Raw genomic sequence first — 232,399 nt, forward strand, 5'->3', positions numbered from 1 at the left:
ACCCAAATGTTCTTTAAAAGCTCATAAAACACATTTGTTGTATCACCTTGACATTCTCTGAGAACGATACATGTGACTTTCCAGAAGTCCACAACAGGAAATTAGACAGTGGGTCAAATGTCATTACTTTAACTGAATTACTTTGTTGCCATCCTTTGAGCCACCATCTTCATCTCTGTGAATGTGAGGTGACTTCCTTGAAAACATCAGTGACATTCCTGTTTCCTGTTTTGACACATATCCCTAAATAAATCAACCCTTTTATTTGCCTAGCAGAGCTGCAGTGCTAGGGTCCCAAACTTGAACTGAGATTCTTGCACTGTGTACTGTGTTGAGTACAGGATGTCATTCAAAGTTGAAGTACAAGCTGAGGAACAAAGGTCACTCTCGGATCAGACTGCAGTTGAGGATCTCTTCACAAGTTCCATTTAATAGTAGGTCCGTTTAAAGCACGACTTCGTCACAACTGATCATCGCCAGCAGGTGAACCATTTAAATAGTTTGATGTCTTAATCTTCGCATACTCGGCAAGGGTCCCCTGGGACGCCGCACCTGGTTACTCTTTATGAAGCAAGAATACTTTTTTGTTAGAAAATCAATCAAACAGTCACGAAGAAGATGCGAAACGTCCACAAAAACAGACTAAAAGTCGAGTAACGAGTACATAGGGAATATTATTTCATGTTAGAATATTTAAAAGTTTTTTATTTGGCATTCACTGAATAAATAATGTAAGTTAAAGTAGGAAAGTTAACCCGTTAACTGGGTCAGTTCTGGCTGCCAGCATGTATGTTGGGTCTTTGCGGTGTGCCGCCTCGGCGCTGATTAGTCTTACAGTATAGCACATTCCGCAGGTACACTGGTGGCATTTTCACGCTCACTGAGGTACAGCATAGAGCCACAGAGTCTGCGATTGTATTCATTGTGTCCAAACTGTCCAAATATGTTTCTGCCCTGCATGTAGCACTTGCCAAGCTCTTCTGAGAAAAAGAACACACCCCTCTCTCTCGCTCTCATTGCCTCAGAGAGAGGACGAGAAGAATGAGCCCACAAGACCAAGAACACAATCCATCGGCCCCGTCCCGCGGCTGCTGCACAAAAGCCGAGTCTTGTTGCATAAGGAGACTGAAGGTGATAAAGACAGAGGGCATGCAGAGAAGGGCGCCATCCCCCTCATTTGTGCACTCGGAGCTTTTCAGGGAAAAGCCGTGGGCCCAGCGTGTTTTATTGCTAATGCCTCGGTGACTTCCAAGGGCACTTAAAGGACTTCAATCATTGGATTTGCACTGCACTTGCTCACTTCAGACCCAGAGGAGGCCTCAGAAAAGGGAGGGGAGAGGCCCCCGAGAGAATGCTGTTAGTGCCCTTCTTTGGGCTGATTTAGCTGTTTTCTTCTTCAGCCCCTATTGAGTGTTGAGCAACGGCTAAACCAGCGAGACAAATGTGTGTTTACGCTTTTAAAGACGAAAGTAGTAAAAGGGAGAGAGAGCAGAGAGGGGAAAGAGCAATGTTCTTTTTGTGTTCTTTGCAAATCCAGGACCTGGGTGGAAAAGCAGCCAAGAGGACATCAGATAAATCAGGTTACCAGTGGCAACAGCACTGGTGGGCCTCGACACCGGCCCCTGATCTTCTTCTAACTCATCCTCCTCTTCTACATCTCCCCCAGCGCTTTGTGCTACACCTTTCTGACCTTCGTGCGTTTTTTCCTCATCGCATTGCCTCCATCTTTCCCTTCTCACCTTGATCCTAACATCTCTTTCAAGCCTCAAACCGTCCCCTCCTCCTCCTCCTCCTCCTCCTCTTCTTCCTCGTCAACCTCTGTATCAAAGTGAAACAGATTCCTCGAGCTTTGGGGTCATTCCTCCCCAGCAACAATGGGGCATTTGTTGGCCTCCGCAGTTAAGACCCAATGCCTATTACCCTGGATACAGTATGGGTGGAAAAGAGTTATAGTGAGAGAAGAGGTGGGTGAAGGGGGGGATGTGAGAAAATTAAAGAAGAGTTCAAGGCAGAAGAGGAAGAAAGGAGGAGGAAGAGGCCTGTGAGACCAACCTAGCAAAGCCTCATTACATTTTGAAATTGGTAATCCGGCCAGTAGGTGAGCACATTCCCATTAACCTGGCAGTGGGGATAACTTCCTTTAGGCTTAAGGGTTATTACTTCCTCTCTCGCTGCTGTAGGACTATTGTTTAGCCCCAGTGTGAAGTCACGCACACTGCTGACCTCTGATTTGGACAATGCCTGCCTCTGTTTGTTGGTTTTTGTCCATTCGCTGCGGGAAGGGGCTACAACTGGCATATTTCTGTGTACAAAATAAACTGCGTAAGATACGTGAACAGAAAACAGTTTTGCCGTCAGTAGAAACACGACTGCAGCATGTCATCATTTTCCAGATGTGACCTCTTCTTCCTCTTCCTCTTTCACGCAGCAGTCCGAGCTCTGAACCAGGGCTTACTCCCAGAATACATCAGTCCTCTCCTGTGGCTCTTCCAGCTCATTGTATGAGGTCAGAACCACACCGGTGATGTGTCAAAACGAAGGATTTTATGACGTATGTAAGCATGTAAAACTGTATTCCCGGTATTTGTGTTGCTTTATAACAACCTCCATTTTGCCATGAAGTGAAAATAGCTACCGCAGTGGCCACCTTTCCATTCGGAGGGACTTGCGGTGATCCCTCTTCCTGCCTGGCCGGGTGGCACAGATGATGACGGTGACAAATCATGTCAGGTCACCTGCTGGCTGTCTGAATGCCACCAAACAGTTTTCGGCCAGAGGGTTGGCACAGCTTGCACGTCCTGCTCTGCTTCTGGTATTTTGTCTTGCAATACTTAATGCTTCAGTACACTGGACACAAACAAGCGTTACGTTCCTTTTCTACAGTGGACATCTTGTCCAAATGTTTGAGAGAGGTTGAGTCACAGTTGTGGTTCATTCTTCATCATCCTGAGCATATCTGAAACGGCAACCTTTCACTTGACTCGATGAGTTTCCAACATGTGATCTTTCCACTCTTGCCCGGCAGTTTGCCTCATTGCCACAACAACAGAGAGGTCGTGAATCTGCTCTGAGCCAGTGATTGGCGAGCTGTGGCGAAGGGACGGTTGGGCGTTTAGTCCACTTTGTGCAGAGACAGGGACCCGAGTTGCATTGCATTAATCCGGGTCAGTGGCGAGGGGGAAGTGGTTTAAAACGATGCTCAGATCAGAAGGATGTGCTCTTTGAGGGGACGCTGCAGCTCAGAGTGAAAGTTCTTTCCTGTGCACTCTCTCTCTCTCTCTGGTGTTTGTGTGAGACAACAAAGCTAAATGATCATATTTAGAACTGCATTTACAATGCTGCATTAACTGTGTATGGCCTTACCGTATGCACACACACACACACACACACACACACACACACACACACTTTCTAGACTAAAGCAGAAGGGAAAAAAAGAAAACTGAAGAATATTAGTCAAATTCATACACGATGATGGAGCAAAGTGCAAAGTAACAGTTTTATAACTTGATATAATCATATTAAAGTCTGTCTTTTATAATAACCCCCCCCCAGAAATGTAGCCTGACATGTTTACAGTAGGGGGTGTGCATTTGATGAAGCTGTGTTTACAAACTGACAGACACAAGCAGCTGAGTGGAGAGGCAACCTGTTGCTTTGCTGGAAGCAGCAGAGGGGGGACACATTTCCCAGCAGCTACTCCCCGCGACCACAGGGGAACCGCCACTCCGTGCATCAGCAGGCATGATAATTACACACCCACTTTCACACCATCACCCACATCATCGGATGCCCATCCCCGACTGAAGACCACCGGTGCACATCTCAGGAGCGACACGGACACTACCATCCGGCTCTTTTTTTGTTGTTGTTGTTGTTGTTGAATAGAAATATCTGGAGCTTTACTTTACAAACAAAACGATGGCCAACTCCGGTGTTCAGCTGTTGGGCTTTTTCCTGTCTCTGATCGGCATCGTCGGGCTGATCATCGGGACTATTCTGCCTCAGTGGAAGATGTCAGCCTACATCGGGGACAACATCATCACAGCGGTGGCCATGTACCAGGGGCTGTGGATGTCATGCGCCTTCCAAAGCACCGGGCAGCTCCAGTGTAAAATCTACGACTCCATTCTGCAGCTCGACAGTAAGTAGTCCGGTCTGCTGTGAAGGGGGTGGGGGGGGGGGGGGGGGGGGGGTCCTTACTAAAGTAATGAGAATGTCCAACCATCACTGCTGAGAGTGGTTTTTAATGCAGCAGGTTGATCTTCACACAGTCTCTCCACCTGGTCCATCAAAGCACCTCCTTCACCTGAGGGAGACCTTCAATGGACCACAGTGTTATCAGTGGTTAAGTTCCCCACCTCAGGGTGCTCATCACACCTTACTTACTAACCAGTGCTATCAGTCATCTATTCTATCTGTCAGTACGGTGGGACATCGTCTCCTTCCTTTTAAGACAAAGTTTGAAAGGAGCTGAAAAGGTGAATCTCTGTTGCTTAAAAGCATTCCTGGGAAACCTCAGTCGTCACATTCTGGGAAACGCTCCCACCCCACCTCCTAACATTTCCCAAGCACTCAATAACACACACACACACACACACACACACACACACTGTACATACAGTAGATGATGTCTTGTCCAAGTTTCACGAGCTAATTCCGGATGAGTGACATTCTTCAAGACAGACGAGTCATTTGCGTGAATGTGTTGTATGTTTTGTCACCATGGCCCAGCGTATCACCTGAGATCTGGGGTGACTGACAACCTCGTGGGCACAACGCTGTCTCTCTGCGTCTCCACCGTGAAATAAAAAACTGCATTGCAAACACCACAGCGGCTGTTGCTTATTGCTGTGGTTGCCAAAAGAAGCAGTCTTTTAAAGCCTCATAGGAAGGGTGACCATGGTAACTCCACTGCTGCAGCACAGGCATCTGAACCAGCTACTGTACGTCACACAGCAACGCATACAGGACTTCTCTTGAAATGCAGAAATGCACAGTGGTTCATAGCAGATTTGGGGAGCTGTTTGGGGGTCATTGTTAATAGCTGCAGTATCCTGCAGCGATACCTGCAAGAATCCTGCAGACTTTTGGCCTCGTTTGAGGACATATTAGAGGCGTCAGGCTACTTTTTGTTTGTTTGTTTGTTTGTTTAGAAATCCAATTTGCATACTTGCTACTGTATTGTGTCCGAGCTGGATTAGACCCTCAGTGACCCCAATCGGAGACTGATTTATATGCAAATTCTTTTTGGAAGGAGTTGGATTTACAATAATGTCACCAAAGTACAACATTAGTTGAAACGACAATGGCCTCAAGTGGGGGGTCTGTCTTGCATTAGTACCTGTCTTGTCTGTCTTGTAAAAGGCCCTATTTTAAAACAAAATGATTTATCGTGCAGATTCCTAAATCCATATGTGTTTTACCACAAACAGGAGGTTAATAGGGACCCACGGCCAATATTTACACTGAGTGAGGGTCTCCTATGTAACGGGTGTACTGCATGTACTGTGTCTGTGAAGCGACTGCAATCCGTAACAATAATGAGAACAGTGTGATCTAACTCCGAGCCAGGATATTGTGCATCCTGCTCTCATCCTGCATTTACTATATAATCCATCCTATTGTTTCCGATGTCACTATGTTTGAGAGTTAACTACTCCCTCTCCCTCTCCCTCTCCCTCCCTCTCTCTCTCCTCTGCATCCTCTTCTCCTCTGCCTCTCTCTACCCAGCCCTCCGTCCCTCCCACGCTGCTGGAGGGTTTTGTTTGTTTGGGCAGGGCAGGGATGGCCTAGACTGGCACAGACTGGTTCTAGGTGGACAAGTGGGAGGGGGGGGGGGGGGGGCTCACCCTGTGATAGGTTTATAGGGTGGGGGGGGGCACTGACAGATGAGGATCCTAACAGTAGCCTTTCATCAGGCCTCCACCTCTCGAACAGCGAGGGAGGGAGACAGTGAAAAAGAAAGAGTGTGAGATGTGTTTTTTTTTTCCCTTTTCTTTCTGCTTGTGTGTGTGCGGGTGTGTGTTCATGTGTATCCCATGGTTTCTCTTCCAGGAAAAGCTCACATTAAAATGTCCTAACAGGCTAATGTGAATGTAATTCACAACCTCTGGACACACACATAAAGCCCCTCTGATAGGTCGAGGCCTGTTTATTAGTCGCCCCTCATCATTTCCCAGTTTGTGCTTCCAGATTTGCACTTTGCATAACGGATTGATTACTCTTTGTGCTGTATTTTTTAACCTTTTTAGGTTACACTCCCACATTCCACAAAACGAAGGGCCATCTATTCACTGCCTCCCCTAACGGAGTCAACATACTTTTCCTGTACTCATACTTAATATTTTTTCCCCTCCTCCCCGTCTGCCGCAGGTTCGCTGCAGGCAACTCGTGCCTTGATGATAGTCGGCATCATTGTGTCCATCGCAGGTCTGGGTGTGGCCTGTATGGGAATGAAGTGCACCACCTGCGGAGGGAGTGAGAAGCTACGCAAGTCCCGCATCGCCATGACAGGAGGCATCATCCTGCTAGTGGGAGGTGAGGATGCAAATGCTCCTTTACACGTTTCGCAGAGTCACCTGGAGGGTGTAGTCTGGATGAAGCACTTGCTTATTCACACAATGGCCAACACGTGCTTGATGCTAACATGTATTCCCATGGCTGCATCATCACTTACATTTCGGATGCACGTGCATCCCTTTGTGGTTTTAATGGACCTAAAGTATAATTTATGATGCATAACAATTCACTTTAATAAGATAGAAACACAAAGACAGAAATGCAGGGCTTTCCAATGGCTTTCACAACATTCAAAATTTAGATAACACTGCAAGCCTTTAAACAAGACTAAGAGTATACACCCACGTTAGCAGCTCTGTGAGGCTGTAGTCAGGCAGATGTAAGCCTTTATTAATGTATTTATTAACAACTGTAACACCTCCTGTGGGCACCCATAAGCTGCTGTATAAACACATAACAACATTATACATTAATAAACACTAATATTGCATTATAATGTGTAAAAATGATTTATGAAATGTTTGTATACTGCTTATAAATTCTAAATTGGAGGACTTATAGAAAAGTGTTACCAGAAAAGTCACTCAAAACCACAAATGCACTAGAGAAGTTAGGGGGAGTATCCTCTGGGCACCCTGGATATCGGTACCAAACTTCATGGCAAACCACCGACTAACTGCTGTGATATTTCAGTCTTCCATTGAGAAAACTAAAACTGCAAAAACTTGACATATAATCAGCTGAAATGGTAACATGATACAAACTAAATGACTAAATGATTGTTAGGCTTCAACTTGTGCTGTGTGGAATAACATAATATCACAATGTGAGGGCCAGCTGATTCTTCGTAGCCACTGTATGGGACCTATGCTAATCTATATTATTGTCTGTGGGACCTATGATAATCAATACAACCCGGTTACATAATATTTCATCCAAAACCCGTCCAAACGTACCTCTTCCTCACATTTCTGCTTAGGTCTTATGCACATCATACGGTAGGTAGGAGGGGGTTTGATCCCGAGTCCAAAAAGCTTTCCTCCCACTCTTCTGTTCCAGCCCTCCAGAGGTCATTAGACTGAATGAGTCCAGTACTCCTGGCACTGATTCTAACATAAGAGGTCTAACTGGCTCTGAAGAGAACAGAAACACTAAAAGCTAATTGTGCTGGAGTCAATAGCTTGCCGCCTGGTGCCTATAAAGGGGATAAAAGCATGTCTCCTCTCTCAGGTTTTGATGATGTGCTGATGGGCCGATTGATCTTTGCTGTTGACTTTCTCTCCTGTCAGGGCTGTGTGCCATCGTAGCGTGCTCCTGGTTTGCTCATAATGTGATCCGGGCCTTCTATAATCCCTACACTCCAGTCAACACCAAGTGAGTAACCCAAAAACATATTGTGGTCGTGTATTGCCATTAAAGGAATAGTTTAACCTTTTGGGATTAGCTGCCTATTCTTTTTCTTGCCAAGAGTTAGATGAGAAGATCGACATCACTCTGCTGTTAAATATGATGCTACAGCCAGGAGACAATTATCTTAGCATAAAGGTGGGAAACAGGGGGAAAAACAACTAGCCTGGCCTGGTGCAAAAAAACCAAAAAACCAGCACATCTGAAAGCACACTAACTAAATATTGTGGTACTGATCTTCTCATCTAATTCTCGGCAAGAAAGTGAATGTGTGTATTCCCCAAAATGTAAACACAAGTATTATTTTACTATTCCTTTAAGTATTGATTTGAAGTACGGGTCAGTTTTGTACTAATTTATACTTTCAATCCGCTACATTTCAGAGGGAAATGTTGCACTTTTTCTTCCATTATATTTGTTGGACGGCTGTAGTTACTGTTACTTTGCATTGATTAATGCTTTACATTAAAAAGACATCATGCTCATCTTATATCTAATATCGTTTTATAGATTCAACTACCTGAAACTAGTTCAAACGAGCTCCACCTCAATGAGCGAATGCTGCTTACACATTAATCAATCTTTAATAAAAATCAAATCAACTTGTGCAGTAATAATATTATACAGTAATTCTGCACATTTGAGTACTTTTGATACTATAGTATATTTTGCTGATAATACTGCAAATGTGCTGAAGTGTCATTTTGAATGCGCAACTTTAAAAGGGACACAGTTGTAACTGATCAAAGAAATAACCAGTATGACCAGAAGCTTATGGAGGCTAATGTTAGCCAATGTTCAGATGCTGCTGCAATTCTCCGCACTAGATTTTGGCATTTACCATCATCCATTTGTTGCTGAAAAATCCCAAACTTCTCCTTTTGGAATTATTGGCAAACACCGTCTTGTCTGCAACAGGTTTGAGTTCGGCGCTGCCATCTTCATCGCCTGGGGCGGCTCCCTCCTGGACGTCCTGGGCGGAGCCATGTTGGCCGCTTCCTGTCCACGAAAGAAACAAGTGTCCAAGTACCCGTCCATGGCCAGTTCTCGCTCTGGTCCGCCGAGCAGCACTAAAGAATATGTCTGAGGGCGCCCCCCCTACGGCTCGGGGACTCCAACAGAAGCCGACGAAGAAGTCCCCCTCTTTGTTGCAGCATCAGCGAGGAGTAAAACTGGAGGTGTATGGGAAGTTGTGAATCATAGAGGCAAAGAATTACTGAAATGGGACTTTCTTTTCTTTTTGTTCAGGCAGGCCTTTGATGACCCCTTGATTATCATGCAGCACTCTCAATTGTTTCATGAATGATGTCTCTCACCCCGTCCACACATTCCACGATTGTTTACAACAGTGGTCTTCTCAAATACGTTATAATTGGATCCCCTGACTTAATAGACAAGCCCCCGGGGGTGTAACCTCTTGAATTGTAGCCTAAATGGTGGATCATAGCCAACACTTGCACCTCCACGTTAGAACCAGCGTCTATTAGCATTTGCCATGTAATTGAAAGTAATCAATTTCCAGTTTGGAGGCGAGGCTGCGATTCAGGGGCTCTGGACAACAGTGACACAGGGTGACAATGCAGCGTTTTATATGAACCGTTGGTGGTTCCAAAATAGACGTTACGATGAGCAGGGTGCGACTTCACACACAGGGCTCACTGTGTAGGGGGATCATATCACACCGGCCATTTACTACAACACTCACTACAGACCCTGCAGCCCTTCATACCAGTCTGTTACAAACCCTGCTCCGATATGAAATACTTTATTATGTAGTCACTGTGCCATTGTCGCTCTAATAGCTTCCATATCAGCCACTATGAGATTAAACTGCCTCTATTTATTTTTGTCAAACGTAGAATGAGGTGTAGATTCATATAATTGGTAGTTCACTGTGGCCCACCTCTAGAGTTTTAGAGATTGTAAAGTCATATTTTTATTAAGGTGTCTTGTGCTCTGAACAGTGTGGGCTGTTTTTAAATGTCATAGTTTTATACACTTGGCTCGTCTAGCAGATAATGGTGTAATGGAAAATGAACGAGGAAACGTTTTTAACATGTCCAATACTTAAATAATAAAGATATTGCATCATTGTTTATTGTGTAGCTGATTATACGGCCGTTTTTTTCTCCATTGTTAGAAACAAAGAGGCTAGTTATGAGAGTGGGTGACGCAAACACCGAAACCATATTTCCCTTTTGCAAAACAGCAAATGCTCCACGTGATTGTTCTCAAAATTCTTCACACAATCAACACAATCACATACTTTTGTATCTAAAAATATAAAACTGCAAAATCCTCCCTCAAGGCAGCAAAAACAAAAAACAGCCTTCTTTTTCATCAGAGCACAATATCATTTTCATGTTCATCTGGTGCAGGAGGAAAGTTGCTAGTATTAATAAACTATATTTATGCATAATATAAAGTATTATCAAATTACATAGAGTAGAAATGATTTTGAGAATTTCTAACAGAGCAGTTGAACCTTTTTGTGGAAAAGCCACATCAGACACAAATTATTATTCAGAGCAGAGTATGTTATATGTTATCTGTTTACTGTTCCATATCTTGCCTGCAGTTTGCATTCGGCCACATCACATGGTATTTGTGGATGAGCGTGGTTCCCCACCTAATATTTGCATTTCACCTACCTCTTAAATGCATTTCCTACTGTCTTTGCTTCTGTTTTTTTTAGGGGGAGAAGCAGTAGCTAACCAGTTTAATGGGTTCCCTTTACGTGTGACTGTATACTGCATATGACTGAGTCAACACACCAAACTTTTTATGATGTCAAATAATGTCATTGAAATCTCAGAACAACGGAGAAAAAGTTCAAATACACCCAGCCGGCATAAAATATGCAAAAGACTCCACAAAGATTCATCTTTTATTTCCCGAGATGCATCATGAAAAGTCGACCATTTCCATGCAAATGGTAGCCACAACCCAAACAACAATCTTTGAGTCAGAGAATGAGCCGTGAAATGCAGTGCCTCCATGACGCCAAAAAAAGTGAACTAGTAACAATTTCACAGCCGACTAAGTAACATGACATCAGCATGAGCCTTCACAGACAAGAACATGTCATTTCAAGGTCCACTGCAATCTTTAAAAAACCCAAATGACCCCCCCCCCCCCCCCCCAGAAAAATAAAAGAAAACAAAACATCAGTGTTAAGATTGTCTCAGCAGTGAGAGCTAATCACAGGCTGCTTGTTTTCATTACCTCATACTGCAATTGCAAAGGTTGACATTATTTTTAAAAATAGTTCACCTGAACCTGAAAGAAGTAGCTTAACCAGCAGATCACTGCTGTATAACTAAATGCTAATACAAAGTAAGTGTTGTTCGTTATGACATGTACGTGTGCCAATCCATCAAATATCATTTGGCAATTTATTCAAAACATTTAGAACTGTACATGTCTTTTTTTTTTTTATCACAGCTGTCTGGCCAACTGGAAAACCCCGCCTTTGAAAACAAACAAAAGGACACCTTCATAAATCTGTTGTTGTTTGCGATATTTTACTGCCGAGTCGGCAGCTGAAGCCAACAATGAGCTGAGGGAAAATGCTGACTCTGCATGATCGAAAGAGCATAATGGTGATGTGGTTTGAAATACTACTACATAGCCCTTAATAACAGGATCACCAGTTACGTGTTTTTGATGCTTCAACAGACTCCCATGCATAGAATTCTGCAACATGTCACTGCACATGAACAGGCATTCCCACAAAGTGCACCATTTGGAAACATAATAAAAGTCAATTTTTCCGTTCAGAAAAACAAGTAAAAAACAATTAGAAGCCATAACAACACAACAGTGTTTCTTCTCTTTTTTTTTTTTTAACAATAAATAATTAGCAGTAGGTTTTTTTTTTTGTTTTTTTTTAAATAGCGAGCTTTCATCCACTGAATATGAGCACACCACTTGCATCAGTGTGAGAGTAGAGAATGATAGTCATTGCACAACCAAAGCTTAACATTTCACCTGTGTGATCCACATGAACAAGCTCGTGTTCCCGTGCACAACCAACCCGCAGACAATGAGAAAACCCTCGCCGGAGAACAGGCCCGGCGAGGAGCTGCTTTCCATCTCAGTGCAACTTTAAAAATGTAGCCCTTGATAAGAAGCTTTTAAAAATATAGACACTTTCTCCTGATAGTCTACTGCCTACCGAGGTATAGAGCAGAGGGCGATGCAATACAATCCATTCACAGTCTGACCAAAGGTTAAGTTAAATAAACACTATGTACAATCAGTGCCTAGGCTTCAGCCGATGCTAAATGAGCCGTTGTTTTTGTGTGCCTCTGTTCAGCCATCAGAAGCTTCAGGACGACACTCAACACGCTCAAGGCCAAGATCACTGATGGGGAGTTTTGGCGTCCCGGGGTGGGGGATTTTCTTTTCTTTCTTTTTTTTTTGGCACTTCTTGGTGAAGTTTAGGAGATGGGCGACAGGGAGACAGGACACTGCCCATTGTTGTTCATGATGTCATCCAGGTCTTCATCTTCCAACTCCACTGAGGAGGAAAAGGTCAAAGGTCAGCAATGTGTGCCTCTAGGTGGAGAATGCATTGACACTAATAGCAGATACTGGAGTTAAAATAGGGCGGTTTGTATCTGTTTTGCCTGTTTAGAGAGATGAATTGGATCTGTTTTTTTAATGGAATAGTTCAACATTTTAGTAAAGTTGCTCACTCGCTTAGCCAGGCTAGCTGTTTCCCCTCGTTTCCAGTCTTTAGGCTAAGCTAAGCTAACCAGCCACTGGCCTAATATTAATATTAAAAGGTGACAGTGGTATTCATTTTACTGTCTAACTCTCGGCAAGAAAGCAAATGAGCAAATTTCCCAAAATGCCAAACTATTCCTTTAAGTATTTTACAATTTGCGATTTACCATCCCTGTTTCAGAGGCTGCAGAATTTACAGATTAAGTTTGCATACAAACTATATCGTATAAAATGTCTCCTTGCAGGACAGGGGTTCTCATTTTTGCACATCATAGACCCTCAACGCCATTATAAAAAAAATCTGCCTTTAGGACTATGACCATGGTTCATTTCCAAAAGAAAAAAAACCAAAGAACCCAACAAATTCCCCCTGCGGGTCCTCGGGCCCCAGTTTGGGAACCACTTGATGTTGAAAGCAAATCACTATATTCATGACTTGTTTTTTTATCAGAAATATCATAAGACGACAAAGGCGCCAAACACTTTGAACTCAACACAGAACTGTTTTACAAGACCAGTAGCTCGGGGGCAGTTTACTGAATATATCGAGAAGTGTAGGGATGGATTTCATTCCATTTGGAATATCACTGGAAAAAACATCTTCTGAAATGAGACTTCAAAATGAGTTTTTTTTTTCCTTCTAGTCTTTATGATAGTACTGATCTGTAGTTGTGTCTATACTTACTTTTTCACAGCCTGCCTGTGTCTGTTTTCTCAGGTCCAATGTGTGTTTTATTGGACTGTCATTGTAATAAGCTAAGGTGAAGTGCATGTGGGTGTAGGCTGCATGTTGGCACTGTCCTCATGTGAGCTGTTGACTTTAAATTGTCACTATTCACATTTTCATATGGACCCGTAGGGAGAGTAGTGACACAGCATCTTGTGCGGATCCTAAAAACTAAAGATACCAATCACTAACCTTTCTTGGACCGACCAATCTGGCCCAGTTTGGGCGCCCTCTGCCCGAGTCTCTGAGGGTTGCCCCCACCGCCATCGCCGTTGACCTGTGGGTGCCCCGGGTTGTACTGCCCCCCGGGTCCCGGCTGCCGGGGCGGCCCGCTGGGCGGGATGAGCTCCGGGATACCTGAGGCTCCGTACATCTCCAGCAGGCTGCCCTTCTCCCGTTCGGCCGCTAGATGTCCGCGCAGCACAAGCTCCGTGTCGTGTCGAAGTGCTTCTCACTTCCGCAATGGCATTCAACGACGAATGTATGAAAGCGCAGACGACAGAGCGCCGGGGCGAACACACACACACAGAAAGTCCTCGCCGCCCTGTGAAAGAAAGTAAACACGCCCGTCAAAAAATAGCTCTAGTGCGTCAGAGAGCGGCCAGCCTCTGGCAAGTGCGTGCGGACACTTCTCCGCTGTTTACACCCAAAATAAGCGCTGTGCTCTAACGTGTTTTCCCGCTCGGTCTCAACTAACAGGTGTACCAAACGCCTTCCTGGCACTTACAGCAGCCGAACAGCACAACGGCGTGTCTTCCGTTCGGTCCGCTCACCGTAACTCACTGCTTCTAGAACCCGCGCGAGCTGTTCGCGCTCCCTCTAATCCTTTCACAACACCGTTACACATCGTGAATATTAGCTCACCTCTTCTTCACCGAGGCCGCGGCAAAGAGTCGAATCCGGTAAAAGCGGCTTCTGAGAATAGTGTTGTTGTTTATCAGAGCTCTCTCTCTCTCTCTCTCTCTCTCTCTCTCTCCCTCTCTCCTGGCACAACAGCGAGGCAGCGTCGATTTAAAGGGCCCTCTCGCCGTTTCCTCGGCCTTGGGGATTTCCTCGTATTGTGTCTTGACTCACGGCGGCTTGCGGACGTCACCGTGCGGTCGACATGAGGGACAGTGCTGACACTTCGGATTATACAGTGGAGGTGTGCCAAAGTTTCGGGGGCGCAGTGCGTAATTACGCACCCTCGGTAATGAGAGAGTGACTCAGGCGCCAGCCAATGGCAGGCGCGGCTCAATAACCCCCCCCCCCCCCCCCCCCCTCCCATACATAACACATGTAATGCTTTATGTCAGAGGTCAGCTCACTTAACCTCGTCGTCTAAATAGAAGAATTACATTCGTCACATAGGAAAGTACATAATATAATAAAGAGAGATATGTTTTGCTGTGTATATTATACCACCAGACACGGCAAACACGTTTCAGTAGCTCAGTGCTCAGTGACTTACTGACAAGATTATTCGCGCAGTTAGTTCTTTGTCAACACCTGGACTGATCCTGAACCAGTGACAGTGTTGGGTCAAAGTCTGTTTCCTCATTGATTTGAGTTTCCCAGTACCTTAGTCTGAATCCAACCGTACCCTAATCCCAACCAGTTATTTACTGAGACATATTCCAATTCTTATTTTTATGCTTTCTGGCACGACTTTTGCCTGTAATTAGGGTGCAAAAGTCAAATCCATCAAAACATGTCAACTCAAAGGGATAGCCAATCCTACACCTTAACCCTAACCGTCACTACGAACTTATGCTGTGCGACCAAACATTGTTCAAACCCACATAACTGGAACTTAAAATAGTGAAATGTAGTAGAGATGCCAAAGCTTTCAAAGATACCAAAGATTTCAGGCTGAGTTTGGGGGAAAATGTCTGACTTTTAAAGCTACTTAAGGAGGAAGGGAATGATTGGTTTGGTTAAAAAAAAAGAAAAAGAAAAAGCATAGCCACAAATAAACTATAAAGAGCCAAATACTATAAGAAATTGGTGTGAGGCTGATTTTAGTATATTTATTGTCACACAAAGGAGTAACCTTCCACTTACAACAGACCAAAGTTTTCCAAAGACCTGCTAACAATCGGAATCTACCGGTTGTGACTTCAAAGTTCAACCCACTTTTTATGTTTTTCTTCATCTATATGCCTGTTTGTGTGTTGGGGAATGTGTTATCTTCATGTTCATCGCATTTTCGGGATGAATCCATGCACAGTTGAGATATTAACCCCCCCCCCCCCCCACACACACACACACAAAAAGAATAAATCCCCTGTTAGATGTGCCAAGATCCTCACTCTGCAGACCCAGGTGGATGTGGACTCCCAGGGTTTGGCATATAACTGTCTAGTTTCTCTTCTCCTGTCGAGTAAATTTGAAACGCTTTGTCGTGAACAGAGCAAATCCACTGCCATCATGTCCCGGATCATAGGCGTTACTCTCCTGCTCATCATTCTGGCTGACAACTTCTTTGACAGCACAGGTAAATACAAAGACAACTTGTATTTAAAATGTTTTCTGCATAGATGCAACTAATGATGTAAAATGTGCTCGCCAACATTAGACAAAACAGCTAGCTCGTCTCAAGTGAATTTGTAATGTTTTAAGCTGTTGATGGGTAATGTATTATTGCTCCACATGAATGATTTCTCTTTTTCCACTGTGTACAGCCTCGCATGCTCGATTTCCTGAGTTCAAAGTGCGCACCCACAAGTGCACATGCAGAGGTGAGTTTATTTCGTACATTTCGGTTAAAGATTTGCAGAAAAACAGCCTGATCATCAGGGCCGTTTTTGATACTGCATTGGGTTCTCCCATTGGAATGGTTGGGGACTCTTCTGCCATTGTACGCAATGTTAAAAAGACGAAAAGGCGTTAAAAGTGATCGTGATCAGAGTCTCCATGGTGTGAATTCCAATGACCACCTCTGTTCTCATTGCAGTTTTTCCCAATGGAAAAATAAAGTGTCATTTCCCACTGCGTCCCACAAAGCATGTGGAGAAGCAGGGTTTGCTGAAGTGCGTCTGCAGCAGAACAGGCCAACACAGTGAGTGAGCTGACTTTGTATGTGGGTGTCAGATTATCTCTCCTCTGTGTTAATATTCAGCGAGGATGTTTAATTTGTTGCCATTTCTTTTTGTTTTTTCTCCCAATTTGTTTCCAGAGTTTGAGGCAGCCTGCCCGACGTGGCGCACTGGTATTCCAATCTCCCTGGTATGAGTGAGTGGAATTATGCAGAGAGAGACCAGGAGTGAAGGACCTCATAATGCATCCTATCACATCACACACGATCTAATCACCACATCACTGCACGAACATGTGATGCTAACCATTACACGTCATTATGTAATTTCACACAAGAAGCGGCATATCAGTCGCAACATGCATCAAATCATCCTCGTAATGTACTATAGATGTCTGTGATCTTTCATACATTGTATATATAGACAGTTTTCTATTACAAAAACGTTCTGCTTCTCTGTTTGGTTACATTTGAGTATATAGTGGAGCTCAGCAATAGTTTGACATTTTGGGGAATATGCTTATTCCCTTTCTTGCTCGAGACTTAAATGAGAAGATTGATACCATTCTCCTGTCTGCACAATGAATATGAAGCTACAGCCAGCAGACTGGAAACAGACAGCTAGAGTGTCTCTTTCCAAATGTGTAAGAAGTGTAAAAACAACAAATAGCTGTTTTATTGGCAGACTACCTCTTAAGCAAACTGTCTTCCCGTCTTTATGCCTAGCTGAGCTAACCAACTGCTAGCTCCAGCAACATATTTGAATGTGAACGCGAATGTGAGAGCGGTATCAATCTGCTCATCTAACTCATTTAAACATTTCCCCTATAGTTGAACTATTGGCTTAAAGGTTTCTTTACTGAAATGATTGTGAAATAAATTACAACATTAGTGGACACGTCATCAGTTTCAGGCATATGTACAATATTACATAAAGCTCTGACACCTTTTTGCATTTGTTGTCATAAAGGAAAATAAAGACACTGTCAGTTCTTTTTAATATTTTTTTTAATTTTGTCTTTAATCAGGGCATAAACCAAATTAAATTGTCATTGTCAGTTTTTGGGTGGACGTGATACTTTCTCACCTACCACGAATGTCACCTTTGTTAACCCACTGTATGATCATCTGTGTCAGCTGTAGCCCTCATGGAAGAGGAGACAGGTTTTGCTGGATAGGGGTAGGATTCACACCACTGGGCCTTTCCTGTTTTGCTCACTTCTATCAATGAGAAATCAGGTATCACGATACAGGCATTTTTCATGTTGCGCTGCCTCAGTGAGAGTGATTTGGAAACCCTTACTTAAGGCACAATGTCACATGGTGAAATTCCATTGCTTGTGTGAATCTTCTCATTTGATTTGATGCATTTTCTTTCACTGAGCAGAAGAGAAATTTGAATGAACACCAGCGTAGCTCACCTTTTCAAAGAAAATCGATGTTCTTTGTAATTCATGTTATTAATCTCAGTGATATGACACGATAAGAGCGTTCTGTGATGACATTTTGTGATTTCTCGCGCCTCTTACTCAACTGTCACAGGTCTGGAGTCTCCAATGGTGTAATTCTCAAACCAAAATACTCTTCTTTTCCATGGTGCAATAACTGATGAAGTGGAATTGACCTTACCGCTGAAGGTTAATGCCACTGACTAGTGGACTAAAATTATTTTAGACATCATCTAATCTCTCACTGAGGTCTCTGAAATAACCGTCTAGAATACTGCAGGTCAGCAGAGTTAACTGTCATGGGAACATGGTGCCCTGTTTACCCTCCTTATCTGTTTCATGTTTACACCAAAACACTGCAGTCAAGCAAAGAGCACACACACACACACACAATGTGAAAGTCAAAGTGAGAAGACAGACAGAGAGAAAAAGTCACAGTAGATAACAAAACTGTGCCCAGCACTTGGTGTTCCTGGGAACCAAACTATCAGACAGGTAAGTCATCTATTCTTTATCAAAACAAGCCTGGTTACATATCTTCAGTTATACTTCACTCTACCTAGAAAGGTGATGTAAATCATTCTTCAGAGTGTGCAGCAGGCTGGCTCTGAGCCATGCATGTAGCAGAGAAAGGGAAAAGCTCTGGTGGAATCTTTCTCTCCTCTGAGTAAAGAATAACTCAGGTCAGGAGACAGCGGTGGTTAATCCTTAGTGAGTGAGGGGCGTGGACCTTTGGTCTTAGCGGGCGCCTCACTGGTTTGCTGAGCTTATCGTTTGACTGAGATAGTGGTTTCCTGTGGATGTTGGCAGAATTTTAGGTCACGGATGCAAAGTTTGTATGCTTTGTATCCTCTTTGTTCTAACTGGTGCTGCTGGGTAGAGCTGTTAGACTGGGTAGACTGCAGGGAGCAGTCTCCTTTAGATGCACATTCGTACATCATAGCAACTCAGTCTCCTACAAATCTACATATTAGTAGTGTTTACTACTAATTTGTTTTTGGAGGAAAATGCTCCTTACGCATTAATGCAACTAATAATAAACCAATATTATAACATATAATGACTTAACAGTTGACTTTTGATACTTCAAGTACATTTTACTGATAATACTTTTATCTAAGAAACATTTCGAATACAAGACTTTTACTTGTAATGGTGCATTTTTAAATTATGGTATTGCCTGAATACTTCTTCCATCACTGGACAATGGACATGAGACATATTTACTAATGTAAACTAGTTGTATAGGCAGGCTGGATGATAGAAAAGACACATAACAAGCCTCCATCACATTTTCTTAAATCGATTTCGGGTGAATTTCAGCCCTATACAATGCATGCTGGGAAATATTCGAAGAGGCAAACAACATTATGTCCAATGATTAATTGAACATTCAGTCAACTCATCGTTTTGAAGTTCTGCAATGGCTCTGAATGTGATAACTGGACAATTTAAAAAGATCTGACTTAGATGAATTGATTTAATGAACTTGATTAGACGATTCTACAGTGTATAACTCAGACTGGAATAAGCAATATTATATGTTGAAACTACAAAATTTGAGGGGAACTCATTTGCGATTGAGGCCCTGCTATTCACAAGTTAGAATGGGCAAAACAAAAGCTGTGTTCATTATTTGAACCCTATATTCTCATTATGACAGTTCATTTGGTATTTCAATTGTGTCCCCACCTCTCTTTTATGGACGTGGATGGCCAGCTCAGCTATGTCTCGACAGGTGGTCCAGGTCCAGCCGGAGAGCAGGGTTGAGGAGGCAGGTCAATGGAGTACGGGCCTGTGTGAGTGCTATAAAGACGTGGGAGACTGTAAGTGTCCAAACGTGGATCATGGAATATATATGATGCAGAGTGTGATGAAATTTACAGCATATCTGACCGTCTCTGCTGAGTGCAAAAAAAAACAATGCATTTCCGGAAATGTATTTACTGTTGTAAAAGATGGATCTTTACCATGCACTGTGAGTTGATCTACTGTGTGTGTGTGTGTGTGTGTGTGTGTGTGTGTGTGTGTGTGTGTGTGTGTGTGTGTGGGCAGGCTGCTTTGCCCTGTGCTGCCTCCCAGTGTTCACCTGTAAGGTGACCAATGCAGTGGGTGCATGTCCCTGCCTGCCTCTGCTGGACTGTATCGGCTGTGTACCACCGGCCTCACTCGCCATGAGGGCATCTGTCAGGGAAAGATACGGCATACAGGTAATACAGCACAGACTCCCCTTTTTCAAGAGAACAAAATAAAGAAATACATCATTATTTTCTTTATGTACTTCTCACCTGGATTGGTGGACTATCCATAGCAACTGGGGCATGGTTTCTGTAAAGACACACTTAAAATTCCATTAATTCCCATTGTTTCTGGGGTGGTGGCTGTCATAAAGAGTCTTTAAAAACCTCAACAAATATGCGTGGGTTGATACAACACTGGGCAGATGGGAAAATAGAAATGACAAATTAAAGGAAAAACCAACATAAGTGTCTTAGTAAGGTTATGATCCACCATGAGCCTCCAGAACAGTTTCAATAACTCTATTGGAGGGGTTAACATAATTCTTACAGAATTGTCACCTGTTGGTATGTTTTTTTGTAATTTAGGTGAACAACCCGTTAAATATAAAACTGCGAGGATCACAGCACATTGCCTAAATTGAGAGGACAGCACCTTTGGAACGATTACGCTTCCATTGACTTCCATTGTTTCATTACGATACATCAATTCCAATGGGAAACATCAGAGCGGCTTACACTAAGACTGCCACAGCGCTCAAACAGAGCTATTGATGTGGTATCATTTCAACAGGTAGTAAGTAGTACAGTAGCTATCTTGACAGCTTTTTTTATGGAGCTTAATCATTCTTTTTCGATCTTGTGGCAGAAGAAGTTAAGGGACTGTGAATAAACCAGTGTTTTCCGGACTTTTCCTAGTTGGGGCGGGAATGTGTTAGAGTCCAATTTGTCAATAAATTCTTTCAGTCAAGTGGAGTAGCCCCTGTAGTTGCGATGTCGTAATAAACTCTGGTCCGAACAATGCGGCTGATTGCTTTCCCTGGTACCACACTGTGTCCCCAGCTCAATTACACAGAGCTGCTGGAGCTTTGAATTATTATGATTACTGCTGAGGAGATGGAGACTTTCTGTGATGAAACACAATAACAGCACACAGGGGAAATAGCTGCAACATCAAGTATGTGTGCCAAATGACACTGGTTATTACTTTAGCAATGCAAACAATGTTTTGAGTCTATGTAGTGACATCAGATAAACCTTAGATATATGCTGAGGATGCAGTGAAATCAGGACACGTTTATTAAATTAATAAATCTGCACTAGAGCCATAAATAACTTAATGAATAAACAACAAACTGTTAGCGCCTTTAAGATACAGCAAGCTGCTCAGTCTGCCCACCCACTGCTTCGCACTAAACACTCATGCACCGGCCTGCGTGACCACAGATCTCGAAACATCAGGTCTCCGTCACTGATCAGCGCACGTAACCAATACAAAACAGATGTTTGACATGCAAATATCACATGCCAGGGCCAAGTTGTGAGTTTGATGCTGGATAAGCCGAGCCGGTGGTTTCTGGGACAGTGAAGAGAAGGAGAGATAAGGCAGGAGGTGGGAGTGGTTGGAGGCCAGGCAGGCAGAAGCTGGAGCACTGCCATCGGAGAGGAGGAGGTGGTTGGTAATGTTGGCTTCTCTGGAGGTGGAGTGGGCCGTGGATCGCTGTCAATACTGCCGAGCATGAGCTAGGAAGGTGCCAGAAGTTCTTATGAAAACAAGTCCCAGCATGTAGGCTGTTTTCAAAGCAAGGCAACAACTCTGTCATGGGTGGAAGGAGACAATGCCGTAACAGTGTGTATCATGAGAATAAAAGTGCAGATTCAGACCGATTACTTCGGCCATTTGAATATGCATTCAAAGTTCTGGATCATCGTTCTGTGCAAATTGTACGTTCTTTCTGTGTGTGCAATACTTCAACATCTTCAACTTGGAGTGAAAAGTCTCAACAGCTACTGGATGGATTATTGTGAGATTTGGTACAGTCATTCATGTCCCCCTCAGAATGATTCGTAATAACTTTGGTTATAACTTAACTTTTTGTCCAGCACCATCATCAGGTCAAAGTTTTAATTTGTCCAATTAATACTTTGGTTTATGACCAAATACCTGAAAAACATTCTGAGCTAGCTTAGCTAAAAGTAAATGAACTCCATAGTCAGTGACTACAAATCTTTGAACTGAACGGAATGATTTGAATCAGCAAAGTGGTTCATGACTTCCACCTCTACAATATGATAGCACTGGCATTATGAGTGTGTTAGCATGTTGACTTTAGCATTTAGCTCTAAGCACCACTGCGGCAATATCCTACAACCTCCCAGAGCTTAGCAGGGTTTTAGTCTTGTTTGGTCTCAAACTAAAAGTTGCTAACTTACTTCATACATTTTCCCCTTGTTATTTCTATTTTGTCTTTGTTGTATTTATGCTTTGATAACTTTTTTCTTCTTTACTTTAAGTTTTTACAATGCAAAAGAGTACTTTATTTCATTCTTTATTCATTTTTCATTTCATCTAAACTTTAAAACATGAAATAAACCAACAAATCACTCCAAACTTTTGGTTGGGATGATATATTTATGTTTATGTTTCTTATGGTTTGACTGTATTTGCATGTAAACTTTAAATCACAAAGTTGCATGCTGCATTCAGATTCTCAGACCTGTAATGATGTTTGGGGGCGGAGGGATAATTTTAGTTGTTAATGTCACCCTCCCACATTGAATTCACAGGGGAGGCAGTGCAGCAGAGAGAGCGTGTGGTACAGAGCTGATCCCAGGTCTGTTGCTCAAGTAAGACAAAGGGTGTACAGCTTCAGCTTCAGATGTTGAGGCTGCTAACCAGCACTTAAAACACAGCTGTGTCAGAATCCGAAAGGTGCATTCAGATCCTCAGACCTGTAAAGAAGCTTGTGGGTGCAGGGATTGTTTTGTTGGTTTTGTCACCTCCAACAGTAAATTCAAGCGAGGTTGCACGATTGTAATGCAACAGCTGATATCACTGAATGCATTTGTCATGTTTCGTGACTATCCTGTCGGTGAAGTTCACAAATGCAACATGCGAGCCAGCATTAAGGCTGATTTTCTAATGAGAATATGATATTATGAAAGAGCAATGTTTCGGCTGTCGGATTGGGACTCTTGAGTTACAGTGCTGACTCAGCATCATGAAGGAGGCTGCACATGGAACAACCAGGATCTGCCCTCTAACTGTGTTTCTCAGACTTTATTGATTTATCAAATCTCACCCACCAACATTTCCATCTTGACATTACTGACAAGCTCTTTATCCCGGCCGCTGTTACTAAGAGCAAGGACTTGGCTGCAAGAATCTCACAGGGGGAGGACGTTTGCTGAAACAGGAGAGCACGATTATTACTGTTACACTGACAAATACGCTGCTGATCTATTCACTTCAAGCAGCTGTATACTTCTGTACATTACTACATTTTTGCTTTTTCATTATCGGCGTATATTTTCCTAATTTGGACTTTTTAAATACATGTTTGTTTGTCTTACATTTAGCAAAAAGGAATGTGGTAAAACTATGAAACATTTTTAAATTTTACCGTATAACGTTTTACCATATTCCCACTAACTTCCAGTAGTACTGTTAATTGCAAAGGATGTGAGTACAACAGGCGAATGGAACACAGAACTGCTGCATTGTATATATCAGCAAACATGTCTTTTTTGCACCTAAATGCAAATGTTCACCTTTTGTTCGAGCCTCCCACCCGTGTTCAGGCCTCTCTCTCTCTCTCTCTGTGTCTTAACAGGGGAGTGTGTGGAGTGACTGCCTGTACGGATGCTGCTGCTATCCGCTATCTTGGCTCCAGATCTCCAGAGAGCTGAAGAGAAGAGCAGCATCCCACGCCTCCTCCTCCTCCTCAGCCAGATACACTGCTCTGGCCTCCCTGCAGGGGGCGCACTTGGTCTAGACACACGGAGCCCTCCTTTCTCCCGGCCTCTGCTACAGCCTGCCCTCCAGAGTACAGGAGTTGATTTAATCACACTTCCTCTGGTCTGCCGCCGCTCCCTGTTACCTCAGAGAATTCAGCAGGGACGCAGTGTGCCCCACAGGGAAATGTCGCATGTTATTTTGAATAATTCATTAGCATATTATACTTTACTCTTGCAGTAGTGGAAAGTAACCAACATAGGTACAATTTTCCAGTACTTTTACTTACAAATATTGTATATATAGTATTGTATGTTGTACTTCTTACTGCCCATTTATCTGTCTGCTTACTAGTTACTAGTTACTGCTCAGATTAAGATGTTTCAGATGTCTAGAAGTTGTTAGGAGTTCCACAAAGGATTTCCTTCCTCTAAGATGGATTTATTTAAATATAAAACTTTTTGTTTGAGGCCTAAAAAGGTTTAAAAAAAAAAAAAAATCACAAAATGTTTCAGAAAAACCAAAGATTAGAAAATGAATACAGATTTTTGTAGCAGAACTTAGTTTTCTCTTGTTTCCTCTCCCATTACTCATCCCATGGCCCTTCCGACTTATCTTGTAACCCCGTGGTGGGGGGCCAACCCCAGGTTCAGAGCCCCTGGATCCAATCTAAAAATGTCAAATATAACAATATCAGTCACAGGGGCCAATTTTCTGCAGAATGAGTACTTTTACTTTTGATACTCTATGTACGATTAGCTGATAATACTTGAATTTTACTTGTAATGGAGTATTTTTACATTGTTGTTTTGGTACTTTTACACAAGTAAAGTATCTGAATATTTCTTCCACCACCGTGTTCTTTATCAATATTAAGGCAAGGTACCACAGCACACTGATGATTATGATTTTTGTTTCAAGTAAGCTCTCCAACAGTGTACAAAGCCTCCATTTGAAAACGTAAGTTTGATCTTGACGTTTACAAAGACAAATTCTTGTATGCAATTTCCTAAATACGATTGTCACCTTTATTTTTAAATCTGGTGCTGCATTAATCAGAGGTCTTTCCTGGAATCTTCTACCACTTCAGGGAGGGACACACAGACAGGGAGGGAAAAACAAATCATTCAGGGGAATCAAGTAACTACGTAACTTGATTGCTGGCAGACACATTTAAATCTAACCAAATGGGAAACAAACACACTTTGAACAAACACAAAGCTTAGCCATTGATTTTACGATTTAACCTTTAAGATATTACAAGTGAAATGATACACTGCGCGTGCACAGCAATGTTTCTGTTCATTTCAGTGATAAAGTAATTGTCTTTACATTTTGTATTAAAATGAACCTCTAAGACATTTGCTAGAAAACAATGAAATGATCTGTTAACAATCATGATTACTCCAGTCAGAAATATTCCATTTTAATATAAGCTATTATTCCATTTCCTGCCCCAAATCTATTCAGCTGCTCTTGGATTCCGGACTGGCCTTGTGGTTCAGACACAAAATCCAAATATTTTGTGTTGAACTATTTGAATGAATTCTAATAAAACGCCAAATGTTGCAATGCTAATCTGAAAACAAGAAGGAGATGTGAATTCAAGGAAACGGCAGAATCAACAGCTTCTCAGCGAACGTGATGAAGACCTTTGTGACATTCAAACAAAAGGCAAAGAGCCACATGCCACTGCGGCACAGAGGGTAAGCATTCTGGAGGACATTCTGTTTGTCCTTATCACATACCTCTGTCTAAGAGCAGAGCTGTGCACTTTGAATATGAGGTAAATGTGCGTTTTGTGGCATGATGACGATTTCAAAAGGATGCGTGACGGCCAGATAGTCTGATGTCTGATTGCCAAAGGTGTCGACACAAGTCCGACTGGACAGACCAGTCGGTGACATGCATCCTCTGCTGTCCTGTCACGTTCGCTGCCCTGCAGCAAGTCTATAAGATGCCACACTGCCCTGCAAGTCCATTACTTGACTGAGCTCTGCCTCATAGGCCAGTAAGGTAAGACAATCTAACTATACTACTGATGATAATTTACGTATTGAACCTAATTTCTCATTGAACATGGTCCTTAAGAGATCTTCATGTTTTATCTTCAGGTTGCGTGATCCCGCAGCTTGCTCAGGAAATTCTGCAACCTGTGGATTTCTGAAACTTTAGACAGAAAACAGAAGTAGTCGAACTCTCACCTACAGACCTGTTCACCTCCTCTCAAGTCTGTTTCGCTTGCTTCCTGAAAAGTCCAACATGTGAGGTGTTTGCTTGATAACAGCTTGATGTGTGATGCTCGTGACCCAGAAGGACCTGAAAAACGTAGCACTGCATTGCACATAGCATGAAAATTAATCACAAACATACTTTCTAAAATAGGTGCAATTGCACTTTACTGACTCGTGTGGTAAATAGGTTCTCTAAATCTATTCATCTACTGAACAGTACATTACAATGCACTAGTCTCAACCAAACGTGACATCCGGGTGTCAGAATGTTGCCGAGACCTTCCATCGCATTGCAAAATGTAGAACGTTTTCATTTAGCCTGCAAATATACTTTTCATTTCCAATTCCTTATGACTTTAAAGTCATTAAGCATAAGTTATAATGCCAGCGGCTCTGTCACATTATACATACCATAACAAAATGGATAATATGGATTTTGATCAGTTTAAAATGAGTACCCGGTCTGCTTTTCAGGAACCAAGGACATATCCTTCTTTAATTCTCCAAACAGTGCAGGCTTTGGATAATCCACCGGGGTTTTAAAAGAATGCATTAGTCTGAGGGGTAGCCGTACAGAAGATGTACAATGTTCAATCTTTCAATTTATCCGAAGTCATCACAGTCAACATACTTAGAGCTAAATGGTTTTCACCAGCTTTATTATTCTTATAAAAAATGCATGATTGGGGAAGTATTTCGCGAATGTATTAGGTTTCATTGACCACAATACACTTGCATTACTGTTGTGGCAAGAAAAGCCTTTGCCAGGGTGTTGAACTCATCAAGTGCTTACGTGTAGCAAAGGTTTAGTCTCCAAAGTTACTGTAATCTGTGTTTTTTTGACAGAAGCTGAAGTCATGTCCGGAAAGATGGTCGTAACCCAACCCAGGCCCTTCATCAACACCGCTGTAGCCAACCAGTGGACCTCTGGCATCTGTGACTGCTTCCAAGACCTGCCCCAGTGTAAGCGCACTTCTTTGTTTTTAAGTAACTTGACCAGATATACAGTACATCTTTTACAGTGAGGGATAAGGAGGGACACTAGGTGTTTAGTACACATCTAAATCCCTTTCTCGTGCATGCAGTTGAAGGTATGCTGATCACTCAGACTGATCTGGGTTTAGGAATGCCTACAGACGGCAGACCTGAGATCAGTGGGGTGTGGTGAAGTATTTGGGCATTGCTGTGCATTACCACTCTTGACTTGTTTGCTATTTTTCTGAGTGCAACAATAATGCGTTTAAGGAAGGATGTTTGGACGTCAGTGACTGATGTTCTCCTGCTGTGAAACCTTTTGGATGAGCACACTCCTGCTGTTGAGCATAAACGTGACCTTTTTTTTCCAGGCTGCTTCGCCTTTTGGTGTCTTCCCTGCTTCACCTGTAAGACAGCGCACGAGGCCGGGGAGTGTCTGTGTTTACCTCTGCTGGACGCTTTTGGACTCATCCCTCCCATGACCACAGCCCTCAGGGTGTCAGTACGCCAACGATATGGCATTGAGGTACAGACACTGTGCTGTCCTGAGCCCCTATTCAAAAAAACAGCTACTGAGGCGTAAATAATGTGCACCTCAACTGCGTCAGTACTTACAAGCATCGTGTTTACCAGCATAAAAGTCCGTTTATCTGATCACTGATCAGTCTTAAACCTGTTTAGTCTTTCGTCACAGTGTGTATTTCGCGTTCTTAGACAACACCCAGCGATTCATGTAGCACGGTCATTAAAGAGGGTCACAGCACACTGTGTTCCTTTGTTCCAGCAGACTTGTTTAGGTAGACTCTGACAATGATTAATGCCTGTAGCCAAAAAGTCAGCTGTGTTGTAGAGCTGATAGCTGTAGGATTATGCAGATAAAGCTTTTTCAAAACATTATTTGTCACCATGAACCATGTTTTCCCCTTATCTGTTGCACGTTTGACCCCTCTTATCTCCTCGCCGGGCCGCCCCCTAACTGTGCCTCTGTCTTCGCAGGGTACAGTTTGCAGTGACTGTGTGTACGCCTGCTTCTGCGGGCCCTGCACCTGGTGTCAAATGGCAAGAGAAATCAAAACACGGATGAATCCCATTACCTTCGTCAGCACGGCGGCCTGATGAGAACAAAAAAAAAAAAAGGCTCAAATCACCACAGCATCCTCATCATTAAAACTAACGTCATCAGGGGTTTTCTCTTCATCCCCAGTGTCGTCATGCCATTTTGAATAAGAGAGGGCCACATCTGTTTCAGGCACGTCTGCCTCTGAGGAATGCCACTAGCGGCTGATTAAAGATCAGCACATGAGGGTCATAAATGTTATTCATTACTTAATGACAGAAACAAGAGACAAGCAGACACTTGGCCTCTGTGATATCCACTCCCAGGTATCAATGACTACGAGCAAATGACAATATTCTGTACTGATGATGATTCTGGTTGAACTGTTTTGTACACAGTTATTGACATTGCATCTTTACATTTTCAGTGGGGATGTCTTTCCACGTTTTTTTTCCTTGTTCCTTTGGATAATGTATTACTTATATAGTATATAATACAGTAGAAGTATATATGTTTGTATATGGGCTGATTTTCTCTTGTTGTATGAAGAAGGCCGCTGTGCTGAAAGGTAGCTGTTCATTCAACTTACCACAAGTGTTGCTAGCTGGCATGAGCTCATGGATATAAACAACTTTGTTCCTAACCGAGATATCTCAGCAACTATTGGATGGACATTTGGTACAGAGATTCATGATCCCCAGAGGATGAATCCTCCTGACTTTTATGAACCTCTGACTGTTGACTCTAGTGCCACCATGAGGTTGACATTTTTGTCTTTTATTGAAATGTCTCCACAACTACTGAAGGAATTGCCAGGAAATTTGGTACACACATTCACATCCTCCTCTGGATGAACTGTAATATCTGGTTGGTTTATGACCATATATAAATGCCTGCAAAACTAAGGACATTCCCATCAGCCTCAGTTGTAGTTTGTGTTTGTGCTAATCAGCAAATGTTAGCATGTTAACATGCTAAACTAAGATGGTGAACATGGGAAACATTACCTGCTTAACACACTTTGATTATAAAGGCGTGCAAATGACTGGTGACATTGTATTACAGTTAGAATATACTACAATTGTTAGTTGGAGGGAGTTGTACTGTGGATGTATTTGTGATAAAACATACATACTATTTTTTATTATACATTCTTCACATTTATGTTCCCGAATTCTTCAGTCCGTTGAAACTGCTGTTTTTGTATCATTCATATTCAACCATTTTGCATTCAAAACATGACTTTGAGAGTCCTCATTGATTGCAGAGAAACGAACTCGAAACTAACTTGATAGCACAATAAATTTCAGTGTGCTCTCTATCGTATGCAAACCACACATGCAAATCTGCCTAGGTTGAGGTGTTAAATGCACAGCTTTTGCTCAGTGTGATCAAACCAGTGTCCACGGAGAAGCAGCAACATCAGGTAGGTGTGTTTATCAAATTAACGTTTAAATTTAATGAAGTAAATGCTGTAGTCAAAACAACAGGCTTGTAGATGAGGAGGATGAAGGATTTTACAGTGTACGTGCAATAGTGCATAGTAAACAGCAGTCATTAAGTGATCGCACATGCTGGGCATGTGAGTAAATGGTGTGAACACTGTGATGGGGATTTAAATGAGCCATATCATGACACAGAACAATTGAAGGAAGGAAAGGTTCTGAAGCAGCGAGCGTCGCGGGGGCTTTGTTCAGATATTTGGGCTCGGGTTCAACTTTGAGAAGGTGCAATGAATGTAGAAAGACTCCCATGAGAAAAAACAGAAATAAATGTTTTCATTTTCAGGCCTTCCTTATTTGAGTGATCACCATGGCAACGAACGTGTTCGTCAACAGTCAGCCTCAGCCTCCAACTATGATCGCTGTCCAGTCGAACCAGTGGAGCACCAGCATCTGTGGCTGCTTCGATGATATACATGTCTGTAAGTCTCTTTCTCTGCAGCACGGCAGATGTTTTCATGACACCTCCCGTGTGCTTTCCTTCCACTGGCGTATGCAAATGTTGTCAGAGTGACATTTGAATCGGTCCATACTTTGACGAGGGCTGTCAAATACAGCTTTTGAAATTTCCACATTAAGCATTTCGCTGCGATTAAATATCCCAGTCACAGCGAAATTGTAATCTTTATGGCCTTGTTTCCATTCCATGAGAGGCTGCTCGCACACACATGACTGGAGATTAAATAGTTGAAAAAGGAGGCCGAGACCTGAGAAGTCTGAGATAATTAAAAAAACATCTCAAGACCAGACTGCAGCCCTACTTTAAACTTCTGATTCAATTTGAAGAAAACTGTGCACGACCAGATTCAAAGGTGATCAGTATTCACAGGAAATGAACAGCGACCTGCTTAAAAAATGCAAAGACAGGCAGGAGGCATCCTTCTGGTTGCCTTTTTCCTATGGAAAGAAGTCATGAGAAGCATTTTGCTTTATATATGTCGACCAAATTCTCAGTTTAGAATGTTCTAATCTGAAATCTATTTTGAACCTTCCCACAACAAAGGACCCGTTACTGCCTCTCGAGATAAGAGCTGCTATTACTGCTAAACCTTTGAACCTCGTTCCAAGTTGCTTTGCCTACTGGTGTTTCCCTTGCTTTGCCTGCACCACCGCCTCTGACTTTGGAGAGTGTTTCTGTCTCCCCCTGCTGGATTTGCTGTGGGGCACCCTTCAGATGATGTCTGTCCCACTATGTGTTCCACCTATGTCCATGTCCATGAGGGTTGCTGTGCGTCACCGCTATGGAATCCAGGTGAGTTTAGAAAAACCCAGAGATGCCTCACTTTTTGTCTTTTTCCCGGCTGCAGCTATATTTCTGTTTTGTGTGTCCTTGCTCAGGGAGATATGACAGCTGACTGTGTGCACGCCACCTTCCTCAACATCTGCTCCTGGTGCCAGATTGCCAGAGAGATCAAAAGACGCAGCCGGCCGCTCACTGTCATCTCCGCCCAGCCAGTGTCCATGGGTGCCCAGCAATACCTGATGACCACCCAGCCGACGGCCGTCACCTCTCAGCCGATTTTTACAGCTGCTCCTCAGGTTGTCCAGACCTTCTAGGGTCATGTGACTCCTGGTTCTTTCTTTCGGCCTGAGTTTTATTATCAGGCAATCTATGAAGTACAATACATCTTAGCCCAAGTATAACATATTGTCTGGAAAATCTGTCCTAACTAACCCTCTAGTAGCCCATCTTCTCATAGTGGTGCATGTGTGGGTCTACTTTTAGATTACATGTAAAATAATTTTATCAGCTATCCTAATCCAGGAATATCATCCTATCCCCTCCAGGATGTAGGACATCTGCAGAGCTGTCCTAAGCTGGCTAAGACAAACATGCACACACATTCCAGTGGGTGGATACATATAGGCTGATTGAAAGACACTGATTTTAAACGTCCAGGACAACATGGACAAAACGTAATTGGCAAGTGCAAAAATACAGCCTTTGGAATGTGTTGAATCTGCAGCGTAATGCCTGAAAAACGCCTTTATGTTCCTGTGATACCTTTCTTTCTCAAGTGAAACCTTCTACTGCTTGTTGAGTGAAAATGTCAACGCTGTTCCTGGCCATGATAAATATGGAACCCTGTTTGTTTTTTTTGTCAGCTGTTGAAATGGCTACTTATACTGTTTGGTCAGTTCTTAACACTACTGGGCTCCTGTTTGTCAAACTCACAGCAACCTTTTTAGGCTTGAGTGAAAATTAAATGTAAACAATCCTTCACTTAAACTCATACTTGCAAACTAAAAAATAAAATTTACCATATTTCTTTTGACTCAAAAACTTTTTTTTTTTTTGCATTCATCTGGGGTACAAACAACAAGAAATAAAGCTTGATTTTCTTTACAATCTCTTTTCTGGACATACAAATCTTCCCTTTCATTATATGTTATGTTATAATTTCCTATAATTCCCTTCGTATTGATATGGTTGCTAATACTTATGAATTGCATATTAAAGTTTTTTTTTTACAGAATGAACTGGGAGACATAGGCACTGGAGATAAAATCCTTCTCTCTGGTTGATCCCTTAAAAGCTGCTTTTAAAAGTTACTGCCACACTTCACTGTAAGTAGGAGTGACATGCGTGTTAATGTGTCTCATTCTTTACTTTTGGCAAAGACCTCCTGAGATTGCTCTTCTTGGGAGTAATTCTCATAACTTATGATACATACAAGCCCTGATCTGCACAGTTATAAACTCAAACTCTCTGCTCAGGCTAACTGTGTTGACTCTTGCTAAGCTGCGAAGCAAGGCAATGAGCAAAAGCAATGCACTTTTGCTTGTAGCTTAAAGGACTTTGGTAAACATGTATTAATATTACTTGGAAACTCTTAAGCCACGGGCTGCATACCTTCGTCTCTGTGGTCTGCTGTTACCTTGAGCTGTTGTTCCTTGGCTCAGGTTTATACAGCTCCACAGAGGCAGAGAGGAGGAGGGGAAGGCTGTGGTTCACTGATATGACTGTTGAACAGTGACTATTTTCCCTCCGCTGTGTGACCTTGCTGCTTCCTCCCTCCCTCATTCCCTGCCACTCCCGTCTCACACTCTCTGACCGTGTCCAAGTTTGCATTTTTCCCCTGAATTTTCCTAATCAGTCACATTATAAAGTCTGTGCACCAAACTCGCCCGTGAACGAGTGTATAAGAGATGAAATGAGCAGCAATAGGAGCTGAGCAGGAGATAAACTGATGAGTAGCTTTGCATTAAGACACTTTATAAAGCAAACAATATATTGACTGAGCAAAAAAACAGCCAATCAGAACTCAGTTATGTCCATCTGATAACTCTATTTTGCATTGATTCTCTTAAACGAGTGGACGTAAAGGGACAAAAACGATTGAAAGGGAGGAAGGAAGACAAATGCTAAATGCTGGTTAATTCAAATTACATATCCATATTTAATATGCACTCTACCACATTCACTTATACCATGCTTTTAACATTGAAGTTTGCCCTTAATAACAATGTGTAGACCTTTGTGAGTTACTGGACTTTGACCAGTTGGAATAGGGCCTGTGTGTGTAAAGATTAAGCTGTGTGGAAACACAGATAGTATCCTGGCTCACTCAGGAGCTCAAGCGAAAAACTTCTAGATTTTTATACAAGATCAAGGTGAGGCACTGGATATAACTGAATAATTTAACAAAAACAAAAAGAAAATTTAGACAGACGAGGCATGTGAGCTATACCTTAAAGTTTATTTCTATCTGTTGGTTCTCCCAGGAAATGTCCAGCATGATCCCTGTACTTCTGACAGGACTCTGCTTCCTGTTGCTCACGCCCAATTTTTGCAGTGGCAGCAGGATTCTGGTAGTGCCAGTCGATGGCAGCCACTGGATCAACATGGAGGTGATCCTCAGGGAGTTGCACTCCAGAGGCCACGTCATCACCGTGCTGCACTCCTCCAAGAGCTGGTACATCCCGAGAAACTCTTCGATTTATACTTCTATTACCCTGCGCACGCTGGAGGATGAGTCGGACAAGAGCTACTACAATAAATTGCTGCTGGATGGTATGGAATGCCGCAGGTGGCCGACTTTTATCCGCACCTTCTGCCATCAGCGCTTGATCACATCCATGTTGGCTAAGGGCCATGAGATCCTTGCTCGAGCAACTGCTACAGTTTTAGATGACCCCATTTTCATGAAGAAGCTGCAAGATGGCAAGTTTGACTTGATGTTAACCGACCCTGCGCTGACTACAGGGATTTTTCTGGGTAGGTACCTCAAGCTGCCGATGGTTTTCAATGTGCGCTGGATTAATAATGGGGAAGGCCATTTAACCATAGCTCCCTCTCCTGCCTCCTATATCCCCGTGTCAGGAAGTGAAATGCATGATCAGATGGATTTTCTGGAGAGGACCAGGAATCTGTTACATTATCTCTATAGTGTTGTTGAACAGCACTTCATCATTAACCCTGCCTACTCAGACGTGCTCCAGCGGCACTTCCCTCCAGGAACTGACTTGCTGTCTTTGGAGCATGCAGCCGATATCTGGCTGGTGAGGACGGATTTTGTCTTTGAGTTCCCTCGGCCCACCATGCCCAACGTGGTCTACATCGGGGGGTTCCAGTGCAAAAAGGCCCGTCCCCTCCCTGCAGAGCTGGAGGCCTTCATGCAGAGCTCCGGGGAGCATGGGGTGGTGGTCATGTCTCTGGGGACGCTGGTGTCGGCCCTGCCTCGTGAGGTCACAGAGGCCATCGCTGCTGCTTTTGCTCAGCTCCCTCAGAAGGTGGTATGGAGGTTTGAGGGTGAAAAGCCTGCGTCCCTGGGGAACAACACCCTGCTGCGAGGCTGGCTGCCTCAGAACGACCTCCTGGGACATCCCAAGACTCGTGCTTTTGTAGCCCATGGAGGCACAAATGGCCTGTATGAGGCCATTTACCATGGCGTTCCCGTTCTGGGCCTGCCCCTCCTCTTTGACCAGTTTGACAACCTACTCCGGCTGAAGGTGCGCGGGGCAGCTCGGGTGGTGGAGGCTAAGTCACTCACCAAAGAAGACTTTCTGGAGGCTCTAAAGGACATCCTTGAGACTCCCTCATACCGTAACAACATGCAGCGTCTCTCACAGCTACACCACGACAAGCCAGTGTCTCCTATGGACACCGCCATCTTTTGGATTGAGTACGTCATCAGGAACAAAGGTGCAGCCCATCTGCAGTCAGCAGGTTTTAGCCTGCCTTGGTACTCCTACTTCAGCCTGGATGTGGCTGTTTTATTCGCGGCCCTCACTGGAGCCTTTGTTTGGGTTTCAGCCTTAGTCTGTAGGTTTCTCTGCTGCTGAAGGTCCAGGAGAAAGATGAAAGCAGAGTAAGTGATTCAACACATAACTCACGCTTAGTGACTGATGTAAGAGAAACAGCTAAGAGAAGTGAAGGGTTGTCCCAGATTTGCCAGTTTTGGGGAATACACTTGTCATATTGTCCTACATGCTTTAAAAGACACAATCTGTTTTGATATCATGTTCGCAAACCTTAATCATATTCTGCTCTTTTCAAGCTTCCTAAGCTAGGAAAGATAACATTTTCTTTTCTAAGCTACTTTCCATAGTTGTAGTTGTCATAGGCAAAGACAAACACTGGAACACCATATTGTCTTTTTTAGCTAAATATAATTTAATATCTACTCTCTTCTGCAGAGCTCTCACTTAACAAATGCTAACAAATGTTATGCAATCATATTTGCTGAATAGTTGCACATTATTACAAACACTGCAATTACATTTTGTCTTACATACAGTATGTGCTAACATACCAAGACTACTATTATCAACGGGATATGTACATAATAATGATCTACAGTGCTTTTGTCATCATTCTATGCTGGGAAATAAATCTCAAACACTACATGAATGCAAACATATTTGGAGTCTTATCATGAGATCACTTCAGAGCTACAAACCAGAAACAAATGTGAGATAATGGTGTACACAGTGGCTTCCCAAATTCCCAAAAGCAGCAGCTAAATTTGGGAAAAGAACCTTAGACCAGGTCAAGCGGAGGGCTCAAGCACTGAGGAGAAAAATCACTTTGCTCAGAGTGGAATTACCCACTAGATTGTAGCAGAGCTGAAGATGTTTCACCATACAATGCTAAAAGGTTTTTATAAGCAGGTTTGGAATTTTATCTCACCTGCACAGATTTTGAGAAAAGAAATAAAAAGGAAAACTAACATTTTTGTTCAGTGACTGGGCAATGTATGGTGGTGATTCAGAGGAAAGATAAGAGCAAGCGCTGATGATGTGACACGGAGAATTGGTTGCATAACAACATATACGGTATGCCCAGAGCACGTACTGTAAGTCAGACCTTATTCCACAGAGCCACCCACAGAGGGCCCCAGATGTAGTGTTAAAGGGATGATGCTGCCTTGGTTGCGACAGTAGTGTGAGCTTCAGTATTTGCTTCACAACCTTAGCGGCTTCCTGTATAATTTTCATTTTGCAGAACTCCGTGGCGGCGCCCAGGCTTAAGCATTTAAGCTTTGACCTTGTTGACCCAGTGCTCCCTATTGGGGTTGTAATAGCCCAGTACCTCAGTGCTGGTGAAGCTTACATGGCAATGGCTTCTTCCCATCTTTTTATTTGCATATGGTATATACAACTCCCTATTCCAAGATGAAATGCAGAAAACACCCTGCGTTGTGCAGCCAGCCTTCTGCAGGAGCAACTTATCATGCTGCCTCTCAACTCCAGGGACACTTCCAACCGGGAGGCAATTTGCTGTCTACCTACAATCTTGGATTATTCAATAAATCAAAGATCTGTGACATTTTAAAGGAAACAAAGTGAGTTATTTGACCCTCCTCCCTTGAAACCATGCGGTAAAAATACTGCCTAACACCCATTGTCTCAACATACCCATTCTTCCCCAAAACAATTTCAATTGTGCAATGTGCTTTTTTTTTTTCTCCCAGTGGTGCCTGAGCAAAGTTCACCCTGGGTAAATTACACACATCCACTGTTGACAAGCTGTATCAATGAAATAAGTCATTTTCAGTTTAGGGATAATGTTGCCAGTAAAACTGCTTTTTATTTAAACTCTACATCTGGCATCTTTATTGCAATACATGTGCTTTGTTCTACAGGGCTGTTTGTCTGCTCTCTCTTTCTGTGGTTTTAATTTTTTCTGTCGATCAGCTCACTCTTGCAAAATCAGATACACACACACACACACACACACACTGTTTCTTGCTTTTGTCACTTCAGAGGACATTGCATTGACTTGCATTCATGCTGTCTGTAACCTTATCAATAACAATAATACTGCTAACCCCAACCCTTATCTTATCCTGAGTATATACCCTAACCCTAACACACAAATTCAAGCCCAACAGAATTTGATGGTTTACCTTGAGGAAACCTATTTTTTGAGTCTGCATACTTACATAGTAAAAACAAAATACTCAAATGTGTTGAAAAGCATGTTTAAAAACAGCACAGTGGGAGGGTTAATGTGTTCAATGGCACGTGGCCAGCAACCGACAATCTAAGGGGCATTAGTGGACCCCCTACATCAGTTACTCCCCTCGCGGCACCCTGTCCACCTTAATCATCCTGTCTACTACTAGAGTAAGAGAGACGGCGGCAGAGAGAAAGAGAGAGTGTATGTTTTTGTTCTGGGGCAGAAAGGCGTTCTCCTGCCTCAGGATGTTGCCTTTAAAGCTGAAGAAGTGGGTTTCCTGTGGAGGAAACGATCACAGAACAGACAAGGCTTGGTCGAGACACCGTGTTCCCAACATTTTTTGAGTACAGGTCACCCAGCTGCAGAGCGGGCAGCACGCTTTTGTGGAACAAAGTCGGCCTCGCCGCCACGGGAGGTGAGTGAAAAGTCTTGGTTTGAGTTATACGGTTCAGCTGCTCATGCAACTGCTGATACTAGTTCATCTGAGAAATGCTCTTGCTATCTGCTTTTGCAGGCGTTTGTTTCCCCCTGATGGATCCTGGATGCTTTGAAGTCTGGTTGAGTGACAGCACGAAGTCTGAGCCTGACTTTTCCACAGGAGAATGTATTTATGAATATTACACAATGGACAAATGACAAGTGGATGCATCAAACTGATAACAACTGAGACTTCTTGACTTTTCTTTTGCTTTGAGTGAATGAATGGGTGTTTCTACACCATCTCATCGTCCTGTAAGTATCAGTCCATGCCTGAGTGAGGTCACCCCCAGTTTCCCATGTCAGGAGCTTGACCAGCAGAGACATGTCCAATGACAGCTGCAACCTCCCCTTGGACACGGATATATTTGGCCTGACTTGTATCTATGGCCTGATCTTCTCTTTGGGTCTCCCCAGCAACCTGCTGTCTCTCTGGGGACTGTACCACCTGGGCCGATCAGGTGGGGGAGGCTGCCAGCTGGTCTACATCCTCAACCTCCTGCTGTCAGACCTCCTCCAGCTGCTCACCCTACCACTGTGGATCCTCTACCTCCAAGGTACACACCGCTGGCCCTATGGCCAGCTCACCTGTGAACTGGTGGGCTATGTGTTTTACGTAAACGTCTACGCCAGCGTCATGTTCCTGTGCCTGATAGCGCTGGACCGCTGCCTGGCCATCGTGTACCCACTGAGCAGCCGAAGAGTGAGGACTGTCAGGGTGGCAGCGGTGTCCGGTGTGGCAGTTTGGACCCTCACCTTCCTGTTCTGCCTGAGTGGGCTGCTGCCGTCAGTGTTTGACCCTGACCGACTGCTGTGTCTGGAGCAGTACCCCGTCAGCCCGGGATACGCCCACTTCAAGATCACCACTGTGGCTCTTGGCTTTCTGCTGCCATGTGCCATATTAGGGTGAGTTAACTCAAGGATATGAGGATATTGCTGCTGTATCTTACATGTACATGTATTGTGTCTCCAAAAACAGTTCATGTAAAGGTTCTGTGGTCAAAAAAGTCAACCTTTGCCAATGCACAAAAACTTATTTAAGTGCTCAAATTTGTGGGGCAGCAAAAAAGGAATCAGCTGTTTACTAACCTCAGGTTGAAATGATGCAATAAAACGTATGAAGCCAATTGCAACATGAACTAAAATGAGGGTTAAAACTGAAAACATGGAGTGAAATATACAAAACATCAGAGAAATCCTTGTGATACTGTACAGTTTAACAAAGGAAGTCTCCATTACACAGTTTTGTATATTCTGATGGCTGACAGGCTGAGTTCTCATCTGCAACTCTGCTTCCCCCCTTAGCTACACTTCAGCCCACATTGGGGTGACACTCCGACGATCTCCTTCCCTCTCTGACCACGAGCGGCACAAAATCGTGGGCATCCTAGTCGTGATCACTGTCAACTTCATCGTCGTGTTTGGACCCTATCACCTTGTGGGTGGATACAGATTTGTGTCCTTGCTGCTGACTGATGAGCCGTGTGGATTGGAGCGTTCCATTTTCCTCATCTATCGCCTGTGCTACGGCCTGACCAGCCTCAACACCCTGCTGGATCCCCTCTTCTACATCTTCCTGTGCCCCGACGCTCGGCTAGAGCTGCAAAGGTCCCTGCCCTGTTTGGGAAGGGGCCAAAACACCCGCAAAAAGATCACCCTCAGCACACGAGCTCACCCAGACAACCAGAGGGAGAGTGACACTGCACATAATAATCTCCTGGCAATATAACTAGAAATTGTGCCACCCAGTGGAAATGCACGTGTACTGTTTCTGTGCACTGTGAGGTTCAATTACTTTGCCTCAGAGTATTTCAACATCCTGAGCTAAAAGAATGGTGCAGTTTTTAGTTCCTCATGACGCTCCAAGTACCTAAGTACTGTTTGAGAAAATAGCATCATAAAAATAGAATCATTTGTGTGTAGCACATAGATCTTAAGGTGCAAAGACTTCAGCAGTTCCTTACATGAGCTCAACGCTATATCATTTAGCACAAAATACGGAAATCCACTGTTTCATGTTTGTCAAAAATCCACTCTTTTGTGATATTCATATCCATACCCATTGTAGCCTCAAACTGGACATACACAACCAAATGAAATGCAATTAATCTGATTCATCTATTTACCAGATTTGTTTGTTTTTGAAGAGTCTGACTAGTGTATGGAAACCAACCATTGTGGACACAATCAAACTATTATTATTTTTTTTTTTTTACTGTTATGTTTACAACGATTAAAGATTGATGTTTAATCGCTTGTTTGCTGTCAGTCATTAACGTTGGTGTGCATCGCTTCGTAAAACACAAGCATGACTGTGGTTGTGCAACTGCAGGGCAAGTGTCAAACTGCAACACCAGAGCGCATTCCTTTTTGTTTATTGATGTTTGGAAATGTCACAGTGGTAAAAAGTACAGACATTACATGGACAATGAAGCAGATATGCTTTACAACATGTAAGGCACCTTTTCTCTATTATAAGCTTAATGGGAGAATAGCGAGAGCATACTGTCTCTCCAAAAAAAAACCTACAGCTACTGATAACATCTTGTGACAGAGACCGCAACTATCTTCATAGTTTTTACAAAGCGATAAACTATAGAGAAGCAATATGTTGTATGAGTCATTCAACAAAATATACACATCAATCAAAGTCCAAGTAAAAATGAGAAAACCACACCGGATGCTGTATGTTTTTAGTTTGTTTTGTTCCAGCAGTTGTCACTAATCTGAAGTACAAGCACAGGACCAGTGTGAGCGTTCACCACACGCACTGTATAGCTGGGGGCGTGGCCGGCAGGGGGCGTGGCCAGTGCAAACAAATAAAGCCCTGTCGCTAGTAAAGACCAGATAGAAAATATTGAGGAGGGATGGAGAGACTTGTGCTCTAAAAGCTAACATGATACATTTAGCAAAATGTACATTTCCATGGCCCAATGGATTCTACTCTGCCGTTACCATCAATGAAATGTAATACTTCCTTCCAGCGTTTCATATTAAAAGCCTATCAGTGCCAGAAGGGATTATGCCAATTCAGCTTGTAAGAAAGATACCAGACCTGCGACCAGTGGGCCCTGCCTCCTTAATAGTTTACACCCCCTTTTTCCAGGGTTTCCTCATAATTCATTTACTTTTTAAGTCAAAAAAGTATCATTTACGTTTATTTACAGCACATTGGAATTGAAATCTGTCTTCAGCCATCAGTTTCAGAGCTGCTGAATGGGTTTTAAATTCAAACATCTGACTTCTTACCAAAAACATTGCAAGATACTAAAGTGTAGAAGCTGCAAAATTACAAATGACCTGTCTCCTATGTAGGCCTGTTTCAAATAAAGGCTGGTTCTCTGTGCAGATGAAGTCAAATAAAAGCCTGGCCACTATTAAAGAATTGACGGTACATTTTTGTTCAGTTCTGAGCAGCGTTGGCAGGATTTTCATCCTGCTCTTGCTCCTCTGCTTTCAGACACAAGGTTGGAATAGAATTCTTCTGCTTCAACACAAGCTCGGTGGTGCTGATAGAGCTGCGAGCGGTGCTGCGGCGTCGGGCCAGCTCTGCCAGATCCTCAGCCAGAACACTCTCCATCACCGCACCCAGAGAATGTCTTATCTTTTTGCGCAGGTCATGGCAGCTGAACACATACAGAATGGGGTTAAGGACACTGTTAAGGAAGCCGATGGTTGCTGCAATTGGGAGGGCCCTGCTTGCAAAACTCTTCGCAGCATGCTTACTGGGGGCCATCGCCTCTATAATGATGAATACGTGGTACGGAGCCCAGCAGAGTACAAAGCTCACCACCACGGCCACTACGAGCCGAACAAAGCGGAAAGAGCGTCGGCAGCCTCTGCGCGCCAAGCTGACATTCACGGCAGCATAGCTGAGGATGATGATTAGTAGAGGGATCAAGAAGGCTAGAAAGAGCTTCATGAAGGCCAAGACCATCTTGCGCTGATTTCCTAAAGATACCAGGTCAAAGGCTTCAGCAGGGGGGAATCGAGTATAATTGTAGTAACACAGGATCTTGCCGTTAGGTTGGCGAATGGTGTCACGGAATATGTAGAAGGGGATAGTGCAGACCACAGCCAAGGCCCAAATCAGCCCACATATTTTCCTCACTAGTCGGACGTTTCTGTAGTTCTGGGCCCAGACGGGCCTCAGCACCACCAGGCAGCGGTCCATAGAAATGGCCGCCAGCAGGAAGCCACTGACAAACATGTTGAGAAAGAAGATGGAGGAGTGGATGCGGCAAAAGGTTGTGCCCAACGTCCAGGTGTGGCCGCGGGCCATGTAGAGGGTGAAGAAGGGCAGGGAAGCGGTGGCCAGCAGGTCAGAGGCTGCGAGATTCAGGATCCAGATGCTGATTACAGAGCGGCGGACGTGGAAGCCCACTACTCCAAGGATGAGGAGGTTTTCTACGATGCCAATGGAAGAGACCAAGCCATGGAGGGAAATGGTAAAAACACTCAGAGAACTCATCTTGGCTGTTTGGTTTGATGGGCTACTGCTGATATCCACCATCTCGAGAGGGAAAACGTCTCGATGTCGTACTGAGCTGACGTCCTTTAACTTAGGCTTTCGCTGCACACCGCTGAGATCTACAACAGAGATTAGAACATGTATGTTCATGCATGTATGAACATGATTTTATCTGTTTTGAAAAGCAAGAGCATTTTAAAATTGAAAAAAAGTCAGGGCTTAGAGGTTATAATGGAAGTTTTAGCTATGTTTTCTCCTTCAATAACGGTATAGTTCACTGCAAAAACAGTTAAAGCTGTTCATGACATGACAAACATTTCTTCTAAAGATTTTAGGCTAGAATACATTTTTGCATGCTTCACAAACACCATTGCTTATATCTAAAACAGTTATAGACTGGGGCTGTTTAGGAAGTGGCAAAGTCTATTGACCGTCAATGTTTTCCACCATAGGTGCTGGATTTAATATTTCCAGGGGGATGCCTGAAACATAAACTTATGTATAAAGTCTACAAACTGCACCCACACTGTCAAATAACATTAGGTCAATCCGTTTATCACCCCCCCCCCCCCCCCCCCAACAAAACTATGATAGTTGTACAACACCAATAAAGTTACATACAAGCTTTTCACACTGCACTTAGCCCCAGAACAAGGGAGCTGTTAGCCCCAGGTTAAGAACACTTTTACACTAGTACAACCCCTGCACATTCCAAGTGAGCTAACCCTGACTTTAGCCTAGGGCTTGCTGGCCCAGCTCTGGAGCAGGATTAGCCCTGAGTCTGCAGGGTTATCAGTGTGAAGAATATGCAGTGTGACAAGCCTAATATAGGATTGGATACAGACTTCACAGTTAAAACTCACTGCTTAGACACCAGGTCTAATCCTCTATTCATCTTCATTGGAGTATGGACTGGTTGCTGGAGAGGTGCCAGTTCACATCCTTGGCACTGCCGAGGTGCCCTTGAGCAAGGCCTGAACCCCTAACTGCTTGAGGGATGCCATCACTTTACAACTTATTATTATGGCCCAATGTGAGTAACATTGTAAGAAAACGACTGAAAAGATTGAATTTCCCAAAAGGGATTAATAAAGTTGTTCTTCTTCTTGATTTTACCTCGTAACACTTGTGTATAATAACCGCAAATTCACCGACAAATAGCTATCCATCTTTGCAGATTTTGAGAAAAATTGTGTTTTATTGTAAAACTCCGATTGACTTGTTAAGTTTCAAAGCAGTTCTACTGCCACTGTGTTTCTTTGCAGTCTTATCTTTTACATTTCCCACATCCTCTCTGCAATGCTACAAATTATTTTCAAGGTCACTTGAATGCTTGTCGGACCCGATCATGTAACACAACATGTCATTGTATTGAAATATCTCTGCATGTTAATATGTTTCACACATAGTAATGAAGTAAATTTTTTTTTTTGAGGACACTCAGCATAACCATGTGTCTTTTCCTGTAAATGCTTGAACTGGAAATCACAGAGCTGTAACTATTAAATGCACTGAGGCAACGATTAGGATGGAAACCTGAGGACTTATGTGTCCCTCATGGAAACATGCAGAACTTCTCCTTGCAAAAAAAAAAAAAGATCACCTACCTGTTCCTCTGTTTCTGGCAGGTCTGATGAGGTCTCTGTCATGTTATGCTACCCTATCACACAATATGCAGCACTGGCACCATGGGCGTACAAGTACAGTAATAGGAAGTCACAAACCTCAAAAGGAACTTTGACTCTTGATGAAGTACAGCTCAGTTTTGAACCAACCTAATTTGACAAGGCCTCTTAGAGTCTTTGCTACTGCTCTACTGGTTTCTGAACTGTGAAGTGAGGAAATGAGAGTTGTAATTTGTAGAGCTTTACGTGCTATGCTTTGACTTGATCACGTTTTCTCAAGGCAAAAAACATATTTGCGAGTTACCATTTCATAATCATTCTGTTTCCAAGACTGTTGATTTTTTTCAGCAGCACAAAACGATCTAAAAAATCTTTACATTACAGCTTTTGTTCTTAAGTTGTTGCTTTTTGGCATCAGAAAGGTGCCCATTGACCTTTTACCAAACCCCAACTGAAATCCCTTCAATGACAGCAGTATGATAGGATCAAAGGATACCAATATGAACAGAACACACTGACCTGAATATGCTAAAATAACAGGAAAACAACAGACAATTGCAACTATACAGCATATATTGAAGATAAACAATGTAGTTGTTTCTATCAAGTTTAAGTCAACCTTGTGTGCTCTGCAGATATCAGTTCAACCCTTTTTATTACTCTCTTTATCTATAAAGAAATTCACATACTGAGGTATCAAAAGTGCTAGAAAATATTCTGTATCATAATAGATCACTCAAATATTCGATTTTGGAAATCACCGACCCAGTCTCTACTAGTCTCTACACCATTAAAATGATCTTTCTCCCACAAATATTATACTCCTACTTCAAACTACTAATACTACCTACTACTACTAATACTATCACAAAAGTCATACAATTAACATGTGTAAAAAAACAAGTCAGAAGGTGGTCTGACCTCGCTTTATTTCCTATTGTGTCATTGGGATGTCAACGTAAGAAGTGCTTAAGTTGTGTCTTTAAAAGTTCCTCATAACTCTCAACTAGGCAGGACTGGTGTCTGGTACTACTGTATATACCTCACTACTGGCATGAACTATAAAAAAAAAGTGTTAGCGTCAAGTGTTTGTGTGCGCGTGATGACTGCTCTGTGTTCTCTCCTGTACAAGAGATAATGATCTCAGACTTCCTGATTACAATAAAGCACAGCTTACTAACTATTGACAATAGTCTATTGATGTTAATGTTGCTATTACGAGAGTTTGTATTGATATGAAATATCTGCATTAGAGTGGAAGAGAAGGAAACTGAACTTTTTGAAATACCAATAACGAAGACCTCAGCAAAAGAGAAAGCAAGCAAAGCGGAAGTTACCAAACACACGCGCATGAGTGAGGCTGTCCCAAAGTGCAAAACACATGAAAACATACTCCAATCAGTGTTTTGCACAAATTGTACAAATGCTGAGAAATACGGGCCCATGTTTGTCTTTTTACCCTCTGTGAGCAAGTCCGAAGGTTTGGTTGTGTTGTGTTCCAGGTTTACAGTGACACCTGCTGGTCCTCTGGGGCGCTGAAAAACATAATATTCTCAAACCTCCTCTTTGCAAGGGAAGCTGTGTGCCTACGCCTTTTGTAATGACTCTCTCTTCTTCTAATCTACATAATACATAATCTGTATCATGTCACCACAACTTTTATCATATAGTATTTTTCAAAACTACATGACACAGAGTATTTTGGGTGTGTGTGTGTGTGTGTGTGTGTGTGTGTGTGTGTGTGTGTGTGCGAGAGAGAGAGAGAGAGAGAGAGAGAGAGAGAGAGAGAGAACAGGGTGCACTCTGTGTCTGTGCATGCTACTTACACCATCCCTCTGTTGTTTTTTGTAACATCGAAACTTGCAATTCTTTTTCTCACAGTTCAGTGAAAACATTTTGTCCTTCGGGAAAAAAGAGAGTAAAACAATATAATATATAATCACTGTTTAGCAAATGTGAAATTGCCCCCCATGCCAATTAGTGTAATGTTCGAATAAAGAATAAAGAGCAGTCATGTGAAGCATCATTTGCACGCAAGAAAAGGATGCAGGGTCAAGCAAGCCTGGCGTACTTTATATGTCCATAAAGCACATCTCAACCACAAAAAGTGTATCCAAACAGCCTAGAAAGATCTGGGGTTACCAAGGGTCAACAGTAAAATTATAATAGCTGCTGGAAAACCAAGCCAGAAATGTGTTGTTTGGACTGTAGGAAATGGTTCTACCTTAATGCAAAATCTGTATGAAGTGTATCTGTATCAAAGTGAGACAAATGATCAAATCAGAGCTTGTCACTTCCTTTTTGTGCAAGTGTTGACACCCACAAATCTGCAGCACCTGCATTATGTAGAGGCATTTTTCCGTTGAAGGTGCAGCTTTTGTCTTTGACCCCTTTACTGAAACCGCCATCACACTGGAAGAGACACCGGAGAGTGCAGGATGCTAAAGGTTTACGTGCTCTTGGTTCCTCTCTTCAGAGCCTGTAAGTCACTGCATACAATGTTTTTCGGGCTGAAAATGAATTATGGGTATTGTAAATCTTGCTGGGGCTGAGAGGAGATTTTTTGGAAACTTTTGAAATGTGTAAAGCGATATTTGCATTCAGTGGTCTTTCATTGCTCTCCATCTGTGTTCCAGATGGCGCTCTGCTCTACACTAACCCCGGGCACAACGTGACTCTACCATGTTTCTATGCCTCCAGTGCCAAACACCTGTGTTGGTACAAACAGGTTGCAGGGGAGCAACCTCAAATAATGTCCTCTTTCTACAAGCATCTGCCCAACTCCAACAGCTTCCACAACCAGTTCAAAGGCAACGCACGATTTTCAGTTCATACGGGAGAAGGGTTCTACCATCTGAACATTTCTAATGTCCAGGACTTGGATTCAGCCATGTACTACTGTGGACAAACCAAGATCACGGTCACTGAATTTGACAATGGAACATTTTTGTTTTTAAAAGGTATTTGGCCTTTTGTTTTTTGGACAGTTTCTTTTTGTTATTGCGACGGATTTTCCGTTTCGTGAGCCTTTCTAAAATGTCTGTTTTTCAGAGTCCAGTCGCAGGCCTTTCCTCCAGCAGCCGCTATCCGACTCTGTGAAGCCGGGAGCCTCTGTAACTCTGAACTGCTCACTGCACACTGGAACCAGCGACGGAGCACACAGTGTTTACTGGTTCAAAACACATTCAAGAGACTTGGGAATCATGTACATCCACACACACAGCAGCAGGGAGTGTGTGCAGAGTCTTGAGCCAGACTCTCCTGCACAGAGCTGTGTGTACAGTTTACCGAAGAGGAACGTGAGCCTGTCGGATGCTGGGACGTACTACTGTGCCGTGGCTTCGTGCGGAGAGGTGCTCTTTGGGAAAGGAACAAGATTGGACGTTGGAGGTGAGCAACATATATTCTAAAAAAAAGAAAAATCTAAATTGAAGCTTTTTTTGTGTGTTTAGTCTACATTGCTTTTCATGTTTTCACAGAGAAAAAGGACGACATTTTCCCTGTTCTGATGCCCGGCGTGGTTGCAGCTCTGCTTGCGTCTGTTATATTGAACGTCATCCTCATCAGTATCCTCTGCAAGATGGCCAGGAGAAAGCATCTTCATCCTGGAGGTACAATTAACTAATGTTTTACCAGAGAAGAAGTCTGTCTGTCTTGGAAGTACTTTCTCCTAAAGAAGTAGAATCTGGGGGGGGGGGTTTATAGATTTTTTTCATGAATACACTTTAATGACAATACAAGAAAATAAAATCGGATGCTTTATTATAGGGCTGCACCCACAGACGAGCATCCAAGAATACACCGCTGACAGTCAGGTAACTCTAAAAATCCTCCAAACATATTTTACTATTATTATTTTTTGTATATAGACACATCTGGCGATAATAATTTCGCTTTTTTATCTCCCACAGAATGAGGAACCCGATTCTTTGCCGTACGTAGCTCTGGACTTCAAAAAGAGGCAAAGCAGGAGACAGAGGAGCACAAAGGAGGAGACGATTTACTCTGGAGTCAGACTGACAGACCTGAAGTGACTTTTGCTGTTTAATCGAACCAAAGCCTCCACCTCCAACCACCGCTGCTCTCTTTCCTGTAATTCAAGTTGTTATTAATATATTATTAGAATAAGATCAACTTTTGTGCCTTTAACACCTTCGATAATCTTCAGTCCAGCACATGCTTAACTGCAAAGTGCATTCTTAGAATAAAAACAGCAAAAATAAAAATTCAAAAAAGTGGATTTAGTGAACAATATATATCATTTCTTTCTTTACATCTCAGTCAGCTTTATGATGACCTCCGGCCACCAATGTGGAGATACATATTCCTCAAAGGCGTAAACTTATTTTCATTACTAAAAAGCCCTCACGTGACCTGCATGAGTTTCCTGTAATTTTTCCTGTTTGGATCACACTGCACGCATGTATTAAAGACTGTAAACCAGTGGGGAAACCTTTATCTGCTACCATGACTTCAGGTGGTTGTACCCTCTTCTACATCTCACTCGAAGTCAGCGCACTCACGAGACACAGATCATTTAAAACTGAAACAGCAGAGGCAGAGATATCTCAACTTTTACTCCCTAGTGTGGGTTAAGCTCCAAAAGCACTGGATCCTACATGTCCCATGAGGCAACTCTGATGACATCATCAGGCTTTTTTATTTCTGATTTTTGGACAGCTCCGGCGTCACAGACGCTTACAGAACTGTCTTCACAGGCTGAGTGAAGTTCAGCTCTTGGTCAGTAGGGAGCAGCAGTCCACCTACAGTAGGTATCACACAAAGTGCTCCATCATGATGCTCTTCCTTTTTCTCTTTTTTAAAGCGATCAACGCGTTTAGCTTAACTGATCGCACAACAGTTACATCTTACTGTGATCACCACGCAGCCTAAGATCGGGCAGATAGGTTATTCAAAGTGAACACACCACAGAGACAGGCTAAGGAAGTGCGTCCGCGCATTTCAAAGACTCTTGTGAGGTGCGTCCTGTTTGCTCCACCCACAGAGTGATGAGTTGGTCGACTGACATAAAAATCTTGCCTCAATTTTATGGTTTTCAGCCGGTGAGTTTGGTCAAAATACACATTTGTTTTTCGAAATTATGGAATTTCAGCAGCCAAAGTTGCCTCAGTGAGAAGGTCAGCCTTTAATCATCTGAACCATGTGTCTGCAACACTTTCACCGTCACAAATGTTCTATCCTGTTTCCCATCCCCCCCTCAGAAAAAAAACAACAAAAACAAAACAAATTGAGGACTATGTAATAAAGTGTAAAGTGTTTCTCTGAAACACTCATAAAGACAGCGATGTGTCCTGCAGCCGACTGACTCAAAAGAAAAGAAAAAAAAAAAGAACGCCTCACTTCTGAGTTCCTGCTCGCTGGTCAAGCCCCCCCCCCCCTCGCTCTCCCCCGTAACAGGATGTCTATGTGGTTTTTTTGTGATGCTGTTTGTTTCTTCCAGTCACTTCACAATAACACCTCTGCTCTTTCACTTCTCATTCGCATGTGTATATCTTTACACTCATGTGTTCGTTACCTGGTTAGCAACCAATACACAAAGTCACACATTTGACTTCACATAAACAAAAAGGCATCCAGCCGGCTTGAAACTGTCACACCAGATATAGAAAAAGGGGGAGGAGGAGCATCATGACAGGGTTATTGGGGGCCAGGCCTTTCTCTTCTCTGTAATTTTTTTTTTTTATTCTGGCTAAAGGTTATCTTCATGCTCCTGTTTGTGATATATATATATATTTGGATAAATGTTAAGAGAAACACATTAAAGTAAATAGCTCAATGTCTCTGAGGCAACAGAAGCCACAAAAAGGAGTATATTTTCCCCTAACTGACCTGATTCACTACTCAATACCAAATGCAGAGTGGAAAAAGTCTAGCACTGCCACAAGATGCATCTGCTGCCCAATGTGGCGCACTGGTAGCCAGCTCACAGTCTTTCTGACCTATTTCCAACAGTTATGACAAACAAACTGACCACAGAAAACAAAGAACCTTGTGCAGAAAACAAATCTCCCCAGCAGTTGACGTCGTATCCACATTTGGATCCTCTCATCATACTCTTGCGTACGAAGAGAGGCATAGCGCGTAGTTCCAAGTGTGATGAAGCTGTAGGACTTCAAAAGGGAGAGGGTATCAACATTTGACAATTCAAGGTCACAGCAGCGAGATGACAGATATCGGTGGCAAGTGTGACGGTGTGGATAGACGTTTCCATATCTTACTGGATAAAAGATTCCACTTAAAATGACTTAAAAATGAATACAAATTGATATAGTGGCATGTGGTGCAGGAGTTTGAAACCATATGTGGTTTGATAAAGTTGGGAGTTGTAAATGTTCTAAATTGACCAATTAAAGCTCCTATGAACTGTCATTTCACAAAATCAGCTTTCGGTATTTGTCACTGTGTCCGTTAAGAAGGTAAAAAGAAAAGCTACTTTCATCAGTAACAGACATTGGGCTTACTTGCTTTCATAAAATGCATTATAAAATGTGGGCATTTTGGTTTGTTTTGAATGAAGAAAAGAACAGGTCGGGGGGTCAGCTGAATAATAATAATGGAGCACCTTCGATAGTAACTCAAACTTCATCAGCGGATGACCTGAGCAACAAGCGTCCCCCACCCACACGGTTTTTGGGAAGTTCAGCACAAAAACATGACAGTATTGAGCACGTGGCTCCAAATGACGTTGAAGACATAACCAATTTTGACAAGCGGCCACATGCTCGACTTGCCGAAACCACAGTAAACAATTCTTCTCAATAAAGCACTTCCACCTTGCTTGTACTCATAAACTCATGCGTTATCTTAGGAAAGCATTTTGACATACAGCACTGCTTCCCATTGTCTGACTCACATTATCTTAAAACAAGAACGGGAGGGTCTATCTTGGCTTGGACTCGTTTGAGACGCAGCGAAGCTTTGGGCGCCCCACATGGTCACTTTGCACGACTCTGGAAGCATGGGTACGAGTGAGAAGAGCATTGGTCAGTAATGCCTCGTCTCTACTGAGTCAACAACTGTAGAGCGTGTACCGCAGTTTTGCTAAAGCATGTACATGCAGACCACAAACATCAAAAGGGTTATTTGAGTCACACACACACACACATGCAAACACACAGTGGCCTGCTTCTGCTTGGTGAAGGTGTACTGTGCACGGGAGAGGCTGGGGGAATTATACAAAAATACTGAATTAGCTTCAACCGTGGGAGCAGATGCACCTGACAACAATCTGACCATTTTGTCACTCCAACACATATTATACACACATGAACAGTGAAAACCTTGAACCCCACGTGACATTCAAGCACCATGAGTCCGTTACGCGAAGCAAATCTTCAACCCTCCCTCGCCAGCTACTGTTTAAAGTCATATACTACAAACAATGTGTACTTTAAATGGCTTTCTTTGTCAAGGATTTCCTAGAAAGCAGAATTTGAATTGCATTACCATGGAAAAAGGATCTGACTGTGTGAAATAGATTCAAGCTGTACGTTCCATTCGGTGGATTATATTTCATGCCATTTTCTGAGAATTGCAGATAGATTTTTCTGTACTGACATGAAGTGAAACCAACAGCTGTCAGTCTAACATGGTAGGAGATGGTTACAGAAGGTTGCGTGTGATTTGAGCAGGCATGACAAAACATAGAAGAAGAAAAAAATCCCCCAGTGTCATTCATCACTTGTCTTTATCTCGTATTACAGTAGTAAAAAAGTTACAGAAGCAACGCTAGCTGTTCCAGTGCTAATATTAGCAAGCTTGGCTAACTAGCAGGCTAGCTTCCACTTTCCGAGTGCAATACTTTTAATGGCATGGCTGCTTCCAGATATTATAAGTTGTAAAGTAGGGTGACCATATTTTCAAGCCCCCAAACCGGGACCCTTAACTGTACCCATTCATGCACACGCGCATGCATGCGCTTATGCATGCACCGTAAGCGTTTTTCATCCGGATGTTTTCAGCGCAACAGCCTCGACAAAATTCAGACTTGTGGTGCATTGTTTATTGTTTTTGCATTGGGTTAGGTGATAACGAGTGGGACAGAACATGACAAACGTCAGTCTAAGCACTGAAAACAAGCATAATATTGTAATTATTATTTCAGTTGTGTTGAAAACCAGGACAATTTTTGTGTTTTACGGATATTTGGTCGGGACTCGGGACACGCAGCTTGAAACCGGGACAATCCCGGACGAACCCGGGGACAGACATGGGACAGAAAAGTGCTGGAAGAGCAGAAAGAGACATTTCGTGTCAACAGTCACGGGCTACAGTACATAGAGCCATGACATGCTCTGTTCATCAGCGCACCACGGTATTTGACATGGCGTCTCCTGCAAATGCCAACACTTTTAGTTTATGCTTCCTTCCACTAAAAATGAGGAGAACTCAAATTTCAGTTTAAGTTTAAGATGCTGTGGCTGAGGTATTTTTCCTCTGTGTATCCTCCCCATGTGCCCATATGTGGCAGAAGCTAATGGGGGGCATATTAACAAGGTGTGGTACATGTATATTTATACACGAGTGTACAACAAGTTGTGAACATTAACTTTAAAGTTCTTTGGTTGAATCACTTGACCTGATTTCTGTTTTCTCTCCCACACACTCCCTTTCAACCCACTTAACCATTTTAAACACACACATCCCTGAAAAGGCACTTTCTTACACAAGCAGTCCTGTAAATAATCTCAGAAGCACATCTAAATCTAACAAACAGAATGACAAACTTGTGTCGAGACTGAAGAATACAGCATGTTCTTTAAGGGCTGTTCTTTAAACACTGACATGCACCAACCTCTACACCTCCATTCAAAAATGGAGAGAATTTCCATCTCATACAAACCTGGTGTCACACATACTGTCCTCCAGTGTCACTGAAAGACTCAAAAAAGACTCAATCAGCCCCGTTTACGCCTCCAGTCACCTGATCAGGCTCATCTTTTGCAAAGGAACAAATCGCCTGGCTCTAAACCAAACCAGTCAGCTTAGCCAATCACAAACAGCCTTCGTCTCCTATAAGAGTTGGGTGTGTCCGTCAACACACAGGATACAGACTGCAGAGCGTCAGGGATGATGCCCCTATGCACTTTTCTTGTGCTTCTCAGTGAAATCTGTGAGTATTTTACACTCTTTTTCACTGCTTCTATGCGCAGGAATATATTTTGAATGAGAGGGATGATATTTTAAAAGTGTAAATGATGTAATTTTGCACATTTCTATGCAGGTCAGGCGCCAGCTGTCAACGAGACCTCAGGTATAATTCAGAACACTGGGGTCATAACAGCTACAGTTGGGGAGACTGTGACTTTGAAATGTTATTGTCAAAATGATGCTGTGACTTTCCTTTCTTGGTACCAGCAAAGCTTGGGAGGCAAACCTCTCGTCATATCAACTCGGATGAAGCACAACACAAAAGCTTCCATCTACCCCGCGTATAAAGAAAGGTTTCAAGTCTTAGCAGAAGGTGAGAAAGGCATCAACCATCTCATAATCAGAAACGTTAGCCTGTCGGAATCAGCAACATATTACTGTGGGGTTTTAGAATTCAACGCAATTGAATTTGGACATGGGGCTTTCCTTCACGTCAAATCATCACTGTCCAACACCCAAGCTGTTGTCCATCAACCGGCGTTGGAGCCACTTTGGCCGGGAGACTCTGTGAATTTGAGCTGCACAGCCTACACTGAACCATGTGCAGCGGAGCAGAGCTTCTACTGGTTCAGACATGGTGCGGCTCAGCCTGCAGTCATGTATCGCAGTGCAGGGCAGTGTAAAGACCTCTCCAGCCAAGGGTCTCACATGAAAAACTGCACTTTAAACCTCCCTATTAAGTCTGTGGGCTCCTCTGACACGGGGATGTACTACTGCGCTCTGGCTTCCTGTGGGGAGATTGTTTTTGGAAATGGAACGAGGGTGGAGATTGCAGGTAGGTGATAAAAGCTGATATTGCATATGATTGTTTTTTCCACCCTGGACGACATAAAAATTGCCATTAAATTGACTACATTTATTGTATATCCATAAATATAAACATATAAAAGGGATGTGGGATATGTTTTCTCTTGACTGGCATGTTAGGACATTCTACCAAAGTACCCCCTCTCCTGGTGTATTGCCTTTGCGTGGCATTGGCAGTTTCCATCATCATGCTCCTTGCCTTGGCTCTCATCATGCACAAGTTGAATCAAAAGTCCTGCTCTGTCTGCAACGGTAAGATTTTCACAATAAAGGTATTTACATTTCTTCTGTATCGACCTTGCTTGATCACCCATGTACTTTGATTTGCAGGGAATGTTTCTCACTTGACGACTTCTGCAGCTTCTGACGCCATGGTAGGTGAATTAACTGCACTGGTAGAGGGCACATATCATATCACCCATTAGCATTTTTTCTTCTAACACTCTATTTAATTCATTTGCCATTGCGATTTTGTCCTCACCAGGGCCAGGACGCAGACATTCTCCATTACGCTGCTCTGAGCCTGAACAGAGCCAGAGAACGACGTCACCAAGAGGACAACATGGAGAGTGATTGTGTATACGCTGGAGTAAAGAGTAGAAGAGAGTGAAGTCGGACTTTGCCTTTCCTGTCAGTCACAACACTTCCAACCACTAAATTTACCAGATGAAAAATATAGAATAAAATATATTTTTTGTACAATGTGTTTGCATTTTTATGTAAAATATGTTCTGCACCGGTCACATGGGTCTTCACCTCCGTACATACAGTTCACAATGGAGGCTCTTGAAAATCCCCCACGATCTATTAATATCTTGCCAGAAAACTAAGCACAGGTCGCACCTTTCAATCTATAGCCGGCTCTCACCGTTTACCTTTCACTCCTGTGGTGAAGGTGGTGTGACCCACAGAAGTTTCCATTGGTGGAAACATAAGTCCTAGCACAGCTTGAACACAGGAAGACCAACCTGTAGCCTTTGGGCCACAGCGCCTTTGCACCTCAGCGAACCTCACAGAGCTTTGTGATACAAGCATCACGTCTTTGAAGCAGAAAACACGCTGCGCACGCAAGAAAAACTAAAAGCAGGCAGTGTTTTGTCATTGAAACGAAGTGGGAATTAAGACAACGGACTTCAGGGTGAGGTGAAAAGATTTTTACATACCTGCAACTCCAACAGTCCAGATTTATTTCTTAGCTCGTGGGAAGGCTGAGTCTGAGTGAAGCTTTCAATTCAGTCAAATCAAAATGTTGTTTTAGTAGACTTTGTGAGAAAGAGGACAAAACAAGGTTCTTCCGGTTGATAAAGTGCACCAAGTACGGGACATACAAGTATGACAAAGGGATGGGCAAAATGGCTGCCAAATAATATCACAATATTTCAACATATTTTATGAAAGATGTGAAGATCAGCTTTAGGAACATTATTTGCAAAGGCCAATGAATGAAACGCATCATCAATGGCAAACCATGTAAAGAGGAATACCTGAGTAAGGCACTACATATCTTCTATGTAATTTCATTCATACGATTGCTAAGAAATGAACGAAAGAATATTATAAACATGCTACTATCAGGAGGTCAGAGGTCAGTGTTAAATTGCACGTGACCCTAAGATCAACCTTTCCATTTTTGTTAAAAATGTGGATTTTGTAAGGTCACAGATTCGAACTGGTGAATGGAAACCCTCTCTGATCAGTGTGTGTGTGTGTGTGTTGTCTTATATGTGTGTCCTCTAAGGTCAGTAAGAAGTTTAGACGTAAAAAACAGTGGTGGGAGCGAGGCCAAGATGAGGGGTGTCTGTGGTCTGAGTCTTGTCCCTTCTCTTCACAACACATTCCAGACACAGCCTGTTTTGTAGTGTTGTCTTAAAGACATTGAAACGTGTCACAGTCTTCTAATTGTGTGCATTTAACACTTCTCAAGGTTACTCGGCCCCTTTCATTCACACAGCAGATGATCCGGAATGTTTTCTCACGTTCCTTGCGGCTGATTCCACCGCATTAACGTACAAATATGTTATGTATGTACAAACTGAACTAGATATAACACATGGATTTTGTGGGTACATTTCCTAAGCAGGCCCTGATTACATGCCCTTTGGAAAACTTTCCAAATTCTGTTTTAATTTCCATGCAAATTCTGGGCACTGACCATGTGATCATTGAGAGTCATTTCTGATTGGCCAATCAAACACAGTCTTGCCTCTGAAAAGTAGAGAACGTGTAGAGATTCTCACCACAGCGATTTCGCCAAAATGACACCGACAATGTTCGCGTTGTATGTGACCTGTCTGCTCTTGGGGAGAATGGGTAAGTTTTATCTTTTGCGCATATGTGTTGTCTCTTTTTTTTACTTCAAAACAATGCTTCTGATATGCTCTGCAATACATTCTGTGTTCTACAATGTGCTCCCAGTCATGCATGTGTGAAGTTAATTGCGCATTTGCTTGGTCTCCATTTTCTCCTCAGCTGATGCGACTGCTCTTGAACTATCATCATCATCTTTGCGGTTCCTATCAGTAAGTGTTGGTGAAGACGTGACTTTGGAATGTTTCTATGAGGATAGTATTGCGGTGATGTTTTACTGGTATAAACAAACTCTGGCACAGAAACCACAGCTGTTGTCTCAATTCTATAAGCATGAAAAAAATGGCACTTTGAATGGAGAATTTAAGAAAGATCCACGCTTTCAACTGGAAACCGCGACTGGTAAAAATCACTTGAAGATCTCAAATGTGCAAATTTCAGACTCAGCTACTTACTACTGCATAAGTGACTATACATTCGAATTTGAGTTTGCTGAGGGCACTATTGTCAGTGTTAAGGGTTCAGGTTTGAACATCCAAGCTTTGGTCCATCAGTCAGCCTCTGAGACCATCCGGCCAGGAGGCTCCGTGACTCTGAACTGTACAGTACACACTGGGAGCTGTGATGGAGAACACAGCGTGTACTGGTTCAAAAGGTCTGGAGAATCTCATCCAGGACTCATTTACACCCATGGAGGCAGGAATGATCAGTGTGAGAGGGAACCCAACACACAAACACACACCTGTGTCTACAACTTGGCAATGAAGAGGCTGAATCTTTCTCATGCTGGGACCTACTACTGTGCTGTTGCCTCGTGTGGACACATACTGTTTGGAGACGGGGACAAGCTGGACGTTGAAGGTAAGCAACTTCCTTGCAAAGATTATCTAATTTGTTAAATAGCGATGGATACTTTCTGATCAAATTTGGTGAAAAACCGAAAGCTCTGTAATCCTCATGTTCATCTGCAGTTGAGGGGGACTCTCTTGTCTTGGTGTATTTCTTGAGTGGAGCTTTGACATTCACCACCATCCTGGTTGCTTTCCTGGCTCACAGAGCATATACAATGCACAAGACAAACAGCTGCCAATGCACAGGTAGGCTAAACTGCCATTCTTTACATTTGATAGCATGTGTTCAAATTACATGATGAGCAAAAGCGGTAAGGAACTGGATGAGCTGATATGATTCATTAAGACAAGAGCAACAAGAGTCTATATATGTGTTCCACCACCACTTAAAGACATCAAGTGAAATTGCTTTGTCCGCACAGGCTTTTTGCTTTGGTTAATTAATTCACTTTTTTTACATAGAGCTCAGAAATTAAAGCAGTATGTTCTATAAACTGTTGGAGTCCTCACGTTTGCACTGCTGCACGACTTGCTGGTGTGTTCCGGAGAGGTTTTAGTCTGGTCTTCATTGATTCATTTATGTTAACATGCTGGCTTGCCCTGCGGTCCCTTGTGTGTCACGTTTGAGAAGAAATCAGAAGAACTGTTTCCATACTTTCAGTCCAGACTATCCAACTAAGTCAAAAACAAATGGTCCTCTCACCACAAGCAGAGTGAATTTTGAAGAAATTTTGTTGTTGAAGCCTTTTGTTGTTGCTGTTGTTTTTTTCACAACCAGACTCTCAAGCGAGATCCTCAGCTGCCTCAGCTCCCAATGCAGAAGTGAGTATTCTCAAAGTGTTGCAGTGTAATGCAAGATGACGAGGATGAACACAAAAGAGCACAGAGCAACACCTGTACAATTTGCATATAATATATATTATAATGTATTGCAATAAGTACTACATACCCTTGTGAGGACTGACTGTAGATTGTGAATCAGTGGCCGATGGTCATCGTGTCAGACTGAAATTTGCCCCCGTTTCTGTTACTTTGACTACCGCTTGAAATACAACAAAAAAAACCTCAACAGGAGAGTTTGACATAGTCTTCACAAAAGACATGTAAATCTTAAGCTTCACAGACAAAGTGACTTTTGCAGGGCAATCAACACTTTTATATTTTATCCCCAGGCTCACCAAGATGCACACAACCTCCATTATGCTGCTTTAAAGAGGAGCAAGGCCAGCAGACCATCAAGACAGAGAGATGACACCTGGAGTGAATGTGTGTACTCCAGTGTAAAGCAGTAGACCTGACGTGTTTCATTTGTCTTATTAGAAGGTGACGGTTTTGTCAGATTTCACCTCCTTATACCGAATGTAAAGATTTACCCTCCAAAGCACCAATTAAACGCCTTCTTTCATGTGATCTAGGTGCCATATTTCCACTCTCACTAAACTCGCTGTCAACAACACAGCCAGCCAACGTGTGATTCATAAAATACACATGTTGCACGCGACCCGATAGCGAGCGCCCACCCTTCGTGTATTGATAATGCATGCCTGTTATTCTTCGCAGGTTGTTTACTGTAAATGTGCTTATCGTGCACCACAAACCTTGAGGTTTTAGCCTCTGTGTGGTCGGCAGTCAAAGGGTAGCTCTCGATACTCTTTGGCCATGTACTTTTCTAGGCCACTTGGCTCTCTTTGTCTTCGTGGTTTCGAACAGGAAGTCACTGCAGTGTTTTCATGCACAGCAGCCACACGGTGTACCTTTAATGCCCGGACTATTTTAAGAAGAGCAGAAGAAATTATTTTAGCAACCAAACTTATACGTTCATTTGCAAACATTTACAGAGTCTCTGTAACACATTTCCTTTTATGATCAATCCTTTAAACCCTGATTATTTCTAAAGAATAAGACTGAAGACATCACCTTGGGACATACTTTCAATGTTACATGCATAACCTGAGAGTAACCTAATGAGTTATTTTTAACACAAACCATTAACAGAACATTAACTAGCACAGGTAACAATGCCATCGCCCACATTGCGACAGAACGTCGTAGAGCTTGATTGCATGTATTGAATGAAAGAGGAGAAATCAGATGAGCGGACGTCTCTCAAGAGACCTGTTTGAGGTCTCTCAAGGTCAGGTCTCTTACTGTAATGCATTCAAGGCAGCACTGAACATGCGCTCATTGTTTCCAAATCAGGATATTTGGTTTGGTTTGGTTTTACTTCTCGTCAAACAGTCTTTTTCATTCAACATGGCAAAATGACACACAATGACACCTCTGAGGTTCGCCATGTATATGACTTATCGGTTCTGGGTAATGATAGGTACGTTTTCTGTTGTAATAACTTCTATAAAACTGCCCACTGTATTTTTTTCTGAAACAGGAGCATTGCTGTCTGATTTCACTTTAATATACTGAATATTAAGTCTTACCTTGCAACAAACTAATAAAACAAGTGCTTCTTGATACAGTATAACCTATGTTCTCACTATAACTGTAGTTTACAATGTTGCTAACACACAACCACACACAACTCCTCTCTGTGGTGCCTGTGGGCTCAGGTAGTTGAGAGAGAGCGTTCACGCTGGCAAATTAGCATCAAAACAAAAGCAGTGCCCACGCCGGAGGACCTGCAGGGAAACAGAAAAATCTGTTATGCTGCACGGCTGGAAGCAAGAAACAAGCCACTTTCATCACTGAGAGTGCGTACATAATCACGGAAACCAGCCCCACCCGTCTGTTTAACACCCCCTACTTACTGGGAGATGCTTTGTCATAGTTATGTCTCGTTTCCTGGTCGTAATTTAAACCACGACACTGGTACAGTGGGCACACTGGAAGATTAGTTGATGTCATGGGGAAGCACATTAGAAGAAGGAATTTGTGCATACACATGCTTGCTCCAAAAAAATTTTTTTTTTGGTCCAGGTGGGATTTCTCTCTGTCTTAATGTTTCCCTCTTCACCAAACAGAAAAAGGCTAGCATGCTCACATTTCAAGTATTTTTCACGTACTATACAATCTTTCATTCAAGAGGGACATTATCAGCAAGCCAAACACCGAGCATGATCGATGCGGATGTGACTCCTTCCGGGCAGAGCTGCATACTCGGAAACAGCAGGGCTTGTCTTCTCAGGTGGGTGGCAACAAGACCCGCCAACGCGTATGTTCTGAACACACATTTTCAACATGGCAGATAGTGAGTGTCCGCCTTAAGTTTACTGCTGAATGCCTTTTTGTTTCACGTTGTGCTGATTGTGCACCACAACCCCAGTGATGTCAGGATCTCTTTTTAGCCTCCAAAGATCGGCTCTCAATATACTTTGGTCATGTGCTCGTCAAGGACCCTCTGTTCTCTTTGTCTTATGGTTTCAAACAGGAAGTCTCTGCAGTGTTTTCATGCACTGCAGCCACACAGTACAACTCTAATGCCCAGACTGTTTTAGTAGATTATATCAATAAATCACTGTCAAAAAGCTAAAATAGCATTTAATGAAATGATAACTAGTAATCTACACATAGCAGCTGTGTAACATTAATGTGTATGCAATCAATCACTGCACTGTTTTTAATCTTCATCATGCATCATAGAATGCAGTTTAACTATGTTGCCAAAAACCCCTCGAGACCAACCTTGCTTAGGGAGCTGCACTTTGCCGTTGGCCTGAGCTTCTTTTCATGTCCTCCCACTGAAATCGTATTTCTGCCTGACACAAAGGCATTGCATTCACTGTCATATTAACCAAGCAGTGGCCACAGTATGTGTGCTTGTGAGAAGCAGCGGAAACTGTTCACATCCCCATGTAATGTCATGAGCAACACTGGCTACTTTCCACAACAACGAATAACCGCTGCAAAGAAAATACACATTTCAGCCACGCAAGGCTCTAGGGATGGCAGCGTCGGTTGGTTGGTCTTTCGATTATCTCAACAACTATTGGCACAGATTAAAATTACATTTTGTGCACACACTCATCATCCCAAGAGGATTAATCCTACTGACTCTGGTGATCCCCTGACTTTTCCTGTAGCGCCCCCATATCCTGTGAAATACCTCAACATCTACTGGACTGATTGGCACAAACTGACCCTACTGACTCTCCATCTAGCATTGATGGATGCATTGCGATCAAATTTGCTACACACATTCATCTTCCTGCGCCGCTGTGCCTAAGTATGGCCTAAACGAGCCACAAGCGTGGCTGTAGACTCTTTGGTGTATTGTAACGTTGAGTTACAACAACGCGCCACCCTCTTCTTCCTGTCAGCATTGATTCTTTCTTTCTTTGGATAAAGCTTCAAGTCCCCTGTGTTCCACACACAGGCAACAGCATCTCACACAAACTCACAGTCCACACAGCGGAGAATGATGGAGAAAAGTATGGACATTGTAGAGAATGTGAAACACCTCAACAAGCCCCAACTGATGAATGGGGTCATTGTAAGGTATGGCAAAAATATCAAATAAGGGGGAAGACATCACATGGTATTACAGATATTTAATCCTTACAAAGATCCAATAATACCCCCTAACCAGGAACATTTGTGCTGGCTCGATCTAGCACAACTTCAGCATTCATCTTTGTCACTCCTGTGGTGAGGGTGGTGTTAACTCGTGAAAGGTCGGTCCATCGGTGGAAACTTAGGTCGTAGCAGAGCTTGAACACAGGAAGACTGAGCTCTCGCGTGAAATATCTGATAACTTTGAAATGCAAACAACTGGCTTTGTTGAATAAAGTGTGAGAAACATTTCTCCTTGTGGAACAGGTGAGTAGTCGGGGGCTGGGGGCAAGACGCGGGCTGTATTTTACATTGAAGCAATACATTGACCAAAGATTTTACCCCACCCCTGGCCAAGTTGTTTCAGCTGCCACCACTAAAGTTTAAAGCTTACTAAGCCCTCATTAAGCATTTCATTTATATAATCAAAAGATCTCTGTGGTGGATGATAGAAATCACACCCGCACAATAAAATGAGGTGTTTGCACTTGTGTGGAGCTTAGCAGTGTTAAGATTTAGTAAACCAAATAACTTCATACAGTATCAAGTGTGATTCAGTGCCTCTTCAAATAGTTCAACTAAGTCTTTTAATTCGTTGAGGTTTCTACATTAATCTAAGAGGAAATGTCTGATATATCTTGTGTCTTTTGTCTTTGTATTCGCGCTTGGGTCTCAAAGCCCTCCCTAAATATCCGTTGGAACCTTGATGAGCTTTTTGTGCTTGCTAATGAAAGTGAATGATCTGTGGACAAGAGAACTCGAGTTGAGCATTACTAGACTCCACTTGTTCTTTTCACCAAGTTATGACAAGTAATATTCGAGTAATATTGTGGTTCTAGTACCTCTCTCCACGTGCCTTGACTGGTGAACCAAAATTGACAATGGGGGGGGGGGGGGGCACTGTTTCCACAATAGGATATTCAGTGTCACCTCTTGTTAGCCAATCAAACACAGTCCTCTCTCTGAGAGCAGAGTTCGTATGGAGGTTCTCTGCATTCATCAAGACATTTTGATCACGATGACATCTCTGAAGTTTGCTTTATATCTGACTTGTCTTTGCTTGTGGAGAATAGGTAAGTGGGGCCCTTCGGGGATGTATTTGTATCCTTAAAAACGTATATTCATTGTCGATATAATTTCTAATCATTATGAGGAACCTCTCACATTACATTAATTGTGCACTTTCTTTGTCTCTTTTCTATTCAGCTCTGACAGCTAATCTTAAATCTCCCTTGTCTGCGGGTCAAGAGAGTGGTTTTGTATCAGTTAATGTTGGCGAGAGCGTGACATTGCCATGTTTCTACGATAGTGACACGGTTGCTGCAATGTTTTACTGGTATAAGCAAACGCTGGGAGAGAAACCAAGGCTCATGTCTAGCTTCTTTAAGCATGAAAAAAATGGCACTTTTACTGATGAATTTGAGAACAATCCACGCTTCACACTGGAAACTAAAATTGGTAGAAATCACTTGACAATCTCGGATTCGCGCATTTCTGACTCAGCTACTTATTACTGTATAGTTTGCTATGCATACAAATTTGAGTTTGCTGAGGGCATTATTGTCAGTGTCAAGGGCTCCGGTTTGAACATCCAAGCTTTGGTCCATCAGTCAGCCTCTGAGACCATCCGGCCAGGAGGCTCCGTGACTCTGAACTGTACAGTGCACACTGGGAGCTGTGATGGAGAACACAGCGTGTACTGGTTCAAAAAGTCTGGAGAATCTCATCCAGGACTCATTTACACCCGTGGAGGAAGGAATGATCAGTGTGAGAGGGAACCCAACGCACAAACACACACCTGTGTCTACAACTTGGCAATGAAGAGGCTGAATGTTTCTCATGCTGGGACCTACTACTGTGCTGTTGCCTCGTGTGGACACATACTGTTTGGAGACGGGGCCAAGCTGGACGTTGAAGGTAAGTCATTTTTCTAGCAGAGAATTATGACTACTGCCATATCAAATTTTATATAAACACAGATACAACAGCTGAAGGTATAGCTCGAGGCCGATACTGATTTAACAATATATATATCGGATGATAGTATGTATGATACAAACTGAGACTAGCTCTACTGAAAGGTTTGCAATGTCTCCTGATGCCCGGCTATCTGCAGGTGAGGTGAACTCTCCCGACTCTCTTGTGTATTTCTTGAGTGGAGCTTTGGCATTCACCGCCATCCTGGTCGTTTTACTGGCTTTCTCACTGTGCATGATGAACAAGAGAAACAGCTGCCAACATACAGGTACACACTGGTACAGTTTTTTGTCTGACCGATCGTATTCACTGATGATGGATTTTGAATAAAGAGCTTTTCCTGTGTTTCACAACAGAGTCTCAAAGAGTTTCTGCTTCCACCACAACAAATGCCGAGGTGAATATTGTCTATTTAAAGATGACTGCTAAATGAACATTCTGACACATTTAACATCACAGCATGCATTTTTTTTTTGTTACCAGGGTTATCAAGATGCAGACAACCTCCATTATGCTGCTTTAAGGGATCACAGGGCCAACAGATCAAGAAAACAGATACACAGCTCCGAGAGTGAATGTGTGTACTCCAGTGTGAGGCAATAGAGCTGCACATGTTTCATTTGTACTTGTTTGTGTAAGATGTATTTTTAACATCTTGAGAAATGATTGAGTGAGTACATTGTCTTAAAATACAAACAGTTTTGCCAACATTATACATATACAGCTGTCTGGTGTGTGTGTGTGTGTGTGTTTTTTTATGTGCTGCAAAGGTGCCATATTTCCACGATCACTATACCTGTTGCATAAGTCTCTCAGTGCAGAAAACATGAGATGTGTAATTTTATTTCACCAAGTCCAACCTCAACCGCTGACAATGTGCGTGTGTGGCGTATTAAGCCTCACAGAAACCGGCAACATGTTATTCTCTTGATGTGAAGGTACCAGGAATAGAGCATCCAACTGGGAAATGCTGTATGCCTTAGCGATTTTTTTTTATAGCTTCCCTTTGTGGTGTACAGTCAAAGGATCTCTGTATGCTTTGCTAAGGGTCGGACATATGCATATTTCCGAACCTCTGCCCTCTTTGTTTCTGTGCCTGTGTGGTTTCATGCAGGATGTCTTCACACTGTAAATTTGCTTTCTACAAAAGCAACTATGTATTTGTCGTCCTTTAATTGTTTTAGTTGATCATTTTTCAATGAAACCAGGAAATTTAAAAGGCCAAATTCAATGATGCTGTACAACGTGGGAAGGACTCTAATGGAAATAAATCATTAACTATTTTGTGCTTCATAATCCATTGTTTTCAACCAAATGCAGTACTGTGAGTGTACATTTGGTGTATCTAACAATCTTAACCCAATCATGTTACTCTTTGACACTGAGGAAATGTGAGTGTGTGTGTGTGTGTGTGTGTGTGTGTGTGTGTGTGTGTGTGTGTGTGTGTGGTAATACGATGCTGTGAAGTCATTAAAGACATCACCATTTTTCTTTCCTCTACTCTCAAGCAACAACCCACGAAACCACCTTCAGATCAGATCACAATCAGCCAACCATCAGCATCTGGATTCAATCTCTGGAGGCAGTACCTCCAAGTTAGTTGTGTTTTGAACACACCTGGAAATGTTTGCAGGTGGGAAGCCAGTCGGGGGGGCCATGTCCTTGTAGGTGCACTAGTTTGTGTATCAGAGGAGGCACATGGCTGCCCTCATCAAGCCAACAGTGACAGGGACTACAGTGCACAGGGAAGCCTAAGGAGGACAAAGTCTCTTATAAAACAGCATGTTTAACTTAACTTTATCATTTTGGCTGCGGACACAGAAATGAAGCAGTCATTTCACTGAGACCTGTTGACTTTGCAGGCATTTTGCTGTGTACCTCTTTCATTGCAGCGGCCTTTGTGGTTTTTAGCAGGATGTACAGTAGAGGCGTTTGAACTGTTAGCGAGCCTTCAGACCGAAAACAGTGGGCTGCGCTTGTGGGGGTGTGTTGTTTCAGGTTCCAGTGAGACGATGAAACATGATCCAGGAAGTCCGGTTAATGCATTTAAAGGCTTATCAGACGCCAGAACAGGATTTTACAACTCTGGAAAGCTGCAACTATTTCATCTTTCATCACAACAGTCGCCAGGTAAACAGTAGAAAGTAATCTACCAGGAATGTGTGCTCGCGTGTATGTCATTGGCTGGCACAGCGCCTTGCCAGGTGACGTTGCATTGCAGGGGGTCAACCCCCAGGTCCAATGTACTGGCCTTATTCAAATGAGTGAGAGGGCTCAAGTCTGTCTGAACACAGCCTTACATAGATATCCGTAAGACCACTTAAACTTCAAAAAAAGTGTACGTATCAGGTCACATTTAATTGTACTACAATGTCTAATATTGATGTTAATATACAATCAAATTCTAGTGATGACAAGAGCTGGTTGCGTACGTCACTTTGAAACATCAGAATACAAGTGTTCTAATGGGTCCAGTGAGCTCCTTCAGACCTAAAGTATGGGTAGGCTTCACCTCCAGATGACACACACCAATGATCAAGTTATGTTTGTCTTTTTTAACAGTAAAAGTTGTAAAATCACATACATCATTTACTATTTTATGTGGCCTTTCCCTTAGCGGGGATTTGACCATTTTAATGCCAGGGCTGTGCAATGTTCCACCAAAACAAGTCCCCCCCCCCCAGACATTATTTTGTAACGGCACTGTCACTGCATCCTGGGCTTAGCACCACCCAAGACGACTGTGATTGGTTTTACAGAGGAATGACGACGGGTCGAGCCCGACCCAACCTTTCTCCAAAGTGTGGAGAGGGTCCACGCGAGACTACATGGGAGGAGACAGCTCCTTGAAGGCTAAAGTCAGGGAACAAAAGCCTCCTTGCACGGTTAACGCCACAGATTACATGAATGATTGTAGCATGATTGTCTGCAGGCGACAAGTGCACCGACACGTATCTGGTTTACGGTAAATCTCCCTGCAGAGGTGGGTATTCACCGTATACCTGCCTCTACGCATCACTACACCTGTGACTGGCAGAGGAAATGGGGGTTGACCCTGACTGACTGATCTGGTCTTTGTGGGGTGTGTTGCTGGGATACTCATGCTGAAGAGCAGGGGGAAGTTAACATGCTTTGCTCTGTAGGATCGTTTTCATGATATACAGCAGGAGTTATGAATAGCTAATTGTTGCATTTTGGCACTGCTCCTACTATGAATGCAAAAAAAGAAATCAACCTTTACCCCATGCTTTTGTTTTGTAACTAACACTAATACCAGTAATACGTACTAATACTAGCAAAACTACCAACAAAAATTCTTAGAAACACTACCTAATTGAAATACTATTTAGAGTACTATTTACTACAACAAAAACAATGGATAGAGTACACTAGTTGCATAGGGCATTCTGACACATCAGAGTACAAAGTGCTCTAACAAGCTGGAACAAGCTGACATTTAGTTTTGCCTAATTTTGAATATGCTACCAAGACGAATAGCCATTATCTTCTGCATATACTTCTCACCATGTCAATCTTCTCAAGAGCCAAGCATGAAACCATAGGTGGAAGTGAACATGTGATCATGTTTCCTAACTATGACATACTTAAGGCTGGCCAATCAAAGACAGTCTTGTCCCTTAAGAGTGGAGAAAGCATCCAGATTCGTTTCATTCGACATAAGAATTCGAACATGATGACATTTCCAAAGTTTGTTTTCTATCTGACGTGCTTGATCATGGGGAAAATGGGTGAGTTGTGTTTTTTATAGTTTTATGGATTTTAATATAATGATTACGCTAAATTCTATAAGATTTAACAAATTGTGTATTTGTCTCTCATTTCACTTCAGCTCAGATGACTGATATGAAATTGTCCTTCTCTGTTCGTCAAGAGGGACGTTTTGTATCAGCTAACGTTGGAGACAATGTGACTCTGCGATGTTTCTATGGCGGTGATGATTCAGCATGGCTTCACTGGTATAAGCAAACTCTGGGAGAGAAACCAAAGCCCGTCTCTACCATCTATGTCTATGACAGAAAAGCCACCTTTTATGATGAATTCAAAAACAATCCACGCTTCACACTGCACAGTGAGAACGGAACAAATCACTTGACAATTTCTGATTTGCGCATTTCAGACTCAGCTACTTATTACTGCGGAACTAGCTATACATTTGTCTTGACTCTTGCCGAGGGCATTATTGTTACCGTAAAGGGTTCGAGCATCCAAGCTTTAGTCCATCAGTCAGCCTCTGAGACCATCCGGCCAGGAGGCTCCGTGACTCTGAACTGTACGGTACACACTGGGAGCTGTGATGGAAAACACAGCGTGTACTGGTTCAAAAAGTCTGGAGAATCTCATCCAGGACTCATTTACACCCGTGAAGGCAGGAATGATCAGTGTGAGAGGGGACCCAACACACAAACACACACCTGTGTCTACAACTTGTCAATGAAGAGGCTGAATCTTTCTCATGCTGGGACCTACTACTGTGCTGTTGCCTCGTGTGGACACATACTGTTTGGAGACGGGGCCAAGCTGGACTTTGAGGGTGATTAACTTTCTAGCAGAGGTTGTCTCATTTGATGAATAGTCATTCAAACACACAGGAAACACTGAAAAGCTCTGTTTCTGATATCTGTCTCTAGGCTGTCTTGTGATAAATAGCTATTGAGGGTTACTCTCCAATCAAACTTTGTATGAGCACTGAGATAGAAGCTGAACGCTCTCTTTCTATGTTGGGCTCTCTGCAGATGAGGGGGACTCTCTTGTCTTGGTGTATTTCTTGAGTGGAGCTTTGGCATTCAGCATCATCCTGGTGGTCCTACTGGCTTCCTTAGCACACAAGATCGTCAAGGAAAACAAGTGCCAGTGTACAAGTAAGTGTTTCTGTTTGTATCTGATAGCTTGTATTCACTAAATATATTTTTTTAATAAAAGAGTATTTTCTTTGTTTTGCAACCAGAGTGTCAAGCAAGATTATCAGCTCCTTCCACAACAAATGCAGAGGTAAAATTTATCTTAATAATCCATTAATTCCCATTAACAACTTTTTATTGCACAACAACCAATTGTTTTGTCAATATGTTTTGTGTCAACCACCAAAAGAATATTGACAAAACATGTGTCAATATTTTTTTACATTTCTGTCAGGTGCTATATCGTAATCCAGTTCTACATATTGTGTTACCAGGGTTACCGAGATGGAGACAACCTCCATTATGCTGCTTTAAGTGATAACCTGCCCAACAGATCAAGAAGACAGAGGAACAACACCGAGAATGAATGTGTGTACTCCAGTGTGAAGCAGTAGAACTGGACATGTTGTTTTTTACCACATATGAAAAAATTGTCTCTCTGATCAAACCAGTACATTTTTGTTTTGCCCTTTTCTTTTTAACTCACCTCTGTATGTGGCTTTGCGTGTGCATTTTATGTCATTAAAGATCAAATGTGTATCAAAGTGACTATTTTACTGTTTGCATGGTGTTGCAGACAGGCCTCCGTCAACAACTAGAGGATACAAGGTTACCTGGGACATTTTACATCTGCATCTTCATAGTCTGAGTCTGAACTCTGACACCTTCACCTATGCTTTTACCACGACAGGAGAAAACAACTTCATTCAAAATCACTGAGAATACCCACATCCTCTGCCCACATCCTCAAAAGTAGAATTCTCTATAGCTTCTCTGTAAGTAAAACTGACTTGACTTAGTGGGGTGTGTTATGGGAATGATAACGTTGCAGAGGACAGGGACGTAATCAGGCATTGCTTTACAGACAGTAGAAGGGCACAGCCTAAAACCCTATACTGGACGTGTTCCAGAGTGCTTTTCAGCCGTCTGACGTCTGATTTAATAGATGCACTTACATTTAAAGGTACCCTGTGGAGTTTTTAACCACTAGTAGCGCTGTGGAGCAGTGTTTTACGAGTGGCTCCCGCATTGTGTTTGTATCGTGCATGCAAACAAGAATGCACATATGCACACACGAGCATTACACATTCGAGCTGACGGTGGTAACGCTCAAAGAAGCGTAGCGATGTACCAACAAAGGCAAGCACGACGACGACCGCAAGCTGGTGACCATGGATGTAAACACTCCACGACTGAAAATGTTTTTTTTTAAATTGGCTTTACAGATGTTTTATGAGGAAACAAACTCACTTTGTTAGATTTCATTATTATTCGTTAGTCAGATAGAACTGATTTGACTTGACTTCTGCTCCCAGTCCAGTACAATGGAGGTAATTGGAACTGAATGACTGATAATGACACTTCCTGTGCACAGCAACAAGTTCACTGTGTCTTTTTACCTGTTTATATTGGGTATGAAGATCTTTTTCTTTTCTTTTTTTTAAACCGATTATAAATCTAGTGCAGAGATGGGGAGCTGTTATGTTCTTCATATATCTCTCGCCAGGTGAATTCTTCCTGAAAACAAAACAAAAACGTGGCAGTGAACGTGTGATGTTTCTTAAGTAGGCCATACAGTACAATGCCACTTCAGGTTGGCCAATCAAACACTGTCTTGTGTCACTAAAGAGTGGAGAAACCATCGATGTTCTTTTCATTTCACACAGCAGTTTAAACATGATGACATCGGCAGTGTTCGCCCTCTTTCTCACAGGTCTTTTCTTGGGGGAAATGGGTAAGTTGTGGTTTTGTCACTCAAACTTGTATCTTTTAGTTTACGATCACTCATACTTGTTTCAGTTGTTTCAATTATATCTTTAATGTTCTCATTACGCTGAATTCTGTCACATCAAATTAAATGTGCATTTGCTTTGTCTCTCATTTCACTTCAGCTCGGACGACTGATCTGAAAGTGTCCTCATCTGTCCGCCAAGAGAGTGGTTTTGTGTCAGCTAATGTTGGTGACAAGTTGACTTTGCAGTGTTTCTATGAAGGCGATGTTGCTGCAAGGCTCTACTGGTATAAGCAAACTCTGGGCCGGAAACCAAGGCTCATCTCTAGCTTCTACATGTTTGATAAAAATGGCACTTTCTATGGGGAATTCAAGAACAATCCACACTTCACACTGGATACTGAAAATAGTAAAAATCACTTGACAATAACAGATTTGCGCATTTCAGACTCAGCTACTTATTACTGCATAAGTTGCTATTTATACACGTTAGAAATTTCAGAGACCACTATTGTCAGTGTCAAGGGTTCCAGTTTGAACATCCAAGCTTTGGTCCATCAGTCAGCCTCTGAGACCATCCAGCCAGGAGGCTCCGTGACTCTGAACTGTACAGTACACACTGGGAGCTGTGATGGAGAACACAGCGTGTACTGGTTCAAAAAGTCTGAAGAATCTCATCCAGGACTCATTTACACCCATGGAGGCAGGAATGATCAGTGTGAGAGGGAACCCAACTCACAAACACACACCTGTGTCTACAACTTGGCAATGAAGAGGCTGAATCTTTCTCATGCTGGGACCTACTACTGTGCTGTTGCCTCATGTGGACACATACTGTTTGGAGACGGGACCAAGCTGGACTTTGAGGGTAAGTAACTTCCTGGCAGAGGTTGTCCCATTCGATAAATAGTCATTCTTACCCCCTTATCAAACACACAGGAAACACTGAAAAGCTCTGTTTCTGATATCTGTCTCTCTACAGGTGAGGTTGACTTGGTGTATGTCTGGAGTGGAGCTTCGGCACTCACCACCATCCTGGTTGTCTTACTGGCTTTCTGGGTGTGCCTGATGAACAAGAGAAACAGCTGCCGATCTTCAGGTGACTGGTCCTTTCTGTATCTGACCGCTTGTATTCCCTCAACATGGCTTTTGAATTAAAACCTTTTTTTTGTTTCACAACCAGAGACTCAAGCAAGATTTGCATCGCCCTCCACTGCAAATGCAGAGGTGAATAAAAACAGTTGCACAATACAGTGCTGCCCCTACATTGTTATCATTTCTGCGAAGAACAAAATGATTCAATGGTATATGTGACATATATTTTCTTACCAGGGTTACCAAAACACAGACACCCTCTATTATGCTGCCTTAAGTGCCAACCTGCCGAACAGATCACGAAGACAGAGGGATCAAACCTGGACTGAATGTGTGTACTACAGCGTGAAGAAGTAGAACTAGACATGTTACATTTGTACTTTGAGTAAGATTATCCTCATTGGTTTTTACCCAAATCATGTATGTGGTTTTATATGTGAATTTTATGTTGTTAATAATAATATTAAACATAATCAAAATCTGGAACACTTTGAGTTTGAAACTATTTGTGTGCACGTGTTCAATCCTGCAGTAACGCAGGATTCTTCATAGATGAGCGGCTGATGGCACCATGTTTATCTTGGTGACCTCACCCACCCAAATAAGTGAGTGAGCGGTGAAACTCAATTGTTCTGGTGCCAAAGTAAAATGGCAGAGGAAAGGTTTTTTTTTTTTTTTATTGACCTAAAAACATGAGGCTCTACCAAGCACCAACTTCCTGGTCTGAAAAGTGAATCCAATGCAGAAGTGCCTAAAACGTGCATTCTTTCTCATGGCCAACAGGGGGTGACTCCACTGGTTGCAAAAAGAAGTCAGCTCATGAGAAAATGACCCTACTTCTCACTTGATTTATACCTCAGTAAACCTTTTTCGAATAAGTTTATGGTCTCATTGCCAGTTTGAAGTCTTCTTCAATACAGCATGATGTTTATTTTGTAAATGAAGGTCCCATTTAGAGTAAAATAGACAATAAAGCAGGGTATGCTTAAGGGCGTGGCTTCCTTGTGATTCCTTGGAAGTCGCTACCATGGTGACCTATCAATCACAACAGCGGCGTTCGGGTGTACTAAAAGACGCTCTAAGCAGTAGGTTGTTCATTATTCCGGTAAGTACATTTACAAGCTAACTTTGTTAGCAGCTGCTTCGCCTGGTGTAGCCAGGAGCCGGGTGCAGTCAGGTTGCCGGTACGGGTGGGCGTGCATAGTCTCCTTAGGGTTCTCCACCCTCTCGCCTACATATGGTCACTTCTGGTCTCCAAAAAACCAAGATGGCAATGGTCGAAAATGCCAAACGCGGGGCTTCGAAACGGTCGTCCACAAACCAATGGGTGAAGTCAGGGTGACAACGTCCACTTCTTTTGTACAGTCTAAGGGCTCTACTGGTTTGTTTGTCTTGCAGACACTTATGCATCAAGTTCTGTTTGGAGTTTGCAGTTGGCCTTTCTAATCACAGAATTGAACATACACATAAAAAAACATACAATAAACACAATTAAAGTCACAGAACACTCATGGCACATTATCTATAAGGTGATAAGGGGTGTCATTAATCAGTTTACACGTTAAAAGAAGGTGAAGGCCCTGTAGATATTGGTGTCGTTTGAGACAAATACACTTGTCAATGTGAAAATACATATTTTCTTTACTCATTTGTAAGATGGATATCATTGGTTATAGTATCTGTATCGGCCGCAAAGTACAGATAATCATTGCTCTTCATTATTGGCCCTGAATTTACACATCTGCAGACTGGACAACTCTGAACAGGACAAGCGCATTGTGTTTCTCAGAACTGAGGGTGGGTGATAATATTTGTTCTTTCTCCACCTCTCTGGGTTTCCTGTGACACCTTTTTGCTGCTTCTACAAGGCTAATTTCTTTGACCGCATTTCCCCCTGCTTTTAGGATTCATACTTCATGTACATCGTACACATTATACACATCCATGTCCTGCCCCCCTCTTCCTGTGCACAGTTTGCCTCATAGAGCAACAGACGCTTGCCATTTGTGGATGCAACTTCGGGAGAAAGTAGGAGTGCTTGTTTTGATGCACTGGAGCTCCCAGTTCATGCAAACACGGCAGAACCGCTGTCACATAAAGGTGAGATTGCAAAGACAGGCCTGTTTTGAGATTGTGGTCTTATTTTGATTAATCGCGCAGCCTTAAATGAATACAATTTTGATTATAATGATCAAAGCATCATACATTTTATATGTATTGTAAAAAAAACCAAAAAGAAATGCCTCTTCAATACAGCACACAGTGCAGTACAGTGTTGTTTCTCCATACTTCAACTTGAGAAGAGAGCTGAGTCTGTCAGTATGTACTATCAAGTATGTAATCATTTTTTGTTACATGTTAAACATAATCACGATCAGTCCATTACCAAATGTTGAGCATTAATGCACTGCACTGCTTCTTGTTACTGGTGTATTTACATTGGACATGAAGATAAGTTTATTTTTCAGTGATTTAAACTCCAATGCAGAGGAGCCGTAACGTTCCCAGTATATTTCTCAAAATGTGAACGTTTTCTCAAAACTTCACACTACAGGTGGCAGTGCATGTGACCATGTTTCCTACACAAGACATACTCTGCCACTTCAGGGTTGGCCAATCAAACGCATCCTTGTCTCTGAAGAGTGGAGACACCATCGCTATTCTCCCATTCAGCACAGCAGTCTGAACACGATGGCACCTCCAGTGTTTGCTCTCTGTCTCACATGTTTGTTCTTGGGGGAAATGAGTAAGTTGCAGTTTTTTAACTCCAGCTTTTATCTGTTAGACTGCATGATCAAACCTCACACAAGTGTTTCTCATATTTTTAAATTTGCTTTGTCTTTCATTTCACTTCAGCTCAGACGACTGATCTGAAATTGTCCTCATCTGTTCGTCAGCGGAGTGGTTTTGTATCAGTTGAAACTGGGGACAACTTGACTTTGCGATGTTTCTATGAAGGTGATATTGCAGCAAGGCTCTACTGGTATAAACAAACTCTGGGACAGAAACCAAGGCTCATCTCTAGCTTCTACAAGTATGAAATACATTCCACTTTTTATCATGAATTCAAGAACAATCCACGCTTCACGCTGGATACTGAAAACGGTAAAAACCACTTGACGATCACAGATTTACGCATTTCTGACTCAGCAACTTACAACTGCGTTTCTTTTTCATACAATATACAATTTTTGGAGACCACTATTGTCAGTGTAAAGGGCTCTGGTTTGAACATCCAAGCTTTGGTCCATCAGTCAGCCTCTGAGACCATCCAGCCAGGAGGCTCCGTGACTCTGAACTGTACAGTGCACACTGGGAGCTGTGATGGAGAACACAGCGTGTACTGGTTCAAAAAGTCTGAAGAATCTCATCCAGGACTCATTTACACCCATGGAGGCAGGAATGATCAGTGTGAGAGGGGACCCAACTCACAAACACACACCTGTGTCTACAACTTGGCAATGAAGAGGCTGAATCTTTCTCATGCTGGGACCTACTACTGTGCTGTTGCCTCATGTGGACACATACTGTTTGGAGACGGGGCCAAGCTGGACTTTGAGGGTAAGTAACTTCCTGGCAGAGGTTGTCCCATTCGATAAATAGTCATTCTTACTCCCTCATCAAACACACAGGAAACACTGAAAAGCTCTGTTTCCGATATCTGTCTCTCTACAGTTGAGGTTGACTCGGTGTATGTCTGGAGTGGAGCTTCGGCACTCACCACCATCCTGGTTGTCTTACTGGCTTTCTGGGTGTGCCTGATGAACAAGAGAAACAGCTGCCGATCTTCAGGTGACTGGTCCTTTCTGTATCTGACCGCTTGTATTCCCTCAACATGGCTTTTGAATTAAAACCATTTTTTTGTTTCACAACCAGAGACTCAAGCAAGATTTGCATCTCCCTCCACTGCAAATGCAGAGGTGAATAAAAACAGTTGCACAATACAGTGCTGCCCCTACATTGTTATCATTTCTGCAAAGAACAAAATGATTCAATGGTATGTGTGACATATATTTTCTTACCAGGGTTACCAAAACACAGACACCCTCTATTATGCTGCCTTAAGTGCCAACCTGCCGAACAGATCAAGAAGACAGAGGGATCAAACCTGGACTGAATGTGTGTACTACAGTGTGAAGAAGTAGAACTGGACATGTTACATTTGTACTTTGTTTTTGAGTAAATTTTACTTCCTCTTTTGAGGTGTAATGCAGATTTTGATTTAAGTTTGAACTAATTATGCTTTTGTAGCTTCATTGTGGTCTAATTCAATTGCTCTGTGCTTTGCTAATGTGTATGTGTATATATTAGGAGAGTTTGTTTGTCTGAAGCAGGATATCTCCACAATGTTGCCTTGTTTCTTTGCACATACATCATGTTTCTAAAATTATAAGGTTATCTGTAACACATGATTTTGAAACTTAAATATATTTAGAAGCGCAGACTCATTGATGCTTTAGAAGTCACTCATGGGCTTTAAATATCATTATCATTATGTTGTTAATGAACAACATGAATAAACATGATCAAAATCTGGAGCACTTTGAGTTTGAAACAGCACGCATCAAGTTCTGTTCTGAGTTTAGCGGTTGGCTTGTGCCTGAATGGATGGCTTTCTTATCACAAAACTGAACATACACAATACAAACATGCACAGTAAACACATTCAAAGTCACAGTACACACATGGCAGACACACCCAACATTACACAATACCTTCCACTATGCAGCACCAGCTATGGCACTGTACCAAGAGTCTAATGTGAAACACTAATGTTGGCAAAAGGGTGTGTGGGCACCTGCCACCCAGTGCTGCGACTCAGCATGTGTTATAAAGTGCGATGGCTGATGGGATAACGGAATTCTAAGCTTCACTAAATACTCGTCTCTTCACTGCTTCATGCAAAAATCAAAGGGGGAAATAAACAACACTGTGAAAGCGATCCACCTGATGAGTGCTACAAAACAACCCTATAGACTGTAGACAGCAAATAAGCCCCCGGTGAAAGTACACTCATTTGTTTCAACTTCGCTGTGCCACCGGCAAATATATGAATCAATATTTAGCTTGAAGTCAACTTTGACGAACTCGAAAATGTATCTGTTCCCAGAAAGCCAGACAAACGTACTGTAGCGCCAGCTCACACTTACAGATAAATGCTACATTCCTGTGATACACACAATTGACACTTTTCGCGAGCTCTCGTGAACAACAGTTGCGGGAAGGCAATGAGTAGTGTTTGTCCGGCAAAGCATTAATCTGTTGTTTTGGAGTGGTGACCAGAGCCATATCTTTGGCTCACGCGGGGTAGTAAATTATAGCCTCCGAAGTCTTTTTAAGGATCCAGCTGGAAATCGAAAAAAAATAAACTGGCTGATGTTCCGGACTAATTCGCATTCGCCGATTTTTCTGGCAATGTCAGGCTAACACAATACATTATTTGCCAGTGAAGTAGTAATTAGCTGTGTTTCACTATGTATGCAAATGAGCTTAATTCTTGTAGACTCCAGCATCGTGGTTCTTCATATTAGCGGCAGAGGGAGGATGAATGATGTCAGTCAGCCGGTTCATTGTTCAACACCTGCAGCCTTGTCTAAACAGTAGAGTCAAAGAGCTTTGGGTAACTTTTAATTCGTTTTGCAGCCTATACATTTCTCTGTGACGTGATAAGGGGTGTAAGTATTAATTAGTCTATATATAAAATGAATAAACTAAGGTTATTGCACACAAGTTTATTCTTTAATAATGAAGGTGAAGGCTCTCTAAACATTTGATGTTGTATTAGAAAAATGCACTTGTCAATGTGCAAATATATATTTACTTTCCTCTTCACATTTTTGCATTTATGAGGTTAATATTATCAGTTATTGTATCGGTATCAGCCACGATACGGATAATTGTTGGTCATCATTCTGGGCCCTGAATTCACATAACGGTGCATCTCCAGTTGTACTAATTTGCAGTGTTAGTAAAGTGGGTGCTTTTGAATGTCGTCATCGTCTTTGAATCCACTTCCAATCAGAAGACTCCGCAACTTTTAAACACATTTGTTCTTTCTCACCATCTCTGACACATTTTTGTTGTTCCTACGAGGCTTTTTTTCTTCCACTGCATTTCACTCTGCTGTCTGGATAGTCCATTACCAAATATCTAGCATAAATGCACTGCACTGCTTCTTGTTACTGGTGTATTTATATTGGACATAAAGATTTTTCAGTTATTTAACCCTTGTGCCCTCCTCAAATTTACTACCCTCTGGACACCTTCGTGGCAAAAATGTGCACGCACAAAAAAACTGCTATTAAATCAACATCTGATTCATCAATGTGAACATTTATTGTGCAAACTGCAACAACTTTGAAAACTTCAACAACAAAAGAGAACACGACAGAACATATGAAATATGAACAAATTTGAAACAGAAATATCCAGGCTTTGAATATGTGATGTATGTGCGTGTGTTTGAGAGAAACAGATAAATGAATTGAGAGAGGGTGTGTGTGTGTGTGTGTGTCTCTGTGTGTGTGTGTGTGTTTAGTTTAGTTCATTTCCAGCAGCAGACCAGCAGGTCCTGCAGCATGTGACCTGGTGCTCTCTGCAAATGCACCTGTTACACTTGGTGCAGGTGGTAGAAGACCTCTTTTTTAGGCCTGTGCACAACCAGCACACACCTCTCCTCCTGGTCGAGCTGGTGGCAGCAGTGGACATGGCGGTGTCTGTGGTTTCTGTGAGGGCAGCAACAGTGGTCTGTAACTCCACCACCGTGGCAGCAGCAGCTGCTGTACGCGGGGGGTGCTTTCTCCGCACGACCTCTGAGGTCACCATGGATTTCCCCAGCTTTATGCACCTGGCTGCTTTCACAGCCAGGTGCATAAACTGGGGTGCATGAACACACTAACAGTTGTTTTTGTTTTTGAGCAAAGGCAAGAGGCCATGTTTTTACTCAAGCACCTCTTCCAAGACGCATGAAACACATCCCTCGAAAGATGCCCTTTTTTCACCCCTGAAATGATCCTAACCCTAACCCTGCTTACAGATTCACACACACACTCTCTCTCACACACACACACACACGCACACACGCATGCACACACACACACGCAAAAAAAAACTCTTGGCAGTGTGGCCCCCTGGTAGTCACACGGCTTTATAATATAACTGGCAAAAATATAAGAATTTCATGCATCGGCCTACAATGGGAAAACGGTTAAATATGGTGGAATACAGTAAAAATGTCAAATGCCTACTATTTATTATATGGAAAATAATTAATTTTTTGTGTTATTTTTGTAATAAATAATTAATAATTCAAATAATCAAACTGGCATTTCAAATGACTGAATGTTTGGTAGTTTTGAGCAAGTTTGAAGTAAAGTGATATATGAAGAAAAAGCAGAAAAAAATATTGATGTATGATGATTTAGCGTGTACATTTTTGCCACGAAGGTGTCCAGAGGGTGCAAAATGCATCAAGAGAGTATAAAAGACATTGGATTTCAAACATTTTACTAAAAAGAAAAGTTCTTGCAAAAATTCATGCCAAAAGCTGCTAACACAGCCACAATGATCACCAAATCAAAAAAAGAAAATGTACAAAAATGCCAAATGAGGGCACAATGGTTACAGTCTAATGCAGAGGAGCGGAAATGTTCCTCATCTCACAGAATGTGAACCTTTTCTCAAAAACCAAACTTTACACTACAGTGAGCATGTGACCATGTTTCCCACACAAGACATACTCTGTCACTTCAGGGTTGGCCAATCAAATGCATCCTTGTCTCTGAAGAGTGGAGACACCATCGATATTCTCCCATTCAGCACAGCAGTCTGAACACGATGGCATCTCCAGTGTTTGCTCTCTGTCTCACATGTTTGTTCTTGGGGGAAATGAGTAAGTTGCATTTTTCTTGACTCCATCTGTTAGACTGTATGATCACACCCTTACACAAATGTTTGTAATCTTTTTACTTTACTGATTATGATGTCGCATTACATTAACTCTACATTTACTTTGTTTCTCATTTCACTTCAGCTCAGACGACTGATCTGAAATTGTCCTCATCTGTTCGTCAACGGAGTGGTTTTGTATCAGTTGAAACTGGGGACCAGTTGACTTTGCAATGTTTCTATGGAGGTGATGTTGCTGCAAGATTTTACTGGTATAAACAAACTCTGGGACAGAAACCAAGGCTCATCTCTAGCTTCTACAAGTACGAAAGAAATGGAACTTTTTATCATGAATTCAAGAACAATCCGCGCTTCACACTGGACACTGAAAACGATAAAAACCACTTGACGATCACAGATTTACGCATTTCTGACTCAGCAACTTACTACTGTGTTAATTATTTATATACATTAGAATTTTCAGAGAGCGTTATTGTCAGTGTCAAGGGTTCAGGTTTGAACATCCAAGATTCGGTCCATCAGTCAGCCTCTGAGACCATCCGGCCAGGAGGCTCCGTGACTCTGGAGAACACAGCGTGTACTGGTTCAAAAAGTCTGAAGAATCTCATCCAGGACTCATTTACACCCATGGAGGCAGGAATGATCAGTGTGAGAGGGAACCCAACACACAAACACACACCTGTGTCTACAACTTGGCAATGAAGAGGCTGAATCTTTCTGATGCTGGGACCTACTACTGTGCTGTTGCCTCGTGTGGACACATACTGTTTGGAGACGGGACCAAGCTGGACGTTGAAGGTAAGTAACTTTCCAGCATCTGATGAGTGGTAAAGAAACAATGGTAGTTTCCCCTTTAAATGTCCCATATTATGTAAATTTGTGATTTTGGGCTGTATATATATATATATATATATATATATAATTTACTTGACTAGTAATTGTAACTTCCTCACCAAACTTGGGGTAAAAACAGAACACATACTGAAGGCTCTGTTTCAAATGTCTGTCTCTCTGCAGATGAGGTGAGCACTCCTTTTGTCTTGCTGTGTTGCTTGAGCGGAGCTTTGGCATTCACCACCATCCTGTCGGTTTTACTGGCTTTCTCAGTGTACAAGACTAACCAGAGAAACAGCTGCCGATCTACGGGTAACTGGAACTTTTTATGTCTGGCAGCTTGGGTTCACTGAATTTGGCTGTTGATTAAAATAAACTTTTTTTGTGTTTCACAACCTCAGAGTCTCAAGTAAGATTTCCAGCTCCATCGACAGCAAATGCAGAGGTGAATGCCTTTTATAGCACCATCATTCATTTTCTTCTGGACATTGTTTTAATATTTGTTAGGAACCAAATTGTGATCTTCTTTTTATGTATTGTGTTACCAGGGGTACCAAGACTCAGACAACCTCCATTATGCTGCTTTAACTGTTAACCTGCCCGACAGATCAAGAAGGCAGAGGAACAACACCGAGAATGAATGTGTGTACTCCAGTGTGAAGCAGTAGAACTGGACGTGTTTCATTTGCATTGTGTGAGTACGGTGGGTCTCTGGAGGTGTAATGTAGATTTAGTTGTAGGTCTTGAGATAAACATCTGTTTGTGGTAAGGTTTAGTAACATGCACATTCATGCATCTAAAATCCTCCCATTATGTTGGTATTGTAATTATACCAGTACATTTAGAAGGATGGATTCAGTTTTTGCTGCACTACAGTCTCCTCTGGGGCTTTGAGGACCACGACGCAAATAAGTGATGTTATTTGTCTTTTATTATTGGTTTTTAAACTGGTTTTTAATTATGTGTATTGTACATTTCCATGTATAGTTTGCCCCCTTTAATGATGGAATAAATCTAGAGTCTTTATTAACACTTTGACCTTGAGACAATGTGTGTTCAATCCCTGGTAATGGCACCCTGTGTACTGAAGAAAGTATGTGACTGACCGCATCCATCCCCAGCCAACGGTGGAAGAAAAAAATGAGTCCTTTGACCTGCTTTTTGGACACGCATTTGGTGCATATATGAGAAAAGCTGGACTGGTCTGGCTTAAACAGTGTTTCCTGGAGTTCCTGTGCAGAGGCCCGGTCCACTTTCACACTACGGTGGACAAGAATTAGCTTGTCCATGGTAAAAAAAAAAAAAAAAAATTAAAAAGTACAGCATTCTCATCAAAACAGGCTGATTTGAAAATATCTCCAGCAGCTAACTGTCTACTTCCAAGAGCCTTCCCTTCTTTAAAATCTTAAAATCCCTTCATAGCCAGACCTACTGTATCTCCACACACACAGGAGAAAGGTCTGGCTCAACCCATTGTCATTCTTGGATAGGGGAGAGAGGTTTGTATGTCTTTAAACCAGTCACCATCACCCTAAGCCCAGTATGGTTCTGGCTTAGGGTGCGAGAGGTCCCGGACGAGCCCTTTCCAGGAACAGATTGTGGGGTATGCATGTAGCTCTTTAACTTTGGTCTATCAATAATATGATCTTTGTCAGACAATAAGTCACACGGTCTAGAAGTCCTTCAGAGCACTGACAAACCAGATTCTTCTCCACAAATGAGACTCTCTATACAACATCCATCTTGTCATCATTGCAGGTTCCCACCCCAGCTCGGAGCATCGGGGTGGGGGGGGGGGGGGGGTTACGCCGCCAGCACAGGAGCTTTGGCCCACCAGGAGGAGGAGGTTTAATAAAGCTTCATTGAAGCTTTACAGCTAATAGACCGCTAGCTGCACGACTAACTGAGCTAACGGAATTCAACAGTGACGAAATCTGACTCTTTCTTTGAAGAAGTTGTTTCACCTTGAAAATAGTTATGACTTCTCCCCAACTAAACAGAAGATGAACACAGAGTAAGAACGCATCCTTTGTAACGTGTCCTGATGCTACAGATGAGGAGGACTCTCTTGTCTTGGTGTATTTCTTGAGCGGGGGTTTGACATTCACCACCACCCTGGTTGCTCTACTGCCTTTCATAGTGTGCAAGATGAACAACAGAAGTTGAATATGGCTTTTGAACCTTGCAAAATGAAGCGCTGCATTCAAAACATAAACTGTTATTAAAATCGAACTTTTTATCGCGCTTACATCCTGTTCGATGAGCAATTGTCATTTTGAATGGCAGTGTTTTGAAATGGCAAACAAGTGCCTTCATGTCAGATTCCTGTGTCCTAAGCAGTGAACTGTATGCAGTGCGTGTGTGCAGTGACATGTGTGGGTGCCTTTCAATAATGATCACTTCATCGCCAAAGGTTTATCGTGACTGAACTCCACTGTATGTTGATCTAAGTGTCAATATCTTATCCCCTTGAGACTGTAACCATACACACCACGAATGCTAACCCCATTTCACCACAGTGGCAGTGAACATGTGATCAAGCTTCCTAAATAGGATGTAAGATGTCACTTCTGGTCGGCCAATCAAGCACAGTCTTGTCTCTGCAGAGTGGAGAAGGGATTGACATTCTTTTCATTCAGCACAGCAATCTGAACACGATGACGTCTCCAAAGTTAGTTTTCTATCTGACATGTTTGTTCTTGGGGAAAATGGGTGAGTCTGAGTTTTTTTTTTTGTATGACTGGAGTTTGGATTATGTTTTTCATGTGTTCATACAGTGCATTTGCTCTGTCTCTCCTGTCACTTCAGCTCAGACGACCGATCTGAAATTCTCCTCATCCGTTCATCAAGAGAGCGGTTTTGAAACAGGGGACAACTTGACTTTGCAATGTTTCTACCAAGGTGATGTAGCAAAGTTATACTGGTATAAACAAACTCTGGGACAGAAACCAAGGCTCATCTCTACCTTCTACAAGTACGAAAGAAATGGAACTTTTTATGATGAATTCAAGAACAATCCGCGCTTCACACTGGACACTGAAATAGGTAGAAATCACTTGAAGATAACAGATCTGCGCATATCAGACTCAGCTACTTACTTCTGCGCGAGAAGCTATTCATTCAGATTTGAGTTTGCTGAGGGCACTATTGTCAGTGTAAAGGGCTCCAGTTTGAACATCCAAGCTTTGGTCCATCAGTCAGCCTCTGAGACCATCCGGCCAGGAGGCTCCGTGACTCTGAACTGTACAGTGCACACTGGGAGCTGCGTTGGAGAACACAGCGTGTACTGGTTCAAAAAGTCTGAAGAATCTCATCCAGGACTCATTTACACCCATGGAGGCAGGAATGATCAGTGTGAGAGGGGACCCAACACACAAACACACACCTGTGTCTACAACTTGGCAATGAAGAGGCTGAATCTTTCTCATGCTGGGACCTACTACTGTGCTGTTGCCTCGTGTGGACACATACTGTTTGGAGACGGGGCCAAGCTGGACTTTGAGGGTAAGCAAGCAGGAGTTGTTTGGTCTGATAAATAGTTACTATTACTCCCTAACTAAACATAAGATGAACACAAAGTAAAAAAAAAAAATCTCCCATGTGTGTCTCCTGGTGTCTGTCTCTGCAGATGAGACATTTTTTCTTGTGCTGGTGTATTTCCTGAGTGGCGCTTTGGCATTCACCACCATCCTGAGTGTTTTACTGGCTTTCTTAGTGTGCATACGTTATAGAAACAGCTGCCAATGTAGAGGTAAGTGGTACTGTTTGTATCGACAGTGTGTAATTACTGTCATTGTAATGGAGACGGGACCAAGCTGGACGTTGAAGGTCAGTAACTTTCCAGCATCTGATGAGTGGTAAAGAAACAATGGTAGTTTCCATTATAATTAATGTCATTACAGAATCGCACCTTTAAAATTGTTTTTCAGAATCTCATGCAGGATGTTCAGCCTCCTCCGCGACGAATGCTGAGGTATTTGTTTTGTCTAGATTAACACTTATATATATTGCAATTTCCGTAAAAAACAAAATGTTTGTCATGAACCAAAAATGAGCTTTTTTATTTCATTGCTAGGATTACAAAAATGAGGACCATCTCCATTACGCTGCGTTAAGGGTAAACAAGGCCAGCAGATCAAGAAGACAGAGAGACGACACAGAAGATGAATGTGTGTACTCCAGTGTAAAGCAATAAGGCTGGCTATGTCTCATGTTTGCCTCTGTGTAACAGGACGTGACCTCATTACTGTGTCTTTGTGTACATTAAGTGTAATGTGGCTTTCCCTAGAACAGCACCATTTTTTTTTCCAACATTATTCCGCCTAAAAATGTTTAATGTAAAGCTTTACCCTGTAATAAACTAACTAACTAAAGAAGCTCTTCTGTTGACAATATGTGAAGTACAATGATTTCCACTATCTCTGTGCCACTGGGTGACAATGACCTTACATCTTTTGTTCCAGTGCTGTTAGCTACTCACTACTTATTAAGGGAAAACACTTTAATATTCAATTTGGGATGATCTGTAATTAAATATTCACAGTGTAGTTTACTTTATTGATCCTCGGGGGGGAAATTGTACAGTACCGATGCTCCCATTCAAGAGTAGAAAGTAGCATAAATTAGAAATAAAAGTATGGACAAAATATAAAAAATAAGAAATAGAAAACAAAAATGTACACACTTACAATATTTAAGTGAAAAATAAAGTAAAAAATATATACAATAGCAATGTATATATATGTGTATATATATATATGTATGTATTGCATTTTTTTATAGTGGAGGGTGTTCCTTAAATGCACTTGTTGATGGAAAATGGAGTAAACTAGCGACTTGTGCTGAATGGATATGACTCCAAACCACTATGAATCATCAGCAAGTGAACAGACCATCATTTATTCTACAATGTAGTTTAGAAGGCTAAGATTAGACTATGAGGGCTGCGGTTCAAATACTTAAAACAAAAATTATTTATTTTTTAAAGTTGCAGCCCTAGCAAATACATATGTACAGTCACCACAGACAGAGACCACATGTATCTGTAGTTTTAGTAATTGTGTTGATTGTGTGCCACAAAAACAAACTATTTTTTTATAGTTGCCATGTGGTCGAAAATCGCTCAGTGGTTTTGTAAGGTTTTGTCCTGTGCATATTTAGGCCCATCTAAACGTGCTCTCACTGTGTATGTGTGTGTGTGTGTGTGTGTGTGTGTGTGTGTGTGTGTGTGTGTGTGTGTGTGTGTGTTTCAAGCAGGGTGTTTCCACTAATACAGTAAGCTCAAATTCAGTGATGCTGTGTGACGAGATACTGTGACGTATTTAGCTTGAGAATGTGTGTGTGTGTGTGTGTGTGTGTGTGTGTGTGTGTGTGTGTGTGCACCCACAAACCACAAATCTCCACCAGTGTGGTGAGGAGAACATACACTGACAAGCCAAGATGGTTCTTTCATGAATATTCAGGTCATTTTCATATCCAGGGTTACCAAAATGGAGACAACCTAGAGTGAAATGTGTGTACTTTAGTGTAAAGCAGTAGTGCTGGACATGTTGTACCTTGACCAAAATGTATATTGTAAGTAAATAGTAAAGGACCCAGCACAGAAGCTTGTGGTGCACCCTTAGTTTTCCGTAGTTTGTCCAGTAAAATGCAGTGGTCAACAGTGTCAACAGCCTTAGAAAGATACACGAACAGTGCTGCTTCTTGTCCTGTGAATGTATGACATCATTTAGTACAACTGTAGCGGCAGTAATAGTACAATGCTGCGGTCTAACTGTGGTCTGACAGCTGTGGCTGGAGAACACAGTTAAAGTCTAGATAAGCACATACTTAACTGTCAACCGGAGTTTCAAGGATCTTTGCAAGGGGGGAGATCTTATGTACAGGACGAAAAGCTCTGAGCAGTAGGATGCCCTGAGCTGCCTTCAGTGCTGCTGGTATGTTACCAGTAATGCGTTTTAGATGAAATATATAGGTAATGCAAGTAGTGATAAAAGGAGCACCAAGACTCACCTGCAAGTGCATTTAATACTTCCTAATTACTCAAAGGCCTACAGGAAAAAGTGCTGTGTTGGCATGTAATCCAGGTGTCGTATTAATCAGAACCATGAGGGAATATGAGGATGAGGACACTGAGACATATTCTCCACGGTGCAGGCCTGACCACTCCTCCTTTAAAGGTTGCCACACCATTGGAGGAAAAGGTTGGCATTTTGGGAAACATACTTATTTGCTTAACTTGGCACAAAGACTGGAAACAGGGAGAAACAGCTAGCCAGGCTACGCCCAAACGTAACTAAATCTGCCTACCAGCACCTCTGAAGTTCACTAATTAACGTGTTGTATCTCATGTGCTTAAGTGTTAAAGACGTCAAATCGCGGTTTTATGGTGGGTTATGTGCCTGACCTGAAATACAAATAGACAAGAGAGTGGTATCAATCTGCCCATCTTATTCTCGACTAGAAAGCGAATAACTGCATTTCCCAAAATGTAGGCCATGTAGGTAGTTTTATTTGTCCCCTAAGATTTCTGCCTCCACCCCAGTACAATAAGGTTGAAAAGAGTTTAGTCAGTGATGCTCACAGGACTAAAAAAACATCAGCATGAGCATGTTTTTCCAGACATAGTTTCCCTGTTACAGATTTAAGTGTATTATCTGCTCACCTATTGGCTCACCTCATCCAGGTTGGTGCAGCCAAGTACTATGGTACAGCCGCTGTTAGACATGTTCTTGGATCTGTTACCCACATTTTGTTTCTTAACATCCTTTTGAATGCAGACACACTTTCATTTTGAGGACTCATGAAATCTGTGCAATAAGAATTCAACAAAAATCTAGGTCCTCCATTCTTCTGGAAAGTATGCAACTAAGCCGCGGTTTGCACTTTGCAAACCTCATTGTGGTTTACCTGTGTGCTGCCATTTAATATCAAAGAGTAGATGAGTTACTGTCTGTGTACATAGAGCAAGCGTAGAGGCAGCGTGTCAGCAAATCTTCAAAACTATTTGAAACTCTGCTGACACTCACACTGATGTCAAAACAGGCCATGACGAATGTTTTTTTTTTGCTTCACTGGGAACCAGCCAATCAAGTCCCACAGGGCGAGGACGATTAACCAATCAGAGCTGGCTGATGTGGCCGAATGTAGGACAAGTGGTGAATCTGTTAAGTCGGCTGTTGCTTCAGGAGGTCAGAACTGCTGAGGAGAATAAGCAGGGCCCGAGAAGCAGACGAGATGGTGGTGTACTTTGTGAATGTTTTCCTGCTCTGGTCGTTGTGTGAGTAACAAAAATCCACTTGTGGAATCTTTTCTCGAATGTCTTCTTCACACCCAAAGCTGATTATACCCTGTCTGTATATTCCAGGTGTGGCGCAGTCAAGTGACATCGCTCAGCCTGTGTCTTTCCAAACAGCGAAGCTCGGGGACTCCGCTACTATTGAATGTCACGTAAAGAGTGGGTTGAAAAAAAGAGTGTGGTACAAATTCTCTACAGGGAAGAGACTGCAGCTTGTGGCGGCATTTGATTCTTACTATAATCGGAGCATATTTGCTGATGAATTTCGTCACCATTATTCAGTAAGATTTGACAAATTCAGCAGCCATCTGACCGTATCTGCATCAACGTGGGAGGACGTGGGAACATACTTCTGTGGAGTGATGCGCTTAAACGACATTAAATTTGGATCAGGAACCTTTTTGATGGTGAAAGGTATCCATTTTCATTCATTTTATCATTAAAGCACCCAATTTAATTTCTGCCGAATGTGAACACAATGCCAATGATCATAGCTCTTTCATTTGTTTCCCAAGGTGCAAAGATGATAAGCGACTCTGTCGTCCAGCGGCCGGAGTCTACATCGGTCCAGCCGGGAGACTCTGTGACTCTCAGCTGTTCTGTCCACACCGGCCACTGTGCAGCAGAACACATCGGTGTCATGTGGCTGAAAAACTCGGATCATTCTGCTCCAGAGCTGATTCACTCCTCTGAAAAGAAGAGCGACAGCTGCCGGAGGACAGGGAGCGGAGAAGCTACCTGCGTGTACAACCTTCTCATGAGGAACCTGAGCTCTGATGATGCTGGAACCTACTGCTGCGTTGTGACTCCATGTGGACAGATACTGTTTGGAAATGGGACCAGGATTAACATTCACAGTAAGGAGCTGAAACCGTCATAAAATACTTCTACTTCCTCTTTATGTCGAACGGCTGTAAAAAACAATCAGCAACTATATTGAAGATCGATTCATTGATTAAGTCGTTTTTCAAGCAGAAATACCACAAAATATCCCGACATTTTATAAGCTAAATCATTAGTTGAGAAAATGATCGGCAAATAAAAAGTAATCATTATCTGCAGCCCTAAAGCCAACGTTTTCAAGTATGGTTAAGCTTAGGGAAATAAATAAGCCAAAACTGGGGATGTTTTGATAAGTGCTTTGGATGGACTGACCCTTTAAATATCAGATAATGGACATCGCACTGCTAGTTATTTGTATGAAAAAACTAAATGAAGCACTGTTTGTTTACTTCCTTCTGTATAACGCAGACATCAGGCCAGTTGAACTGAGTCCAGCCGTGACTGCACTGATGCTGTCAAACCTCATCCTTGGGATTGTGACACTCGTTCTTGTATGGGCGCTATGCAAGGGTCGGAGGAGAGATTCCGCAGGTATTTACAACCACCTGTCGAACTGATCAGCTGTATATCTGCAACAGAATCAGATCCACATTCTGTTACGTTCTGCAGTAACTGGAATTGACTGTATTTGTCCTTGATTGTCTCTTCAGAGGCAACTGACGGATCCTCTGACGGCAATCAGGTAAGAGTTTGTCTCCCACAGTGTCATATGCGGTATAAGCCACGTCTTCCTGTGGACAGCGCTCAGAATAATTCTTTTTTAATTTTCCATCTCTCACAGACTAGTGATGGAGTTATCTATGCAGCTGTGTGTTCGGCCCCCAGAAGCCTCCCCAACAGACTAGCCACGGTGAAATACAGTGAAGACTCTGTAGTTTATTCTGACATCAGATACTGTCAACAGAACTAACGGAAGACGGAGTAGGAATGACTTGACCAAAGAGCTTTCGCTTTGTCAAATATGAACAAGCTATTAACAAACTATTCTCTGTGCTTTACTCATGGGATACACTGTACTGGAGATATTACAGCCAGTGGACTGTTACACATGATGATCGAACATGGAAATAATAAACTGCTTTAATTCTGCTTTTGTTGAAGTTGTTCTTTCTCAGCTTTTCTTTTTTCTGGGACTCCTCTGGAGTAACTTTGCATGATTCACAGTTCAAAAAAGTCCTTATTTGTCTTATACTAAACTGTGTTTCCTCACATGACCCTTGTAGTGTCTGGTTTTGGTTTATTGAGCCAAACGTTTGAGATATCTACCTCTGCACCTTCTGCCACAGCCGCAATATGGAGTGAATGCTGTATTGTGCAGTGTCCATGGGCACTATTTCTTTAGTGTGAAGAAGTTCCAATACAAAATGTTCACAGCTTGGTCTGTGGAATATCAAAATCTGAAAGAATGTGACATTGCTCAACACAAATAACAGAGAAGAGAATATTGTTAAGCTTTCATTTACCCACTTCCACCGGAAGCCAGGCGCCTCACAAAGGACATGAAACAGGAAAGGCAAAACTTATAACACAAAGTAATCAACAGCAAACTACAGTGCTTAAAATGAAATAAAAAATAAGCTTTGGTGTCAAATATGCAGTCTGTAAAGTAAACTATGCGAGTGCCAAAAGAAAATGCTGTAATTTAGATTTTTTGGATGAAGACATAGACAGAGCATGCTCAAAAATCCCCTCGGTTCTATTAATACCTTCTTCAAACCAGAAATGTAAGCAACCTGGGTGCAATAAACTAGCCAGCTCTCATTTGATCTTTGTTTTGACTCCTGTGGTGAATAAGGTGTTTACTACTGTGAGCAGGTTTCCGCTGGTGGAAACTTACGTCCTTGCTTGAGCACAGGAAGACTGGCCTGTGGCCTCCAGGCCACAGCGTCTAGCAGCTCAGACAGAAGCCAAGAGCAAAGACAAGTCATTTTAAAAAGGCAGCCATGTGAAATGAGGGTCATATCTTAAACACGGATAACATGCTGTGCACATTAATGGGAAACACAAGCCTTCACCAGGAAAGGACTCAATGGTTAACACTGTAATGTGAGAGCAGAGTATCATCTTATGTTAACTGGTGCTCTCCTCAGAGTGAATCACTATGATCTTACACTAATTGTTTCAATTGCCTATTTACAAAGTATGTAACAACTCTTACTTATTGTAGTGTTTTTTAGCTAGGATAGAAACCGGCGCCTGCAGGAGTTCACGCATAGAAAAAAGACACAAGTGTCTTAAATGTCAGCTGTCAACCAATCAGCGTGGTCTCTGCGACCAAGGAAGCACCTTTATGTAAAGATGCCAATTTCTAATTCAGTGATTTTTCTTCGTGTTGTTGTTATTATAGTTGTGGATGAAGCTCTTCTCAAAGACCAGCATTGCCAAGGTAGGGGGCACTGGTAAGTGCTGGCTGTTTCCAAAACAGATTCAATCTGATTGGCTGATCAAACACAGTCGTCTCTGTGAAGAGTGGAGAGCGTATTGAGATTCAAGTCAATCATCGCAGCATCTGAAGCACGATGTCACCTCCAAGCGTTGCTTTGTATTTATCATGTCTGTTCGTGGTGAATATGGGTAAGTTGTGTTTTGTTAACGCCTGTTGTTTACTTTAAACTGCAACCTTTCCAAGTATTCTGTAATACAGAAGCATTAACTAGCATTCAATTACTTGTGTATTTGCTTTGTCTCTTCACTTTCTCCTCAGTTCATGTGACAACTTTGAAACAGTCAGCATTACATTTTGAATCAGTCAATGTTGGGGAAAATGTGACCATGCCATGCTTCTGTGAAGATGATGTAGCCGTGATGTTTTACTGGTATAAGCAACCTGTGGGACAGAAACCAAAGCTGCTGTCTACTTTCTATAGACATAATGATAACGGCATCTTTCATGATGAATTTGAAGACAATCCACGTTTCTCGCTGGATACTGAAAACCGTAAAAATCACTTGAAGATTTCAGATTTGCAAAGTTCAGACTCAGCTACTTACTACTGCGTAGGGAGCAATTTAGACTTTGAATTTTGCGAGGGCACAACTGTCAGTGTCAAGGGCTCCGGTTTGAACATCCAAGCTTTGGTCCATCAGTCAGCCTCTGAGACCATCCGGCCAGGAGGCTCTGTGACTCTGGACTGTACAGTACACACTGGGAGCTGTGATGGAGAACACAGCGTGTACTGGTTCAAAAAGTCTGGAGAATCTCATCCAGGACTCATTTACACCCATGGAGGCAGGAATGACACCTGTGTCTACAACTTGCCAATGAAGAGGCTGAATGTTTCTCATGCTGGGACCTCCTACTGTGCTGTTGCCTCGTGTGGACACATACTGTTTGGAGACGGGACCAAGCTGGACTTTGAGGGTAAGTAACTTCCTAGCAGAGGTTGTCTCATTTGGTAATACAATACTCATATGTCAATAGGAATTACAGGTCGTTGTAATCATAACTTATGCCTGTAGTGGCCGTGAAGCAATTTCCTTCCTGGCTTGACTCCACGGTGGCAGGTAGAACATCTACTGTACAGTCCTTGTTTCATGCAAATATGTATTCCAGCCTTTAGCCAAAGCTTTATGAGGCATCAGGATTCTGAGTTAGCCAGATCAAGAGGACCTACAGTCCTCCACCAAGCATCTCTTTGCGGCAGGAAACAATTTCCATGGGGATTTTGTGCTACGAAGACTAATATTGGAGATATTTTGTCCCGTATTTTATCCCACAGTCATGTTAAGACGGATTCTTTACTGGCCGTGAACAGTTGACCAATAAATCTTTCACTTGGCATACGGCATCTGAGTATTGCATTTGGAAGATGCTCACTTCAGTTAAACTTTACACAGGATGAGGACAGTGGATTTTGTCCCCTATTACTTAATTGAAGTCGCTTTCGGGAAGAACCTCTTTGTGGCCAATAGGAGCAAAAGCGACAATAACTGTTTCAATGTACAAATAGACTTGTCAGTATTGCTTTCAAGATAGACTTTGTTCTACAGCTCTGTAACGTCTCCTGTTGTCTGGCTCTACAGATGAGGTGGACTCTTTTGTCTTGGTGTATTTCTTCGGTGCAGCTTTGGCATTCACCACCGTCCTGGTTGTTTTACTGGCTTTCACGGTGTGCAAGATGAGCAAAGGAAACTGCCAATGTACAGGTAGCTGCTGCTCTTTGAAGCTGACGACAACTATTGAGGGCATATTGCATTTGAATAAAAGGGACTTTCATTTTGTGTGTCACAACCAGAGTCTACTGTAACAGCAACTTCAACTCCAGCTACAGTGGTAAGTATCATTATTGTGAAAAATATCTGTTTTTTTCTTTACTTGACAACTTTCTCCACGACACCTGCCAGGTTCCATACGCGTCTCTCTTTTACTGTATCTTTTATAATAGCGATTCTTCTATATTTTGTTGTTGTTGTCATGTCAGGACGAAGAGAACCTTCATTACGCTGCTGTAAGGGATCTCAAGGCCAACCGAACAAGAAGACAGGGCGACAACACCAAGAGCGAATGCGTGTACTCCAGTGTGAGGCAGTAGAGCTGGACATGTTTCTGCACTTTGCGTCTGTGTGACGAGACATTGAAACACGAACACATAATACGATTTCACCAAATTCAATAGGTGTAAAGGCTTGCCCTGCAATAAACTGAGCTCCTCCACTGAAAAAAACACCTGTCTTCTCTCAGAGGGTTTCTTTCAAGCGACTTTCCACTGTCATTGCACCATTTGTTGTCAGATCTTTAAGACCTGCACTCACACCTCTGCGGTGTTTGTGGGGTTAGCTACTCCGAGAGTTTCCACCATTCTAAGCGACCCAGCTTGATTGTTGTTCATTTCACACGCTGCCACAAACCCAGAGACGCAAGAAGCTTTAGAGGAGATCTCAGACCCTGTTGTGTCTTTGTCTATGTCTCTGCGGTTTCAGGCAGGATGTCTGTACTTCAGTGGGTTTCTGTTCTTCTCTGAATCTGAGCTATAGATCCTTTCCACATCTAAGTAAGTAAGCAGTAACAGCATTTTAGATCATTTCACGGTAGAAGCAGAGATGCTACAATGTTAGTTAAAGTACTGCATTGAACATTTCGTTTAAAGGGGAACTCTGATGTCATCTAGGTTTTCTTGACTTGGGGTTTGAAGACTACTTTGGTGTTTGGAGAAGTGGGCGTTCACCAGGCCCAGACGGTCTATTGAAAAGATATTCAGGTGCATTGTGGGAAGCGTAGGAGGTTGATATACACTGTACTAGGGACTTCTTGTCTTCTCAGGAGGCGTTTCAGCCGTGTTTGTCAGTCGTCTTACGCAGGCCGCGTGACGGGCCGCATTTCGGCTCATGCTTCACGCTCATAACTGCAACCCAACCAACCTCGACCCACAGTCGAGTCAAGAACCACACTCAACGCTATGCCTGAACGCATCTTGTGCAGAAACACTGAAGGAGGACTGAAGCTTCTGCTGCTATGCTACTGACATGTTGCTTTCAGTCAAGCTATTGTTGAAGTTAAAAAGTCCTGATCTTCAACACTATCTCAGCCACTGCTGCCTGCAGAGAAGGATGTGACATGCAATAAAGGTCCCCAACTGAAATCAATGTTAGACTCAACTTCTAAGAGGGTACCATATAGGGCCCATAATTAATTTGCAAGTTAACTGGTCGGAGTTTTGGCTTACTGTAGGTTGAGGTCTGTCTGTGGTTCATGCATCTGGTAGTTAAGAGTCTGTCTCCCCCATCTAGATGTTATTGCTAGGGGTCTTCACGGGCCACTCGGTTTTGAAGAACTGTGAGCCGACCCGCGACAAATTATACACGGTCTATATGGATCCGGGTCTTCCACGGGTCATAGGTCTGTGTGTCAATATGTTTAATACCAGAAAGGATCCAGGTTTTAGACCGACAACTTGGTACATCATAACCACAACAGGAGAAAATATTTTAGATAATCAGAAACATAAAACGAACTATTTTCAGAATTAGTTTCTATGACTATGCATTCATTCTTAAGACCTTATTAGCACATTGCTTCTCTTTTGAACTGCAGCTGCTTGTTACTTGATAGCTCCTCGTGCTGCTGCCGGTGTTTGTGTTCTCTCTTTATCAGTGTGTGTTCAAATCGACTGTATTTTGATTTGGGCGTGATTATCCAGAGATTATATTACGCAGATCTATTTGGATCTGTGCAGACCTCTAACAGAAACAGACCTTTCAAGTAGCCTATACAAGAGACTATGAACAAAAATGTAAAAGGATGTGGTTACTCGCTAAACCTGACTCCTTCCTGTTAACAGCCATGTCACCTTCTGCAGCATTTGAACTGAAACAAGAAGGAATCGGAGGGTGTGGTACTCAGACAAAGGGGATGCAGCAGAGTTTCTGCAGCATCTAGTGTTGAATGCAGGGAAGAGGTCGGCAGAAGCTGCCAGTTTACATTTTTTTAACCATCGATGATTTAATTGCCAGTGCTGCTGAGAACCGCTTGGTCATCTTGACGCGAACTGCCAGGACCACACGAACACAGCAAGCAACACTAAGTAAGTTGTAAAAAAAGAAAAAAAAGTGTAAAAAAAAAAAAAAAAAGTTACTTAAAGACACCGACACCCAAGGAAACAAAGACACCACATCTTAGAGACTAGATTCCTTTTCTGTATGGTTAGTCACCTGCCTTCATTCTATGGAACTATGTCTTTTGTTTGGACTTTGCTTAAGCTGACTGAGAATCCTTGTGGCCAAAATGATTTGATTTACTAAGCAGCCAATCCGGTGAGGCTGGATGAATAAAATGAACCAATCAGATACCTGACAGATCTGGCTCGGTGTATCCTTTAAGACTGCTGTCACTGTCGCTTTAGCCAGTCAGAACTGCTGGGTAGAGGGGGATACAAGCTGAGAAGATGATGGTGTGGCTCCTGAGTGTTCCCCTGCTCTGGTCTGTGTGTGAGTAGTGAAGAATCCACTTGTGGGATCTTTTTAATGTGGATTTACACACATCAAGGCGACTGGATTATTTAGGCTCCTTGTTTTTCTGTTTTCTTTCAGGCGAAGCACGGTTGAGTGACGTCTCTCAGGCTGCTGCTTTCCAAGCAGTGGAGCCAGGACACGCGGTTACTCTTGCGTGTCGCATTCATAGCGCTGTAAGGACTAGAGTATGGTACAAACTAAACACTGGGAGGAGGCTGCGGCTGGTGGCCTCAACGGATGCTTTATATAATCTGACAACATTTGAAGAGCAATCTCACCGTTATTCAGTGAAATCGGACAACTTCGGCAATGATCTGACCATATCTGCAACAATGTGGGAAGACATTGGCACATACTACTGTGGAGTGATGCAGTTAAACGACATTCAGTTTGGACAAGGAACCTTTTTGACGATAAAAGGTATTTCATTCTCTGTAGTTAATCATTCAAGCTTTCTTACTGATGTCTGGATAATTTCTGCTGAATGTGAACACAATGCCAATGATCATAGCTCTTTCATTTGTTTCCCAAGGTGCAAAGATGATCAGCGACTCTGTCGCCCAGCGGCCGGAGTCTAAAACGGTCCAGCCGGGAGACTCTGTGACTCTCAGCTGTTCTGTCCACACCGGCCACTGTGCAGCAGAACACATCGGTGTCATGTGGCTGAAAAACTCGGATCATTCTGCTCCAGAGCTGATTCACTCCTCTGAAAAGAAGAGCGACAGCTGCCGGAGGACAGGGAGCGGAGAAGCTACCTGCGTGTACAACCTTCTCATGAGGAACCTGAGCTCTGATGATGCTGGAACCTACTGCTGCGTTGTGACTCCATGTGGACAGATACTGTTTGGAAATGGGACCAGGATTAATATTCACAGTAAGACAGCCCATTTCAGGCCAAGGAAATCTGCTGTGTCGATTTTATTCACATGTAATTGTTGCGTAAATTTGTATGAATGTGTGCGGCCGTTTACATAGAGCGTGAAAAAGGCTTGTTGAAATGCTATTCGTTCATTGTCGTGTGTTTAAAGGAGACATTGCCTTCACCAAATCGGTTGATCTCCAACTGAGTCCGACTGTTATTGCGCTGATGCTGTCAAACGCCGTTCTTGGGATGGTGACGCTTGTACTTGTATGGGCACTTTGCAAGAACCACAAGGAAGATCCCCCAGGTAAGTAACACTGTGTGCTATATTGAATATCTGTATATCTGAATTCAAATTAAATGATTCAATTAAAATGATATCCTGCTGTTTCGAGCATTAACATAGCATTATCTTTGTTTTCAGCAGCATCCAGATCCATAGCTGGATCTCTTGAAGGCAGTCAGGTAATTCACCTGTTCACCTGTGGGGTTTTTTTTTTTTGGATTACAATTTCAGTTTCATACCTTTAAACGTTCTCATGTAGTTTCATATACAGTCTTTCTCTATGTTAACTAAATAAGCAGGTCTCAGGTACAAAATATTTCCATTTTCTCGTCTTTCAGACCGGAGATGCGGTCCTCTATGCAGCAGTGTGTTCAGCTCCCAGAGGCTCCTCCTGCAGACCAGCTGCAGGGAAATACAGTCGAGACACGGTGGTTTATTCTGATGTCAGGCATCTGCCAACAGGACTGACAGACTTGTAAGCAAAGATACCAGGAAGAATAACAACTGGACTTCTACCGTTGTGATCTGGCATGTACAGTAAGAAGCTGCAGGGAACGTCAGGCCTTTCCTACGAGCGGCAGCGATCACTTTGCTATTACTGCTATTCGCTTCCAATTTTCCAACTGAAAAGGATATGGAGGCTTCTGGCAATGTGGTGAGATATTATGTTTTCAACAATGATTTGTTGAATAAAAAGGAGCTTGGGAAGAGATTATTTTGTATTTTTGAGTTTTGAAGTCTTTTGTAAATAATTCCTCCCTTTGTGTATGGTCGATTTACACATTGCGACTTTGTCATAAGTCGAAATCATTTACAAAATTCAAATGCCTGCATAAAGCTGGTGACTCACCTCTGCGTTTTTAAATTCAGTTTAATGTTTTAATTGCTGCATTCACCTTTATTTTTTTAACCCGTTTGATGTATCAAAGTCAATGCAGAGTGCAACGTAAGACAGCTAAATGATAAAAGTGTACAATTGCGTTTTACAATAATGGTATTGCTCTTAGCCAAACTGAACTCAATTAATATTCAGTATTTAGAATATTGTCTTTTTTATTCATCAATAAAACTAAAGACTGCAACCTTCATTTTTAGTTCTTTTATTGTGCTCTACCATATTTTCATGTTGTAAATATGATGACTATGTGAATGATTGTAATTCCACATAAACCTGCATACAGGCACACAAAGTAAATGTGGTGGCTTTCGGTTTTTCTAGCAACAATAATTTGATATTTGAGATTGTGCTGACATGATTTGGGTTACTGTATATTCTCACTTGTGAATCTGCATGTCCGGAGAAGAATACTACTCTCTGACACCCACTGATAATGCAAAACCTGAAAGCCCCCTCTCTTTCTTTATCTTTAATCTGCATAGCAATGGTAAGTAGATAAATAACAACTGAGCAAACTGCATCCACAAAGGAAGACCATGAGATGCGGCTGTAAGCCCCCGGAAAAAGCAAGCAAGAGGACCATGAGTTCATATTTTATTTAATGAAAGCAACGTCTCCTTTCATATTTCTTTGTTTAAGCATGATTATTTATTGATTAGTTATTATCCATTATTATTGACAGATACATCAAGACATTGTTGTAATGTGAACAATAGAATACATATTTAAAGCTTCTGTAAATGCCAATGGCACTGAAGTGGAACATTAAATAAAAATACAGACAACACTTCTTCTGTGTCCCCACAAGTGCTGCAGCATATTGAGTTACTGTGTTATCACTACTTCATTAATGACACAAGCCACAGAGAGCAGGTGATGAGCATTTGTTGTGTGTTGTGAAAACGTCCCCTTTTCTGCACCCAGACCAGCAAGATTTGCGGCTGCGTCCACTCCAGATGGAAAACACATAAATCACCTTTGTCATCATGAAAAAGCTGCTTGTGCGGTGCAACAATCAAGTGTTTCTGCGGGCTTGGGTCGGTTTTTGCGTTGACATTTCAGCTTCATCACAGAAAACAGGCCTCTCAGACACGTTTCAGCCTCGCGGCCTTTCTCTAGCAGTCTTGTGGTCGGCAGTAAAAGAAGAGAACTTTGGGTGCCTTTGGGAGACCCTGCGCTCTCTTTGTGTTTGGTTTCCAGCAGAGTGGTCTCATCCTGTGGCCGTTTTGTTGCACGGCTTTCAGCGGATCACAGCGTAGCTATTTCTTTGTGATCAAACTGTGTGTTTAGAAGAAGAAGTTCCTCGATGTTCCGCTCAACGCGGCTTGTGAGCCAAAAATCACAGGCGTTACGTGGCGTTGTGAGTCAGAAAAAAAGAAAGTTTGTACATCGATGAGACAATATATTCAAGGTATTCTCACTGCTTTGCCAGTTTTGTTGTTGACACATTCATTGCATGCTTTAACTATATCTCCACCTAATTATTCATCCACCACTAAATAATGACACTGTGAGGAGACAAACAATAGCTTGGTTAAAGTTGCTTTTATGAAGAAAAAATGTAATACAACAAAAGTATCTAACTAGGTGTAACTTTTGTGTGATCTGTGATAACATATAATTTAACTGTAAGAGAGATTCCGAGCCAAGTGAGAGCCAAACTCTGCATCATAGACTTCACCGGCTCTTAGTGACGTAAAACAAGAGGAAAGCAGTTATGAAGAGCAAGAGAGTCCCAGTTCTAATTATGGAGAGCCAGACTAAGACCCTCATCTGGTCTTCGACATCGTCTTCGATGAGCAGCTGGGTTCCGTTACCGAGCAGTACCTGCCCACAGGAGGCCACGGCACAGCAGTAGGTCCCAGCATCAGAGGAGCTCAGGTTCGGCCTCCGCAAATGGTGTTCTCCATTGCAGGTCCCGGCGTGCACTGTGCAGCTGAAAGTCACAGAGCCTCCTGGCTGGATGGTCTCAGATGCTGGCCCCTGGACTATCCAGTTGAGGTCGGCCCCTACAATCCACAGGGGGAAACATTTTTTTTGTTGTCGCTTTTCTTGTATTTGAGTTTTAGATACATATATATATATTCAGGGCCTTTCATTTTTCTTTTTTATTAAACCTAAGAATTTATAGATATTTAATATGAGTAATATGGGAATTTTTTTTCTCAGTCCAGTTATTTTCCAATATATTTCAAATTGACAGGTGTTTCTTGGAAAGTTCATATGCCTATTCATCATCGTCACTGTTATGACTGTTGTTAGTTATTATTGTTGTTGGTGATGACGGTGGAGGTATATTTTAGTTAGTATCATCATTATCATTATTACAGTTGTTACTACGTTTATTTCTTTTATTTTACCTCATTATTAATATTGGACTGCTATTGATTACCTCCCTCTCCCCCCCTACTCACTTCACAATACCACCCTACCCCCTCCAATACAACCCACCTCTACTCCCACAGGCTGGATTACAACAACGCCACAGACCAGTAGCCTTAAACTAAAGTGTTATATAATATGTGGTGTATGTTTACTTGTTTAAACACTGAAATTTTGATCTAACACTCTTAGCAAAAGACCACAATACAAAAAAAAAGAAAAGAAAAGAGGATTGTTTGGTTTACAAATCTCGACGATCTCCAGCCAAAGCCTGATGAAAACTAAAAGCACAATACCTTTGACGCTTAGAAAGACCCCCTCTCCGAGTTCCATTATGTTGGAGTGTGAGCTTCCACAGAAATATGAGGCAGAATCAGAGAAGCGGACGTCAGAGATGTGTAGATGATTCATCCCTTCCTGTCTTTGCACAGAGAAACGAGGGTTCTTCTCCATCCAGGGGTAGACTTTGGATGGTTTATCAAATTTGTAAATACTGGACAGGAGCTCAGGCCCGCTCCCTAAGGTATGTCGGTACCAGGAGAAGTGCATCGCCACTTGGCTCTCATAGAAGCAGCGTAAAGTCACATTGTCCCCAACGCTGGCGGACACCGCCCCAGTGTCCTGCCTGACTGCTGCCGACTGACTCACCGCCGACAGGTGAACTAGGCCAAAAAGATATAATGTAAAAGAGACACATCACATTTCTCAATTAAAGTCATACACTGAATGTCTTATATGATATCTCAGACTTACGGACTCCACAGAGGGCCATGTACAGGTGCATCGTCTCAGAGGAGGACTGAGCAGGGTGACAGAGCAGGCGGCAGCTTAAAAATGGGGTTACGTTTGATTGGTTGCTAAGAGGGTCAAACTGTGTGGCTCTTTAAACATCCGCCTTGCTCTCACTGTATTTCACTGTGAGCCCGCCACGAAATGCATCTGCTGAAGACTTCCTGTTGGGAGAGTGGTGTCCTTTGTGTAAAAAAAAAAAAAAATAGTTTTGATTAGTCTTTAAAGTAAGAGGGCTTTATAGAGTGTCTATGAGGCTTCCATCCTTTCATTTATTTATTTCGTATGAATATTTTGAGACATAAAACAATTTTTTTTTTTATTACTGGACACCCCTCCAGACATGTTTTTTAGACATCTTTCAACAGACAGGAAGGACATTTCGAATACTCAAGCAGCACACTGCATAATGCAGAGGTCTGGATTTAAGAAGTGGAGCTCAGAGTACTTACTGCAGCGGGAAAGAAACAGTGGGCTTTAGAGGAGGACATTTTGGTGGACAGAGATCTGTAGTGCCTCCTATAGGGGACAAGTTGAAACACCTGCCCTTTTGGTTATACAGTACCTTCATAGTACAGCGATTCAGTCGATTAGAGAGGGAGATATATATCAGTATAATAATATATCATCTTGGAGGATGGACTGATTACACAAGAAGAGGGAGAAAGGCAGTGTACAAGCAATGGCTCCTCTGGGCTCCTCTGAGATTTAGCTGCCGCATCAGACTCTCCAACCTCGGACAGAGTGGTTCGGGGTGATCCACAGAACCGAGCCCAGCTGTATCTCCTCTATGTACGGGCCTGACAAGGAAGCTTCATTCTGTGATGGATTTCAAAGAGGGAAATTTGAAATGAGCTCTAACGTCTCCGTGGTTTTCCTTAAAATCAAGCGAGGGGATTTATCTGATGGCATTCAGATAAGTCTTCATGGTAAGATCGTGGTCATGTCTTGGTTTTGTCTTTTTCTTCATCATTGTCACAGTAGTGTGAAAACAGCAGAACGACAAATCATTTTGTCCTAATCTTTTCTTTAAGTCCATGTTGAATTGGATGATGAAGTCGAATTTCGAGACTAAAAGTAAGTTTCGTATTTACTTTTCTCAAGGTTTTGTTGATTAAGCGAGTTTCCACAATCAACAATAATTTCATCTGGAATATTAACAATGCGTGCAGCCACTATTAAGGAACGGCCAGTCTAAGTTAATAATCTTTCCTGTAGAAGAGCCTGATGGATTGAGAAACCTCATGACCGTGATCCTTGGCGGTCCGATTCTCTTCTTCACGATGGCTGTGAAAAAGGCACAGCTGACGTGTAATTTGTTGCACATCCTCTTGTATGAAGCAAAGTGTTTGGACGGCGATACCAATCGGATTTACCTTTAGTCATGTAGCTGCTAATGGAGAACTGCATCCTTAATGTTGGTATAAACTAATATTCAACTTCGGTCTCAATCATTAATCTTTCTTCCTCTTCCAGTGTTTAATTTGAACCAAGAAGCAATGCTTGGCTTTCGTCTTTTTGAAAGAACCCAAGCTAAAAGTTACGCCTCGTTGGTGCAAACCAGTGTTCGTGTACGTTATGTGACTGAAACTGAGCTTCAAGAAGTCCAGAAAAACAATTTGGCAGGAAGAGTCAAATGGTCTGTCAGGGGGAGGGAGGAGTGAGCGGGGGACACATCACTTCACAGGAAGAGACAGCGAGTCGGTGAAAACTGACCTACTTGCTTTTTGAGTAAAAGCAGCATTTGTATTAGTACAGGAGTGAAGCAGCCCCCAGTGGTGACAAACGTTGTCTCCACCACAGGAAGACTTCAGCCGTGACCACAAACATCAAACGACTTCCTGTTTTCAAAGACCAAGAGTGATGCTGCTTTTTCTAAAGTGCATAGCGATGTCTTTCAACACTGATGCACAAAATAATGGAAGCTACAGAGGTGTAGCAATCCATAAAAATGAAAATCATCACCTTCTTTCGAATATGGAGCTACGGGAAACCATTCATTTAAATCTAGTGTGTGTGTGTGTGTGTGTGTGTTTCTCACGCTGTTTGTCCCGGACATGTTGTCGCGTTGTGATCTGAAGTGACGGAAGGGATTACAAGGTTACTCCAGTGGAAGAGATGTGCGACTGAAACAAAAACCAGATGCCAGGAGGCCCCATGTCCACCTCTTCTCCTCCAGAACACTATAGTGCCCATTTCCCACCTTCTTCAAAGCCGTGTTGTACAACTGAGCTGAAGGTCACGAGGCCTCTAAAGTCAAACCTTAAATAGCACCTGATGTGAGACCAGATTTGACTGTATTTCGCTCTATTTGACTGGATATAGTGACTTTTATTCATTTTATAATTGTCTCTATTGCAATCCATCTCTTTTCAAGCCGTCATCTTCTTTACAGACCACACCAACAGTATTGCTGTTAATTGTCAACCAGGATACCTACCGTACCCCCTCGGCTTGCACTGCGTCATGTGAATGCAATTCTTACCCTCTCCTGCGTTTGCACCAATGCGTACTAAAATAACTGGCGGCAAAGTAGTCAAATCGCTGCTTGCGCTGATCTTTGTGCTGACACATGGTACGGTAGGTTATTGTGTGGTCAGTGATCGACAAGGTAAAGATAGAAAAACCCACCTTCCTCTTTAAACCTCAGTGATTTGAAGCTCCATTGCAGAGAGACGATCGCACGCGCCACGATGAGCTTGACTGTGAGGTCAGCTTTACTTCTCTGCAGCCTCAGTAAGTACTGGCATTGATTTTTGCTCTCAAAATGTACTCCGTGGTTGACTTGTGTTTAGTTTAATAACCCAAGAGCAAAACTGAATTTAGCTGCTGCTGCAGTTGTTTAGGGGCATTGTTTTCTGTTTGCTGCGTTATCATCTGAGGGCTAAATCTCTCTGCTGTTTGTTTCAGGCTGGATCTCTGTCTCAGCGTCTGAGTCCCAGACTGTGGAGGTCCAGGCTGGTTTAGACGCCACGCTGCTGTGCTCCAACTTTTCCAGTTCTCCCACTCAGATATTCTGGTTCACACTGGTCAACAGGACCCAGCCCCGCTGTATTTCCTCCATGTACAATTCTATTGAGCCCGCTTCGTTCCTGCAGTGGAGTTGAAAATGGCAAATTTGAAATGACATCCAACGCCTCCACTGTCTTCCTCAAAATCAAGCACGTGGATGTGTCTGACTCCGGGTTGTATTTTTGTGGATTTTACATAAGCAGATACTCAGTAATTGTCGGTGCAACATATTTAAAAATTCAAGGTAAGATTGAGTGCCATTTAGCTGCTAACACAAAAGAAGCACACAGTATGTATCTTAGTTCTTATGTCAAACGAGATGAATAACGTGAAGAATTTGCCGTCATCATCTGTAAAGGCAGGGCTGAAACCTTCTCCCTGCCTCTCATTAAGATTTGTCACGCGGATTAGAATTTGTCAACTGATGGAATAAGGTCATTTATCTGTCTTAATATTAGACAGATCTGAATGAAGTAGTTCCCTCAAAACATGTCATTTGATCGTCGCTCTGCGGAAAAGCAGAGCGTCTAATAGAATCGTCTTTCTCGCAGAGGAGTCTGGTGAAATGACAAACCCGATGAGCGCGATCCTGAGCGGAGTGACTCTTGTGCTCGCTAAGGTCGTCATCGGCCTTGCTGTCAAAATGAGGCAACTTCAGGCAGGTACCCTCTTTTGTTTATGTTGCTTTTGCACATCCTCTTGTCAATATCCTGTCGCCAAACTGCGTCAACACCCGATTGGCCTATTATTCATTTCAGGAACCTAATATAGACAGGAAAATATACATTTCTACAGAACCCTGCTTATCAATATGTATCAATAGCAGCTTGTATGAATAAGCACCAGATCAGACGGATTGTTTCAGTCACTCAACAGCTAATGGAGAAGAAAACCCACAGTGATAATAGGTGAATCCATTTTTGACTCAATGCTGACTCTGAAAGAATCAGAAAATCACCACTTTTGCAGCTTTTCGGGCCCAAGAGAAAGAGAATTCAGTTCTACGTTTGGAGTTTGTCTTTGTCCACAATTATATTTATTCTATTCAGTTCATATCCAGTATCTGTCGGGCTATATCGTGTCACGTCACCACATTGAGACTGTAAATACCCTTTCACAGAACGCGGGCTCTGAGCACCTGAACTACGCAGCTGTGACCAAAAAAGAAGAGAGCTGGAGCCAAGTGTTATTTATGCTGCCCCCAGACAGACTCAGGAGGCAACTGGAACTGACGTTATATCATATTAACGTGCTTTGGGGGCTTTTGTATGGCCCGTTGGTGAAAGCAATACACACTCTTGCCGCAACATTTCATTTTGCAATAAAGATTTGATGTTGATGATTCATTTGCAAGTGCCTTCGTGCTGCAGAGCAGCATTTCCTCTCTCTCTCTCTCTCTCTCTCTCTCTCTCTCTCCCTCTCAGTCTGTTAAGCAAAAAAAAAAACATATGGCTGGTGTTTGATGTAGGAAGAGGCAGTGAAGACACCGATGATTTTCTCATAGTGAGAGTTGGATGGAGGTCTGAGGCCGTGGAGGGGAGACAGGAAGAGACAGCACAGTGTGGTCTGAGCACAGCCGAGGTGAAACCCATAAGGCCTGTTAGAGCAAAGGTTTCTAAACATAAGTGAGCAGTAAATACTGGCTGAGAGCATTAACTGCATCTAGAGCTGCACAGAAGTTTTGGAAAACCCACGCAGCATGTCAATGTCAAAAGTGAATATTTTTACTGTGATATCATAACGTGTGGGAAATGATATGCTGATGTGTCACGGACAGATGTGCGTACAAAACACTGAGGCGCGGCAGGTCGAAGAAAAGGGACTTTACTTCACCAATGTTCAAATTACACAGCAGGTTACCTTCCGACTCAGAGGGTCTCTTTGAGTTTACTCGTTCGCTCTGCACGCATCCACTCGAAGAACGAGCGAGAGCAGGGACTCGGCAACTGACCTCTCGCTCAGTGAGCCACCCAGCATGAGCCGAAGAACGAGTGAGCCACTGCTCAGCGGCAATGAAACAGAAACGGAAGGCGAGAACACACGATTAACATCTATTGAGTTAAATAAAATAAAAAAAATATAATAAAGAACCAAAGGAGTCATTCATGAGTCGATTTGCTGGTGGCAAGTGAAAGAAACGAACCGGGTTGCTTAAAAGAACCGGTCTTCTCATCACTAATCTCCAGCTGAATTGATCAAAAGACCAACTTTGTTGTCTTCACTTCTGGCGTCTTACTTCCTTATCTTGACGAGACGTGTTTCTCAGGGGTGGAAAATCCTGGTGCTTTGTCTGGGAAGTGTCCCAGTGGCACCTGTATTAATGGAGAGGTGAGAAGGTGAGAGGTCTCAGCAAAAAGGAGTTTGGAATTCCTCAAAGTGACTGCTGTCTGGGGAGACAGTAACTCCACTGGGATCACTACACATCTTTTTGAAAAGATGCCTGCCGGCGTTCGAACAACTACCCACTTCTTGCAGGTGCAAACACAATAAAAAAGGGGACAGGGTCCTCAATCTGTTCTTACGACTATGTAGGAATGCCTCGTTGTCGTCACCTCAGGGTGAAAGGCCGGCCGTCATAGAGAAGGGGAGACGCGATAAGTTTAAATACGGGGATAAAGGAGCACATTTCCAGACAGTCTCTCCTGCGAGACAGCTGGCGTTGCACTCGGCGGTTCACACGAAAGAAAGTGACAAAAATAGTCGTGTCAAGAATGAAAAAACAAAACAAAAACAAAGCTAGAGAGGGAAGTTGGCCCCTTTCTCACTTCCGCACAGCTGAACAATGATGGCATGTGGAGGGTGTGAATGCAGGGTCTTCGCTTTCGGAAAGTTACAGAAAGGGTCAGACACAGACGGCCCCCTTCACTCATCAATTATATCGACAGTTGGCTGGAAGGAACGCCATGCAAGTTTGGATTCAGCCAGAGGTGTATTCCTTATGGTTTTATATCATTTTTTGAGCGCTGTTTGGGCGTACGGGTCAATATTATTTCATGCATACGAATAAACTTTCCTCCTTCTATTTTCTCCTTTTAACGTCCCCCCTCGTTCTCTTTCTCCCGCGCCGTCCATTTTTTCCTCCACCCTGCTCGGCAACGCACTTTTGGCGCCAACCCTCTCGCCTTTGGAGGCATGCAGGAGGTCAATTTGAACAGCTCGATAAGTGAGAAAAGAGATCCCACCACTTAAGATGAGAGCACACTTCCTGGAGCTGAAGTTCAATAACGGACATTGCAGAGCTGCAGTCAGACGCGCTATGAGGAACTGTACCTTAATAACAGCTTTAATTCTCTGCAGCATCAGTAAGTAACTGTCTTGTTATTACATTTATTAAGAGGTATTGTTGACCTTCCAACGAACAAGTACATCCCGTGCTTGTTTCAGGCTGGATCTCTGTCTCAGCGTCTGAGTCTCAGACCGTGGAGGTCCAGCGTGGTGAGAATGCCACGCTGCTGTGCTCCAACATGTCCAGGACTCCAGCCACGACAACCTGGTTCAGGGTGGTCAACGGAACCAAGGCCAGCTGCGTCTCCGCCATGACCAGCGCCGGCACCAACGCTTTGTACTGTGATGGGATTCAAGCAGGCAAATTTGAAATGAGATCCAACACCTCCACTGTCTTTCTCACAATTAAGGCAGTGGATTTATCTGACTCAGGGCTGTATCTCTGTGGATTTTACGTCAAAGGACAAACACTTTTAAGTGTGATACATTTAAGTGTTGAAGGTAAGATTATTATAAAATCCTGTGGTGTCCGTTCTTCTGTCATGTCACTCACTGTGATTGCTAATGTAATAATTTCCCTAAAAGGACATACTATTTAACCATTGTCTAAACTGGAGACTGGAAGTTAAAATAAATGTATCTTACTTTTGTTAAAAGGCAGCGATAAATCTCACGATGACGCCAACAGAAAGTCTGAAAGTAAGACTCTCTTAAAGATTTCTTTTGTGCAGATTCACTGCTAGTCATCTTCAGATAAAAACAGGATGGCTACCTTTTGGGAAAACAGAGTCTAATCATATTGTCTTTCTTTTAGCAGACTCAGACAGAATAACAATGCTGACGAGCGTGATCCTGGGCGGTCTGACCGTTTTCCTCGTCATGGTCATCGTTGGTCTTGTTGTTAAAGTCAGGAAACTTCAGACGGGTACCTTTTTAAACGCCACAGTTTCTATCTTGCTTTTGGTTGACGGCCTTTTCGCTTCTGCAAAGTGTGAATATGTTGAAAGAATACAGATTTTGTCACCTGATTAGACGATTGTCTCTGTCACTCAGCTGCCAGTGAAGAACAGAATCCCCGACAGCGTGAGGTGAACAAAGTGTTACGGTTCATCATCCAGTCATTATTTCGTTTTTTTTTCTCTCCAGATTTCAGCGTGGTAAGATAAGTGACCGTAAATACTCCTTTTTAACAGAATCTGGACTCCGCTGACCTGAACTACGCAGCAGTGGCTTTCTGTCCAAAAGGAAGAAGGAGAGAAGTGGAGCCGAACGTTGTGTATTCTGCTACTAGATAGACTCAAGAGGCAACAATGAAGTGCAAGCGATTCTTTATAATATTCATCTGCAGTTGTGCTTTTGTGTGGGTGGTCGCTGGCGAGCTAAACAATCACTTTGTCAAAGAAAAAAAGAAATAAAAATGTGCTATCTTCTTCCTTGGTGGTGAGTTGTAATTCTCACCCCTGAGACGTAATTAGAGTGCATCGATACAGACAGCAGATAGTTTAAATGCGGACTTAAGAGACTGTGCGTCTGTACTGGCATGGGGAAGAAAAATACAACAATGCAGCAGCCACCCAGCTTAACACCCTGGCTGTGTTTTTGTTTTAGTTTTTTAAACGGAACCGTAACTAAGTCTACTGTGGTAATAAAACTGTAACTGGCCTTCATCGGAAACGCACCGAACAAAAATATCACTCTTACTATGATTTGCTTTTATCTCACATTTGCAGCCCTCGTCTCCTAAAGTAAAAAACCCTCCCATACGACTAAATTGCTTTCACTCAACACACGTGGGCACATTTCTACCGAGAGGGACCGCTCACTTTGATTTCATTCTTAATTTCAGCATAAGCCGTTAATATGCCGACAAGCTGAGCACAGCTTCTCCTTTTGCCTGTGGTAAATGTCCATGAGACACTTGTGGCCGTGACACCGAATAAACTAAAGAACACTCCGCCTCTTTACGTTGACACCTCTCTCAGTGGAGCACACTTCAGAGCTGCAGTCCTGCTGTACGCATCACAATGAACCTCACCTTGATAACAGCTTTACTCTGTAAGTATGTCTTAATAAATCTTTCTATACAAATATTGCTACAGCAACCAAACAGCTCTGGAACTTAGAAATCCCTTGTTGATTACATCATTTTCCGTGCATTGTTTGGCTCCTGTCGTGTTGTTTGTTTCAGGCTGGATCTCCCGTCTCTGTTTCTGAGTTTCACGCTGTGGAGTTCAGCCTGGTGAAGAGGTCACACTGCTGTGCTCCAACTTTAGCAGGCTTATAACTCACGTGCTCTGGTTCAGACTGGACGACAGACCCAACGTCAGCTGCATCTCCTCTATGTTGAACTCTGACAGCGATGCTTCATACTGTGATGGATTTCAAAATGGCAAATTTAACATGGCGTCCAACACCACTGCCCTCTTTCTCAAGATCAACCGAGTAGATTCATCTGACTCTGGACTGTATTTCTGTGGATTGAAGTCCAATGGAAACCCAGTAATTGTCAGTGGGACATATCTAAAGGTTCAAGGTAAGATTGTTGTTTCGTGTTTCGTGTCTTCTGTTTAGAAAGAAACAGACATGTGCCCTGTTTGAAGGTCACTAAAGGCAAAGTGTAAAAGTAAGATTGCCCTTGTAGAAGTGTTTGATGGAATAACAAAGGCTTTTTCTTGGTCTGTCCATTTACCTACTTGTCAAATCTAAAGCCACCAGAGATAAAGTACAGAGAGCCTGATTTAATAACACTGTAGATCCTGTAGAAAATCCTCCTGGACAAACGAGCCTGACTGTCATCCTGGGTGCTGTGACTGTGTTCCTCGTCGTAGTTGTCACTGGTATGGCCGTCAAACTTCAGACAGGTACTTGATGGAAGCTGCCTTATACTTGTTTTATACTTGTTTTATACTTGTTTTATGAAGTTCTTTCAATGTGATGAACATATCCCGAAACGTCGTGTTCGGCAACTTGCATTAATTGCAACGATCTCCAAACATGACTGTCAGTTAAATGTATTGTCTCCATCTTTCAGCTGGTACTGACAAACAGGATCCACAACGCAGTGAGGTGAACATTTCCATCCTTTCACGTTGTGTGGTGCTTAAAAGGTGCTGGAAATCACTTCGGGTCATTTATCAGTGAATTTTATTTCTGCTCACCAACTCCAGCGGAGTCTGGACTCTGATGACCTGAAGGACGCGGCGATGACTTCGTATCCAACAACAATGAGCGGCAGGAAGCGGCAGTCAGAGAGAGAAGTGGAAGCCCGCGTTATCTATGCTGCCAGCAGATAAGACGCAAGAAGCTCATTCGACTCCAGCTCCATCGTTCTGTCAAAATAATAAGAGTTTTTGTGGTAGAATCTTACGGAAGCGTGCAGCTGCCACGCCAGACGAAGAAAAACGGATCAGGATCACGTTATGACTTGAAAGGTTTATTGCTATAAACGAGAGGTTTTTCACCTCACAAGATGTTTTCTCGTCTGAGCACAGCTGAAGAGAAAATCATGAGGCCTGTTTGATCAAAGCTCTGTGAGAATAGAATCTGAAATAAAGCGGTGAATACTGGCTGTCTTTCTCCTTTCTTTCTTCCTCTTCTTTGTAGAAAAGCCTTTGCAAAACACACAGTACATCAATATAGCAACCGGAGTGTGACGTCGAAGTAAGCGCGTGTAACGGCGCATGGCGAGTCTCTAAAGATGCTGCCCATCATTTCCTCTGTGGCGACACACAGCGCTGTCTGCATCAGTGAGGTATCTATATCTGTACCATCAATAAGATCACAAACCAGGAGAAGCTCAGGCCTTCAGCTCTCTGCATCACAACCGCACGCAGCAAAGGCCTTCACGTCCCCCGAAGATTAAAAAAAAGAAAAAAGCTTTTGTATTTGTAGAAATGTGGTTGTTGAGCATCGTGTTTGTGACAAATGTACCTCAAACTGTGTCACTGCCCCCCCCCCCCCCCCCCCCCCCATCACAGGGTCACACTTAACAGACTCCACACTCGCACAAACTCACGTTGCTGCTTACTTGTGAAAAGAAGCCCGTTGCAGGTGCACAAGGTGACACTCGCGCAGTGCCGTGTCAAAAAGCTCTTCACTCTGCTGAAGGCTGCGCATGTTTAAGACAACGGCAGGTCACAGCAGGTGAACATCCCGTCCATCTCCAGCCGTGAGATGCATTTGAAGCTGCTGATTTGAAGGCGTGCGAACACAAACCCAGCAACTGTCATTGGCCAGGTAAGATTTCAACTGCTATTGAGCAGGTTTTCAGACACCTTGGAAAACTGCGGAAATTACGATTCTATTACATTCAAAAATGATTTCCAGGACTCTGAACGAATGCATGCAGTGACTACTTCACACTTCCTTATGCTGTGCAGACCCATACACACATTATAGATCTCTTGTGGACTTCTAAACTTAGATTAACTAAAGTGTTGCCTGTTCTCCTCGCAGCTGTTATCTTGCGCTCAGCTTTCATGCTGTCAGTCTGAGCCGGCGGATAAAGTAAAGAACACTCCGCCTCTTTACGTTGTGACCACTCTCAACTGGAACACAGTTCAGTCACAGACGTTTGAGTGGAGCAGTCGCACTGTGCTCACAATGATGAACTTTACCTTGATAACAGCTTTACTCTGTGCCTTCAGTAAGTACGTCACCGATTGCTTCTCGGTGCAACAATTGCCAGCTTTCCTTCAGTTCAGTGATTTCCGTGCATTGTTTGGCTCCTGTCGTGTTGTTTGTTTCAGGCTGGATCTCCGTCTCTGTTTCTGAGTTTCACGCTGTGGAGGTTCAGCCTGGTGAAGAGGTCACACTGCTGTGCTCCAACTTTAGCAGGCTTATATCTCACGTGCTCTGGTTCAGACTGGACGACAGACCCAACGTCAGCTGCATCTCCTCTATGTTGAACTCTGACAGCGATGCTTCATACTGTGATGGATTTCAAAATGGCAAATTTAACATGACGTCCAACACCACTGCCCTCTTTCTCAAGATCAACCGAGTAGATTCATCTGACTCTGGACTGTATTTCTGTGGATCGAAGTCCAATGGAAACCCAGTAATTGTCAGTGGGACATATTTAAAGGTTCAAGGTAAGATTGTTGTTTCGTGTTTTGTGTCTTCTGTTTAGAAAGAAACAGACATGTGCCCCTTTCAGTCACTGTCAAAATAAGCACTGACCCACAAGAGGCAGAATAATAATATTATCTTTCTTGTAGAAGCGTTTGATGGACTAACAAAGCTGACGGGTGTCATCCTGGGTGCTCTGATTATTTTACTCGTTTTGGTCGTCGTCGGTCTGGTTGTCAAAATCAGAAAACTTCATGCAGGTACTCATGTGCCCTTAAGTCGCAAATGCAGAGCTTCCTGTTGGCCAAAACGCATTAACAGCAGTATTTCTGAACAACTAACTGACCAGATGTTTCTGTCATTTAGCTCACAAACAGGGACAGAATCCACAACACAGTGAGGTAATCAAATGTTGTATGCTCTCTGGTTCAAGTCGTGTCTCAGTTTAACGGCTTTATTTTTCTTACATAATCAGCCGAGTGAGATGACTGTAAATATCTTTTTAATGTGCAGAACCTGGGCTCCGACCACCTGAACTATGCAGCCCTGAGTTTCCAAAAAGCAAAAAGCAGAAGAAGAACTGCGTCAGAGAACCATCCGGAGCCACATGCTGTGTACGCTGCCACCCGATAGGACTCAGGAAACATCTGGGACAGCAGCTCGAAAAAAAAAAAAATCTAATTTTGTAATAAAGATTCTGTATTCTTGCAAATTGTACTGCCTCCGCCTCAAATGTTAATCCACTCTTTCTTACTTCTTGTGTTTGTCTTAGATCGTAATCCGAGAGCGAAATATTATGAAAGTTGTTGAAATGTTGTCTGAAATGTTAACAGCCTGGGTGTCTATGGCCGAGATACAGACACTACAACAGCTGTTCAGTTGGTGTCGGTATCAGCCTAAAGCGAAGATCTATTCTCTCCAGTGTGTCACCTTCACGGCGTAAGCGTCAGCCGAGAACAACGCGGCGCAGCAGCATGTGTACACCATGTTACTCCTAGGGTGCAACACGGAGCTGATTTTACTGTTAGCTACGACAAATGATCATTTTCATGACTGATTATTCTGCTGATTATATCTTCAATGAGCTGAATAATTATTTAGTCTATAAAATGGCAGATAACGGGGGGGGGGGGGGAATGCATTTCCCAAGTTCCCTGAGCCATATTTGCTCTGAAAGATTAAATGGTTTATTCATCACCTGTGTATAGAAAATGCAATGTGGTGTCCTCCTCAGGTGGTACTAAAAGAATACTGTGTAAATAGAAAATAATGCGCTGAAGACAATGTATTAGACAAAGCAGAGGATACACAGCCATAATCTCAAAAGCTGGAGTCCAGATCCAGCCATCCGATATTCAGCTTACAGCGATATAAAACAAGGAAAAACAACACATCTTCACGTTTGGGAGGCCAGAACCATCAATTGTTTTGGGTTTTCACTTGAAAAAAAAAAAATGAAGACGAAGGTTTCATTCAATATCAAAATTACTGTCAGGGAGTTTTCTGTTCATCGAGTGATTGGTTAATCAGACTAAAAGAAATGCAGTCAGCGAGAGAAGTGTCGTCAGTGACAGGTCTCGTGGCCTCCGGGAGAAAACAACACTGCTGATTTGATTTATCTTTTGCAGTTTTATTGATAACGGAGGCAACGCGACAAACAGCACTGTCTGCATCACGACTGAGGTCTCGGCGACAGGAAGCTCAGCCTCCAGCTCTCTGCATCGTAACCACACACAGCAAAGGGCTTCATGCTCCCGCAGAACAACAAAAAATACTTCACAGAGTCACAGGTCACACTTAACACCTTGACAAGACTCACACCACCACCAGCGTCTTTCAGACGCACTCAGTCTTTTGCAGCCGTTTGCAGCGACACCATGGATCTCTAACAAGAGACACACATTTCAATAAAATGAAAAACCTTGATTTGCACACAGCTACATTTTCCCTTGACCAGCCATAGTCCATCTGTGTTTTGAACCTACACATTGAACCTTGTCTGCAGCACTGAAAGTTCTTACGTGTCTTGTAGCTGCATTTCTGGAAAACTCCAGAACATAAAGACAGCTGGGATCCATGCTTCTTTTACAGGTGGGTGTCACATGATGGTGCTAAATGTTGAGTGCACTGCCACCAGAGAGACTCAGGACACAACTGGAACTGCAACTCTGAGTGACACTTAATCTGTATTATCATCAGCAAAATGGGATGGTTCTAAAAGTCCCAACCGCAGGAAGGGTGGCCTTCAGCTGCATGCTATTTTTACTTACTTTCACAAGCAACAGCCACGGCAACGCAGCAAATGATAATTCAACAGGTAACCTTTTGTCTATAGCTCCCTTTTGTTGTTGCCGACACACATTTTGCAGCACCGACGAAGACCACAATGCATCAAATGGTTTAATGGTTGCAATTAAGAATATCAGTGAGGTATCTATATCTGCATCATGGGTGAGGTCCTCAGCACTCTGCATCACAGCCACACACACACACACACACACACACACACACACACAACCAAGGCCCTCACGTTCCACGACATCAATAAAGCCCCCTCATGACATTAAATCTATTTATGGCGTATTTACTGCACTTCCTGTTGTCCAAATCCATCTCTAAAAGTGGGACGGACCACAGCAAAGCGACAGTGGGCGCAGCAGCTCCCGTCCACCTCCACTGTCAGTGCCCATCACCTTTGAGCCTACTGATCATGGGCTCGATAGCAAAACGACAGCACTTTAAAACTGTAACCCAAATGAACTTCTATCAACACGACAAAAAAAATCAGTCATTCCACACACAAACAATTGGCCCCTCTGTTGAGGGTTACGGTTACTTTCTACAGAACAAGATGACAAAATGGAAAATCTGTGTAGATTTTGAGAGTCCCTGGAATAACACTAAGAATATGAGCGGAATTCCCAACATGGGCTTCAGCGTAAGCCCCCCCAAACTCCACCACACTACTCATCGCCACCCCGAGACGTGAAATTAGTTCGACGTCGTGCGGTCGCATAAACTTCATCAGTCGCTCCTTAAGGCTTTGGTTTTGTGGGGGCTTGTCTTGTCTGGTGTGATCAGTGTGAATAACAGGATACAGTATGAATTTTAAAAATTGCCCCGCCTCTTCAAACCCCCTGACAGCAGCTCAGTGTTGTGTTATTTCAGTAGCACGATCATACCGCACAATGGGGAACCTAACCTTGACGACAGCCTTACTTCTCTGCAGCTTCAGTGAGTACTGAGTGGCATTACATGAAAGGCCATTGATTTACATTCCTCTTGCTCTCTCAGCAAAGTGATCAGTATTTCTGCTGTCTTTATCCAGGCCGGGTCTCTGTCTCAGTGTCTGAGTATCAGACTGTGGACGCCCAGTCTGGTGAAGAGGTCACGCTGCAGTGCTCCAACTTTTCAAGTGCTCTCTCTCAGGTATTCTGGTTCAGAGCGGTCAAGAGATCCGAGCCCCGTTGCATCGGCTTCATGTACCAGCCTTTTAAGGCTGCTTCCCCCTGTGACGGATTACAAAAGGGAAAATTTGAACTGAGGTCCAACATATCTACCCTCTTTCTCGAAATCAAGCAAGTGGATTCATCGGACTCCGGACTGTATTTCTGTGGATATTACATCAGCAAACACCCGCTTATTGTCGGCGCAGCGTATTTAGAGGTCCGAGGTGAGATTGTTGCAACGTTTGGTCTGTCTTTTTGAGTGATGTGGCCTATTTGGTGCTCGCCAAAAGAAGGATTTTGATGGCATACTATCAGCTTAATATTTCACTTGGGTGAACCTCGTGATGTGGAATTAAGTTTGAGATTTTAGATTCATCGGATAATTTCGATTCTTAAATTCTTCCTGCCCCACGTTAACATTTCTGTCAGTCATTTACATATCAATCAGATCTCAGAGCAATTCTTCATTTCTTCCTTGTAGAAGTGTTTGATCTGATGGGTGTGACCCTGGGCGGCCTGATTATTTTCCTTGTTACCGTCATCATTTGTCTGGCTGTTAAAATCAAAAATCTTCAGAAAGGTAATTGTACTTGGTTTTACTGTATTTTCACATCCCTAATTAACCCTAACCCTATTTAACAAAATGCAACAGCAATACTGTTCAATAGTGTCGGTCAACATATCGTTTCTGTCATTTAGCTCATGTTGAAGAAGAGAATCCACAACAGACAGAGGTGAAGTGTATTTTTTTACATGTTTGCAAGGTGCTGCCGTCACTTCCAAGTCATTTGTCAGTTGACTGATGTTGCCTTGTTATTGTCAGCTGCGTGAGATGACTGAAAATACTTGTGTTCACAGGGCTCAGACGACGTGGACTACGCAGCGGTGACTTTTCATTCGAAAACAAAAAGAAAGGAGCCTGCATCAGAAAGAGAAGGGGAGCCAAGTGCTATTTATTCAGCCACCAGATAGACCTGGGAAGCACCTGGAACCGCAGCTTAAAGTGGAACTTGGGTTTATTATTAATACACTGGTGTGTTTTAGTGTGGTTGGTGGGTGCACCATAGTATCAAAGTTACTATCTTGTTGTTAAATAAAGTCCAACTTTGTGACAGAGAATACTCTTGTTGATTTTTTTTTTTTTATCATTGTACGCTCTTTTATTGCTTCCTGTGTGTCGTGCTTTTGGCTGCCTTGCATGTCAGTCTGAGTGCAGAAGAATGTAATCGGTGTTTTCGTGGAGAAAGGCTACAGTTACATCACGGCCGACTTACTTGTCCAGATTCTCTTATTATGTGAGAGTCCTGCAGCAGTGCAGTTTCGAGTTTAGCTGTCTTATCAACCACAAAAAAAAGATGCGGCTGAATGAAAACTGACGTGAAACAGCGGTTTAACGTCATCTATGAAAAGGCGCTGTGTAACCAGTCACTCTACATGCTGGACATGGATGGATCACAGCAGAACTACAGCAGCCGCAGCTACTCAACGCGGCTGTGCTTGCAGCAAACCTGGAGGATCCCAATCACACACACAGATAAAATGTCAACTTTGTAGTGTAGCGTAGCGCTCGTGCAGTCAGTGTAAACAACAAGATAAGCATTATAAAAAGCCACTGCGGTGACACGATCGTACGTTTCATGATGATCTTCATCTTGATAACAGTTTCACTTCTCTGCAGCATCAGCGAGTACAGTACAATTACTCCACAGTATCAACCGTGTTGCGAGCTACTAATATGCTAGTAGTTAGTCCGTTAGTTATGGTCACCATTGGTCCGGCTGTCAGAATCAAGAGACTTCATGCGACAGGTACCTCACGAGAGCTGTCTCGTGTTGAATGTTATCGGATTTTATTTGTTGTTTGCCAAAATGCATTCAGAGCAACATTTTTTGGACAATCACGGTTAATTAACAGGGCTGAGGTCAATTCAATTCTTGGACTGGATTAAGATGGATTTCATTTCCTTTGTGTTTCAGTTCCTTTGTGTCTTCTTTTCTCTCCCTCTCCCTCTCTCTTACTTATTGTGCTTTAAATCTGAGAACAAAACATTGAGATTTCGATGGAATAATCCCAAACCTCCTTTGTGCCAAAATGCAAGTAACTGTGACGCATACAGACAATGACATGTGGCTGATAATGAAGAACACACTCCACACGAGCAGGACCTGGGATCAGATGCCCTGAAGTATGCGGTGCCCAGAAACCACAGGCCTGTATCAGAGAGAGAGAGAGCAGGGGCCAAATGTTGTGTTTGCTGCCACCAGATAGTCTCAGGAAACAACTGGAATTGCAGCTCTTGAGTGGAACTGTTGGCTTCATCACAGAAACCTGTGGATGTGCAACTAGTGTGTTGGGTTTCCGTCACTTGTTACCATATTTGTTGGCACAAAATTTTGTAACGACCTGTTTCTTTGTTTTCTCCCGTCTCTCAGACGAAACCCATCTTGTTTCGCCTGTCAGAGAACACTAGAATATGCCAGTAAGTGCATTGTTTGGATGTCCAGATTCTCTTATACTGAGTTTTAGATGGAGGTCCGTAACAGTGCAGGAGTGAGTGGGCTAAGCATTATTGTCTTACAGGAAGCACGGTGCGGTCTGAGCACATCTGACATGCGTACCGAATGTACTGATGCCCTTCTTGTTATTTTCCACTGTGGTGATGAGCAGTGTTGTCAGTGACGGCTACATATTTTAAGATTCAACCACAGGAAGGCCGGCCTTCAGCTCTCTGCATTACAACCACACACAATAAAGACCTGTTGATTTTTTTTCTTGAAATATTCTTTAAGCAAGTGATATTTTGTGTTTTCTTTTTTTTCTTTTTTAAATCAGAAAACATCTTCACATACATTTTTTATGTCACACTGTTTCTATCTGTGAGTGTGGTGATTATATTCTGCATAAAATCATGGTTCTGAATGTGAACACACCTTAACTATTCAATAGACTGATATTTTCGTAGTATCATACCCATACCATTATGTTGTACTCGGGGCTAGAACTGGGGAGATCACATTCTACAGTACTTTAAATGAAATCTGATCCAGTGTCATCCACCCTCCAGGTCTACTGTGACCCTGCTCTCAGATGTGCATATATAGTGTATCATAACTGAGGCTGAGAATGTGTTCACATACAGTATTCTAAATTGTAAAATTATTTTTTAAAATGTAAAAAATTTAAAAAACACGCCTCTGGTGAAACTATTTCTCACCCAAACATTAAGTTGGACTTAATACAGTTAAGACTTCAGAAACATTTTCTAGACGGAATAATGTTGCTGTTGATGATGCAGTGCATTACAGCAGCAGCGACGATGCTATTTGGGAAACGTCTACAATCTGAATGGCAGTACATTAGTTAACAGGGAGTCCATGATGTTTTAAATATTTTATTCATGCAGGTCAGATTCCAAAATGGCAACACAATGCAACATACTGTAAATGCCTCATGTCCATCAAAATTCTTCATGTAAAATCAGCTACTATAGCAATTTCATTGTATTAATTGGCTTCGTGTTTTACAAGCCTTTAAAAAAAATTGATGTCTGCGACACCAAGAGCAGAATTTACTGATGCTTTCTTCAAGTCCATTCAGTCAAAAATCTCTCCCAACTCTATCCATCTTAACCACACTATCCTCAACGCGTCTCTTCATTTACAATTTCAAAAACATTGCCCAAGAAGCCAATGGTCAGCTTTCAATTAGCTGGCACTGTCTGAAAAAAGGACAGTCAACTCTAAATGTAGCTTAGAATTATTTCCCAGCAAACGCTGGTGATGAAGAGCAGCAGATTTACAGCTGAATGGATAGTCGTGAACAGGCAATGAGTGAATAAACACTTAACTAGCTAACAAACCAGGATCAAAGTTTATGCCCAGTTACAAGCCTCTCTAGTAAACAACTAGTAACATTTCCTATGAATGTTAAATGCGAGCATGTGCTCTCTGCATTAGTTTCTACTTCAGTAATTCTTAAAGCCCTTTACTTACCTGTCGACTCTGAAGGTCTCCAGCAGCCTTTGATGTCACCTCCCCCAAGATTCAAGGTAAACTAGCCTCAGCTATGAAATCTCACTCGGTGGAGTAGGGCTGGAGTGTGTTGCACCCTTCTTCACTCAAGCTTTAATGTGAAAAGGTTTCAATTTTGGCACTGAAGGGGACACGCTACAAAAGGTACGCTGATGGATGATTAAAGCTGTAGCACTTCAGACAAGACCAGAGAGATTTCTTTAATCAGCGTGGCGATTTTAACAAGTTTGTTATGCGTGGTTTCATCATTAATGAACGGATAATCATTAAATATAAGAGCTGGTTATTTTTTTTCGGAAGGTCAAGCGGTTACACTAATGAGGTGTTTTAAGCGCTGGGCATGATTCTGAGCACATCTGTGAAAACATTACTGCACAAATCCGTTTATTAAAAACAAGTTCGACAATGGACAGGTACATGTGAATATTTTGAGGTAACTGTCCTATTAACAGTTACTTTCTATATTTGTCAAACCTCTACGTCTTAGCAGTTTGAATTTTCACAGCAACGCCACATGTAGGTTTGGTTTTCGATGGAAAAGCTAACATGATGGAACCAGCGTGTAGATTAGATTTGATACCAAACATAATTCAGTTCAGTGAGATCTTCAGTCACAAGTATCGCCTGCTGCTGAAATCATTCAGCTTTCCAAGGTCACACACAACATCAGAACACTAATTATTCAACGGAAAAGTACTAATTAAAAAAAGAAAGCGCCTAACTCAGACGTCAAGCATTAAAAATACTACAGCACAATAACAAACTAAAACAACCAGGAGAAAAAAATACGAGTGTAAAAACTGTCCCAAAATAACAAAAACAGACGTGGACGTCGGCAATTCAGTTCCTCCTGAGCGTCGCAGGGGAACGTAACGCGCTCAGCCAGACAGGAAGAGGATAGTGTCACGTGCATCAGGAGGCAGCGAGCGGCGACGCAGTTGGACGACGATCCTGAAAAAAGAGCAAATGACATAAATGAACTGCAACTGATGATACAAAGCACGCTGCTCCACCTTCAGTTAACTACATGTTGACTTTTTTTCCGAGTTCAGCATTTCGAGTCCCGTCCCTGTCTTTGTCGGATTATGCCACACATTTAAAACTGATATTAACTGAAATCCAAGTTAGTGCACAGATGTGCGTTACCAACGAATTTAACAACTTGTTGACTAGCACTTCGTACGCATGCTTTTTCAAACCTTGTTTTCCCCACAAGATCTAGAGCGTGCAGGACAAGTCACAAGCTGCCTCTGCCTTCATAGGGACGATGGTCATTTTAGAAAAGATATGAACACCAGTCTACCTCAAGCCTATTCTCACCTTCACATGCCAGGGCCTTGCTTAATAAGCGTAGCGTGCAGGCGGTGGCGGAGGCAGTCGGTCTGCGTAGGGGTCCCTGGCACGTGGAACTCCGTATGCCGGGACCCGGGAAACCGGAGAGAGTCGGGAGCGCTCGTAGGAGTAGCCATTACTGGCGGGGGGCATTGGCGTGCTAGGCGCTCTCCTGAGGGGGCTGCGATCTCGGGCATAGTACGAGGACGGAGGAGGTGGAAGGGGCCGACGCTCATACGGGTCAAGCGACGAGGTCATAAGACGGTCTCGGACGACGGCTGAGGGGGGGGGGGGAGGAGGAGGGGCGCCAGGACGTTGGTCCTCATAGGAGGCGATGCCATACGGACGGGCTCTGTACTTCTCATAGTAATCTACCACGCCGTATCTGTCCCTCTCTCCCTCATAGGGACGGTCAGGGTAAACAGCTCGTCTAGGGGGAGGGGGTGGCAGAGGAGGGGCAGGGTAACCTGGGGGTATATGACTGAGGCGGCCTCTCAGGTAGCTGGGTGGGGGAGGCTCGTGCCTCTCTCCTGGATAGCGAGGGGGCCAATAGCCACCTCTGTCTGGGGGAGGAGGAGGGTAGTCATCCCTTTCGTCATGTCTGGGACGGCTCTTAGAAATCTGGACATGGATGCGTTTGCCTAAATGCAAAAAAAATAAACAAATTAAACATTTAAGTTTAAAATAAGACAACATGTCGCAACTACATCTTTGCTTATTTAACAAAACGGCCCCTTCTTACCTTGAAATTCAGTGTTGTCCAGTCCCTTGATAGCATCCATGGCCTCGTCAGAGTTGGACATGTGTACAAAAGCAAAATTCTTGACAACAGCACACTCTGTGACTGTGCCGTACTCTTCAAAGAGAGCACGGAGCTCGTCATCAGCTCCCTTTTCTACATTCGCTACATGCAGTTTGACTGAGCCCTGGTTCTTCCCATGGCTGGCCTCCACATTGATTGGTGTGCCGTGAAGCTTGTAGAGGTGCAGGCTCTTAATGGCTTTGGTGGCGGCCTTGCGGTCATCCATGTGGACAAAGGCGTAGTTCTTGATGATGGCACATTCTGTGACTGTGCCGTACTGAGTAAAGAGTGCCTTGATTTCATCCTGGTCTGCCTCTCGGGGTAGATTTCCCACAAAAATCTTAACCATTGTTAAAGATCTGTTTCAGAGCAAACAAGAGAGTAAAAAGGAACACATAGGGGGAGACAAAATAACAATTTTGATTAACGTTAATGCCGTTTTTCTTTGTATATTCAGCATGCATACATCTTTTTATTTTGACACTAGAGCCAGTTGCGAATTAAACGGGCCCGTTCATTGCAAAATGGCTGACGTCAATTTACGCAGCAAGTCAACTTCTTGTTTTAGCACTAATTTTAGCACAAGTTAACGAACTTAACAAAACATTAAAACGTTTCTATCAAATGTGTTGCAATAATGCAACAGAGTGAATTACCTAAACACAATTTCAGCTCTTGGTTTCGCAAATTTGCTAGTGCTAGCTGTTAGCTACAGTTAGCTTGCTAGTGAAGCCACGCTATTACACAAAGCACCGCTATCCATATTAGCACACAAACGCAATGCGCAAAAGGCCGAACAAACACTCAACGGATAGGAGATATTTCAGGAATTTAAATGCTGTGAGTTGTAAATGTCATGACCCCAGCGTGTAAATTGTAGCTTACGTTACCTTTTTACCGGGAGGCCTCTACAAAGAATGATTCAAACCCTTTTCGAGAGATTTCCTTTCGCCGACTTCCGTTTCGATATTGCCTGCCCGTTTCCCTTCTTCTTCGTTTGCGTTTTTCCCGGATCACGACCACACCGCCACCTATGGCCCAGGAGGGTGTAGTATCCAATAGAGGTTTATGGACCAGCAGACGTTTAGCTACCGTGTCCGCTTTGTTTTATGTCTACATAAACTTTTCTCGTTTTACGTATTTTCTATCCTGTGCTAACTGTATGCCTGTATATCATATATTCTTCTCCCCAATTCCGTGTACATTAGAAAGTAAAAAGGACCCTTACAGGTGGGACAGATGGGAGTGATGTTTTTTTTTATTTTAAGTTACAGAAGGGCTTTGTTTCCTGCTATGGTTGTTAACATTGCTGGGTCAATGATAAATGTGAAACCATGCAGTAACTTCCTTTCTGTTTCAAGTTGCGTCATCGGGGAATTTTCAGTACTGTCACGCCGCGTTCAGGTGCTCATCTTAAAATTGTACGTTAAGGGAGCAGCGATCCATCCTTTAAATATTTGATGAGTTAAAATTAAGATAAGAGAAAGCAGCTAATCGTTACATTTGAGAGGTGTGAACTAGTGGGCGGATGGCATTTAGCCCGATAAATGACAATTCAGTTATAATCAAAATTGTTGTTGATTCGTTCTGTTGAGCAACTCGCTGATTAATCGTTTCAGCACCAAAGCGACCAAAATCTATTTTTAAATTGAGCTGGTCTTGAGCTGAACTCGGACAGAACTTCAATTCACACCACATGTTAACAAAATGAAACTTTTCCTTTCTATTCACCACTGCTTTACCTCATCCGCAATTTATAACGGTGTTTGTTTGTTTTTCCCGAATTTGCACCTGAACGCAGCATTTTTTACTGGGTCTTGTGAGAGTGACGAAACTCGGGAGAGAAGACAACAGCTTGCAAAGAGCAGTCAGGAGGAGTCTTCCTGTTTTCACTCTCAGCTGCAGCACCGTTAGTTAGTTAGTGCTCTCTCAGTGCTCAGAGGAGGCTACATTTGATCCAGCTTCTCTGTGGATGGAGTAAAAGCACCTATCTTCAAATTAAAAACCTCAACATACAGGTAAGGCACACAACATCTAACAGCAGGAATTCATGTATTATGTTACTTTTGTTTTGACGGGTAAACCACCTCATCTCACTGGATTCCTAATGGGTTTGTTTGTCTTCTGTCCCAACAGTTCTTCATCACTGAATGTCAACAGGTCAATTCACTCTACTGATTTCATCAAGAGCTTTTTTTCCCCCCAAGATGAATAAGATGCAGACACTGGAGACAGAGGAGGATCTCCTGACTTGTCTCCACATCAAGCTTTACCACACCCAGCAGAGTTGTAAGGGCCTTTACGGGCTGCTTCCTCTGGGGCCCAGGATCAGACACTCAGCAGATGACCCTCTCAGGCTGGGACGTGACGCCCAGGCCTGCACCTTCGCCCTGATCGACACCCGGGTGTCCCGCAAACAGCTGGCCCTCCACGCCTACCGCGCACCCCAGAACCCGGACATGCTGTTCACCATCCAGAACTTGAGCCAGAGGGGACTACTGTCAGTGAACAGCACAGCGCTGGGCTACCTGGAAAGGATGGACCTCCCGGACAAGGCCCTGATCCGCTTCGGAGAGTATCAGATGCTGATTATCCGAGAGTCTGGCGAGGCCAAGGGGAGCTTCGAGGTCGAGCTCGAGGTGCTGGCTGAGCCTCCGTCCAGAGAGACATGCATGTGTGTGCCTAGTATGACACCGGTCATGGACACGGGCTCATGTGTGACAAACAGTTTCCCAGCTGAACTCACAGCACTTGGTCCCCTGGAGACTGACGAGACTCTCATGTGTCATTCATGATGAACCGTTTTACTTTCTTATTGACTTTGCATTTGAAGGCAGTACAAATGCCAGTGTAGTTGTTACATTAGAGTACAAGCAGGCTTGGAAAAGATCCCTCCTTGTAATGTGAAATCATAGTGTCACTTTTCACCCTATACCTATTACTCCCTGTACAGATTAACAAACTGTGACCTTAAATATACTAACACATACTGTTTAAGTGTAAACGTCTTTTTGATACTTGCTTCTACATTTTCAACTTGAGCACAATAAATTGCTTCTTTGGTACCATTTTTTTGTGAATGTTGTTGTTGTTAAACACTGGATATCAGCCATAGCTTTAACAACCAATTCAGGGAAACTCACTCATAAGCAGAGTGGCTTAGCCACTTAACACTTGGGAAACAGGTTTTTCCAGATTTTCTTGAGATAAAATATCTGTCTTTTCTCCGCTTGAGCTCAGATTACAGTGATTAGACAAAACAAAAACAAAATGTACAGCCCCCGTCTTGGCATCAAATTCGGATCTTTCAGTTTCACTCTGTGTTGGAAGATCTATTCCAGTATTCCTTTAATTACAACTAGTAAAAGTATCAATACACCAGCATGAAATGACAAGAAATAGTTCTACATTCAAAATTTCACTCACAAAGAAAAGAATAATCTAAAAAATCTTAACTTAAAAGTTTAAAAAGTACATGTAGTATAGAATGGAATTACCAAAGTACAAGTACCTTAAAAGTGTACCAAAGTGCTACTATGCTTGAGTAAATGTACTCAGAGCAGGCTGTGTAGACCTCTATCAGATTCTCGGCAGGACATGATCGGATAAAGACAACACGCAGATGCAAAGGCGAGACTGGGATTTGGGTAGTAACAGCATCTTTCATTTTGCTGGTCTTCCAGCTAACTCAAAAAGGTAAAGACACACTGGTCAGGCATCCTGTTTGGGTCAGGTCCGGAAAGCGGTGCCATTTGTTTTTTTAATAGTCTTGGAACAAAGTCCAGTCTGGTTGGAGAATCCTAATCTTACTTTATTTAATTTACGAGCAGGAACATGCAATGAGAGATCTTTATCGCATGGAAGCAGAGGAGAGATCGGTGTTATTGTAGTTGTTACCATAATTAGGAGTACAAAAGTCAAGCTTGGAATGTCGTCTCTGTCATGCAGGCGGCAGTTGGACCAGTCCTGCGAACCCTATAAAACCTCCACAGTAATAAGACTGACCTCCACACGCGATTTCCCAAAACTCAAGGCCAGAGAGAAGGGAGTGTGCTTAAAGGAAACTTCATTTGAACTGACAAAAAGGGTTATTATTTTGCATTAGTGTTGGCTCTACAGTGACCTACTTAAAGTTTGTCAGTCGCCTTTTTTCTCAGAGAAACAGCATCATGTTAGTCACATCTGCATGTTCCATTGGGGGAAAAAGTTCAGTCTATGGCTACGACATTGCAGCTGCATGGAGTAAAAATGGTGGATTCTGTAATACCAGTTTGTCTGTCCTTATATCCCACACCCTGGACATTGAGGGGAAATCTTTGTTGCCGACACATTTCAACATCAGACCACATTTTCACACGGATACTGTTAACTACAACACAGCTGATGTCAAACCGTTTTCGTTGAAGACGGGATGTCTAAAACGTAAAGTCAGACTGGAAGAGAAACCATGTCTATACTGAAAAAGACGATGAAAACAAACAAGACAATTTTGAAAATATATTTTAATTGTTAAAAAAAAAAAAATTCTTAAAAAAGCACTGCAAAATATTTGCAACCTACAGCATATTTGTATGAAATGGCTTTAGGTTCATAAATACTTAGCCATAGCCATGGGTATAAAGATATGAGCAAAACAAAAAGGTTGGGTGTAAACGCAATGGTTTCAAGTAAACATTTCAGGCCATATGGACTGTAGCAAAATCCTGTCAACACCAACTGTAACACTATATGGTTTTAGCCACATCTCAATTTCATCAATTATCTAGAGAGGGCTGGTTGGAGGACGCAGGTGGGACAGATGGGAGTGATGTTTTTTTTTTTTGTCTTTGTCAAGTTTGAGATGACTTGAGTCAATAAGAATTGATCCAAAATGCGACCTGTAGGATTGATCCAAATTCATTTTCCTCCATCAAACCCATTGCTTTGGTGTCATCAGCTGCAAAGAACAAAGGAGGAACAGGTTTCCGAGGACTGGACATTCACGCCAGCTCACCAACCAATGGACCAAAGTTTCACTGAAGGACCAAATCCACGTCCTGTAAAAAAAAAAAAAAAAAAAAAAAAGAATTTTTAAATCAGACATTTCACCCAAAGCTCACAAAATAGACAAGTCTCTCAAGGACTTAATAGTGTGCTCATACTGCTGCTTTACCTTTAACTACAGGACCACCTGATCCCTTCTTTTTCCAGCTTGTAACGTTCAGAGGCCACAAACTCCTGTGACTCACTCCAAGACCCATTACAGCCACACCAGAGCAGGGACAGGCCTGCAGACAAAGAGACAGGGTCAGCGAGCCCACTTCTCTTTATATTGGCCGCGTAAAATAAAATAGTGAACAAGAGCACTTGTTTTTTTCCCCCCAATGAGGTGTTGTGTCCAACTGAACGCTCTGGCGAGAAGCAAAACTGGGAGTGGAAAAACAATACTTTAAAGTTCTGACTTGAGTATGGGTACACTGCAGTATGAAGGACAATGAGACAATTAACTGCATTGGTAAAAAGTGTTATGCAGCGAAGTTTAAACAATGCCTACCTCTTTTCTACAGGATGCTGCACATCTTCCGAGGATAACTTCCTGCATAGAGTCTAACAACCTACGAAGAGCACAAATACTAAGAATACCATGACAGCATGCAAATTTGTGGTACAAATACAAAAGTTATATATGTTGAGAATAAAGACAACAATGGAAAGTATGACCAATATGTAGCGTGAACTCAATGGACAGAGAAATGACGGATGCAAGGCAAGACTTTAGAACAACTGTCACATGGGACATCGCAAAGCTCAGTTCATTCTTGTTCTACTTCTAGGAAAACCACCAACGGGCTCGACACAAGGTAGGCAATGGACGACGCTCCCTGTGCGCCGGGGGACAACACGCAGCAGCCGACGGACGCGGCGTAAACACATCGCGAGGAGCCACAGAAGGATCCATGAGACATAAGTTATAGTACATTTTGTTGGTGTTGGAGTTTGTGGACAGCGACAGATTTCATCATCAGCGGCATTAACTGTAAGGGGGTCTTGGATGGAAAGTTGGACTCAAGATCTACTTTTTGTTGCGTTTGCATACATGCGTTTAATACCGACAATGTCCCAAGAAAGTAGTAACCTTCCTCAAATCGACAATATCACTTCGCATCGCAAGCCTGGCTGCTCAGGTGAACATTCATCAACACGAGATTTCAATGGAAAGCAGATTGGGTGTCAAACAAAAAAAAACAAAACAAAAAAAAAACACAGAACTTGAAAGTCCCATGAGTTTTCCAGCATTTTCCTTGGAAAATGAACGAGGCTGAAAAAAACATCACCTACCGAGTGTCAAGCTGAGTACTCCAGAAGGGTGTGACGAATGCAACTGAAAGCACGTTAAGAGTTAAACGCAAAACACATCCGGTCTGGTGAATGGTGGCTGTCTGCCATGTCACTGGACTAAAAAGGCCTCCTTAACGAGGAATAATCCCACAGTTAAAACGTGGTTTTTGGTTTCATTTGTTTATTAAAAAGCCTTCAAATGAAAAGCAACTTGTAAAGTAAATAAAAATCATACATAACGGTGCTATAGATTCTATTTTCGCAAGAAAAGATAACACAAAGCGTAAAAAGAACAAAAATCACACTGGAACTTTTGATTTGTCAATGCTAACATGTTTCGCAAATCTTACTGTACAACCTGCCACACAAGTGTTATATTAAAGCACTTCCATACTTTATATTTGATGAGCACTTTGTCATCAACCAACAACCTTAGTCTTTACACAATTATTTTGTTCACAAAGACTATATATTTTCATTTACTACTACACTTCCCTTGTTATGAAATTATGTCACAGTTTCCCAGAGGCCATATCCATTTAGAAAGGCTGAAGAGAAGAATGTTTTTGGCCATTAAAAAGTACTGAAATAGACCAAGCACCTAAGCCAGCATCCTATTCTGCAACACATTTTGAAGGATTTTAACAGTAAAAAAAAGCAGAGGAACAGAAAAGGCATAAACAGCTCAGAAGAATGCGTGAACTGGAGACATGGAATCGTATGATTTTAAGTACGGGGCTGTCCGCAATACAGCATCTTCCAGTAAGTCTCAGGTGAACGCAACGCAATCCGCCATAGACGAGGGGGATGTATAGCGCCACGTGCATCCGCAGATGACGACGATCTTGTCATATTCTAAACCTGGAAAGAGAGCACACCACACACATGTCAAGGAGCGCGTTTTACTCAGGATTCGCGCAAGACTGATCTTTGATGTTCAGGCAGCAATGTTTTAGGATTCTGTCAGCATTGTTGTATATTGATCTCTTGGCTGAACTAAATCTGCAGGAATTAAGAGCTCTGGCTGATGGTGGTGGCTGAAAGCGTGATTCTACCTCCACTTATGGATTCAGCTCTCAAATGAATTTCCATACATAATTATTGAATATTTTCTCAATGTAATTCATGTGAATGAAACAACCACCCTGTGTTCTCACCTTGTATTACGCTCTCGTGTGCCTAATAACTTGCATATCGAGGTGGTGGTGGCAACGGCACTCTCTCTGAGAAGGAGTCCCTGGGGTGGGGAGCGCCATACATTGGAGCCCTGGACAGAGGGGAGAGCCGGGACCGCTCGTATGAGTACCCGTTACCAGCTGTCGGAGCAGGCGGAGGGGGGGCTCGTCTGATGGGGCTTCGGTCCCTGACCATGTAGGACGGAGGAGGTGGTGGTGGTGGCGGACAGCGCTCGTAAGGGTCAAGGGGCCCCATCCCGAGGCGTTCTCTAACCAGTGCCGAGGGAGGAGGCGGAGGAGGGGGGATGGCACTGGAACGCCTGTCATCGTAGCCTGCCGTGCTGTAAGGACGGGCTCGGAATTTCTCATAGTAATCGACCACCCCATAGCCATCTCGCTCGCCATAACCACGATCGGGATAAGCTCGTCTCGGAGGGGGGGGCGTCAGAGGCGGAGGCGGAGGAGGGTAAGCGGACATGTGGCCTCTGTAGGGAGGCTCATGCCTCTCCCCTGGGTAGCGAGGAGGATAATAGTCTCCCCTGCCAGGCGGAGGTGGATAGTCCCCCTCCTCGGGTTCCCCTCTGGGTCTGCTTTTTGATATCTGAACATGTAAGCGCTTTCCTGAGAGAGAGAGAAACATAGTCCCTCAAATCTAGAAGGCTGGACACGAACAGTATGGAAACCCCCAACAACATCCCAGCATCAAAAGGAACTTACCTTGAAACTCTGTGTTATCCAGGCCCTGTATGGCATCCATGGCCTCATCTGAATTGGACATGTGCACAAAGGCAAAGTTCTTTACAATGGAACACTCTGTGACCGTGCCGTACTCTTCAAACAGCTCGCGGAGCTCTTTATCGAAGCCCCTTTCTACATTGGCCACGTGGAGCTTCACGGGGCCCTGGTTCTTCCCTCTGCTGGGCTCCACATTGATGGACCTGCCGTTCAGCTTATAGAGATGGAGCTCACGGATGGCTTTGGTGGCCGACTTGCGGTCTTCCATATGGACAAAGGCATAGTTTTTGTACTTGGCACATTCTCTCACTGTGCCATACTGGGCAAACAGAGCTTCCACTTCCTCCTTCCCATCGTGCTGGGACAGGTTCCCAATGAAAATCTTCACCATGGCTGCGCCAGTGAGCTTCTATAAAAAGGGGTAGAGACAGGATGAGACAGCACTAGCCAACATGTAGTAACAGAAAGCAACCTGTGAATGCATTGCGAATGCATAACGTCATTATCAGGAAATAGAAAGCTTGTCATCCAGGCGACTGTAGGCTAAGGGCCACCGGGGCGAAACGGTCATCAAAACCGTCACCAAGTGGCATGTTGACATTCGTTCTCATTAAACAACCTAACTATACGACTTCAAATACAACGGACTTTCCGTGTTTGCACTTCCTGGTCAGAGGCTCGTTTCCTTTCGTTTCAAGCTAACTTTAGCTCCCAGGTGTTAGCCGTACCGTCTCATGTGACGGAACAAAATGCAGTTCAGTCCAACCACTGGCACTGTGCGCACTTACGTTTTGAGACGTAAAAGACGTCAAAACTACAGTGATGCTAAACGCAACAGAAACAAACAGAGGAAAGAAGGCTCCAACGACAATACTCACAGCATGTGATCGGCGCCACAACGAAGACGAAACTCAAAAGATGAGATACAGTGGAGAGATACCGGCTGGCGATATGCGCACAAGTAGGAATCTGATTGGTGGATGGACGTGTCTCTCAAAAGGTGCGCACTGTGTTTGGGTGAAAGTATGAAGGAAAGTTTTGTCCAGAAAAAAAAGGCTTTTCGTTTGATCAAATGTACTCTATAACAGAGAAAAACACGTCTCTGGGTTATTATCGCGCCGTGTTCGACATCGAACTATTCATATTAAGTACAACGGAAAGTGTAGTATTTAGTGGGTTCCAACTGCACAGTGTGTGAAGTTTGTGGACGCGAGAAAATGCCCGGATGTACACTGGGATGGGCGTGGTTTAGCATGAGAGCTGTGAGAGTGAACCACACGTTGTGGCTGTAAACGTATAAAACAACGAGCTAAAACATGCTAAAAAACAAAACAAAAAAAAAGGACGGTGGGGGGCTAATTCTCCGTGGGTTTGTGGCTTGAGTTCCAAGGCGGATCTGACCCACAATTTCATAACATCCCTCAAAGACTATGCATCTAGAGTATGTATATCTACTTTCATTTATCCCTTTGTGAGTCCAAGTGACAATTTGTGTCCTTTTCCTAAATGTGTTGCTTTACTTTTATTGATGTGTATTTTAATTTCAGTCGTTAAGGAGGCATTAAGAAAGCTGCAGCAGCAGCTGACCACCACGTCTAGTGGATCTGACTGCAGCAGCAAATGTCCAGCAGAGGGAGACACACACTGACAGAAGTGAGGTCACAGAGGAGACAGGGATAATGGATTTTCTTTTTTTCCTACTGCAGCATCCCCCTGAATTATTTACACATCAGCACACTCATATTGTGGAGTTTCAAGTTCATCTCCAGCTCCCCAGTAACCTTCCAGGATGAAATGAAAACAACTCAAATCAAAGTTAGTAATGTTAGTCCACCAGACCTACCTTAAATAAGTAGTCATCTGTCCCTACAGAGTCTTTCATGGTGTGTTGGGTGTGAACTAGTCTAAACAAAGAGAAACACAAATGAACTCACTCAAGTATTTGCCCCCCTTTGGCAGATAGATCTTTATCAGCTTCGAACATCTGGACACTGCAATTTGACCTCCGTTCCTCTTTGCAGAGAACGCCTCACACTCTTGCCCCGGAGATTCCCGAACATTAACATCAGTGTTTTAAAGCCACATCTGTCTTACTTTCTGTTCTGTCTGTCCTTGTCTTTCTAGTAAATAATCAGGGCTTCTCTTCTAACGTTTAATAGTACTTTTGCTGCCTTCGTGTGCCCTGTGCCTTTGCAGTCTTTTGCTACAGAGTGGCATCCTCTCCTCGCAACATGGCCCTGCAACCACCACGCTTCATGGGGCGTAGTGTCTTCCTGATGGTGCGCTGCTGGGCCTGTTCTCGTCAGACCGTCTGACTAACCCCAGATGTTACGGCAATTTAGCTTGCCATGCTGCCACAGAGCTGTGACTGGTGATGGACCCAGCCAACAGTTGTTGTATGCACACCCACTCTCAGTGATGCCGCCACCCTGCAGCTTCAGTGCTCCCTTGTTGCTTACTACTGTCCTTCTCACATCATATTCCAGTATCAAAAAGGGGCAAATTCATTCATTCATTAAAGAGGGGGGGGGGGGGGGATGCTCCCTGTCCAGTGTCTCTGCAGGGTCCAGACACAAAGCGCAACCATGAATCCTGTAAACACCCTTCTGAATCACTCTGCAAGGAGCTCTGCTGGGTAACGTACCTTTGATTCACATCAAAAGTGCAGTTACTTCAGATCATAATAAGGGTAGTGTCCCCCCTCTGAACAGTGAGACCGTGTAAAAGGAAACTTGGACGAGGATGAAAAGAGATGAGGCAAAGTACTGCTAAATGCTAAAAATGACAATAGCCGGGTTGCTTAAAATATCTGGAGACAAATTTAACAGGAGGGACTTATATCTTCAATTTGTTTTTGTTTTTTTGCAACCAAGTCAGTTGCTTTAATTACTGCAGTGTAATATTACGTCACATTACTGAGTGCCTCAATTATATTAAACCCGGCTAAAGTTCCACTTGACTTTTTTTTTTCTTTTCTGGCTGCTGTCAGATCAGAGTGTGGCCACATATTAGTAAGAACAAACTGTTCAGAAAAGAGTGTATACCAAACAATGAAAAGTCCTTTATTGCCATCAGAACATGAGTGAGAAAACCAGAGACAAAATCTGACAGAGTGAGGAGTCGACTGTACAACCAGCATACACACACACACACACACACACACACGCACACACAGCAGCCAGCACGTGAGGGAATACAGATACATAAGGAAATACAGTACTCACACAATGAGGTATAAAGGTAAACACAAACATACCAGGTAGGGCTCCGTCCTCCACTCACGCACATGCAACTGAACCGAAAGGTACAAATACTCAAGTGCTCGTTCATTCTTTTAAAAACACAACATACAGGTGAGCAGAAATGTATAAGAGCAGCAACTGGGTCATCTCGATTCAACCACACGCCCATTCATCTGTCTCTCAAAACCTTTGGTCATGTGGACGCTTGCTTGTCATGCACAATGTTGCCCTTGTAATTTAATACTTTGTGAGACTCCGAAACTTGTGAGCGAAAGGAATGGGCTCCCTTCCTGACTCGTATCCACCGTTAGAAACTGGGACGTTCTGGGCAGGCGAGCAGAGGGAGGGAGGGAGGGAGGGAGGGAGGGAGAGAAGGAGGGGGGGGGGGGCATGTTTTCTTTTTTCTTTTTAAAGTCACAAATATTTTCTCGCTCTTCAAGGTAGAGTTTCTACATTAGTTGGACATTCAATGTGTACATTAGCAGCAATTCTAGTGAATGAAACAATGGCTTTGTAAGTCAGATTAATAGACACCCTTTCCTCATGCACAGGACAGGCACCACCTACTACTCGTGAATTAAATGCCATGCAAGTTAGAAAAATAGACTGCAAACTCACAAGACAGAGAAATCAAAGTTCGTCTCCAGAGAAGAGGTTGATTTCACTTCAATTTTTTATTTCATATTTTTCTAAGATGTGGAAATAGCAACAAAAGAAACTTGAGAGCGGTAACCAAGACAACAGTAACAACATGAGCAGAGGGCCACTGAGGTCGAGTCCCTCTCTTACTCCATTTGCCAACCCAAACTGTCAGGTACAAGACAGACACTCGGGTCGTTTACAGGTTTTCTGCGGTCCTCTACTAATGCGCCACGCGGGCGACCACGTCGACTTTCCACGCACCTGGTGTGTATGCCTATTGTGTGTACCTGTAAGTGTGGGCCCTGTGTGTCATGTGGCTCTCGTGTCATTTGAAGCTGTCCCAATCCCACAGTCCGCAGTCTCCAGGCCCCCGTCACCCACCCCACCCCACCCCCCACTAGCAGCACCCGTCCCCAGAAAAGGTGGTCGCCCTCGTGTGCATCCGGAGCTGCTCGCTGCAGTGCTTTATCAAGACACTAGTGTGGCTGGAAGCGAGCACCGCTGCCCCCTCCGGCACAGAAAGAGGCACGGTATAGTTCTCTTTAAGTCTAAATCTATAGTTCAAGTCTGCCGTCTGTCTGGTCTCAAGCCTGTTCTGTTTACAAGGCTATATGGGTGCCACCCCTGGACCCTCGAAAGACCTACAACAGGTGAGAGGAGCAAGTGACGCATCACCTGACACCCCCCCTCAGGCCTGTTGATAAATAGAGATGCCTCACTGTGCGAGCCGCCCAGGGCTGCGTTGCGTTTCGTTGCCTCACCCCTCCCGAGTTTAGTTTTGGTGGTTGCCAAATATCTGCGCACACACAAACACACACATACGCCCGCGCGCAACGCACGTAAGTAAGTACACGCATGCACTGACCCCCGACGCTGTCCATTCTACTCGGAATGAGGACGAGCGCCTTGAATTTCGTGTTTGGCACCGGACTTCTTTTCCCCCTCACGTTGGCCAGCCACTCGTTCTGTTTCTGTATTTTTCTGTATCACTCCCTCACAGGTCTGTTCTCTTCTTGGAACCCCAAAAATAAACAACCTGGAAGAACACCGCTCCCTCTCTTCTTCCTCTCAGGAAACAAAAACAAACTTAATGGAAAAAAAAAAAAAACTCAAGTTTTTTTTTATTTATTTTTTTTTTTCAAATGCAAGGCACAATGTCTATCAATATTCCAATCTGTCTGTCTGTCTCCACTCCCAGGTACAGTGTGCGAACATCGCGTCACGTAAGCCATTGGACTACCTGCACGTACGCAACTCCCTACAGCTTACATCTCTCTTGTCTGTACTTTAACACTGTTAAGAGAAGCGTCTGTTTTGGTTGAGAGAGCGACCGCCAAGTCCAAACCAGTGATAAACAATGAACAAAATAAACATAAAAAAAAAAAGACACAAATAAAGACAACCGTTTCAAAAACAAAGAAAAAAAAAAAGTCTTGTCCTGTTTCTTGTATTTCAGTATTTTTAAAAATCAAGTCATATCCACCAGCTCTTTTTTGGCAAGCTAGTTGTTTTTTTAAATAAGCACTAAGTACTGATAGATAGGATAGCATACACCGTTAACGTGTGTTTTTAAGTAGATGCGTTTGTCGTTTTTTTGTACTTTTTCACTCTCATAGTATGAATTCAGGTATTTTGTCAGGTACTTTTCACTCATCTGTTTAAGGTTTAAGTTAATGCAAGCAGGGACAGAATTTGCCATGGAGTCTTGCTCTAGACTTGGGTTCGCGAAGGGCGGGGCCGTCTCTTTACGAGACCCCATTGACCAAGGTCAGGGTCTCGCCGGCTGAGGTCACGCCTTTGCTGGGGGAACGCTTGGAGGGCGCTCGCTCAGGCATCTGATCGCTGGTCCCGTTCTCCTGTGGGTTTCAAAAAAAAAAAAAAGAAAAGGTGAGAATGGTCTCAACAAACGGATATATGTCAATAAAGCGAAGGCTGAGTGTGCGTTTCTGCCTGTACCTTGGGCTCGGGGCCAGTGTGGTTTTCCTTCTGGGGCAGGTTCTGTCTGCTCTGGGACTCAGCACGGGATATGTAGTCAGCAACAGTCACTGGAGACATTGAAATCTGTTAGCTAGAACACTTGCTGGGGGCTACATTGGTCATACATTATAGATACAGATTCAGAATGTCCTTGTGTTGTTTTAAGAGAAGCTATCTGCACCCCTGTAGCAATGAAAAGGAGACAATCAACCTGCCCAGAAGATTTAAAAGCATGTTTAGGTAAAAGAAAAAAAAAAAAAAGGAGTGACTCACCACCACTTTCACCTGGCTGTCTGTCACGGCTGGTTGAACCTCCCTCTGGGCGGTTGCCACGGTTACGACGGCGGCGACTTCGGTTGCGGCGCTGAGGTCTGGCTTCTTCATCTATGAGAAAATATGGGTTACAATCTCTGGTAATGTCACAGTTCAGAAGTTCTACTTTCAGCATACTGGCTGTAATTTCAGAGATTTACAACGCGAGCTGAGAAGACAACATTTTCTTCTCACCCAGTCCATTCTCGCTGGGGCCGGCCTGGCCGTCCGACTCCACGGCGGCGTCCATCACGCTGGGCTCCTGGTCGTTGCGGCGGCGTCGGGAGCGTCTGCGGCGGTCTCCTCCCATGCCTTCGCTGATGTCTGCGTCCGCCAGCTCACCCTCACCCTCCAGCAGGGAGTATGGGTTACTGTCTGGGTCCCTCAGCACTGAATATGCCACAGAAAAATAGTATTGCAACTGCACTTGTCTAATATTCTCTCCTTCTCATGTATTTGCTCTAGTTTTTACACAAACAATGCCTCATTAAAAATCCACACTGTGGATATCCTTCCAAAGATTACTTAAAGATAATTCTACTGTATGGTGCCTTAGCAGCTGATTTTTTATTACATTTCACCAATGCAATTCTCCAGGTCCCTCAGGGGAGCCCTCCTTACTTCACACCTCAAACACAAAAAGGCAAGTCTTAGAAGATTTAGCAGCACTGTACTCCAGGATTCTGTTTCTCATCTCTACATTATTGTGAGATTACATGCAATCTAATCTAAAATTATGAAGTTACCGTAAGACTAGTATACATGAATGAAATGTGCTGTGAAAAGGCTGCTCCAAGGGTCCTAATAGATTCTCCATAATCTAAATACTGTGACATGCCAGTACTGCAATGACTACTTCAAATGGTAAAATGTTGACACACAAAACACAGCCAGTAACCTGAACATGGGCTTTAACTACCTGAGCTGATGGAGTTGGAAGGCTTGGACCCTGGCCCTCCACGGCCTCGTCCTGAATTGGAGCCTCGGCCCCTGCCGCCCCGCCGGGAGCCTCTCTCATCAGCGCCTATGCCGCGGGGCCGCTGGTCTCGCTCGACAGCATCCTCCGACTCAGAAGCATTGGACAGTTCAGAGTTTGTGCCTGGAGTCAACCAGAGACAAATAATGTAAAACGGGAGAAAAATAACATAAGTGTATGACAGAATTATCCTCATATTACTCTCAAATGTTCAGCTCCTTCATTCTCACCATATCCAGAGTACTGGCTGTTGGAGGCCCTGCGCCCTCTGCCGCGGCCCCCATAGGTACGAGAGGTGTGGAGTGAATTGGTGCTCTCATCCGTCGTGTAGCCTTTCTCCCGTTCAACACCGGGGCCCCCAGTTCGACTGGGAGGTGCGCGGTACCCGACCCCGATCTGACGGAGCTGCTCGTCAATCTGGAGACGCTCTAGGCGCAGCTGCTCCACTTCCTGCAGGACGGGGACGGGGAAGACAGTTGTACATAGCGTGTACTTAATAAGCTGCTCTGCTGACTTAATCTGGTTGACCGTCATAGGCTGCAATAGTTTCACAGCAGACACGTTTGTTTTCCTAGAAAATACAACCCACAAATTCTGCTGCATTGAGCTGGGACCAAGCCACGGTAGTAAAACATCTGCTGTGGGCCTGCGCTGATTTTGTGCTTGTTATTAAGTCTATCAATCCACCGCAAAGTGGCAGTAATGCGTAAAGTTCAGTGTTCCAAGCAGACACACTGTGGGAAAATTCAACCACACAAATAAAAAAAAAAACCCTGAACATGACTATTCTGACCAAACACCCGCATCTGTTGAAACACCTACCAACAGCTGACAGATGGCTGATTGGTTGGGTTTAAGTGGTAGTTGGTAGTGATCTAGGTGCAGATAAGCAGCCAAGTCTGTCAACACAACCATTACTCACTCCGCTGCTATCTTAGTAGACTCCTGTCTTTTCCAAAGCACGGGCAAATTTTAAAATGAGGAGGAAGGGCAGTGTTTTTAGAAAACCGCTGAAATGTTTCTGGATGACAAAGCGGATGTGAAATTGTCTCCGTCCAAAGAGATTAAAAAGTGAGGGGACAAAGTGAATACAATATTGTGTGGTGGAAGGACAGCTGAAAGAGCTTCACAGTGCGTTTTGCTGGCTTAGATGAGCTCGGCCCCTTTGATTCACACATGCCAAAATGGATTAGACAGATTAACTCATTTGGTAAAGATTTGTTAAAATGTCGGTACCCTAAAAATGGGAAAAGGCAGTTGCTGACGAGGGTAACTAATAATGGCGAGTGACCATTACAGTCCACAAAATGTTCCAAATATGTAACATGCAGATGATCCCCGACACCTTTTAAAGCCTGCTATTATCTTTTGGGAGTATCACACTTTCAGATTTTCCAGCTAAGCCACATATGCCATCTTCATAGATGAAGGGGGGGGGGCATTGCCGTCTAATGGCAGCAGTGCAATGACAGCAGTTTCTATGGTGGTTTAGTGGTGGGTGATTTGGAGGAGAGGGGTGGGGGTCTCACTTCACAGTGTGACAGCTGCCTCCACCAACGACAGCTGAAACTCAAGGGAGGTGTGAAGGAAGTGAGGCAGGGCGGGGGGGGGGGGGGGGGGGGGGGTCTGACTTTATTTTTGGAAGCTGCGGGTCCAGATAGCTGGTAATCTAAACTCCAGCATACCCTTCACCCCATCCCAGAGAGAGGGGCTATTTATAAAAGCACATGAGGTAAGGGCAAAACGAGGTGCTCTCAGCAGCTTTCCTCATGTGGTGCTGGGCAGGGTGGGAGACAGGTGACCAATATGAAGTGACCCTGCACATACGCCCATATGTCACATAAAAAAAAAAAAAAAAGGACCTGTGCTTCTAAGAAACAGGTTTCCTCTACTAAGTATCAAGATATTCTGAGCTGAACACAATCATGGATTCAAATCCGAAGTGAAAATGTCGGCAATGCACAGAAGACAGAAATGCAGTAAACATACAGGTCTATTTTATCTGAAGTTTCTTTTTTGAGTGACAGGAACAGAGAAAAGGCTAGTGCCGCCATCTACTGGTGAACATGGGAGGGTCGACTAACCTGGAGATAGGACACATGGTACTCCAACAGAGCCTGAGCATTACTGATGTTCTCTTTAGTTCCCACAAAGACAAAGGGAACCATGCCCTGATGAAACACAAAGAGGGAAAGATGAAGAGTTGAGTGGGTTTTTTTTTTTTTTTTTTAGGAAACAGATAATCATCACTTGAAACACTGAGCCCCATTGTCGGGGAGATATCGCTGACTTGGAAACAGTTCAGACCGTACTCAAAAATAACACTTTAAGACCATTTCTGGAATGATTGGTATGCTTAAAAACTCACACGAAGCATACTCAACAGGAACACATCAACCCATCAGAGACAACAGACAGCTAAGTGCCCACACATGCCCAACATAACTGACATATGCTGTGCAGTGGGCTGTGTGTATTGAAAGCAATGAAAACATAAGTGCTAGTGACAAAACAAGAGAGACAAAAGCAGCAAAATGGAACAGTGTCAAAGCAGACAGCACATGGGACATCGACACATTGCTGCAATTAAGAAGCTTTGCTTTTGGAGAGCAGAGGGTAGGGGGTTTGTAGGAGATTGGAAGACCAGCCGAAAGGTCCATTCACCTCTTTGCTGCTGGCAGTGTCGTCCCTGCCTGCCCCCTGCCTGCCTACCTCCTCCCGGGGAAGCTTTTTGTCGTTGTCTCCCTCGATCCTGACACGGACCACGCCGGACTTGTCCACAATCTCCTGGATGACTTTGCCGCTCTTGCCAATGACTTTGCCTGCACAAGAGAGAAAGGAGAAGAAAGAAAAAAAGAAGGTTAAAAGAATGCCGTGATAATAAGAGGGTATATAGGTATAGTAATAAGCAATAGGTTATGGTGATGAAGTGGCAACGAAATGAACCCCCTAAGGAATGTTACCCAGCTCACTCACCTACAAGGTTCCTGGGTACCTGAAAGTAGTCTTCTTTGAACTCAAGATACTCTCTAGCCTGCTTTACTGCCTCTGGGGTCTGTAACACAACACAAACATTACACCAAATTGTTATAGTCCATCTATACCTATATTGGGACAAGAACTTGGCGCACACACACGAGCTCATTAGGTAGCGTACCTCTCCATAGATCCTGAATGTGCAGCTTTCCTCCTCCAGCTCGATAGCCGTGACACCAGGCACCTTCCTTGCCTGTTGGATGTTGGCACCATGGGAGCCGATGGCGAGGCCCATCAGGTCCTCCCTGACCTTCACCTCCTCCTGGTATGCTGATGCTAACTGCTTACTTGTCTGGGAGGGGGGAAAAAAAAAACTTAAGTGATTTATGGGCAAATGGTTGGCCAGGGCTTCTAATTTGCCAATGACAAATATCCGCGCGGACGAGCAGAATTAAGTGTGTTTGACAGGGTGTGTGCATGTGTACATAAAAGTAAGTTTACCTCCAAATGTTTGGTGGCTTCTTCGTTGCGGGACATTAGCATAAGTTTGGTACGGATGCTGCGGAAATGCATGTCGCTCAGAAGAGTTGCACGCTTTGCTGTGGTTTCATTTGTGGACTGTGAAGATAACAAAAAAAAAAGGGGGCATAAGTTACAATTTATCAACAATTGTTTAGTCAGTGTTTGCCAATATATGTGGTATGAGCTGGATTTAAACTGCACCTAACAATATTTTAGGAATACCCAGAAGATCCCTGAGATGCAGTTCATTTAAACTTCATTTTTATGCACAGCTCCTTTTGTGACATTTCCTTATATCTTTGGATATCTAACAAGGGCATTCACTTGTTCATGAGGTGAGACGCAGCTGAAGTGCGTATTGGGAGTACTGACCAGCACAATGAGTTCGTGTGTTTGGGCACTGTAGAAGATGCAGTTGGCTCCGATAGCTTTCCTGAAGTCTTTGTGAATGTTGTCGTTTGCACAGCTGTCGATAAGAAAACAATCCGCGGGAGAGTCAGCCTCGTTATTCATTTGGCAGCAGTGGGCCATCATAACATCGCTGCTCACAGAGAGATGTGAGGACTTAACATTCAAAGAAAAGGTGTTTAGACATGCAAATCTATCTACAGGATGTAAACTGGACTGGAATGTAAAGACACTCACATGTCCCTCAGGTCTTCTGGGACGGGGATGGGGACCTTGTGGAAGGAGTTTCGAGAGGAAGGGCTGTTGGGGTTGAGGGGCCGGATGCGCTCTGATGTGACAATCTCGTTGTATGTGGCGTCGCATGCCGCGTATTCAATCACATAGAACTGAAAACAGCACGAGACATACAGATTTTTAACAATGTAGCCAGAAATATCAGACACGCGCAAGTTTGACAGCTCAGATAACCAATGTGAATTGAAAAAAACTAAAAACAGCATACCAAGATATATACAGGGCAAAACTGCTGTATTCAATCTACATAAAAACTATGAATTTGCTGTCAAATTAAAAATAACTAAGAAATTATACTTAACATCAAATCACATCAATTTATTCTATAGCTTCATTCACTTATTTATTTAATGAAGCTACACCACACTCCTTGCCCTTTTTTTTTTTAAAACATACGATGAAACAAAGGCGTACCAGAGTGAGATGCAGGGAAAGATATAAAGAGAAAGAAAAAGGGGGACCATAAGAGAGTGAGGCAGCGAGATGAACACTGCACACTCCGTGCTCAAAGGACAGAATTAAAAGGCATCAGTCAGTGCTAGACATTCCTGCAGGCTCTTATCAGACTGCTCCAAATAACAGCACTACCCCGGCAGCAACTCCCCCGACACAGTAGCACTACAAAGCTGTCCTTTCCACATCCCACTGACCCACTATTCAACCTGCAGCTCGTGCTGGTGACTAAGAGCCCGTCCTGGTTGAAATGATCAGAAAATTAAAAAAGAAAAAACGTCAAAATAAGTGCCTGTTGGACTGAGCCGGGTGTAAATCCATTTTGACACAAGTCAGTGTGAAGAAAATGCACTGGTCGTATGGGAAATATAATTTGAAGGTACAATGTCAGACCACGTCAGGACATACTGACTCTTTGAGCTCATTACCCAGCAGCACTTATCTTACTACAGGCCTGTATTCACTCTACATACAGCAGTACCCAGAGTTACAGTTACTGGCAATACAACAGAACACTGAGGCAAAGTGAAACATAATTACTTAGCCTCTATTACTGATTCTTAAATACTGAGATACAGAGGAAGCGAGCCTAACTGGATCTTATCACTGACACAAGGTATCGTCTTCTCAATAATAGTAGTCCTTTATGACTAAATAGCTCCAGGAAATTCAAGCCTCAACTACAACTTGGGAACTAACAATTCCTTCAGCCTATTGGCGTTTCCACAGCATCCGAGGCACTGTGAAGATTAGGCAAATTAGACCGGATTAAAAAAACAACAACAGCTGCATGGTTTAAAATGTGTTTTTGCAAAAGACAAAAAAAACAAAACAGCATCATGTTGTTCTTTGTAATTTACCGTCGAGTGACTATGATGTTTGAATTAATGGAGACGTGCAGAGGTGGAAAGGGGATTTGAAAAACACCATAAAAAGGCAAAACACATCCAAAGTAGAGAGGATGTGCTCTGTGTTTTTTTCTGGTCACTCTTCAAAACAATTTGTAAAGTTTCAGCTTTTTCTCTCTCCTACCCATTTTTTTTTTTTAATCCTATTTCTCTGTTTCCTGGTTCCTAGCAACCACTTACCTCTCCCTTCATCATTCTGACCCGGGCCAGCCACCAGCCACACGGCTCCTGTTCGTTGGCCCTGGAGTAAACCTGTAAGGAGACACGTAGTGAATGACAGCTGAGTCCAAGACAAAAAGAAATACCACTATTACACCCACTGACTGTACCTCAATCCGTTTGCAGCGGAAGGACAGATGTGACGACAGTGAACAAGGCCTTGGGTGCATGTTCAGCAAGCAAACGGCAAACCTATGCTGTGTCATGAAAGGAATCCCATCTATCCACTGTCTAGCTTTTAGTAAAGCAGACAGGATGCATACCGTACAACTAATTAGTGTTGTGTGATATGGAGAAAATGCTAAATGTGTTAGGTTAAATTGTTGGATATATGAGAAAGACTCAAGTGTGCAGCTTTTATAGTTCATATTTATGACTGAAGCCGTTTTGGCTATTTTACATTTGAGATTTTTTTCATAATCTAGAGGCCATGAATGTCCTGGAAATGTCAGTCGAAGGTCAATACTAGCCTATAATGATCCATCTGATGAAGTGCAAAGACAGCAAGACCTTGAAACATGAGGTTAGTGAAAACTCAGGTGGATGAGCCGAGTCAGAGAGACACAAAGCGGAAAGCCTTACCTCCACCTCCTCTCCTTCGCCGATTTCCTTGTGGTAGTCGGCCGGAGGAGGCAACCGCACGTCGCTGAAGGGCAACTGTCTCTCTGGCTGCCAGCTATGGCGAGACGGCACAGAGACAAAACATGAACACTTGTCAGCTCATCAACAGCCACAGGTAACAATACTGAATACTGTTATGTAGTTCAAGCAGTCTAGCTCAAGCTCTTTTTCACTCATGTCATGTTGGGATTGCAATGAAATGGGTGCATCACCCGCTGCGTTAATGCAACACATTAACAGACATAATGAAACTTTGAATTAAAATGGCTCGTTAAGTTTAATGAGGAAGTTTGAGGAATTATGTCTGGACAGTGAGTGACTGTGTTCATTGTATGATGGCCTTTTACATTAAATAGGAACTCGAAAATAGCTCACCAGAGCGTCATAAAGTTCGGTAAATGAGTTTCAAAGGTGAAATGTGAGATTATTACACCAGACACATAAAATGAAAACTGGCTAATTTCTATGTTCATTCAGTATTTATATCTAAAAGAATATTCATTATTCATTCACTATCTTAAACAGCCAGCTACTCCAACACCTCCATGTGCTCAGAGAAAGTAAAAGGAACCATCCCAAAAACGACACAGGCCACCATGCTGCCACCCCTCCCACCCTGCATACCGTGGGTCTCTATTTTTAGGGGTACCCTGCTCTACACTCTGAGCCAAGTAGATAAAGAGGGACCAGAGGGGTGGCTGGGGGGGTGGGGGCTAGGAGTTTAGGAAAGCATGCTATCAGGATGGCAAGGGCAGGAGGGGTCAGAGCAGGAGGTAAAAAAACTGTTAGAGACATGTATGGACAGCTGCATGCCAAGCACAGGTGCTGAAGAGGACAATTTTGTCTGGGTAAAGCACTAGCCTGGAGCAGTTGTCGTAACTCTAAATCACTACAGTTCAAGCCTTATCTCCCCATGTATGGACTATTTATCATAAAGCAGAGGTTAACAGACAAACTTACTTGTTTTCAAAAACAATTGTGAGTGAGTCTTCGTGGACATCTTTGATGTAACCCTAAAAGAAAAGCAGAGAGAGGATTTTATTCCCATGAACGCATAAGACAGAGACAGTGATGAGGGGTGGGGCCGTGTGAGAGTTTGATTTTTGCATGCAAACAACATAGACAGCTGGCTTGTAAGCCATGCTAGACCAATACTGTGACTGTTAGCGTCTAGGGCTTTTTGGAAGCCAAGACATCACATCACTGACACAATTCTCTGGCTGCGAATTCTGTGCTGGATAAAGTGACGAGGAACACTGACTCCTCCTGACAGCACAGACAGGCTGGAAATCTCTCTCTCCCTCTCTCTCTCTCTCTCACACTCACACACACACACACACACACACACACACACACAATTCAAATGCATGAGTAAGTGCATTTGTGTGTAAGTTGGAAGACTATAGTTTTACTAGAGGCATGCTCATGAGGGCACATGTATGGGGAAGACAGACACTCAATCAGCCTAGCCCATATGGACAGATTATGAGGTAGCCCAGAGACAACTTTTACGAGAGAGAGATCACTTCAACGCGTTACTTGTCAATCATGGCCATCCACAAATCTGTCACAGCTGCCCTAAACTTTGACCAACACCCCACGACGCTGAGCAATGACGAGACAGGAGAAAAGCGGAGGGTGTGGCTTGTCTCTGAGTGTGACACGACCGTATATGGGACAGAGAAGTCAGGCACTATCTTCACTTGGCAAGCATGTGTGGGGGTCTGGAGTGGGGGTGGATTCACCTGCTGGGAAGGTGCTGCCTTTGCACTGCAAGAGTTGGCTAGGGTTTCAGCCTGGATCAAGGGCAATACATGTGTAGACACATGGGTATTTTTACACCCTTTAAGCAGTCAACTTTGACTACTACTCTGTTTATCAATTGCCACCCACTGCTGCTCTGAAATGGTCCATATCGGAGTTCACGTCTGTCTCTCACACTGCAGGGTCCCAGTGGCTCTTGACCTAGGTAGCTTCTGGACTGACCGAAAAAGTGCTCATCCTCCAGTTTCCAAAAGGTCACATTAGGAGACAGCTGCATGTGCATGTTATGTCAGATTAAGTGTTGCTTCCACCAAGTACTACCAGGTCAAAGGGCAGGCAAGCCCTCTTTCTAGTATGACATGGCTGGTGGAAAGGTGGGGGCAGAGAAGGGTCACAGGCAGCTCCGCAATGACGTCTCAGGCCAGCAGCCACATGCAGGTCCATGTGGTGACCAAGGCGTTTTCGGACAAGAGGGGCCAGGTTTGCAACCTTCCTCTGTCACGCAAATGGATTAGATGGGATAGTTGCCTCTTTTCCACACAAGTAGCCATTGTGTTGGCCTGCTTATGATAAAATATAGGCTAAATAAATGTGCAAAAACAGAGATCTTTGTTGATGCGAGATATCCAGCCTAAAAGAAAAACGAATGTAGAAAATCACTCACAATTAACAGAATACAAAAACTGTTTGAACCCTAAGTTAGGTTTTCATGAGGCTCGCCTGGTATATGCTGCAAGAGATGCAGATTGTAAACAGGGAAAAGTGCCATTTTCCTGACAGGTGCTGTATTGCCCCAACAGGTTCATAAGAATTACTGTGATTCATGTTTAAAAAGAAAAAAAACCGAACTGACTCACACTGACACCAAGGTGAATGGGGTGCATTCAAAAAGCTAAATCCTTTTACCCTGTGTGTCAATCACAACAGGGGAAAAAAGTAATAAAGCTTTTTGCTCCACTCTCTCCCATACAGGACAACGTATCTGCTGGAATATGACATTTAGAACTACTTCAGTCACTAATACAGTTCAGTGTCCATCTCATCCACAAAATGAGAGCTGTGAGATAATGGACGTAACAGAGATGAGTGGAAAGCGTCAGAGCCAAACTGTCACCCTGTAAAACAGCACGACAGGTGAAGCAGCATGAGGAGAGTAAATATAGGCTCATCACTAAACTACCATGTGGTCGGTTGACCAGCTGAACACCCGAAGACAGAGAAGAGAAGAGCACATGGAGACGTACATGTGTTTAAACTGGGAGCAGTGGAAAAATAAGATGACACAAAGGTTTAGACTAGAAAGAAGGGAGAGAACAAGTGGGGTTTGTTTGTCTATCCTCAACCATCATGGTGTCTCCTCCGGTTGGGATTACCTACAGCAGGTTTTTAGCTAAAATTCCTACGTCTACAATGTTCAACAAGACCCAAATCTGTATGACTGAACAATTAAAACTTTGATATTTAAGCCGTTATTTAACCAAATGATTGTGTAGAGTCACCAAGTCGCCGTCTTCATGTGATGTTTGAAAACAAGCTGTGACACAGCAGCAACAAAGACTGAAGTCATGTGTCGGGATATGAAAGTGTACTTTCTTTTGAAAATTAGGCAGAATTGAAACAGAAACCGACAGTCTAGTTCTTCCTTGTCAGAGCAATAAACATAAGGGCTGTGCAGCTAGAGTTGGGCGACAAAACAAAGATGAAGTATGTGAGCTTTGATGTAGCATCTCATCATACTTGTACGCAGAAATTGCAAAACAGCTGTCTGATTAGCAGCTCGCTTCACTTTTAATTATCTGCATCCCACGTTTCGAGACAAAGCAATACGTTATGAGAATCACTGTGTCCGATGTCAAAAAACTATGAGAATCTGTATCCTATGGTATAGCATGTATTCATAATCACATTTGCTAAAAACGACCAAATATAGGCCATACTGGTGATGACAAGTGTACTTAGCTTAACAGCTAGCTGGAGCTAGCTACCCACCCCACAATGGCCAACCCTAATGGAACGCAAAACCATCCCTGTTTGTGAGGACTGGACCTAAGCTAACATTAGTCAAGTAATGGCTAGCTGGGGTTGGGCTCAGAAGAACGAAACCTAACAGTTCTTCCTGAAGCAAAACTTTGAACTGGGACAACTAGAAACTACGACTGTGACCAGTTTACCTTGTAGAAGGCCCCATTCGAGCCGCGAACTTCCACGGCCAGCCCGTCCATACTTGTCGGTAGATCCCCACGACTGAGCTTGTCTGTAGCCGGTACGACTCCCTGCGAGTCCGGCAACGTTACCACCCCCAGCTTCGCCGGCCCTTCGCCGCTATCCGGCCGCTTGTGGATTTCCAGTGTTTCGGGTGGAGGGAGAGGGGGCAGAGGAGAAGGGATTGGGGAGATGGGTGTGATGGTGTCAACTAATGCAACGCAGACGCTGTCTCCAGCACCAGCAAGCCCCGTTGTTTTTGTCTGAATGCGAGATTTGGTGCTCGCGAGCTGAAAGGCACCGCCACGAGCAATTGTAAAGTCTCGACGTACGCGAGGGAGAAAAGCAAGCTAATGATGCTACGGCTGGAGGATGCTAGCTGATGGATAATTAGCTGGGAGGCTAGCTATCAACACCTTGATCCCCGTCAGTTTTCAGGGATGCTAGCTGGCTAGCATTTGATAGCCCGGTTGCGTTTGTTGGTTGTGCGTGTGGCGCAGTCGTTGCGTTGAATAATTTCCCAGAAGTCGTCACCGGGGGTCGTTTCTTCCGTCTGTGGTGCAATTTTCAGCAGCGTTTCTCTCCCAAAAGGCGTTAGAGATGCTCTACCGCCCGGCGACTCCTTACTCCTACTACCCGTCCCCACAAACACACGCCGATAGAGTGAATCAGAGAGGGACTGAATGACCTCGAACACCCCACCCCTCCATGACAAAAACCCACCTACTAGGAAACCCGGGCTTATGATTGGTCAAAGACATCGGCAATCAACTCTAACTTTCATTAATTGGTTTAGCAAATAAGGGTTGGTCCATAAGCGTGACCAATAAAATCGAGTCAGTCGCATCCTAACACAATCCATTGGTTTTATTCCGTGTCAATTATACTTTTACTCAAATTGACTGGCTCCCATGTCTAATTTTGCCCACTCATTGATGAGTGAGGACCACCAGCCATTGTGTAAACAGCACTACAGTGAAGTTACTATACATATTATGTACCAAGCAAAAGTTATATCACATGCTAGAAACACCCATATATAGGGGAAATCCCCCTCACTGGATTAGGGATTTCTTTTATGAATGGCACATCTTGACCTAAACCCACAAAACTGTGGCTGGTCGCACCTTATTGCAGTAGAAGAAGACGATGTAGCCTATAAAACAATGCAGGCAAAGTTAGGTATGGGTATGGTTACAAAACACTGGGAATGCAGCACCAAGAAGACCAGATATGGGCAGGGACTGTTGCAAGGAAACAGCTGTGAGAAGCACACATGAGAGGCCAGAGGTCATGGGGGAAAGCCGCAGAGCACGGGAATACTCACAAATGTGGAACCCTAGATTCAATATGGATAGGAGAGAATGTGACAGATACAGGGCCAATCAATCAACTGTTTTATATCCAACCAGTCTTGTAGAAAGTCTTTATACAGCTGTCAAAATTGTGCATAACAAAGAATTTAGAATAAAATGGCTGAGGATAGATGTTATTGACAATAGCAGGTAGGTGAGTGCCTTTGGATGCAGCAGGCACAGGGCAGAGAGCCCAACAAATGATAAGGCATATCATGTAATAAAATAAGATAATCCTTTATTAATCCCTCAGCGGGGAAATTTGCATTGTTAATCTCCTCTAATAAACTTTCAAGCACTGATAATAAGAAGTCATCATGATAATTATTTTAATTGTGAGCCCTAGTCATCCCCCTACCTCACTAATAGCCTGCTAGTCAAGCTCTAGACTTGACTTGTGGAGGGATATTGCCATTTGACTTTGAATTCATTGTCTTTGCCACTGCAGCCAAGGGCAGGAAAAAAGTTAAACCAATCCCACACAGCAAAACCAAAAAGAGAAGGAATATAAAACTTTATTGACCTTAAAGAGAAACAAGATTTCCGCTTGCAATATCACCTCCGCTTGCAAGTTCAACAAGCTCTAGTGAAGCGAGTTAGCTTTACTGCCTGCACTGCAACAACTGGCCATGCAGGTGCCGGCTGATGGTTGGAGCCAAAGGCAAGAAAATATCAGATCTAAAATGATGTTGAGGACAAGGAGAATGTTGACCAGCATCAAAACCAGATGAGAGACACCCTCTATGTAGTATGTAGCTTAATATGCCTAATGTAAAGAAAAGATGGACATAAAACACTGAAGGGTGAGCTTCAGAGACCATGTTTGTTTTTCCAGGGCCCCTTAATCAGAGTCAATGCAGCAATTTCCCTTTCTGTGGTCTATATCTATATGGTTGGCAGAGATGACACTCTCTCTGGCAGAGAAAGAGCTTTTGTCATAGTCCATCTGGTGGAAGGACTTGGAGCGCTCATCAAACCTCTTTGACCATGAATCAGACCGCTATAGTGCAGACCCGAAGCATAAAAGTTTTAAAAACAGATCCAAACTGAGAGAGGAAAGGAGCTGAACAACAGCATATCAAGTTTCAGTACTTTATTGCCATAAACTCAGGTGTTAGGAATGTGCCTCAGTGTGCTCATGACAGAACAACAATCACATGCGTATCAGTCACGACACATGGTAAGAAAACACATAACACATAACCCCCACCCCATAAAACATTGCATACATCCATGGATGTAAGGCATTAACAGTACAAAATAGTGCTTCAAAATACAGCAGTAGTTAGTGCTTTGCTTTCATAAAGTGCTGATGCAGAATTGGGGAGCCATTTAGTAGTTGGGTGGTTCTATAGTGAGATCTGTGCTATCTTTAACTTTCTGCTGAACTGCTGTGAAAGGCTCTTTTCTCTGTCCCGCTCTTGAACGTCACTCAGTTAGGCCTCGTCTTAGCAACACAATGTTGCTGACAGTGGACTGACTTTGATATGAAACTGTACAGTGAAGATGCAGTCTGGCGATGAACAGTGCATATTTTGTACCATGTGTTGCATGCAGGAGCACTGTGCTGTATTATGCAGAGAATCTTATTTTTTTATTTGACACAAATCTTAACTCCTTTACCATCATTAGGGCTATTCCTTATTAGCCTATGATGTTCAGAGGCTAATCATAAAACATTCGTGCCTGTAGCCTCGCACACCCAGACCTAACGACGCCGCTGAATGTCAATGAAGTTTATAATGTCGCAAAATAGTAATTTTCTTTACAAATCATTAAAATGTTCGATAATCTTTTGCTTTTGCGGCGCGCGCTCCCGTGTGAGGCAAGAACTCTGGTTGTATATACCACGTGCGTCAGTTAGCCAATAGGAACGCTTCCTGTAGACGCGCGCAACTTGAATCAGGAAGTACGCATTTCATTTTGGTGTTGTGTTCGTGTTAGCGAGAAAAGACAAGTTGCTTGGTTGATAAGGAACACAACACAGCTGAAAATGTCCGCCGGTCCCGAGTCTACACATGTATCATCGCTTGGGAAGGGTGACAGTTTGCATCAACAGGGTGAGAACACAAGTTAACTAACTAACAGTTAGCTTGCTACGTTAGCTGCTGCGTAGACAGTTCACGTTACTCTGACAAACTATGGTGGCTTGAAACCTCAATTCAATATTAGAAATTATGGGAAGAAAAATTAACGCCGTGCCCATATTGCTTATTCATATCATATAACCAGAATAATAAGATAGACAATATGTTTTTGTTATAACGAAAGTAGGCTGACTGTGAAAGAAGCTATTGTAGCATTTAGTTGAAGTTGGAGTGCTGCGCTATTATGAATCTCCTGACAGTGATTTGTTTTTGGCCATAAGAAGTTCAACGTTAATGTATTTTACTGTCCTCCCACCCAGTCCTCGCCTCCTTCCCTCTGTGTGACATTACAGAGGAGGATCTGACCCAGAACCCTCAGTTCTGTAAACTCCTGGCCACCCTGGCACAACATGTGGACCAAACTGGACTCAGTGTCCCGCTGAAAACAGAACTGGACAAGGTATCAGCAGGCACTGTGCTCACACTGGGACCAAACCTTCAGTAATGTTACCTTCCTTTAGCAAGATGCCGTATCACATGGTGCAATTCAAACTAAAGTCAAGTTTGACCAAACAGCTATATGTTTGCTGGACTTCTCACTTTGTGAAAAGCAACTGTCACTGACTTACTGGCCTCTACTGGTAACCACTAGGAATTGCAATCACAGAGATGTTCCTGCACAGGGATGAGAGTTTTGTTAGGTTTTGTGTATCTGTGAGCACTTACAGATGCCCCCCCCCCCCCAGGCTGAGCAGAAGCTGCAGAGCCAGAGGCGTCACTGGCTGCGCTCCGAGAGCCTCCGCACCGGGCTGCAGGAGATGACCCAGGACCACTGTATCAGGAAGCACCATGCCACTGTACCACCTGACCAGAACATGGTACATTTCACATACATATTTGCACTGTCCACAGGCGCACAAACAGCTATCAGTGAGTCACGGACAACATATACTGTATATTATTGGTCATTAAAGCTTCAACTGCCTTTTTACCAAACGTGTTCACCAAGTGACAAAAGACCACTCACTGTGGTCGAGGAGACAGACATCAACTGCTTTGTAATTGAGTGGATGTGGGATTGATGTGTGTGTGTGTGTGTGTGTGTGTGTGTGTGTAGTTCTATGAGACGATGGAGAAGTGTCTGCTGGTGGCTCAGTGTACCAGACAGCTGGATCCCAGTAGCACCGCCAACCAGGACCAGCCCTCTGTTCTGGGTCTGAACCCTCAACAGGTGATGGAGCTCATGCCATCAGAGGCGGTGAGTCATAAAAATACAGAACATTCACCTACATACTTGAAGGAAAATAGTTTACTTTGGTGCTAAGGTGTTCTATGTGAACGTGCACAGTGTAAATGGAATGCTGGATAGAGCTGGATGGAGGATCTCACAGCAGAGAGTATAGTAGCACCAAAGCAGTGTGATACTACAAAGAAAGAAATGTTGCAGATTAATGCTTAAATGTAGCTTGTTTACCAGCTATGCTGTATGCTTATCTTTACCAGAATGTTCAAAGAATGAAACAGGGTCTTCCCAGAGAGCTGGAGAAGCACCTGAAGAAGAAGTGTTTGAGCCTCCTCTCTTACTATCAGCCCGAATGGGGTACAGTATCTAGACGCTGATTTGTCTGTTCCTCTCATTCACTCTCACTCTCTTTACATCACCTCGTTGTTCTGCGCTGGCATGATGACCAGGATGTTGTTGTTTTGTAATCTCTTGCAGAGAATGAGAGCGAGGGTCTGAAGCACAGCAAGTTGTTTCACCTGTCAGCCCAGCTGGACAACGAGAAGAAGAGAGCAGAGAGTCTAAAGGAGACCTGCCGGGGAGGCGCAGTTCTCCTGCAAAGACAGACTCAACTCTACCTCTCTGTAAATGCTCGTTCAATTCCATGTAGTTCACTAAAACTAGCTAATACATTTCCTCCTTTTTAAAACATGAAATATTTAAAAATGTTAATGTGTGTACAAGCCATAGACGTGTTCAGTTTAGTTTGTAAAAAAAAAAAGTATATCTTTTGCTTTTTTCTTCTTGTGTCCAGGAGCTGATTAAGTGTATTCAGCTTCTCCAGTCTCTCATCTTGGACCACAGGCTGAGGATCCAGACAGATTTGGACCGGAAGAAGTTGGACTACTTTGAAGGGAAATGTGAATTAGTCTTACAGAAGATCAAGTGAGGAGATTTCAAGTCTTTGTCTGCTTAAATACATTGTAGATTTACTGGTACCCTTATTTAGAAAGACTTACTCAGAGAATGAACTCAAATTCCATGTGTTTCTTCTTCCTTCAAAGGACTGAGATGGTGGAGATTCAGCTGGACACGTACACTGCCGACTCAATATCTGCTCATAGAAAAATAAGGCAAGAGGCTTTTAAATTCTCTTTGAATTTGAACTGTAGCTTCCTGATCCGAGCCTTCAAAAGAAGTTATTACAGAAAACTACAGTCTGGCTGATGTCTCCCTAAAAACCTAACAATCGCTTGGTTGTGGTGTCTTAATTTCAGAGAGAAGCTGGAGTCCGAGCTGAAGTCCTGCCAGGTGGAGAAGCAGTCTGTTGAGTTAAAACTGGCCTCCTTTGAGATCTTGGGCAAAGAGTTTGAGGCCCTGGCTGAGGAGTACTGCAGATTACGGCAGGAGATAGAAATGAAAAACTGGGCTCTGAAGGAGTTCACGCAGTACAACGACAAGTGAAGATCATATGTGACGCCGGAACAACAGCCAGCCACTCGCTTTTCATAGTGTGTCCTTGCTCACAAAGACATGCTGGCTTTTGGATACTTGACACAGAAACTGTGTGGACTTTTTGTCCTGCAGGATCTATGTAGCGCGTACAGTAGTGAGTGGGCCAACTGAAGGCTCCCACTAGAGCTCCTAACTTAAGAATGTTTTTAATTAACTTCATTAAATTCAGTTTTCTTAAAATAGTCGAGCCTCTTCAGTGCATCACCATGGTAATCAGCATTTCTGCTTTCTTTGTCTCAACCTGAACCCATTTAGAGTTCAAGGCTTGTTTAGTACGCATTACTCTTTTAATAAGATGCAGCTTTACACTAAGCTTGCACGTGACTACAAGGTCACTTTTGATTGCTTTCTGTACTTGCTTAAGGAAGTGAAACTCACTACATTCACACTGACAATGCAAAGTACCTTTACCTAAAAATGTGCTTCCTAGCTGGCAGCAGTGACCTGACCAAACTGCGCCTGAAATAAACGTGTTTATTTTTGTGAAGGTTGACTTCTCATTTAACACCTGACCTCAGTTATCAGTACACAGTAAAATGTGCCAAAAAGGTTGGGTGAGCATTCCTATGTATATTGCGATATAAATGTGGGAGAAAATAAATAATGCATCCTCACCAGGGTTCTGAATATGAGTAATGTCCTGTATTCATAAAAAAATGCTCCTCTGAGCTGACATCTTTTCTCACTGCAGTTGTGTGGGGGGTGTGCTATATATATATGTAGGCAAAAATCAATAATTATGAATGTGAAGAAGCGTTTCAGCTTAGTGCCATTTTTCCTGCAGTTTGCTGTATAATCCACAAGATGGCAGTATTCTTCCAGTTTTGACTGCGGTCTGCAATACTGTCATGTCAACCTTATTCTGTACTTTTCCTTAACGTGCTGAATTCTATTATTTTACTCAAGGAGTGGCATTTGATAATTTATACAACAAACAACTTTTAAATTAAATAATTTAGTATGTGCACAGAATGAAGCACTTGAGACTCTTAGCATTCTTACATTTGGCAGAATAATTGATAATTCGAGCTGTCAAATGAGCTGACTTCCTTCACATGTCACAGCAGTTGAGGAGCGACCTTAATAATAATAATAATAAAACAAATCCACAACCATATAAAATGAACTTGAGTATAATATTTCGATATTGGTACAGATTCTGGTTGACGCCCACTCCGTCGTCTTCTCAAAATTGACGATCTTTGGTTACGTCTGCTCAAGCTGAGGAGAAACGGAAGTCGGTCAGAGTGAAGCATCTCGCTCTGTTACAGCCTCTCTGGCCTCCTCTCATCAGCAGCAGCAGCAGCAGCAGCCCCGCCTCGCGACGCGAACCGCTGGCTGATTCCCCCTCCAACACAACCCACATCTGGCTGTCACACAAACAGCGCTGCCGCCGCTCCGTCCGGGTACCGCGGCATGCTCCTATTCACACCGGGACGCACGGAGTTTCATTTTAACCCGAGGGGCAGTATGTCTGAGGTGCGGAAATTCACAAAGAGGCTGAGCAAACCCGGGACGGCCGCGGAAGTCAGGCAGAGCGTGTCGGAGGCGGTGAGGAGCACCGTGGACCTTGTGGTGAGCCGAGCTTAAAATGCTGTCTGCGGACCGGCGGCGGTCATCTTAGCTAGCAGGGAGAACGCAACTAACCGGTTAGCCCGCTAACTCCCCCTCTCTCCTCCGTCCACCTGGTTGAGTGTAGCTTTTCCATTCCTCTTCTCTCCGCTGCTGCCGCTGCTCTTTTCCGTTTCGCCACATTCTTCAGACTCTCGTCCCACCGACCTCCACGTTAACCTGCAGCCTTGAAGCTCTGGCGCGTCTCACAGCGTCGCGGGCAGACGAGCGCCACATTCTGTGTTTAAAAAAAGAAAAAGGGAAAAAAAGACAGGTCACCGTGGAGAGATTACGTGCCGTGGACCCGGCTCCCCATGTGCTTGGCTTGGTTTCTCTAAATTGCCGGCGGTACAAAATAGTATGACATTGTCCTCAGGAACACATGGTTTTTCAGTCTTGTGCGGCTCCTTTTGTGTGCTGGCGGATGAGGAGCAGTGCCAGTTGGACAGCTGCAGCTTGGCTTCCTTGTCCTTGCCTTGGAGAAGTGTGTGTGTGTGTGTGCCTCTTTATCCCTGCTGGAAGTGGCCACATTGTGCAAAATAAGGCAGTTCATGCAAGTCCTTATAATTGCTTTGTGTTGCCATTATGTCTTCATGAATAGCGGTGCTGGTGGCTGATAGTGGCTTGGAACAGACTGCAATAATGAGGGATTATGAGCAGTGGCTTGAGATGAACAGCACAGAAGATCCTGCTGACACATCATTTGAGTGTGTGTGTGTGTCTGTGTGTGTGTGTGTGTGTGAAATCTTCATGTCAGTATTTGCCTTGGGACTTCCAGTGATGTCAGTGCAGATTGACGCTCGCCTGCTGACATCTTGTCCTCCTCTTGCTCTAACTAAAACCATCTGGCGACTCCTCCACTTTCTCATTATGTGACAATCACAAGCTCCAACCCCAAAAACGCCACAGTCACAGTCATCTTTGGCTGTTTATAGAGAGTGGAGCTGGATACGTTTGTGTGAGAGACAAACTCTCGTTCCCTTGGGATGAGGCTCTAGTCTTATGATGATCATCGTGAGGAGTGTGACGCAAAGAGGCTGTCAGCGTAATAATCATGTGATAAGGTTTTGATTTCCGCAACAAAGGTGGGAGTGTGTGTGTGTGTGTGTGTGTGTGTGTGTGTTTGTGTGTTTGTGTTTGCAGCCATGTGTTATGTGTGTGTGTGTGTGTTCTGTTGTGTTTCTTCGAGTAGCAGGTTTTGGCTGCTCATCTGATGGCGCAAACGGTTGGCTCGCTAACTGAGAACAAACGCTGTTTTGTGGCCCGCGTTCCTCTCGCATGGGGATTCCCTCAGGCATGCTGTGACCATGCTTCCGCTGTGACTGTGCTTGCGTGTACATTCTGAACTTTTTCATCATGCCCATAAAGTCAGTCCTATTTCCAAGTATTTCCTTTCCGTTTTACATGTTTCCAAGCAGAAAGTCAAAAGAGAGGCAGCAGAGTATAGAACATGGAAGCGGTTTTGTTTTTTTTCTCTAAATGATTCGGACAACACTTTCGAGAGTTCATAGAAGGTCCTGTGGAAAAATCCACGTCTGTGTCTATGTCTAGTGGCCTTTTTACATATCTGGTGGCCAGCAAGTGTCAGCCTGATAATTGGTTGAAACCATAAAAGTGGGCTGTCTATGCAGTAGAAAGATGCAAATATGACCAGAGAAAACAGAGGAAAAGGGCTGCTGTGTTTAAAGCTTTGGTGTAACGTCACACGTGCTTGTGCCTAACACTTGTTGGTTGCATCCATTCAAATGTGAGGATTGGATGCTTTTCTTTGTCTCTGTCTGTGATAGTAAGCTTGTGATTTTGGACTGCTGAACAAAACAAGACACCCAAATGCATCTTCTTGGGCTGTAGGAAATTATAACGGCAATTTTTCACTATTTTCAGATATTTTATAGGCCAAACCATTAATCAATCATTAAGGAAATGATCAGCAGATTAATCTATGATGAAAACATATTGTTAGTTGCAGCCCTAAGTGGTCCCCAAACTTGGGAGGGAATGTGTTGCATTGCAGGAATTGCTGGAACAGAGCCAATTAGAGTTAATGTCATTAGTTCCGCCTGTGGTTGTTCTTCTGTGACCAGTTAAAATATCTGCTGTGAAAAAAGGCCAGTGAATCGGATCAATTTGGGAAACAAGACAGAGAAACAAGAGTGCTCTGATGTTCAGGTTAGCAAGATGTTTTCAGAAGCTCAGACTGGACAGATTGTTGACAGGGTGAATCGAAAGGAGGAGCCCGTCCTGTTCTTGGGGTCTCTGTCAAAGCTCAGGAGCCTTGTGCGTCTTTTGTGTGTAGTGCTATTTCATTCAAATTCAACGCGGCACTCTTAAGTAATCCCCCAGTGTTGTGTTATTACCAGTAAATATAAATACTATCTAGTAATCTTTTGGCTTACAATTCAAATGAAAAAAAGATCCATCTATGTGATTTCACGCCCAACTATACATGTCAACCTATAGTCAGTAGGAATGTCACCCTCTGTGTATGAAATGTCTAAGTACTCCACTGAGTCCCGTTGACATTTCTCTCTGCCATGCAGGCCTCGCTGCCGCATGACTGTGCAGCGCAACCACTTAGCTCTATATTTGGTCATTTTGTTGGGGACGTTTTTTAGATGAACTGAAGGATTAGACGCTATATGCGGGAAAGGTCCCTTATGTTTACGCTGAAAAACCCATTTATTATGTCAAAAATGCGCCGTCACAAAGCTTAAAGCAAGGCAGTTTGTCTCTTTCCGTATTTGCTTTGACATTTGGAGGATGAATCGTTTTCAGTGGACAGAAGCACACTTCCGGTCAGCTATTTGCTTGTAACTACGTAACAGTTAAACCCGTGAACTATGAAACTCTTATGTTTTTCATTTATATTACATATAAAGGGGTTTAACGAAAACTGAAATTCCACGTAATCGGCTTTGAATTTGGTGTTTAAATCCTGCGTCGATCTGCAAATCTCTAATGTGAACGCAGAAAGAAGCTCTATTTATATATTAATGCTTTTTTTTGGGGGGGGGGGGGGGGGGGGGATAGACCGAAGATAAAAGAGGCTTGCTGGGCTCCCTCTCTTCCCTCCAATGGGCCGCTGTGTGTCTGCACTGCTCATATACACACAGATTGGAGCACTTTAGTGGGGTCAGCCGTGGGACAGTGGAGCTGCTTCATACTGCATGTGACTTGCGTGTCTGTGTGTGTGTGTGTGTGTGTGTGTGTGTGTGCGCACGCTCATCCATTGTGTGCATAAGTGTAAGCTTCCCTAGCCGGTGTGATAAAATCCACCTGGTCGTGTTGGAGTCGTGAGCGCCTTACATCTGCTGGACTGTAATGGGACATCTGGAAAAGCAGCCTTGCTAACATCATCATCTGACTGTCACACACACACACACACACACACACACACGCACGCTGGGAGTCATGCTTTGTACTTAGTGACTGGTGTTGAAGGGTTTGTCCGGCCAGGCTGAAAGCTCAGAGGAGAAAGTGTGAGACTTGGTGGGAGATGGCGACATAGGTCACATAGGAGAGTGTCTTGATTGCTTGCATCAGACAGTTACACCCAAGTGTTAGCTCACGTCCTCTAGTGTTTTAGCATCTCTCTCTGTTTCTCAATCAGTGAGCCCGTGGCTTCACAGCTGACTGCTTGTGATTCGTCAGGCCTGCCCTCCCCCCACCTCTCTGTAACATGATAGGTGTTGCAGTCTCGCCACTGTGTGCTGCCGAGCGGTTGCCTCTCTGACTTGTAGCGCTGCGGTTCAGCTTGTTGCACATGACAGGAAGCCGGGCCGCTGCTTTTGGGTGCAGGGGCGGCACAGTCATGTTTAATGCTTTCAGCAGACCTGTAGGTGTTGTGTTCTGCCGAGCTGTCCGCTGAGTAGAAAGATAACGGTCAACGCTGCACAACGCCGAGAAATTGGAAAATGCTAAATTCCACATTTTTCAAGTAATATTAGGGTTAGGAGGTTTTTTATTTAGATTAGTGGTTCAAAAAAAAAAAAAAAAGCTAAACGCAGGGTTCATGTGGACAACCGAGAAAGTCGGGGGGTCTGGTGGAAAAATCTGCAGAGAACATGTACGTGTAACCAGCATATTTCACGGGCCAAATTATTGGTTAGAGAACATGGAAAGGGAGAGCTTTCTTTCCTTTACTGGCTTGTGCACAGACACCAGGATATTCAGGACGGAGAGTTTTAACCCCATAAACCTCGCTGAACTCGGAAGTGTGTATGCAGCGATGCACAAGACAGCTGGCATCTTTCAACTTGGTGGAATGATGCAGCCATAAAAAACACGGAGTCTTGGGGTTGTAATATTTCACTCGGTGAAGGAGCTGATGCACAATGGGTACATGTGATCCTGCCTGACAGTGTGGAATTCAAATCTTTTCCCCACTTTAAAGCTGCTTAAAACTCTAAAGGATTCCCGCTGTAACTGTATAAGCAGCAATCAAAGTTAAAGTTCAGAGAAAAAAATGGTTAAATGGTTCACTGGGCACATAAAGCTCAACAAGGCCTCGATCTACATAAGAACTTGTGCCCAGAATTTCCGAATAACTGCTCGTGTGAACATGCCCAGTGATAGCTGCAGAGGGAAGGCAGTGGATGGGCCCAGACTACTGCATAACTTTATTACTGGCGTTCTCACTCTGCCCACTCCAACAGGAAAACAAGGCTCTGCGTCTCGGCTGCAAGACTCTCTTCAGTGGAAATATGACATGAGCTCAAGGTGGAAAATGACTCAGTCTTACTCTCCCAGCCGGAGGGCGTAGCGTGTCGGCTGCCCTGCAGAGGCTCAGCGATGTGGCACAGGAGCCGCTCAAATCCATACGGTCCCAAGCGACTCGGTGTCGCTCGGCCGAAGCTCATTGGCTGAGCTCTTCATCGCCGTCTTCGCCGCTCAGCTTGAGCTTCAAAATGGCACATTTAATTCCGAGTCTTTCCAAGTGGTTTAGGTTTATACTTGTAATAACATCTTGACCCACTTGTGCAAAGGCTAGGTTTTGTAGCCCGTGGGCCTCTTTAAGACCTAATGGGGAAGCCGATTTCATATCATTCACTTCTCTGTGAAACTCATAACAGGAAGTTATGATGTTTGGCTAGAACTGCCATGTGATGTATTTCTTGTGTTTTGTTTGATTATTACTTTCCCCCCCCCTCACTAGCCGTTGACCTATATTTGACCGTACATAACCATCAAGTCAAATATCATCATGTGCCCTTTTTCACGGCTGCTTTGTCTCACCTTTCTTGCCCTTTCTGTCTCTGCCTGTTTTTCTGTTGCTTCCTTTTCGTCATCTTGTTTGTCATCCACCCACAGTTCACTGAGCAACTGTTTCCCTGCCACGTGACAGTCCTCTGAACTTTGTGGTTGTCTCTGTGATCTCTTGTGGCTGCGCTTTTGCTTGGGTGGTAAAGCGCTCTGGGAGGGGGTGAGCCCTTGTTAACCCTTTTTCAGATAGCGAGGGCATGTGGAGCTCGCGGTAAAGATGAAATGGTCAGAACGTGAGCTTGTGTGCTCGTGTTTATCTTGAAGCTATAAGTTTCTGTCAATCTTCCTTTCCTCAGGAGCAGCCCAAGATCATTGAACCGCTGGACTATGAGGCTGTGGTGTTTCAGAGAAAGGCCCAGATCCACAGTGACCCCCACCGGGACCTGCTGCTCTGCCCTGTCGACGATGTCTCGGTGAGCCCCCCCCCCCTCCCCCATCCTTCCCCACTGTGGTCCTTCTTGTAAACCTGTCTGAGTCAAACGGAAACAAAGAGCTGTGAATTATCACTTTCTAAAGAAAAGGTTTCCCATCATTCATCACTGCCCCCCCTCCCAAATAACATCAGGCTCAATTATTTACGGGTCAGTCTGAGAGGCCTGACCAGTGAAATACAGTCCGGCCAGGTACCTCTGCTCTATATTTATTGGTGCTGCTTCAGACACATGTGGTTTTGTTCAGAGGCACGCCCCCCCCCCACCCCATCCTGAGACAATCTGTTGACACTCATCATTCTCTTTGCCTGTTGTTTGTGGTTTCCTGCTGTGCTACTATTTGATGCAAAGATAAGGAACTGTCATTACCAACATTGCATGTATATGTGTATATGTTTTGCTCTTGTGTGTCTGACTGTGTGTGTGTGTGTGCGTGTGTGTGTGTGTGTGCGTGCAGGAGTCCCAGATCTCCCGGCAGAGGAGGACTGTCGTTCCCTCGGTGCCTCAGAACGCTGAGCGGGAGGCCAGGAGTCTGTTCGCCAAAGAGGTGCTATAACCCGGCAGTCCCCATGTGTATGACTTGGCCCGGTTTGTGTCTAACAGCACATTTGGAGCAATGATGTCTACTACTCCTTGCTAAAAATAAAAGAGGAGGTTTTGGAGCGAAAAAACAAACAAACTGATGGTTCAGAGTTGGTGTGAAATCTTCTCAGTAATATAACTCTTACTTCCTTCATTAGAATCTGCTCAGTAAACTTTCAATTCAACTCTTGACAAACAATAAAAGATGCTTTCTTGTTGACTTCACACCAGCGTTCACATGACATTCAGCCTTAAGTGGCCACTTGAAGCTCATAAAGAACCACAGAATGCGCAGGCCGGCAGTAAACACACGCCGTGGCGGTGATATATTGTATTAGCAATGAAAAGCAGACTCCTCTGGCATGATGTGGACACACTCCGCTGCTCTGCCAGCGCTCCAAGTCTGTGTTCCTCGGCCAGCTCACATGACCATACGATACAGCATGGAAACAACTGTCATAAGGGTTGTTAAAGCAGGTCCGGGCTTAGTCAGCATCTCTTGAACAAAGACCCCTTCAGCTGACTTAATTGAGAGTGTGTGCCTCTGCACTTTCACAGCGGATTAAAAAAAAAAGAAGCAATATGTGCAATGAAAAGTGATACCAAATAGAAACCACGGAAGGGGTAAAGATTTTCTTCCGCTACTTTGCATTTCATAAACGAATGACTCGGAGCTGGACCCCCCCCCCCCGCCCCCAACACAAAAAAATAGGGAAGCGACACCCTGCCCTCCTCCATGAGTCACAGTCAGAGGAAAGAACTGTGCGCTTGGTTTGGTCACTCTGCTGGCATAACATGCTTGTTATATTTGAGTTATATCTGCTGCCCCTAATCCAGCTCTCTGTGTTGACCTGTTTGGCAGTGCATCAAGATGTACAACACCGACTGGCATGTAATCAACTACAAATACGAGGCTTACACTGGTGACTTCCGCATGTTGCCGAGGTAAGGATGAGAAGGAGGAAAAATAAGCGTTTAGAAATGCAGTTTGGATGTGTGGAGAGGTTGGGGCTCAGAGTCTGTGCAAAAACAACATCAGACTTCTTTACTGCCAAATATATGTAACGTGTACAAGAAGAGATTAGGTCCGCTCGCGTGGGTCTGCTGGATGACGGCATGCAACAAATCACCGATCCCGTATATTAATGCGGCTCTGGTGCAGCCAGATTTTTCTCTGCACCGCAGCAGGTGCAGCCCAGATGTTACGAATTCATATTTTAAATGGTGATAAAGCGTATCACTGCAAGTTGACACACATTCTCCAAATACCCTCAAAAGGAAAAAAAACAAACAACTGTAATGCAAAGGGAGACAGTGCAAGATGTGTAGACCAGGCAGTGATTTGTTGCATGCTTTATATAGAGACGTGGAGCGACAGCAGACCTCACCACAGGGAAAACACAATAGGAAGGGGGAGGGGTGATTTATCGAAGACTGCTGACCTTCTCTCACTGTCTTTTCAAAGCAAAGGCCTGAAGACAGACAAGCTGCCAGCTCACGTGTTTGAGATCGATGAAGACGCCAAAGACGAGGTGGGTAGAGACAATGATCACTGCAGTAAGGGTGAGTGGTCTGCTATTGACTCACTGGGGGCCTTTATGGACAGATTGCCCCACGCACACATGCACGGCCTTTAGTGACGCGCTTTCAACTGCGCTCGGAAATGAAAATGATCCCTTTCAATCATTTTTTGAATCACGGAGATAAGACACAAATTCGTTCGTTGGGCATGCCTCAGTATCCCGAAAACAGAAGCATCGTGCTGGAAGATTCCCCCCGTCCACCCAGCAGTGTGACCCCCTTAGAGACACGAGTGCGGGGCAGTGAAACCAGCAGCCTTATACTATAAATAGCCCTCATTGATCATCCTCCAGCCAGGCCGGATGCAGATAAACGCAGAGAAATTGAAGGAACTTAAATGCTGACGCTGTTACATGACCTCTGCTTTATCATTTCGGGTCTCTGCAGTCTAGTAGCGACAATATTTGAGAACACACGTGCATAATACACTAGCTTTTCTATGTCCTTTCTATAACCTTTATAGAATCCATCCACAGGGCCATACAATACATCAATAATAATGCAGTCAGAGACAATTAGGCATTAGGTGACCGTGTTAAGTGTATGATATGAGGTAGGGCGTGGCGAGGTGTGTATGCGTGGTGGTGGGCCGCTCTCGATTGCTGTACATCTGAGGGAAGAAGGCTGTGGGAGAAGAACAACCAGCCAATTGGAATACAGGACAAAGCTGGAGAGAGATGGGTGGGGGGGGGGGGGGGTGGGGGGGTGATGCTCAGAGGACAAAATGCCACTTCAATATGATTAGGCTCATCTCAGTTGTGCACACACACCTCAACCCTTTTCACTCAGTGTCATGATATGCGCGTCATGGTCCAGGCTTACATTAAGTTAATTAGGCCCTCCAAGTGGCCGGATGCACGTCTCTCGTGTGTGTTCGTGTGTGTGTGTGTGTGTTCGTGTTCACTAAGAGACCATTGTCGTGATGAATGTTTGTGTTTTCTGCGGTGCTGATGAACAGCCCCATGTTTCCCTGACGGAACCATGTTAGCATACTGCAGCTGTGGTTAGTGAACATTTCTCTCCAACCCTGCTAGATGTGGCGCTAAATATTGTCAACAATGTCAATGCCGTTAAGCTGTTGAGGCTGTATACTCTCTGCAAGTCCAGTCAATATTGTGGCGCTTAATACGTTAGAACCGTTAACCTAGAATGAACCTGCATTAGAGAGTCGGCCCCGATTGATTCCCAGTGTTTGTGTTTGCGCCTGTCAGGACTCAGCATCGCTCTGCTCCCAGAGGGGAGGCATCATGAAGCAGGGCTGGCTCCAGAAAGCCAACATCAACAGCAGCCTGTCTGTCTCCATGAGGGTGAGTCACCGCCAGGCCTGTGCGAGTCTGTTACTCGTACAACACGGCAGCAACAAATGAAACAACAGCAGCAAAACATCGGGTTCGCGGCAGGACTAGGGAGACATGGCAGCCCACTACACAATTCTCTATCATCTGCATTATTCTGTCCCATCATACAGCACTATATGTATTATAATCAAGACTTTTTACACCATTGTCTACAGCTACATAAGCATCTGCTTTGTGAATCAGATAAAGCAAAAGAGTACCATGAAACTAACAGTAAATGCAGTAAAAGCAGTGTTGGAAAAAAGGAAAGAGGCAATAACAAATGTGTTTAGAAGTCATTTTTTCATGCTGCGTTGCTCTGTTGAGATGAGTTTTTTTTAGAATCTGTTAGATATGAATCTCCCTGACATGGCTCTCTCAATTGCAGGTGTTCAAACGGAGGTACTTCTACTTGTCTCAGCTCCCGGACGGCTCCTACATCCTCAACTCCTACAAGGACGAGAAGAACTGCAAGGAAACCAAAGGATCCATCTACCTGGACTCCTGCATAGACGTTGTTCAGGTACACAGGGCTGGAAAATATCCAAGAGACACCCAAAGGCACTGTACGTTGAGAATACTGCAATAAGAGTAGTAGCAGCAGCAGCTTGACCAACTCTTAAGCTTTCATTATGTCATGCTGTTTGTTTAATTGAACCCCTTTTGGTGTTTCTCGCTCTGTGCCTACTTATGAGTCTTCCAGTCTTGGCACAAGATCGCACCCTCGTGAAAGTCAGTGTGTTTCCTATTCTTGCCACGCTCCAGGGGCTTTTAGCCGCTTTGATTGGATGGATTTACTGCATTCCATTGACTTGGGCAGAAAAAGTCCGGCTCTAGCAGATTACGAGGGGCTGCCGTCGCTGTTGGCTCATGGCGCAGGCTGGTACCTCATTCAGGTCCGCACCGACCGGAGAGAGGCTGCCGGGAAGCTTTCCGTTTGATGAACGCGTTCGGAAGACGAATGGGGAGAGGGAGGAGACTCATTGCAGTTAGTGGGTTTAATGTGGAAGCTCCTGGAGTGTGGTGTGTTTGACGTGTAAAGCATGTTTTGCACCGGAAAGACAGCGGCGTTTAGGTTACTTTCATAGGAAAATGATCCAGTGTAAGGACATCTGAAGCCCTGTGCAAGCAAAAAGCTCATTGTTAACATACACTGGCTAAATTCTATTATCCCAAACTGTAGCACTCCTCTTTTTACCAGAATATAGGATGATCTTTTATACCGTGTTTGTGTTTTTGTTTGGGGAAGAGGATAAAACAACATTTTTAAGTATATAAAATACAATCATTCACCCCTCCCCCCAGAGCCCTAAGATGCGGCGTAATGGCTTCGAGCTGAAGATGCAAGACCGCTACAGTCACTTCCTGGCTGCAGACAGCGAAGCAGAGATGGAGGAGTGGGTGGCCACGCTGAAACAGGCTCTGCAGAGCAGCACTGAGGCCAGCCAGGACAGGAGGAATGGTATGGAGACACTGGACTGTGCCCTGGGTGAGCTATACCGTACCTACATCTGAACATACTGGGGAAATGCACATGCCCACACCATCTTTTAGTTGCTGCACAGTCGTGGTGCATTTAGCTATGATGATAATAATAGCCTGTATGAACATAACCTCTGAGCCTGTTTTTTCGTGGTGGCCAGGGTTACAGTAATCCCTCTCCCTAGCAGCGGAGGGAGTCCAAAATGCCCCTGAATTTAAGTCTGAGCCCCGTGTCATGACATTTTAATGGCTTCCATATTACAGTGTTACATAAGCACTAAATAGGCTCACACTACACCTATAGCTGCTGCCAGTAGAGAGATATGCTTGCGCATCAGCCGTAAATTCCTGTAATAGATGTTTAGCTGTGCAGGTACAAGTGGACCAAAGCTCAGGAATCTGAAGGGGGGGCGGTTATGGCGAATTGTTGAACTTGTTCTGAGCTGTGGAAGAGCGCCAGTAGCTTCATGCAGTTGGCGTATGTCTTGCCACAGCATCTTTTCTTATATAATAATATACTCTCTGCAGAATGTGAATAGTGAAACCTGATAGGCCCTGGCTTGGTCACGAATCTCCAAGACGCTGACTAGCGACTAGGAGGTGATGCAAAAAGATGGAGGGTTCACTCGGCCCATCATCTGTCGCCTGGGAGTCAGCAGAATAGTGAGGGGCCTCTTTTTAATTCAGCCAGTAGACTGTGAGATGTGAGTTTGTCCATCTGGGAAACAACAACTTGCAGACAGCCACATAGGGGAGCCATTAGGGGAACATTATGAGAGCAGAGCTTTATTGGACCTGATTTGCCAGAGTGTGATTTGCTGTGCACTCCGATTTACTTTTTGATTAATGCGTTATCACTGCCTTGCCCAATCAGATGACGACACTTCCAGCCAAGGTAAAGGTGAGAGCCTGCTGGAGAGCCTGGGGAGGAGCTTACACCCTGAACTTATGAAGGTATATACAGAAACATTTTGCGTTTTGTATTTGAAATGGTAGTTGTCTGGTTTATTAATGTAATTGTTATTTACTTGTAGGATTTCTTCTTTTTTTCCCCAGTTAGTGCAGATGATAGTAATGAAATGGAATAAATATAATAGTAATGATATAAATATAACCGAAGAATTTCAAGAGCCGTAGGAGAGCAGCTCTTCGCTTGGACTCTCTTTGTTTGAGTCCATTTTTCTAAGCCAGAGAACAGCGGTGTTTATTCCACCGAGGCCGTGCCGTTTTTTAATATGTCTGTAAACCCAGAGCTGCACACACTAGACAACAAAGCCCTCTGTGCTCTGTTGCTGCTGCTTCTCTCGGTTTGCTGTGGGCCACTCCAGCACAGCTCTTCCCCTCTCCACGCTAAAAGATCACTTGAGTTTGTCTGCAGGCTGGTCACAGCGAGAGCAGAAGCAAGGTGAGGGGGAGGCGGGGAAGGAGGTGGATTTAGGGCTCTTGCCGTGGCCCGAGGCTTCGATTTGTTTGTCTCCAGTAAATTCTCTTCTTTATTCCTTCTGTCTGGCTCTGTTGACTGCTTGTCTTCTTCCCTGTCCTACTCTGTGTCTGTCTAAGAGACGCCTCAGCTGTCTGGGCCCATTATTGTGTGAGATACTGCTTTTGTTTTGAAACCAGTTTCTATTGTCCCGTTTCTCTGAAACTACCCAACTCTTCACTGTCTTTTCAGTGGATGAAAAGAACAAAAACATCTCAAACAATGATAAGAAACATGGCCCTGTGTTTCTACAGTAGAGCTTAAAATGTGTTTATATAAAGAAGCAAACATCAGCCCAATAAATACATTTTAAACTAAAGGGTAGCATACAATTGAACTTGCAAGAATACCCTCGAGTGCAGGGTAAAATGCTGTCATTTCATTTCATGCCGCGTACAGTACATTCTTCCACTCTGTGTGTGTCTGCAGTACGCCAGGGAGACAGACCAGCTCAATAAGATGAACAGGAATGAAGGCAGACAAAAGCTGTTCTCCCTGGATCCTGAGACCCAGGTATGTCTGCGAAGATGCTTCTCACTACGCTTAGTTGGTCCTATGTTTTATTTATTCCACTATTGATCCCGACTATTTGATCTCTCCTCCTCCCCTTTCCACCACTTCCTTCTACTTCTTCTTCCTCCTCTGCACCGGATCAATCTTTCCCTCCTTGTTGTTTTATCTCCTGCCTTCATGCCCACCCCCCCCCCCCCCCGCCTCCTGCCTCCCTCCTGTCCAATATTTACTTTATTCTGGTCACTGCACTGTTGTTATTTATCTTATCTTATTTTTTTTTTTATTTTTATTTTTATTCTTATTCTTATTTTAGCTTTTATATTCTACTTATTTGTTATCAAAACAATAGCACCTTCAGACCACAGCAAATTCCTTGTAATGTATGTTACTTGGCAATAAACAGTTTCTGATTCTGATTCTGATTCTGATTCTGATATCCAGAGGCTGGACTTCTCAGGCATCGAGCCAGACGTGAAGCCATTTGAGGAGCGCTTTGGCCGCCGCGTCGTTGTCAGCTGCCACGACCTGACCTTCAGTCTCCAGGGCTGCGTTAGCGAGAAGGGTGACGGCGTCCTCACCAACGTATGTCATCACCTCTGACTCATTATGTATTCTGCTTTTATGACTCCACTACTACCCCTGCTACTTTCTATGCTTCCCCATGTACTGCTGCTAATGATAAAACTTTTCATAGTCAAAAAGATGACCGAAGAAAACTCAAGAACATAAGAATTAAATATAAGAAGAAAGAGCAAAACAATATAAGTAAATACTTCAAATTTAATATGTTTAATTTAGAGATTAAACCTAGTGACCTTTTTCATCTTAAAACTAAATCTTTGAATTTTGTCTGTATGCACTTAAGCATATCTAACCACAACACACAGTTTTCCACACCACACAACTTACTTCCACCATCCTCGCCCTCTGCAGTGCTGCCCCAGATAATACACCTTCATAATTCATGTTGGCCCGTCTGGAAGCAATGGAAGGAACCAGGCCAAAAGAGGACAACGCCAACAACCAGATATCTCGTTTATTTTGTGATAAAATCACTTTGAAAACAAAGTATCGAGCAATTCCACACACTGGCGTTGCTGCAGTGTCTTCATTTGTTTTATTCTAAGCTAGAAAAGCTTTAAAGTGTGCTGCTCCAAATAAACAAGGGCTTATGCAAGAAATGTCTTCAATGTGTTTTCAGTGCTCCTGGTAGCATGAGGCAGCAGTTTGGAGCAAGCATGAGCACCGCCTTTCGTCAGAGTGGATTGCTGTAGTCATAAAACATTGAGTTAGACCTCCTCCTTGTGCTGCATTAGAGGGGGCTGCGAGGAGAATTGAACTGACTCATATTTGTGGTTTGGAAGCAGCACACTCTCCTCTTTCCCTCCCCTTCTTCCTTCCCTCCTTCCCTTCCACAGTCTCTGATAGGTTTAGTGTTTATTGGACGGAGCGAGGCTTGTCCACCATGCAGGAACCATCCGTCCTGGCATAAGTGCACTTAGTCGTTGTGGGCGACGCTACTCTGGAGCCAACATTTGCTTCCAAACTAGGGATTCATTGATGTTTATTAGTCTGATATACAGAAAGTCAATGATGTTCATATAATATTTATTCTTACATATTTAGGCTCAATTTACTGTCAGACAAAAGTTTCTAAAAATGGAAAAATCTTCAATGAAATTCATACTAATTGTAATGTTTCAGGTGGTTTGCCAGCTTCTTAATGCAGGCTGAGGCAGGTTTTATAAGACTTGACCCTTGAGGTGTCATATTGGAGGTGGAGAATTAAAAATGTTCTGCATTTCTTTGTCTTTCCGTCACAATATTACATACACATTTGTATATTTAATAAACCCCACACTAAAACAAGTTAATGCATCCAAACATTAGCTCCAACTTGTAAGATTTCGCACTAGTATTAGGTTAAGAGTTAACACTGCCTTTGTTGTGCTAGTCTTGAAAGAACAATGTAAGAACAAGTGTCAGACGTTATAGGTTTAACATCATCATTCTGGATCCCCCAGCATATATGCAATGAGCTTGTTAACGTGGGCTCATCCAATGAATAGTCCCAATATTTGTGGTTGTAGTTGGGGTGAATTCTTAATGGCGGGATTAAGCAAAGTATAGCTAGTGTGAAATGTGATATACAGTGAATGAATCCAGGGCTATAATAAACCTTGGCTGATGTGTTCATGTGTGAAAAGCCCTCAACCATCTCTGTGCTGAACCCCAGGTGGAACCATTCTTCATCAGCCTCGCTCTCTTCGACGTCTCCAAGAGCTGCAAAATCTCGGCCGACTTCCACGTTGACCTCAACCCGCCCTGCGTCAGGGAGATGCTGACCGACACCTCGGGCCAGCTCTCTCCTTCGTCGGACTCGGAGGGTGGAGGAGGAAGAGGAGGAGTCGGGGAGGGAGGAGGGGGAGGTGGGGCCATGGTGAACGGAGACTCGGGGAAAGGGAACAGCCTTCCTGTTCTTCAGAGGGTGTCGGAGGCTCTGCTGCGCTTCCCTACGCAGGTAGAAACTTGACTGTTCTTTGATAGCTGTTTGGTTTGAGGAAATGACTTCACCTGACTCACTGGCAGTGAACAGCCCGTCAGAAGTGGGTGCGAAACCTGAATCATCATTGACACAAGGGGGGAGGAACGCAGTGTTCCCTCTTTTTTGTGAAACATATTTCGACATCAGTGTCCTCTGAAAAAAGGAACAGAATCTAATTGACGTAATTAATCATTTATATTCATGACGCCAGTAAAAGCTCGTTTATCAACACTTCAAATAAGACTGCAGAAGATAGAAACATACCAAGACTAAAACAGGTAGCGCATTTGATGGGATAAAGGCAGAGTTGATCAAATCAAGATTGTAAAAGTGAAGATGAGCACGAGACGATTTAAACGTCGAGCTAAAAGCGTTTTCTGGGGTTTGCTTTGAGTTATATTTCTGGGATTGGGATTAGGTTTATGCTGCTATGTTTATTGCAAGCAAAAGTCATATGGACTCTGGTGCTGTAGCTTATTAGACAGAGTTTTGGCTGCCCTGTCATCCTGTCGGGGTAGAGGTTTTGCTGATGTGGGTTTCACTGATGTGAAAGTGATTCTTGATTTTTTTTTTTTTCATGGCAATTAGGCCTCATGAGGAAGCATCTGAAAATGAGCACTATCAGACTGTGGTTTGCTCTTTCTCGGTGTCTTTGTAGCTGTTAATCTGAGTGTGTTCCTTGTAGTTGGCTCAGACTGTGCAGCTTAAGGTACTTTATAACAGAAGAATCAGACAGTTAGAGGTGAAGATGTTCGAAAGGAAAAGAAATACACGAAGTAAAAGTAGTCTAAAAAGACACTTTTGGGATTTAAAATGGATCACCATCACCAGTGGAGCATTATTACATTTTCCACGCCTCATCAGGGTGGGGTTAGATGCCGTCCTCAGTCCTGCCTGAGTTTGAAAAAGTCCTTCCTCTGCTCAGTGAGGCGACAGACTGCTGAATTGTCATTTATTTCTGTAACACCGCTCAGCATTCCCATGCTGGCTGCAGCTGGCCTGGGTGGGACGAGCTGCCCTCCTCTTAAGACTCTCCTGACTTTGTGATGACTGAGTGACGGAGCTCTTCATCCAAATACGCAATAACAGTGTTTTATTATATCGATTTCTCCCTTTTAATCAAAGCGCTGTGCTTTTCGATTTTTCATGCCAGCATTTCCAGATGGCGAGCGTGTCTCCAGACAATGCTTGGTCCGTGTCCAGCCCTTAAAGACTTTGAAGGGATCCACATGAGACCCAGTTTAGCTCATTCAGCCAGCATTTGCAAGCGATCTAAGAATCCCCTTTGGTTTGCCAGTTTTCATGATGAGTTAGGCTTTACGTCTTGTCCCTTCTCTTTGCTGTATTTTAAGTCGAGAGTTTATTTAGGAAAGAATAATGCCCATGTGTGATTGTTACTCTTGGCTCAGGCCTTGTGCAAGCCCCTGCAGGTGCTGTGAGATCAGCGCACCCCCCCCCCCCCACACACACACACACACACACACACACACAGTCTGTTCCTCACCTCTGGCTGCTTGGCCCATTAATGTTGATTAAGTCACTCAGCAAGAGTGGTGCCTGTTGTAAATTTGCTGCAGCTAGGTTACAAAACGTGCTCAGATACTCACTTTCCATTTCCATGACAAGAGACACGACGGGGCTGTCACAGCAACACACTGAAAACAGAAACTACCTAAAGGTGAGAAGACGAATAGGGCAGAGTCAGGCATAAAATAAAAGCTGCCGTATGTCTAATTCGTGGAGTTAGTGTCACGTTCTGCCAGCCGACATCTGTGTTCTACACCAGCAGAACACACGTCATACACACACACAAACACATGCATACAAACAGAGCAGGCTCTACCTCTGTGATTAGTGTGCTATTATAGCTCGGCAGACCACAGTTTAATTTAGGTGCCTTGGGTGTGGTCCAAGGACAGAGCCTCCGCTTCTTATATCTGTCTGCTGCATCAGCAGCTCTGGGGGGAAGCCGCAGCCTCTGTTCCAGTTCATTACATAATTCACCGATCTAATACATTTGTCTCCTATAAGGAGTATTGAGGAGGTTTTTCTCCCAGCAACAAACCAGGAGCAGCGTGTTTACAAAAAAGGAGCTGTGACACTGTTTGCGAGCTGTTCTTGGAAGTATAATGGCGGGTTTTTCTTTTTCCCCCCACGTTGTGCAAAATGTATGGCAGTGGGTTATGAGCAACAAATCATGATGTGAAAGATTGAAACCAGAAGAGGCTGTGTGTGTGTGTGTGTGTGTGTGTGTGTGTGTGTGTGTGTGTATGTATGTGTGTGTGTGTGTGTGTGTGGTTGTGTTAAAACTGTGAAGATCAGGGCAGATGGGAGAGGACGGGCAGGGTTACGGCTTGGAGTGCAACCAGGGAGTGTGTGTGTGTGTGTGTGTGTGTGTGACTGACTGATTGGCACCGTGCTAGTCTCTTCTAAGTGCTCTTTGTGAAGTCTACATGTAATTTGATTTAAAGCTGCATCTTCGATAGTGCAACTGCTCCCTTAGGTGGTGTCACTCAGTTTCATTGCTTGTGCTGGAACTTTTATGGTTTCCAAAATGACTTCCTGCTGCTTCTGTCTAGATTTTTGTTTCTGTGCCCAGAAGCCTCCATGGAGGTTCTCTATTTGTACGTGTGTATCAGCTAGCGTGGTTATGTCCGAATGTAATTTCTCTCCCCTTGAGGTTGTTTGTGCGAACTGACACTGCAAGCTCAAAGACAGCCCCATCTCGCCACGCCAAAAATAGATGTGAGCCCCGTGTGGTTTTCCTGCATAGCTTCAGCTGACAGCAGCCACTTCCCCTGCGCTTGCCGTGTAGAGGAGCAGCGGGCGAATTTAAGACATTTCAAGTTTGAATTGCTGGTGATTGCCTATTTGTTGGAGCACCCGGCAGTTTGGATGAAGTAGTTTCTCTTCAGATCCGTGGATCTGTCAAGTGATCCTCTCCCCTCTTCATATTCCCAATTGAAAAATCCCAGAGGGAAGGTTTTAGGGAAGGACATTCACAGTCTGCCAATACACATGACAAGCACAGATCTTGTTGTGAACTATGTCCCCTACTCTAATTAGCCTCCTCACGCCATTTCTCCCTCCCCCCTGCAGGGCATCTTTTCAGTGACCAACCCCCATGCAGATATCTTCCTGGTGGCTCGCGTGGAGAAGGTGTTACAGAACGGCATCACACACTGCGCCGAGCCGTACATCAAGACCTCGGACATCAACAAGGTCCGCCACTTTTCACCTCATTTAAAGGCATACACGTGACGAAAGCAGCTCTGTGTTTTCCTTCTCTCGCCCGTATTATTGAGCTTGTTTTTTTTCTGTTTGTCTTCTCTGCAGACTGCTCAGAAGGTCCTCAAAGCTGCCAAGCAGACATGCCAACGCTTGGGCCAGTACAGGATGCCATTTGCCTGGGCTGCCAAGTAAGACAGGAATAATCCATGAGTCCAAAATATTACCCAGCATAGAGTGCTGCAGGGATGACGCGTTTTTGTAGGCCAACCGGGAAGTTAGCAGAAGTTATTTTATGTACGTATTAAATCGCTCAAGCTTGTGTTATCCACAGACCTTATTTCAGCCATCTGACCAAAAACCCATTCAAAAAAAAACCCACTGACTTCGAGACGAGGGAAGTGTCAAAATGCTGACTCATTGCCAGGTTTTAGCACTCTTGGAACGGCCCAGTATGAATGCATAGAAGATATCATAATACGTGTTTCCAGGCAGGTGTTCAAAGATGCTCAGGGCAGCCTGGACATGGATGGGAAGTTTTCTCCTCTCTACCGCCAGGACAGCAGCAAAATCTCCACTGACGACATCATCAAGCTGCTGGCCGACATCAGGAAGTGAGTCATCACCACTCTTCTGCTATTTTAGCCGGTGCTTAGTTACTGTAGCTCAAAAACACTCACGCAGCACATTTAGGCCTTTTTAAGTCCATGTTTTAAAATGGCATAGCATAGGTGACAACTCTGGTGCTGACCCAGGATTTACTTCCTGGAGATTTCACCCTGTTCTCACTCTGAATCTCTTATTCCTCGTCAGACCTGAGAAGAGCAAGCTTCAGACCATCCCTGGACAGCTGAATGTCACCATTGAGTGTGTCCCACCTGACTTCTCAAGTATGTTGTCATTTGTAAACACTTCCCGTATCCTGACATTTGTCTCTCTGTAACAGCGAAGTCAAGCGACGGCACTTTTCACTGAACAAAAAATACAATATTTGGATTAAATCACTATTAAAACTTGAGGCTGCTGTCGTTAAATTGTAAACACATTCATTATAACCTGCCGTGCCGAGTTGTGTGAGCCTGCTGTGATCTCTTGTGCACCTACTGTTTCACCATTGTCGCAATTAGCTTCTGCTGATCCTATCTAGAGAAAAACAAAAGTAGTGCGCTCCCCCCCCCCAGATACGGTCACTTCCTCTTACATTCCCGTCAAGCCCTTCGAGGACGGCTGCGAGCGGGTGTCGGTGGAGATCGAGGAGTTTCTCCCCGAGGAGGCCAAGTACAACTACCCCTTCACCACCTACAAGAACCAGCTCTACGTCTGCCCCCTGCAGCTCAAGTACGACAACCAGAAGACCTTCACCAAGGTGTGTGACTCGGATTGAAGCTAAGAGTTTAAGAGTGCTTGATGGTGGGAAACAATGATGAAAATCTTTCAACAACAACAATTTGCTCTGCTGTGTGCGTCGACTGACATGTTTCCTCCACGCCAGGCCAGGAACATTGCCGTCTTCATCCAGTTCCGAGACTCAGATGAGGAAGGTGCAGCCTCTCTAAAGGTGAGCTGTATGAACTGTGCATATTGTGATATGTACGCTGCTGTATTTGTCAATCATAGGATTAGTCCTGATCCACATACAGTATGACAGAGTTTTAGGGGCTAATCTGAATCTGAATTCTGAGAATAAAGTTGAAATATTTCGAGAAAAGTTGAAATACTGAATATGAAATGGAGCCATTTACGTGATGTATGAGTCAATAACGGACACGATTTGAAGCAGCGCCTAGAGCACAGGGAGTCTTTTTCTAGGAAAAAGAATACCTGCAATACTACATGTACATGTACAAGACATTATTCTCAAAACATTACAGTTCTTTTGTAAGACTTTATTCTGTAAATGTTACATTACGTAATGTACCAATGGCCCTCATACAGTAGATACAGGGGTCTGTCAAATGACAAGAAAAAATAACAGAAATACTGTTGTTTCACATGTTTTTATAACTACAAACACTTGAAGAGTCATGTAGTTTTTCCTAATACTGAGATGCAAAGTACTGTATGAACAGCTAGTTTAAAGACAGGAACAACCTCATCCAAAGCAGGTGAAAGGGGGAAAAAGTCAGATGATACAGTCCAGATAAAGTTTAGACAGAACAAAGGAAATAAAGCAGAAGATAGAAGAATAAAAGAGGACAGATGATTGGTGGGATGAAACAAGCGTGCACTTTATTCTCAACAGGTTAGCAGGAGCCTGGCGCAAAAAGTCTCAGAAACAATAATGCTGTCATGAAAACTTGTGGAATGTTGTAAGTGAGATTTGATCAATAGCAGAGGCCTCAGACATGATGAACTCTTCTTTTTATTGCTTTCCACAAAGTGGAAGTCCGAGTGCAGCCGAGGGGCCAGAAAAAGGAGAAAGGAAAAGCTTACAGAAGCCGGTTATTATAGCTGGCAGGAGAAGATAATGAATGGTCACTCTTTTTCTCTCTCTCTCTCTCTCTCTCCTCTTCCTCTCTGTTCCTCTCTGGCCACACATGTCAAATATTTGTGGGTGGAAACGCTCATCAAAGCGCCGCGGATTGTTTTTCTTTTCACTCTTCCAGAGGGAGGGGGGGCGGAAAACAGGACAAACATTCTTTAGACTTGCAACCGCCAAAACATTTGCACTTGATGCTCCTGATTGAGGCGGCCCAGACAGACAGACAGATCAGCATGCAGTCACGCGTGTTATATCTCAGATGCTGTAGATCGCTCACACACACACACACACACACAGTCTGGTCTCAAACTATGCTTGAGGTACAGTGAGGCAGGATGTTATTTACAAACAATGAGCAGGGAGACGGCGGCACACCTCTCGGAGGTTCATATCAGAGGCAGCGGAAGCTCGGAGTACACCGATTTACGCTGCCTCCAAACTGTTATCTTCATCGTAAAATCATCAGTCAAACCTTTAACTCCTGACAAATGAGCTCTGCCAAGTGCAGCCAGCAGAAAATGTTTATCCGCGTGTTTTACAGCACATGTATGAACAGGCCAGCCTCTCTGACAGATAAGACCTGAGGCAGCTCATCTATCCTCACCTCAGCCCTCATCCTGACTCAGGTTATCGGGACAACATGTGATCTGCAACAACAGGTCTTTGCTGAAATCTGTGTAATCCCCCCCCACCCTCCTCCTCCTCCTCCGCCTCCACCTCCAGACTGAGCTGAGAATGTGAATCAGGAGCCGCTCCCATCCTCCAGGCTCCTTTAGTCCTCCTGCACAGGCCCCGGCTTTTTCCCCCCTCCATCAGTCTCAGTTTCAATCAGTCCATCCCCAGAGCTCCATCCTAACTCTGGCCAGCACTGCTCGTTATTGTTCATTAGAGTCTGTCTGCAATTGTTAGCGTCCTAATTACAGTATCAAACCAGCCGTCAGATCAGGTCTGAATTCTTCTTTTTCTCCCCTCATTAAAAATGTCCTGACCTGGTCAAGCCTGACCTCGCTGCACAGGTTTATATTTTTCCCACCGGACCTCTCATTACAGTGGCTGCTGCTCTGACGCGAAACAGCTTCCGCCCATTGCTCCATGTTGCCATGTGGAAAGAAAAATGAATATTTATGTTATCACAATGTGGGGTCACGTTAATTACGATAAGATACACAGTGCTTTGTAAGGCCTGAAAATGTGTATCATTTTCTTGTCTAGTCAGAGGCCATGCTTTTGATGATTTCTGGTTTCTGAATTCTTTGTTCACACTCACCCCGTCCTTTTCTCCAAATATATTGTCAGTAATCACAGATGTCTGAGCAGTTACTCAGCCGCCGTGCCCCGGCATCAGAAGTTTGGGTTGGAGTTGGATGACCGACATGCTTTGCTTGCCTTTCAGTGCATCTACAGCAAGCCGGGAGACTCACTCTTCACCAGCAGCACCTATGCGGCTGTCCTGCACCACAATCAGAGCCCGGAGTTCTACGACGAGGTGAGAAGGATTTCCTCATTATCCTGACCTCCTTCACTCCGACTTCGCATCACATTAGCTCAGCAGTTTTACGGGCATGTGACAAATTCCGTCTGTTGATTAAAACTTTCAACAGAAAATGAAACAACCTGAGGAGACGCTCATTTTTCAGGCCATTAAAGAGGAAATAATGAGAAGTGCAACAGTTCAACTCGAACAAAACAATCTGAAGTTGCAGGACCTTAATAATCACCTTCGTCATAATAATCAGAGGTAGTCGCTGTGTTCAATACTCAAATTCCTCAGTCCGCGCTGAGATAATCCCATAAATCTTGTCTCAGGGTAGAGCTGTGATCTCACACTAGACTGGTCAAACAGTCGCAGAGCCCGCTACACACACGCGAAGCCAGGAAGAGGAAGAGCAGAGGGGGTCCATATGGCCCTGGTATCAAACGGATTAGGATCTTAAGAGACCCCGCATGCACCTGCATGCACCCACAGAGGCACGCTCACTGGGATTTAACTCCACATGCTTCAGCTTCTTGTCACATCATGGAGAGGACAACAATGATCGTTATCCTAACATATTTTGCCTTGAACTTTTATCTTTTACACTATATAAAATAGATTATTATAATAATAGTAATTATTATTATTATCATCAATGTCCCAAGGATTCTGACGTTTCAGAAAGTCTTAGACAGCCTTAAATGCTGTCACAAACTTGAGGATGTTTCTGACTTTCCCAAGAGAGAAAATGTAACACACTGACTGAATGATTCGCACTCGTGTCATAGACCGGGGAGTCACGATATTCATTCATGACATTGTTGAGCTATTTGTTGGTTGCTAGATCCGCATTAGTGGAAAATGAGTTTTGCAGTTCTGCATGTGTCATTTCCTGTCAGAAAACCAGCATGTGCAAGACTCAGGGAAAATACATTTGCTTGCCGTTGCTGCCCCCGGTGGATAAGATTTCTTTTTTTTTTTTTCACTTTTTGTCATTAAAGGATTCAAAGATACTGTCTCACATGTGTCCCATGGGTCTTAGAGCTGAATACCACTGCAATTCACAATGCAAACAAATGCTTTTTAGTTATTAATCAGTATATCAGTGATAAAAGACATGATAGGCAAAGTTGCTCCGTTGATGAATGAATGACAGTTATTGCCCCACTTTAAATTGATTATGTGTATATATGTTATAAAGAATGAAATGATGTTGCTATATTAAGCCTAAAACAGTGCCCCGCTCCACTGCGCACAGGTAAAGATTGAGCTTCCGGTCCACGTGCATGAGAAACACCACATCCTCTTCACCTTTTACCATATCAGCTGCGAGTCCAGCAGCAAGGCTGGCGGCAAGAAGAGAGAGGGAGTAGAGTCACTGGGTGAGTCTGCTGGGAAAATTGTCTCTGCCGTGACTATTTATATGTGTACTTGAATGCAACATTATTAAAAAAGAAAAGAGAACCACATCGCTGGCTAAGAGGATTTGTATTTAAATGATAGCATGTTAGGCTGTTTTATATGTTATGTATCCTGATAAATGAGGCCCAGTAAGCCTGATGCTGCTACATTCATGTGTTGCAGTGGGTTACTCCTGGATGCCTTTGCTGAAAGACGGGAGGATGCAGTCTGTAGAGCTCCAGCTGCCTGTAGCAGCCACCTTGCCTCCTGGATACCTGTGTCAGGACACCAGGAAGGTACCGTCCTGTTCCCTTAAGCCAGGACTCAGTGAGGAGCATTACAGCCCCCCCCCATGTCAGCTAACATGACATGTTCAAATGTTATGTCTCAATCAAGAAAACAACCTTAAATGCTTCATATTTGTGTGTACTTTAACAGTCCCAACCGGACATCAAGTGGGTGGAAAATGCCAAGCCACTGTTCAAAGTGAAGACCCATGTAGCATCAACAATATATGCTCAGGTACAACACCTTATTCTTCAGTCATTCTTTAAAGACCCACACACATGTACAGCGTGCATTAAGGTAGCCTGTTTCCTCCTCAGGACCTGCATCTGCACAAATTCTTCCAGCACTACCAGCTGATGAGGACGACGTCGGAGGGCAACCCGGCAGAACTTGTCAAATACCTGAAGGTGAGTTCCCGTGAGGCCGTGCACACAGTCACTTCAGAGCAGGGATCGGTTTTATTGATCACTTATAGACACGAGCTCCCTAAGTGCAGCTCCAGATCATGTGGTGGTGGAGGCACTAACAGACCTCCCATCCACTGTACAGCCTGCAGTTTTCGCAGCCATTTTGAGGTTTCACAGAAGGTTTATCATTAAATTATGAATCAATAGAACTTCCGGTACAGTTCACCGCTCATACACCTCTCCATCACTATGCCCATGGTGCAGTGTTGCTTTTCTTCAGTTGAAATAGCCGCAATCAAGACATTTTCTTGGAGGACATGGCTCAGACTTTTCTCACATTTAATTAAAGTCATTTAAAGTCTCGCCTTACTGCCTCAGCTGACCAGAGTTTTGCCTTTAGAATACCCTTCTTGAAGAGCCCAGCTAGCAGAATCAGCATCTTCTGCAAAAGCTTTGACGTAGCTGCCTCTGGAAAGCCAAGCTGAACTTACTTTACATGACTTTCCTGTGTTTCCATGTGTTCCCTCCTTCCCATAGTGCCTGCATGCCATGGAGACTCACGTAATCATCAACTTCCTCCCGACGGTGCTGATGCAGCTGTTCGAGGTGCTCGCCACAGCAACCAAAGAAGCCCATGAGATTGCTGTCAACTCTTTACGGTCAGTTGTTCACTTGGGCCAAATGTGGCTGCAGTTTGTGCTGTGTACTGCTGATGGATGAACGTTGACAATATAACACTGCCCTGCTCTGTGCCTTCAGCGTGATCATACATATAGTCTCCAGATGTCACGAGGAGGGCCTGGAGCAGTACCTGCGCTCTTTTGTCAAGGTAACCCACCAACACAAACGGGGTTACAAACACAAGAGAAGGTCACAAAATGATTTGGTACAGCAGTTGTCAGTTTTCCGTTTAAAGTGCCTCTTGTGTGGATTTGTGTGTGTTTTTTTTCTCTTCTTCAGTATGTGTTTGTGACCAACAATCCTGCGGCAGGAGGCTCAGCGACCACTCACGAGGTGCTGGCCACCGCTGTGACGGCCACCCTCAAGCAAACTGCTGATTTCAACACCAGCAATAAACTGCTCAAGGTGGGTGTGTGTGTGTGGTTTTGTCACTTTGTCTTCAACTAGTCCAGCTGTAGCACCAATGTTGAACAGCAGGTGGCATGCTTACCTATGCAATGGCTTGTCATGCCCTCTGTGCAGAAAGTAAAGACATCCTTGAGCATGTAGCTGCTTGTACTGTATTTCTCACCTTTCTATGAGTTATCTCTGTGTTATTTAGGTCATATTTTCCCACTGTTCTTTCCTAGGAAGGGTGCGTATTGGGAAATACTCGTAGTAGTCTAACTCCAATCCTCTTTTACCCCTTTCTGTAGTACTCCTGGTTCTTCTTTGAAACCATGGCTAAATCCATGGCCCAGTACCTGCAAGAGGGCAACCGCATAAAGGTTGGTATAAAGTGTTTTGTTTTGGTTTACTTTTTTGGAGCGGTCAAAGAACGAAACACAATCGTTGATTAACATATTTGCGTTCTATTGTAAGTTCAGTTTAACTTGCAACCCCCCCCCCTCTTAATTCTCCCCACCATGTGCTCATCTGATGAAATCATTTCATCCATCCATTCAAGGATACAAACCCGTGGGTGTAGGCGCAGAGTGGAACCCAACCAATTACCCAACATCTCAGAGCTTTTCCACCTCAATGGCTGCTTGATGTGCTTTTCGCTTCTGTGTGTTCAGCAATGGGAGTCTTGTCGCTTGTGACGCGACCCAAAGGTCAAATGTCTACATCTGGCACGGATTTCAAAAAAGCAGCGTTGTGCCACATGTGGTGTTCGAGAAAACATGTCAACACTTTTAAACAAACCTCACACACACTCAAAGGAAGAACAGGAGACTCGTAGTGAATAAGTAAGCCGTGTGTACATTCCACACTGTGATGCCATGAGTCTGCACTTCGTCTGGGTTTCAACCAGCAAGACGTTCAGCAGTAAACAAAGTGATGGCTGGAGCTGTGTGCTGCTATTAAGAAGTAGTTAAACTGTGATCTGTTTAGAGACAATGTATGCCTCCAGGTTTATCTATATACTTGCCTGTCTTCATAATGTTTGCGACTGTTAAAATTCAAGCTATCTGTCATTCCTTATGTTTTTATCCGACCATCTCATTAGATGCCGCGGCCCCAGCGCTTCCCCGACAGTTTCCACCAGGCGCTCCAGTCGCTGGTGTTGTCCATCATGCCGCACATCACCATCCGCCACATGGAAATCCCAGAGGAAGCTCGCTGCATCAACCTGAGCCTGGCCAACTTCATCAAGGTCTGAGCGCCACATGCAAAAATGTGCAACCAACCAAACTTCCTCTATCTATCTGATGTGTGAAATGAATGTCAGTCACTGTGAGAATCACTCAGTCGAAGTACCTGAGATTTAGGTTTATGAACCTCAAGTTGTGCAAGTCATAGTGACTTTGTAAGAAAGCGTGCGTTCGTATTTGAAAATGACTTCCTGTATGGGTTTCACCCTAAAATGTCTTGGGCATGATCTACCAATCCATGATCCATGTTAATAAGCCTGCACTTTTGCAGGTTTGGGCTTAAGGACTGGTTGCTCTGACAACAGGTCCAGCTGTCAAATTATCAACATTCTAATCCACGTTTTTTTAAGTGTTAAACTTAGTCTCAAAAATATGTTTGGGGACACATTTATTGCATATGTATGTGTCTGCTACGCTAACCCACACTTCCTGTCCTCAGAGGTGCCTGACCTTCATGAACAGGGGCTTTGCCTTCGGCCTGGTCAACCACTACATGTGTCATTTCAGCCTCAAAGATCCCAAGGTACGTGCTCTAAGGAAGCAATGCGTCATACTGTAGGTGTCATTTGTAAAGAGGAAGTCCACAAAAGAGGACATGGTAAAATAAAAAGTTACACATTTTTAGCTGAAAGGTACATAAGGTACTTGTGCTTTGTGAAACACAGGTACATCCCCTGTTGTGCTACCTGAAAGGCAGTGCTGTGTATTTAGCCTGTACATAACAGACAAACATGTGCTGTTCCTCCTGCCTCGATCTGTATCAGCAGCACATTTGACTACCAAATGAAATGAACACAGACGACCGGCAGGCTTTATTTTCAAAGCCCTGTCAGCGGCGTCGCAGATTACATTTTGAACAATGGCGAGGACTATGTTTATTCACTGAGGCGGTTGATAGACATTTGCATATATGCGCGTGCAGGGCACACGCTCAGGCATGTATGCATGTATGTTTGCCACAGGTGCTGACTGAAATGAAGTTTGATTTCCTGATGACGATGTGTAACCACGAGCACTTCATCCCTCTCAACCTGCCCATGGCTTTCGGCCGCACCAAGCTGCAGAGGGTACAAGGTGAGAAGTCAGCCATCATATCCTGCTTTCCACTGAATGCGTTATGCTTCCCACCACCACATGTAACCGCTGACTCGCTCTCACACATGACCCCAAGCCCTCACTGACCTCGTCCCGACCTGCATCCACCACACTGATCCCCTCTATTAACCTCCCTGATTGTTTGGCCCACGTACACACAGGTCTATGAATAAGCAGGTGTTAAGTCCCGGCTACGTGCCGTTACTCTGATCCGCACCTGCTTAACAGGTTTATCCAACACTACATGTTTCATGCAACCATAAGTGAAAAGAAAACAAGTGTGTGCTGTGGAATTGCTGCATGGATTGTTTACAGTTTTACCCCCAATTTCTTTATTTTCACCCCCCCCCCCCCCTCCCTTCTCTGTTTTTTTGTGTTTTGCTTGTGGTCAGATTTTATTCCGTATGCGACGGAGCTTTTTGGCCCTCTAGGTAGGTGATGCTCACCGCACCATACTGCACATCAACGCCACCATGTTTGCTGCCAAACCTCCTGCACCTCCTTGTTCTGATCGGCACTAACCACCGCCACCCTGTCAACCTCCTTTTTTTCCCACATAGGATACCCACGCACTCCCACTCCCTTTGCTAATGCTGGGCTAATGCCGTCATGTGCCTGAGCCTGTGTGTTGTATTGGAGAGGAGCTTGGCTGTTGTGGAAATCAACTGACACACCCCCCCCCCCCCTTTTTCTTGATGCTTAATTGACTTGATACTCACAAACACAGACACAGTCTCTCTCTCTCTCTCTCTCGCGGTTTGTGTCTGTTCTCCGTCTCTCGTTCTCTCTCGGCCTGCTTGTCCGTCTCTGTCATAAGGGGAGAGAATAGCAGATGGTTGCTCAGCTCCCCGGCTGCATTGCCTGTTTTGATATTAACACAGCATTATATCCAAACTGTCAAAACCGACAACTTCTCATTTCCAGCGGCACTTCTCTCTGTTGATTTATTGCTCTTCTCTGAATATACAGAATGAAAAACTTCCTAATGTACGCAATGAGTAACGACTCATTGCGTCTGACTGAATGTGTTTCGTGGTTTCGTTTAGATTACGTTGCATATAGGTTTGCAGTGTTGAATGATTGACTGTCACAGTCTGCCTCTGTATTACATTACAACTTACTGAACAATACTGACTATACTGCATATGCTGAGTAGAATATATATGCTGAACTATACATACTAGAGCAACTCTGATTGCTGATTTATTCTTCATTTATCAGAGATCTTCTGCGTAAGAAGTAGATGCTGTTAGATTTCTCACTGCATGTACTAACTTGCTACAGCTTTAACAAAAAAAAAACCCACATTTCACGAGACTGGTTACCAGATTTTAGTATTAGGAAATGTCCCCCAGTCAGTATTTTTTATATTGGTATCAGCATCAGTTCAGCCTGTACTAATGTACTGGCACTTCCTGTCTGGCCCGACCACAGAGCAGAGCCTGGAGTTCAGCCTGACGGAGGACTACTGCCGTAACCACTTCCTGGTGGGCCTGCTGCTGAGAGAAGTGGCCGAGGCCTTGCAGCAGGGGCCCGAGGTCAGACAGCTGGCCGTGAGCGTTCTCAAGAACCTTCTTATTAAACACGCCATGGATGACCGCTACACAGCGTTCAAGGTGAGGCAGGGAGAAGAGGCTTGTCACCTTTTTACACTCATTTCTCCAAAAGCAGCAGAAATTGCCCTGGGGACAACTGGAATTATTTGATTTAAATGAAAATGAATATAAAGGTTGAATGACCTGCCATGTTTTAGTGGTGTACAGTATATCTTAGTCTTAATCTTAGTTGAAGCCTCTGAAGGATGACAAACACACACACACACACACACCGTCTCCTGTCCCCAGAGTGCACCCTAACCTCATCGTTTGCAGGCAAAAAGTTAATGTTTGATGTGACACAAGTTTGACACAGGTCACCCGCTGTTCACACAATTAACTGTAGTTTAATGGCATGTCCGCACCCTGCAGCAAGATTTCCGCGTGTTATGCAAACAAGCCGGTGTTTAGAGTGCAGGTGCGGTTGATAGCAGCTGGGGACAGATGGCGTTTGAGCAGTGTGCTGAGGGCTGGCAACAACTGTGTGTTGAACTTGAACCTCTCATTACATGCGTAGTCATTTTGTCTGCCTCTGTAACTTCATCTACTGACATTTAATGTTCCAGAACCAGCAGGCCAGGATCTGTTTGCTCTACCTGCCCCTTTTTGAGCTGCTCTACCAGAACCTGAAGCAGCTGTCTGCCCAGCCACACACCTCCAGCCCCGGGCTTGGCCTCAATGTGAGTCCCCCCCCCCCCCCCCCCCCCCGGAAACCTGGTTACTTACTGCTTCCCGCTTTCTAATGCAAACTTGCAACCCTGTCAATTGTCACAATTTCTTGTTTATGACACTGTGAAAACTATAAAGAACCCAAACCTCTTCACGTGAAGAGGAACATTTTAACAGGATGAAAGTCCTTTGGGAGAATTCAGTTACTGTTTCCTAGCTGTAATGCAAACTTTAAATGTTGTCCGTCAGAGGGTGTAACTGTATAGTCTGTGCCATTTAAGAAGTCTGAGCATTCCTCCAGTCACTTCCTCCACCTTGCGGTTGTCCAGGGCTCCAGAGATGACCTGATATCAAGCGGCTCCACGGACAGCAGGAGAATCAGCAGCATCATTGAGAAAGACCACGGTGAGTTCAAGAACCGCAGCTACTGCGCAGTACGCATGGCATCTGGCCTCTTCCTGTTTACAGACCATCCATTATCAACGCCACAGAGGGCCTTGGCACCACAGCGACGCAGCAGTATTTATGTAACGCACAACTTGGTCAATTAGCAGCACTCCCTCTGAAAGCAGCAGCTGTGCGCTAGACATATGTGCCACTCAGAGTGAGCTGTACGTTGTTGGTCTTTTTTTTTGTCTTGGGCTTCGGCACCACATAGATCATGAGCACTTACCCGACGCTGGCTCCTCTGTGATGATGGAGACCTTTTAGTTAGTATACCCTTCACTAATGACCTGAGTTGATTGTTGGCAACTGAGGTAGAAGACTGTGAGGCTAAGGATAACTGAATCCGTCCCATTGCACTTTAAAACTGGTTAAAACTGGTTTGTTTAAAGGTTTTGTTTGAAATGTCTAAAATAGTTCAATTTAGTATTGCATTTCCATGAAGTCGGGGGGTGGGTGTGGGGGGGGGTTCACAAGAGAATAAACAGTAAAAATAAACAAAACAGCAGAACATGGGATATCCTGACCTCCAGTCTCTAGGGTGACTCCTTCACACACTTCCTGAAATGCAATGCGGTCGCTTCTCTTCCCTGGTGCCATAAATAGGGTCATGTTCTCAGACTTCACACAGCTTCTCCAGAGCCACGGACTTTATACAACTGGGTTCACAGGCTCACTAGTATTTCCTATGCGTAGGGATCTTGCTGTGTAAAAGCAGCATGGTTTATGGTTTATAAAGATCTGCCAGATATCATGTTGTCAATAGGAATTGACAGACAAATACACAGCACTTAGGGGTGTGTCTGGTATTCATCTTATCAGCCATATTCGTTATTGTGCTTGAGAGAGTATCAGTATCTCCCCTAATTGTACAACTGCCAGCGAGCTTGTAAGACTTGAGTTAGTGAGTGTACTTTGTTGTGCTGCTTTCTGTTGACATTAACGACGCTGCGCTGGCTCCAGGTCTGCCAGCACAGAATGGCCATGTCGTGAGGAGAGAGGACTCCAGAGGCTCTCTGTTTATGGACCCAGGAACACCAGACAGCATCGAGGTGAGAACATTTCACAAAAGACTCACTGTTAAAACACAGTTGACACTTACTTGCTTTGCTGCCGTTTTAAAGAGTTGAGATTTGATCTGTTCTGTCAGTCACTTTTAACGAGATTTGCCACATACTCACACTGTTTTGGATCCAAAACTGAAATCTCCACTGTACCTTGTCCCAGAACAAATACATGAACATAAAAATGTTGTTAAAAAAACACCATCTCGATGTTGCTTTTGAACACTGTTGCGTTGTCCTCTCAGTGTGAAGTGCCTGCTGTCTCTGAACACAGGGCCATCTATAACAAGCTGTGACACATTAAAGGATATGGGATTGGAATCATTGCGTTAATCTTCGTGTAACACATGCCAAAGACTACCATCGATTTACTGTTAAAGATCTTCTGATCTGGGCCCCCCCCCCCTGCGCTGAGAGACACCACATATGCTGAAGGAGACATGTTAATTGGTTTACACTGGAAAAGACAGGCTTCATGTGTACATGGTTATTCACGTTCCCTGGTCTGATGCCAGAGCTGAGTGTGCATCCGCTGTCTGGTCATGCACCCAGATGTTGACTATAGACGGACTGGAGGGGATTATTTATCATCTGTATAAATACGTACTCGTGGTACTTCTCAGCACACCGGTTTATGAAACTTCCCTTCATTGATGCAACTTTAGGTCACTTACATTACGTAAACTAAAGTGCAGATGTCTGCACTTCTCTGCTCGCAAACTCCAGTTGGTTTCATGATGTAAACAATTCAACACAACTAGCTAGTTGATATAATAATATAATATAATACTATTTTGCTCTGGGAGAGTTTTTTTTTCTTTCTTCAGAAATTAGCAGTACAGTCAATGTACAGGCCATGTGTGGACAGAAATCTTTACAAACAGGTATTCAAAATATATATAAAATATAAATATAAAAAATATAGTTTTCAACCAAAGGCTTTGTCTGAATACTAATAATAAATAACAAAATCATTTTGTGTGGCTGAATCAGCTTTTGTCCACCCCATGAATTTATGTAATATCTCACCACAGTGTGTGTGTGTGTTTTTGTGTGTGTTGTGCAGCTGCAGAGACGTGGCTCCACCATGAGCTGCAGCCCCATGCCCCCCATCGGCAGACTGGGACCGTATGAGATCAAGGGCCTCCTGCTCTCCTTCCTGCACATCGTCAAGACCTTGTCAGAGGGTCAGTGATGATCTATGCCCCGCACTGCACGATCAGGCCTTCCCTCACCATACACAGGACATGACATAACTGCCCCTGAGTCTACGCAGAAACTTGGCTGTTACACGAACGGGGAAGTTAAGGAGTGACTGACTGTCAGCCAGGCGCCACCCAGTCAAGGGTGTTTGGTTGATGTAGCTCTAAACAGGAACTAACTTCACCTTGATAAATGTTGGGGGGGGTGGGGGTGGGGGACATGCATCCAAGAGTTTGACTTTCTGTTTGTCCACAGACAATCTCATGGCCTACTGGAACAAAGTCAGCCCTCAAGACATCATGAACTTCCTCAGTTTGCTGGAGTGAGTAGTGCATGAAAGAAGCAATTCTTCACCAACAGGGCCTATTGTGATGCTGTGAAAGTGACACAGAGTAAATCCTGTGTGAAACCATGCGTCTGTTTTGTCATGCCTAACATTGTTAGTCAAGAGAGTTGCACAACTGTCTTCCGTCAGCTGTTGTTTGACAAGTGTTGTTTTGTGCATCTGAATGCTGCACTGAATGTGAAAACTGAGCTATCAGGAACTAAATCATTTAGAAAACTAAAATAAATGACCTTTCCACTTTTGCTTTACTGTGAGTGGAGCGATTCTCTAATAATGAGTCACATCACAAAAAATGCATCTGGAAACCAGACACAATAGTCCTTGTACGTCAGCAGACAACAGGTGGTATTTCTCAGACGCTGCAGTGGTTCCTCACTGCAAACGAAATAAACACAAAGATTAAACAGTTCTTGAAAAAAAAATAATACCAGGCCTGGTTGATAAAAGTAAATTGAGCGGGAGAGACATGCACACTTTCCCTGCCCCTGCTAATGTTTTCTATTATTTCCACTCTCCCTGCAGGATCTGTCTGGTTCAGTTCCGTTACATTGGAAAAAGGAACATTGGCCGGTAAGGCTGGAACACCTGTCTAACCCGTCTAACCTGTCATACCTGTCAACTATGTGACATTTGAAATCCAGATACATTTAGTTTAGTTTCGAGGGAGCGTGATTCCAAGGTCTCTTGGTAGATTTCATAGAAATTGTGGTGTGGTTTGGTTGGTCACTACCTCACCCATCGTTCCTGAAAATGGAAAAATGTTTGTTAATGATCTCCCTTCTTACTGTATGTCTCATGAGTTATGTTTGAATAATAGGTTAGATGTTTGCCTAATTTCTGCGGCTGTATTATTTTTATAGGAGTCAGGACGTGTGTGTGTCGAAGCTGTTCTCCTCAGACAGGAAGTCTCAGACGATGCCGGCTATTCGCTGCAACCGAGCCAGCCTCATGCAGACTAAGATACACCAGTTCAGCACCATGGAAGCCTCCTTCACTCTCAATATAGGTAACCACACACACACACACACACACACACACACACACACACCACCAGTTCATATGCAAAACTTTAGGTTTCACATTATGTTTATTTTTGCAGTCGTTCTCTGTAAATCAGTCAATAAAAACTCAAATAAACTGGTACATATTACGTACACCGTCTCTTTGATCAGAGCCAAATTACATCGTTTTTGCCAGGAAATGTTCCAGGAAATTATTATGAAATTACTGGACTAGTAAAACAAAGGACAAACAAACAGTAAATGCCTCCACCAACCATACAAAAAAGTACAGTAATTAAATGAATGCATATCAACTTAAGGGCTGTCAAAAGACGATTAGAAAACGGCATCTTTATTGCTACGAGTTTCCAAACCAGTTGAAGCCAGTCTAATACTTTAGCCTTAAGTGTGAAACCAAGTGAGCTGTTGTAATCGTTAGAACAAATAAACCTACTCTTAGGTACAATGTCAAGTTTGTACCTGAATGGAAACTAGCCAGAAATACAGTTCCTAGAAAAATAATTAATGTCACTGACCACATTGTGTCAAGCTCAAAGGCCTCTGTCAGCTTAATGTAATGGATATCTGACCAGATTAATGCAATGTGAACCATTACCATACACTGTGTTTATGTGCGTGTGTGTGTGTGTGTGTGTTCTAGGGACGGGGCCGTCAGAAGCAGAAATCCACCATCAGGCTCTGCTGGAGGGCAATATCTCCACCGAGGTCTGCCTGAGTGTCCTGGACGTCCTCTCTCTTTTCACTCAGTGTTTCAAGGTCAGCGCACACACGCACACACGCACACGCACACACGCACACACACACACACACACACACACAACAAAACCTATTTTCTTCAATTTCAAATACACACTACGGCGCACACACTCCTTCACATGTGTGAAGCTATAGTCACATTTGAGTCAATGTAAGTGCTTTTTGATGTGAGAGTGTGGTTTGTGTGTGTGTGTGTGTGTGTGTGTGTGTGTGTGTGTGTGTGGAGAGAATAATGTAAAACAATCCAGTTTCCTCCTAACTGACAAAAACAAGTCTGTGTGTATTGTGTGTGTGTGTGTGTGTGTGTGTATTCAGACCCAGCTGCTGGACAGCGAAGGCCACAACCCTTTGATGAAGAAGGTGTTTGACGTTTACCTGAGCTTCCTTAAAGTCGGCCAATCAGAAGCTGCCCTCAGGCACGTTTTCTCCGCGCTCAGGGCTTTCATTAACAAGGTAGGTTGGCGCGCTCGCACATACGCACACAGCTGTGGTTTTGATGATGAATGCTTTTTGTTGTGTAGAAGTGATGTATGTTTTCACTTGCCATTGCCGCCATCATTCTCTCCCGTTCTGCTATTTGTAACATCCAAAACACTTTGTGAGGACATGCTGCGCTGTTGAAGTGTCTTATCTTATTTATGGTTGAGAAAAAGAGCGGATGGGATAGAGTAAATATTTCTTGTTTCCTGTGTTTGTTGGTGCCGCTGCTGCCTTGTTCCCATATTCACATGTTCCCTTATTGCCCTTCGTATGTATTTTCTGATTTCTTATTTTAGGCAAGCTCTAGCGTGACTCGATCTCAGACCTGTGGGGGAGCACATGTAGTTCCCAAAGCCACCCACTTTCTAGTAGTATCCTCTGATAGGATCAGCAGTGTCAGTGTTGGCTGCTTGCGTGATGAATCAGAGGAGAGCAGCAGGGGAGACTTTGTTCTGGCATGTTTTTGTTTTTTTCCGTTACGCCTAGAGTGCGAGCGCTCACTAGAGCACCACATGTGGATTAAAAAAGCATTGAATACGTTTTGAATGTAGCATGGGAAGCCAGTAAAGTTGAAGCCTAGTCTGAAAACCCTCACAATGTGGCTGCGATTCCTGGCGTTTGCATGTTTTGAGGCCCAACAAGTCTCAAACATTTTGTGAAGGTCCTGAGCCCAGTGACAAAAGCATTGCTTTGCAAAGTAAAGCTTTAGAAAAGGAAACTCTGTTATTCAGGTCCAAGTTTTATTTTTCATTTCCAATTGTAGAATACAGGGTTGGAATCAACCGTTGTTCGTTCAAGACTAGATTATAAAAACTGACTTTCAAAACATAAAAAAAAAAACCTGAAGTGTGTTGTTCAAGTCTGTTTCAGTAAAAGTGCACGCACATACTCATTCTACATGGTAACAAACCTCATCATTTCAGGTTTCAGAGTTGTTTTTTGGGGATGCACCGCTCCTGTTCCTTTTCTAATGTCTCGCTGCCATTCCCCTGCTGTCCTCCCCGCGCACTTACAGTGTTTTCCTAATCCCGTCCCCTGCCCAGAATCTTGCCTTTAATACACTAACGCGTTTTCCCGCCAGTTCCCGTCGGTGCTGTTTAAGGGCCGCGTGACGCTGTGCGAGGCTCTGTGCTGCGAGGTGCTCAAGTGCTGCGTGTCCAAGCTGGGATCCCTGAGGGCCGAGGCGTCGGCTCTGCTCTACCTGCTGATGAGAAACAACTACGAGTACACCAAGAGGAAGACCTTCCTACGCACGCACCTGCAGGTGAAGTGTTGGTTTTAGAAGGGGAGAGGGAGAGAGACGGAGGAAGGTCCGCCCTCCGCTCATACATGTTAAACACTCATTGAATTATAGCCATACTGTCAACACACTTGGTGGTCTGTAACAAGGTTGCCTATTCCCCCTGATGTTCACCCTTTGACCTTTTAGCCTTTTGTCCACACGCACTCCTCCGAGTACTTCGCTTGCTTTCATAAGTCACATGAAGAATGTGAAGAGGGTGTTTAAACAGTTTAAACACTGACGGCCTGCTGAGTTTCCAGCTCCTCTGCTGCCACAGTATCAGAAGGCTGTCCAGCTTTCCATTAGCTCTCACTGAACTGTGTCAATACATTAACATTCAGAGCAGTTTGTGTGGTTTTGTCCTCCTGTCGCTTTTCTTCTTCTCCTCGTCCACTCCCTTCCTCCTTGTCGTTCTTCTCCTCCATATCCATCACTTTATCCGTCTTTTTGCTCCTTTCCCCCCCCCCCCCAGATCATCATTGCCGTAAGCCAGCTGATCTCCGACGTGGCGCTGACTGGCAGTTCGCGCTTCCAGGAGTCTCTCTCCATCATCAACAACTTTGCAAACAGCGACAAGGCCATGAAGGTATGGCGGAAGTCAACAAGACGAATGTGTGTCAAAACCAGAGGGTCTTACCAATCACAGCTCTGAATCCAATATGATTTAACTGAGAAAGCATTAAAGATCGAATCAAACAAATAAAAGGGCTGATTTTGAATCCCATACAATTCTTTCCATGTAAGCCTGTGCTGCGCTATCCAGGCCAAGAACTGCAGACAGCCTATTTGCGATCCAAATCTTTGTGTCTGTGTGTATTCTCTCAGACCAGCCACTGGATCCCATTTCTAAAACACTCTGCTCCCGATGTGAGATTAAATATGTAGCAATGCCATACGACTGATGTGGTTTGTTTAGACTGTAAATATTTATGAGGGGAAGATGACGGATGACAGATTCCCTTACAAGGAGCCATTTAGATGCTCATTGGTTTAACCGTTTAAAGGTTTGACTGATTAGGGGTTTTTGAACATAGTCATGCATACTACTGTGGAAAGTAGGATGTAGCATCAAAAGGCATAACATATCAAATGCATTAAGTGTCTTGGCTGATTGGCAAATGTCCAGATGTTGTCAAAAAGACAATAAAGGCCCAAAATGTTGACAAGCGGTCTTCGTACGTGGGTAACCTAGTTATCCGGATTAGAATGTTGATGCACACCACTAACAATGCATAAGATGAGTTTGTTGCCCCTGTGCATGCTGGGAGGTTTCCCCACACGCCTACCTCATGCAACTGCAAGCACTTGATCGGCACTCGGCCAATGATATGAGTGCTGATTATGGATTCGATTCTCTCTTCACATTGTCCTTAGTTCAAAATAAGAGTACACAAATCAATACTCGAACTGCACTCGAGGATAAGGGTGAGAATTAACATGATCATGTTAGCCTGGATTAAAGATCAGGACGCTGCTTGTATTTTTCTAATAGATTGATATGGGTTTGCTCATCTCTGCAGTCCACGGCGTTCCCCTCTGAAGTGAAGGGCCTGACCAAGCGGATCCGCACAGTGCTGATGGCCACGGCCCAGATGAGGGAGCACGAGAAAGACCCGGAGATGCTGCTGGACCTCCAGTACAGCCTGGCCCGGTCCTACGCCAGCACCCCCGAACTAAGGCGAACCTGGCTAGACAGCATGGCCCGAGCACACCTCAAGAATGGGGATCTCTCTGAGGTGATGTATTTATTTTACCCGCATTCGGATAACTGTCTCTTTGAAAAGAATACACGCCAACAGGACAGGCAAATCCTGGTTTTCCTGGTTGAGCAATCACTTAATCCTCTTTGTACGTATCCTTATTTCCTTTCTCTGTCACTTAGCGCAACAATAATATCTCAAAACACAATAGAGTGGTCAGACATGGTAACCTGCACACGACCAGTGGCAGCACCAAAAGCAAACAGCTTACAGAAAGTCTGACCTACATTCAGAAGCAATCAGTCCTTCAGTATCAGGTTTTGGTTTTCAGTTGCTGAAGAGAGGGGTTTGAGGTGGAGCACTAGAAAGATCATTTGCATTGACAAGGGGTTGGGAAGTGATAAGGAACCCACAAGGTAAGTGAGCGTTACTCACCGTGCCACCTCAAGAACAAAAGCGACCTGATGCTTTAATGAGTTTAACACGATCAAATGTTGTGTTGTTACAATGTTTTTACAGTATTAAACATTAAACAGAGAAGTCAGGTCAAGGGTCTTTGTTATGGTGATGCTGCAACTACAAGTTTGTTTCTGGTCACAGATGTAAACTTTGGCTTCAGTGTAAACGAGGGCGACCGACACTGAGTTCAAAGTTCATATAATTGCATTAGTAAAACTTTGTGCAGTCACAATGCTTGGTGACAAAGGAATGTTGCGTAACATAACTACTCGTACTTTACTTTAATTAGGTTGTCATAGCAATGTGACGTTTCATTGAAGGAAGATTCTGGTTCCTCTCCAGAGAGAGGTCAGAGGTCAGGATCGACGCAGAGCTTGGACCTGGGTTGTCCAGTCGATATACTGTTCAAGTTCAAAATGTATTTATTGTCATTCTTTTATTTCTATCTGTCTTATTTTATCTTGTTTTGTTTTTGTTTTACAATTACGTTTAATTTTATTCTATTTTCTATCTGATTTTTTTTTTTTTTTTTTAATTCTGATTTTGTTTTTATTCATTTATTTTATTTATTTTACTCAATTCTGTAACAAATGCTCGTACACAAAATGAAAATGAAACAAATTCCTCCCTGTAAATTGAAAACGCGTGTCACCTTTCGGGCCAAAGTCATCCAACAGAAGAACAGAATCAGTAAAGACGGTTAGATGTAGATAAGGAAAACGGGGGAATAACTGTGGGAATAAAAACTTTTCACCTGGCAGCTTCTGGGCCTCGTGCAGGCCGGTGCATGTTGTTGTTTCCCAGATGATAAGCTGCCTGTTTAGATGGTAGGTGTTAGTCACAATGTGGTAAAGTTACAGTTGAACACGTAAACCCAAAAGATCATTAATTACAGTCGCAATATATCACTCTCTGTAATTCTATGTAATGACCTTACAGTGGCTGCAATATTCCACATTTCCATTAGAGTTGCTTTGTCTCGCTGACTCTGTTGCCACGGTTTCCCATCTCAGTTTCGTATTAAGCTGCGTGTTTCCACTCTTGTGTTGTCTTGTGTCTGGTGTCTGATATCCAAATCTTGTGGTGTTTGTTATTGTCCCCACAGGCGGCCATGTGTTACGTTCATGTGGCTGCGCTGGTTGCAGAATACCTGCACAGGAAAAGTAAGGCCCTCCACCCATCTACACACACACACACACACACACACACACACAGATACACAAACAATGCTTTTACCTCCATATACTGTAACTGAACCCCAGGCATAAATAAAAGGCCCTGTTGGTTGAGCCATCGAGCAAAACAATAGTTGGCCGAGGAGGGAATGGAATAAGAATAATAATGTCAAACTGACACCACAATTATAGAGTTAAATTACATTCTTAACCAGCACTGTGAGGGTGTGGCTACAGACATCGCATGCAACCTCACCAGCAAACGTGCACTCTTTATAGAGACTGGTGATAAAAGACATGCCAGTTTGTTCACTGACTGTTGTTAGAGACAGCGTGCAAGCACTCCACAAACTGATACTATTAGACCAGCACGGTGACACCTTGCAAAAACAAAGCCTCGCAATGTTTTTGTTTTTTTTGTCACGGCCATTTTTACCTCATGCAAAACACTGCTGTCAAATAACCTCCTAAACAAATGTGAGCCGGTGTTTTTCTTTGGGGAAACTCAACGGACAAAGATCATTTGTGAGATCGAACAGTTGGTTGACACGCTCACGCTTATCTCTCAAACATTTGTCTGCCATCGAGACCAGAGGCAGCGTCTCTGCTTTCATCTTATGATTTGTTATTAGATAGTCACGTAATATATTTTTTTTTTATCTGTAACGCGTGTTTCTACATGACAGTTCCTCTAAAATGAGTCAGTGTGTCGTGAGTGACACAGATTTCCATTTGTATTTTCATTGTTTTTAGAGCCAGTTGCTGAGACGCTGCGCCTGTTGCAACCTCAAAACTTACATACGTGAAACGCAGCATATGGTAGTGTCCTTTTTCACCTTGCCTTTACTGTTCCTTCATTAGAGCTGTTCCCCAGTGGCCTTGCAGCTTTTAAGAAGATCACCATGAACATTGAAGAGGAAGCGGCCATGAGGGAAGACACCGGAATGCAAGATGTCTATTACACTGAGGTGTGGCTGTCTGCACAGGATTTGCTTTCTTGCATGAGACATTGTGAAGTGACAAAAATGAATTAGGCAATAGTTAGTCAATCTAGAGACTTTTTTTTTCTTTTTTTTTGGTCAAAAACTGTCAAGTGCTGAAAGCTGGCCTTAAATGTCGGCTCAGGTTGATAATAGTTTTGAAAAAATATATATATATTTTGTGTAAGGTTTAACATTTGAGAACTGTGGCTTCTTTTGTTTCTATATCTTAAAGTAAGGTATCAATGTAATTTTGGTAATGCATCAGCACTAGTATTGAGACATTTAGAATGATACCCAGTTCCAATCCTAGTACATGAAATCTTATTTGATGATCGGATGACTTGATACCGTAAACGTGAATCCCTGAGATCCGTCATTCCTTTTCTACACCCTTTTTTATTTCAGGAAGTCTTGGTGGAACACCTCGAGGTCTGTGTGGAGGCGCTGTGGAAAGCCGAACGCTATGAGCTCATCACGCACGTTGCCAAACTCAGCATCCCCATCTACGAGAAGCGCCACGAGTATGAGGTACCGTAGCAGCATAACATAACTACATATGTTTGCCGTCACTTTCTCTCGTTTTTGGGAATGGGACTTGGTTGTTATCACTTGCTTTTAGTAGCTCTTCCGTCTGGCACGCTCACGCCTTCGCGATCAATTGCTCAAGTGTATTTGTCACATTTAATCATGTCAGTTGCAATCTCGGAGAAATGTGTTCCTGCCAGTGCCAAGTTGCTACCTTCTCCACAAGAAGACAGCTGTGTAATTATAATGATCGAATGTGAAACTGAGATGAGACATTTCGCTCCTTTCAGCAACATATAAGGATTATACACGTGAGCGTTATGTGCCAAGTGACAACATTTCTAGTCACAGTGTCAAGTAATTTAAATAACGTGTTGCATGGATGTGAACATTTTACAAAATGACAGACTTTAGTGTTTGTTGGGACAAAACAGAAGTGAAATGCTTGTTTTCTGCACGTACTGCTCAGCTGCTCCTATAAACAAACAAGCACAGAGTAGGCCAGCTCTGACGCCATCTGTCTTCTTTTTTTCCCCAGAAACTGAGCCGACTGTACGACACTCTGCACAGAGCCTACAATAAGATAATGGAAGTGATCCAATCAGGCCGCAGGCTGCTCGGTACATACTTCAGAGTGGCTTTTTATGGACAGGTGAGGTTGGGCAGCTTCAAAGGGGTTTTTGTTTTATGTGCAATTGCAATGTGGTGTGCAGCGCTGTGCTGCAATCAAAAGAGTCGGGTAAATTGGAATGGAAATGGAATGGGTGAGGTGATGAATCATCCTCCTTGTGTGGAGACTAATTGTGTTTGGGGTTGCATCCAAAATATTTGCGATAACTCTACTCTATCTCATTCTATCACTAAACAAAGCGTTTCAGAGAGTAAAAGTGAGGTCCCAATAGATATGTAGCAGTACGGAGAATACACAAAACCCTTTCAGTGTTGGGATATTATGGAAACTGGTCAAATGTTGCTTAAATTGTGGAAGTGAAATGATGAAGGACCGTGCAGCGGCTCACAGCTTTTTGATAGCACAGCTACAAGCAGGTTCCTGGACTGTGGACGTAATAAATTAAAGCAAATAGCTGTAGTGACATTAGAAGTAAGCAGACACTCCCATGAAATGTTATGCCATGCAAATAACTTTAGCCATTTAAGCAAATGTGACGGATGTGTTGCATCTCACTTGTGCAGAGAGGAGTTATTCCTTGGGGCAAAAACAACAGAGGCAAGCTGTATTTTCATGTGTAGCATCTTTAAAAAAGGCAGAGGAAGTCATATCACTCCATCTTTATAATGATATTACTTAAAGCACTTAAAGTTGATTTGTATTGAAAACACAGAAGAAGACTCATCACTGAACTAAATGGGTTGTTTTAATGCATATTTCCTCAGATGGACTGTCTCTCGTTATATTTCTAACCGAGTGAACGTTTGTGTTTTTTGCGCAGGGCTTCTTCGAGGAGGAGGACGGGAAGGAGTACATTTACAAAGAGCCCAAACTCACCGGCCTGTCCGAAATCTCCCAGCGGCTGCTGACGCTCTACGGGGAGAAGTTTGGGCCGGAAAACGTCAAGATAATTCAGGACTCAAACAAGGTGTGGTATATACATGGAGGAGGGAAAAGGTTGGAGTCTTGCTGCGCAGTTTCTGACTTTGAGTGGCAGGTTGCTACATTAGTTGAAATGAAAAGAAGTCATTTGGCACTGCAGCCCCGCTCTTGTGTTTATTCAGAAAATACAATCCGTCCAGCATAATGTGGGAAATGTTCCGTTCCTTCTCTATGGAGTTATTGTGAGGTCTCCGTTGACAGGTTGAAATTTTCTTTGACTGCTTTTATTGTGTTGATTTCAGAAACTTTGTGGGCTGTTTTTGAAGAAGGGGGGTGTTTTTATTACTTTCAAAATGCCAAGGTATCATCTGATCTAAGCCTCACGCATCTTACCAGACTCTCCGACATGCAGGGCTTTGTATTTATATTTCGTTAAAGATTGATTGCTTGTCCACAGGTGAACCCCAAAGACCTGGACCCCAAGTTCGCCTACGTCCAGGTGACATTCGTGAAGCCGTACTTTGAGGAGAAGGAGGCGCCCGAGAAGAAGACCGACTTCGAGAAGTGCCACAACATCAACCGCTTTGTGTTCGAGACACCTTACACGCTGTCGGGCAAAAAGCACGGCGGGGTGGAGGAGCAGTGCAAGAGGAGGACTGTGCTCACAAGTACATGCAAACACGCTCATTCACAAACGTTTCAGGATGAATTTCGTACAGCCTGAAGTTGTCACGTGATGAGATTACAAACACCAAAAAGGCACACAGTGTCTCATATCAGAAACTACACCTCATTAATAATCCATTCATCTCTGTTCTCATGATGACACGTCTCATCCACATCAAGTCATAATTCATGTTATTCACAGAAGCTGGAATCTTGTCTCACGGAGCTACAACGGCACACTAGGGCCAATGTAGGGAAAGAAAGCGGAGCCGGGGAGGGAGGAAATATTCTGTTCTGTTTTTGTTTTTTTTACATACAGTTTGGTCATAATGAAGTATTGTTCTGTACCCGTGTGCAGTGCTGTCACCTCCTAAATAGCAGCTGGTCACTGTAGCAAGCGGCAGCTTGATGCTAGGATCCCTCCATCTACACCCTATTCAGCTTATCTTGTCATCCCTGAGCCCCCCTCAAGCGACGCTATTCTTTCTTGTTAGCCTAATACATGTAGTTTTCATTGTGAACATGAACATCTGCCTGTCTCAAGTCAAACACTGTGTTTGCCACAGTAAACTGAACAAACTTCTTGTCATTAGATAGCTTGCACATGACAAGCAACAGAGGGATCACCCGAAGAAGAGTTTGTTTGTTATTGCAGTTATTTATATCCACGTGGTCCAACCAGTCTTTCCTGCCCCTCTTAACGTGCAGCTGCCAACACCTTCCCGTACGTGAAGAAGCGCGTGGAGGTGGTGTCGGAGAAGCAGGTGGAGCTTAAGCCGGTGGAGGTGGCCATCGATGAGATGAAGGCACGGACAGCAGAGTTGACCAAGCTCTGTTCCAGCCAGGAGGTGGACATGATCCAGCTGCAGCTCAAGCTGCAGGGCTGCGTCTCTGTGCAGGTAAAGGCTTCAGTTCGCTCAGAGACGCAGCTAAGTGGGAAAGAAAAACAACAACATCTTCTTTTCCTCTCACTTTTGTAACATACTTGTGTTTGTCGAATTTGACTAGACCTCAAATTTGTATAACGAAGAAACATGAAATACTGTTATTGCGCAAAAAACTGAGCAGGGGTCAGTGGTTGAGCGCCGTGACAAAGCACAGTAGTAGTTTGTGCACTGATGAGCGTATAAGAATGCTTAACACTTTCAGGCATGTTTTGCTGCAGGTGAATGCAGGTCCCATGGCGTATGCCAGAGCATTCCTGGATGACAGTAAATCCAGCCAGTCCGTCAACAAGAAAGTAAAAGACCTTAAGGACATTTTCAGGTAGCTTTTTTTCCCTATAACTAAATTACTAAGCTGCTTGTTGATTCTCACTAACTCTTAATCACTTTTTCTTTCTAATTTAAAAACAGTTTCTAAGTGATCTGATGAGTGGCCATTCATTTCGCCATTTTATCTTGAATGATTGCAGGCGTTTTGTCCAGGCTTGCAGCATGGCTCTGGACATAAACGAGCGTCTGATCAAAGAGGACCAGTTCGAGTACCACGAGGGCCTGAAGGCCAATTTCAAAGAGATGGTTAAGGAACTATCTGACATCATCCACGAGCAGGTAAGCTCACTGTTCAGGGCCTAGTCCAGATAAATATTACACTCGGACACACGCCCTTTTCCTTGATCGCGCAGAGGCCTTGGCACAGATGGTCCTGCTGTGTGGCAAATCAGAATTCCTCAATAGCAGCGAATCCTGTCATTATCACTTTAAAACTATAAGCAACATTAAAGTGTAAATAGTGCATTGGAGCACGTTGGCACGTGCTGGATGTGAGGATTATTTGTTGCAGTGCTACGGTATGTTGTGGCGTTAAGATATGTTCAGAAGTTAGTTTTGTTTGTTTTGGTTTTATGTGTCCAGGTTTTGAGATATCTGTGTCTGATCTTCACCCCGACACAACAGGGGTGTTTCTGGTGCTGGCAGGGTTGCAAAATTTCATTTAGAAAATTGCAACATGAATGATTCTCCTGGTTATCCACAGACCTCACTTTAACACAGTTTCCATTGGCGCTACCGAAGAAATAGTCCCCATGAAAGCGGTTCCCTGTGTGCTCTGCGGATTATCCAGAGTAACAGGAACACAGCTGTTGCTCTTGAATATTTTAAATGTCTTTTTATCCTGGTGTTGATGTAACGTCCAGGAATAATTAAAAACTGAATTTCCCATTTCCTGGAACAATGATTCACAAAAGATGGCTCATGTGCCCCTGTTCTTAAAAGCCTTGTCAGTAGAATGAAGCCGATTCTCCCATCTGGTGAGTTGGATGTAAAAATGGGCCAGCTTCACTGGGTAAAAACATGACCTATAGACTAGATGTAAGCTTGGCTTGTCCGTATGTGCTGTAACCTCGTTATCGTGTCGCAATCAGGACACACGTCCCTGTTGCTCATCAAGATTGTGCACTTTGTTCACTTCCCGTCACTGGAATTTGTCACGGTTGTGTTGCAGCACAGCTATCACTGGTTCTTCTGTGTCGTCAGGGTGCGATTCCGGTTTGTTATTATGCCTGCCGTCTTAATGTTGCTTTAGCTGCTCTAATTTCACCATTCTGAACTAACTGGTCTGACTTTTTCTCTCCAATGTGCTGCCCTTTAGCTTTAAGGAACAACAGGTAATGTGATCGGGAAAATGTGTAAAATCCTAGTTTGTCCTTCCTTAGTTTTGTTTTGCCCTTTTTCTTGTTGAAACACATAAATTATGATTGTTTGCTTACATTCAGGGTTCGTACAATGCCTTGCAAGTTTGGAAAATGCTTAATTTTAAGCTTGATTTTCAACATAATGGTGGTGTTTCATCCACACAATCCCTCTACAAATGTGATTCAGCCCATATCACCCTGTAGACTGTAACACAGAGCCTCGCAGTACTTTCCACTCACTTTGGTTATATGTTTCCGCCACGGGAACAGCTGATTGGTTGGGATAAATACAACTGTTTAGTGACTAGTAGTGTAAACACAAGCAGCCACATTGAACCTCTTGAGTCGCCACCCACGTCTGAGATTTGTTCAGCAAAGGGAGAGTTTGTGCCAAAACCAAATAATCCAAACAATAATCAGACAGATCAGAGAAATACTGAGTGAGAGTTTTGAATGACACATGGAAGGAATACTGTGTGGGCCATATTGATGTTTGTTGCAAAGTAATTGTTAAAAGCCTTGATACTTTTATGGCTTTGTTCTATGTATATCACCGTATAAACACTCTTCACTCTCACTTCCTGTACATTCAGCTTTTATATGTTGAACCACATCTCATAGTGTGTCACATCCTACCAGCCCGTGCAGTTCAGTGTGTGTGTGTGTGTGTGTGTGGACAAAAATATAGCTGAGTTTGGTATGAGTGTGTGCCTTTATGAGAGCTGACACTCATCCCGCCTGTGTTTTTGCCTTTGACCCCCAGATCTACCAGGAGGATCTGATGCGTTCACTGTTAGAAAACTCCCTCCATGTGTTCCGTGCAATCAGCGGGACCTCCACCGACCTGGGCTGACCTCTGGTCCCCGCCGGCCTTCCTCCGCCACGCCACCCGCCCCTTATGTATATCCTTTTTAGGGCCTGAACTGGATGATAACAGGGTGGTTTCTCCGTGTCATGTCTGCGCTGCCACACTTGCCAAAACACCCTCCTCCCCCACTCCCCCCGGGATGAAGATGCCATTTGGATAATTGTCGGCGTGTCTGCTGGACGTGCAGTAGGCGGTCGGGGGGCGAGAGATCGCAGCACATCAGTCGGATATAATATTCACAGCAGCAGTATTTCTGAGAATGTATCGCAGCAGCACCGACTGAACGTCAGCATGTCAAGTTTAGGTGTTATGCTGAGTCACGCTAGGTTGCATTGCACTTTTTTCCTGCCTTTTTGCGATAAACTGCAGGATTGACTGTTTCTTTAGAGGGAGTCGCGCCGTGCTCCCCCTGCAATGTCGCCTTTCAGATCCATGTAGGACTCCACACTCCCTCCAGTGTTCTTTTTTTTACCACTTGAGTTGACTTTTAGAGCTCAGTAGCATCTTCTCAGTTTACCACAGTGTTTTGTTTGGCCAGGATTTTGTGCCGGCAGGGTGAGCAATATCCTAACAGAACCGATTCTGTCTTTATAGGGACCCAAACTGAAAGCAGTGCGATACCCTGTCAAACCAAGGGTTAGTGTTTATAGGCTTGCAGCGCATTCCAGTCAGGTTAACAGATTGTGATAAACAGATAAGTCACGGCTGAAGAGCAGCACCCTGTTTGTTAAATGGCAAAATGTAAAAGCCTTCTCCGTCAAGTTAAAGAAAGGAAAAGACAGACCTCAGGGTTGTATTAAAGTGTGATAAAGCTGCTCTTAAGAAGGGTTTGCTTAGTTTAAAAGTAGCTCAATTACATTGTAATAGTAAAACAACAATGTTCTAGATACCAAGCTGTATAACAATCATTGACAGTATTCTCTAAGGGCTCATTTTATGGCCTGTACGCTTAGTCAGAACCAGGATTTGAGGACAGCGGCGAGATAATATTTACTTCAGTGCAGTAGGTGAAGAGTTCCTCTCATCTGGGTCGAGATCCAGTGCCTTCGTGCTCTGCCTTCTGAAAAGCCTCCCCTATCTCAAGTAATAAGACCTTCAACACATGCTGGTTATTCACAGTATTTCACAAGTGCTACACTGTAATTAGCAGATAGATGAATAATATTTAAGCAAGTGTACATAATTTGTTGTCATGCTGTAAAGTGAATTCTGTCCCCATGTATGTTTGTATGTATGTATTTATATTTGAAACATGTTGGACTCTTGCTCAGTTCAAAATGTGTCCTAGCAGAGAGATTTTTTTTTTTTGGTTCATTTTTATTGCATTGTATACTGAAGTGCCGCTGCTTATCAAACTTACTTTGTAAAGCCCTTTTTCAATAAAACCTGGAAAAACTACCAAGGCTGACAATTCTTTCTTGACCTGGGAGACAGCAGCTGACAAAACAGTCTCAACCATTTAGTGGACGTTCCTGAGCTTTCGCGAGATCTTCCTCACGCAGATGTTGCCAGGTTGTCATTCTCGAGTCGACGTTGAAGCCAACATGAACGAGGAATCCTTAAAATGCTCAGGGAACATCTACGTTCCCACGACATCTGGTCGACTCCATCTGCAGAGGAAGTTTGTGCGATACGATGGAAAGGAGTACCCTTTAAAGAACTAAAAGGGCCTTTATCCAAACCACGATCAGCCTTGGACCACAACTGCACAAAGTGATGTGTCCCCATACTTGGGCCACTCCCTGTAGCCTAAGAGGTGTTTCCACAGTGGATCACGCTTGTCAGTCATGATGAAGTGTAACAGGGTTTCAGAGAGATCAAATGCATGTTCATCCTGGCCTCGTGCCGTCAGTTTGTCCACGCTGTGTGTTGTTTGTTGCTGCATAAATCCATTACCATACAGATAATCAGCTTAATGATTCACAGGCGACTTCCTGGAAGACTGGATGGACACTTGGTGGTTTGGGATATTGCACTTATGTTGCGCACGCATGCGCCGTGCGCCTTCATTAAGAGAGCCACACGGGCGGCTTCCTTTGATATTTTCACTCTTTAACACTCAATAGATTTCTGGACGTCCGGGTGTGTTTTGTTGGAACACTGTTGGGGGAGAACTCGTTTAACATTCCCACTGAGTCACCATCATTCCCTCGCTGTCATCGCGGCTTTCCTCCCACTCTCACCCCGACTCCGCCCCGCTGTTCCCGGTAGACTCAGCGGACACAGCGGACCCACCGAGACTGTAAAGGTGTTTTTAGTGACGGTGTTATTTCTTCTTCTTTCTGTTTTTTTTTAAATTTTTTTTTATCCCAGACGTTGTGTCGCCCGTATTTGCCCGCTGTGTGCGGTGACACAAACGGGAACGGTGTGGTCTCTTCTCTAAGTGGATCGAGGGAGTTGACGCGCTTCCAGGGAGAATAAACGCTCAGACTCTCGAGGACATCATGACTTTTACTCGGGACTGTTTCGCCTTCTTAACATACACCGCCATAATAATGGCCTTCCATTGCGAAGCAGGTAAATACTCCTCCATTACCTGGCAATAGCGTCATAATGAGACCTTTGACGAGAAACGGTTAGCTTGGGTGAGCTCAGTAATGGTTTTAGTCGACCGCACAGCTAGCTTGCAATTAAAGTTTAATTAGCAAGCCTTACTGACGCACTGTCAGTCCGTTCGTCAGTCGGCTATATCACATAAAAATTTAAGAGCTGTCCTTAAAGAAATATCGATTTATTGTTCGATTTAAAGCACATTGAAAGCTGGAGATGAGAGAAAGAGCCCAAATTAAGGAGAGTCTACTAAAGGACTAGGCTACATTAACCCTGTGGTTTTTCATTAAGGATTTTCTTCCATGGTGGCACTATATTTATATCGGATGATGGCGAGGTATTCTCTCGGTGTTTAGGCTGCCTTGTCCTGTCATTTGTACATATGAGGTTTTTACATTGATAAAACAAAAAACAACTTTAGAGTCACGAATCACAGACAATGTTCCCCCTCAAATATCCAGTAGGCTGAGGTAACCTTAACTTAAGGGAAAAAAAACAAAAACACAAGTCGTACTGTGACCACAAACACTATTTTTAAGATATTTCCAGACTCCCAAAAAGCCTTTTCTGTCGAGTTTTCTACCTTGGTTTACAAACAGCGGCTATAGCCCTCGTTTAGATTTGCTTGCGCCACTTTTTTGTAATTACGGCGCAGGAGCCGAGCAGTTGAAAATGTGGCAATAAGGTGCAGAGACGGACTTTGAACCGGAGCGCCCTTTTTTTCTTTTTTTTTTTTTTTTGCTGCACAATTCATTTAGGAAATTATAGAAGGTGGACGCACCTGCAAACTCAATGGGCAATCACACATTCATTCTCTTCACGGTTAACCTCTCTATCATAATATCATATTTAAGATGTAGCCCTGTACACTGGACTCACCTCATCGCACTATATTTTAGAAATCTCAAGATGCAGTCCCCTTTAGGGTTCACAACACATAGGCCAAAACCTTTTCATACTATTTGATGTCCCGTGCAATGATTCCTTCATGTTAAACATTCCAGTGAATTCCCACTCTGTCCTCTGTAACATTTTTTTTTTTTGCGTAGGGATCCACTGGAAAAATCTATTATAATAACTTTTAAGAGGTCAAATATGAGGAAAATGTTTATGCTCCAAAACTCATCTCACTGTACCAATTTTGAGAGAAAAATTGGTACAGTGAGATGATTTCATTTTGAATGTGGTCGCAGAAAATGACATTCTTAGAGGGATATGACAGGGATCTACTGGAACCTTCAATAACTCTGTAATAGAAAAGTGTTTGCTCACTTCCTCTTACTGGCACCACTTGGCCTGCTACCAATCTACCAGTGGTGGAAAGTAATTAAGTATATTTACTCAAGTACTTTACATAAGTCCAAATTTGAGGTACTCTTACTTTACTTCAGTATTTCAATCTTATGCTAATCTGTGTATGTTTTACTCCATTACATCTATCTGACAGCTGGAGTTACTTTACAGAGTAAGATTTTACAGACAAAACATGATCAATTTCTAGAACATGTCAAACTATCCAGCAGAATATAAAGTAACCTAGTTCAAATGTGCTCCACCTCCACAAGCTGTAACATTAAAATGCTGCTTAGTATCAGTAATAATATTCTAATAATATGCTATATATAATAATACAACTCTCTGGAAGGAACCATTCTGCCAAACAAGTACTTTTACTTAAATATTTCAAGTACATAAGTATTTAGCTGAAATACTTTAACTGCTACTTTGTTAAGATACAGCCACAAGTGAATTGTCTTTTTTATGACGCATCACCAAAATGGAAATCTGTGTTTTCTATTTTAAACTTCAGCACAGGTTTAACCACCTAAAGGGCCCCAGGGAAAAAATGAGCCCCTATCTGGAAATGTCTTCAAACCAGCAAGTTTTGTCAAAGGACTTGGGGTTCTTGTGTGATTCAAATAATTGATGTAAAAATTGAATTAACTGATTAGCTTACTGTGGCTAATGATAGCCTATTGTGATTCTTTCAGCCTAACAGTGTCATTCATTCTGAACAATTCCTCCTTTTCTGTTTCTGGTCCTACAGATCGCCCTCCTCCACCGAAAGGGCTGACATACAAGTGGCTCGACGCGTTTACTGTGAACGTGTCCTGGAAGCAGCCCAGTGGTCTGCCGGACGGAAGTGAGGTCCGATACAAATACTGCCAGATTGTGGATGGAAAACCTGATGTAGGTATTGCTTGGGGGTCCTGGGGTCCCCAGGTTGCAGCAATATCAGTGGAGAATTACCTTAAACAATTTTGAAAATTCTTCCTTAATGATGCATTCAAGGAATCTCTGTAAGGAAGCTGTAGCTCGCAAACCATGCTTTGGGAACTACAGATCTAATGATTTGTTTGTTACTAGGCCATGAGACTACTCCTTCTTTATGACAACAAAGCACACCCTTTAATCCATTTCTAAATACGGTAATATATAGTCTTTGGGCTTCATGCAAGACCACATGTGCAAACAGATTTGTTCTGAAGTTGCATGCATGAGTGATTCAAGAGAATTTGTGGCATTTGCCAATTTTCTCTGTCTTAGAATTATCTCTCAGGTACGGATTGAATTCATGAGGGGTCCAGACCTGTCATACGAGGCCTGTACGGTCGAATGCAAAAGGCCCATTGTCTATTATATATGAAAATACTAAAAATACAACAGCTACAACCACACAGATAAATATACAAACCTTGAATTACTGTGAAATCACAGTGATTTACATGGTTTAGATTTGAAGCCCAGATGGCAAATAATATGCCCAAAACTGAACCCTTCACAGTCCCTTCTTGAAGATGCATTACCACACGACTGTAATGCAACTTTGATAAAAGCAGCATGATAATCACTGCTGTTTATTCATTGCAAGCAAATCAAAAGTCTCCTCTAGTTGATTTTGTTGATACTGAAAATGGTATTTGTAGGATTTTAACGTCTCTGACTGAATTAGGCGTTTCAATATGTATTAGCAGAATCGTCATTAAATGTTGCTTTTCTTCCAGTGTCAGGCATGCACAACTTCGAGAAATTTCACAGTGACTTGTCTGACAGAAAAGATGGGTTCTGATTGTTGGACGTACAACATTTCGACTGTTGGCAGTCAATCCTGTGACAGTTTGAATGAGAGCACACCCGTGTCCATAACCATTAGGAGTAGGCCCAGAGGTAAGAAGCAGAAAGCTGACTTTAATGCAGTACCAGTGTTTTGTATTTAGATTTTTGTGCATCCCTTATAATGCCTTAAATCATTCGTGAAAGTTGCTACATGTAGGTATGTGACACCTTTGTTTTTCTACTGTGCAGCTCAAGTGGTGGAGGACTTCAAATGTTTCATATATCCTGAAAAAATGAACTGTTCCTGGATCCCAGTAAATCAGTCTCTTGACCTGACGCTCTCCTACAGGTGAGAACTACAACACAAAGGAGATACAGAATGTCTCCAAATATGTGCAGTGAATAAATTCTATCTGAGGGACTATGTCATTGTTTTCATATCACACACTGTGCTTTGGGATGTTATCGTCCAAAGGTTATCAGCATTTCACTTGCCCTATAACAGATTCCACAGAAATGAACTTAAACCAACATCAGTGAAATCGTGCTGCAGCAGTTTGTTGTTTTTTGTTTTTTAAGTCAAGTGATGGTGGATGTATGGCTTGGCCTAAAATGGGATGAGCAAAAGATGAAAAAGTTGCCTATTATGCAGGACTTACTGTACAAAAACTGTTAAGCCTTGGCAAAAGTTCTTCCTGGTGAGACATTTTCATTCCTGGTTCCACTACATTGTTGAATGTAAGATGGTCGACATTATACACACCATGTCGGTCAGCATAGCCTCTGCAGCTTCTGCAGAAAGACACCCCCTCCTATCTCATTTCTTTGTTTACAGCATTTAGCTATTCCGCTTCTTAAGACAACACACATACAGTGAGGACAAACCAGGAATATGGTGCCAGAATATTGAGATCTTTGGATGAAAGCACTCTTCTGGCCATCAGCAGTGCAGGCTGAAAACCTTACGTGTGGATGGGATTTTCATGCTTCACTCTGGGCTGGTGGGGTTGTGAATTGCAGTCATTTAGGTGCATTTATTAGCCCACATAGATATTAATGGGCAGCAGATCATCTGTGCGCTTTATGAACATCTAGTGGCGACTGGAAGAATTGCAGGATCCGTAGTGGTTTTTCAGAACAGTGAGGACAAAGCTAAGATGACCAAACCCAAGCAATTTTGTGTTGTTTCCATTTAGGTGAAATATGTTGAATATAGCTGTGAGCCTTCCTTACTCCCCACTTCTCTTATCACCTATCTATTTGTTATTACAGAGTTTGTGGACTTTATGAGCAACGTGTAAAAGGTTTAAAAGTGTGTGATCAGCCTTACAGCAGTGGAAAGAGGAATGGTTGTTCCCTGAAAGCTGCTGTCCATGATGACATCTGCATACTTGTGGAGACCAAAGCTGGAATGAGCACCTTCAGACCTGTACTTGGTTGGTGTTACCTTTAATAGATTATTATTGACCTCATTACAAATTGTGAAAATCAATATAAAGCATTTGCTTTTATATATACTTTTATAACCAGTGATTGAATCTTGTTTTTCGTCTTTTGCTGCCAAGTACAAGTAAAATAATATTTTTTTGTCCTTTTGCAATCTCCTCAGTGGTACCTTCACCAGAGGTGAACATCAGCAAGGAGGGAAATAACCTCAAACTGATCTGGACACGTCCAGAGATCGGACACGGTTGTACCTGGATATACGAGGTCAGCTACAGCAAATGCAATGAGCCCAAAGTAAGTTGTCAAATTCAACTGTTCATTCTAAAATCTCTACTAAAATGAATACTAAAAGTCCTTTTGCATTTGCTACAATGGCACTGAATGTCTTCACCTTTAGGCATTGAGTCTATCAGTTGCAAATACCAGAAAGTTCCACAAATGTCTGCGCTTGTATTCAAGCATTTAAATTCAGAACAGTCGTTTTACGTGCTTATCGTTCTTTAGGTATTGCTGAACCTCACTGTAAACATGGGAGAGCCTACGATGCAGGTGGCCTACGATAAATGCTGCCTTTACGAGTTCCAGTCCAGAGTCAGGACTGAATATCCAACTTGCAAGAACATATTCAGCGACTTCGGTGAAGTTGCAACTTATGGTAACTGTCCAACCAATAGATCCTGTGTTTTGCTGGCTCATGTGTGTCAGATATCAAAGTGACTTTGTAACACAGCGACAGAAAGAAAATGAGAAAATGCAAACCAGCATGTAATTGATGTTTCAACTCATCACTTAGCCAGTGTTGGTTGCATACGCCCCCTCTTCCATCGGTTTGTGCTTTTCATATTTGATTAGACTCATGTTTGATGCTTTTTCTGCAGATAGAAGTGAATAAAATCCCGTATGAGTTCTGACGTATGAATTGGCATTTTCAAAAGCTTGTTGCACGGTCACAGTTTTGTAGAGTAATAAACCGAGGGTTGCTTTGAGATTTGACCCAGAGATTTACAGAGTAGACTTAACCTGGACGTGGTTATTGTTGTCTCTTTTAACTTTGTTAATCTTTCCGAGATGAATATTTATTTCCTAAAGTCTGGATGTCAACAATCGTGGACAAGAATTTTTCATATTCCTTGCCTGCAAATGCAACCCCCCTCCCTGTAGCCACCTCCTATTACCTCACAAACAAACACAGATTTCCCTTCTGAGCCAGTGTCAGTGTAGAGGTCTAACACCAGTCAGGAATAAAAGGACGTGCTGTTACTAGATGTACTACTATGTGTACAATTTGCATGTTTGAGCCCTCCATTGGTAGTATCAAAAAATACACTATAGCAGCCAATCAGGCGTTTGTGTCATTGATATTAATATAATATTTACATCGACACAGACCCACATACTTAAACAGAAGGAGATTTACACTAGGAAAGAGCAAATATTGAGTAAAATCAGTAATTGATGCTTTTTCGTATGTTGACTTCCAACTATGGCAGCAGGACATTGAAGTTTAGGGTGCTTCGAGTGTTTGAGTTTTGTATACAACTTCTGACTTGAGCAAAAAGCTTGAAATTGTGTTGAAAGCTGAAGAAAACATGTCTGTCGTTCATCACAGGTAAAAATGAGCCTCCCGACAGGACACTGACTGTGGTTGCCATCGTCATCCCTATCATTCTGTTTGTCTGCGTCATTCTGTCCTGCTACTGCTTCAGGAGGTATGTTTTGGAAAGAGAACAGTTGGCCTACGTATGCCTTTGTCAAAGATTTCCACCTACCTGCCAAGTGTTACATAAATTCTATTTCAAGAGTCGATGTTGTAAAGCATACCTTTGTGAAACTGTATTTGAGATCTGCAACAAAGGAAAACACGTCACTGTAACAGCCAAACCTTGTAGAAAAGCAGATAAGGTGCCTTTGATCGCACCAGCCAAGAAGCAGAGGTTAAGCATGTAACTAATGTGTAACTAATGTTTCTCTGGCCCCAGCCTGCCACCAACACTGGAACTTAAAAGACATAAATGTTGATGACGTTGATGTTACCAGGAAAGGACTGTTCATTGTGCACCAAGTCATTCAGTTAAATGACGTATATTCCAAGTATTCACTACATATATTATATGAGTCTGGACAGACATGGATGTTAGCTGCAATGTGACTGGTTGGCGGAGGCATACAACGCAGGGTGGTAATTCTAGTTTTAATTTAAAGACCTGCAGACATGTTGTAAGACACATAAAAATACTCTGCTCTGGATAATAATTTGTGTCTGATATGGGTTTGCTACATAAAAGTCCAAAAAATGGTTGAAAATTCTAAAATAGCATGTTTACTCCTCCATCCCTCATTGAAAAGAAATATAAGTAATCTGTATGTTTCTGACAAAAAAACATCTGCCTCCTAAGTATTGTATTTTGGTGATGGAAACATTATGTGCTGGTTGTTGCTTTCTGTCATTGACATGGATGGTGTGGTGTGTCTGTCCGTAGGCACAGCGCCATTATTTGCCCCATCATACCAGATCCTTCGGCAATATTCAAGGAAATGATCATGAACGGAAACAAAGAACATAAGGTATATTTTGGGAAAATATAAAAATGTGCATGCTCCATTCACCTGCTCCCTCTGTCTCCACAATCACTCATACACTGTTCTGTCTTTCAGAACACACCAGGGAATCTGTACACGCCGGTGCCAGAACCCATTGAACCCTGCAAAATTACCCTCGTAACCGAAAACACTGTCCTCCAGCAAAACTCCTGACATGCGCATGCACACAGCAGTGCAGCTGGACTTCCACTCTGGACGACATTTATGGAGCAACTTAACACCATGCTAAAAAGCTTTGTTTCACTGACCTCTTCTGGTTGAAAGTTTCCGGTCTGTTGCACGTCCGACAGGTGTGGCCAGGAGTGAGCTCTGTTGCACCTTTACTGAACTGACCTGAGTACAATTCTGTATCACTTCAACCACCGGAGGCCGGCAAAAACAAGATTTTCAGCTGCTATTAAGGTACTCTCTAAGGTAGTGCACATGTACATGCTGAGGCCTGTCACGGACAGGATAAGAAAATGCACTGAATCCTTGGAGCTACCTTAAGAAAGCCGCTCCGCTATGGACCTGGACATACACACAGGATAAGAAAGTTTGTCATGCCCGCACTGTGGTGATACCCTCCTGTTGAGCTCTGAGGAGGAAGACAAGGATCAGGGCAGGCCTTGTGTTTGGTTGGATAGAATGGAGCACTGCAAGTGGGCCAGCGGAGGCTGTACGCACTGGGCACCGCACCCACAAGAGGAGCTGGTGTATCTTTGGATATCCGCTGTACACATCTAAGAGATCACAAGGAAAAAAAGAGGCTTATGTCTTGCCCCCCGAATGAGGAAAACAGCTTGTTGTGCCTAGTTGGTTACAAACACTGTCTTATAAGGAACTGATGGGGGTGAGTGCATGGCAGATACCACAGTCCCGTGTGTTCATGCTGGGAATCATTTCCTCCCATCTGAAAATAAAGAAAGAGACTTAATTATGTCGAATTCAATGAAGAGGTACGGCTGTGGTGACATTTTGAATATCATCACTTTCCCTTTACGTCCTCTGTTAACACATTATTAGAGCATGTCAAAAGGAATTACACGTTGCTGTCAATCGGGGAATGAATTGACCTGCATGAACTTTGCTGGCAGACACTGGTGACTCTAGATGCCAGATGTCTTGTATATTTCCGAGGGAAATAATAATTTACTTACGTCTTGTAACTGATTCCAAATTGGCTGTCAGTCTGTTGATATTGTGTGATCTTTTGTCTGCTTTCTCATTCACAGACACACACACCCGAAAATCCAACATGCTATATCGCAATGAGTCACACTCTTCCTTCCTTAAACTGAAAAGGTTTTTTTTTTTTTTTTTTTTTTTTGTCTTTTGTTGCTTTGTTTGTTGGCTGATTGCTGACGAGTTGTACTGCTTTGAAAGAGAGCATTAAGAAAGAGAAAGTGAAAATGTCTGCGTGTTGGTTCATTTCAGTCTTCATAGGAAATAATGGACTTGTAGCAGCCTGTCAATGCAATGTTATTCAAGGATGTTGCTGTCAGTGGGCAGGTAATCCTCAAAAGACTGGCACATTTTGCCTCTTGTAAACGATTCATGAGGTGTAACCAATGGCTTTATTAATGTGAATCATGTTGTCATGCTAATAGATCAGTTATAAACCATGAATAAGAATACGTGGGTTGCCAGGTTGTGAACAATCCCTTTGGCTGACATTTAATCTCATTTTTACCCCTTATTAATAAAATAAATTGTTCTACTTGCGTTGTTGTCATTATTTTGTCTATAGGCCTACTAAAATACTTATTAATATCAATAAAACTATATTCATATAAATATACAAAATACGTTTAAAAAAAACAAACAAACAAACAAACATGTCTGTAGTTGAGTGTCCGTGCGTGGCATATGTGCGTGCGTCCGCTTGTCCCTCGCAACAAAAAAAAACAGAAGAAAGAGGAAGGACTCCGCCCCGCTCATACCTTCCCTCGAAGGAGCTGGAAGCGGCGGGGCACTCGGAACACGGACACATTTACTGCCTTCTGTTGCGCACAGTGACAGCGGTGCGGGACGCCTCGGGAGCGGGAATACTCCGAAGGAAAACGGCTGGAATGAGACTCAAAAAAGGGATAAACAGGATGTTTCAGAGTTCGGACTTGCTCGTTTTAAGCTGCCTCCTTCTATCGGCCCAATCCCGGACAGGTAAGAACACTACACGTACGACGCAACGGTACATTCGGTGCGTTACGTTGTCCTGCGTTTTCGTTTTTACCCACTTCCTTGAACTTCCCAAAGTTCCCATAGACTCCCATTTGTGTTTCCCAAATGTAACGGGGATTCCCAGCACTGACGTCACGTCGGACAGTCATCCCTGTTGAGGAAGAAGACGAACATGTCAGTTGACTGGAGAGGATAAGGAAGCTGCTTTGAGACAACAAGGCACTCCAGTGGATGAATGTCACACATAAACCACAACCACAGTCGTTTTTTCTCTCAAGTGTCACGGCGTGGGTCCAGAATGCAGAGGACCAGGCAGACAGGAACAGCGATTTCAGTACTTTACATTAAGCTCGCAGGAGAAGTCCAAAGAGAAGGAGCCGAGGATCCACAGCTACGGGCACTCAGACAGGCAGGCTCGGGTTCGGATTCAGGTTCAGGCTCAAACAGGTGGGAAAGTCCGAGGGCACCTGGTGGACGGATGGAGAATGGCAATGACAAAGGTTCATAGAAGTGCGGGGGGGGGGGGGGGGGGGGGGGGGCTGGGGAAGTGACCGGAGGAGGGGGCAGAGAGAAGCTCGTGTGTACTAAATCAGAGTTGGCATGGGGATGTTAAAACGCCAGGACATAGACAGACCTGATTGAGAGGTCAAAGATAAAGAAGATCACATGGGGAACTGTAAGCCAGTGATCTGTGACTTTCAGTTCAACAGTTTGCACATAGAGCAGGTCCAGACCGTGCTCTTTGTAATGTCATTCCTTAAGGTTTGAAAGTATTTCTCAGGCGTGCGTGGGAAAGTTGTTATTTATCTCCCAGAGACCGTCTCCGAACAGGGCAGATGTTTTCCAGCAGTTTGTTTACAGTTCTGCCTCCACAAAGATTCTTTGGCAGCTCGGGCATTTCCTCGAAGCAGAGAAATGAATAATCCCCCTGCACTGCTGTAAACGGAGTCAAAGGATCCGTCTCTCGTCGTTTTACATGAACAGGCCGAATTAAAAGGGACAGACAGGAAGGCGTTCACGGTGATAACCTATGTCTTGTCTCTTCTCTTTCACCACCTCAGGCCAAATCTTACCACCGCAAGATGTGTCCCTGCTGTGGATAAGTGATTTCAACACACAGTTGTCCTGGGCACCGCCACCGCACTCAGTGGAAAACTGCACATACCGTGTGAGTTCAATGACCAGGGAGGAGGACAGCACAGAAACACAAGTGAGCGCGCATGTATTTCCCTGTTTCTACGCTTTGCGCTAAAGCTATGATGAATGCATCTCCACGATACCCTTTAAATCTTATTTGGGGATCACCTGTAGCACCCGCGCCAAAGTATCCTAAAGTGTAGGACGTTAAGGTATTTTAGCAGTACAAATATTTTCCTGGAGCTGCTTTGGAAGTACAAATAACCCCCAACGGGCACAACTCATTTCTCTACAAACTAAATCCCATGCCGTCAGAATGATTAGCAAGATGCCGTAATCAGTGGTGGAATAAGTACTAAGAGCCTCAAGTAATGAAGTAACTGTAGAAATACCACAGTGAAAAAGTCTGACATTCAAACTTTTACCGTGCTTAAGTAAACGTACGTAAGTGTGATCAGCAAAATGTGCTTAAAGTAAAGGCAACATTAGTCATTGTGCAGAATGGCCCCTTTCATGCTGTTTTTTTTTTATTATGTATATTAGAATATTTCTTTATTCTAATAATAAATGCCTCAATGTGTAAGCAGCATTTAAATGTTGACGCAGGATGGAGACAATGTGAACCACTTTATATACTGTTGGATAGTTCTATTTAGGAGCTGACCATATGTTTTATATGTCAAATCTTATTTTGAAAAAGGCTCCAGTAACTACACCTGTCAAATAAACGAAATAAATGAATAAAAAGTGCAATATTTGGCCCAAAAAAACGTGTGTAAGTGTACTTAGTTACGCTCCGCCACCGACTACATTCACAGACCACCTGCACGAATGAATGAAGGACAACGTGGTTTGGCCGTTCACTCCAGCGTGTTGTTGTTTGTTTCTTGGTGCATTCAGGAATCAACGTCTCCCTGGCGGAGCAGGTACATGACAATGGAAGGAGGATTTCTGCAGCTGTCTGTTGAAACCGTCTGCAATGGCACGCACAGTGAGCCGTTCGTCATCAACACCAGTTTCCCGGGTAGAGAAGTTTCCTCACCATTACCCTTAACAAGGCCCCGATTTTGTTCCCAAAGTTTGAATGCTTTTTGAGCGGACAAGGAGAGGTCTTGGACCGTGTGTGGACTGCAGTCATGTCTGTGTATATGTTTGTTAAGATGTGTGGACGTGTCCCCGTTCCCCCCCCCCACAGAGCTGGTGAGGGATTTGCAGTGCTACATCACTTCCTCCAAACACAGTCGCTGCTCCTGGCTCCCAGCCAGTCACGTTCCAGATTTTGGATTTTTCTATCGGTATGTGTGTTGTTGTTTTTATTTTGTGCTTGCACAATAAAAGGACATTGGGGACAGTGGTTAACTGAGCCATACTGAACCCAAAGCGGAGGTAATGAGCTCGGGTTGAGTTCAGGCATTGTTTGTCAACTATGTGAGGCTTGTACTTCGAGGCCCGAGCCAGGTTTGGTAATGTAGCATTCAGTTGAGAGTAACCGGAAATCATCGAATGCTGAAAATATGCGTCGTTATATCGTTTTCTTTTTAAAACTGTAGCTCTATAAACGTTCAATATATAGTCAATCTATTTTTAAATTCAAATAAGTTCAAATCAATGCGTACCATCTGAGGAAATGAAAGGATAAGTCAGCTGTAATTCTGTAGTTTTCATATTGTCGACAAATCCTGTGAAAAGACCAAAAACCAACAATCGTACTTGGTTCATTTTCGATCAACTAATTGCTTAATTGTTTCTCGGGCGGCTGCAGTGACTTCCGGCACCCGGCCAAGAAATAGTCACAGCTAGCTGTTTGCCCTCATTTTCCAGTCTGTATGCTAAGCTAAGCTAACCGCCCGCTGGCCATAGCTTCATATTTAACAGGCCGACATAAGAGTGTTATCGATCAGCTCATCAAACTCTCGCGAGAAAGCGATCAAGTGTCTCTTCCAAAATGTCAAACTGTTCCTTGAACTTAATGAACAGTGTTTTGTCTGTTTTTGATGGTGTCCCTGCAAAGTTGTGCGCATTCAAACGTTTGCAACTTTATGAATTCATCGTTGAACGAACTGACCTCTGTTAGGATTTCAGAACTAGTGTCCAGCGTGAAAGTAAAATCGCCTTTTTCCTTCATCTTTCCAAGGTTATCGAATGAGGATGGGAGTAAATCTATTCACGACAATTCCCTGCCCCTCTTACGAGAGTGCCCGCGGTACATCGACACCGGCGGCGTCAGGACTGGCTGTGATCTGCAGGCAAATTTCACCCAGGCCATCCACGTCTTGTTCAATGGCACGCTGAACAACACGCTCGTCAGGAACACCTTCAAGAAATGGGTTAAAGACGACGGTACGCAGCGAGTGGACTGACAGGACTGGTTTAGCATCGAGAGTCCGACGTGTTGCAACAGAATGTGGAAATGCGCCACGCTTCCCCATTCAGTCAGAGTTGCGAGAGAAGCTCCTCTCTGTCCTTTCTCAGAAACGTTCTGGCACTTGGCGGAGATGTGTATGTCCTGTGTCTGTTTGCGTAACGTGGGGTATGACGCAATCCAAAACTTGCAACTTTGGACAGCGCGCAATGCAGCCATTTTAGGGAAACAAGAATATGTGCATGCATGGCTGAGGGGGAGTTCTAGGAGGCCTTGGTTGGTTTTTACGGTATTTTCTGATTGTGTATGACTCTCTCTGTAATGCCTTTTCTCTGTAACAGTGAGACCTCCTCCCCTTAACTGGACAGTCACTAAAACTGGGGAGAAATTCATTATCACCTGGATTCCTCCTGACTTCGTGGATCTGTCTCACTGGACGTTTGTGATTGATTACACCGAGTGTAAAACACCAAAGGTAACAGACACAACAGGACAATATGTGGATGCTTGCCTCTAATGTCTTTGAATTCAAGCTGCGTCTTGTTTAGTCTGTGTCAGTGGATTCAGTGGAAAATTGAACCACGACCGAATACTTTTTGTGTTGAAATTTAAACAACACTCAAGTTCAATTTCAATATTTTACTTTGATAACCACTTACAGGTGCCCCGTGGAGAGCTCTTGTAAAGAGACAAATGGCATGTTTACAGTCAAAGCGTATTGTGTGCGTCCCTCAGGTCTAACAAACGTCTTAAAGGCACTTCCTTCCTCCTTATTTCGATTTTTAAATCCTGCTTTGTTTACCTTTAACGTGGGGGCAGTTTCAAAGACGTCGAGAAGTTTTTTTTATTATTGTTACGGCTATAGTTTTCCTTAGATTTCGGTCATGTTGTCTTATATTTATTATTGTGCTGAAACAATTAGCAAACTAGTGGATTAGCTGCTGTTACAATTGTGCCTTCATTTGCTCGCAGGTTAAAACCGTCGAGGATGAAACATCACTTCATCTGGACCTGGTCCCTCACTGTCAGTACTGCATGGCTATTCGTGCAAAGGAGACCAGGGGGAAAGGAGAGACGCGAGAGAGCAACACGACGTGTTTTGGTATGGTCGTGGTCTGTTTTCTTGGCGTGTTGAGAAAAGCTCTCCAGTTAAATTCTTTGTGAATTGGTCACCCTCAGCTGATCACGGCGTCGCCGGTGTTTTTGCGCGCAGATGCAGATACGGATCCTAACGCGCTGGTGTACGTCGCCGTTATCATCCCGCTGATGTTTGCTGGCCTGGCAGCCCTGGCTTTTGTGTGCTGCAGGAAGTATGTGAAGTCTTAATCGTTTAAGCAGCTTGGCTGCTGTTGACTTGAGTTGCCCTTTTTTGTTTGCCTCTGATGTTTAACTCTCTGTGTGCAGGAACAAGGAAAATATTTTCCCCAAAGTGCCAGAACCTCGGGACCTTCTCAGCGATATTTCCAACAACAACAATAAGGTGACTGACTCATTCCGGGTTTGCTCCCTGATTGTTTTCCGTCTCCTTAAATTGTTGGTTTTCTCTCACACACACTACCATTTTTTTTTTTTTAATTCTTCTTCTTTTCCTCAGATCACTGTTCGTAACCTGTACGTCCCGGCAGAGGAAGAAGACAGCTGTAAAATCACTCTGGTGATGGATTCCGAAATCAATCAAATCTGCAACCACTGACAGTCTCCCAGACACTTGTTTCTACCTGGCTCAGAAAATGAGAGACGTCACTGTCGAACTGATATTTGTCTTTTGGCTTCCATTGAACAGAGAAAAGCAAAAACCAGCGGCAGCTACTAGCAGTCCTGCATCCTGTTGCTCACAAAGTGATGCGGCTGACGTCTTCCTCGCTGTTATTGAGACAGAGTAACGCAGAAGTGAGTTGCGCTGAATGACACGGAGCTGAAGGACATCGAGCTTCATTCACGTTCACGTTAATATTTTAGAAAGATTTCAATTCTTTATCACAGTGTTATGTTTTCTACGCACGCCAGCAGCTTTTTGCTAAAAAAAAAACCAAACTGTTTTCCATGAAAATGATCACATTTTTTTATCTGAGCATGAAGTCTTTTTGTTGCAAGGTTAAGCCCCCGATTGCACTGCTGTGCTTCAGGCGAGACGGGGGCAGCCCTGAAGGAGGTCAGTAACGCAGAGTAGCGACAGAACTGTGAAATCCACACACCCGTGTGTCCCTGGAGGTGAATTTTTTTTTTTATGACTTTGATAATCAATGAATTGTTTTAGCATTTAGCAAGCGCGCCAAACATTTTCCGGTCCCAGCTCGTGCAAGGGTCTTCTACTTTTTGTCTTGTTTTGCATCATTGCAAATGAAACATGTATGGGTTTTGGACTGTTGGGCGGACAGAGCAAACAACTTCATCGTAGACATCATCTCGGGCTCTGTTGAAGTCGGTGGTCCATCCGAAGGAAGAATCGATCATGAAAAAACAAGTTGCAGTCCTTTTCCCCAGGACGTCAACCTCTGTCACCGTTAGTCCTGATGATGTCACTGTCACTGATGACTGTTTACTTGCTGTTTAAGCTGCAGGTCAGCTCCGTGGTTTGCTGCATAAAAAACGTACATCGAACATTAAACCACGTTGGTCTGCTTATGATGGTCCAGCTGTTTTGTTTTCAATTAGAGGAAGCTACTGCTGCTCTGAGCCAAAATTGGTTGGTGGCCGAGATGAGGGTGTTTCGAAACACCTGCTGGTCTGGTTTACCGTCGTGGGCTACCCCCTTGACCCTCTGTCAGACCGCCTCTGCTCAGATGAGATCAGGGATAGCGAACAGCTCCTAGCCCCGGGTTGTAGTTTAACTTCTCCAATCACTGCCTTTATTTGTGCTTTCAGAGCAGCTCCGAGATGTTTGTAGCGCCGCACCTCACACGAAGAGCGTTACATTTTGTTTGGCATTACATCAGTTGAATGTTTTGGTGACGTGCCCAGACTGCCAGTCGTCAGTCGCTGCATCCATCCTGCCAGGTGTTCTGGTGCGGTGAAGCTCTTGGTGGCTGTGGTGTGGTGGCGCTGAAGGGAGAGCTCAGTGATTGCTCTGATGTTTCCAGAGTCAATCTGAGTCGCTCTCATCAGACCATCTCGGCCTCTTAGCGGCAGCCTCCTCCTCCTCCCCCTCTTCCCTGCGCCGCCTCGTGGAGGAGCTGAGGCCGGAAGTTGAGGGCGATTCAGCGTCCTCCTCAAAAGAATCTTCCGGGTAGAGTGGCCCAATGTTCTCTACTGAAATGTCACCCACGACGTCAAGTTCCGGCATCCCAATGTCGTCCTCGTCCTCGTCATAAGGAACAAGGTCAGGGTCAGGAAAAGGGTGAGGGTCAGCGTGAGGAAAAGCAGGAGCAGCATGAGGAGCAGCATGAGGAGCAGCAGGAGGAACAGCATAAGGAGCAGGGTGGTAGACAGGGCAGTAAATAGGAACGGGAACAGCAGGCCACCCATAGTGCTGTGGTGGGAGCTGCTGGAGTGGAGGAGAGGGAGGTCTGACATTTTCACAAGCATTGTCACTCAGTTCTACGTTACCCCCCTGAGGCTCGGCCTCAGCCTCCTGAAAGCTCCTCCTGGTCGTCAGGGGGGACCGGGTTGTCCGGAGGCCTCTCAGCATCAATGCGCTCATTGCCCAATGGCCACAAGTCACATTCAGCGAATCATTAGCTCCATGTGCTCTCCTGTAATTATGATTTTACACTTAAAGCTTTTGCCTCGCAGGTTTGCTGTGAGCTCCACACCACTCGGACTATTTGTTCTAGTAAGTTGTCAGGATTTATTAGGATTTTAAAAAAAATAAGAGCAGGTGATCTGTCAACTCATTTTTAATGATCTAATATGCTGAATTAGATGAAACTGTTCGGAGAACAGCTTCTAAATTGGAGGTCAGATTCTCTCTGATATATTACAGCTGTGTACAGTGAGAAAAAAAAGAAGAAGCTGGGCCCTGGTTTGTTTACACCCGCACGTCCTGACTTCTGCTCCTAAAAGTTCTATCGTCTCCATGGTGCACAAGAAAAAAAAAAAAATATATATATATTTTTGGCATTATTCGAAAAATGGCCCAGGCGCCATGTTTTTTCCTACATTTTCCATCACAAATGTGGAAATTGTGATGCCCTCAAAAAAAATAACACTAACTTTAAACCACAACACAGGACTTTCAGCACATTCTCACCATCTAATCATCATTTTACACAAGGAACCGTCGCCAATCACCAGAAAACTGTGCCAACTCAAATTCTATCAATGACTTCTATTCATATTCAACAATTCACATTTACATCAACAGTTTACGTGCCGGACTATTTCTTGGCTGGAAGCAGTGATGCTACAGAGTCTTTTTTTTTTCTTAAGCGAATGAGATATGTGTGTGTTGTGGAGTGAATTATAAACTGTGAAGTGAGCATTAGAGGTGCTTTGGACTTTCATTACCTTTTGGTTGAGCCAGGCTAGCTGTTTCTTTCTCCAGGTTCATATTTACTGCACAGACATGAGAGTGAAATAGTGCATACGTGCATTTCCCAGCATGTTTATTATTACAGTGTTCAGGGTTTTTTGGGGTATCCATATTATCAGGACCTACTGTATGATAAGAATTATACAAGGATACACTTCACAACATCTACTTTGTAGTGAGTCTCATCTTTGTGCCAGTTCCTTGGATCAACTGGTGAACCAAGTGCGCACCATGTGAGCTAGAGTGGATACAGTAAGTCTGTGTATCAAGTGCCCTGCAGAGCATCTTGGGGCACGTGGACCTGGACATTCTGATGTTATCCAAACTCCAGTCTTGAGCAAACTGAAAGCAAAAGTGACAATTAAGGACATAAACACTGGCAGATGTTCCTGACTGTCAGCTGCTCGAAGGAAATGAGTCAATACTCGCAGATTTCCTCAATAACTTGAGCCAGAGGAGGAAGTTGCAAAGTTGCTTTCCAATTGCTACACGTTGTGGGTGTCATGGCTGCTCCGAGAGCCACTGAACAACTGAAACGGCTGAAACATGCCACTCACTGCCGCTATCAGAGCAATGTGCAACTCAGTGAGATGTGAGATGTGTTTCGGTGTGTAGCTCCAGAGAGGGGTCACGTCATCAACGCAAGCCTCAATCGGATTCCAAGCTTATTGAGGCTCGTGTCCGTGGTTGTGGACACTATCCAAGATTTGCTGGGATGAGACAACGCGCGGTTTCTTTTAGGGTGGATTTTGCTCTGTGTGAGGTGGACTGGCAGACTAAGGGGTTCAAGGCAGCAGGCTATTGTGCTTTATGAAACCATGACACTGGTGAAACACCAAGACAAGCCTGAGAACTCATAGGCTGGTGGCTGTCACCCCAAATCTCCACAAACCCGGCCGTATGAGTAGGCTGGGACAAAGACCTGGGTCTTTGTCCCAGCCTACTCAGGTGTCCCTGACATGAGGACAGGGGATGACATGAAATGAGTTAAGGTGTCACGCTGTGGTGACGGGCACGTGGAAGGGTGTGCGCAATTGACTATCTGATGCAATCTCGGTGTAAGCCCACTCGTGTTATTGCATGCAGTGGGACTCCTGCACTATTAGGCTAAATGGCTTCATGTGAGAGGCAAACGATGGGCAGGCTTGCTATGAGACGAGCAGAGTAAAAATCACCGTAAAATGCCTATTTCCCATGACACAAAGTCCGTCAAATCCGCGACACATGGCCTGATAGATGTAATATTTAAATGTGGAAACGGGGAATGCAGCGCTCTGACGGGCACCATTTTGGCTCTGTGGAGGCGATTTGAGCGACGTGCGTTAAGCGGCGTCAACAGAACAAGCTTTTCGGTGGCGCACTTTCATAACCAAAGTGTCGCTTTCGAACACATATCGACGCGCGGTCTGCAGCCACGGTGACTTTTATTTTTGTACACTCTGGCTATGAACTTCCTGTGGTACGCCAGCTAACCTGACGCATCTCCGGGGGACTTCCCACCTCGGCGCGCAGCAACAGCGCCCTCTGGTGGTCAGCCCCGGCAGAGCCAACATGTCGGCTCAGACTGGTCCTGATGCTGCGGGGATGCAGCGAGCAGCGATATGAGGGGATATAAAGTATGTAAACCGTGCCAGGCCTAGGTTATCCTGGCGCAGTCTCTGTGGCGCAATGGAATAGCGCGCTGGACTTCTAATCCAGAGGCTCCGGGTTCGAGTCCCGGCAGAGATGAGTCACTCTGCATGCCACACGGCAGACCTGCGGTCATTTTTATTCCATGGAAACGGCGATGGTGTTTTGGTTGCAGAATATAATGCTGTTATAGTCCATCCTCATGGTCCGCGTGCTAATGTGGGTTATAGTGACTACACTGAAACACTGCGCCATCTCTGTCCTTTCATGCACGCTTTGAATCATTTGCTCTCTTCTGGTAAAGAAACAAATGAAAATAATCTCGAGAATAGATTCAAATATTGAATTAGGTTTACTCATATGATCCTGCTTGTTCTATACTGTGCCATTGTGGGGGGCGCACATAAAACTGACATTTTTCTTTACATTTTCTCTTAATTTTTTTTATAGGCTACCTTTTATTTTGCACGATATCTTATACGATAAACCATAACTTTGACAGTGTGGTAAATGTATTTTTCTGTAGCCCATGGCCATAATTACAATAAAGCTACAACTATAGTATTGAAATTGAACCCCCACTAAACGTGAAATGTTTTTCAGGCAGTAAAGGTGGATATAAACCTTTTATTTTTATTTTTTTTTTTTTTATTAAAAGGTGAGTATCTCAGGTTGGAATAGCTCACATCTCTCATCAGGATTACATCTGACTCCCGCCATTAACAGTGCCAGTAAAATGTGTGTGTGTGTGTGTGTGTGCGTGCGCAGATATTTTGGGATCCTTGCTCCAGTTGTTCTCGGCTGCTACACGCAGGGGTCGTCCCGGATCGAGACCGCAAGGGGGCGCTCCGGCATCAGTGTAAGGCACATTCCCCCCCCCCCCACAGGCTCTGAAACGGGAGGAACCGGCTCTCTTCTGTGCAGACCTACACTGAGCTGTGACAGCAACAGTAGCCTATCACTGGGAACCATCACCAAAACCTGTAGCCTACATTATGTGACAGGAATGAGGACATGGTCTGTTTATTCATCATCTCTTCATCACAGTGACATCACTGCTTTATCCCACTACACAGTCAACATCATTCTAGGAGGAAATAGTGTCTGTAAATATTCCTACAGTACACAATATTTCCTCTAATATTTTTTAGGCATATAGTGCTCTTATTTTACCTGAAAACTCAGTGTGACGTCATGTAAAATATCAGTCTAATATTACTGTAGGCAATAACAACTGACCTCATGCATGCTGTCCTCTGATATATTCTTTTTCTTTAACATTTGAGTTTATATTTTTCCTGTGACGTCCGGTTCATTGTTAAATGTGAATTATAAAGTCAGGTGGATGTGGGTGCAGAGGTAAGTTGAGGTATTTAAAATGACTTCATCGCCTAACGGCACGCTGTGAACAGCAGAAAACCCCAACAAGCAGTCCCGACTACAGCAAATGTGTCAAAATGATTATGCCCCTCTAAGCTGGTTTATTTTTTTATTTTATTTCATAATGTATTTTTCTTTTTTCTTTTTTTTTTGGGGCCGGTGTTGGCCTGTGCAGGATCCAGAGGGAGAGAAAAAAGGGGGCAGTGCTGTGGTGCTGCTGACGTGAGAGAGAGAGAGAGAGGGAGAGAGGGAGAGAGAGAGAGGGAGAGAGAGAGAGAGGGAGAGAGAGAGGAATGCCCCGCTAATGAGAATATGACGTCAAGTCAGAGAGATTAGAGCGAGGATAACACCGGAAGTAGAGCGTGGTCACGTTGGGTGAACTTTTATTTGATTTCATTTTATTGGTCAAAAAAAGAACTTTCTCATGGTTGTTTTCCCTAATAATTCGCCCCCCCCCAAAAAAACAAAAAAAAACAAACAAAGTATGGTATGGTATGGTTGGTGGACGCGGTGCTGATTTCTACCAGACTTTTAGAAATATGAAAGCACATTCTCTAAACATAAGAGTTACCAGCAATGAATCCCTTAATGCCCCCCCACAAAAGTGCAATTGCCAGAGGAGTTACTGGATTACACTTGATCACACACACACATGAACCAGTCTACACCGATGCAATTCTGACTTTTTGAAGAAATTGGCTTCAGGGCAAAAGCGATTCAACGTGGATTTTATTTTGAAGAACGCGAGCGGAAGCCGCCGCCTCCCCCCTGTAATTGCCGCTAGCTTGCCGCCTCGGTGTAGAGTCGAAAGCGGACTGTCTGTCGCTGGAGAGCAAAGAAGAGGAGAGAGGTGGGAAAAAAGCAGTGAAATGGTGTAAAAGCCGAGCGAGTCCGACCCGAGCCAGGGCACCGACCAGGAGGATTATTGTTCTCTGTATAATTATCGCGAAAGTCAGTAAACTCCCGCTTTTTGATGCTGTCCTCACGGAGGTCTGAGCCAATAACGGACTTATTGGTCGGCTGAACCATGCAGAGGCTGCTGCTCCTGAGTTTGCTGTTGAGTTTTCAAACTGGTAAGCCTGCGTTTCTCTTGCTTTCTGTCTTTAGTGACACACGGAGAGCGGTGTTCTGTCCAGATGGGGGATTGTGTGGAAGTACAGGGGCCGAGCATTCCGCTGGCATTCCTTCAGAAGCGTGTGTGTGTGTGTGTGTGTGTGTGTGTGTTGGGGCAGAGAAGGAGAAAGGCATATAACGTGATTTCATAGCATTCCCATAAGAACCGCAGCAATGGATCACCTTAGGCGTGTGTGCGTGCACGTGCAGCTACGTGTGAGCGCGCGCGCGTGTGTGTCTGCGTGTCCGCACCGCAGCAATGGATCACTTTTTTTCTATTTCTTTTTTTTATTTTTTTTTATGATACTTGTCGCGCGCCCTTGCACGCGTTCGACTGTCCACGCGCGTGCGTCCAACTTGAACATTGACTTGAACGTGCACCGGGCGCCCACCGGCCCAAATGACCTTTTGCATATGACAAACCCCCGGTGCCGTTATTCAGACGGGCCGTGGTGAGGCGCTGAGGACGTGACGGGAATGACAGTGATTGACCAGCGCTGCTCTACATGCCAGCGGCACTTCCACACTGCTATCGCATCTGAATGGCTTGTCAGTCAATGAGAGCACTGCCACCAGCGCCTGTAGTGATCCTGTAGTGAAAGACAGCCCCCCCCCCCCCCCCCACACACACACACACACCCCTCCACTGCTCCTGTCCTGGTGTCCTACCTGTGTGCCTGACACAAAGCCCATTCCCACCCTCTCTGTTGCCTTCCACTGTGCATTTCAGCAGCACAATGAGGCATGTGCTGCTGCAGCAGCAGCAGCGCCCATGCATCTGTTCCCCCTCCATACCTGCGGGGTGCCAGGTAGGCTATTGGCTTATGATAATCACAGCTGTAGCCGAGTTGCTGGGAGACAGGAGGCTGAAGGAGGAGGAGGAGGAGGAGGAGGAGGAGGTGGAGGAGAGGATGGTTGTAATTTCTATAAGCTACCTGTTTGATTGAGGCATATCTGTGTGTCGTTGTGGCATCACAGCCCCCGCCATTGTCTACCTTGGCTGACCGGGAGCGTGCATGCGTGCCTGGCTGCTGGCCGGCCAGTCGGCCACTTCATCATAGGTGGGGGGGGGGGGCGTGTTCGGGGAAGGGAAGGTATGGAAAAGGGATGATGTCACCATGTCTGCCAGGCTTTGTATCGCTCAGCCGTGCTCAGCATCCGGCCATAGTGTGTTGCTGAGGGTTCAGGCGAGCAAGGAGCAAGGTTCCTTTTCATCGACAAGTCGGGCTCTCCGTGAATCCACATATGACACAATCTGGCAATCATTGCAACACACAACCCCCCCCCCCCCCAGCTCACTCCATCGAGACTCCTTGTTACTGCCACATGCTGTTGTCCTGTTTGTCCACTCATAAACCGTTCAATCCACATGACTAGCTCAGTAACACATGCACTTACAGATGTGCACACACACACACACACACAGACAGCCTATGTACGCGTGTGAAGCCATTCGTCCTATTGTCTCGTGCTGTACTGTCGCGACTGTATAATCCGTCATTACTCCATGTTGGGATCTCAAACACAAAGATATTTGCCCTCAAAGACTTTCCCGAAGACAAGATTAGCAGGCTGCAAATGGGGGCTGGATTTTGTTCAGCAAGATTTGAAATGATGCAATAAATGTAAGTTGTCAAATGTGGCACTGTGGTCTCTGCATTTTGGGTTTTTGAAGACACAAGAGGAGTAAACGTAATCCAGCCTGAAAGAATGTCACCTCCAAAAGAGATAATACTTGTGTTCGGTTTGGGAGCATTTCTTTCTTAAGAGCACCCAGACTCTTATCTCTTCATTAGACAAGTAAAACAGTATTTCATGGGCTGCAATTTGCACACATGTAATTGCCTACTAGTGCTAATGATTGGACGGTTATTAGTGGAGCAGCTAATTAAAGCTTTGGTGAATCAGAATGTTTTTGAGTTATTTAGATTTGCAGCCAGGGCTAACTACGGTGTGTCTCCACTAGCAACACCGCTGGAGTGATTGATTTAGTATCCCGGCCGCGTGTCTACATACCAGTCCCAAGCAAGCGCCACCATTAACGCAGCCGTTAAATGTGACTGCATAATCAATCCCTCGCAAACACACTCCTTTAACTTCCCAGTGTGCAGGAGAGCCTTGAGGTTTGGGCTTGCAGCGCTGCACCCACAGCCCGGACACGCTAGGCTCAAATGCTGACTCGGACAAAGGGCTCCGGCGCAGGTGTACCATTTGTCAGCCTCTGTCCTTTTGTGCGCGGGCCGAGGCCACGAGCTGCTGCTGCTGCTGCTGCCGCCGCCGCCGCCGCCGCTGCTGCCCGTACTGTACGCTCCGGCTCTGAATCACACAGCTGGAGCTATGAATCACAGACCTCAGAAGGATTCCTGCGTTGTGCTCAGCAAAGGAAATATTCAGATGTTGGAAGAGTCGGACGCATTCGGGGGGCCCTTACACCCAGAAAAAGAAGGGTTCCTCAAGGGTTGTTTGATCAGGAAAGCAGTGGTTCTGCTACTATATGTGTGATGTTAATGGCTTGAAGTGGGCTGTAGTAGTTCAAATAATGAAGAATTAGTGGAGCCTCATAAAGAATCCAATGGTGCACTAAAGCTGCTGATTTACAACCTTTTATGCTTTCTTGCCAGTAATAATCTGTGACACTTTCATCCAAATACATTTCCAGTTTTCCCCGCTCTTCATCACTGGTTCATGTGCAGTAACTCTCTAGATGCTGCAAGTGCGTGAACTCTTTCCCATTTCCTGAGGAATCAATCCTCTATCGCACAGCAAGGGGTGTGTCTCATGTTCTCGCACGAAATAAAAGAAGAACTGAGCAGCTAGCCTGAGCTGATCTCACGTAGCCAGACCTCCGTCGCATTAAGCTCACGAGGATCTGGAGAAATTCAAGCGCTGAAGTTGGTCACAAAAGGATGGGGACACAGTGGGCTGTAATATCCAGGGGGGGGGGTTGGGGGAACTTGTTTCTGCTCAGACAATGGCTATGAGAGATTAAGCATGAGCAGTAGTAGCTACGGTGGCTGTGCCACCTACAGAAACTCAAACCTCCAATGAGGCTCTCGTGGATTACCCCCTTATAGAACTATTTATAGCACCTTTCTGAAAGCGGTCCGCCATGGTTTCTAAGGCTAACGAACCATTTTGTGGTGCTCCTCTGAACCCTTTCCTGCTCAGGGTGTAGATCTGGAGTGACATATGTAGCGAGGCAGAAGTCTGTTTTTAATTTTGATCCCTGGCAAGCGAGATAGGGCTCTGGAGCATCCTACTGTTACATGCGAATTCGGGTCATGTTTTTTTTTTTGTTTTTTTTTCACGGGATCTGAATGAAGCCTATTTACCGAAAAGCATCTCTAATTGACATCAGCCACTGAAAGGGACCACTGAACCAGTTGTAAAGCTCAATCTGGGAATGGAGCCCGCAATGTTATAATGTACATCCACGGCTGTTGTCCCCCATTGGGTTCCATTCAATCAACGAATTCTTGGCATTTCTGTCCCGGCGGGTGTTTGTCAATATGTGACATGTTGATTGCTTCTCTCAGTTGATCTGTTTGTTTAAGGGCATTCCTCTGCACACGAGTGTCCCATAATGCTTTTTGAAGTGGTGCTCTGAGAAGAAGAAGCAGCTTGCGCGCCTGCTTTCGGATGATCCAGGGGTACTGAGGAATTTACTCTGATAATTCCCCATCAAACTGGTGGTCAGAGAGGAATTCAATCAAAAAGTGTACACGTTTCCTTTGAGCATCCTCAACAGCTACGTGAACGCTTCTCAAGTGAAGCCCCGGGATTCAAAGGCCCCATAATCTGATTGTGTTTGACAGGCCGGGGGCATCCAAGTTATAAAAAGAAGAAGGAAAAAAAAAAAAACATCCCCTTAAAAATGTTTCTTTATGCAGAGTTCCCCGAGCAAGAGAGGAACACTTTATCACATCTGACTGAATCTATTGGCCTTGTTTTCCCTAACTGCACGGCCACATTCTGCAGCGAGGACCAATTTGGAGTCGGTGGGGGGGGGGGGGGGGGGTTACAGAAAAAAGTTGTTTAGGAGAGAAGAAGTGGGAGAGAAGGAGGGGGACAAAGAGGGGTAGTCTTGCAGGCAGGTGGGTGAAGCCTGATCGGGAGTGATTAGACTTTTTTTTTTTGTTGTTTGTTTTAGAGGTAGTGAGGTGGAGTGGGGAGACAGTGTTGTGGTGTGGGAGGAGGGTGTGCTGGATGAATAGAAAAGCGAGCCGGGAGAGAGAGAGAGAGAGAGAGGAGAGAGGGACGAGGACGAAGGAGGAGGAGGGAGGAGTGGTCGGGAGGCCAGCGGCAGAGAGAATGGGACTATTACTCAGGCTTGACTGCTCCCTCAGTGGTGGCAGCGAGGCTGCTCATTCAGACAGAATATGGTCGAGGCCGGTTCAAAGGCTACATTTGCGCTGGAATCGGGAGTGATTGAACCCACATCTGAGGTGCCAGCCGAGCTCTTCCCCTGCCCCGTCCCCGCTGAGGTTAATTGGCATTAATCGGTGTTGCTGTTAACTTTCTTTTTCGCTTCTTTGGCTTTCCCTCCCAACATGAGCCTTTTTCTGCTTACCGAAGTTCATTCTTTCTCCCTTTCTGTCCCCTCCTGGACCTTTTTTTTTTTTCTCCCCCCATCTGACTCTTTTTTTCTGCTCCCCATCAACCCAACCCACCCCCCAACATTACTTCTCCTTCTCTTTCCATCTACCCCTTTCTCTCTCTTGCTCTCTAATAAGTTCCAGATGTGGTTCTCGCATTCCTCTGGTCGGTGGAGAGAGAAAGAGAAGAGGGGAGGGGAGGGGGTGGTATGAGTTGGGGGGGGAGGCGGTGGGGGAGGGGACAGGAGGAGAAGCACATGAATTGAAACAGGGAGCACATGATGAGGAAGAGGAGCCCATGTACTGTAACACACAAACACACACACACACACACACACACACACACACACACACACACACACTCTAATGTGCACTGGAAAACGCACACACAAGCAGAGGGAGGGAGAATGGATGCATTTGTGTGTGTGTGTGTGTGTGTGTGTGTTTAAGGGGATGGGGGATGGGGGATGTCGGTCCTGTAACCTCAAAAGTTTTGGGACATTCTCCTCCTCCTCCTTCTTCTCCCCCCCCCTCCTCCTCGCCCACCCCCCCCCCCCCCCCTCCCTCCGCAGGAATGTGGCTGACGCTGATGATGTCACTTCATTTCTCCGCTCTCCCAGTTTTCTGCTCCTCTACAGGGACAGGGCAGAGAGAGAGAGGGGAGGGGGGGGGGGATTGGACTTGCTCCATCCATCTTCCCTTTACAATAACAACATTAGGGTCAGCCGTCAAACTAAATCGGTTACCACAGTACCGCAACGCAGCGCCGTCCCCTCGTCATGTAATATAACAGCCTGCAGGCTAAATTGTTGCCGACTACAAATAATGAGCGAGCCATCTCTTAGTAGTAATAATCATCAATGACTTTGAAGTCCAGTCATTAAAACCATTTTCTCTTCAGATGCATTATTTTGTCAAAGTCTGCCACTGCCAAGTTCATGCTATACCCTGGAGGCTAAGCTTACCTTAACTCAGTTTACCCATGTTACTTAGGTCCGGGTTAGGCTTAGCCTAGTTTACATCTTAGCAGGCCGTGTCAAGTTGATCAAAGAAATGGTCCAAAAAGTGTGTGGACCATGGGAATTAATATTGCTGCCATAAGAGCCTTCACTCTTCCTGTTTCAGGCTTTCCGCAAGATTTCGGAACCTGGATGGAGGGATTTGCTCCCATTCAGCCACTAGAGCATTAGTGAGGTTCAGTACTGATGTTGGGCGATAGGACCTGGCTTTCCAGTTCATCCCAAAGGTGTTGGGTGGGGTTGAGGTCGGGGCTCTGTGCGAGCCAGCCAAGTTCCTCTACACTACAGCGGGAAAAAACGTTTCTTTTCCGACCCGTCTTTGCGCGCAGGGTATTTTAAGTTGAAAAAGTAGAAATCATTGCTTTTTCTGAAAATGTTTTGGACCGTATTTGTCCCATGAAAGAATGCTCCTCATTCATTAGACAAGCTTTATTTCTCTAATGCTATCAAAAAAGGCATTAAAAGTCTACAAAGCTCAACCCAGATTTATTGTCACCACACTCACTTTGCTTTCAAGCCCTTTAGTGTGTTTGCTATCAACAAAGAAGCCTCCTCTACACTGGTGGGGATATTTGGCGAGGGGCTCGGTATGAATATTACTTCACTCGAGGAGGTCAAGGCCCCGGGCTTTTATTGGATGGCTTGTGACAGATGACATTGCGAGAAGCACACAGTACATACCAATAAAATTAGATTACACTGGATTGAATTAAAGCAGACCTTGGAGGAGGTGATTTATCGATGAGACGCGGCTTGTAAAATAGTCCTGCTGGATTCCATTACCATGTGCTGTAACGTGAGGTGGAATCGGCGGACCATCTGAAAGCTGTCACTGTTGATGGCGTGGCTGTTTACTTGCCGGATCACGTGGCGTTTGAAGGCAGAATGGCTTCAGGAATGGGTCGCTGCCCGAAATCAATGGGGAACCACGGCCGTGAATTATTGGTTCATTATGATATCGATTGTGCCAGTCGAATTCTGTGGCGACCCCTGTGCTACAAGCCACGCAGCACACTGCTGCAGAGTAGCAGCTTGATATGTATGTATCCCCCTTGTTCAAGCTTATCCAGAGGACAGCTATTGTTAGTTCTGGTCACCCTTGGTTACAGCCGAGTATT

The 232,399-nt window shown here is 43.8% G+C and overlaps 29 protein-coding genes, 1 long non-coding RNA gene, 1 other non-coding gene and 2 pseudogenes across 35 annotated transcripts; 27 read left to right on the forward strand and 6 right to left on the reverse strand.

Moving 5' to 3' along the window:
- The first annotated feature begins 3,921 nt into the window (after nt 1-3,921).
- cldn7a (claudin 7a) lies at nt 3,922-9,016 on the forward strand. Its single transcript, XM_070929772.1, has 4 exons — nt 3,922-4,144; nt 6,376-6,540; nt 7,812-7,896; nt 8,848-9,016. Exons 1-4 carry the CDS (start codon nt 3,922-3,924, stop codon nt 9,014-9,016), a joined length of 642 nt encoding a protein of 213 aa, XP_070785873.1.
- Nucleotides 9,017-10,803: 1,787 nt separating this feature from the next.
- Nucleotides 10,804-14,506, reverse strand: LOC139306139 (uncharacterized). Its single transcript, XM_070930098.1, has 3 exons — nt 14,252-14,506; nt 13,580-13,931; nt 10,804-12,451 (listed from the first exon to the last, which is right to left on the reverse strand). Exons 2-3 carry the CDS (start codon nt 13,758-13,760, stop codon nt 12,372-12,374), a joined length of 261 nt encoding a protein of 86 aa, XP_070786199.1. The 5' UTR covers nt 13,761-13,931; nt 14,252-14,506; the 3' UTR covers nt 10,804-12,371.
- A 3,719-nt stretch (nt 14,507-18,225) lies between these two features.
- Nucleotides 18,226-24,634, forward strand: LOC139306043 (cornifelin homolog B-like). Its single transcript, XM_070930005.1, has 4 exons — nt 18,226-18,346; nt 19,571-19,677; nt 19,907-20,061; nt 23,703-24,634. The coding sequence occupies exons 2-4, from the start codon at nt 19,578-19,580 to the stop codon at nt 23,862-23,864; spliced, it is 417 nt and encodes a 138-aa protein (XP_070786106.1). The 5' UTR covers nt 18,226-18,346; nt 19,571-19,577; the 3' UTR covers nt 23,865-24,634.
- Nucleotides 24,635-25,767: 1,133 nt separating this feature from the next.
- Nucleotides 25,768-29,009, forward strand: LOC139306069 (cornifelin homolog A-like). 2 transcript variants are annotated; one of them, XM_070930031.1, is made up of 5 exons: nt 25,790-25,840; nt 25,939-26,088; nt 26,905-27,021; nt 27,405-27,559; nt 28,030-29,009. In XM_070930031.1, the coding sequence occupies exons 3-5, from the start codon at nt 26,916-26,918 to the stop codon at nt 28,147-28,149; spliced, it is 381 nt and encodes a 126-aa protein (XP_070786132.1). In that variant the 5' UTR covers nt 25,790-25,840; nt 25,939-26,088; nt 26,905-26,915; the 3' UTR covers nt 28,150-29,009. The 2 variants fall into 2 exon arrangements, with proteins under 2 accessions (XP_070786131.1, XP_070786132.1); XM_070930030.1 differs by lacking the exon at nt 25,939-26,088 and having other exon boundaries at nt 25,768-25,840.
- Nucleotides 29,010-29,381: 372 nt separating this feature from the next.
- LOC139306068 (placenta-specific gene 8 protein-like) lies at nt 29,382-31,862 on the forward strand. Its single transcript, XM_070930029.1, has 3 exons — nt 29,382-30,018; nt 30,661-30,844; nt 30,931-31,862. The coding sequence occupies exons 1-3, from the start codon at nt 29,903-29,905 to the stop codon at nt 31,147-31,149; spliced, it is 519 nt and encodes a 172-aa protein (XP_070786130.1). The 5' UTR covers nt 29,382-29,902; the 3' UTR covers nt 31,150-31,862.
- A 1,459-nt stretch (nt 31,863-33,321) lies between these two features.
- Nucleotides 33,322-34,878, forward strand: ugt5g1 (UDP glucuronosyltransferase 5 family, polypeptide G1). Its single transcript, XM_070930028.1, has one exon. The coding sequence runs from the start codon at nt 33,322-33,324 to the stop codon at nt 34,876-34,878; it is 1,557 nt and encodes a 518-aa protein (XP_070786129.1).
- A 2,707-nt stretch (nt 34,879-37,585) lies between these two features.
- LOC139306143 (G-protein coupled receptor 4) lies at nt 37,586-39,725 on the forward strand. The gene is made up of 2 exons (XM_070930102.1): nt 37,586-38,380; nt 38,780-39,725. The coding sequence occupies exons 1-2, from the start codon at nt 37,800-37,802 to the stop codon at nt 39,201-39,203; spliced, it is 1,005 nt and encodes a 334-aa protein (XP_070786203.1). The 5' UTR covers nt 37,586-37,799; the 3' UTR covers nt 39,204-39,725.
- Nucleotides 39,726-40,877: 1,152 nt separating this feature from the next.
- Nucleotides 40,878-41,987, reverse strand: LOC139306166 (prostaglandin D2 receptor 2-like). The gene has a single exon (XM_070930124.1). The coding sequence runs from the start codon at nt 41,985-41,987 to the stop codon at nt 40,878-40,880; it is 1,110 nt and encodes a 369-aa protein (XP_070786225.1).
- Nucleotides 41,988-46,008: 4,021 nt separating this feature from the next.
- LOC139306300 (polymeric immunoglobulin receptor-like) lies at nt 46,009-47,897 on the forward strand. The gene is made up of 6 exons (XM_070930241.1): nt 46,009-46,051; nt 46,207-46,530; nt 46,622-46,960; nt 47,050-47,161; nt 47,334-47,385; nt 47,482-47,897. The coding sequence occupies exons 1-6, from the start codon at nt 46,009-46,011 to the stop codon at nt 47,602-47,604; spliced, it is 993 nt and encodes a 330-aa protein (XP_070786342.1). The 3' UTR covers nt 47,605-47,897.
- Nucleotides 47,898-52,660: 4,763 nt separating this feature from the next.
- LOC139305895 (uncharacterized) lies at nt 52,661-54,205 on the forward strand. The gene is made up of 5 exons (XM_070929845.1): nt 52,661-52,703; nt 52,815-53,516; nt 53,684-53,800; nt 53,879-53,922; nt 54,033-54,205. The coding sequence occupies exons 1-5, from the start codon at nt 52,661-52,663 to the stop codon at nt 54,156-54,158; spliced, it is 1,032 nt and encodes a 343-aa protein (XP_070785946.1). The 3' UTR covers nt 54,159-54,205.
- Nucleotides 54,206-55,803: 1,598 nt separating this feature from the next.
- LOC139305709 (immunoglobulin kappa light chain-like) lies at nt 55,804-58,074 on the forward strand. Its single transcript, XM_070929647.1, has 5 exons — nt 55,804-55,858; nt 56,018-56,716; nt 56,827-56,952; nt 57,485-57,528; nt 57,879-58,074. The coding sequence occupies exons 1-5, from the start codon at nt 55,804-55,806 to the stop codon at nt 57,996-57,998; spliced, it is 1,044 nt and encodes a 347-aa protein (XP_070785748.1). The 3' UTR covers nt 57,999-58,074.
- A 4,153-nt stretch (nt 58,075-62,227) lies between these two features.
- On the forward strand, nt 62,228-63,812 carry LOC139305716 (uncharacterized). Its single transcript, XM_070929654.1, has 5 exons — nt 62,228-62,282; nt 62,416-63,126; nt 63,326-63,454; nt 63,543-63,583; nt 63,670-63,812. The coding sequence occupies exons 1-5, from the start codon at nt 62,228-62,230 to the stop codon at nt 63,787-63,789; spliced, it is 1,056 nt and encodes a 351-aa protein (XP_070785755.1). The 3' UTR covers nt 63,790-63,812.
- A 3,065-nt stretch (nt 63,813-66,877) lies between these two features.
- LOC139305752 (uncharacterized) lies at nt 66,878-68,553 on the forward strand. The gene is made up of 5 exons (XM_070929696.1): nt 66,878-66,935; nt 67,037-67,738; nt 67,941-68,066; nt 68,153-68,196; nt 68,381-68,553. The coding sequence occupies exons 1-5, from the start codon at nt 66,878-66,880 to the stop codon at nt 68,498-68,500; spliced, it is 1,050 nt and encodes a 349-aa protein (XP_070785797.1). The 3' UTR covers nt 68,501-68,553.
- Nucleotides 68,554-69,782: 1,229 nt separating this feature from the next.
- LOC139305608 (immunoglobulin kappa light chain-like) lies at nt 69,783-71,367 on the forward strand. The gene is made up of 5 exons (XM_070929506.1): nt 69,783-69,840; nt 69,998-70,705; nt 70,820-70,936; nt 71,021-71,064; nt 71,170-71,367. Exons 1-5 carry the CDS (start codon nt 69,783-69,785, stop codon nt 71,287-71,289), a joined length of 1,047 nt encoding a protein of 348 aa, XP_070785607.1. The 3' UTR covers nt 71,290-71,367.
- A 2,256-nt stretch (nt 71,368-73,623) lies between these two features.
- LOC139305711 (uncharacterized) lies at nt 73,624-75,140 on the forward strand. The gene is made up of 5 exons (XM_070929649.1): nt 73,624-73,678; nt 73,789-74,493; nt 74,608-74,724; nt 74,809-74,852; nt 74,958-75,140. The coding sequence occupies exons 1-5, from the start codon at nt 73,624-73,626 to the stop codon at nt 75,075-75,077; spliced, it is 1,041 nt and encodes a 346-aa protein (XP_070785750.1). The 3' UTR covers nt 75,078-75,140.
- Nucleotides 75,141-78,768: 3,628 nt separating this feature from the next.
- On the forward strand, nt 78,769-80,434 carry LOC139306175 (uncharacterized; annotated as a pseudogene).
- Nucleotides 80,435-82,331: 1,897 nt separating this feature from the next.
- LOC139306174 (uncharacterized) lies at nt 82,332-84,037 on the forward strand. Its single transcript, XM_070930136.1, has 5 exons — nt 82,332-82,386; nt 82,483-83,178; nt 83,303-83,425; nt 83,625-83,647; nt 83,750-84,037. The coding sequence occupies exons 1-5, from the start codon at nt 82,332-82,334 to the stop codon at nt 83,867-83,869; spliced, it is 1,017 nt and encodes a 338-aa protein (XP_070786237.1). The 3' UTR covers nt 83,870-84,037.
- A 2,853-nt stretch (nt 84,038-86,890) lies between these two features.
- On the forward strand, nt 86,891-88,887 carry LOC139305609 (signal-regulatory protein beta-2-like). The gene is made up of 6 exons (XM_070929507.1): nt 86,891-86,953; nt 87,041-87,385; nt 87,487-87,828; nt 88,223-88,345; nt 88,465-88,496; nt 88,596-88,887. Exons 1-6 carry the CDS (start codon nt 86,911-86,913, stop codon nt 88,722-88,724), a joined length of 1,014 nt encoding a protein of 337 aa, XP_070785608.1. The 5' UTR covers nt 86,891-86,910; the 3' UTR covers nt 88,725-88,887.
- Nucleotides 88,888-90,333: 1,446 nt separating this feature from the next.
- Nucleotides 90,334-96,389, forward strand: LOC139306301 (uncharacterized). The gene is made up of 12 exons (XM_070930242.1): nt 90,334-90,412; nt 90,519-91,175; nt 91,838-91,960; nt 92,050-92,087; nt 92,236-92,342; nt 92,735-92,741; nt 94,675-94,738; nt 94,841-95,182; nt 95,295-95,636; nt 95,791-95,931; nt 96,049-96,089; nt 96,249-96,389. The coding sequence occupies exons 1-12, from the start codon at nt 90,334-90,336 to the stop codon at nt 96,387-96,389; spliced, it is 2,082 nt and encodes a 693-aa protein (XP_070786343.1).
- Nucleotides 96,390-98,485: 2,096 nt separating this feature from the next.
- LOC139306302 (immunoglobulin kappa light chain-like) lies at nt 98,486-99,974 on the reverse strand. The gene is made up of 3 exons (XM_070930243.1): nt 99,944-99,974; nt 99,487-99,852; nt 98,486-98,817 (listed from the first exon to the last, which is right to left on the reverse strand). Exons 1-3 carry the CDS (start codon nt 99,972-99,974, stop codon nt 98,486-98,488), a joined length of 729 nt encoding a protein of 242 aa, XP_070786344.1.
- Nucleotides 99,975-102,672: 2,698 nt separating this feature from the next.
- On the forward strand, nt 102,673-109,085 carry LOC139306303 (uncharacterized; annotated as a pseudogene).
- A 1,733-nt stretch (nt 109,086-110,818) lies between these two features.
- On the forward strand, nt 110,819-111,974 carry LOC139305873 (uncharacterized). The gene is made up of 5 exons (XM_070929826.1): nt 110,819-110,861; nt 110,965-111,309; nt 111,436-111,546; nt 111,653-111,687; nt 111,800-111,974. The coding sequence occupies exons 1-5, from the start codon at nt 110,819-110,821 to the stop codon at nt 111,917-111,919; spliced, it is 654 nt and encodes a 217-aa protein (XP_070785927.1). The 3' UTR covers nt 111,920-111,974.
- A 2,500-nt stretch (nt 111,975-114,474) lies between these two features.
- On the forward strand, nt 114,475-115,828 carry LOC139306304 (uncharacterized). Its single transcript, XM_070930244.1, has 5 exons — nt 114,475-114,520; nt 114,615-114,959; nt 115,217-115,315; nt 115,435-115,469; nt 115,594-115,828. The coding sequence occupies exons 1-5, from the start codon at nt 114,475-114,477 to the stop codon at nt 115,705-115,707; spliced, it is 639 nt and encodes a 212-aa protein (XP_070786345.1). The 3' UTR covers nt 115,708-115,828.
- A 2,284-nt stretch (nt 115,829-118,112) lies between these two features.
- Nucleotides 118,113-121,835, reverse strand: LOC139305673 (RNA-binding protein 4.1-like). The gene is made up of 4 exons (XM_070929596.1): nt 121,791-121,835; nt 120,841-121,259; nt 120,087-120,739; nt 118,113-119,717 (listed from the first exon to the last, which is right to left on the reverse strand). The coding sequence occupies exons 2-3, from the start codon at nt 121,247-121,249 to the stop codon at nt 120,108-120,110; spliced, it is 1,041 nt and encodes a 346-aa protein (XP_070785697.1). The 5' UTR covers nt 121,250-121,259; nt 121,791-121,835; the 3' UTR covers nt 118,113-119,717; nt 120,087-120,107.
- A 950-nt stretch (nt 121,836-122,785) lies between these two features.
- tifa (TRAF interacting protein with forkhead associated domain) lies at nt 122,786-123,957 on the forward strand. Of its 2 annotated transcripts, none has more exons than XM_070930042.1 (2): nt 122,786-122,918; nt 123,037-123,957. In XM_070930042.1, exon 2 carries the CDS (start codon nt 123,051-123,053, stop codon nt 123,693-123,695), a length of 645 nt encoding a protein of 214 aa, XP_070786143.1. In that variant the 5' UTR covers nt 122,786-122,918; nt 123,037-123,050; the 3' UTR covers nt 123,696-123,957. The 2 variants fall into 2 exon arrangements, with proteins under 2 accessions (XP_070786143.1, XP_070786144.1); XM_070930043.1 differs by having other exon boundaries at nt 122,793-122,918; nt 123,108-123,957.
- Nucleotides 123,958-125,441: 1,484 nt separating this feature from the next.
- On the reverse strand, nt 125,442-130,077 carry LOC139306020 (RNA-binding protein 4.1-like). 3 transcript variants are annotated; one of them, XR_011599382.1, is made up of 6 exons: nt 130,007-130,077; nt 129,111-129,537; nt 128,376-129,014; nt 126,434-126,494; nt 126,053-126,167; nt 125,442-125,936 (listed from the first exon to the last, which is right to left on the reverse strand). XR_011599382.1 is itself a non-coding variant. In XM_070929981.1 (4 exons), exons 2-3 carry the CDS (start codon nt 129,517-129,519, stop codon nt 128,398-128,400), a joined length of 1,026 nt encoding a protein of 341 aa, XP_070786082.1. In that variant the 5' UTR covers nt 129,520-129,537; nt 130,007-130,077; the 3' UTR covers nt 127,401-128,079; nt 128,376-128,397. The 3 variants fall into 3 exon arrangements, 2 of the variants coding, with proteins under 2 accessions (XP_070786082.1, XP_070786081.1); XM_070929981.1 differs by lacking the exons at nt 125,442-125,936; nt 126,053-126,167; nt 126,434-126,494 and adding an exon at nt 127,401-128,079; XM_070929980.1 differs by lacking the exons at nt 125,442-125,936; nt 126,053-126,167; nt 126,434-126,494 and adding an exon at nt 127,401-128,079 and having other exon boundaries at nt 128,406-129,014; nt 129,111-129,534; nt 130,007-130,026.
- Nucleotides 130,078-133,421: 3,344 nt separating this feature from the next.
- fxr2 (FMR1 autosomal homolog 2) lies at nt 133,422-146,792 on the reverse strand. The gene is made up of 17 exons (XM_070929535.1): nt 146,614-146,792; nt 143,639-143,691; nt 142,640-142,733; nt 142,019-142,090; nt 140,421-140,569; nt 140,148-140,241; nt 139,755-139,871; nt 139,435-139,605; nt 139,254-139,332; nt 138,942-139,099; nt 138,362-138,448; nt 136,508-136,727; nt 136,221-136,400; nt 135,497-135,691; nt 135,263-135,373; nt 134,969-135,057; nt 133,422-134,868 (listed from the first exon to the last, which is right to left on the reverse strand). Exons 1-17 carry the CDS (start codon nt 146,662-146,664, stop codon nt 134,758-134,760), a joined length of 2,031 nt encoding a protein of 676 aa, XP_070785636.1. The 5' UTR covers nt 146,665-146,792; the 3' UTR covers nt 133,422-134,757.
- Nucleotides 146,793-149,927: 3,135 nt separating this feature from the next.
- Nucleotides 149,928-153,437, forward strand: haus4 (HAUS augmin-like complex, subunit 4). The gene is made up of 9 exons (XM_070930016.1): nt 149,928-150,059; nt 150,407-150,546; nt 150,833-150,964; nt 151,204-151,344; nt 151,590-151,686; nt 151,807-151,952; nt 152,123-152,253; nt 152,373-152,441; nt 152,586-153,437. Exons 1-9 carry the CDS (start codon nt 149,993-149,995, stop codon nt 152,770-152,772), a joined length of 1,110 nt encoding a protein of 369 aa, XP_070786117.1. The 5' UTR covers nt 149,928-149,992; the 3' UTR covers nt 152,773-153,437.
- Nucleotides 153,438-154,151: 714 nt separating this feature from the next.
- dock11 (dedicator of cytokinesis 11) lies at nt 154,152-203,159 on the forward strand. The gene is made up of 54 exons (XM_070930083.1): nt 154,152-154,395; nt 159,993-160,109; nt 160,585-160,674; nt 161,572-161,654; nt 162,175-162,241; nt 163,502-163,597; nt 164,016-164,150; nt 164,933-165,116; nt 165,984-166,063; nt 167,019-167,102; nt 167,544-167,684; nt 169,339-169,489; nt 169,553-169,623; nt 172,747-172,869; nt 172,984-173,066; nt 173,367-173,489; nt 173,689-173,765; nt 174,057-174,241; nt 174,368-174,433; nt 176,751-176,843; nt 178,090-178,213; nt 178,416-178,528; nt 178,671-178,754; nt 178,838-178,927; nt 179,465-179,586; nt 179,687-179,756; nt 179,888-180,013; nt 180,304-180,375; nt 181,098-181,244; nt 181,682-181,765; nt 182,205-182,316; nt 183,772-183,953; nt 184,499-184,612; nt 184,931-185,006; nt 186,009-186,097; nt 187,176-187,296; nt 187,568-187,634; nt 188,181-188,228; nt 188,519-188,664; nt 189,321-189,436; nt 189,752-189,889; nt 190,998-191,180; nt 191,671-191,784; nt 192,719-192,934; nt 194,463-194,520; nt 195,394-195,500; nt 195,921-196,043; nt 196,579-196,692; nt 197,492-197,638; nt 198,050-198,260; nt 198,967-199,157; nt 199,424-199,524; nt 199,673-199,811; nt 201,657-203,159. The coding sequence occupies exons 1-54, from the start codon at nt 154,240-154,242 to the stop codon at nt 201,744-201,746; spliced, it is 6,240 nt and encodes a 2,079-aa protein (XP_070786184.1). The 5' UTR covers nt 154,152-154,239; the 3' UTR covers nt 201,747-203,159.
- Nucleotides 203,160-203,305: 146 nt separating this feature from the next.
- On the forward strand, nt 203,306-213,118 carry LOC139306305 (interleukin-13 receptor subunit alpha-1-like). Its single transcript, XM_070930245.1, has 12 exons — nt 203,306-203,406; nt 203,973-204,003; nt 204,146-204,278; nt 206,359-206,501; nt 207,317-207,479; nt 207,618-207,717; nt 208,641-208,804; nt 208,978-209,108; nt 209,319-209,469; nt 210,424-210,523; nt 211,295-211,379; nt 211,470-213,118. The coding sequence occupies exons 1-12, from the start codon at nt 203,306-203,308 to the stop codon at nt 211,566-211,568; spliced, it is 1,401 nt and encodes a 466-aa protein (XP_070786346.1). The 3' UTR covers nt 211,569-213,118.
- Nucleotides 213,119-213,384: 266 nt separating this feature from the next.
- LOC139305529 (uncharacterized) lies at nt 213,385-215,724 on the forward strand. Its single transcript, XR_011599287.1, has 3 exons — nt 213,385-213,557; nt 214,637-214,785; nt 215,613-215,724. It is a non-coding gene; the product is annotated as an uncharacterized lncRNA (long non-coding RNA).
- Nucleotides 215,725-215,796: 72 nt separating this feature from the next.
- Nucleotides 215,797-219,697, forward strand: LOC139306307 (uncharacterized). Its single transcript, XM_070930246.1, has 8 exons — nt 215,797-215,821; nt 215,908-216,007; nt 216,847-217,052; nt 217,416-217,549; nt 218,047-218,176; nt 218,288-218,384; nt 218,479-218,554; nt 218,669-219,697. Exons 1-8 carry the CDS (start codon nt 215,797-215,799, stop codon nt 218,765-218,767), a joined length of 867 nt encoding a protein of 288 aa, XP_070786347.1. The 3' UTR covers nt 218,768-219,697.
- Nucleotides 219,698-223,199: 3,502 nt separating this feature from the next.
- On the forward strand, nt 223,200-223,273 carry trnar-ucu (transfer RNA arginine (anticodon UCU)). Its single transcript has one exon. It is a non-coding gene; the product is annotated as a tRNA-Arg (tRNA).
- Nucleotides 223,274-232,399: the final 9,126 nt, after the last annotated feature.

The sequence above is a fragment of the Enoplosus armatus genome, chromosome 23 (genome assembly GCF_043641665.1).
Source record: "Enoplosus armatus isolate fEnoArm2 chromosome 23, fEnoArm2.hap1, whole genome shotgun sequence".
Lineage (NCBI taxonomy): Eukaryota > Metazoa > Chordata > Actinopteri > Centrarchiformes > Enoplosidae > Enoplosus > Enoplosus armatus.

Excerpts from the sequence above, each read along its gene's own strand:
- cldn7a (XM_070929772.1), top strand. The coding sequence starts at position 3,922 with ATGGCCAACTCCGGTGTTCAGCTGTTGGGCTTTTTCCTGTCTCTGATC. Across the intron at positions 6,541-7,811 it reads CATCATCCTGCTAGTGGGAG|GGCTGTGTGCCATCGTAGCG; the intron begins GTGAGGATGCAA and ends CTCTCCTGTCAG. Across the intron at positions 7,897-8,847 it reads TACACTCCAGTCAACACCAA|GTTTGAGTTCGGCGCTGCCA; the intron begins GTGAGTAACCCA and ends TGTCTGCAACAG.
- LOC139306139 (XM_070930098.1), bottom strand. The coding sequence starts at position 13,760 with ATGTACGGAGCCTCAGGTATCCCGGAGCTCATCCCGCCCAGCGGGCCG. Across the intron at positions 12,452-13,579 it reads GATTGGTCGGTCCAAGAAAG|TGGAGTTGGAAGATGAAGAC; the intron begins GTTAGTGATTGG and ends TTTCCTCCTCAG.
- LOC139306043 (XM_070930005.1), top strand. The coding sequence starts at position 19,578 with ATGTCTCGACAGGTGGTCCAGGTCCAGCCGGAGAGCAGGGTTGAGGAG. Across the intron at positions 19,678-19,906 it reads CTATAAAGACGTGGGAGACT|GCTGCTTTGCCCTGTGCTGC; the intron begins GTAAGTGTCCAA and ends GTGTGTGGGCAG. Across the intron at positions 20,062-23,702 it reads GGGAAAGATACGGCATACAG|GGGAGTGTGTGGAGTGACTG; the intron begins GTAATACAGCAC and ends GTGTCTTAACAG.
- LOC139306069 (XM_070930030.1), top strand. The coding sequence starts at position 26,916 with ATGTCCGGAAAGATGGTCGTAACCCAACCCAGGCCCTTCATCAACACC. Across the intron at positions 27,022-27,404 it reads CTTCCAAGACCTGCCCCAGT|GCTGCTTCGCCTTTTGGTGT; the intron begins GTAAGCGCACTT and ends TTTTTTTTCCAG. Across the intron at positions 27,560-28,029 it reads GCCAACGATATGGCATTGAG|GGTACAGTTTGCAGTGACTG; the intron begins GTACAGACACTG and ends CTGTCTTCGCAG.
- LOC139306068 (XM_070930029.1), top strand. The coding sequence starts at position 29,903 with ATGGCAACGAACGTGTTCGTCAACAGTCAGCCTCAGCCTCCAACTATG. Across the intron at positions 30,019-30,660 it reads GATGATATACATGTCTGTAA|TTGCTTTGCCTACTGGTGTT; the intron begins GTCTCTTTCTCT and ends CCTCGTTCCAAG. Across the intron at positions 30,845-30,930 it reads GTCACCGCTATGGAATCCAG|GGAGATATGACAGCTGACTG; the intron begins GTGAGTTTAGAA and ends GTCCTTGCTCAG.
- ugt5g1 (XM_070930028.1), top strand. The coding sequence starts at position 33,322 with ATGTCCAGCATGATCCCTGTACTTCTGACAGGACTCTGCTTCCTGTTG.
- LOC139306143 (XM_070930102.1), top strand. The coding sequence starts at position 37,800 with ATGTCCAATGACAGCTGCAACCTCCCCTTGGACACGGATATATTTGGC. Across the intron at positions 38,381-38,779 it reads CTGCCATGTGCCATATTAGG|CTACACTTCAGCCCACATTG; the intron begins GTGAGTTAACTC and ends TTCCCCCCTTAG.
- LOC139306166 (XM_070930124.1), bottom strand. The coding sequence starts at position 41,987 with ATGGTGGATATCAGCAGTAGCCCATCAAACCAAACAGCCAAGATGAGT.
- LOC139306300 (XM_070930241.1), top strand. The coding sequence starts at position 46,009 with ATGCTAAAGGTTTACGTGCTCTTGGTTCCTCTCTTCAGAGCCT. Across the intron at positions 47,162-47,333 it reads CTCTGCAAGATGGCCAGGAG|TATAGGGCTGCACCCACAGA; the intron begins AAAGCATCTTCA and ends CGGATGCTTTAT. Across the intron at positions 47,386-47,481 it reads AATACACCGCTGACAGTCAG|AATGAGGAACCCGATTCTTT; the intron begins GTAACTCTAAAA and ends TATCTCCCACAG.
- LOC139305895 (XM_070929845.1), top strand. The coding sequence starts at position 52,661 with ATGATGCCCCTATGCACTTTTCTTGTGCTTCTCAGTGAAATCT. Across the intron at positions 53,517-53,683 it reads AACGAGGGTGGAGATTGCAG|TACCCCCTCTCCTGGTGTAT; the intron begins GTAGGTGATAAA and ends ATTCTACCAAAG. Across the intron at positions 53,801-53,878 it reads GTCCTGCTCTGTCTGCAACG|GGAATGTTTCTCACTTGACG; the intron begins GTAAGATTTTCA and ends TTTGATTTGCAG.
- LOC139305709 (XM_070929647.1), top strand. The coding sequence starts at position 55,804 with ATGACACCGACAATGTTCGCGTTGTATGTGACCTGTCTGCTCTTGGGG. Across the intron at positions 56,717-56,826 it reads GGACAAGCTGGACGTTGAAG|TTGAGGGGGACTCTCTTGTC; the intron begins GTAAGCAACTTC and ends GTTCATCTGCAG. Across the intron at positions 57,529-57,878 it reads CCTCAGCTCCCAATGCAGAA|GCTCACCAAGATGCACACAA; the intron begins GTGAGTATTCTC and ends TTTTATCCCCAG.
- LOC139305716 (XM_070929654.1), top strand. The coding sequence starts at position 62,228 with ATGACATCTCTGAAGTTTGCTTTATATCTGACTTGTCTTTGCTTGTGG. Across the intron at positions 63,127-63,325 it reads GGCCAAGCTGGACGTTGAAG|GTGAGGTGAACTCTCCCGAC; the intron begins GTAAGTCATTTT and ends GGCTATCTGCAG. Across the intron at positions 63,455-63,542 it reads AAACAGCTGCCAACATACAG|AGTCTCAAAGAGTTTCTGCT; the intron begins GTACACACTGGT and ends GTTTCACAACAG.
- LOC139305752 (XM_070929696.1), top strand. The coding sequence starts at position 66,878 with ATGATGACATTTCCAAAGTTTGTTTTCTATCTGACGTGCTTGATCATG. Across the intron at positions 67,739-67,940 it reads GGCCAAGCTGGACTTTGAGG|ATGAGGGGGACTCTCTTGTC; the intron begins GTGATTAACTTT and ends GGCTCTCTGCAG. Across the intron at positions 68,197-68,380 it reads CTTCCACAACAAATGCAGAG|GGTTACCGAGATGGAGACAA; the intron begins GTAAAATTTATC and ends TTGTGTTACCAG.
- LOC139305608 (XM_070929506.1), top strand. The coding sequence starts at position 69,783 with ATGATGACATCGGCAGTGTTCGCCCTCTTTCTCACAGGTCTTTTCTTG. Across the intron at positions 70,706-70,819 it reads GACCAAGCTGGACTTTGAGG|GTGAGGTTGACTTGGTGTAT; the intron begins GTAAGTAACTTC and ends GTCTCTCTACAG. Across the intron at positions 70,937-71,020 it reads AAACAGCTGCCGATCTTCAG|AGACTCAAGCAAGATTTGCA; the intron begins GTGACTGGTCCT and ends TTTCACAACCAG.
- LOC139305711 (XM_070929649.1), top strand. The coding sequence starts at position 73,624 with ATGGCACCTCCAGTGTTTGCTCTCTGTCTCACATGTTTGTTCTTGGGG. Across the intron at positions 73,679-73,788 it reads TTTGTTCTTGGGGGAAATGA|CTCAGACGACTGATCTGAAA; the intron begins GTAAGTTGCAGT and ends ATTTCACTTCAG. Across the intron at positions 74,725-74,808 it reads AAACAGCTGCCGATCTTCAG|AGACTCAAGCAAGATTTGCA; the intron begins GTGACTGGTCCT and ends TTTCACAACCAG.
- LOC139306174 (XM_070930136.1), top strand. The coding sequence starts at position 82,332 with ATGACGTCTCCAAAGTTAGTTTTCTATCTGACATGTTTGTTCTTGGGG. Across the intron at positions 83,179-83,302 it reads GGCCAAGCTGGACTTTGAGG|ATGAGACATTTTTTCTTGTG; the intron begins GTAAGCAAGCAG and ends CTGTCTCTGCAG. Across the intron at positions 83,648-83,749 it reads CCTCCGCGACGAATGCTGAG|GATTACAAAAATGAGGACCA; the intron begins GTATTTGTTTTG and ends TTTCATTGCTAG.
- LOC139305609 (XM_070929507.1), top strand. The coding sequence starts at position 86,911 with ATGGTGGTGTACTTTGTGAATGTTTTCCTGCTCTGGTCGTTGT. Across the intron at positions 86,954-87,040 it reads TTTCCTGCTCTGGTCGTTGT|GTGTGGCGCAGTCAAGTGAC; the intron begins GTGAGTAACAAA and ends TGTATATTCCAG. Across the intron at positions 87,829-88,222 it reads GACCAGGATTAACATTCACA|ACATCAGGCCAGTTGAACTG; the intron begins GTAAGGAGCTGA and ends TGTATAACGCAG.
- LOC139306301 (XM_070930242.1), top strand. The coding sequence starts at position 90,334 with ATGTCACCTCCAAGCGTTGCTTTGTATTTATCATGTCTGTTCGTGGTG. Across the intron at positions 90,413-90,518 it reads GTTGTGTTTTGTTAACGCCT|TTCATGTGACAACTTTGAAA; the intron begins GTTGTTTACTTT and ends CTTTCTCCTCAG. Across the intron at positions 91,176-91,837 it reads GACCAAGCTGGACTTTGAGG|ATGAGGTGGACTCTTTTGTC; the intron begins GTAAGTAACTTC and ends CTGGCTCTACAG.
- LOC139306302 (XM_070930243.1), bottom strand. The coding sequence starts at position 99,974 with ATGCACCTGTACATGGCCCTCTGTGGAGTCC. Across the intron at positions 99,853-99,943 it reads CATGGCCCTCTGTGGAGTCC|TTCACCTGTCGGCGGTGAGT; the intron begins GTAAGTCTGAGA and ends TTTTTGGCCTAG. Across the intron at positions 98,818-99,486 it reads GGTCTTTCTAAGCGTCAAAG|GGGCCGACCTCAACTGGATA; the intron begins GTATTGTGCTTT and ends TGTGGATTGTAG.
- LOC139305873 (XM_070929826.1), top strand. The coding sequence starts at position 110,819 with ATGATGAACTTTACCTTGATAACAGCTTTACTCTGTGCCTTCA. Across the intron at positions 110,862-110,964 it reads AGCTTTACTCTGTGCCTTCA|GCTGGATCTCCGTCTCTGTT; the intron begins GTAAGTACGTCA and ends TGTTTGTTTCAG. Across the intron at positions 111,688-111,799 it reads AGAATCCACAACACAGTGAG|AACCTGGGCTCCGACCACCT; the intron begins GTAATCAAATGT and ends TTTAATGTGCAG.
- LOC139306304 (XM_070930244.1), top strand. The coding sequence starts at position 114,475 with ATGGGGAACCTAACCTTGACGACAGCCTTACTTCTCTGCAGCTTCA. Across the intron at positions 114,960-115,216 it reads AGCGTATTTAGAGGTCCGAG|AAGTGTTTGATCTGATGGGT; the intron begins GTGAGATTGTTG and ends TCTTCCTTGTAG. Across the intron at positions 115,316-115,434 it reads AATCAAAAATCTTCAGAAAG|CTCATGTTGAAGAAGAGAAT; the intron begins GTAATTGTACTT and ends TCTGTCATTTAG.
- LOC139305673 (XM_070929596.1), bottom strand. The coding sequence starts at position 121,249 with ATGGTTAAGATTTTTGTGGGAAATCTACCCCGAGAGGCAGACCAGGAT. Across the intron at positions 120,740-120,840 it reads GGACAACACTGAATTTCAAG|GCAAACGCATCCATGTCCAG; the intron begins GTAAGAAGGGGC and ends TTTTGCATTTAG.
- tifa (XM_070930042.1), top strand. The coding sequence starts at position 123,051 with ATGTCAACAGGTCAATTCACTCTACTGATTTCATCAAGAGCTTTTTTT.
- LOC139306020 (XM_070929980.1), bottom strand. The coding sequence starts at position 129,519 with ATGGTGAAGATTTTCATTGGGAACCTGTCCCAGCACGATGGGAAGGAG. Across the intron at positions 129,015-129,110 it reads GGATAACACAGAGTTTCAAG|GAAAGCGCTTACATGTTCAG; the intron begins GTAAGTTCCTTT and ends TCTCTCTCTCAG. Across the intron at positions 128,080-128,405 it reads ACCACCACCTCGATATGCAA|GTTTAGAATATGACAAGATC; the intron begins GTTATTAGGCAC and ends CTCTCTTTCCAG.
- fxr2 (XM_070929535.1), bottom strand. The coding sequence starts at position 146,664 with ATGGACGGGCTGGCCGTGGAAGTTCGCGGCTCGAATGGGGCCTTCTAC. Across the intron at positions 140,570-142,018 it reads TCAGAATGATGAAGGGAGAG|TTCTATGTGATTGAATACGC; the intron begins GTAAGTGGTTGC and ends TGCTGTTTTCAG. Across the intron at positions 139,872-140,147 it reads CACACGAACTCATTGTGCTG|TCCACAAATGAAACCACAGC; the intron begins GTCAGTACTCCC and ends TTATCTTCACAG.
- haus4 (XM_070930016.1), top strand. The coding sequence starts at position 149,993 with ATGTCCGCCGGTCCCGAGTCTACACATGTATCATCGCTTGGGAAGGGT. Across the intron at positions 151,345-151,589 it reads AGCTCATGCCATCAGAGGCG|AATGTTCAAAGAATGAAACA; the intron begins GTGAGTCATAAA and ends TATCTTTACCAG. Across the intron at positions 151,953-152,122 it reads AGACTCAACTCTACCTCTCT|GAGCTGATTAAGTGTATTCA; the intron begins GTAAATGCTCGT and ends TCTTGTGTCCAG.
- dock11 (XM_070930083.1), top strand. The coding sequence starts at position 154,240 with ATGCTCCTATTCACACCGGGACGCACGGAGTTTCATTTTAACCCGAGG. Across the intron at positions 164,151-164,932 it reads CCTGCATAGACGTTGTTCAG|AGCCCTAAGATGCGGCGTAA; the intron begins GTACACAGGGCT and ends CCCTCCCCCCAG. Across the intron at positions 173,766-174,056 it reads TGTCCCACCTGACTTCTCAA|ATACGGTCACTTCCTCTTAC; the intron begins GTATGTTGTCAT and ends CCCCCCCCCCAG.
- LOC139306305 (XM_070930245.1), top strand. The coding sequence starts at position 203,306 with ATGAACGAGGAATCCTTAAAATGCTCAGGGAACATCTACGTTCCCACG. Across the intron at positions 209,470-210,423 it reads CGGTGAAGTTGCAACTTATG|GTAAAAATGAGCCTCCCGAC; the intron begins GTAACTGTCCAA and ends CGTTCATCACAG. Across the intron at positions 211,380-211,469 it reads ACGGAAACAAAGAACATAAG|AACACACCAGGGAATCTGTA; the intron begins GTATATTTTGGG and ends TCTGTCTTTCAG.
- LOC139306307 (XM_070930246.1), top strand. The coding sequence starts at position 215,797 with ATGCTTTTTGAGCGGACAAGGAGAG. Across the intron at positions 216,008-216,846 it reads GATTTTGGATTTTTCTATCG|GTTATCGAATGAGGATGGGA; the intron begins GTATGTGTGTTG and ends CATCTTTCCAAG. Across the intron at positions 217,053-217,415 it reads GAAATGGGTTAAAGACGACG|TGAGACCTCCTCCCCTTAAC; the intron begins GTACGCAGCGAG and ends TCTCTGTAACAG.